Source organism: Sceloporus occidentalis, unplaced genomic scaffold (genome assembly GCF_023333645.1).
Source record: "Sceloporus occidentalis isolate IW3139 unplaced genomic scaffold, rSceOcc1.0.p SCAF_1, whole genome shotgun sequence".
Classification (NCBI taxonomy): domain Eukaryota; kingdom Metazoa; phylum Chordata; class Lepidosauria; order Squamata; family Phrynosomatidae; genus Sceloporus; species Sceloporus occidentalis.
The window spans coordinates 162608-435083 of NW_028316981.1; the positions used below are offsets into that span (position 1 = coordinate 162608).

The 272476-nt window shown below is 44.7% G+C and overlaps 12 protein-coding genes across 13 annotated transcripts; 7 read left to right on the forward strand and 5 right to left on the reverse strand.

The window, feature by feature from the left end:
- Positions 1–287: 287 nt before the first annotated feature.
- On the reverse strand, positions 288–25962 carry LOC149320275 (vomeronasal type-2 receptor 26-like). Its single transcript, XM_089499313.1, has 4 exons — positions 25928–25962; positions 15702–15993; positions 1500–1626; positions 288–1198 (listed from the first exon to the last, which is right to left on the reverse strand). The coding sequence occupies exons 1-4, from the start codon at positions 25960–25962 to the stop codon at positions 288–290; spliced, it is 1365 nt and encodes a 454-aa protein (XP_089355439.1).
- Positions 25963–30447: 4485 nt separating this feature from the next.
- Positions 30448–41868, forward strand: LOC149320276 (vomeronasal type-2 receptor 26-like). The gene is made up of 4 exons (XM_089499321.1): positions 30448–30476; positions 33989–34280; positions 40597–40723; positions 40976–41868. Exons 1-4 carry the CDS (start codon positions 30448–30450, stop codon positions 41866–41868), a joined length of 1341 nt encoding a protein of 446 aa, XP_089355447.1.
- Positions 41869–58241: 16373 nt separating this feature from the next.
- On the forward strand, positions 58242–62036 carry LOC149320277 (uncharacterized). Its single transcript, XM_089499333.1, has 4 exons — positions 58242–58734; positions 58987–59160; positions 59245–59796; positions 61999–62036. Exons 1-4 carry the CDS (start codon positions 58242–58244, stop codon positions 62034–62036), a joined length of 1257 nt encoding a protein of 418 aa, XP_089355459.1.
- A 12526-nt stretch (positions 62037–74562) lies between these two features.
- LOC149320278 (vomeronasal type-2 receptor 26-like) lies at positions 74563–78019 on the forward strand. The gene is made up of 4 exons (XM_089499341.1): positions 74563–74808; positions 75390–76178; positions 77459–77657; positions 78009–78019. The coding sequence occupies exons 1-4, from the start codon at positions 74563–74565 to the stop codon at positions 78017–78019; spliced, it is 1245 nt and encodes a 414-aa protein (XP_089355467.1).
- LOC149320279 (vomeronasal type-2 receptor 26-like) lies at positions 77654–81356 on the forward strand. Its single transcript, XM_089502562.1, has 3 exons — positions 77654–77689; positions 78009–78135; positions 80464–81356. The coding sequence occupies exons 2-3, from the start codon at positions 78063–78065 to the stop codon at positions 81354–81356; spliced, it is 966 nt and encodes a 321-aa protein (XP_089358688.1). The 5' UTR covers positions 77654–77689; positions 78009–78062.
- A 7393-nt stretch (positions 81357–88749) lies between these two features.
- On the reverse strand, positions 88750–114728 carry LOC149320280 (uncharacterized). The gene is made up of 5 exons (XM_089499349.1): positions 114650–114728; positions 111828–111943; positions 106424–106516; positions 99787–101532; positions 88750–90405 (listed from the first exon to the last, which is right to left on the reverse strand). Exons 2-5 carry the CDS (start codon positions 111862–111864, stop codon positions 89504–89506), a joined length of 2778 nt encoding a protein of 925 aa, XP_089355475.1. The 5' UTR covers positions 111865–111943; positions 114650–114728; the 3' UTR covers positions 88750–89503.
- Positions 114729–120205: 5477 nt separating this feature from the next.
- LOC149320281 (uncharacterized) lies at positions 120206–124452 on the reverse strand. The gene is made up of 3 exons (XM_089501714.1): positions 124266–124452; positions 122012–122694; positions 120206–121137 (listed from the first exon to the last, which is right to left on the reverse strand). The coding sequence occupies exons 2-3, from the start codon at positions 122588–122590 to the stop codon at positions 120442–120444; spliced, it is 1275 nt and encodes a 424-aa protein (XP_089357840.1). The 5' UTR covers positions 122591–122694; positions 124266–124452; the 3' UTR covers positions 120206–120441.
- Positions 124453–124563: 111 nt separating this feature from the next.
- LOC149320282 (uncharacterized) lies at positions 124564–143458 on the forward strand. 2 transcript variants are annotated; one of them, XM_089501031.1, is made up of 3 exons: positions 124564–124639; positions 127289–127408; positions 135181–143458. In XM_089501031.1, exons 2-3 carry the CDS (start codon positions 127372–127374, stop codon positions 137004–137006), a joined length of 1863 nt encoding a protein of 620 aa, XP_089357157.1. In that variant the 5' UTR covers positions 124564–124639; positions 127289–127371; the 3' UTR covers positions 137007–143458. The 2 variants fall into 2 exon arrangements, with proteins under 2 accessions (XP_089357157.1, XP_089357156.1); XM_089501030.1 differs by lacking the exon at positions 124564–124639 and adding an exon at positions 125198–125715.
- Positions 143459–150696: 7238 nt separating this feature from the next.
- On the reverse strand, positions 150697–171854 carry LOC149320283 (vomeronasal type-2 receptor 26-like). Its single transcript, XM_089499357.1, has 7 exons — positions 171759–171854; positions 166743–166918; positions 165760–166051; positions 162976–163788; positions 160899–161129; positions 157376–157502; positions 150697–151747 (listed from the first exon to the last, which is right to left on the reverse strand). Exons 1-7 carry the CDS (start codon positions 171852–171854, stop codon positions 150840–150842), a joined length of 2643 nt encoding a protein of 880 aa, XP_089355483.1. The 3' UTR covers positions 150697–150839.
- Positions 171853–206153, forward strand: LOC149320284 (vomeronasal type-2 receptor 26-like). The gene is made up of 5 exons (XM_089499366.1): positions 171853–171965; positions 179695–179986; positions 188312–188438; positions 189384–190309; positions 205983–206153. The coding sequence occupies exons 1-5, from the start codon at positions 171853–171855 to the stop codon at positions 206151–206153; spliced, it is 1629 nt and encodes a 542-aa protein (XP_089355492.1).
- A 9518-nt stretch (positions 206154–215671) lies between these two features.
- LOC149320285 (vomeronasal type-2 receptor 26-like) lies at positions 215672–224383 on the reverse strand. Its single transcript, XM_089500858.1, has 6 exons — positions 224304–224383; positions 223359–223650; positions 221370–222185; positions 218107–218337; positions 217108–217234; positions 215672–216579 (listed from the first exon to the last, which is right to left on the reverse strand). The coding sequence occupies exons 2-6, from the start codon at positions 223641–223643 to the stop codon at positions 215672–215674; spliced, it is 2367 nt and encodes a 788-aa protein (XP_089356984.1). The 5' UTR covers positions 223644–223650; positions 224304–224383.
- A 15443-nt stretch (positions 224384–239826) lies between these two features.
- Positions 239827–264056, forward strand: LOC149320286 (vomeronasal type-2 receptor 26-like). Its single transcript, XM_089501340.1, has 4 exons — positions 239827–240362; positions 240982–241273; positions 258431–258557; positions 262920–264056. The coding sequence occupies exons 1-4, from the start codon at positions 240031–240033 to the stop codon at positions 263846–263848; spliced, it is 1680 nt and encodes a 559-aa protein (XP_089357466.1). The 5' UTR covers positions 239827–240030; the 3' UTR covers positions 263849–264056.
- Positions 264057–272476: the final 8420 nt, after the last annotated feature.

The window sequence follows — 272476 nt, forward strand, 5'->3', positions numbered from 1 at the left end:
TGGAGGACCTCGAGAGATTCCTAGAGAGAACACCTCTCCATGCATTTCTAGTTCTTCCAGTGCAACTCTGTGGTCAAGTTCTGTTGGAAGCATACCATAGAATCATGCTTGAAGACATAGAAAATGCCTAACAAGGGTAAGTGAAAACGCTATTACTGGTGCCATGCATACAAAGGATGTACTGTACATTATTTAATGGGAAGAAAGGTTTGTTACAATGCTAACACTTAAGCAGCTATATTCCTTAGAATGACATGTGTGTCTTGTTACTATGCATATTTTCAGAGTCAGATGTCATGTTTAGTTTTTGTCATTAGATGCTCCTTAACATTCAGGTCTGGTCTCAGGAGAAGGATGTAGCACTTGGGAATAAAGATGCATCCCAGGAGCCCAGCGCTGGAGGCCAAGATGGAGAAGATCTGGACGGCCACCATGTACTTTCCCTTGGTGCTCAGGTAGGCAGGCACAAAAGAGATCCAAATGCTGCAGAAGACCAGCATGCTGAAGGTGATCAGCTTGGCTTCATTGAAAGCCCCTGGGAGCTTCCTGGCTAAGAAGGCCACCGTGAAACAGATGGCCGCCAGGAAGCCCAGGTAGCCAAGAGCACTGCAGAACATGGCCACAGACCCTTGGTTGCATTTGAGAATGATTTCTCCAGGCTGGGAGTACATATCAGAGTCAGGGAAGGGAGGATAGACACCAAGCCAGATGGAGCAGATGAGAAATTGGACAAATGCAGGGCAAATGACAATGGAGTTTGCAAGACTTTTCCCCAACCAGCTCCTTGCTTTGCTCCCAGGCTTTGTGGCCAGGAAGGCCAACACCACAGTGATGGTTTTAGCCAAAACGGAAGAGACAGCAATTGAAATGATGATGCTGAAAACTGTTTGTTGGAGAAGGCAGGTTCCTTTGCTTGGCCGGCCAAGAAAGAGGAAGGAGGACAAGAAGGAAAGAAGGAGGGAGACAAGGAGAAGGTAGGAGAGGCTCCGGTTGTTGGCTTTGACCAATGGAGTTTCGTGGTTTTTAATGAAGATTCCTAAGACAAAGCAGGTGGTTAAGGACAAGAAGAGGGCAAAGGAGGCCAGGATTTTCCCCAGAGGTTCTGCATAGGACAGAACGTTTATATCCTTGGGAATACACTTATTGTGGTCGTTGTTGGGGTGCTGATCATCTGGACATTGGGAGCATATATCTGCATCTGTAAAGATGTAGAACCAAAAGAGTGATTTTGACATCACCTGCTTCTGTCCTCCACTGGATCATATGGAAGATCCTTTCTTTAACCAAGAACTGTCACGTCTCCACTTACTATACACTCCTTTCTTTCTTAACCCTTCTAAAGGGACAATTTCTCTCCCTCCCAACATCAGTTTGATTCTGACCTTTGTTTGTTACTGAGGGAGAAGAGAGATCGTGCTTCTATCTCCTGAATGTCATTATGAAACTATCTTCATCCCACAGTCTTTAAGAATCAGTGAATCTTGGAAAGAGGCTCCTACCTTTCTGAGCAGAGAAGGTCCCTTCTGGGCATGGAAGACAGTCGTAGCAGCAGATGGGCTCTCCTTCCCGAACCGCTTTGTGCAATCCGGGTTGACAGCTTTCCACACACCTGGCATGAGGCAGGCTCTACCAATGAAGAGAAGGAAGATCAAGGAGAAAAGAGTTAAGAGTAGAAATGAAGGGCAATGAGCCATAGATCTGGGAAAGGAAGACACAGCTGAACCATCAGATGATTCCTGTTCCCAGGGGGTTGGCCTTGAGGTTATATGTAGGTTTGGGTGAAGAGGGCAGCCTTGGTGGCTTCCCCCCTTTGCTCACTGAGGCCTTCCAAAAAACCTATTTTCAATTCACATTGCAGAAAAACATGAGTAGTAAATATTGGGAAATGGCTATAAGGTTCTGCACGTCTGCCCTTCAGATCTAATCTATTTTGATGCCTTTAGATGAGAAGGAAAGTGATTCAAGATCAATGCAGGAAAAATGGCTTTGGCCGCAGGTTTTGATAGCTGGATTAGACAGAAGTCCTGGCCCTACCTTTAAGCAGCATATTAACATTCTGCTGTTGTGAAAATATGCAGAGATATAAGCAGAGTGATCTTGGAAGCTTGTGAGTAGATAGATAAACTGGCAGACTGGAGCTTCACCAGGAAAACAGCTGCTAGACGAAAGCACACCGAAGCCTGGCTTATTTCCAAAGAGGCACTGTTTATTCTTGTTGCAAACACACATGCAAGAACAAAGCTACACAGACAAACTCCTACTACTTCAAACCCACAATGTACAATCATGATTTGAGCTTATATACACTTTTGCCATGTGGCACTCTAGCTCAACCTCTTCCTGTACAATTTCCTGTGTTACCTGGATTACTGTCCACCATTCCAAATAGCAAAGCATATTTACATAAGTGCTACGTGCTGCTCTCTGGCACACTCTGCAACAATCTTGGACAATCACCTGCTGTCTAGAGCCACAGCTGCAACCAATTCCTGGTCAAGGGCAGTGAGTGTCCATTAGCTTCTCTGCCACATATGAACATTTTCAGTGCTGCTCCATACCACAACATCTGCAATGTAGACTACAACCAAACATAGAGAAAAAATCCCAGAGGTGCAGGTGAGGTTCAGAAAGGCAGAGACACTAGGGACCACATAGCAAAAGTACAATAGCAAAGCCTTTGACTGCATATCTCACAAAAAACTAGGGATCACTCTTAAAGACATGGGAGTGCCACTACATCTGACAGTCCTGATGAGAAATCTGTACTTAGAGTAAGAAGTTGTCTCTGTTAGAATGGAATCATAGAATCATGGAGAAACAGAATGTTTCTCCATAGAAAAAAAGAGTCAGACAAGACTGCATACTATCACCCTGTTTGTTCAACTTCTATGCCAAAAATATCATACAAAGAGTAGGCTTAGACTTGGAAAAAGGAGAAGTAAAGGTAGAAGGAAGGAATGTTAATAATCCTAGATACACAAACAACAACATATTGCTAGCAGAAAACATCAGAAACTTGGAAAAATTATTAAAGAAGGTCAAAGAGGAAAGTGTAAAGACAGGCTTTACATTCAACCTAGATAATGAAGAAATCAAAATATTAAAAGAGTTCCCATACTTTTGATCACACATTGACCAGGACGTTCCTGCAAGAGCAGACAGAGGAGGAGCTGGGCAGCCATTTTGAGTGATGACGGTTTGAATTTTTTTTAAAACTCTAGGAGAGTGTGCTAGTTGCTGAGGGGGTGGAGCTTCAGTGAGTCACATCTGTGAGTCACTAGGGGCGGAGCTAGCAGACTAGCTCTATATAACTCCTCCCAGAGCCTTTCCAGAGCAGTTCCTGCCACAGAGAGGAGGAGGAGAGAAGGAGCTGGGCAGCCATTTTGAGTTGTGAGTGTGATTTTTAAAAAAAACTCTGGGAGAGTTTGCTTGTTGATGAGGGGTTGGAGCTAGCAGACTAGCTCTATATAACTCCTCCCAGAGCTGCGCGCGGTTAAATTTTTTAATGTTAATTTTCTTTAATCCAAAGAAATATACAGTAAAGGCGGCAGGTGAGGAGCAAACCTTTAGTCAGAACCTTGCCCTTAAGTACAAGCTAGCAGCCGGGACATTCCTATAAAGTTACCCTCCCAGTAGATTTAGATTGCTGCCAGAGACTGGCAAAAAGGACAGGTCATCAGGGCCTCAACATTGGTGTTTACCAGAGGATTTTTTGAGGAGGAAGCCAACAGTCCTGTTTCAGTGATTACTAAAGACTTCGCAATATGGACACTGAGGAAACTACTGCAGTCAACTGCAACACGTGTGTGATGTTTGTCTTCTTGCCTACAGAAGTGGAGAACTTCACATGCACCAAGTGCAAGTTGGTAGCACTCTTGGAGGAGAAAGTACAGCAGTTGGAGTCTAGAGTAGCTACACTTCAGCATATTAGAGAGCAGAGGATTTCCTGGACAGAACGGAACTAATGATCTTGGACGTTGCTGGGGCGGAGGAAGTCACTTCATATACATAGGAGGCAGACAGCTGGAGGAATGTCAGACAGAGAAGTAGGCCAAGAAGGGATTGTTCTGGGAGCTTGCAGCTAGAGAATCGATTCGAAGCTCTTTCCCTTATCAAGGAGGATGAAGAAGAGCAGCATGGACAGACTTCAGGGACAGAGCAGGGGAGCCTGAGAGTCCCACCTGAGGGAACAGTCGCTGCTAAGCCTCAAAGGAGGTGTATGGTCATAGTGGGGGACTCCTTGCTGAGGGGTACAGAAGCCATGATTTGTAGGCCTGACAAGATGTCTCAAGAGGTGTGTTGTCTCCCTGGGGCAAAGATCCGTGATGTGACAGAGAGGCTGACAAGACTGGCCAAGCCTACTGACCAATACCACTTCCTTTTGGTCTGTGTGGGAAACAATGATACTGCAAGACACAGCCTTCAGAACATCAGAAGGGATTACAAGGCTCTTGGTAGGAAGCTGAAAGAAATGGATGCACAAGTTGTCATCTTGTCTTTTCTGCCAGTTGTTCCAGGTCCTAGTCTCTGGAGCAGCAGAAAACAAGCTAGCTCCCTCCTCAATATGACATCCCTTCAAGAATTTAAACATGGCTATCATTGGAACTGTGATATATTGAGCAAAACATGATAAGGCACGAATCATTAGAAAAGACAATAATGCTAGGAAAAGTGAAGAAGAGTAGGAAAAGTGAAGCGGAGTAGAAAGAGAGGAGGACCACACACCAAATGGCTAGATTCAAATTGGGAGACCACAGGCAAGAAGCTACAGGATCTAAGCAGAGGCCTGGAGGACAGGGTCTTCGATGTGTTCCATCCATAGGGTCACCGTGATTCAAGGACAGCTCAAAGACAGTTAACAACCGAAGGTTTCTCTTGCATTAGAGAAACATGTTGCTCTGTAATTAATTTTTGCTGCAGGTGGAGCTGCTTTGTGCCCAGTGTTCTCTTGTGTTCTCCTGAAACTGTCCATTGGGTGACTTGTTGACCCTCCTCTCTGTTGATGCGAGCATGAATGCGCAGAGTAAACTCGGAAGCTTGTGTGAAGATAAACAACCGGCAGGCTGCTGGAGCATGGCAGGAAAACAGCAGCCAGATGAAAGCACAATGAAGCCTGGCTTATCTCCAAAGAGGCACTGTTTATTTGTTGCAAAGACACACGCGAGAACAATACTAACACCATCCACCAACTACAAACCGCACAAACTGTACAATTGGATACCTGGGCTTACATACACATTTGCCTTGTGGCCACTTTACCCAGCCCCTTCCTGTACAAGTTCCTGTGCATCTTGGAATACTTTCCCCCATCCAAAGATGACACAGCATATTTACATCTTGCTACGTGCTTCTGGCACACACTGTGACCTTGGACATCACTTATTGCTTTAAGTCCCAGCTCCATGGTAGGGCCACTGCGTCGAGAGGATGGCAAAATGTTAACAGGGGACAGAGAAAAGGCAGAATTACTCAATACCTTCTTTGCCTCAGTCTTCTCAGAAAAGGAAAAGGGTGCTCAACCTGAGGATAATGGAGCAGAGGACAGAATAGGGGAATTTCAGCACAGAATAAGTAAAGAGATAGTAGAGGAACACCTTGTTAATCTAAATGAATTTAAGTCTCCAGGACCAGATGAACTCCATCCAAGGGTATTAAAAGAACTGGCAAATGTAATATCGGAGCCATTGGCAATAATCTTTGAAAACTCCTGCAAAACAGGAGAGATCCCAGCAGACTGGAGGAGGGCAAACGTTGTCCCCATCTTCAAAAAGGGGAAAAAAGAGGATGCCAACAATTACCGTCCAGTTAGTCTGACATCAGTTCTAGGAAAGATTCTGGAGCAGATCATTAAACAGAGAGTCTGTGAACATCTAGATGGCAATTCCATAATCACAAAAACTCAACATGGGTTTCAGAGAAACAAGTCATGCCAGACAAATCTAATCTCTTTCTTTGATAAAATTACCAGCTTAGTAGATGAAGGGAATGCTGTGGATATAGTATATCTTGATTTCAGTAAGGCCTTTGACAAGGTTTCCCATGACATTCTTGCAAACAAGCTTGTAAAATGTGGGGTAGACAAAGGAACTGTTAAATGGATCTGTAATTGGTTGACCGGCCGAACCCAAAGGGTGCTCAACAATGGCTCCTTTTCATCCTGGAGAGAAGTGACCAGTGGAGTCCCACAGGGCTCTGTCCTGGGCCCAGTGCTATTCAACATCTTTATCAGTGACCTGGATGACAGAATTGGGAGCATACTTATCAAATTTGCAGATGACACCAAATTAGGAGGAATAGCTAATACCCCAGAGGACAGGACCAATATTCAAAATGACCTGAATAGACTAGAAAGCTGGGCCAAAGCTAACAAAATGAAATTCAACACAGAGAAATGTAAGGTACTGCACTTGGGGCGGAAAAATAAAATGCACAAATATAGGATGGGGGACACCTGCCTGAATGAAACTACGTGTGAAAGGGATCTAGGAGTCCAAGTAGACCACAAGTTGAACATGAGTGAACAGTGTGATGCGGCAGCTAAAAAGGCCAATGCTATTTTAGGCTGCATCAATAGAAGTATAGTGTCTAGATCAGGAGAAGTAATAGTGCCACTGTATTCTGCTTTGGTCAGGCCCCACCTAGAATATTGTGTCCAGTTCTGAGCGCCACAATTCAAAAAGGACATTGAGAAACTGGAGCCATGTGTCCAAAGGAGGGCGACAAAAATGGTGAAGGGTCTGGAAACCATGCCCTATGAGGAACGACTTAGGGAGCTGGGGATGTTTAGCCTGGAGAAAAGAAGGTTAAGAGGTGATATGATAGCCCTGTTTAAATATTTGAAGGGATGTCATATTGAGGAGGGAACAAGCTTCTTTTCTTCTGCTCCAGAGAACAGAACCCGGAACAATGGATGCAAGCTCCAGGAAAGAGATTCCACCTGAACATTAGGAGGAACTTCCTGACAGTAAGGGCTGTTTGACAGTGGAATGCACTCCTTCCGCGGAGGGTGATACAGTCTCCTTCCTTGGAGGTCTTTAAACAGAGGCTGGATGGCCATCTGTCAGGGATGCTTTGATTTGGATTTCTTGCATGACAGGGGGTTGGACTGGATGGCCCTAGTGGTCTCTTCCAACTCTACGATTCTATGATTCTATGATCCAGCCAATTCCAGGCTTCTGCAAAGTGAATGATCATTTCCATTTTGTCACATCTGAACATCTTCATACAACTCTATACATTAACACTCTCGAGTTCTGAACTGATACCAAATTGAACGCTCCCCTTTCCTCACCTGGTTCATCCCTCTGAGCCACATGAGGGCACTTTCCTCAATCTTGAGGTTTTGGGCTGCTGATTCTTGCCTCTTCAGATGCCCAAATTTTCCTCTGGCAACTGAGCCATTGGGCCACACCACCATATTCCAGATATCAAAGTTGGCAGCCAGTTCCCCATCTGCATCCAAGTACACTCCATCCATGGACACGTTGTAGACCCCAACATTTCTCAGGAAAGGGTGAAGCTGGAAGGACAAAGAGAAGTCTTGGTTATCTTAGTATGGTCTATTTGGGTTCTCCGATGAAGTGCAATCAGGAGACCCTAAAGGTGGGATCTTTTGGTCCCTAGACACGTTCTTTTGTTTCCTCCCCTTCATATTCCTCTTCTACTTTTCCTCTTCCTCCCTTTCCTCTTTCTCTTCCTCCTCCCTGCTTTTCATTTCCATTCCTTTCATATTCCCTTAGAGATTTACAGATATCTAGTGTTGAGATCATAGACTCATAGAATCACAGAGTTGGAAGAGACCAAAAGGACAATCCAATTCAACCCTCTGCCCTGCAGGAACTCTCAATCAAAGCATCCCTGACAGACATCCATCCAGCCTCTGCTTAAAGACCTCCAAAGAAGGAGACTACCATTTTCAAAGGGAGTGTATTCCACTGTCGAACAGCCCTTATTGTCAGGAAGTTCCTCCTAATGTTGAGGCGGAATCTCTTTTCTTGCACCTTGGATCCATTGCTCCATTGTGTCCTATTCTTTGGAGCGGCAGAAAACAAGTCAGCTCCATCCTCAATGTGACATCCCTTCAAATACTTAAAGAGGGCTATCATATCATCTCTTAACTTTCGCCTCTCCAGGCTAAACATCCCCAGCTCCCTAAGGCATTCCTCATAAGGCATGATTTCCAGACACCATTTTAGTCACCCTCCTTTGGACACTCTCCAGTTTCTCAATGTCTTTTTTGAATTGTGATGCCCAGAACTGGACACAGTATTGCAGGTGGGGCCTGACCAGAGCCGAATAGAGTGGCACTATTTCTAAGCACTGTTGACTCATGTTCAACTTGTGGTCCACTTGGACTCCTAGATCCTTTTCAGATGTCTAAATCTCGTTCAGCCAGGTGTCCCCCATCCTATATCTGTGCATTTCATTTTTCTGTCCTAAGTGTAGTACCTTACATTTCTCCATATTGAATTTCATTTTGTTAGCTTAGCCCAGCTTTCTAGTCTAGTCAGGTCATTTTGAATTTTGATCCTGTCCTCTGGAGTATTAGCTATTCCTCCTAGTTTGGTGTCATCTGCAAATTTGATAAGTATGCTCTCAATTCTGTTCTCCAAGTCATTGATAAAGATGTTGAATAGCACTGGGCCCAGGACAGAGCCCTGTGGGACCCCACTGGTCACTTCTCTCCAGGATGAAAAGGAGCTGTTGTTGAGCACCCTTTGTGTTTGGCTGGACAACCAATTACAAATCCATGTATCAGTTACTTTGTCACTGGACCAGTCTCTCCCAGCTGGTCATTTTCAGAAGTGTTGGGTTACAAATATGGATGAAGGGGTTGTAATCCAACCGATCTCCAAAGGACCAGGTTAAGGGGAGCTGGGGGAAACCGTTTGCCAGGTTCTGCCCCATCGCCTTCTGGAGAGCTCAGGGATGGAAACTTACTTGTCCCAGAAAAAGCAAGGCATCCACTACTGACCCAGGAGGGATATCTTGGAGTGGATGGCAGGTGAGGGTGATGCAACCTGTCGTTCAATAAAATGCCAGTGTGTGTGTGTGTACCAAGTTAGGAAAGGTTGTGTTCCACAGTTTAGGTAAGAGAGGGGCTGAATGTCCATTCACCTCTCCTTCGAAAGCCACAATCCCTTTCCAGTAAACCCTGCAGCCTGGGAGGGATGAAGGCATGCCATCATTGGGCAAAGAATGAGGCCTCCTCCCTCCCCATTCCCTTCCCAGAACTAAACTGGCGTTGGCTGGGGGATTCTGGTCCAGACAAACCAACCAAAAGATGACTCTTCTTTGCTCTAGAGTGGTCTGTGATGGAAAAGGAAATACCTGCCATGGCTGTAGTTGGGGAAGGCCCAACCTGTCTCTGCTGCCTGTGATTGTCCTTCTCTTGGACATGGCTGAGAGCGCAGCATGCAAAGCATGGGCCATGGCCAGGATGCTGTAGTAGACATTGTGGCTGTCGTCTCGTGTCAGGTGGTCTTCAAGCAAGTGAAGGGGCAAGTCCTCCGTCTGCTCACATCTTTTTCGGCTTTTCACAGACCGCACATACTTTGAATAGAAACACTTAAATGGATTAGCTGGGTAGGAGAAAGGGTTGTGATCATTGATCTGGTCACGTTTGGGCCTCCTGTTCATCTGGATAGAGAAGTACAAGAACAATTGGTTCTGCTGGAAATGTATATTGCGATGGGAGAACCTTGGGCTGAGGTCCCACAAGGCTGTGGTGATCCAGACTTTCCCTTCAGTGGACTTTACCGCCTGCTCATAAAAAAAGATTAGAAAGACTACACTGTTCAGTAAAGAGCGAGTTTCTCCATAGCAGACCAAGACCTTGACTTGTCTCCACCTGTGAAGCAGATGAGAGGTGAATGTCAGTTTAGCGACAGTCATTTGTGGGAGCATTTCCGAGAGGGCCATGCAGATCCCATGGCGGGTGAGCTGAGGCGTCAGGGTCCTCACAAACCTTTCTCCGTTGTCATTGTCTGGAGCAAGGAGGCCGATCCAGGTCCATCCAAAATGCAGCAGGAGGAGAACAATCCCCGGGTACAAGGTTTCTCCTTTGGGAATCATCCCATAGAAAAAAGGGAACTGGGTCTTGTCATGAAGGTCAGGGGAAATATATCCATAATTAACCTAGTAAGAAATAAAAAGAGTTGATGTCTTCTTAGGGAGCCATTGGTGGAAAAATCAAAACTCATTTGATAAGACATGCCAGGTGGGTCACTGGAAAGAAACAGAAGTGACCATATAGAACCGATCTTAAAATTGCTCCACTGGCTGCCCATTGGTTTTGACCTTTAAAGCCCTACATGGCTTGGGTCCAACCTATATACGGGATCCTCTCCTTCCGTATAATCTGCCCGCACACTCAGGTCTTCTGAGAGGAATTTATTGCAACCTATAAAGACCCGATTGACGGCAACCACCCAGAGCACCTTTTCCTCCACCGCTCCCAGATTATGGAATGGCCTTCCAGAGGAGATCCATCATATTAACAGCTTAGACTGCTTTAAAAAGGCTGTCAAGACCCATCTCTTCCAGCATGCCTTTCCTGAAGAGCAAACCTGGTCATCAATTGAATTGTCAGGGACATTTACACCAGTGAAGAGATCCAGGACATCAATCATGGAAGCCAGGTGGAGAGCATCTGGATAAAAATTAAAGGGGAGGGAAACAACAAGGATATTATGGTGGGAGTCTCCTACAGTCCCTCAAGTCAGACGGAGGAATTGGATGATGCCTTTCTAGAACAGATGACCACACAGTCAGAAAGGAGAGATGTAGTAGTGATGGGCGACTTCAACTACCCTGATATTTGCTGGAAGTCAAACTCAGTCAAATCCTCAAGGTCTAGCAGATTCCTCACTTGCCTGGAAGACAATTTCATGGTCCAAAAGGTGGAAGAGGCAACAAGGGGGTCAGCTATTTTAGATCTGATCCTAACCAACAAGGATGACTTGGTTAATGGGGTGCAAGTGGTGGGATCCTTAGGTGGAAGTGATCATGTTCTCCTGGAGTTTGTTATACAATGGAAAGGAGAAGCCAGGCATAGTCAGAAAAGCATTGCCAGTTTCTTAAATCTTTTTTGATTTCTGTCCATTTTTTCTGATATTCTGAAATTTATTTAAAAAAAAACAAAATTTGACTTCCAGCAAATATCAGGGTAGTTGAAGTCGCCCATCACTTCATCTCTCTTTTCTGAATGATTGATGTCCTGGATCTCTTCACTGGTGTAAATGTCCCTGAAATATAAGGCTATTCCTCCTCCTTTCCTGTTTGGCCTATTTCTCTTAAAAAGGTTATACCCCTCTATTTCCACATTCCAATCATGAGACTCATCCCACCAGGTTTCAGTGAGGCCTATTATATCATATTTGCTTTGTTGTACTAGGAGTTCGAGTTCATCTTGTTATATGTCTCTGACATATAGTGCTATTGTTAGCTCTTTTTCTGTGGTTCAGGAACTCAGTTTAAAGCCCTCCTGATCAAATTCTTGAGACTGTTGGCAAAAACATTTCTTCCAAGTGGCGTGAGATGCAACCCGTCCATTGCAAGAAGTCCCTCCTCATGGAACCGCAGTCCATGATCCAAAAATCCAAATTGTTCTTGGAGGCACCATCTGCGGAGCCTCTGCTATTTTCCTCTCCCTTCCTGGACCATGTGCTTCGACTGGGAGAAGAGATGAGATGACAACTTGTGCATCCATTCCTTTCAGCTTCCTACCAAGCGCCTTGTAATCCCTTTTGATGTTCTGAAGGCTGTGTCTTGCAGTATCATTGGTTCCCACATGGACCAAAAGAAAGGGGTAACGGTCAGTAGTCTTGACCAGTCTTGTCAGCCTCTCTTTCAGATCAAAGATCTTTGCCCCAGGGAGAAAACACACTTCTCAAGACATCTTGTCATGCCCACAAACCACTGCTTCTGTACCCCTCAAGCTAAGGATTTTACATTTTTAAAAAAAGAAAGAAAGAAAGAAAGAAAGAAAGAAAGAAATCTTTTTCTAGGACTAACATGTTTTAACTTTCCATGCTATTTGGAAATAAAATTCAAAAAACAAATGTCTTACCCAGCCATTTTTCTGATCACGATCTAGATGCTTTAATATTGAACGTTACAGAAAACAGGCATTTTAACTGAAGACTTTAATGAGCAAGTTCTTTATAAGGAAAAAAACCCACTCACCTTTAAAGAATTCTTTGAAATTAACTGAAATAAGAAATTGATTTGAGAAGTGCTTTGAAGCCATTATGAGAGGCTTCTTTATACAGCAAAATGCAGAATCAAAGAAGAGAAGGAATGAAATATTCTAGTCAGTGATGACAAACCTATGGCGCACGTGCCAGAGGTGGCACTCAGAGCCCTCCCTGTGGGCACACATGCTGTCGCCCTAGCACAGAGTTTGCCAGAGTTTCTTACTAGAAAGCCAGAGGGACGTGGAACTTTGCAATAAATAAGTGGTTGCAATTTGGGCACTTGGTCTGTAAAAGGTTCTCCATCACTTTTCTAGATGTAATCTAGGATAAAGAAAAAACTGATAGAAACTTCAGCTGAAAAACAATTTTGAGTGAAATTGGGATACTTCAGAAACAACTTTCTATGGACAGAGTTCTAGAGGTTTAAAAAATGAGATTTGTAAAATCACCAAATCTGAATTTAAACAAATACCTAGCACATGTAAGGTTAAAGTAAGAACAGCTAAAGCACAGAATGAACTCAGGCTTGCTAGAGAGGTTAAATGACCTGAATAGAATGGACAGCTGGGCCAAAGCTAACTAAATGAAATTCAACAGGGAGCAATGTAAGATACTGCACTTAGGTAGAAAAAAATGAAATGCATAGATCTAGGATGGGGGACACCTGGCTTAAGGAGACTTCTACGTATGAAAGGGATCTAGGAGTCCAAGGAGACCCAAAATTGAACATGAGTCAACAGTGTGATGTGGCAGCTAAAAAGACCAATGCGGTTTTAAGCTTGTTTTCTGCTTCTCCAGAGACTAGAACATAGAACAATGGATGCAAGTTCCAGGAAAAGTGATTCCAGCTCAACATTAGGAGGAACTTCCTGACAGAAAGGGAACAGACTCTTTCCTCGGAGAGTGGTGGAGTCTCCTTTCTTGGAGGTCTTTAAACAGAGGCTGGATGGCCATCTGTCAATGATGCTTTGATTGAGAGTTCCTGCATGGCAGAATGGGGTTGGACTGGATGGCCCTTGTGATCTCTTCCAGTTCTATGATTTTATGAACATGCAGATAAACCAAGAAGATGGTTAGCTTCCAAAGTGAGAAAAATCATAGCAAAAAAAATTATCCTGAAGAGTTGAGATGAAAAAGATTTAATCTTTGACAGAGTAAGAATCAAAAGAATTAAAAAGATTTTCCACAATTATTATGCTTCTCTTTTCAATGAGCATTATCTACTGTAGAAAATAAATAAGGCGTAGTAGTTGGACTATGACCCTGGAATGCAGGGTTCAAATCCTGGCTCAGCCAGGATGAAACCTTGGGCAAATCACACTCTCTCAGCCTCAGAGGATGACAGTGGCAAAGCCCCTCTGAAGAAACCTGCCAAGTGATCCCTGTCAAAGGGCCTCCATGAGTCAGAAAGGACTTGAAGGCTCACAAGAATTTAATCTAGAAGATTAAATCTAGAAAAACTCAGGCCCAGATGGATCATCAGCTGTTTGTTATAAATGTCCCGAGGATCAACCACTGCTACCACTTCAGTGAACAATGCACTCGGGCTTAAAATCTGGAACAATTCTAGAGTCTTGGAATAATGTCAACATAACGAAAGCCAAGACATAGCAGATCCCTAGAACTACAGGTTTACTGAATAAGGCTTTTGACTTCAGTTGTGGCAGGAAGATGGAAGCTGCTTCTACAAGGGTTCTTCTCCTTCTTCTCTTACCAGCGTAGTGAAGTGGTTCAGCTGTTCTCTGTCGGTTGAGGGTCAGATCAGCAGAGTACCTTACTATGGCTTCCCTGGCTGCTCAGAGACTTAACAACGTTCCTGGAAGCATTGGCATGTTCCTACTTGCTCACCTGGCTTTCATGCAAGGTTGCATTCATTCTCTAAGAAGCAATATTAAACCCAAGATTTATCATCCAGTTTAATTTTAAAAATTAGGAAAGGGGTTGATGCTGAAAAGATGTATAACACAAGAGAAGAAGAGTTGCTCCCTACATTCATGAAGAGGAAGGGGTTTGTCAAAGCAAAGTAAAAATTGGCAAAGGGGTCTTTTCGCCCTATCTATTCAACTTGTATGCAGAACATATTACAACAAAATCAGGTTTGGACACAGAATAAGGGAGGCGTGAAAATAGGAGAAAGGAATATCAGCAATCTAAGATTTGCAGATGACTCCATAGTACTAGCTGAAAACCTCACAGACTTGGAACAACTACAGAAGATCAAGGAAGAAAGTGCAAAGGCAGGCTTAATGTTGAACATAAAGAAAACCAAACTAATGACCACTGAGGACCTTCACAAGTTCAACCTAGACAAGGAAGAAATAGAAATAGTAAAAGAATTCCCATTCCTGGGGTCAAACATTGACAGGAATGGAGACTGCAATCAAGAAATCAGAAGAAGATTAAGAATGGGAAGGACAACTATGAAAGAGCTAGAGAAGATCCTAAAATGCAAGGATATACAACTGAGCACAGAAGTCAGAATCGTACAAGCCATTGCATTCCCTATTAGCATGGATGGATGCGAGAGCTGGACCGTTAAGAAAGAAGAGAGGAGGAAAATCCATGCATTTGAGATGATGTGTTGCTGGAGAAGAGGGCTGAGGATCCCATGAACACCAGCCAAAAGAACAAAAAAGTGGGTCCTAGAGCAGATCAAGCCAGAAATCTCCCTGGAAGAAGCCAAAATGACCAAACCTAGACTGCTAAATTAGCAAAAATATAATGGAAAACAATTCTAGCCGATGTTGGAAATGTAACAATGAACCTGGGACTTTTTACCACTGTTGGTGGTCATGCAAAAAAGCAAAATCATATTGGAGAAACATAAATAATATAATTGGGAAAACCTAGACTGCTAAGTGGACCAGAATTAGAAAAAAAATACAAAAAAAATCTGTTTTTACATGACCAGCACAATGCGTATCACATTTGCACAGAACTGGAAGTCCTTCGGAGTGTAGTGGAGTCTCCTTCCTTAGAGGTCTTTAAGCAGAGGCTGGATGGCCATCTGTCGGGGATGCTTTGATGGAGTTTTCCTGCATGTCAGAATGGGGTTGGACTGGATGGCCTTTGCGGTCTCTTCCAACTCTATGATTCTATGAATCTATAAGAAGAAGATTGGTTGGTAAAGTTGTATGAGGCATTAGAAATGGATAGTCTATCTCAGAAAGTGTCAACAAAGTCTCTGGAGGATGTCCAAGAAGACTGGAAACCGAGACTGGTCTACCTAGAAGAGAGAAGAAATCAAACAACGTGGAAAGAGACTCCTTTGACATAAAGCTGTTACAAAGACTGATAAGGAGGGACTCTCCGAAGGGGGTCCCAAGGGTTTTGGGGGGTTTCAGGGATTATGCAGAGCAGGGGAGGACAGAGGGGGGTCTTGGAGATGTCTCAGTCATACGGTTGCCATGGGTCAAGATCAACTCAAGGACAGTTAACAACAAACAACAACAACAAATATATTACACAGTCATCAGGACTAAGCCCCTCTATGGTGAGCCATACCTGAGGGATTTTGTAGATGGACAACATGTTTGCAATATGGATGGAGATTTCAGAATCGGCCCCATCGATAACTGCTAGCAGTTCCTTCTGTCTTCCACAGCTGTAGTTTGGGATGTTCTGACCTTTAACCGAGAGCATATCCAGCAAGAGATCATATGTGATCCTTGCATTGAAATAGTTGTCAAAGCCGTTGTATCCCAAGGTGACATTGGGTAAGAGTTTGGGGTTCTGGTTGATCTCCTGAATGGCAAGCCAGAAGGTCATGCTGTCAGTCTGAAGTGGGCTTAGACTGCTGTAAATACAGAAAGAAAAGAAAACCCCAGCTGTACCATCCTCTAGGTAAAAAACATACCACATTTCTGTAACCTGAGGCATTTGTCCCACTTGAGCTGACTATCCGAATGAGAAAGGCTTGGGCAGATGGGTGTCAGTCTTGGCGCATCTGTGTTTTGCACCGATGGAGACAGAAGAGTCTGAAACTCTTAATGCCGGGACTTTTGCTAGGCTCAGGCTGGGAACTGAAAAGCTAAAAGAATAGACGGAAAGGGAGAAGCTTGGGAGATGAAGAACTACCATTCAGGAAGGATATTTACAAGGGAAACAACTAAGGGAGCTGGGTAGATTTAGCTTGTAGGAAGGAAAATGGATTAGAGAGTTGATAGGATAATATCTGAAGGGATATCATAGAGAGGATGGAGCTAGCATTTTTGTCTGCTCCAGAGACTAGGACATTAATTGATGGACCATCTTGTCCTTGCTCACACCACCCATCCCATAAAAATAAAGGTCAGAGATAGGTCCAGGCCAGTACCCAATGCCCCTTTCCTCCAGGCCTCCTAAATTCGTTCCAGGTGGACTGGCACACCATTTCTGTCACCGCGCAATTAAATACCTTTTCATGTGGATAGAAGGAGAGACTGCAAAGGAGTCAAGATTAACCGCAGTATTAAAAGTAGGCAAGATTCCTCCAATGAGCTGCTCTCCCGGCCTGTAAAAACTGCAAAGGTCTGGTGGATCTCTTCCTAAATTCAGAAGGCACTTTGCCTTTGGGATGATGGCCCATGTGGCAGAGGAATGGAGAAAGAGGCGCAGCAGGAGAATCAGGATCATGCTGGCCCTGAAGGTGCTGCGGCATCTGAATCCTGGCTGCTCTGGGCAAAAGCAAGTCAGCAACCCTTCAGATGGGAGCCCAGTTCTGGTCTTCTGATCCAAAGGATCTGAATGCCACCAAGAGGAGAAACTCTAGTGGCATCCCCTGCCCTCCCTTAAGTCACTTGTCCCTTAGGTCTCTGTATTTATCCTTCCTCTCTTTCAGGCTCATGGCAAGAAATTGGCTCCTCTTGCATCAGATTCTGATGCATAACTTCTGGGTCTCAGGGGAAAACTCTACAACTTTAGCAAAAAGAAAACTAAATCATCAAGATAATTATAAAGGGGAAAATAATTATCTCTGCCGTGTCCTGAATTCTCCAAGCGCAGGTGTTCAGCTGGAGAGAAAACATGTTTGTGAGGTCCAAAGAAGTTGGACACTTCCATCAGGTAATTTGCACAAGGGAATTAAGCTTTTTGTTCCATTGAACTTTAAGTTCCTTAATATCCAAGGTATAGTTTTCCAAAAACTACAGGCCTGTATCCCACCTTCCATTTTTGAGCAAGGTGATCGAGAGGGTTGTCTCCCTTCAACTCCAAGTCATCTTGGATCAAACCGATTATCTAGACCCATTTCAAACCGGCTTCAGGACAGGATATGGGGTGGAGACTGCCATGATTGCTCTGGCTGACGACCTTCGTTAAGGCATCGACAGAGGAAGCGTGACCCTGTTGGTGCTTCTAGACATCTCAGTGGAATTCGATACAATGATCATGACATCCTCTTGGAACGCCTGGGAGAGTTAGGAACCGGTGGCACTACACTCCAGTGGTTCCGGTCCTTCCTCTCGGGTAGTTTCCAGAGGGTGATGCTTGGGGACAGTTGCTCCTCGAAAACGGAGCTTAAATGTGGCATCCCTCAATGTGCCATACTGTCCCCAAAGCTATTCAATATTTATACAAAGCCGCTGGGAGAAATCGTCCACAGACATGGGGCAGGGTGTTATCAGTACGCTGATGACATCCAAATATACTTCTCCATGTCCGGGTCAGCAGTTATGATGACAGATGGCATTTCTCCCCTCAATCAGTGTCTTGAGGCGGCAATGGTTTGGATAAGGAAAAACAAACTCAAACTGAGTCCAGACAAAATGGAGATACTTACAGTAGGGCTCCCCAAACCAGGTATAGGGTTGCAACCTCCAGTCCTAGATGGGGTCATGCTCTCCACAAAGAACTGTGTTCGCAGTCTGGGGGGAGGGGGGGTCCTATATCTGTCGCTTCACATGATGAACCAAGTGAATGTGATGATCAGGAGCACCTGTTATCAGCTCTGGCTGATACGTTAGCTGTGTCCTTTCCTGGAAATAAAGGACCTAGAAACTATAGTTTTTTGTGGGTTTTTCGGGCTCTGAAGATGCCAGCCGCAGATGCTGGCGAAACGTCAGGAAGAAACTCTCCTAGGACATGGCCACATAGCCTGAAAAACCCACAAAAAACTATGGATGCCGGCCATGAAAGCCTTCGACTTCACGACCTAGGAACTGTAGTACATGCATTGGTAACTTCACGACTCAATTTCTGTAATGCGCTAACATGGGGCTAACCTTGTGCCTAGTCCAGAAGCTTCAGCTAGTACAAAACATGGCAGCCAAGCTGGTCTCCGGAAAAACTAGGAGTGACTGCATAACACCTGTCCAAAAATCTCTTCACTGGCTGCCTATCAGTTTCCGGACTCTACATGGCTTGGGTCCAACCTATTTGAGGGATCGCCTATTCCCATATAATGCACCCCGCACACTGAGGTCTTCTGGGAGGAATCAAACCAGACTAACTGCTATCTCCCAGAGGGCCTTCTCTGCAATGGCTCCCAGACTAGGGAACGGCCTGCCGGATGAGATCACTCAAACTGCAAGCTTAGTTATATTATATAGTAGTTATTTACGTGAATGAAAAAATTAAAGCAAAAGAGCTATTTAAAGATGCAAAAGGTCAATATACAGGAATTGAATTGGATTGGCAACAAGACAAAATTTTAATAGTGGGAGTATACGCACCAACAGAAAATAAAGAAAAATTCTTCCAAAATGTGAAAAAAAAATGTATTACAATTTGACTATGCCAAGAGGATTATGTTAGGAGACTGGAATGGGGTAATAGACCCACAGCAAGATAGGAAATCAGAAAAACAAGTTAGAAAAAATCAAGGCAAACTTCCTAAATCTTTTTTTGAAATGAAAAATTTACTGGCTCTAATGGATATATGGAGAGAAAAATTGGGAACACAAAAAGACTATACATATTACTCAGACCATCACAGATCATGGTCTAGAATTGACATGTCCCTGACCTCTTCATCATTAGTTCCTATAATTGGCAAAATAGACATACTTCCCAGATTAATTTCAGACCCTTGTCCTATAACTTTGGAAATTAAAGGGGGACAAAGAGATTATAAAAAATGAAGTAGAAGCGAGAGTAGTGGGACACTTCTAAGGCAGTCATGAGGGGCTTCTTTATTCAATAAACATCAAAAGAAAGAAAAAAGGGGGAAGAAAACTGGAAAATCTCATACAAGAAATAAGACAAAAAGAAAAACAACTGAAAGAAAATCCAAATAATAAGATATTAGTAGAAGAAATACATTTCCTTCACAAACAAATCTCTTTAAATATGGTAGCAGATATGGAGACTAAATTAAGATTTACAAGACAGAAGTACTTTGAAATGGAAAATAAACCCAGAAAATGGATAGCGTGGAAATTAAAAAAGAATAAAGAAAGGAATACAACTTGGAAAATAAAAGAAGGGGGAAGAATATACACAGAACAAAATCAGATTTAAAAAGTATTTCAAAACTACTATAAAGAATTATTCTCAAAGAAAATAATCAATAAGAACGACATAATAAACTTTCTCAAATAAGAAAAGATTAAATGCATTATTAAGGAACAAAGAGAAGAGCTGAATAGAACAATAACCATAAATGAAATTATGAATATTATTGGAAAAATGAAGAAAGGCAAAACTCCAGACGGATTACCAGCAATATATTATAAAAAACTAGGAGAAAATCTAATAAAGACCAATACAAATAATAATGAATGCAATAGTAGAAAATAAAATTCCAGACTCATGGAAATCATCATATATAACTTTAATCCCCAAACAAGAAAATGATATGGAAAACTTAAAAAATTACAGACCTATAGCTTTATTAAATTCAGATTATAAAATTTTTGTGGGAATATTAGCAGAAAGATTTTAAAAAATATTATTAAGTTGGATAAATCAGGACCAATCAGGTTTTCTCTCCAAAAGGCAAATAAAAGACAATATCAGAAATATAATTAATATAATTGAACATTTTGAATAAAGACCAGATAAACAAGCGGCCTTAATATTTCTCGACGCTGAATAGGCCTTTGGTAATCTAAATTAGGAATTTATGACTGGAGTATTAAAAAGTATGAAAATGGGGGGAAACTTTGTGAAATGGATAGAATCAATATATAATAAACAAGACGCAAAAATAATAATTAATGTTCCAAAAAAAAACACCAACAAATTCAAAAAGGAACTAGACAGGGATGCCCACTATCACCACTATTATTTATCTCTCTCTCTCTCTGGCTTTTCTTCTTGAACGATGATCTCCGTCTGGGCATTGACAGGAGAAGTATGGCCCCATTGGTGCTCTTGGACCTCCCAACGGCCTTCGATACCATCGACCATAGTATCCTTCTGGAACGCCTGAGGGAATTGGGAATCAGGAGCACTGCCTTGCAATGGTTGTGGTCCTATCTCTTTGGCAGATTCCAGATGGTGTCACGTGGCAACAGCTGTTCAGCCAAGAGGAAGCTCAAATCGGGCGTCCCTCAAGGTGTAATACTGTCTCCAATGCTATTCAACATTTACATTAAGCCGCTGGGTGAAATAATCTGGAGACATAGGCCGGGGTGTTATCTGTACGCTGATGACACCCAAATATGGTTCTCCATGTCTCGGACTGCTTCAGTGACCAAGGAGAGCATCTCCCCTCTGAATGACTGTCTGAGGTCAATAATGGATTGGATGAGGGAAAATAGACTTAAACTGAATCCAAATAAAACGGAGGTACTCGCTATAGGCAATCCTAATCCAGGTATGGGGATAAACTCTCCAATCCTGGACGGGGGCACACTTCCCATAAAGGACTGTGTTCATAGCTTGGAGGTATTCCTGGACTTGTTGCTTCAACTCTCATCTCAGGTGGATGGGACGGCCAGGACTGCCTGTTATCAGCTTCGGCTGATACGCCAACTATGACCCTTCCTGGAACAGGAGAACCTGGAAACGGTTGTACATTCACTGGTAACCTCTCGTCTTAATTTCTGTAATGTGCTCTACATGGGGCAACCCTCATGCCATGTTCGGAAGCTGCAATTGGTCCAAAATATGGCAGCCAGATTGATGACATGGGGTTCCAAATTTGATTCTATTACACCTATCTTAAAATCCCTACACTGTCTGCCCATTAGTTTCCGGGCACAGTATAAGGTGTTGGTTATTACCTATCAAGCCCTACATGGCTTGGGTCCAGCTTACCTGACAGAACGCCTCCTCCCATATAATCCTTCTCACACTCTGGGAGGAATCTATTGCCGTCAAAGAAAACCAGACTGGTAAAAACTTTCTAGAGGACGTTCTCTGCTGCCGCTCCAAAAATCTGGAACGACCTGCCAGAGGAGATTCGCCATATTACATCTCTGGAGGCCTTTAAGAAGGCAATAAAAACAGATGTCTTCCTTGTTGATGCTATTGTTATTGTCTGATGTTGGATATTTTATTGTTTTTAGCTGCTTTTAATTGAATTTTGATGTCATTTGTGCTTGATTTATATTGTTTTTTGCCTTGCTGTTACCCACCTTGATCCAACACAGGGAGAGGCGGGATACAAATAATAATAATAATAATAATAATTATTATTATTCACCCAGAGAAGATCAGAAAGGGTGTGCCTCCGGGGCTTGAGGAGGCTTTATGAAAAATGCCAGCTTATCAAGACCACTGCACTAATGAGGGCTGATGATAAAAGTCTGGGAAAGACGACAGAGCTTTGGTCAGAAGCCATGTGAATTTGCTGGTGAAAGCACACTGCTTCCTGACCTTCCGTTTGTCTTATCGGCTTGGACCTTTGGTTCTCAGACTGTCTGATCATCCTACTTCTCTGGAACCCTTGACCATCTTGGACTGATCGACTATGCTCTTGGTTTCACCCTTTGGCTTGATCCCATGGACTTTTGCTATTGGACTTTGCCTTTATTTGTACGTTTGCTCTTTGAGGCTTGTTTTAACTCCACAAATTCTTTGAGGAGTTCCTTTGATTATTTTTAATTGAATGTCAGCTGACTATGGCTGCTTTATTGGACGGAATAATAGAATCAAATAGTTGTATGAGACCACGAGGGCCATCAAGTCCAACCCCCTGCCATGTAGGAAGTCAAAGCATCATTGACAGATGGCCATCCAGCCTCTGCTTAAAGACCTCCAAGGAAGGAGATTCCACTACTTTCCATTGAGGGCTTGGGTTCCATTGTCAAACAGCCCTTGCTGTCAGGAGCTTCCTCCTACTGTTGAGGTGGAATCTCTTTTCCTGTAGCTTGCATCCATTGTTCCATGTTCTTATCTCTGTAGCAGCAGAAAACAAGCTTGCTCCATCCTCAATATGACAATCCTTCCAAAACATAAACAGGGCTATCATATCACCTCTTAACCTTCTCTTCTCCAGGCTAAACATCCCCACCTTCCCAAGTCTTTCCTCATAAAGCATGATTTCCAGACCCTACACCATTTTAGTGGCACTCCTCTGGACATGCTCCAATTTGTCAACATCCTTTTTGAATCATGGTGCCCAGAACTGGACACAGGATTCCAGATGGGACATGAATACAGTGTATTCAGTGTGTACCCTAACCCTAACAGAGGCAGTATTACTTTCCTTGATCTAGACACTATACTTTTATTGATGCAGCCTAAAGTTGAATTGGCCTTTTTAGCTGCTGCATCACACCATTGACTCATGTTCAACTTGTGGTCTACTTGGACTCCCAGATCCCTTTCACATGTAGTTTCATTCAGCCAGGTTTCCCCATCCTATATCTATGCATTTCATTTTCCACCCTAAATGCAGTACCATACATTTCTCTGTGTTGAAATTCATTTTAATTAGAATAAGAATACTTTATTTATACCTCGCCTCTAAGTCAAAGACAATCGAGGCAGGTTACAGAATTAAAACTTCATACAAACCCCAATATCCCCATTTCCCTCCCTTATCTTTGGCCCAGCTTTCTCATCTATTAAAGTTATTTTGAATTTTGATCCTCTCTTCTGGGTATTAGCTTCTCCTCCTAATTTGGTACAGAAGCAGTGATTTGTAGGCCTGACAAGATGTCTCAAGAGGTGTGTTGTCTTCCAGGGGCAAAGATCCGTGATGTGACAGAGAGGCTGACAAGACTGGTCAAGCCTACTGACCAATACCCCTTCCTTTTGGTCCACATGGGAACCAACGATACTGCAAGACACAGCCTTCAGAACATCAGAAGGGAATACGAAGCGCTTGGTAGGAAGCTGAAAGGAATGGATGCACAGGTTGTCATCTCGTCTCTTCTGCCAGTCGAAGGACACGGTCCAGGAAGGGAGAGGAAAATAGCAGAAGTGAATAACTGGCTCCATAGATGGTGCCGTCGAGAACAGTTTGGATTTTTGGATCATGGTCTGAAGTTCCATGAGGAGGGACTTCTGGCAAGGGATGGGTTGCATCTCACGCCACTTGGAAGAAATGTTTTTGCCAACAGTCGCAAGAATTTGAGCAGGAGGGCTTTAAACTTAATTATGTGGGGGAGAGAGACAGTAAGCTGGAAGTCAAAAGGGCTAAAATAGCCAAACTGTCATAAAGAGAACAAGCCAAATAGTGCAAGGACCCAACAGTGGGCTGCAAAACATCTTAGACAGGAAGCAAGTAAAGAGGACTCATGTTCTACGATGTCTCTACACTAATGCAGAGAGCATGGGAAATAAGCAAGATGAACCTGAACTCCTAGTACAACAAAGCAAATATGATATAATAGGCCTCACTAAAACCTGGTCAGATGTGTCTCATGATTGGAAAGTAGGAATACAGGGGTGTAACCTTTTTAAGAGAAACAGACCAAACAGGAAAGAAGGAGGAATAGCAGTATATGTCAGGGACATTTACACCAGTGAAGAGATCCAGAACATCAATCCTGGAAGCCAGGTGGAGAGCATCTGGATAAAAATTAAAGGGGAGGGAAACAACAGGGATGTTATTGTGGTTGTCTACTACAGACCCCCAAGTCAGGCGGAGGAATTGCATGATGCCTTTCTAAAACAGATGACCGCACACTCAGAAAGAGAAATGTAGTAAGACTATACACCAACACATACATATACATTTAACTCTCTGGCTTTGCTTCGCGAACGAAGATTCAGGAAGGACTCATCCCGCGCTTTCTACAAGCGAGTTGGTGACTAAAAAGGCCAATTCGGGATAAACAGGTCCGGTTGCAGAAAGCACAGCAGAAAGTCTCCTTGGGTGATGTTTCCAGGTTGCGGTTCTTTCTGCGTTGTCGTTTCTCTTCGAGGCTCGTTCAGCGTGAGCTTTCGAAGAAGGCTGCAGCGTCATGGATAGTGCGTCTCCATGCCTCCCGATGTGAGGCCAGGGCAGACCATTGTTGGTGATCTATCTGGCCAAGCCTGAGATGTTGTTTCAGGGAGTCCTTGTATCTTTTCTTTGGGGCGTCCCTCTTACGCTGACCCGTGGCGAGTTCACCGTAGAATACTATTTTGGGGAGGCGATGGTCCTTCATCCTAGAAACATGTCCTGCCCAGCACAGCTGCGTCCTCAGTAGCATGGCCTCAATGCTGGTGATCCCTGCTTGCTCGAGGACAGCAACATTTGTCACATAGTCAGTCCAGTGTATATTTAGAATTGTGCGTAAACAGCGCTGATGAAAGCGTTCAAGGTGTTGGCGATAGGTGACCCATGTTTCAGACCCATAGAAGAGTCATATGGACTGCAAAGGAACAAAATACTTAGAGCTGGGAGAAACCCCTGTTAGGAAGTCTCTTAATTAGGGGAATTTCTTAATTAGCTCAAATTGCCGAGAGGGAGGGGTAACAATGCCCTCGCAAGACCGTGTCCCTTGATGTATACCAAAGGACCAAATAATCTCTTTGACGCAGACACTGGCTTCTCCAGTTCAAGTCCAAATATTTATTAAAAGGAAAAACAAACACACAGCAAAGGGCATATACACAAACACACTCAATACTCAACAAAAGTAAAGGAGGGAAATGCAGGAATAGATTGAGAGAGGCAGTACTACGGGCGATACTCACTTCCGAAGGCATCTCTGGGAGTCCAATGCTGAAGTGGATGATGGATGAAACACGGACGCCGAAATGTGGGGAGAAATGGCTGAGGGAGCCAAAATCAGAGTTCAGTCAGGCGTGGAGCCAAGCTGTATTCTGAAAGTAGCACATCAGAGTGAGCAAATCTAGGGGTTCATTTGGCAAAATGTAGCCTCTAGCGATGAGCTTAATGGTTTGGCCAAAGCCTAGAAAAAGGCGTTTATTTGCCTGGGCTTTCTTAAGCCAAAGTGTAGACAGCCTCATCAATGTATTTGGATCTGACGCAATCGGGGGAAGACAAACAGATAGATAGGTGGGTGCCTGATTTGATCACCAGCCCATCAAGTGTGAGGCTGAAAAGAAACAGTCAGCACTGTGTTGGTTTTGGAGGTGATGGCTTTCCATTTAGCAACTGCTTAACTTCCGCTCTCCCCCCGATGTATTGATGCACTTGCGCTTTTACTAGCTATTGTTATGGTTTTAATTGGTAGGTTTTTTAATCTGTTTTTAATATGTTTGATTGTACCGTTCGCGTTTTTAGATGTGTATGCTTTTGGAATGTTTTGCACACTGCCGTGCTCCTGTAACCCGCTTTGATCGGAAAAGGAAAAGCGGGATACAAATAAACAGTATTATTATTATTATTATTATTATTATTATGTGGAGAATTTCCAAGTATATTATTCCTAGGGCTCCTGTCCCCTCCTTTGCAAGTTGCCTACCTGGTCTCCTCACTTCGGAGAAATGGCGGGTCCATAGGAGGTCAGTCTGAGATCAGAGTGACTCCACACACTCCAAAATTTTAAAAAATCAGGGCCATCCACTCTACCCAGGAAGACACGATCCAAAGACTCCCTGGAACAGATGGCCCTCCTGCCTCCTGCCTCTGTTTAGAAACCTCCACTCTCCTCCAACCTCCGAAGGAGTGGGTTCCACTGTCAGAATCTAAGGAGGGATTTCACCCCTGTCCACACTGCCTTCCTAGTCTTCCTTCCCTAAATCCAGGGAGAGAATCCCAAAACACACTTGATGGGTGCAAATGAGACATGATTGGAGCCCCTTTATATTTCCAGATGCAGACCTCTGCACCAAGTGTCCAGAAGACCAGCATCCCAACCAAGACATGGATCAGTGTTTCTACAAGGAGACAACCTTCCTCTCCTATGAAGAACCTCTGGGGATCGTTCTTGGGTCCTTAGCCCTCTTCTTCTCCTCAACCACCCTTTTGCTCTTTGGCATCTTCCTTAAAAACAGAGAAACTCCAATAGTCAAAGCCAACAACCAGGATCTCTCCTATCTTCTCCTGGTCTCCCTCCTGCTCTCCTTCTTGTCCTCTTCATTGGCCGACCACAGAAGATCACCTGCCTCCTCCGATAAATAGCCTTCAGCCTCATCTTCTCAATTGCCATCTCATCTGTGTTGGCCAAAACCATCCTGGTGGTGCTGGCCTTCCTGGCCACAAGGCCTGGGAACCGGATGAGGAGGCATCTAGGGAAGGGTCTGGCCAATGCCACTGTCCTTTCTTGTTCTGGGGTTCAAGTGGTCATCTGCATCACATGGTTGAGCATCTCTCCCCCCTTCCCAGACTCAAACATGAACTCCCAGCCTGGAGAGATCCTACTGAAATGCAATGAAGGCTCAGTGACCATGTTCTACCTTTCCCTTGGCTACCTGGGCTTCCTGGCTGCCATCTGCTTCACTGTGGCTTTCCTCGCTAGGAAGCTGCCAGGGGCCTTCAACGAAGCCAAGCTGATCACCTTCAGCATGCTGGTCTTCTGCAGTGTCTGGGTCTCCTTTGTGCCCACTTACCTGAGCACCAAGGGAAAGTACATGGTGGCCGTCCAGGTCTTCTCCATCTTGGCCTCCAGCGCTGGGCTCCTGGGCTGTATTTTCCTCCCCAAGTGCTACATCATTGTATTCAGGCCTGACCTGAACAGAAGGAAAATCTATCAGCAAAAGCCAAAGATGGCACCTGATAATCCAAATTGTAATTCATAAAAAAGGTAACCATATGGATGTCTACTAGAGTTCCTTATTTGCTAGCATTACAGTCGATTTCTTGTAGCTTTTATTTTTTTGGATACTCTGAAAGGGGCTGCAATCCTTTTGCTTCATATTCAAAGGTCCAGGTCAGTGCAGGATCTCCATCTAAAGCCTCTCCTGCAGGGAGCCATCCAGCCTTTTTGCAAAGCTGTCCAGGGAAAGAGACTCTTCCATCTCTCTAGGGAACTCATGGACACACAGGGCTACCCAGACTGATTTGGTCTATTCCTATTTTGAACTTGGAGAAGTTCCTCTTAGGACTTTATCGCACCTACTTACCTCTTCCGAACTGGGTTCAAATTCTGAAGATACGCTGATTTTATTGCATGAACATTTACTTCAAAATGGCTTCCTATTCCTTCCAGTGTTGAATTTGGGGCCCGTAAATTGCTTTGGTGGCCATTTTTTCCAATCAGAAGCTTCGCATTTGGAAGAAATGGCTGCCGAAGCGACTTATGGGGCCCGAATTCAACACTGGAGGGAATGGGAAGTCGTTTTGAGGAAAATGTCCATGCAACAAAGTCAGTATAACTTCCAAATTTGAGCCCAATTCAGAAAAGGTAAATCAGTGTGATAACGTCCTAGAGTGTCCCATTGAGCATTTTAGGCTCAGGGATTTGGGAAACTGTAGCCCAAAAATGCAACTTTCGTAGCTCTCATTTTCCTTTCCAAGGAAACTCATGGACCACATTTTTTAATGCATGAAATAAAGTGGCAAATAATCATTAAAAATAAAAATGGTAACCAATTCTCAGTCCATACTTTTCAGTCTCTGGCCTTCATGGGAGGAAATCACGGAATGAATGATGGAATGAATCGTTGATGGTTTTCACACCAAACTGATGGCTGTTCTTTCATGATCATAAAATGGCTGGTAATGGATGAAGGAGGTTAATCCAAAAAGATACTGGAACATCCAAAGTCCTCTTTAATTTCATGGTTTACTTGCAACACTTTCTTCAACAAGGCTCTAAGAACAGCCTGGGAAATGGAAGAGAAGGGGCTTCGGCTTCCCATTGATTTCATCCTTGAGTGTTGTTATTTGGATTTAAAAAATATTTTATTGATCTTCATTAAAACCATTCATCCTACAAGCCATTACTACATGCTACACCGACATCAGCATGAATGCCTGCCTGAAGAAGAAAAGCCCTCCCTTCAGCCACCATCTTGGGGGGAGAGAGGCAGGCTAGCTCCAACTGCCTGCCTGAAGAAGTAAAGCCCTCCCTTCAGCCACCATCTTGAGGGGAGAGAGGCAGGCACGCTCCAACTGCCTGCCTGAAAGACTAAGAGCCCTCTTCCGACCACCATCTTGAGGGGGAGAGAGGCCTGTTATGTTTGTTTGTTTGTTTGTTTTACTTTGTATTGTACTTCCTGTTGTACACCGCTTTGATCTAATTTGGAAAAGCGGTATATAAATAAACATTATTATTATTATTATTATTATTATTATTAAACAATGCAAAAAGACTTAACAAAATCTTATACATTTTCATTGTGTCGTTATGCTTCTTCTAAACCAATATATATCATAGAATCATAGAATCATAGAATCATAGAGTTGGAAGAGACCACAAGGGCCATCCAGTCCAACCCCATTCTGCCATGCAGGAAATCCAAATCAAATCATCCCCGACAGATGGCCATCCAGCCTCTGCTTAAAGACCTCCAAGGAAGGAGACTCCACTACACTGCGAGGAAGGAGTGTGTTCCACTGTCGAACAGCCCTTACTGTCAGGAAGTTCTTCCTAATGTTGAGGTGGAATCTCTTTTCCTGCAGCTTGCATCCATTGTTCCATGTCCTGTTCTCTGGAGCAGCAGAAAACAAGCTTTCTCCCTCCTCAATGTGACATCCTTTCAAATATTTAAACAGGGCTATCATATCACCTCTTAACCTTCTCTTCTCCAGGCTAAACATCCCCAGCTCCCTAAGTCGTTCCTCATAGGGCAAGGTTTCCAGACCTTTCACCATTTTAGTCGCCCTCCTCTGGACACGCTCCAGTTTCTCAATGTCCTTTTTGAATTGTGGTGCCCAGAACTGGACACAATATTCCAGGTGGGGCCTGACCAGAGCAGAATACAGTGGCACTATTACTTCCCTTGATCTAGTTACTATACTTTTATTGATGCATTGGCCTTTTTACCTGCCACATTGCACTGTTGACTCATTTTCAACTTGTGGTCTACTTGGACTCCCAGATCCCTTTCACACGGGGGCGCGTTACAGACCGCCGGATTGCGGCAGTCTGGCTCCGCCTCCGCTTGCAGTGTCTGGGAGCCACAGCGGCCAAACCACACGGCTCTCGGACGCTCCAAGGAAGGAGCGCGGAAATCGCGCTCCTTCCTGGGCCCCGGAAGAGACACTGCGAGGCACTAGTTGCGCACTCGCGGCATCACTTCCGGGGCACGACGTGCGGACGCACAGCGTCTGCTACGTCAGTATAGCAGCAGCCGTGTGGAACGGCCGTCGCCATTTGTCACGGACTCTGTCCGTGATAGGGTTAGGGTCTGGAAGAGACACCCCTTTTTCCAACTGGGACATCCTCAGGACGTCCCTAATGGCAGTCTGTAACCCGCCATAGTTTCATTCAGCCAGGTGTCCTCCATCCTATATCTGTGCACTTAAAATTATATTATCAAGCAAGTGTACTAAATTAGATTGCCAACTGCATTGTACTAGACAAAACTAAATTATTGAACATGGAAGTATTTAACAATCGACTTCACACTAAAATCTGGCTTAAAATCTGGAAATACTTGAGAGTCTTCAAATAATGCCAACATTAGTGCTACCAAAAGAAAATTGAGACTTAACACATCCCAAGAAGTACAGATTTACTGAATAAGGATTACATTTTTTTTTTACTTCAGTTGTGGCAGAAAGATGGAAGCTGGTACTACATGGGTACTTCCTCCTCCTCCTCCTCCTCCTCCTCCTCCGCCTCTTCCCAGCATGGTATAGTGGTTTGAGTGTTGGGCTATGACTCAGGAGACCAGGGTTCAAATTCCAGCTTGGCCATGAAACCCAATGGATAACCTTGGACAAGCTACACTCTTAGGTGCTCGGCAGATGGGCGCTTTGTACCGGCTTGGGCCCGAACTAGGGGTGTGTGGGGGCTGAGCGTTTACTCTACCACCTACCCCAGTAGCCATCTTGGCATGCCCCTGTACACACGGGCTGTGCCACACAGACGTCATCATGGCGTATGAGCGCACCAATGGTGTCCCGTGCGTGGCCAAAAAGAACTCGCCGCCCCTTTCTGCCCATCTGTCCAGCCCCTCAGTCTCAGGGAACAGAAAGGCAAACATCCTCTGGTCAATTCTTGCAAAAACCAAACAAACATGTGATAGGTTTGTCATAGAATCATAGGACATTATCACACGGGAGGAATGTCTCTCAATTTCAAAAGAAAAGAAAGTGGGGCCAATTCGGAAATGAACACAAGTACATGGATGGTTATCACACCACAGAAGAACACAGTGCCCATCCCAAAGCCAAGGCAGTGCGAATGCAAAATTTTTTATCATTTGAGTACATACCCTTCGTAGTCTAGAATTCGAATTAGCATCCCTGCACATGTGCAGTGAGGGCAGAATTGGATCGTGACCTTTTTACACTTCCGGCAAAGCTTGCTTCCAGTTCCTGTGGTTTTTGCCTTCTTTCACATTATTTGTTCATTCTTTACCCTTTATTTCATGTTATTTAGACAGTTCACATTATTTGTTCATTCATTAACCTTTATTTCACATTATTTAGGCAATTCACCAATTCAAAATCAGTCCAAAGCAACCTTGTATTTGGTTTGAGCATTGGACTATGAGTCTAGAAGACATGGATCGAATCCCAGTTGGTGACTGGGTGCAAGTCACACTCTCTCAGCCTCCTCAGAAAATAGCAATGGCAAACTCCATCTGAATAAACCTACCAAGAAAACTGTGAAAGAGAGAGCCCTGGCCAATCCCTTCGCTCCAGTTGGAGAGGAGGAGTTTCCAAAGGGAAAGAGCCGGAGAGGGAGGGAGGCAGTGTGTCCGATTCTCTGTGGGGAGGGAGGACTGCTCCATCCCGAATACAGCTCCAGGACAGCTCCAAGAGGCTGAGAGAAAGGCCCCCCACACCTGGAGGGAGGGAGGAGGAAAAAATTGCATCCACCAAAGGAGCTTGGGAATTGTAGTCTGATATGAAGGCAATTCAAGGGCTACCGAGACATGCGTTCCATACCTGCCAAATTCAAATTGAACGCAGCTTTGGAGTGGAACAGGATTTGTAAATTCTGTATTTAATTGAATTTGCATATCTCTTGGTTGACCCTAGGTTGGGTTCGAATTCACCTAGCATTGACTTTGATTACATGTGATAACCTCTGGTGCAAAAACGTGAAATCTCATGATTGCATCTGGGATCACAGTGCATTGACCTTCCAATTTCCCCCGTGTGATAACGTCCATAGAGTTAGAAGAGATGCTAAGGGCCATCCAGTCCAACCCCATTCTGCCATGCAGGAACTCCGAGTCAAAGCACCAAAGAGAGATGGCCATCCAGCCTCTGTTTAAAGACCTCCAATGAGGGATACTCTACCACTCTCCGAGGAAGGAGTGTGTTCCACTGTCGAACAGCCCTTACTGTCAGGAAGTTCTTCCTAATGTTGAGGTGGAATCTCTGTTCCTGGAGCTTGCATCCATTGTTCCAGGTCTTAGTCTCTGGAACAGCAGAAAACACACTTGCTCCCTCATGAATATAATACCTCTTCAAATACTTAAACAGGACTATCATATCACCCCTTAACTGTCTTTTTGGACCTCAAAGTATACTTGGTTCCGTGAAAAACTGATGTTTCTGGTGTACTGGACACCATTTCACCATTTTAGAAAGAGACCCTCAGCAACCCTACCACTGAGTGTGTCCAGTGAGTAATCCTCTTTTGCTGGAGTCCATATATAGGCCATTAGCTCTGAGTGCATCTCACTGGTTTTGTGGTGAATTAAATGTTTTGTAACCATTACATTATTTAAAAAAAAATATTGTGAAGGTTTTTTAATCTTGAATCCCACCCACTCTGGGAGAAAGGCAGCATATAAATTATGATAGAAAATATAACATATAATTCATTTCACAGAAAGCCACTTTTCCCCAGAATGGGAAATAACGTAATATAAATATAAAATGTAAAATAAAATAAAATAAAATAAAATGATCTACCTCACTGTGGGAAGATCACATGCCTAGTTCATCAACACTTTTTGGAAAGCTATACCTTTGATATTAAGGAACTTAGAGTTCAGTGGAACAAAAAGTTGAATTCCCTTGTGCAAATTACCTGATGGAAATGTCCAACTTCTTTGGACCTCACAAACATGTTTTCTCTCCAGCTGAACACCTGCGCTTGGAGAGATCAGGACACGGAAGAGATAATTATTTCCCCCTTTATAATTATCTTGATGATTTAGTTTTCTTTTTGCTAAAGTTGTAGAGTTTTCCCCTGAGACCCAGAAGTTATGCATCGGAATCTGATGCAAGAGGAGGCAATCTCATGATAAATACAGAGACCTAAGGGACGAGTGGCTTAAGGGAGGGCAGGGGAAAGAACTAGTGTTGCTCCTCTTGGTGGCATCCAGATCCTTTGGATCAGAAGACCAGACCGGGCTCCTGTCTAAAAGAGCAAAGGCCCTGGTTGCCGACTTGCTTTTGCCCAGAGCAGCAGGATTCAGATGCCGCAGCACCTTCAGGGCCAGCATGACCCCAATTCTCCTGCTGCACCTCTTTCTCCACTCCTCTGCCACATGGGCCATCATCCCAAAGACAAAGTGCCTTCTGAATTTAGGAAGAGATCCACCAGACCTTTTCAGTTTTTACAGGCCGGGAGACCAGCTCATTGGTGGAATCTTGCCTACTTTTAATACTGTGGTTAAACTTGACTCCTTTGCAGTCTCTCCTTCTATCCACATGAAAAGGTATTTAATTGCACGGTGACAGAAATGGTGTGCCAGTCCACCTTGAATGAATTTAGGAGGCCTGGAGGAAAGGGGCATGGACTACTGGTCCACAGCTATCTCTGACCTTTATTTTTATGGGATGGGTGGTGTGAGCAAGGACAAGATGGTCCATCAATTAATGTCCCAGTCTCTGGAGCAGACAAAAATGCTAGCTCCATCCTCTCTATGATATTCCTTCAGATAATATCCTATCAACTCTCTAATACATTTTCCTTCCTCCAAGCTAAATCTACCCAGCTCCCTTAGTTGTTCCACTTGTCAATATCCTTCCTGAATGGTAGTTCCTCCTCTCCCAAGCTTCTCCCTTTCCATCCATTCTTTTTGATTTCCAATTCCTAGTCTGAGCATAACAAAAGTTCCAGCATTAAGAGTTTCAGACCCTTTTTCAGACCATCACTGCAAACAACAGGACTTTATCGCATAGGCCCTGGAATGGTCCTGTTGTGTTCTAAAAGGGGACGTGATGAGCACGGGAGGTGGCATAGAAGACATCTTACCACACAGGGGAAATGCTGCTGCCGCCGCCAGACTTTCCCATCACATATCAGATGCATCCCAGAGGGTTAACACATCCGTAATGCGATGGGAGCGCGATGGAATGCACCAACATTGACCACCCATCTGCTGAAGCCTTTCTCATTTGGATAGTCAGCTCAAGTTACAGAAAGGGTTACAGAAAGGGAAATGTGGTATGTTTTTTACCTAGAGGATGGTACAGCTGGAGCTTTCTTTCCTTTCTGTATTTACAGCATACCAGTGCCACTTCAGACTGACATCCCAACTTTCTGCCTTGCCATTCAGGAGATCAACCAGAACCCCAAACTCTTACCGAACATCACCTTGGGATACAACGCCTTCGACAACTATTTCAATGCAAGGATCACATATGATCTCTTGCTGGATATGCTCTCGGTTAAAGGTCAGAACATCCCAAACTACAGCTGTGGAAGACAGAAGGAACAGCTAGCAGTTATCGATGGGGCAGATTCTGAAATCTCCATCCATATTGCAAACATGCTGGCCATCTACAAAATCCCTCAGGTATGCATCACCATGAAAGGGGTTAGCAGTGAGGACTGTCTCATTTATCACCCCTCCCTTCTTCTGTGTCCAAGCCTGATTTTGTTGTAATATGTTCTGCATACAAGTTGAATAGATAGGGCAAAAAGACCCCTTTGCCAAATTTTACTTTGCTTTGACAAACCCCTTCCTCTTCATAGGGCTCCATGGTTTCCAGACCCTTCACCATTTTAGCTGCCCTCCTTTGGACACGCTCCACTTTCTCAACGTCCTTTTTGAATTGTGGTGCCCAGAACTGGACACAGTATTCCAGGTTCTAATTCTGCTTTTCTTATAATATTGCAGCATATAAACTAAAATTAGGGTGATAGGATGCAGCCTTGCCCAATTGGGAACCACTCTGTTTCCCTGAATTCTGTTCTGATGGTGGCCTCTTGTCCTTGGTACAGATTGAATGTGTTCCATAGCTTTTCGTGATCCATACAATCAAATGCTTTGCTGTAGTCTATGAAACACATGCTGATTTTTAAAAAATTCTTTGGTGTGCTCCATTAGGCCTTGCATGTTCTCAATGTGGCCCCTAGTGCCCCTTTCTTTTCTGAATCCTGCTTGGATCTCTGGGATTTCTCTCTCCTTGGATGGTTGGAGTCTATGCTGCAGAATTTTTAGCATTATTTTGCTTTCATGTGAAATTACTGCTATAGTTCTATAGTTGCTGCAGTCTTCTGTATCTCCTTTCTTGTGGATTGGTGTATATATATATATATATCAAGTGTTTCCAGTCTCTTGTTTTTCATATTTGCTGCTCCATATTTGTTAGCACTGAAGTTGCATCTGTCTGTAGGCACTGTAGCAGTTCCATTGGGAGATCATCTATTCCCATTATTTTTTCCCATTACTTTTATTGCAGCTTCCACTTCACTTCCTAAAATTTGGGGTTCGTCTTCATATGGCTCCTCATTCCAAATATAATTACTTTCCTCATCTCTTTTGTATACCTCTTCTGTGTATTGCCTCCAGTGTCTTTTTATTTCTTATTGTTCTCTTCCATCTCTAGGATTCTATGATTCTATTTCTCATTGTAGTATTTCTCCTTATCCTTGCATGTCAGATGTTGGACGGTTGCGTTCATACTTCTAGCTTCTCCATATTTAAATCTCCAGATATCAGTTAAAAAAAATTAAACCAGGTTTTGAAAAGTTTATCAAATCCTGCATTTATTTTCATTCAATATTTTTCAGTTTGCAGGTTAAGTAACTCATTACAGTCTCCATAAAAATGTATATTCTCATAATCCAAATCTAAAATGAAATTTCTTATATCAAATTGCGTAAAATGGTCTTCTGTTTTCTATGGGACCATAAATTCAACAATCAAATTCTTTAATCCTTAAAATTTTACAATTCTTGGATATATGATCAATTCCTTTCAATGTACAGTATATGCCTAGTACACATCTCCTCTTATGCCATTCTCTTCCAGCACCACTTTTCCACCTCTTTCTTATTCATTTATCTTTCTTTCTTTTTTGTAAACGTACTTTTAAAAAACCTATAAAAATACACTGGAACCTCTCCTTACGCGGGGGAGCCGTTCTGGACCCCCCCCCCCCGAGTAAGGCAAATTCCACCTATGCTCGAGCCTCATTCAAGTAAATGGGGCTATTGTGCACGGTGCGTGCCCCATTCATCCGAATCGGACACACCCCGCTGCTCCCATGGAGCTTGAGTGCATATGCTAAAAGCCATCTATAGCGCACCCGCGTATAATGCGGGTGCCCTGTATATATTATAAATATTCAGATGAACAGATTTCTTATTTTTCCCATGTGGAAGAAGAAGACATAAATTAATAATAATAATAATAATAATAATAATAATAATAAATTTATATTTCCCACCTCTCCCACGGATCGAGGAGGGATTACATCTGTAAAATAACTACACATACAAATAGATCAATAAAATACTGCTATATGATACATACTACAGTCAATAGAATAATAAATTATTATTAATTCAATAAAAACTATATTCTCATCTAGTCATTCATCTCTAAACATTCAATAATCCAACGATCATAACCAGAAGTGGAGAAATATCAGTCTGGCAGACCTTATGTAGGAACTGAGGAGCCGCCCGCAGCAGTGTACACTCTTTGGGAAGTTGTTTTTAGTCTAGTCCTATAATATTCTAGTACATTCTCCCCTGATGTTCTGAGAGTGTGGGGCGGATTATGTAGGGAGAGGCGTTCCCACAGATAACTCGGGCCCGAGCCATGCAGGGCTTTAAAGGCAATAACCAACACCTTGTACTGGGCCTGGAAGCTAATCGGCAGCCAATGAATAGATTTCTTTTATTTCTTACTAGGTTAATTATGGATTTATTTCCCATGACCTTCATGACAAGTCCCAGTTCCCTTTTTTCTATGGGATGATTCCCAAAGGAGAAACCTTGTACCCAGGGATTGTTCTCCTCCTGCTGCATTTTGGATGGACCTGGATCGGCCTCCTTGCTCCAGACAATGACAACGGAGAAAGGTTTGTGAGGACCCTGACGCCTCAGCTCACCCGCCATGGGATCTGCATGGCCCTCTCGGAAATGCTCCCAGAAATGACTGTTCCTAAAGTGACATTCACCTCTCATCTGCTTCACAGGTGGAGACAAGTCAAGGTCTTGGTCTGCTATGGAGATACTCGCTCTTTAGTGGACAGTGTAGTCTTTCTAATCTTTTTTTCTGAGCAGGCAGTAAAGTCCACTGAAGGGAAAGTCTGGATCACCACAGCCTTGTGGGACCTCAGCCCAAGGTTCTCCCATCGCAATATACATTTCCAGCAGAACCAATTGTTCTTGTACTTCTCTATCCAGATGAACAGGAGGCCCAAACGTGACCAGATCAATGACCACAACCCTTTCTCCTACCCAGCTAATCGATTTAAGTGTTTCTATTCAAAGTATGCACGGTCTGTGAAATGTCGAAACAGATGTGAGCAGACGGAGGACTTGCCCCTTCACTTGCTTGAAGACCACCTGATGCGAGACGACAGCCACAATGTCTACTACAGCATCCTGGCCACGGCCCATGCTTTGCATGCTGCGCTCTCAGCCATGTCCAAGAGAAGGACAATCACAGGCAGCAGAGACAGGTTGGGCCTTCCCCAACTACAGCCATGGCAGGTATTTCCTTTTCCATCACAGACCACTCTAGAGCAAAGAAGAGTCATCTTTTGGTTGGTTTGTCTGGACCAGAATCCCCCAGCCAACGCCAATTTAGTTCTGGGAAGGGAATGGGGAGGGAGGAGGCCTCATTCTTTGCCCAATGATGGCATGCCTTCATCCCTCCCAGGCTGCAGGGTTTACTGGAAAGGGATTGTGGCTTTCGAAGGAGAGGTGAATGGACATTAAGCTCCTCTCTTACCTAAACTGTGGAACACAACCTTCCCTAACTTGGTACACACACACACACTGGCATTTTATTGAACGACAGGTTGCATCACCCTCACCTGCCATCCTCTCCAAGATATCCCTCCTGGGTCACTAGTGGATGCCTTGCTTTTTCTGGGACAAGTAAGTTTCCATCCCTGAGCTCCCCAGAAGGCGATGGGGCAGAACCTGGCAAACGGTTTCCCCCAGCTCCCCTTAACCTGGTCCTTTGGAGATCGGTTGGATTGCAACCCCTTCATCCATATTTGTAACCCAACACTTCTGAAAATGACCAGTTGAGAGAGACTGATCCAGTGACCTCAACACTAGATTTCTGTAAATTTCTAAGGGAATATCAAAGGACTGGAAATGAAAAGCAGGGAAGAGGAAGAGAAATAGGAAGAGGAAGATGAAGAGGAAAAGAAGAAGAGGAAGATAAAGGGGAGGAGGCAAAAGAAAATGTCTAGTGATCAAAAGATCCCACCTTTAAGCTACAGGAAAAGATGTTTGGTTTTTTTTTGTGGGTTTTTTGGGCTATGTGGCCATGTTCTAGAAGAATGTTCACTGAAGATGCCAGCCACAGATGCTGACAAAACATCAGGAAGAAAATCTTCTAGAACATGGCCACATAGCCCAAAAAACCCACAAAAATCCATGGATGCCGGCCATGAAAGCCTTCTACTTCATGCAGGAAAAGAAATTCCAGCTCAACATTAGGAGAAACTTCCTGACAGTAAGGGCTGTTCGACAGTGAAGCAAACTCCCTCAGAGTGTAGTGAAGTCTCCTTCTTTGGAGGTCTTTAAGCAGAGGCTGGATGGCCATCTGTCAGGGATGTTTTGATTGGGAGTTCCTGTATGGCAGGGGGTTGGACTGGATGGCCCTTGAAGTCTCTTCTAACTCTACGATTCTATGATTCTAACCAAGACGTCTCTTTCTCCTTCCAGATTCACCCTTTCCTGAGAAATGTTGGGGTCTACAATGTCTCCATGGATGGAGTGTACTTGGATGCAGATGGGGAACTGGCTGCCAACTTTGATGTCTGGAATATGGTGGTGTGGCCCAATGGCTCAGTTGCCAGAGAGAAATTTGGGCACCTGAAGAGGCAAGAATCAGCAGCCCAAAACCTCAAGATTGAGGAAAGTGCCCTCATGTGGCTCAGAGGGATGAACCAGGTGAGGAAAGGGGAGCGTTCAATTTGGTATCCATTCAGAACTTGAGAGGAGGGTCAACAAGTCACCCAATGGACAGTTTCAGGAGAACACAAGAGGTCACTGGGCACAAAGCAGCTCCATCTGCAGCAAAAATTAATTATGGAGCAACATGTTTCTCAAAGGCAAGAGAAGCCTTCTGTTGTTAACTGTCTTTGAGCCATCCCTGACCCACGGTGACCCTATGGATGAAACACATAGAAGACCATGTCCTCCAGGCCTCTGCTTAGATACTGTAACTTCATGCCTGTGGTCTCCCTATTTGAGTCTAGCCTTTTGGTCTGTGGTCCTCCTCTCTTTCTATCCCTCTTCACCTTTCATAGCATTATTGTGTTTTCGAATGATTTGTGCCTTCTCATGTTTTGGTCAAAGTATCACAGCCTCAATCTAGTCATGTTAGTTTCCAGGGAGAATTCCGGCTTGATCTGTCCAACAAGCCATTTGTTCACGATCTCTCTTCTCCATCAATATGTTTCAAATCACATCTCAAATGAATGCATCTCCTTCTTGTCCACTTTCTTCACTGTCCAGCTCTTGCATCCATACATGGTGGGGCTGAACACAATGGCTCAGACGCTCCTAATTTCTGTGCTCAGTTGTATATCTTTACTCCTTAGGAACTTTTCTAATTCGTCCATTGCAGCTCAATTCATTCCTAATCTTCTTCTGATTTCTTGACAAAAGTCTGATTCCTGATCGATGTTTGATCAAAGGAATGGGAACTCTTTAAATATTTTGATTTCTTCATTATCTAGGTTGAATGTATTTTGGTTCTCTCCGGTCATTATTATTATGTTCTTTATGTTCAGCAGTTAGCCTGTCTTTACACTTTCTTCTTTAATAATTTTTCAAAGTTTCTGATATTTTCTGCTAGCAATATGGTGTTGTTTGTGTACCTAAGATAATTAACATTCCCTCCTTCTACCTTTACTCCTCCTTTTTCCAAGTCTAAGCTTGCTCTTTGTATGATTTTTTCCACATAGAAGTTGAACAAACAGGATGATAGAATGCACCTTTGGCTGTTTCTCCATGCTCCATTCTAACAAAGGCTACTACCTTCCGCTTACCCTAAGTACAGATTTCTCATCAGGACTGTCAGATGTAGTGGCACTCCCATATCTTTAAGAAGGTTCCCTAGTTTTTTGTGATATTTGCAGTCAAAGGCTTTGCTATTGTATGTTTTCTATGTGGTCCCTAGTGTCTCTGCCTTTCTGAACCTCACCTGCACCTCTGGGGTTTCTCTCTCTATGTTTGGTTGGAGTCTACATTGCAGAGTGTTAATATGCTGCCTAAAGGTAGCTGTCTAATCCAGCTGTCAGAACCTCTCCAAAACCTCTAGCCAAAGCCATTTTTCCTGCATTGATATTGGATCGCTTTCCTTCTCATCTAAAGGCACCAAAATAGGTTAGGTCTGAAGGGAAGACATGCAGAACCTTATAGCCATTTCCCAATATCAACTACGCATGTTTTTCTGCACTGTGAATTGAAAATAGGGGTGTTTTTTTGAAGGCCTCAGTGAGCGAAGGGAGGTTGCCACCAAGGCTGCCCTCTTCACCCAAACCTACATATAACCTCAAGGCCAACCCCCTGGGAACAGGAATCATCTGATGGTTCAGCTGTGTCTTCCTTTCCCAGATCTATGACTCATTGCCCTCCATTTCTACTCTTAACTCTTTTCTCCTTGCTCTCCTTCTCTTCATGGGTAGAGCCTACCTCATGCCAGGTGTGTGGAAAGCTGCCAATCCGGATTGTACAAGGCGGTTCGGGAAGGAGAGCCCATCTGCTGCTACGACTGTCTTCCCTGCCCAGAAGGGACCTTCTCTGCTCAGAAAGGTAGGGAAAGGACATTTCTCCAAGTTTAAAGATCTTAATCTTGTAGACTGTGAAACGAAGATGATTTCTTAATGATTTTCAGCAGGCAGAAGCAGGATCTGTCATACGGCTCAGTAACAAACAAAGCTCAGTGATGTTGGGAGGGAGGGGAACTGACAGTTCTTGGTTACAAGAAAGGATCTTCCATGTGATCCAGTGGAGGACAGGTACAGGTGATGCCAAGATCACTCTTTTGGTTCTTCATCTTTACAGATGCGGATATATGTTCCCAATGTCCAGATGATCAGCATCCAAACAAAGACCACAATAAGTGTGTTCCCAAGGATATAAACGTTCTGTCCTATGAAGAACCTCTGGGGAAAATCCTGGCCTCCTTTGTCCTCTTCTTGTCCTTAACCACCTGCTTTGTCTTAGGAATCTTCATTAAAAACCACAAAACTCCATTGGTCAAAGCCAACAACCGGAGCCTCTCCTACCTTCTCCTTGCTTCCCTCCTTCTCTCCTTCTTGTCCTCCTTCCTCTTTCTTGGCCGGCCAAGCAAAGGAACTTGCCTTCTCCAACAAACAGTTTTCAGCAGCATCATTTCAATTGCTGTCTCTTCCGTTTTGGCTAAAACCATCACTGTGGTGCTGGCCTTCCTGGCCACAAAGCCTGGGAGCAATGCAAGGAGATGGTTGGGGAAAAGTCTTGCAAACTCCATTGTCATTTGCCCTGCATTTGTCCAATTTCTCATCTGCTCCATCTGGCTTGGGGTCTATCCTCCCTTCCCTGACTCTGATATGTACTCCCAGCCTGGAGAAATCATCGTCAAATGCAACCAAGGGTCTGTGGCCATGTTCTGCAGTGCTCTTGGCTACCTGGGCTTCCTGGCCGCCATCTGTTTCACGGTGGCCTTCTTAGCCAGGAAGCTCCCTGGGGCCTTCAACGAAGCCAAGCTGATCGCCTTCAGCATGCTTGTCTTCTGCAGCGTTTGGATCTCTTTTGTGCCTGCCTACCTGAGCACCAAGGGGAAGTACATGGTGGCTGTCCAGATCTTCTCCATCTTGGCCTCCAGCGCTGGGCTCCTGGGATGCATCTTTATTCCCAAGTGCTACGTCCTTCTCCTGAGACCAGACCTGAATATTAAGGAGCATCTAATGACATAAACTAAACATGGTATCTGATTCTGAAAATATGCCTATGCATAGTAACAAAACACACATGTCATTCTTAGCTCCTTAGGTGTTAGTATGGTAAGAGACCTTTCTTCCCACTAAATAATGTACAGTACATCCTCTATATGTATGGCACCAGTAACAGCATTTTCACTTACCTATGTTTGGAAAAGTATGTTATCTGTAGGCATTTTCTATATCTTCAAGCATGATTTTATGCTATGCTTCTAGCAAAAGTTGTTCATAGAGTTGCGCTGGAAGACGTAGAAATGTCTGGAGAGGTGTTCTCTCTAGGAATGTCTCTAGGTCCTCCAGCACAACTTTATGGTCAAATTCTGCCAGAAGTCATTCATTTGTTGTTCCTCAATACATCCATATAGAATTAAAATGGCAGTAGGTTCTTTCAGCTTCATGATATGCTTTTCTCACTTTACAGCAACTAGATGTTTAATTCATATCTTGGTTGTCTCATCTTATGGGGTCCTTGACATTGTCAGTTAAAGGAAATTATAGCTAAAACAATATATAATACAAAACTTATAAAAGCCTGTTTAAAAAAACAATCCAGTTAAAAACATTAACATCAAAGTCAAATAATGTCCAAAGCATAGTATATTTTTCCATCAAAATTAATTTTTGCTGATGAAAATGACTGATATATCCCTGCTGAAAGTGATATTAATTCTTTTAAACTGTTGATGGTTAATATATATGCATTGGTGAATGAAAACATTACATTTTTTAAAGAAATGGAATATGAAAATGGCTTTATACTAGGAGACCTTAATGGAGTGGTATAAATTTTTGTATATAGTTGATGAATTACAGCTACTAGTTACTTGGAAAATAAAAGAATATAAAAAAAGGAATTGGCTTTTTCTCTGACACATACGACGCATTATTAAGGATAGATGTGATCTTGATCTCCATGAGATTTATGCACCTTGTTGGAAAAGTAGATATCCTACCTAAAACCTTGTCAGATTACATCCCGGTGAGGATGACATTGATGAGAAAGGCGGTGACAAAATGAATTATTGTTATATAAAAAGGAGGTGTATAGAGTGTATTAAAACAGTTAAAAGATCTTTTGAACTGAATCTTAATAAAGGAATGAAAAATTGAATGGTCTGAGATGCTAAAAAGCTGTGATAGGTTGTTTGAACCCTGACTAGCTCCACTCATCGGAACGACTGTGTCCCACTCATACCAACCAATTGGATCCTGAAGCAAACCTCAAGTTTGTGTAAGTGTCACTGCATGGAATCCAAAATAAAAATGTAGAGCTGAAGACATGGGCTGGTAGTATTCAAGGTGGGAATGGGTGCTTGATTAAGACCATCAGGCTCATCCGGTGAGACATCCTTCTGATCATGGAGGTGTTAATATCCCATTTGCAACTCCCAAACTATCTGCTTAGCCTACAAGTATTGGGTATTGTTTCCCAATGGTCCCAGATGTCATGGCCAGCCAAGATCAGCTCTCGGAGGATGAGGAGGAGGATGAGCCTCCTCCAGAGCAAGAGCTGATTGAGGCTACACCAGGTGGCAATCCTGCTCTGCCAGGTCCCAGCTGTGCTCTCCCAGCCCCAGAGGAGGAGGCCCAACCAGGTCCTAGTGCTAGAGAGGGGCCTCCTATGGTGCAACAGCCTAGTGGTGACTCTGGGGAGGAAGCTTGCCTGGAGGTGCCTACGTTCAAAGAGAGAAGGGCTGAGAGTGCTTGCAGGCGCAGATCCAAGAGGATTGCAGAGAGGCAATTAGCCAACCAGCCTCAGGTGGCACAGGGGAGAGTTTCCCTTACTTTGTTGAGAAACCTTCGCTGTTTGCCAGAGTTTATTCCATGATCCCTTGGTGTGACTGCTGCTAGCACTGGCTTCTTGTATCTTGATTCCTTGTTGCTTTGACCTCGGACCGGACCCTTGTTATCTTCTGGCTGCTTTGACCACGGACTGCTTTGACCACTCTGATTCCCAGTATCCTGACTTTGGCTTGGCTTTCGGATTGCTCTGACTTCTGGTATCCTGACCTTGGCTTGACTTCTCGGACTGCTTTCATGCTGAATCCTTGCAAGGTCTGTGTTTTGCATCCACTTGCTGGGCTGAGACATTCTTATCGGCGTGTGTCTGTGAGTGCTGGCTGCAGTCCAGGACACCATTAGTCTAATCTGGGTGTAGTATGGACATGTCCCCTTACTTTGAGGATTATGGTGGATTGCCAGAATATCTCAATTTCAATACAATAATAATAATAATAATAATAATAATAATAATAATAATAAGGCGTTGGGCACTCCCTCGGAGGCCAGAAGATGACAGTTGGAAGGAGGGAGGCGAGGGCTCTTCCTCTTCAGGCCCGATGGCATTGGGCCTGTCCTTTTGCTTCCTCGGAGGCCAGAAGATGACAGTTGGAAGGAGGGAGGCGAGGGCTAAAAGACCTTAAAGATCTCCAGGGAGGGAAACTCCACCACAGTCTCCAAGAAAGAAGTGTGCTCCACTGTCAAACAGTCCTTACTATCAGGACGTTCCTCCTAACATTTAGGTGGAATCTCTTCCTGTAACTTGCATCCATTGCTCTGGGTCCTAGTCTCTGGAGCAGCAGAAAACAAGCTTGCTCCCTCCTCAGTATGGCATCCTTTTAAGTATTGAAACAGGGCTATCATATCACCCCTTAACCTTCTCTTCTCCAGGCTAAACATCCCCAGCTCTCTCTTCATAAGGCTTTATGGTTTCCAGAACCTTCAACATTTTGGTATCCCTCCTTTGGACATGCTTTGGATTATTCCATGTGGGGCCTGACCAAAGCAGAATAGAGTGGCACTATTATTTCCCTTGATCTAGACTCTGTACTTCTCTTGATGCAGCCTAAAATAGCATTGGCTTTTTATTCCTGCCTAGGAGGGGGTTGACAAAAGCCAAATGGCTGGGGATTCAGGACAGTTCAAAGGAGTTCCTTTCCAGAATGGAACTAACTCCCTGGCACAAGATGGCTGCCAACTTGGCTGTTGTTGTTGTTTTCCACTTAAATTATTTTATTAATACTCCATGTGTATATCCAACCTCAAATGCACATGCATCTTTTTAAACCACATCCGATAATATGCACCAACAATAAGCGATAATACTATAACATTTATATTGATCCCTTTTTATATCACAGCCTTTCATATCTTCTTCTAGTGAAATATCCCTCTTCTTTATCAACTCCAGTTATAAATAAAGGTTAATAATAATAATAATTAAAAAAAGAAAATTAGAAGGAATCATTATTTTTCTTCTGATTCAGGCATCAATTTGAATTTTACCGTTCTATTTCTTATCTATAAATTAATATTAACCAAATATTAGTAAAACAAATAACAAGTGTGTGATATATTTATCTGCATTTTGCATACATCTCTCTCTACATCTACACAACTTTACACAATTTTTTTTCTTGCCACTTCCACTTGCATCATTTGTATGTCTTGTTTTGCTTTGGGTTTTTATCTAATTCTAAGTTGTTTGACCCCACTACGGATTTTCCCTTCTCCTAATGCATTTCCTTCTTATTTATATTAAAAGTTTTATTTTATTTTATTTTATTTTATTTTAGATATCCAAATATAACATAGCTAAGTTTCATGTATCTTTCCGTTTCATAATAACTTCTTTCCAATTTTCAAGTATTATTTTTTACTTTTATCTTCCATAATATTTGCTGATATAGCCATCTCTGCCAAGTCTATTAATGCATCACTGCAGAGAGATATGTTTCCTAGAGAGGCTGGAAACTCAGTCCTCCAAGCATTAGAGACACAGACCCAAAGGCTAAAGTGAGTTTGTTGTATTTCCCAGAGAGGTTGGCTTCTCAGTCCTCCAGGGTTTGCAAAAGCAGAATGCCTTCCTATATCCACAGCATTGTTCCGGGTCCTGTTCTCTGGTGCAGCAGAAAACAAGCTTGCTCCCTCCTCAATATGACATCCCTTCAAGTATTTAAACAGGGCTGTCATATCACCCCTTAGCCTTCTTTTCTCCAGGCTAAACATCCCCAGCTCCCTCAGGCGTTCCTCATAGGGCTTCATGGTTTCCAGATCCTTCACCATTTTAGTCGCCCTCCTTTGGACATGCTCCAGTTTCTCAATGTCCTTTTTGAATTGTGGCACCCAGAACTGGACACAATATTCCAGGTGGGGCCTGACCAGAGCAGAATAGAATGGCACTCTTACTTCTCTTGATCTAGATACTATACTTCTATTGATGCAGCCTAAAATCGCATTGGCCTTTTTAGCTGCCGCATCGCACTATTGACTCACTTTCAACTTTGGGTCTACTTGGACTCCTAGATCCCTTTCACACGTATAAGTCTCCTTAAGCCAGGTGTCTCCATCCTATATCTATGCATTTCATTTTTCTTCCCTAAGTGCAGTACCTTACATTTCTCCCTGTTAAAGTTCATTTTATTAGCTTTGACCCAGTTTTCTAGTCTATTCAAGAATCTATATGATTCCTGTCATCTGGTTGCAAAACTCCGATTGCCAAACAAATGTCCAAGGGCAAAAGATTGCCCCTTTGGTGGAGGTCTAAAGCACCCCATTGCCAACAGCTCAGTCTTGCAAAGTCAGGGCAGGCCCCTGAGCTCCATCTCTTCCCTCTGCCTTTTTGGAGCCCCTGCAAAAGGCCAACGTGGCTGGATTGGCAAAGGCTGCACCCACACTGGAGAAATAACCCGTTTGGCACCGCTTTAACTCTTTCTGGCTCAAGGCTATGGAATTCTGGGAGTTAGTTTGTTGTGGGGCCCAGAGCATAGCCAGAAAGAGTTAAAGCAGTGCCAAACTGGGTTATTTCTCCAGTGTGGATGCAGCCAAAGTCTCTCAGGAGAGCTGCCCAGATACAAAGTCTCAGTCTGAAGTCCTGCCACAGTGAAGCAAAAGGAGAGTCTGCGAAAGAGACACACTTTCCATGATCTGTTTTGGTGAAATGGAATCTTGTATCAAAAAGCTGACCCTGCCCTCAGTCCTCCAAGGGATCAGAGAGCTCTGCTTTGCTAGAGAGGCCTCTTGCTGGCACTTCTTGCAGCCTGAAAGGCCTCCCCCATTAAGAGAGATTCCTCTGGATCCAGGCGGAGGAGGCAAGGAGGCCTAGTGGGTGGAGCAGGCAGCAGAGAGGCAGGTGAGGGGGCAGTATTGGGGGCCCTGGGGTTACAGTTTTATAATGTGTTTAGCTGATGTTTAAAAACAAATATTGGAACATGCTTTTGACATTGTTATTGTGAGCCGCCTTGGGTCCCTTTGGAGAGAAAGGCGGGATAGACATTAAATGAATACATAAATACATAAATACTGCAATCTCAGGTGGAAAGAGCCCCCTCCAATAATAAACTGCTGCAAAGCTCCCTCCAAAAAAAGTAATTGTAATTCGTTTTTCTAACAATGCTGCAAAGTCTTCTTTGCTACAAAGTCTCTCCCCCAATATTTTTATATATATATATATATATATATATATATATATATATATATATATGGCTGCAAAGCCTTCTCTCTTTTCCAAACTGCTTTGTTCCTCTGGTCCCAGGACATCTCTGATCATACTTTGCAAACTGCTTGGACAATGTGAAGTCGAAGGCTTTTGTGACTGGCATCCATAGTTTTTTTTTTTTGGGGGGGGGGGCTTTTGGGGCTATGGGGCCACGTTCTAGAAGAGTTTCTTCCCCTTTGCTTGAATATTTCTTGCATTGGGATTCTTGTGCTTCTTCCCTCCCTGGAGGCCCTCTGACCCTGGGACTCTGATTTCTTTTGTAAATGCCTTGCAGACAGGACTTCTGCAGTCACTGTTGTTGTTTTGGCTGTTTCCAAAACTGGGTTCGACGGTTATTTTTAGGCTGGACTTTCTAAAATAATTTTTTGGGGGAGGGGAGTTAATGGGGGAGGAAGGGAGAGAAGAGACCCTCCTGTGCCTCATAAATGGGGAAGGGGGCTGATTCATGCAATCCCAGGAGGAATCTTCTGATCCCAGAATCTCTCTAATATATTTTGTAATATATGTACTATATAATAATACACATCTTGTCCACCCCCCCACACACACACATAAACATTTGTATGCCATTACTATTGGTGTGCTTTTTCCTCTCTCTGCCAAACTCTTGAACCCTGGTCTCTAGAGTTGTAACAGAACAGTCAAACCACTGTACCATGCTGGCTTTCCTTCACACACACACACACACACACACACTACACAGTTGTGGCTTTGACATTTGTGGGTGTGATTATTTGTGGATTTGATTAATATGATCTGTCTAGGAATCTTTAGGTCCTCCAGCACAACTCTGCCAGAAGTTGACCATAGAGTTGTGAACAGTTTCTAGGAGCACCTAGAAGTTCCTAGAGAAAACATTCCTCTAGACCAGTGTTTCCCAAACTTTGGTCTTCCAGTTGTTTTGGACTTCATCTCCTGGGAGGCCTAGCCAGCTTGGTCAGCAGTCAGGAATCCTAGGGGATGAAGTCCAAAACATCTGGAGGACCAAAGTTTGGGAACCACTGCTCTAGACATTTGTAGGTCCTCCAGCATGATTCTGTGACCACCTTCTGGCAGATGATGACCATAGAGTTGCACTGGAGGACCTAGAGCAGTGATGGCGAAACTTTTTGAGGTCAAGTGCCCAAACTCAGTGGCATCCCCACACCGGGTGGGACTTTGGGGGGATGGGACTTCCAAAGGGTGGGACTTTCAGGGGCGGAACTTCTGCCTTTGGAGGCTGGACATCCGTCTTCTGGGGGTGGAACTTCTGTGGGAAAACCCAAGGCACACTCTCTCAGCCTCAGGCTAGTAATAATAAACCCCCCTCTGACAAAACCTGCCAAGAAAACTCCATTATAATTCCACCTAAGGGTCCCTATATAATCAGAAACGACTTGAAGGCACCCCACACACAAGTCATGTTCTCCCAGTTTCAGAGCATGGCAATAGAAATTTCCCTCTGACGAAGCTTGCCCCATGATAGTTTCACCTTAGGGTCAACAGGAACTGGCGCTCGGAAGGCAAGGAGGGTGCCCTGGGCCCAAAAGGGGGAAATGACTGGGAGGCACACAACAAGAACAAGCAGAGAAGGCACAGCGCAAGAACAAAGAGAGCCAGCGATTTGAGCATGCGACTCTGAAGGCCAGGGCTTGAATCACACCTCAGCCTCTGAACAAATCTTGCTGAGAAAATCTGGTAACAGGTTTGTTGTGACTAGACCTCTGGGAGATCAGGGTTCAGTTCCACCAGGTAACCTTGGGTGAGTCACACTCTCTCAACCTCAGAGGAAGGTAATGGCAACCTCCTCTGAACAAATCTTTATTGATTGATTGATTTTTATCCCACCTTTCTCCCAAATTGGGACCCAGGGCGGCTCTATATACATCCATTAAAACAACACTTTAAACAACAATTAAAATAGTCCAATTGAAACAGTAAAAAGTTTTAAAAATACAACATACAGAATTTAAAACATACAAGTTTTAAAATAATCTAAACCAAACCCCCATCCCCAATAAAACTAGGCCTGCATGATTTTAAAAAGCTTGCTGGAATAAAAACGTCTTTGCTTGCCTGCAAAAGGCCACCAGGAAGGGAGCCAGCCTAGCCTCCCACGGAAAGGAGTCCCAGAGGGTGGGAGCAGCCACTGAGAAGGCCCTGTCCCACCAAAGGAGCCTGGGGTGGCAGTGGGACCAAGCGAAAGCCTTCTCCCGAGGATCTTAGGGCTCTAGGTGGTTCGTACAGGGAGATATGGTCTCTCAAATAGTCTGGACCTAAGCTGTGTAGGGCTTTATAGGTCATGACCACCACGTTGAATTGTACCTGGAAATGAACCAGTAGCTAATGAAGCTGTTTTTACAATGGAGTTACATGCTCCCTGTAACTGGCTCCTGTCAGCATTCTAACCGCAGCATTTTGAACGTACTGAAGTTTCCGAACAGTTTCCAAAGGAAACACATAGAGTGTGTTACAGTAGTCCAAATACGATGTAACCAAAGCATGTCACCATAGCCAGATCTGATATCTCAAGCAATTTTAATTGTGCAAATGCACTCCTGGCGACTGCTGAAACCTGGGCATCCAGGCTCAGAGTGGAGTCCAGGAGCACACCCAAGCTGCGGGTCTGAGATTTCATAGGTGGGATACAGACGGGCAAAAAGGGGTGTATTCATGACGTCATGAAGGTAGAGCCTTCAGACGGGCCTTACCTGAATGCCGCCATGAACACGCCCCCCCGCACGCCCCAAGCGGGAAGAAGCGGCATTAAAAAGGTGCTGCTTTTCTCCGCTTCTTTTCCGTTTGATGCGCAGCTGCACAGCTCCGTCTGTAAGCTGCTGCACCGGTACGCCAGAATTGCTACGCCGCTAATTTAAGTTGCCCATTTAAAAGCTCCGTGTCTGCTGCGTCGCATAATGAGTCGGGGTCCTGGAACATGCGCAGTTTGCAGTCAGGCTTTAATTGCAGCATCAGCTGCCATGCAGGTGTGGAAGCTGCAGCACAGCTGCAGCACATTTTAAGACTCGTAACCCTAACCCTAACCCTAACCCTAGAGCAACATGTACGCATGCGCTGCTTGGAAAGTTTGGACTTTAAAGTGAGCCCCTACACACATTCCTGTGCCATTTTCACCTAACAATAAAAACCACTAAAACTGTAAATATTTACATATGTACAAGGGAGGTGATGGGGGACAGCGGTGGCAGCGGAGACAGCTGTGGCTGTGCATTGCAGATTCAGCAAGAGCGCGGGGACCAAAGGAGAGGAGGCATCCATGATGCTGGTGACACTGGCAAAGTGCAAGAGGACAAGGATGCCAACACCAGCTGATCACCAGCTGGCAGGAGACCACCATTGTTCTTGGGCAGAGCGGGGGAAAAAGTTTTAAAGGGGCTTGGGCACTTTAAATGTGCCCATAGGCTTTCTGCCGCCGCTGCTTAGCGCTGCAGCTGCGCAGCTGCGCATCCGCCAGCCGGCAAAAGAAAAAAAAAGCCCCGTTTTTGGCCGCCCGTGAGGAAGCTGCCTCTCTCTTTGCAGCGTCCTCCGAGGCGGCGGTTTGGAAACTGCGGGTCAGAAACAGCCCCAGGTGAGGCGTCTTCACTGCCCCCCATGTGGAAGCCCCATCTCCTGAGCCACGCCCCCGGGGCGGGCGGTCTGGAGGCTCCGTATTCAGCAGAATACACCTCCAAGACGTCTTCCCCTGCCCGTTTGTATCCCGCCATAGAATCATAGAATTTGAAGAGTCCACAAGGGCCATCCAGTCAAAGCATCCCTGACAGATGTGTGTATGCACCTTCAAGTCACTTGACCAATTATGGCAAACCCATGCACTTCATAGGATTTTCTTAGGCAAGGAATACTCGGAGCTGGTTTTGTTAGTTCCTTCCTCTGAAGCAGTCTCCATTACTTGGGGTTCCTTGGTGTTTTCCTATCTAAGGACTAACCAGGGCTGACCCTGCTTAGCTTTCAAGATCAGATGGGATCTGGTGCTTTTGGGGTGTTTTGTCTTTTGAGACCATTGGCAGTGTAAAGTTAGCTTCCAAGTTCCGATGGGATCTGTTACCTTGTGTGTGCCCAGTCACCAGTCAAGTGATGGCAATCTCATATATATCATAGGATTTTCTTAGACAAGGAATACTCAGAGCTGGTTTTGCCGGTTTCTTCCTCTTTAATAGAGCCTTCAACCCCTGGGATTCCTTGGTGATCTCCCATCCAAGAACTAATTAGCTGACTCAGGCCAATATGATTCTAGGCTGCATCAATAGACTTATTGAGTCTAGATCAAGGGAAGTAATTGTGCCTCTCAACTCTGCTTTGGTCAGGTCCCACCTAGAATACTGTGTCCAGTTCTGGGCACCACAATTCAAAAGGATGTGGAGAAACTGGAGCGTGTCCAAAGGAGGGCCACCAAAATGGTGAAGGGTCTGGAAACCATGCCTTATGAGAAGAGACTTGGGGAGCTGGGGATGTTTAGCCTGGAGAAGAGAAGGTTAAGAGGTGATATGATAGCCCTGTTTAAATATTTTGAAGGGATGTCATATTGAGGAGGGAGCAAGCTTGTTCTCTGCTGCTCCAGAGAATAGGACCCCGAGCAATGGAGCTAGCAGACTAGCTCTATATAACTCCTCCCAGAGCCCTTTCAGACCAGTTCCTGCCACAGAGAGGAGAAGGAGAGAAGGAGCTGGGCAGCCATTCTGAGTGGTGTTTGAATTTTTTTTAAACTCTGGGAGAGTGTGCAAGTTGCTGAGGGGTGGAGCTTCTGTGAGTCACATCTGTGAGTCACAAGGGGGCGGAGCTAGCAGACTAGCTCTATACAACTCCTCCCAGAGCCCAGAATTTTTTTCATCCAAGGAAGACTACAGCAAAGGCAGCAGGTGAGAAGCAAACCTTGGTTGAGGTTCTCCTTTAAATTTTTCCATTTAAAAAACCCTCAACTTTGGAGGTTTCTTGCTTAGAGGAAGTGAGTCAGAACCTTGCCTTTAAGTACAAGCTAGCAGCTGGGACATTCCTATAACATTATATTCCCAGTAGATTGAGCTCACTGCCAGAGACTGGTGAAAAGGCCAGGTCATCAGGGGCCTTAATGATGGTGTTTATCAGAGGATTTATTTTTGAGGAGGAAGCCCACAGTCCTGTTTCAGTGATGACTAAAGACTTCTCAGTATGGTCACTGAGGGATCTGCTGCAGTCACCTGCAACACTTGTGGGATGTTTGTCTTCTTGCCTACAGAAGTGGAGAACTTCACATGCACCAAGTGCAAGTTGGTAGCACTCTTGGAGGAGAAAGTGCAGCAGTTGGAGTCCAGAGTAGCTACACTCAGCATATTAGAGAGCAGAGGATTTCCTGGACAGAACGGAACTAATGATCTTGGACGAGTACCACACAGGGGAAGTTGCTGGTGCGGAAGAGGTCACTTCACCTACACAGGAGGCAGACAGCTGGAGAAATGTCAGACAGAGAAGTAGGCCAAGAAGGGATTGTTCGGGGAGCTTGCAGCTAGAGAATTGATTTGAAGCTCTTTCCCTTATAAAGGAGGATGAAGAAGAGCAGCATGGACAGACTTCTGGGACAGAGCAGGCAAGGCTGAGAGTCCCACCCGAGGAAACAGTCGCTGCTAAGCCTCGGAGGAGGCGTGTGGTCGTAGTGGGGGACTCCTTGCTGAGGGGTACAGAAGCAGTGATTTGTAGGCCTGACAAGATGTCTCGAGAGGTGTGTTGTCTTCCAGGTGCAAAGATCTGTGATGTGACAGAGAGGCTGACAAGACTGGTCAAGCCTACTGACCAATAACTTCCTTTTGGTCCATGTGGGAACCAATGATACTGCAAGACACAGCCTTCAGAACATCAGAAGGGATTACGAGACTTTAGGTAGGAAATTGAAAGAAATGGATGCACAGGTTGTCATCTTGTCTCTTCTGCCAGTTGAAGGGCACGGTCCAGGAATGGAGAGGAAAATAGCGGATGTGAACAACTGGCTTCGCAGATGGTGCCCCCCAGAACAATTTGGATTCTTTGATCATGGGCTGCGGTTCCATGAGGAGGGACTTCTGGCAAGAGATGGGTTGCATCTCACACCAGTTGGAAGAAATGTTTTTGCCAACAGTCTCAAGAACTTGATCAGGAGGGCTTTAAACTGAGTTCAGAGGGGAAGGGAGACAATATTAAGGAAGGCGAAAGGGATGGCGAAAATAGTCAAACTGACATAGAGGAAACAAGAAAAAAAGTGCAAGGACCCAACAGTGGGAGGCAAAAGAACTTGCACAGGCAGCAAGTAAATGGGACCCGTGGTCTGTGATGCCTCTACACTAATGCACAGAGCATGGGAAATAAGCAAGATGAACCTGAACTCCTAGTACAACAAAGCAAATATGATATAATAGGCATCACTGAAACCTGGTGGGATGAGTCTCATGATTGGAATGTGGAAATAGAGGGGTATAACCTTAAAGAGAAATAGGCCAAACAGGAAAGGAGGAGGAATAGCCTTATATGTCAGGGACATTTACACCAGTGAAGAGATAGATCATAGAATCATAGAGTTGGAAGAGACCGCAAGGGCCATCCAGTCCAACCCCCTTCTGCCATGCAGGAAATCCAAATCAAAGCATCCCCAGCAGATGGCCATCTGGCCTCTGCTTAAAGACCTCCAAGGAAGGAGACTCCACTACACTCCGAGGAAGGAGTGTGTTCCACTGTCGAACAGCCCTTACTGTCAGGAAGTTTCTCCTAATGTTGAGGTGGAATCTCTTTTCCTGGAGCTTGCATCCATTGCTCCGGGTCCTGTTTTCTGGAGCAGCAGAAAACAAGCTTGCTCCCTCCTCAATATGACATCCCTTCAAATATTTAAACAGGGCTATCATATCACCTCTTAACATTCTCTTCTCCAGGCTAAACATCCCCAGCTCCCTAAGTCGTTCCTCGTAGGGCAAGGTTTCCAGACCTTTCACCATTTTAGTTGCCCTCCTTTGGACACGCTCCAGTTTCTCAATGTCCTTTCTGAAATGTGGTGCCCAGAACTGGACACAATATTCTAGGTGGGGCCTGACCAAAGCAGAATAGAGTGGCACTCTTACTTCTCTTGATCTAGACACTATACTTTTATTGATGCAGCCTAAAATTGCATTGGCCTTTTTAGCTGCTGCATCGCACTGTTGACTCATGTTCAATTTGTGGTCTACTTGGACTCCCAGATCCCTTTCACATGTAGTTTCATTCAGCCAGGTGTCCCCCATTCTATATCTGTGCATTTCATTTTTCTGCCCTAAGTGCAGTACCTTACATTTCTCTGTGTTGAATTTCATTTTGTTAGCTTTGGCCCAGCTTTCTGGTCTATTCAGGTCATTTTGGATCTTGATCCTGTCCTCTGGAGTATTAGCTATTCCTCCTAATTTGGTGTCATCTGCAAATTTGATAAGTATGCTCCCAGTTCTGTCATCCAGGTCATTGATCCAGGACATCAGTCATGGAAGCCAGGTGGAGAGCATCTGGATAAGAATCAAAGGGGAGGGAAACAAGGATGTTATGGTGGGAGTCTACTACAGACCCCCAAGTCAGACTGAGGAATTGGATGATATCTTTCTAGAACAGATGACCACACAGTCAGAAAAGAGAGATGTAGTAGTGATGGGCGACTTCAACTATCCTGATATTTGCTGGAAGTCAGCCAAATCTTCAAGGTCTAGCAAATTCCTCACTTGCCTGGAAGACAATTTCATGGTCCAAAAGGTGGAAGAGGCAACAAGGGGGTCAGCTATTTTGGATCTGATCCTAACCAACAAGGATGACTTGGTTAATGGAGTGCAAGTGGTGGGATCATTAGGTGGAAGTGACCATGTTCTCCTGGAGTTTGTAATACAGTGGAAAGGAGAAGCCAGGCAGAGTCAGACACGCATCCTAGACTTTAGGAGAGCGGATTTCAGTAAACTTAGAGAAGTATTGAGGGCGATTCCATGGTCAGAAATACTAAAAGATAAAGGAGTTCAGGATGGATGGGAGTTTCTCAAAAGGGAGATACTGAAGGCACAATTTCAAACAGTTCCAGTGAGAAAGAAAAACGGGAGGTGTCTCAAGAAACCAGGATGGATGACGCAGGAACTTTCAACGGAGATGAGTTTGAAACGGAACATGTATAAGAAATGGAAAAAGGGGGAAATCACGAAAAAGGAATTCAAAGAAATAGCAGGCATTTGTAGGGTAAAGTCAGAAAAGCTAAAGCGCAGAATGAACTCAGGCTTCCTAGAGAGGTTAAGAACAATAAAAAGGGCTTTTTTGGATATGTCCGCAGCAAGAGGAAGAAGAAGGAAACGGTAGGGCCACTGCGTGGAGAAGATGGCAAAATGCTAACAGAAGACAGAGAAAAGGCAGAATTACTCAACACCTTCTTTGCCTCAGTCTTCTCAGAAAAGGCAAAGGGTGCTCAACCTGAGGATAATGGAGCAGAGGACAGAATAGGGGAATTTCAGCACAGAATAAGTAAAGAGATAGTAGAGGAACACCTTGTTAATCTAAATGAATTTAAGTCTCCGGGACCAGATGAACTACATCCAAGGATATTAAAAGAAGTGGCAAATGTAATATTGGAGCCATTGGCAATAATCATTGAAAACTCCTGGAGAACAGGAGAAGTCCCAGCTGACTGGCGGAGGGCAAACGTTGTCCCCATCTTCAAAAGGGGAGAAAAAGAGGATCCCAACAATCATCGTCCAGTTAGTCTGACATCAATCCCAGGAAAGATTCTGGAGCAGATCATTAAACAGAGAGTCTGTGAACATCTAGAAGGCAATGCCATAATCCCAAAAAGTCAACATGGGTTTCAGAGAAAGAAGTCATGCCAGACAAACCTAATCTCTTTCTTTGATAAAATTAGCAGCTTGGTAGATGAAGGGAATGCTGTGGATATACTAGATCTTGATTTCAGTAAGGCCTTTGACAAGGTTCCCCATGACATTCTTCCAAACAAGCTGGTAAAATGTGGGCTAGACCATGGTTCTTTTTTATCCTAGAGAGAAGTGACCAGTGGGGTGTCCAGTGGGGTTATGTCATGGGCAATTACTAGATGCCAATTCCATAATCACAAAAAGTCAACACAGAGTGTAGTGGACTCTCCTTCTTTGGAGGTCTCTAAGCAGAGGCTGGATGGCTGTCTGTCAGGGATCCTTTGACTGAAATTTCCTGCATGTCAGGGGGTTGGACTGGATGGCCCTTGCGGTCTCTTCTAACTTTATGATTCTATGACCCCCCCCCCCCAATACAAATGACAAAAATGTGGGACCTCAAGGTCTGCAGTTCTCAGTGGCAGTGCATGCGTATCCTGCTGCTCTGCCACGGCTATATGCACACGCGGCCATTAATGACACTGGGGCTTTCTGTCCGCAGACACTTAAATCTGCAGATGGCAAGCCTGCAGTTGGCGGGCTGTAATTCTATTTTAATCATAGAATCATAGAGTTGGAAGAGATCCCAAGGGCCATCCAATCCAACCCCATTGTGCCATGCAGGAACTCTCAATCAAAGCCTACGCAACAGATAGCCATCCAGTCTCTGTTTAAAGATCTCCAAAGAAGGAAACTCCACCGCCCTCCACTGAGGAAGTGTTTCCACTGTTGAGCAGCCCTTACTCTCAGGAAGTTCCTCCTGATGTTGAGGTGGAATCTCTTTTCCTGGAGCTTGCATCCATTGTTCCAGGTCCTGTTCTCTGGAGCAGCAGAAAATAAGCTTGCTCCCTCTTCAATATGACATCCCTTCAAATATTTAAACAGGGTTATCATATCACCTCTGAACCTTCTCTTCTCCAGGCTAAACATCCCCTGCTCCCTAAGACATTCCTCATAGGGCTTCATGGTTTCCAGACCCTTCACCATTTTAGTCACTCTCCTTTTTACATGCTCCAGTTTCTCAACATCCATTCCTCCTGTAGGCAGGGGACAGGAGAGAGGACCTGGAGCCAGAAAGGAGGCCATGCCTGGAATTTCTTATATTGTAATATTGACTCTCAGATTTGGTAAAAGGGCAGGATACAAATCAATCTAATAATAAATATAAGAATAAATATAAAGAGAAATAACGAGTAGAGTAGCTAAGCAATCAGATTTGATATTACATCTTCATTTTTTTGTTTATTGTTCATGGATTGTAGAGAAATCAGACAGTGACAACAGTTTAATTGACTCTGCTCAACTGAACTGACACTTGGCCAGTTTAATTGATCGCTTGAACCGTACAAGTCTCTTGCTTTTAAAGGCAGAAAGCAGGTAGGGAAAAATATAGGATCGCTAATTATTGCATGGTTGGTTAATTAACTGACCATTGGATTAGGATGCATGTAATAACTAACTTTTATAATTTCCTAGGGGAAGGGACAGATTATTTTCTGTCTGGCAGATACGAAATTCTTCCGCTTAATCCGGTAGGCAAACAGCTCCGACATGTTTGCATGGCTGCGCAAAGGAATGCCTCTCGGTAATGAGGAAGAATTTCTCCTACAATGGAATTGTGATAGTCTTTGTGGCAGAGACAGTTCCCTTCATTATGTTTTGGTGTTTCTAAAACATCAATTTTCAATAGGGCCAATGATGGGGAAAAGGAAAGCGTCTTGGAGGTCCAAGAGGTAGTTGGTTTTCATCCCTGATATTTTATTTCTTTTTTCTCAACCAGGAAAATGAGAATTTCATGAACCCACCTTTGGCATGATGAGAACCAAGCCAGCAAGTAGTGGAAATATGAAATCAAAACTGTAGTATGGAAACCAATCAAAGAGGAAGAAGAAATCCTCTCAAGGTGCTGGTATTGGTGAAGTTTTCAACTTGCAACCAAATCACAAAATCGAACAAAGAGTAAAAGTGTCAATCTGTTAAGACACAAATTGCAGTTAAACATGCACACCACTGTTCACATGGAGAAAAACCCATATAAAGGCACTGTGCATGGAACGATTGTCAGAGATGCTGCTTCACATCAAAGACTTCACTCTGGAGAGAAACCATATCATTGCATGGAATATGGAAAGAGCTTCATTAGTGGGGAAGTGTATCATAGCCATCAAAGAACCCACACAGGACAGAAATTGCACCAGTGTGTGGAGTGTGGAAAGAGCTTCTCTCGTAGTGACAATTTACATTCACATCAAAGAACTCACACAGGGGAGAAACCATATAAATGCATAGAATGTGGGAAGAACTTCTCTCATAGTAACGGTTTACATTCACACCAAAGAACGCACACAGGGGAGAAACCATATAAATGCATGGAGTGTGGGAAGAACTTCTCTCGTAGTAACAATTTAAATTCACATCAAAGAACTCACACAGGGGAGAGACCGCATAAATGCATGGAGTGTGGGAAGAACTTTTCTCGTAGTGATCATTTACATTCACACCAAAGAACCCACACAGAGAGAAAACCATTTAAATGTCTGAAGTGTGGAAAGAGCTTCACTGTTCATAGTGCTTTGACTAAACATCAGAGAACCTGCACTAGGAGTAAACCATATCAATGCATGGAATGTGGGAAGAACTTCAGTATCAAAGATACTCTAATTGTACATCAAATAACTCACACTGTGGAGAAGTCATGTAAATGTATGGGAAGTGGAAAGATTTACTGTGTGCATGAGCCTTTACATTCCCATCAGAGAATTCACACAGATCAGAAACCATATAAATGCATGGAATGTGGAAAGAGCTTCAGTCAAAGTGGAAATTTACAGTCGCATCAAAGAACTCACACAGGGGAGAAACCATATAAATGTATGGAGTGTGGAAAGAGCTTCAGTCAGAGTTCAAATCTATATACGCATCAAAGAGCCCACACAGGGGAGAGACCTTATATATGTGTAAAGTGTGGAAGGAGGTTTAGTAATAGTGGTGCATGTACTTTACATCAGAGAACCCATACAGGGGAGAAACCCTATGCCTGCATGGAATGTGGGAAGAGCTTCGGGAATAGGCGTTCACTTACTTTACATCAAATAATACACACAGGAGAGAAACCGTATGCGTGCTTAGAATGTGGGAAGACCTTCAGTAGGAGACAAACCCTTACTTTACATCAAAGAACCCATACTGGAGAGAAGCCATATACATGTGTGACATGTGGAAGGACGTTTAGTAATAAAAATGCATGTGATATACATCAAAGAACTCACACAGAGGAGAAACCCTATAAATGCATGGAGTGTGGAAAAAGCTTCACTCAGAGTGGAAGCCTACGTTTACATCAAAGAACTCACACAGGGGAGAAACCATATGAATGCATGGAATGTAGAAAGAGCTTCTCTTGTAAAGACAGTTTACAGTTACATCAAAGAACCCACACTGGAGAAAAACCATATAAATGCATGGAATGTGGGAAAAGCTTCAGTAACAGCGGTAATCTAACTTTACACCAAAGAACCCACACAAGGGAGAAACCTTATGCATGCATGGAATGTGGTAAGACCTTCAGTAGGAGAGGTATCCTTACCTTACATCAAAGAACCCATACTGGAGAGAAACCATATACATGTGTGACATGTGAAAAGAGGTTTAGTGATAGGGGCACATTGACTAAGCATCAAAGAACCCACACAGGGGAGAAACCCTATAAATGCTTAGAATGTGGAAAAAGCTTCTCTTGTAATCAAAATTTACGTTCACATCAAAGAATCCACACAGGGGAGAAACCCTATCAATGCATGGAGTGTGGAAAGAGCTTCCGTCGGAGTGACCATTTACATTCACATCAAAGAACCCACATGTGAGGGAAACCCTATTAGTGCATGGAATGTGGGAAAAGTTTCTCTTGCAGTGCCAAGTTACATTTACATCAAAGATACCACACAGGTGAGAAACCCTATCAATGCATGTAAAGTACTTCAGTAGTAGGGATGGTTATATGCTGCCTATTAGTTTCCGGGCACAGTACAAGGTGTTGGTTAACGCCTTTAAAGCCCTACATGGCTTGGGTCCAACCTATCTAATGGATCTCCTGCTTCCATACAATCCGCCCCGTACACTCAAGTTCTCTGGGAGGAATTTACTACATCCCTTAAAGACTAGGCTGACGGCGACCTCCCAGAGGACATTTTCTGCAGCCGCTCCCAACTTATGGAACAGCCTCCCAGATGAGATCCATTAAATTACCAAACTAGAGAGCTTTAAAAAAGCCATTAAGATGGATGTCTTCCAGCAGGCCTTCCTGGAATAAAATACTCGGCCACGAATAAGACTTCCCATCTATTAAACTCTGCCCATGATGATGATTATTTGGAGTAGTCAGGTTTTAATATGTAGTTTTTAATCTTATACTGTTTAATCTTATACTGTTTTAAGGGGGTCACTATGTATATATGGATGCATTTTAGCTTATTGTACGCCGCTTTGATTGCCTGGCAAAAAGCAGGATAGAAATAAAATTTTTATTATGTATTTATTATTATTATTATTATCAAAGAACTCATGCTGGGGGGAAAACTTAGAAATGCCCTGAATATGGAAAGAGCATCTGCATTAGACACCAAAGAACTGGTAGAGGGAAGAAATTAGTGATGGCAGAGGGCTGGGTAACCATCAGAAGGCTCCCATGGGCTGACGTTTAAACAGAGGCTGGGTAATAATAATAATAATAATAATAATAATAATAATAATTTGTTTTATTTATATACCGCTATTCCAAAGATCATAGCAGTGAACAGCAAGTAAGCTAATTAGCAAGTAAGCTAATTAGCCCCCAACAGTCTGGGTACTCATTTTAGCTCCCTCCTCGGAAGGATGCAAGCCTGAGTTGAGCTTGGGCCCTTTTGCTGGTCTTGAACTCGCAACCTTGTGGTTTTGAGTAAATGGCTGCAGTACAGGCATTTAACCACTGCGCCACCAGGGCTCCATCTGTCAATGGGGGATGCTTTGATTGAGAGTCCCTGCATGGCAGACTGGAGTTGGACTGGATGGCCTTTGTGACCGCTTACAACTCTATATGATTCCATATTCCTATCAGACAGTGTGGTTTTATTCTTAGTTCGACTGGACTGCTACAATGTGAAATTTCTAAAGGAGACATTCCAGAGACAGAAAATGTATTTAACTCCTCAAATGCAATATTTTCTTATTTAAAAGAATCAGCAGGAGCTACAGCCCTTTCATAAGCGTGAGTCTAATGAATTTCATGGCACAGTTCTCAAGCCAATAAAGAGTTTCTCCATGGAAAGTCAGGAAACAGCTGGCTCTGAAACTTGCCATTGGCGAGAAGAAGTCCTAAGTGCCTTTGGTGCTGAATCCAACAAGACAGAAAGAATGAAGAAAAAAAAGATGAGTGGGCATAACAAGCCTAAAATGTGACATTTGGCAACGATTATGTCGGTTTGAAGCCATGGCTAGGATTCCAGTTATGGCAAGAGGAGCACATCAGCTTAATGCAGCATGATTTGGTGTGAGGATTTTGTACAGGCTCAGAATTGCAGCCCTGTTTCCTAAACTTTCTTCCTTCCCTTGGTAGACATTTATTGTGATGATTTCTTCTGAGCTTTCTGTTTGGAAAGGAAAGGCTTTGTGGGTTGGACTGTTTTTATTTCTTGGTTTGTTTGGAAAAAATGTAAAAACAGATTGACTTAGAAATGGGGGTAATTTTGTATCTTTTTAACCTTAATGTGCTTTTATCAGTATCTCATTCCAAGTGGAACATGTCCAGAGGGGGATGACCGAGAAGAAAATGACCAAGTCTTGTGAGGAACGGCAGAGAGAGCTAGGGAAGTTTAGCTTGGAGAAGCAAAGACTCAGAGAGTTTATATGATAACAGCCACCTGCAAATATCTCATGCAGGGTATAAGAGATTGTTTTCTGCTGCTTCAGAGGGTAGGACATGAACCAGTGGACTCAAAATCACAAGGAATGAGCTTCTGACTGGAGATTAGGAAGGCAGTTGGACAATGGAACAGACAATCTCAGAAGATGGTGGGTGAGTGTCCTTCCCCCGACGTTTTTGAAGAAGAGCTGGAAGGGTTTAGCTAGAGATCCCTGCTCTCCAGGGGATTGAACCAGATGTCCCTTGGAGTCCCTTCCAACTCTGTGAGTCCCAGGATATCAGTATACAGTTGGCCCTCCATACTTGCCGCTTTGACTTTTGCAGATTTGATTATTTGCGGTTTTGATTAATATGTTCTCTCTAGGAATCTCCTGGAGACAACACTCTCTAGGCATTTGTAGGTCCTCCAACATGGTTCTAAGGCCAACGTCTGGCAAATGACCATAGAGTTGCTCTAGAGGACCTGGAGGTTGCTAGAGAGGCGTTCTCCCAGATACAAAGAATACCGTTCTTTATTTGTGGTTTTTCCACATTCACTGGAGTCCTTACTCTGAACTCCAGCAAATGTGGAGGGGCCACTGTAGTTGTACTATTACTACAGGTTGAGTCTCCTTTATCCCAAATTCCAAAATCCGAAATGCTACAAAATCTAAAATGGTCCGTGGGTGGCTGAGATGGTTCAACGTAAACAAACTTTGTTTTGTGTACAAAATTATTTAAAAAACATATTGTATACAAGACATAGATGATTTTTTTGTTTAGACTTGGGCCCCATGTCCAAGATATTTCATTTTATATATATATATACAAATATTCCAAAATCCAAAACATTTCTGGGCCCAAACAGTTCAGGTAAGGGACATTCGACCTGTAATAATGTCAGGATCCATTCATGGATTCCTGTCATAAGGGTTTTATGAGGCTAAGATTTGGTGTTAAAAGATAGAATTTATAATTATAATGGTTTAAATAAAATGTTGGTTTTTATTAAAATGTGGTAGAAAATGATAGAAGGTGTTGGTTAGATATTATAGTTAAATTGTGTTGAGACTGGAGTGTGGGACGTGGAGGAGGAACTCTCCCTGCAGAGGCTTGACTTTTAAAGCTGGAATATTAATATTATTGTTATTAATTAGGTAATATAATGTGAAATGTTACATTTAATGGGATATATTCATATAGATATATAATGGGGTGATAGATGGTTATGTGGTTAGACTAGAAGCTGCTGGAATTGTAGGGCATTTAACGTGACCTCATTCTCCAAGATAAACGCGTGGGATTTTATCCAATTCTATTTTGATTGTTTGGTGGGTTGGGATTATTTTATTCACTATAAAAGTTGCATGATTATGTTCACTTTCAGCCCTGACAAAACAGTCACCAAGTCTGTTCTGATTTCTTTTCTTCAATAAAGAACTATTTCCCCCCATAAAAGCTGTCTTTAATCTGAAGAGGGGTGTCTGTGTGTGTCTGTGTGTGTGCGTGCGTGCGCTGGAGGCTGGGTCATGACAACTAATAATGATCTCCCAGAGTTATAGATAGCCAGTAATCACATTAAAGACTCAGATTCTCCATGAAAGTATAGAATCCTAGATTTGGAAGTGATCCCAAAGGCCACAAGAGCGGTCTCTCCCGGGTCCTAACTTACCTTTAAAAGGATTAACACCCTGGGAAACGAAAAGTGCACCCCACAATTATTCCTTCATTTCCCTAAAATACGGGGTTTCATATTTAATATTGGCCGCCCGTATGTCATGTTTTTCTTGGTTTTTCCTTTTCTTATGTTCTTAATCATTATTATTACTACTAATAATAACTATTATTATTGTTGGTATGATTATTATTACATTAATTGATGCTCTTATTTTAGTCATCAGTTCATGAAGCAACAGACAAATTTAAAAATAAAAATAATAAAATCTGGAAATAAATATGTATAAATATACAACATGGAGTATATGAATCAGTTGACACCAGCTCAAGAACAAAACAAGATCAATACTATATAAGCCAACTACTAATATCCCCCTGTATTCTGTAAAAATGGTCCCTTATTGAATGATCGATTATTGTTAGTCCAAAATCAATTCCCAATATTATCAATTGTGTAACAGCTCTGTGCGTTTTAGCAATTTATCAGTATCATTATCAATTGGAACATAGCTCTATGAGTTTTCTGAATGTATGTGTATTATTTTTAGTTGTAACCTAGTTCTATGGTGTTTAATAGCAACAAGAAGGAATTTTCCTGCCTCTTCCATTTATCTCTTAATACGTACCTCAAGTAGTTACTATTACTTGTTTAGCCGTGGTGTTATTAACCTTGTCAGAGGTGCTAAGGAACCCTGTTTGTGAATTGTGATGATGGGTAACCTCACATGGGCAAAAGTGTTCCTGTCCAGTGTGCATCAGCTACAACCGGTCTGGTATGGACTTTGCAAAACTGCCTGAGTCTACTTCCTGCCGACGTGAGACAAAGGTGCAAAACCCCAATGGGTTTCCAGCCATGCTTTTTAATGCAACATTTATATTTGGTGTTACTCACAGTTGTTTGTAATCATCAATTGCTTTTCACCACCTTTTCTGTCAACAAATATAGAATTATGTCAATCAATAGAGAATTATACAATCACAGAGTTGGAAGATGGACCACTTCGAGGAGTCTCTCTGTGTCATCATGAATAGTAAATATGGAGATGTATGAGGATTAAGTTGAGGCTGTTGCCAATGGTTTTTCCAGCGATGGAGAGAAGGCCTCCTTGATGTATGGGTTAGACCCTGTGGCTCGCTCTAGGTCAGGCAGGAAGTAGACAAAACTTTAGAGGCGTGTCCACAGGATAGGACTAACCCCCAAAGCAAGTTTCAGTTAATGTAACAGCCTAGAGAAGGAAGGTTTGTAAGAACTCTGAAACAACTAAGAACCAAATTTTAGGGCATCTGAAAAAGACCCAGTAACCAAAAAACTGTAAACGTCCAACGGGACGAGAAAAAACACTAATGGTTGACCTCAAAAACTAGGTGCCAGGAGATCAATGAGAGTGGCTGCTCGAAGAAACCTTCTGACATAGTAGTTGTTGGACAGTTTGTTAGCGTGTTTTTGAGGAAAAGCAGAAGTGATGGCAGAGACCTGTCTTTTGAGAGTGTTGGGCTTAAGACCTTTATCAAGTCCTTCTTGGAGGTAAGAAAGTAGAGAGCTCACAGATGCCTTGAGTGGGTTAAGTTTGTTTAGCTTACACCAACGGGCAAATGATCTGAAAGAATATTCGTATATTCATCTGGTGGAAGGTCGTCTAGCATTGATGATGGTATCTATCACCCTAGACGTGAGCCCTTCTTTTATCATATTTTGGCGTTCAACCTCCAAGCGTGAAGGTTGAGCCAGGCTGGATCTGGATGGTAAAACTGACCCTGGGATAGAAGGTCTGGGCGAAGCGGGAGCTTGAGAGACTCTTGAGCCATTGTCAGGATCTCTGAGAACCATGGTCTTCTTGGCCAGTATGGGGCTATTAGAATTATTGTCGCTCTTTCTTTTCTTGCCTTTTTTAGGCACTTGTTGATCATGGATGTTGGAGGGAAGGCATATAGAGTCTCGTCTGGCCATGGGGCATGTAGGGCGTCCATTTGTTCCGCTCCTTGAGTTAGGAACCGAGAGAAGAAGCGTGGCAGTTGATTGTTTATGGGCGATGCGAAGAGATCTACCAGGGGCGTTCCGAGCTTGTGTGTCACCATGTGAAAGACTTGGGGATGTAGCTGCCACTCTGACTGGTCTATGTCCTGTCTGCTGAGCCAGTCGGCTCTCGTATTTAGAGTCCCCTTGATGTGTTCTGATCTTATCAAGAGGAGATTTGTTTGTGACCACTTGAAAAGAAGCTCTGTCTCGCTCATTAGAGACTTTGATCTTGTGCCTCCTTGTCGATTTATGTGGGCTTTTGTTGACATGTTGTCTGTCCGAATCAACACTGGTTGTCCTTTGACCAAGGATGAGAATTGTAGAAGAGCCAGGCGCACTGCTCTGAGTTCTAGGAGATTTATGTTGTGGCTTTGTTCTTGGACGGACCATCTTACCTGTGTATAGGAGTTGTTGAGTGTGGCTCCCCAGCCCCGCAGACTGGCATCTGTCGTCAGTTGTAGTTCTTGAGGAGGCCAGAGTGGCCAACCTGTTTTGAGATTGGGAGACGTCCACCAAAGGAGGGAGTGTCTGACTCTGTGAGGAAGTATCAGTCGTTTGTTGATCTTTGAGGATATGTGTTTTTGATGAGGGAGGAGAAACCACTGAAGAGGCCTTGAGTGAAATCGGGCCCAGGGTGTGCAGTATATCGTTGATATCATTAAGCCTTGTAATCTCGCCAGGAGCAAAAGGTTTGTCGAGTGAGAGCGGGACACGAGGTTGATGGACTGACGAAGTTTGTTTATCCTTTTTCGTGAGAGGTATACCTTGCCGTGTAGAGTATCGATGATCACCCCGAGGTGGAGAATATGTTGGCAAGGCTCTAGGTGGCTCTTCCCATGATTGACCAGAAAACCATGTCTTGTCAATGAGGATAGGACCAGATGGACATCCTGACGGCCTTGTTGGAGTGATGGTGAGCGAATTAAGATGTCGTCCAAATAAGGATGGACGTGGATTCCCTGTAGTCTCCAATGGGCCACCAGCGATATCATGATCTTTGTAAAAACCCGAGGAGCTGATGAGAGGCCAAATGGAAGGGCCTTGTATTGGTAATGGTTGTGGTGGTAGGAGAATCTCAGAAATCGGCGGTGGAGAGGGTGAACAGGAACATGAAGGTAGGCTTGAGTTAAATCTAGAGAACAAAGAAAGTCGTGAGGTCTGATGGCCTCTAGGATGGTCTTTAGAGTTTCCATACGGAAACGATGTTTTCTGACAAATTTGTTGACCCATTTTAGGTCCAGTACAGCCCTCCATGACCCGTCCTTTTTTGGCACAATGAACAAAATAGAGTAGCAACCTTTGTACATTTCTGAAGATGGAACTTGTTCTATCGCTCCAATTTGTAGTAGGTGGTCTATGGCTTGTAACATCAACTTGTGTTTTTTGTGACGTTGAGACATCGGTGATGGAACAAAGTGGTCGTGAGGAAGGTTGTAAAAGTCTATCAGATAACCGTGTCTCAGTGTGGTGAGAACCCATTTGTCTGCAGTTGAGGCTTCCCAAATGTGGGCGAAGTGTAGAAGTCTGCCGCCCACTAGGTGTGGCGGCCAGTCATTCTCTGGGGGAATTACGGTTTTGTTTGGAGATAGATGGCCCCTGTTGTTGGTTGGAAGAGTTGTTAGGCCTTCCGAATCCTCGGGAGTGGTATTGTTGTCGGCCATATGGCTTTCGGTCAGACCACTGATTTTTGTTGGACCTAGAGTCTCTGGAACGAAAGGAAGATTGATTGTTTTTGTATGAGCGAAAGGAACCCTGTCCCTGGCGAAAGGATCGCTTTTCATCTCTTTTGGGTAGTGAAGGTAAGGCTTTTTTCTTGTCCTTGGTTTCTATGAGGACGGGTTCGAGTGCGTCTCCAAATAGTTTTTGTCCGCTGAAGGGGGCCATGGTGAGGTTTTGTTTGGACTTGGCATCAACCGTCCAATTTTTTAGCCAAATCTGTCTCCTTACTGGGACAGATGCTGCTTGAGCCCTGGCACTCAGTTGCATGATGTCAAGAGAAGCATCAGAAGAAAACGCCAACACCTTGAGAAGTTTATTGATGCCCTGGCGTAATTTAATGTTGTCCTTAGGTACCTCTTGGATAAGGTCTCTAGCCCAAGTAAAAGCGGCCCTGGAGAGAATGGAGACTGTAGATACAGTCCTGATGGCTGTGGAGGAGGCGTCAAATGATTTTCTTAAGGCCGAATCGGCTCTTTTGTCTTCGTAGTTTTTTAGGGCATCGTCTCCATCTTTGCACTAGACCGCGGATGTGGTCAAAGCTGTAACGGGAGCATCAACCAAGGGGACTTGGAGCTTTGACATGACCGATTGGGGAAGGTTATAAAATTTTTTGAATGATTCTGGATTTGGTCTGGCTGTGGCTGGCTTAGACCACTCTTCCCTAATAACCTTCATAAAATCTGAAGTAAAGGGGACCTCGATAGAAGGGGGCCCAGGTTGTGGGAAGGAGTCGCCCTTTCCCTGGGGAAGGTCTGTGTCTTGAGTTTGAGGGATGGTGGCATTTATAGGCAACTAAAGAGTTTTTATTGCTTTTTTCAACAGGATTTGAAAGTCCTCTTGGGGGAAAAGTCTGCTGGAGGAGGGTGTGGGATCTTCTCCATCATCATCATCAACAGATAATTCGTCAAGGGTGAGTAAGCCCTCTTCACTGTGAGATAATTTGTTTGAAAGGTCCTCTGCATCATCCTCATCATCAGAAGAATGCAGAATAATGGAGGCTTTGGGCTTTTTTGATTTGTGCTGTTGGCCAGGAGGTGGCGCTGGTTGCTTAGTTTTTGTCTTAGCAGCAGCTGCAGAGGAGACTTTTCCTGCCCTTTTTGTGAGGCTTGAGGGCAGTTTTCCTGGGGGTGAATTTTCCCCTTTCAGAGGGAGGGATGGAATCCAGGGAGGAGCGGGCAACTGGAGAGGAGGAAGAGGAAGACCTTGTCCTGGTTGGGGCTCTCTGGGCAGAGGCAGGGATGCACTGGGCTGGAGCTGGCTGAGAGGTAGGGAGGGAAGGCTGTCTCCGGTGGTCTGAAATGGTGCCAGTCATCCCCAGAGAGAGGGGAAGGGCTGCAGGACAGGGCTGTTGGCCAGATAAAGCTGCAGCTTGGAAGGAGATGAGGGAAGCCATTATGGAGGAGAGCTCCGGTGGCAATGCTTGCAGCGGGGGGTCAGTTGGGTGGGGGTAGTACTCACACCCTGTTCTGAGTCCTCCAATCTGGCCCGGGTCCAGTCTTTTTGCTGGAGGGTGCAGTGGGGCCCCTGTAGGTTCAGAGACGAGGGTTCTCCCTCCTCCGACCTGGCCCTGGCAGTCCTAGCAGCAGGCTCCTTGTCTTCATAGGGGCTGAGAGAGTGACTGGGTTGCTCTCTAGCCAAGTTCAGGGAATCACAGGACATGCCTGGGCTGTCCTCCTGATCCCCTGCCCCTGACATCGTTGTTGGTCCCCTGGCAGTCCAAAGAGACAGGAGAGGGGACAGATAGGAGGCAGAGGCAAAAGGAGCAGGAGAGAAATAAAGTTGTTGTTGTTGTTGTTGTTGTTGAAAGAAATAGAGGAGGAAAAGCAGCAGAGCTGATCTGAAAGTGTCTGACCAGAGCAGAGGCAGAAACGAAACTGAAACTTGCTTTGGGGTTAGTCCTATCCTATGGACATGCCTCTAAAGTTTTGTCTACTTCCTGCCTGACCTAGAGCGATGCCTTCGTCTCCATCGCTTAAAACAAACATCTCACCAGGTAAGCCAATGTTTATATTCCTAGGGCTGGTGTCACCCGGTGTGGTAACTCATGGTATTATCCCCACACACATTGACCTCCTCCCATTTCATACTACGTGCTTTTTTGCACTAACGTTACTTGCAAATCATAATTCCCATATACCACTGAATGTAATGCTAATAGTTGCGACATAAACAACTAGCAAAATTAAAATTGTACCTTCAAATAGTAATAATAGTGTCATGTGCACAACCTAAATGTTTTTACATATACATAGTGAACATTTTATTACAATGTGATTTTTTAAAAAGTTTCAAAATTTGAAATTTTAATTTTTTAAAAATCTGGAGCCTCTCCTCCTCCTCCTCCTCCTCTCTCCGAGCTTCACCCCATTCCTACCATCTCTTAAAGCATTTTTAAAGGGAAGCAGGCAAATGCCACAACCCATTTCTGCCAAATGTTAGGTGTTTAGGGAGCAGTGGTGTCACATATCCCTTTCAGGGGTCACCTGGTGTGGTCCACACACCCCTGTTGATGCAACTCACTGTCGTACTTTGGCCACATCACGAGAAGAGAGTTGGAAGAGACCCCAAGGGCCATCCAGTCCAACCCCAATCTGCCATGCAGGAACTCTCAAAGCATATCTGACAGATGGCCATCCAGCCTCTGTTTAAAGACCTCCAAGGAGGGAGACTCCACCATTCTCCATTGAGGGGGGGTGTTCCACTGTCCAACAGCCCTTACTCTCAGGAAGGTCCTCCTAAAGTTTAAGCGGAATCTCTTTTCCTGGAGCTTGCATCCATTGCTCCATTGTGCCCTATTCTCTGGAGCATCAGAAAACAAGCTTGCTCCCTCCTCAACGTAACATCCCTTCAAATATTTAAACAGGGCTATCATGCACCTCTTAACCTTCTCTTCTCCAAGCTAAACATCCCCAGCTCCCTGAGTCGTTCCTCATAGGGCTTCATGGTTTCCAGGCCCTTCACCATTTTGGTCACCCTCCTCTGGATATGTTCCAGTTTCTCAATATCCTTTTTGAATTGTGGTGCCCAGAACTGGACACAATATTCCAGGTGAGGCCTGACCAGAGCAGACTAGAGTGGCACTCTTACTTCCCTTGATCTAGACACTATACCTCTATTGATGCAGCCTAAAATCATATTGGCCTTGTTAGCTGCCACATCGCACTGCTGACTCATGTTTATTTTGTGGTCTACTTGGATTCCCAGATCCCTTTCACACATACAAGTCTCTCATTCATCCAGGTTTCCCCCATCCTAAATCTGTGCATTTCATTTTTCTGCCCTAAGTGCAGTACCTTACGCTTCTCAGTGTTGAATTTCATTTTCTTAGCTTTGGCCCAAATACTGTGTCCAGTTATGGCACCACAACTGAAAAACAATGCTGAGAAGCTGGAGTGTGTCCAGAGGAGAGCAACCAACGTGGTGAAGAGTCTGGAAACCATGAAGCCCTGTGAGGAGAGAATTAGGGAGCTGGATACATTCAGCCTGGAGAAGAGACAGGTAAAAGGTGATATGATAGCCCTGCTTAAATATTTGAGGGGGTGTCATATTGAGGAAGGAGCAAGCTTGTTTTGTGCTTCTCCAGAGGCTAGAACTCAGGACAATAGATATAAGCTACAGGGAAAGAGATTCCACCTCAACATTAGGAGGAACATCCTGACAGTAAGGGCTGTTTGACAGTTGAACACACTGCCTGAGAGAGTGGTGCCTTCTCCTTCCTTGGAGGTCTTTAAACAGAGGCTGGGTGGCCATCTGTCAGGGATGCTTTGATTGTGATTTCCTGCATGGCAGAATTGGGTTGGACTGGGTGGCCCTTGATGTCTCTTCCAACTCCATGATTCTTTGATTCACCCTGTGGCCTCATAAGGCCTGTAAGAGGGCCCATATATTGACTGACCCAACCACCCTGTGGCTTAATGGGGCTATAAGAGAGTTCAGACCTGTGAAACTACCCTGCATCCCGATGAGGTTTACAAGTGGGACCAAACACTGACCAGCCCAACCACCCTGTGGCCTCATGAAAGGATCCAAACATGGAGCTGTCTAACTATCCTGCAGCCTAATGAAGCTGACAAGAAGGCCTGAGCATGGACCAGCCCAGTCACCCTGAGCCACAATGAGGCCATGGTCTAATAAGGCCTACAAGAGGGCCTACTGAATGGGCCTGGTAATCAACCCCTAAACCCAGAAAGAAAAGGGGAACTTCCAAATAAACCTAATAAGTGCGTATTGGGGGACCTCCATGGTTCCTCTCTGTCTCCTAAATTAGGTACTACATAGAGATTGTACTACAAAACCCTCACAGATGCATTGCTCTAGGTTACTCTTATGTAGATTCCTGACAAACCTCTATCCCTTTTCCTTTGACTCAATTAAATAAAGCATTTCTTCTTGATAAGCAACCATAAACTTGTTTTTCCCCAGCTGCAGCACTTGCGCATGAAGATTTCAGAGCACAGACGGGATAATTTGTCCCTTGACAATTAGCACAATCATGGTGATTTAGCTTTTCTTTTTTTGCAACACTCCATGAATTTCTCCAAAGATTGCCATTCAGAGCTACCATTAAATACTAAATATTAGGCTTCAATACAAGATGAATCAATATCTTGCACTCAGCATGCAAGAGAGGAAGGGTCAATGCTTTTCACCCCATGGAGAAGTGGGGCACTCTGGTTTCGGAAGGACAGGCATGCAGTGTGAGGTCCCTTTGGATGAAAAGGTCTGTCTAGACCCCTGTCCGCCCAGGCAAAGCCTGCGATTGCTTCCTATGTCTTGTGAGGCTGCCCTTCTTTCAAGAGGAGAGTTTCGAAGGAACTCTTGCAATGCCACCTGAAGCCAGCATGATCCGCTCACTCCTGCTGCTATTTTCTCTGCTCTCCTGTGCAGCCCAGGGAGTCGTGCCAGACTCAAAATGCCCGCTGAATTTAATGCCGGATGCCTATGAACCCTACAATTATTACAAGTCAGGAGACCTCCTCTTCAGTGGCATTGTGCCAGAATTCAGTGCGGACACCCACTCACACTCCTTCGCCTATTTTCCTATGATTTACATTAAACTGTAAGTGATTATGCTACTAATATAGAAATAAATATGTAACTATGTCATGACCCTTGTTGTGACACTTTAGCTGAGTCTGATTTATTCATCTGATTTGGAGGGATCAATGCACCTATCCCTGACCAAAGGCATACACTGCATTTCCTGGGCAGATGGCAGCTTAGTTGGTCTCTTCTGGCCACAAGAAATCTGATGGTACCTTAAAAACTCACATATTTTATTGGCCACCAGCTTTGGTGGAGTGCAGCTGCTTTGTTTCAGATGTAAGTGCCTACATAACAACAACAACAACAACAACAACAACAACAAAGATTTATTTCTAGCCCACCCAATCAGGAAGAATCTGGGCGGGTTACAACAATAAAATACATCAAATTACAATAGAGTTTTTAAAAAATCAAACCCTAGACCTACCCCCCTCATTCCCAGTACTAAAACAGAACTAAACAGTAATAGTATAAAAACATTAAAGACATTAAACAAACAAACAAAAATAGGCAGAAACATGGGGGGGGGGAGAATAGACAGATTGTTCTTCTTCTGTATCAGAGATTTAGGATTCTGGAGCTATAGGCATAGTGATGATGCAGCGGCATCTAGTGGCCAAATCTTGCTATTGTCACCCATCGCACCTTGCAGCGTTCATTGGGAACAGTTTATGTCTGAGTGATCCTGATTTGCTTCAAAACTATCAAAGAGTATCGTTGCTTTTAAGCCATATAATTGGGTTATGGGCTAAAATAGTCTTTTTTGTTTTAATCTCTCTCCCTAAAATCCCACAAAACACAAAAAATGTCTAGCCAAAAAAAAGAGCTTGATTTTTAAAATATGATTTACGCTTACATTTCTCCAATGTACTGTCCGTGGTTTGTGTGACTATGGGAGACCAGGGTTCAAATCCCCGCTCAGACATGGAAACCCATTGGGTGACTCTCTGGACAAGTCCCACTCTCTCAGACTCAGAGGAAGGCAAAGGCAGAAGCCCCTCTGAACAAACGTCATCCAGAAAACCCCAGGAAAGCCTTGCCATCGGTCAGAGCCAGCTTCAAGGCACACGATAACAACAGTTCTTGCTAAACAATGCCTACATACCAAATACTTTACAATCTCTCTTTTTAATTCATAGTGGATGCTGAAAGTAAAGAAGTGTAGATCTTCTCTTCATCTAAACTTCCAAACAGTTCCTCACTCTAAGAAAGACAATTTTTAAAAACCATCTTAACCTCAACATACTTTCTAATGTTCCCCATTAATATACTCTCAGCTTTTACAGAGGAATGTAGAGAGAAATTGTTCTTCTTAATAGTTTATTCTTTTCACACTTCTCTCCTTCTTGATTGTGTTTGCTATCTGTTGATAATAAAGATAATATGTGATTGGTGCTGTTACATTCTTATATGGCATTGTTACCAATGTTATAGACGTCTTTGTCATCCTTAAGGCAAACCGATCATGGGTTTTTCTTGGCAAGATTTGTTCAGAAAAGGTTTGCCATGGCCTTCCTCTAAGGCTGAGAGAATGTGACTTGCCCAAGGTCACCCAGTGGGTTTCATGGCCAAGCCAGGACTTGAACCCTGGTCTTCAGAGTTGTAGCCCAATGCTCAAACCTCTACACCATGCTGGCTCTAAATGTGAAATACAGGGCGCCTGATAACAGGGTGACTTGGAAGTCTCCCATTCACGGGGTTGCCATGAGTCAATGCTCTTGTGTGTATGCGGCTGTTGAATTTCTTTTGGCCAGTCATCCCACAGTCTGTGGGTGGCTAAAGAAAAAGTCCACTAGCTGACCCTTGCCAACCTAGTCCTGGGCCAACTGGGTGAAAATGCCAGCCAGAGGACCTGAGCCCAGGGGGCGGATTAGATGGGAAGAGGTGATCCTGTCGGTAACTTGGATCCAAACCAGGAGATGATGTTTTGTTTTGCAGAAAGTCGAATGCACTTACTGTCCATAATATGGCTTTCTTCTTTGCCATGGAGGAGATCAACCAAAATCCTGATCTCTTACCCAACCTCACCTTGGGATACAACATCTATGACAACTATTTCAATGGAAGGATCACTTACGATGCCATGTTAGATCTGCTCTCTCCTGGGCAAAGGAATATACCAAATTACAGGTGTGGAAGACAGAGTGAACCATGGGCCGTTCTGGAAGGGGCTGACTCTGAACTCTCTCTCCATATTTCAAACATGTTGAGCATCTACAAAATCCCCCAGGTATGGCTTGGAAAAGGGGGAGGTGGCGCAGTTGATTTAAAAGTTTCCTTAATCTTTTGTGGGTGCAAAAAAAGGAAATTGAACTATATAGGCATCTCAAAAGGTATGAGATCAGTACCAGGGTTTCAGCATTGGACCATGACAGAGTCCTCTCAGCCATGGAAGCTCACTGGGTAATCTTGAGGAAGTCCCACTCTCTCAGCCTGAGAAGAAGGCTCTGGCAACCTCCCTTTGAACAAATCTTGCCACGAAAAACCATCTGACAGGTTCGCCTCAGGGTCTCCAGAAATGACTTGAAGGCACACAAGAACAACCAAGAGGTTAGGATGGCTTCCTCACTTTAATGCTGGTTCGAACTGGAAAGGGCTTTTAATAGCATGCTCTTTTGAGGATAGTTCCCTTCTGTCTTTTAAGGGTTTCTTTCTATACAGTGTTCGGTTATATTTTGGAATGTTTTATTGATGGCTTTGAATTCATTGGCTATATTTGTTTTAATGTTTGGAAGCTGCCCTCTGTTCCAATATTGCAAGAAAAGACAGATGGATGAATGGATGGGTGGATTTCCTTTTCCTTCTTTCTAGGTCAGCTATGGTTTCACCTCCCGTGACGTGAACGATAACCCACAGTTCCCTTTTTTCTACCGGATGGTCCCCAAAGAAGACACCCTCTATTCCGGCATTGTCCAGCTCCTCCTGCATTTTCGATGGACGTGGATTGCTCTCTTTGCTCCAGACAATGACAACGGGGAAAGGTTCATGCGGAGCCTCATTCCTGAGCTCACCTACCATGGGATCTGCGTGGCCATCTCAGAAATCCTCCCAGAAGTGAAACTTCCCCCCGATTTTCTTCTGAGATGGAGACAAGTCAAAGTATTTGTTTTCTATGGAGAGACCCGTTCTTTTGTTGATGGAATGTCCTATGTAACCTTGCTACTGCAAGTTTGGGCAAAACCCAGTGAAGGGAAAGTGTGGATCACCACAGCTTTGTGGGACATCAGCTCCAGGATCTCTGAGGGTGTCCTACATTTCGAGAAAAGCCATTGGTTCCTTTACTTCTCAATCCAGATGACAAAGAGGCCAAAATATGACCAGATTGTTGCCCACAACTATTCTTCCCACCCGACTATGACCTTTTCCTGTTCTTATTCAAAGCTGAAGCTGTCTGTGAAAGGTCGAAGAAGATGTGAACAGACGGATGATTTGCCTCTCAATGTACTCATACGTAATCTGTCTGGAGACAGCAAAAACATCTACCACAGTGTCCTGACCATTGCCCATGCCTTGCACGCTGCAATGTCACCCAGACTCAAGCTGATGAGAAGGGTGGGCACAGGAGACCGTTGGGACCTTCCAAAATTATGTCCATGGCAGGTATCCCCCTCTATTCCATCACACACCTGCCCAGAATGCACAAACAGATCTTTTTGTATCCCAGGCAGGGCCCTGGACCTGCCATCCAGACAGTAAGGCCAAGGAAAGTAAGGCAGGTCAAGTCAAAGTTCATCTCCAGATAGCACCCTGGAGAGCCTTGGGTCAACTTCGACTCATGGCGAACCCATGGATGAGACACCTCCAAGCCCCCATGTCCTGAACCACTCTGCTCAGGTCCTGCATGCCCAGGGCCATAGCCTCCTTGATTGAGTCTATCCATCCTCTTCTTCTACCACCCTCCACCTTTCCTGGCATTATTGTCTTTTCTTCTCATGATGTGGCCAAAGTACGACAGACTCAAATTAGTTATCTAATAATAGGGGTGTCATATTGTGGATGGAGCAAGTTTGTTTTCTGCTGTTCCAGAGACTTGAACACGGAGCAATGGATGCAAGCTCCAGGAAAAGAGAATCCACCTCAACATTAGGAAGAACCTCCTGGTAGTAAGAACTGTTAGACAGTGGAAGACACTCCCTCAATGGAAAGTGGTGGAATCTCCTTCTTTGGAGGTCTTTAGGCAGAGGCTGGATGGCCATCGGTTGGGGATGCTTTGCATGTGAAATGAAATAACGAAATAAGATTCAATACAGTCAGTGACCCGCACCTTTGCTTGTGAATTCCTACATGGCAGAAGGGGTTGGACTGGATGGCCCTTGGGGTCTCTTCCAACTGTAGGATTCGATGATTCTATGATCTTGGCTTCCAGGGAGAGCGCATGTGTGATCTGTTCTAGGACTCAGTGGTTTGTCTTTTTAGCTATCCATTGTATCCTCAGCACTCTTCTCCAGAATCAGATCTCAAATGAGTTACTTTTCTTCCTGTCCACTTTGTTCATTATCTATCTGCATATCTTAGATTGTTGATATTCCTTCCTCTGGTTTTCCCTTCTCGATTCAGCCTTCTCTAACCCCATTTACAATTGGGAACCATTCTGTTCCTTCATATTCTGTTCAAACAATAGCCTCCTGACCTCAGTACACATTATGCATCAGGACAATTAAATGTAATGATACACTCATTTCTTTAAGGGTGATCCCTAGCTTTTCATAGTCGATGCAGTCCAAATCTTTGGGCTAGTCTATAAAGAACTTGATGATTTCCTTCTGGAATTTCCTGGTGGCATTCTTCTAAAAGCCTTGTGATTGTTCCACTTATTGATTTCTTTGCCTCTTTCACCCTCTGAATCCAATGTCCCTGTCTGCTTCTCCCTGTCCTTCTAGCTTCACCCATTCCTGAGTGACTTTGGGTTTTACAACACTTCCATGGATGGAACATATTTGAATGGGAATGGAGAACTGTCAGCCAACTTTGACATTCATAACGCAATAGTGTGGCCCAACAACACTGTAGAGAAAGTGAAATTTGGGAGTCTGGAGAGACAGGAATCACTGCCTGGCAAAAAACTCAACATTGAAGAAGGTGCCCTCAAGTGGCTCAGGGGGGTTAACAAGGTGAGGAGAGCCAAATGCTTCATCCTATCCCCTTTCATCACCTTTGGTCTTAAACCTGGTCTTGAGCAGTGTCTGTGCCTTAAAATTAGTCAATCAGATAATCCATCTAGGATAATCTATCCAAGTGATGTACCACTCCATAGGGACTGGGGTCAAATCTTTACTTCAAATCACTACCCCTATTTTTTGGAGGCTACTGAGTCCTCTGCGGTGGGAAACAAACTGAGAAGAAAAGGACTGGCTGTGTTCTTTCTTTCCAAGTCTGATGTCATGTTCCTTCCATATGAGATCCATCACGCCTCCCCCCTTCATCTTCCAGAGCCTGCCTGATTCCAGGTGTGTGGAGAGCTGCCGCCCTGGATTTCTGAAAGCAATGCGAGAAGGAGAGCCCCCCTGCTGCTACGACTGTCTTCCTTGCCCAGAAGGGACCATCTCCACTCAGGAAGGTAGGAGATCTCAGAGAGTTTTTAAAAGATCACTTCTCACGCATAGTTGGCAGGAGGAGTTTCCATCTTGTGCATCAACAATACCCAGAGATGGGCCAAAAATTGTGTGCGGACACTTTGTTGTGATTGTTTGTTTGCAAAGTCAGCTTTTGATTTATAGGTAACTCCTGAATGAGAAACCTTCAAGACACTAAGGGGAGAATGATGTAGCATATCCACCTTCAATGTGGTCTTCTTTTCCTACTGCCTTCAACTTTACCAAATATGATACTCTCTTCTAATGAATCATATTGTGTCGTGATGTGTCCAATGAATGATAGCTTCAGTTTAGCTACTTTGGCTTCTGGCAGAAATTCAGCATTAATTTTTATTTTCTTCCAGCATGATATTTCAAATGAGTTTTTATTTTCTTCCTCTCGGCTTTCTTCACTGCAGAGAAATCAGAAATACTGTGACATGGATGTTCATGGCCCTGAGTCTGCAAGACCTGAGCAGGGCTGTTGACAGCAAGTGACTTGGAAGTCTCTCATTCATAGGATCACCATAAGTCAACTTGATGGCAATTAACAACAACAACAATCTTTTGACACATCAGAGGAAGTAGACTTAGGCGATCAACAGATGACCCGGAGGGAATGACTTCCCACTGCCACTTTTAGCGCCAGATCAGGCCTGTGGCAACCGCACACCACAGCCCATATCCAGCGCTTTGCTGGTGCTAAAAAGAAAGGCAAAATGCTGGTTCTTTGGGCGTTGGCAAAAAGGTGCCCTTGCTTTTCAGCACACTGTTGGTGCAGTGTGTCTAAATGCTGTGCCAAAGTAGCACCGTGATACCTCCTGCCATGTGGGTGGGCACACAGTGTGGCGCTAGAGCTGAGGCGGCATCGGGGCATGTGGTGTGCAAACACCATGCCCCCACTCTGCCTTGAGGCTGGTGTTAAATGCTGGTCTGTTTAGCCCCTTCGTCTGTGAAAGCTTGTGCTACCAATTTCTTTCTTTCTGTCAGTCTCAGGCTTGTGGCCTTGTCCATCTTGAAAAAAAGCCAAGCCTTTAGAATAAAGAGGAACTGGGATTTCCCTCCAACCCCCCCCACACACACACTTTTTTTTTGGCTGATAAGGAAATGGTTCTATTGATGAGGCAAACAGGGCCTAACCATCTTGTCAACCTCCACTGAATGGAGACCTATTAAATTTGTTCAGACTGGTACACTCCCATTGTGTAGTATTTTGTACTCTCTAGAGATGTTGGGCATCCCATCTGGATTTGGAAGAGGGTAAATGGCTATACTTGATTGGCTTTGTCACATGTATGCAGCTGCATTAGTCTCTACTGCCCAGACCATCCAAGAATCATTATCAGTGCAAAACTGTGCACACACATGCTTTTGCTTTCTGAACCCTCCATAGAACAATATTGAGGTCATGTTTTGCCCAACCTAGAGGTGCTCCCTTCTCTCTTAGGAGACAGCATCCCAAGATAGGAAGAACTTAAATACAGAGGTAGAGAGTTCTTGCTGCTTTGTTCTCCAGCCATCCTCAACTTTTTTTTATGTCAAAGGGTGAGCAAATCTATGTGTGTGTTTAATCTGTAATCCCTTAAATTTAGCAATGCCCCTCTAGCCCCTCCCTTAGATTGGTTAAGGGTAGGATTTGCGCTTCCATGCCATATCCCTCCCCTTTTACTTTGAAAAACAGCTCGCATTGAAAACAGACCTAGCCTATTCTGTTTGTTTCTGCAGCTATCTTTTTTGGCTTTTCAATAAATAAAAATTGGTTTTGCTTTAAAATAAGCTTGTCTTTTTACTTCATTCTCATTTGGAGCCGCTCTGATTCCTTGTCCATTTTTAAAACCTTCAGCCTATAGGTCCCTGCAGAGAGGTAATACCTGAAGGTGTTTTCCCCACCAAAACCAGTAAAAACAGTGCACTCCTCTTAACTGTCCTGTGGAATGGTTTGCTCATAAAACATTTGGCTAGAGAGACATTGCCAAATGTGACTTCAAGGCCAAGATCTCAACTGTCCATTAAATGGCTATGGAAGGGGAGCTACAGCAAAAGGATTAATTTTTTGTGGAGGGGTTAGTTCTTGTATGAGGGAGATAGTCATTTCTATCTCTGCAACAACAATGAAAGTTCTCTGCAACAACAATGAAACTGATCACCACTTCCAAAACCGAGCCACCATTCCTAATATTGGGTTCAGTTGGGAATGGGATAGCTGTTCGGTACATGGTAACACTCAAAACATAGTCTGTCGAATCTAGTGGAGCATTGATAGATGATATATTAGCGATAACATACAACTTTTCCTTTCTTCATTTATGCAGATGCAGCTGCATGCATCCCCTGCCCAGGAGATCAGTATCCAAACAAGGACAGAGATCTCTGCCTTCCCAAGCACATAACCTTTCTCTCCTACACAGACCCTCTAGGGAACATTATTGTTTCCCTCGCCCTATTGATGTCCTTTGCTACATGTTTTGTCTTAGGACTCTTCATTAAAAACCAAGATACTCCCATCGTCAAAGCCAATAACAGGGACCTCTCTTACATTCTTCTCATCTGCCTTTTGCTGTCCTTCTTGTCGACTCTCCTCTTCATTGGTCAACCAAAGAAAGCGACTTGCCTTCTTCGACAGATGACTTTCAGCATCATATTTTCCATTGCTGTCTCTTCTGTGCTGGCCAAAACAATCACTGTGATTCTGGCCTTCCTAGCTGCAAAGCCTGGCAGCAGTGCAAAAAAATGGCTGGGGAGGAGACTGGCAAATTCCATTCTCATTTCTTGCTCCTCCATCCAAGTTCTCATCTGTGCCATATGGCTGAGCTTCTCTCCCCCATTCCCTGACTCTGATATGAACTCCCAGCCTGGAGAGATCCTGCTGAAATGCAACGAAGGCTCAGTGACCATGTTCTACCTTTCCCTTGGCTACCTGGGCTTCTTGGCCACCATCTGTTTCACGGTGGCTTTCTTGGCTAGGAAGCTGCCAGGGGCCTTCAACGAAGCCAAGCTGATCACCTTCAGCATGCTGGTCTTCTGCAGCGTCTGGGTCTCCTTTCTGCCCACCTACCTGAGCACCAAGGGAAAGTACATGGTGGCCGTCCAGGTCTTCTCCATCTTGGCCTCCGGTGCTGGGCTCCTGGGCTGCATCTTCCTCCCAAAGTGCTACATTATTTTACTCAGGCCTGACCTGAACAGAAAGGAACATCTAAGAAAGTGAAAATATTGAATTAGTTATGTTAATGTGAGGTTTTTAATTGTGTTTTAAAAACTATACTGTTTTTAACAATATTTTGTGTTCCACCTTGTGTCTAATTTAAGAGAAAGGCTGCAAATAAATAAATAAATGAGAATTACAGAGTTGTGCCTGTGAGAAGGGAGAAATCATAAGGAAAATCTGAATTTTATAAGCATGTGGTATAATAATAATAATAATAATAATAATAGTAAAATTTTATTCAGTCCTTGACCAATAATAATTAAATAATTCATTTATATTTCCTGCCTCTCCCTGCGGATCAAGGTGGGATTACAACCAATAAAATGCATACAGAGATATAAAAATAGAAAATTACAATCAATAAATGCTAACAACAATAATACTTTGAGTAAAATTAACTATCTCATCGTACAATACAAACAATAATAATAACAACAACAATAAGATTATGGTGGAGTAATAGTCAAAGGAGTGGAGCAATATTATAACAAATCTCTTATACAGGGTCAGATGGGTAATGATAGAAGAGATGGGACTGGCTTTTCTCAAATGTAAGACAGAGACAGTTTGGATGGAAATCCCTGCAGAATATTTCAGATATTCAAAAGATATTAGAGAGAGAATTAGTTATGACAAAACGTCAAGAAAACGGGAAAATGAAAGGATGGAAAGAAGAAAGAGAATCTGAAGTGGCTAAATTTCCCAAAGGATTTTCCACTGTACGCAGCAGGAGAAGATGTTCTTACATCTGAGGAGGCAGGAGCAATGAAGCAAAGCAAGTCTTCATTCGTTTGGCTACGAAAGTTTGGCCTGATTTTGGGTTATTGCCTAGTGATACCTTATTCAAAGTTTTTTGTAAAGGGATTATTATTTAATCTTTCAATTTGTTATAGAACAGGGTCTTCAGCCTATCCTTGCCAGGTGTTTTGCCAATGTTTAGATTGTCTATGGCCTCTGATATTTCTGCAGTTGTTATTGTTTGGTTGAGGCTTTGTCTTTCATCTTTGTCTATTCTCAGGATATTCCATTTATCTGAATAAATCCATATCTCTTCGTTTTTACATTTTCATGTTTTGTCATTGTATATCTTTTCAAAATAATTAGTAAAGACCTTCTGTATAGCTTTTTGATTTGTCTCCATTTTAGTCCCATTTCTGACATTGGGTGCATTCCCACTATGGTTTAAACCAGATCATGTCGAATCACGAGCCGGTTTAAACCACTATGGTTCCCACTTGGGAATCGATTTGGAACTGATTTCTAAGGGGGTTGGTATAGTTTTTCCCCCATTTAATCAATTTATTTGAGAATAAATCGATTCAGGCCAGTGGGAACTCAGGGCGGATTCGATTCCGCTCTGGCCATGGCTCCCTCCGTCCTCCTGCAGCCATACCTTCTCCCTTCCTTCCTCCTTTTCCCTTCCCGCGGTGGCGGTAACAGTGGCGGCGGCAGCAACGGCGGCGTCTGTTGGGGCTCGTTGGACATGTCTCCAGTGTGCCTCCGTCGAATGTCCAATGAGCCCAACGGAGGCACGTCCAATGAGTCCCAACAGCCACCGCTGTTGCTGCTGCTGCCATTCTTGCCACCGCCGCAGGAAGGACAGAGGCAAGCCACCCACGGTGGGTGGCAGTTTCGGCCCCCATCCTCCAGCAGGCCTCCCTGCCTCCTTCTAAAGTAGGTCCGGGGCAGGGAAGGAGAAGGAGGCTGGGCTGTGCATGGATTCCACAGAGGAGGAGGAGGAGGAGGAAAGAGCCGATGAGCCCTGACAGCCGCCACCACTGCCAGGGCCCCAAGGCAGGCAGGCAGGAGGGAAGGAGGCTGGTGACAGGAGGGATGGCCAGGGCCCTTGCAGTTCTCTTGTAGCTGTCCCCCCACAGGCCTGACCCAGTGCAAACATAGTGGGAACCACACTCGCTACTGGAACCAAATCCATGATTCAGATCAGCAGCAATTTAAAAAGTAAGTGGGAATGGGCTCTTTCAATATCTGTCTTCTTTCAATCTCTCTTTTCACTTTGTATGCTAACCACTTTCCTATTTTGTTAGCATGTTCAAAACCTCTTTGTTTCCCATATCATAATTTCCTCTCTATTTCCAGATTCATATTCATTTAAACCTTTTTTTGTAGTAATTTAATTTCCTGTTTAACCCTTGAGCGTAAACTCTGCTTCTAGTGTCTTCAAAAACAACACTGCTTGAGAATGAGAAGGTGAACTGGATGTAGGCATTTCCATTCATCCCTCATTATTTAGCACAACTTTCCCCCTAGAAAATGAGAAATCCCATTTGGATTTGGAATTCAGTTCATGCTCACCTTGTCCAAACCCTACCCAGGTTTGGGGATTTGGGGAGGGGAATTGTAACCTACGGCTGGGTGCTGCCACCCATTCTGGCAAACAAGCATCTCCCAGCCCCTTCTCTCCAGACTGGCCCTTTCCAGGTGTCTCTTACTACAACCCTCTCAGGAATGCATTAGTTTAATGCTTTCCTCTCCTGCCAAAATTTGTTTTGTTTTAAATAAAAACGGAATTGATAGTATATTGTTGATGCTGAAGGGTTAAAGTGTGAGGTTGTGCAGTAAAGGCTAAAGAGTCTCAAAAGATGTAAAAAGGTTGTAGAAAAAAGAGCTTCTCTGGATTGCGTCTGGGATGTGTTACGTTGGCCGAGGAGAGAGGCTTGAGTTTTAAAAATGTGGCTGAGAAGATGATGAACAGTTTCAATAAGCAGTTTTATTAAGTAATGGTTTCAGCTTTATATATGTTTAAGTATTTATAATGTTTAGTTATTGATTCATGTTGGTCAAATATATGTGATAATGTTGTTAAATACATGATACCAATCCCAAGTAATATAGAGTACAGTTCAATTTTATTCCAAATTGTTTAGTCTAGTGCTGGTGAGAAGCTGTAGATCCACGCGCATCATGCCAATGGCCAGATTTTCCAGACAGTAAACCATTCCATCATCATGATGGCTAAAGCGTGGAAACCGGGAGCTGAGTTACACAATTTTAGAAGGAGTGATTTTGTATGTTCTATAAAAGTGTTTCAGTGTGTTCTAACTTCAGACTTGTCAAAAAAGTCACAGACCTGTCTTCTAAGATTTTCTTTTCTCTAATAAAGCTATTCTTCAACTGAGTCTTTTTGATATGAAAGAGGGTCTTTAGATGCTGTACCTGATAACCCCCATCATCCTGACGCTATTCAAAACTACCAATTTACAGCTGTGTCTTTGGAATCTGGAAGGCATCAGGATGGGAGAAGTCAATCTGCAGTTTTAAATGCTATGCTGTTGTTAAATGCCTTTGAGTTGGCCCTGACTCATAGTGATTCTGTGGGTGAAACACTTCCAAGACCCCCGGTCCTCCACTGCTCTGCTTAGGTACTACAAATACAGACCTGTGACTCCTTGATTGAGTCTATTCATCTGGCATGTGGGCTTCCTCTCTTTCTGCTGCCTTCTATCTTTCCTAGTATCTTGATGTGGCCAAAGTACAAGAGCCTCAGTTTGATCATCCTGGCTATCCACAGTACTCTTCTCCAGCACCACATCTCCAATGAAATGATTTTCTTCTTATCCGCTTTCTTCACTGGCCAACATCCAAACAAGGCCAGAGATCTCTGCCTTCCCAAGGACATAACTTTTCTCTCCTATGTGAAAGGGATCTAGGAGTCCAAGTAGACCACAAGTTGAACCTGAATCAATAGTGTGATGCGGCAGCTAAAAAGGCCAATATTATTTTAGGCTGCATCAACAGAAGTATAGTATCTAGATCAAGGGAAGAAATAGTGCCAGATCCTTTTCCATACTGATTTAAGAAGGTGAACTAGATGGCCCTTGAGGGTTTCTTCTGAGTCTAAGATTCTCTGATTCTGCACTCTTGTTTTTCTTCTGATCCTATGGCTCTTCCCAAGATTCTGTGCACTGGGACCTGACTGAAATAGCCAACTACTTGTACAGCTCCCTTTAATATTGGAATTGGAGATAAGTCACACCTATGTAGCTGTGTTGATAGTGTTACCAGCATTGGTGCCTTAAAATCCTAAATGTGGATGACTTTTCTTCTGCTGTCGACGTTTAAAGCCCTCCATGGGCTGGCCTCTCCTTATTTATCAGACCTTCTTTCTCCTCACCTTCCCACTCTGTTGTTCCCTCCGTTCTAGTAGTCAAGGTCTGCTGTCCCAGCCCAGGATTTCCTCTGCCCCATCCAGGATTCACCCCTTTTCACTTGCTGCCCCTCACTCCTGGAACCTTCTTCCCCCGCGAGACACAAGGGCCATCACTGCTTTAACCAGCTTCAAAACGGAGTTGAAGCATTGCATAATTGTCATTTGCTATCTGATGTTGTTTTTTGTCACCTGTTAGATTGTACGCCATAGGCAGGCTTATTCTTATATATGTATTGTTTTATGTACAGCGCTGTGCAAATCTACAGTGCTATATAAATAATAATAATAATAATAATAATAATAATAATAATAATAAGGATCTGGAAACCATGTCCTATGAGGAATGACTTAGGGAACTGGGGATGTTTAGCCTGGAGAAGAGAAGGTTAAGGGGTGATATGATAGCCCTGTTTAAATACTTGAAGGGATGTCATATTGATGGGGGGGAGCAAGCTTGTTTTCTGCTGCTCCAGAGAACAGGACCCAGATCAATGGATGCAAGCTCCAGGAAAAGAGATTCCAGCTCAACATTAGGAGGAACGTCCTGACAGTAAGGGCTGTGCAACAGCAGAACACACTCCTTCCTTGAAGAGTGGTGGAATCTCCTTCTTTGGAGGTCTTTAAACAGAGGCTGGATGGCCATCTGCTGGGAGTGTTTTCATTGTGAATTCCTGCACGGCAGAATGGGGTTGGACTGGATGGCCCTTGTGGTATCTTCCAACTCTATGGCCTGTTACAGACTGCCAAAATAAAGCTGCTTCAGGTCTCTTTGGAGGTACGCTGTTTAAATGATGCATGTACCCTAAGAATCCAGAAGCTGCACCAAAGCTGCACTCCAGTGCTTAGGAATGGAGTGTGGCTTTGGCGCGACCTCTGGACTCTTAGGACCCATGCATCATTTAAATAGCATACCTCCAAAGAGACCTGAAGCAGCTTTATTTTGGCAGTCTGTAACAGGCCTATGATTCTATACTTCTTCCTCTTGCTATATTGGGAAGCAATTGGTTGACCATCCTTCCTCATGTGAATGATCACTGGCATGAAGGGTATTGTGACCATTGTTGCCAACAAGCCTCGAAGATCTTCCCTGGAATGTTTTACCAAAATCCAAAATCCCCGGAATTCCCCAATATTTATTATTATTATTATTCAGTCAAAATCCCCGGAAAGAAATTAATTAAATTCCCCAGATTCCGGAGAATTCCCCAGAAACTGGCAGCACTGATTGTGACAGGGTTGTACTTCTATCTCTTGCCCTAGAGATTGCCCCAATCTCCCTGCCTGAGCAACCTTTGGGTGAAAAATTGGCTAGACTCCAGTCTGCATAAAGCCCCCGCTCTCTTCCTACGTCTTGTGAGGTTGACTTTCTTTCAGGAGAGGAGTAGTGAAGGAAGCCCTGCCATACCACCCAAGGCCAGCATGACACAAATGCTGCTATTTTGCTTTTTCTCTTGGGCAGCCCAGGGAATCATGCCAGTCAAAAGGCCCTCTGAATTTAATGACAGATCCCTATGATCCCTACCATTTTTACAAGGCAGGTCACCTCCTCAGTGGCATCTTGCCTTAAGTCTAGGCGGTCATCTTTGTATACTTCTTCATCCAACCTCCTATTATTTAAGCCACAAGGCATGCTGTCTAAAGCCAGTTAGGCCACAAGAATACTAAGCTACAGTAAACCTCATAAAATGCTATAGAGCCTAAAGAAGAAGGAAGCCAGAGCCATCTATGGCCAAGTTAACTATGTGGTCTACCATGTAAATGTCTGGTAGGCTTCCCACAGGCCAAGATCAAATAGGCCAACTGAGGCCTACACAGCCAGATGGCCAAACCAAACCCACCCTAACAAAGCAAGAAGTCCAGATGGGCCATGGGCCATATGCGGCCTCAAGGACCAAATTTGCCCAATGTCCTAATGAATCCTACAAGAGAGGCCAAAAGCATATTGGCCCTACCACCCCAAGGGCTATTGAGGTCTATAGGAGAGCCTGAATATGGACCAACCCAACCACCCTGAGGCCTAAGGAAGGGCCCAAATGTGGATGTCCCCATCAACCTGCTGCCTGATGAGGAATACATGAGGGTCCAAATGTGGACCAACCCTAGCTTGATCACCCTGCAAACTGAAGGGGCCCACAGGAGGGCCGGAATATGGACCGGCCTCATCCATCTGTGACTTGATGGGGCTTACAAGAAGAGCTGGACGCAGACTGGCCTCCTTGTCTTGTGGCCTAATTAAGCCTATGAGAGGGCCCAAACATGGATCAGCTTCCCTGCTTTGCAGCCTAATTAAATCTATAAGAGTAACCCCACGTTTGGGAGGAAGGAAGGAGGAAGTGAACTAGTGTGCCCATGCCATACACGGGCGCACTATACATGGCTTCCAGCTTATGTGGAAGTTGCACACCAATTAAAGTAATGTTGTGCATGCCCATGGCACACACACTGCCCCAAGCCGCAAGCATGCGACCATTGTTTTTAATGGGGTGTGAGCATACACAGATTTCTCCTTACGCGCAGGGATCTGGAACAAGGAGGGCCCATTGTATAAGTTAATATATCAAACCCACCCCACCTCCACAAGGCTTTGCAAGTTGAATGTGGGGTGTTTTAAACAGAGGTTGGATGGATATTTTCCAGTGGCATTTCAATTGCATATTCCTGTTTGACAGGGGTTGGTCCTTGCTGTCCCTTCCAACTCTATGATTCTGGGATTCCAAATTAATTCTTGGAAACTGCATCAAGCTGCTGCTCTTTCAGATGAGCTAGATATTTGTACCCAAAACTGGAGATTTGCACCCTCGTTTCCTCCCTGGAGGTGATCCCCAAAAACAGGAGACTGAGGCCAAGCCTTGTTCAGAGGGGAGGCAGTTTAGATTTGCAGTCCACCAACAACATTCATAGGTGAGAGGATTCTTTCTCATCATCCAAGGAAAAGAAGGGGGATGCTTTAGGACATGGGGGTTGCAGGTGACTTTGGGGAGAGCAGAAAATATATCAGGATGAGAAAGAAAGAAAAAAAAGTAAGAAGGAAGGAAGGAGAGACTGAGCAATACGAAAGGGAAGAAAGTTGAGGAAGGGGAAAGGAACAGGCAGGCAGGCAGGCAGGAAGGAAGAAAGGAAGGAAGGAAAGGAAGGAAGGAAAGGAAGGTATGAAGGAAAGAGATGGTTTTTCCAGAGGAAGGGAGAGTAATGTAAATATAAAACCAAAACAACTTAATTTTAAAACCGATTATCCAAATACATTTATTTTATTCACAGACATCCCACCTGATTCTCAATAACGGGTCTCAAGGAGGCTGACATCTTATTTTAAAAATAATGCAAGTTAAGAACTATACAAAAACATCAATTAAAAATATGAAAATGTGATTTTTAAAAACAATTAGACAATTTGTGAAGTTAAAACCATTAAAATTCATTAAATGGCTATATATGTGAACCAACAAAATAGCAAAGCAAGGGCCTGACAGAATAGGAAAGTTTTCACTTGCTGGCAGAAGGGGAGCAGATCTGAACAAAAGTGATAGGAGGGACTGGCTGTGTGTCGTGGGCTTAATATTCCCTCACCTTCCCTTTGCGGGGAAGATCAGAGAATAGCAAAGTCGAGAATCTCAAACTTTGGATCAGTCCTGTATCCCCTCTCCTTGTCCTGCAGACTCACAAGGGCAGGGCTTTAGAGAAAGGGGGGGGTGTCTTTGGGGCAAGGTCTCATCTTGAAGCCCCACAGGCAGAGACAGATTGACCTAGGTAGCACAAGCCAGAGCTTCTTCATTCCCACTCTGTGGTTTTGCTATTTTTAAACAATGTCTACTAAGGTTAGGCTTTCAGCAAAACTAATTTTGTAATTTTCCAAGTGTTTCTATGACTTCTCCCTTACTTAAACCCCTTGATGCAACTCCAGGTGTGAACTGTCCCAACTTGAATCCACTGAGACAGCTTCAGAGTCATGTTTTGAAAGTGTTTCCCACAATGTGGATACTCATGGATTAAGCTTCATGCGCTGAGTGAAGCCCTTTCCACATTCTGAGCACTGGAACGGTTTCTCCGCCATGTGGGTTCTTTGGTGCGCTTTAAGGTTCATACTCTGAGTGAAGCTCTTTCCACATTCTGAGCACTGGAACGGCTTCTCCCCCGTGTGGGTTCTTTGGTGTGCTTTAAGGTTCATACTCTGAGCAAAGCTCTTTCCACATTCGGAACAGTGAAAAGGCTTCTCCCCTGTGTGAATTCTTTGGTGTGCTTTAAGGTTCACACTCTGAGTGAAGGCCTTCCCACATTCGGAGCACTGATACGGCTTCTCCCCGGTATGGATTCTCAGGTGTGCTTTCAGGTTCACGCTCTGAGTGAAAGCCTTTCCACATTCGGAGCACTGGAATGGCTTCTCCCCCGTGTGAATTCTCAGGTGTGCTTTCAGGTTCACGCTCTGTGTGAAGCCCTTTCCACATTCGGAGCACTTGAAAGGCTTCTCTCCTGTGTGGATTCTTTGGTGGGATTTAAGATTTATGCTTTGCCTGAAGCTCTTTCCACAAACTAAGCACTGATATGGTTTCTCCCCAGTGTGAATTCTCTGATGTGATGCAAGACCGGAGCTCTGCCTGAAGCTTTTCCCACACTCGATGCATATGTGCGCTTTGTCTCCTGCGTGGATTCGCCCACATTGGGTGAGGAAGAATTGCTGAATGAAGCTGCTTCCTTGCTCAGAGGAATTCAGCTGCTTCTTTCCATTGTGAATCATCTCTTTACTTTTTTCATGACTTTCTCCAAGTATTGGAATTTCATGGAAGGCAGCTCCTTCAGAACCAATGGGTTTCCTTCCCCACTTCAGTTTCGTTTCGGTTTTCTTTCTCTGTCTTTCATTTGTTTTACTGTGTGGTCTTCCATCAACTGAAAGAATCAAAAAAGAAATTTGATCAGGAAGGAACAAAATTTTCAACTCGGAAGCAAAGTATGTTGTTTTAATGGACTCCATTGGGAAGCAATTCCATCTTATTTTGGAGACAAAGAAGGGCTTTGCTCCCAAACAGAAAGTGACCGGGAACTATCATCCTCAGCAATGGCAAAATTACTTCTTATGGCCTCTAAAAGAGACACAGTATCTTCTTCAGTAAATAAATCACAGAGTACCATTAACAAGGGAGTTTATATTTTCCCTGTAACTACCCACGGTCAGCAGTCTAGCCACAGCTCTTTGTAGCCACTGAAGTGTCTTTTTACCACACAATACTCCCCCCCAAAATACCCCCCCACACACATTTCTCCCCCAAATACAGTGAGCCCTTGGTATCCACTAGGGTTTGGTTCCAGGACCATCCTTGGGGAACAAAATCAGATGCTCAAATCTCATTAAATACATTGCGCCCTTGCCTTACTGGACCACCACCCCTTGCATAAAGCAAATTCCATGAATGATCAAGCCCCATCTATTTGAATTGGGCATGTTTTCGCCACACGTGGGGCAGCGCATGCCATGAGTATGTGCCCATTCACCATATTAGGGCTCGCCATCCATGTGACCCCAAGTCTGCATATAGCGAGCCCAGGTATGGCGCAGGCACACGGTACAATGGCATAGCAAAATGGTGTCCATAGCAAAATGGAAAGTCAAGGTTTGCTATTTGGAATTTATACTTTTTTGGAATATTTTCAAGCCATGGATGTCGAATCTGTGGATAAAAAAATCTGTGGATAAGGAGGGCCAACTGTACATCAGTTTTACCTCAGTATTCCCCACTCCAAATATTCCCAATTCTCCCCACAATGTGCCCATTTGTCTCTCAATCACTTGTCTCCCACAATAATTCCCACATTTCTTTCTATAACATTGCCCCCCTTTCTCCTCACAATATTCCTATTTCCCCCTACAACATTACTCCAGCACATTCCCCATCATGTTTCTCCCCAAAATATTGCCTCCAGTTCCTTCCCCTTCACATTCCCCTCACACTATTCTCGCGCCTTTCTGCAGAATTCTCCCATCATAAAACCCCGTCATGATTTCAAAATCCTGCCATGCATTGACATGTCTGGGGAAAGGGTATGGGGCATGTGGTATACATGTATCTTGTCATCATGATATGGTGCGAAATTAGATCTGTTATCTGGGAAAGCAGCCAAGAATGCTAGTAGCAGCACTAAAAAAAAAGAAACTGCAAGGAGGCTGGCGCAGTTTTAAGGCAAAGCAAAGTCCATTGTAAACAAATCAGGATGAAAGCAAAGTGCCGTAGTATGAACCAAGAGTCCAGCCAGAGAATAGTCAAGCAGCTGTGCACCTTTTAACATTATGAGCTCGCATGAGCTCAGCTGTGGTTGATGGCTCGGCATTTTTCATAAAGCCTCCTTGAATGTTGGAGGTACACCCTTTCAGCTCTTTGCTGGTCAAAGGTAGGTATGCTCTCCTCATCCTCTTCCATGCCTGGAGTCTCTGCTGCCAGGAGGCTGGGTTGCTGAGCCTCCTCAGCTTCAGCCTCAGTCCCAAACTGGGACTCTACCTCAGCCTGCTCATCCTCTTGAGTACTCTGCCACGCTGGGCATGACATCTGTAGAACTGCACAGTCATGATGTGTGTGTGGTTTGTGTGACAAGGCCAGGACATCTGGTGATGAATGTCCTTGAAGTGGCCAGATACCTACATGTGTCTTGAACACTGCACCTGTGACTCTGTATGAATGATGTAATGATTTATTTGCCATGTACTTATATACACTTGCATTAACCAAGTGTATATAAGGCTGATCCTAATGTAAACAAGTGTGGGGTTATAGTTGTGGAGTCGTGGAGTGCAGCTGGTGTTTCAAGAGAGTTCTAGTTCAGCTCTGTGTTGCTGTGAGCTGTATAGGAGGATGTCAGTGTTTGCTTCCATCTTCTAGAACTCTGTTATTGCTTCTGTCTATAGCAACTCCTTATCCTTTCACCACAAACTGTCCGGTTTTGCTTCCTGATTTCAAAGGGGATCTCAAGGTCTGTCAGAGACAGTGAACATCACATTCACGCCTCATCTTCAGCGTGACATATCATTGTGGTCTTTTGCAAGCGGTGGCTACTTAGTAAATGCAGGAGGTGCTGAGACCAAGTTGAGGAATGTAAGGGGGGGTTCATCCTGGCCGAACCTGGGCTTATCACTAGGTCAGTGGTGTGAAAAGAAGCAGGCTGGAGATGTGGGGTGATAAGGGACACCTGGGAACAAAGGATGAAAGGGCGCCAAGCTGGTGGGGTGGAGTCAACAACTTCCAATGTCTTTATGATGCTTTGATATGTCCTGGTGCCCTCAGTTCTAACAAAAAAGCCTACCAGGAACTTCTGTCTCTGTCGGCTGAAGCAATAAAGGTATTTTGTTAAATCAACTGAAGACTGCGTTTTGTGGGTTTTTGGGGGTATAGGGCTGTGTTCTAGAAGAGTTTTTTTCCTGGCATTTTGCCAGCAGCTGCGGCTGGCATCTTCAGAGAATGCTGGCATAGAAGAACAGTATATATACTGTTGGTTGAGAGGAAGCGATTTACATGTCAATCTGTGTATTGTTCTGTTCTTGAATGGCAAGGCCTCAGGGCGTCTATTTATAAATTAATGATCCATTGTCTGCTGGGAAATTTCCTGTCAACCAACAGTATATATACCCCACTCTCTTCCATGCCAGCTTTCTCTGAAGATGCCAGCCACAAATGCTGGAAAAAACTCCTCTAGAACATGGCCACATACCCCAAAACACCCACAAAAAACTAGGGATGCCGGCTGTGAAAGCCTTTGACTTCACAACTGAAGACTGGTTAGATTGTTCGGTTGTTGAATGGGAGGCGTCAGGGTGTCTTTTTAATGAGTGGGCCATTGTTTGCTGGGAAAAACTCTAACCCTGGCTGGTTTTCCTTTGCATTTTGCTGGGTCTAGATTTTGGTGTTTTTCAGGACTGGTAGCCAGACTTTGGAGCTGTATAGATGGCCCCTGAAGGGTGGCAGAAAACCGCCCCTTTTCTTGCTGGATCTACCCTTCCTGCAGCGCAAAAAGGAGCCGCAAAAAGCAGTTCCTTTTTGCGCTGTGGAAAGGATGTGCTAGCAGCCACTGAGTTTACCCTCCAAAGCATTTTTCCATCATCAAAGGGTTTCCTCCCTGTTTCTCCCCACAATAAAACCCCTCATCACAATTTGACCCCCGGCTGTCACAATGCCTCCTACCCTGGCTTCTTCCCCTTTCACATGACAACATCTCTGCCTCATTATTCCTCCTTCGCCTACTCAACTGTTGGTTCTTTTTGCCAGACTTTTTCAGCTCCCTCTCCATGTTTCATCTATTCCATCTTTCCCCGCCACCTTCAGATTTGCAAACTGTCTTTTCAAGGAGCCCTCAAATCTCCCCTTGCCTTAATGCTCCCTCCTTGTTCTTACCTCAACCTCAGGCCCTTGGACCATCTTTTTGAGGTGCCTTCTCATTGATTTTCACTCACCTTGACCCTCCCTCCATGTTTTTACCTGAACATCAGGTTCTTGGAATGTTTTTGAGGCTCCCTTGCCATGATTTTCTCTCACTTTAACCCTCACTCTGTGATTTCACTTCACCTTCAGGCTCTCCGTCTCTGGTTTTAGCTCACCATCAGGCCTTGAACCATGGTTTCCCCTCACCTTAATGCTCCCTCTGTGTTTTTACCTCAACTTCAGGCTCTTAAACCATCTTTTCAAGACACCCTCCGCAGCAGAGTTTCTAAGAGGGTCAACACTGGGTTGAGCAGAGTCCATGGTTTCTTGGCACATCATAATACAGTGCGCCCGTGTCATACATGGCTGCGCTTTATGCAGCTTTCAGCATGTGCTGAAAGCTGCGTGGGGAGGAAGGGGCGGTGCGTCCCATAGAGAGTAATTGGGTATGTGCCCATGGCACGTGTGCTCGCTGCTACTTCACCGCATGCACGAACCCCATTCATTTAAATGGGGCTTGAGCATGCGCGGAATTTGCTTTACACCGGAGTCCGGAACAGATCCCCTGCGTAAAGTAAGGGCACACTGTACTAGTTAACACTCATCAGCGCTCCTTTGTCCTGTTCATCACATCTTTCTGGTTCCCAGCCCTGCACTACATTTCCGCCACCATTCATATGGTTACCTACTCACTTTGGCTTTAGGCACCATCCTTCCTCCTGCCTTGTCTCCCAACAACCATCCTTAGCACTAAACCTGTCACCCGATCAACATACCCACAAATTTTGTAAGTCTGTGTAAACTTAATTCTACTAATGCCTGTCTTTCTCTGTCTCAAAGGTGCTACAATATGCCTTTGCTTTGCATACAGGCTAGATACTACTACCAACCCATCCCAGAGGTTGCTCACCAATGGTTGTTCTTCACCTTACTGTTCAACATCTTCACAAATGATTTCAAAAGGACTTTGAGAAACTGGAGAGCTGGGCCATAACTAACAGAACTAATTTCAATAGGGATAAATGTAAGTTGCAGGTTGAGTCTCCCTTATCTGGAATTTTAAAATCCTCCAAAAACCCAAAGTGTCATGTGGAAGATAGTGACATTTCTGTTTTCCGATGGATTAGTGTACACAAACTTTGTTTGTTGCCCAAAGTGATTAAAAAAAGGTAGATAAAATTATATTCAGGCATAAAGTGTACAGGAAGCACAAATCAATTTTGTGCTTATACTCGAGTCCCATCTCATTATGTATATGCAAATATGCCAAAATCGGAAAAACCCAAACTACTACTCTTCCCAAGCATTTCAGATGAGGAAGACTCAACCTGTATTTCATGTTGGCAGGACTTGATTAAATGCAGAACTAGAGAATATATGATACCTGGCATGATAGCAAAACATGTGAAAAGGATTTTGGGGTCTTAGCAGACCACAAGCAAAACACAAGTCAACAGTGTGGTGCGGCAGTCAGTAGTGTGATGTGGCAAAAAAGGTCAATGCAGTTCTGAGCCACATCATGTTTACTCTAAAGCCTCTGTATGAAATTTTGCCTGAAGTTGGATAATCATATCATCACATTTCTGTTGTGTGGAAGAAAGAAAAAAATGCTTCTCCTCAGGAGCAGTTTCCACTATTTAGAACAAAATGATTGTACATTGCTACAGGCTAAGGTCTAGTCTAGGGTTGCCATAGCTGAGGACCTCCAAACTGGGACAAATGTAGGACAAGGTTTAAAAATGTAGGACCTTTTTTTAAAAGGAAAAATTCCTGGCCAGGAAATTAAAAAAAAAAAAGGTCCCACATTTTTAAACCTTGTCCTCCTCCTCCTTCCCGGCTTGGGAGGAAGCCTCAGCCTGCTCCCAGGCCCGGAAGGAGGCGAGGGCTGCTCCTCATCGCGGCAATTGCCACGATGGCAGGCGGCTTCCTCCTCCTCCCTTGCCTTGCGGAGGCCTTGGAGGACCCCGCGGCCAGAGCTCCGACCGCGGAGCCGCTTCCAGGGCCTTGCTGGGGCCTGGGAGACAGCGTCTCCCAAGCCCCAGAGAGGCCTTGGTTGGCTCCCCAATCGCGGAGCTGCTTCCAGGGCCTCCCTGGGGCCTGGGAGACAGTCTCCCAAGCCCCAGAGAGGCCTTGGAGGACTCCGCGATCGCAGAGCCGCCTCCAGGGCCTTGCTGGGGGGGGGGTTTCCCGGGAGCAGGGACAAACCAGGGCGGGACCATGCGGACCTGCCCCAAACCAGGAAAGTCCCGCCCCCAGGCGGGATATGGCAAGCCTAGTCTAGTCTGGAAGATATTTTGCAAAAAATTAAGCCCCTGAAGCCTGACTGTTAAGGATAACTACAATATTATAGGATTTACATTGGAACTAAGGATGCCTGTTCAGAATACAAAGTACGGTTGGCTCTTTGTATCTGCGAGGCTTCCATTCCAGACCCCACCCTCTACGGATAACAATATCTGCAAAATCTCAAGTCCCGATGCCTCCAATGGCAGTGCAATACACATGCAGCCTCATTCACACACCACCATTTGGGCAGAATGGGGCAGGGACATCTGCAGATGCTCAAAGCCAGGGATGACACATTTCTAGAAGAGAGACGACTACATAGCTTGCATCTCCCTTATCCAAAATGCTTGTGTTCCAATATAGGATGGGGGACACCTGGCTTAAGGAAACATGTGAAAGGGATCCAGGAGTCCAAGTAGACCACAAGTTGAACATGAGTCAGCAGTGTGATGTGGCAGCTAACAAGGCCAATGCCTTCCTTAGAGGTCTTTAAACAGAGGCTGGAGGGCCATCTGTCGGGGATGCTTTGATTAAGATTTCCTGCATGGCAGAATGGGGTTGGACTGGATGGCCCTTGCGGTCTGTTCCAACTCTATGATTCCATGTGTTTTGGATTTTAATACTTTGGAATACCTGTATGCACATATATGTACATAATGAGATATCTTGAAGATAGGACCCAAGTCAAAATCCAAAATTCATTTATGTTTCGTATCCATAAAGTCAGCGTGGTGTAGTGATCTGAGTGCTGGTTTAGGACTTTGAAGACCAGGGTTCTAATCCCCACTCAGCAATGGAAACCCACCAGCTGACCTTGGGCAAGTTACATTCATTCAGACTTTGAGGAAAGCAAAGGTAAATCCCTCTGAGCCAGTCTTGCCAAGAAAATACCGTATTTCCATACAGTTGGAAACAACCTGAAAGGCACACAATGACAACAACATACACCTTATATGTATATCCAGAAGGTAATTTTTAGACATTATTTCAAAAATAATGTTGCGTATGAAACAACGTTTGTGTACATTGAACCATCAGAAACATAGATGTCACAATGTCAGCCAACCCATGAAAAGAGTTTTGGATTTTGGAGTATTTTGGAGTTTGGCATTCTGGATAAAAGAGTCTGTACATGAGGTAACATTATGTGATGCCTCATTTGAGATGAAGAGACAAAGATTGGTTATGTGACTAAACAATGAGAAATGCAGGTTCACTTCATTGACCGTGATTTGAAAGCCCAAGTGATAGGAGAGACCCCCAGACTAACAGAGGTTAGCCGGCAAAGGAGAAAAATGTTCAGTCCCAAGACATCTCTTTTAGTTCATTATTCTGCTCGTATTTTGCAATTTAAAAACTCTAACTCCAGAGTGGGATAATGGTTTGAGTACTGGATTACAACTCTAGAGATCAGGGTTCAATTCCTCGCTTGGCCATGGAAACTTACTAGGTGACACTCTCAACCCCAGAAAACTCTGTGATAGGGTCCCCTTAAGATCAACGTAAGTCAGAAACGAATTGGAGACACACAACAGTATTCAATTTGGAGTTCTCAGACAAGGCCCTTGAGGGAAGGATCCCAGATGGCTTCCTCTTTCTGTCCCACCCAGCCTTGCAGAAGGAAAGAACTTGTTCAATCAGTTTATTCAATCAGTTTGAAAGAACTTGTTTTAAAATACCATTTTTATTATTAGCCTTTTTTGCTGATCCTATCAGACGAGTTTATTGTGCTAAACAAAGGCCATGACAAGTACATTAAAATATACAAAACTATACCAACAAAAGAGAGGGATATTACAGACATCAATAATACAATGGAACTGTGGAATTTCCATCTACAAGCTTTGATTTGTGCAATGACTTTCCAAGTTAATTTGTTGCCATAACACTACACAAGATGATTTGACATCAACAATTAGACAAGCAAACCAAACCAAAAAAAAAAAAAAAAAAAAAACCCCAAACAAGAGAGAACACAATTATTTTGCATCACAAGCCAAAAGGTCAGAGGACTATGGACTCAGAAGAGATCCCAAGGGCCCCCCAGCCTAACCCCATTCTGCCATGCAGGAATACACTGCAACCAAACTTAAAATATGTTGATACATTTCCTACGCTAAACATGTAGAGCCTTTTATTCTCTTGAGGGGCTTTGGATAATCCAAGTGATAGAAAGCACAAAGTCATCCTAGTCTCCCTATGTGTGTCACACACAGGTGTCACCAGCACGAATCCAGGCTGGATCTGGTAATACAGAAAACTGCAAAATGAACCAACAAACCAACAAAATTTTGTACAGTGCACCCTTGGTATCCTGGGATTTGGTTGCAGGACCCTCCGTGGATAACAAAGGGCTCATGTCCCATTGAATACAATGGTATAGCAAAATGGTGTCCCTCAAATAAAATGGAAAATCAAGGTTTGCTATTTGGAATGAATACCTTTTTTTGGAATATTTCAAGCCTTAGAGGCTTGAATCTGTGGATAAAAAATCCATGGGTAAGGAGGACTGATTGTACCTAATTATGGAGAGGGCTTTATTTACACGAGGGTGTATGAAGGGACTGCTATTAACAGCCAAGAGTCCTCTTTGATCACATCCAACTTTACAAAGAGATAGCTAACCAACAATAGCAGACAGGATGGGAGAATATGGGAACGTAGAGTAACCAGTCCCAAATGCAGGCAGCTTGTAAAGAGCGAGGGAGGAGGAGTTTTTAATCCAAGAGTTCTTAATCTGGGGTCCATCAATCTCTAAAAGATCAAGGAATGAGCTTTGGGAGTCCAGATATTGAATGCACATTTGTTCTTTTATTTCAGTGCCCTTGCTGTTACTCACTATGGCGATGACCTGCTTTTGTTGCTGGAAGACCCTTACATCATGACTTTTCAGGATGTCAAATTCCTGTTGTGATTTCTTTTTTTGTTTGACAACATAAAACCAATGAAGCATTGTCTTGGACCTCTCTTGCTGTGGCTTTGAACACTTGAGACTTTTCTCTTTCTCTTTGCATTGATAGCATATATGGTAATATAACATACAATCATCGTAACAAAAGAAAGATAATAATAATCATCAGAGTCACCATGTTGTAGAAAGGGCTCTATAGCTTTCATTGTCATATCAACTGGAGTCTATTACCCCCCCCCAAAAAAAAAAAAAAAGGCTAAGAACAAAGTTGCTGGGATAAAACAGAAATAGCCAAAGGTAGCTGGAGAAAAGCAAAACTGCAAAACCATTGGACATTGCACATAAGTTGTGAGTGCTGACACAATTCTTTCTCCACATCCAATGATTCTCTTCTTTTGCCGAAAATGACCAGGGTTGGTTTCTTAGTTGGTTTCCACTCACTTGATGTCAAATGTGGGGTTACCATTAGAGAGATTTCTTTCCTTCTTGGTTGGTCCTTAAAGTTTAATTAATTAAAATAATGGGTTAGTGTAATTAATGGTAAATCCTACACCTCTGAGATGAAGACTTTTCTGCAGCAACTGAAGTGCTTTACTACACACTGGAGTAAAAAAAAAATCCATGATACCAGTAACAAAGACTAGAGTTGCAGTTTATGTAGATAATTTCAGGTTGCCTCCCTGATGTGCATCCTTTGATGGGATGCAAACTGTGCATTCCACCGGAAGCTCTTTCCACATTCTAAGCATTTATATGGTTTTTCCTTGTTGTGGACTCTCTTGTGCGAAGTAAGGTTTGCCAAGCGGCCAAAGTTCTTCCCACATTCCAGGCATTTGAACGGCTTCTCCCCTGTGTGGACTCTCTGATGATCGGTGAGGCTGGAACTATAAGTGAAGGTCTTTCCACACTCAAAGCAAGAATAGGGTTTCTCTCCTGTGTGGATCCTTTGGTGCAGACGCAGGGCTGAGCTCTGGCTGAAACTCTTTCCACACTCAAAGCACTGATATGGCTTTTCTCCTGTATGGGTTCTCTGATGAAAAGTAAGATTTCTTCTATTGCCAAAGCTCTTCCCACACATTGAGCACTGATAGGGTCTTTCGCCTGTGTGGACTCGCTGGTGAAAATTACAATGTGAGCTCTGGCTGAATCTCTTGCCACACACTAGACACTGATATGGCTTCTCCCCCGTGTGGATTCTTTGATGGGTCACAAGGTGTGGCCTCTGGTGGAACGCCTTTCCACACTCCAAGCATTTATAGGGTTTCTCCCCTGTGTGAATCCGATTATGAATGGCTAAGTAGGTGCCATACCTAAAGGACAGCCCACACTCCAGACACGTATACGCTTTCAACCCACTGTGGACTTTCTTATGTGAATTGAGGCCAGTCCTGGTGCTGAAGCGCTTTTCACATTCTGAACACGAAAAGGGTTTTTCTCCCATGTGGGTCCTTTGGTGTTGAATGAGGTTGGCGCTGTGGCTGAAGTGCTTTCCGCAATCCATGCACTTAAAGGGCTTCGCTCCAGTGTGGGTTTTCCGATGCGAAGAAAGACTTGAGCTGGAACTGAAGCTCCTTCCGCAGTCAAAGCATTTATAGGGCTTTTCCCCTGTATGCATTCTTTGATGGTATATGAGGCTGGTGTTATAGCCGAAGTCCTTTCCACACGTCAGACATTTATAAGGCTTCTCTCCAGTGTGGATGCGCTGATGCAAAGCAAGCTGCGCCTTCTGGGCAAAGCTCTTCCCGCACTTGCAGCACTGATGTGGCTTCTCCCCTGTATGGGTTCTTTGATGGGACAAAAGGTGCGGTCTCTGCAGGAAGCTTTTTCCACACTGCAAGCAGCTAAATGGTCTTTCCCCTGTGTGGGTTCTCGTATGTAATGTGAGGTATGCGTTTTCAGTGAAGTGTTTCCCACACTCCAGACATGTGTATGTGTGAACTTTCTTGCGCACTCGGAGGCTTGCTGTACCACCCAAGTTCTTTTGATGTATTTTCTGGTGGGTTCTTTGATGCTGGGCAAGACTTGCTCTTTTGCTAAAGCTCTTTACGCATTCCGTGCATTTGTACATTCTCTGTGTGGTGTGAGTTCTCCGGTGTGAATTAAGCTGTACAGTACTGACAAAGCTCTTTCCGCACTCCTTGCATACGTAGGATTTCTTCCCAATGTGCGAGTCAAGGCTCAGTTTAGGGTAGAGTGTTTTCCCCCACAAAAGGTACTCATCCTTGGGAGGCTGTTGTTGGATTGGGACTTCACAATGGCTAGAGATCATGCTGCTCCTCCCTCGCTTTGGTTGGATTTCTTCTTTCACCTTCAATGCCTCTTGTTCCTCGAAGATCTCTTCCTTCACTTCGTACTTGATCACTTCCAGTGATGTCCAATATGGCTTCTGTGAAGGATGACAATCGTGTCCCTCACCTGTTGGGACAACCAGCAAATACCTGATGAAGAGTCCACTTGAGAAATGGAGTCAACTATAATGGTTCTGTAGTAATTTAATCCAAAATTAAAGGCTCAAATGGGCATTCTTGGTGACCACATGACGAGCTGGGTCTACCACCGTATGCGGTGGCCATACATGCGAGTACTTCATTTCTGGAATTTCAGATTTGCAGAAATCAGTGAGATTACATCACAAATAATTTCTATATCATCAGCATTGGGACTATATCTTTTTCCATAAAGCAAATGATTCTCTTTCTCATGGATCATGGATTTTGAAGTATTTTGGATTTGTTTGGCACCATGTTTAGAGATTGCCTATATAGGTTGAGTCGCCTTTATCTGGAATTCCAAGATCTGAAATACTCCAAAATCCCAAATTGTCCAGATTAGTGGCTGAGATAAAGACACCTTTTCTTTCTGTTGGTTCAATGTACACAAACCTGGTTTCATGCACAAAATTATGTAAAATATGTATTACCTAAAACATAATACATGTTAGCTAATACCTTACGTATTACCTTCAGGCTGTATAAGATGTATACAAAACAAATAAATGTCACATTTATGTAGATGCAAATATTCCAAAATCCAAAACAATCCAAAACACTTCTGTCCTAAGCATTTCAGATAACGAGAAACGTGACTTGTAATCGGAGAGATTCAAACACTTTGTCACTTTCTTGGTGGTTAGATGGAGTCTGGAATATCATCTTAATTGAGAAATCAACTGAAAAATTATGAGCTACCAGAGATAACCAAGACCACCCTAAATTCTATGAGACCTTGTTCAAGTATATTAATTAGGCAAACACAAATGCATAACCTTGGACCAACACTTTCCTTTCCTCATATGTTGATATAACTCTATTATAACTGTTGTCATCTCAGTTTAAGATTTCTTAGCTGGATTATAAGGAAACATCAACTCATTGTGCTAGATCGGAGATACATTATTTGTTTTAAAAAATAATAATTAAAAATGTTTGGTTACTGCTACCTAAATAATTGTGGTTCTTACCACCATTTTAATCAGGCTCTGGCATTTCTAGCGGATGGAAACAGCCCCGGTAATGCTGGTGGATCACTGTATACCTTCCAGGTATTCTAGCATTATAACAGCATATATTCTATTTAAGAAAGAAAAACACAAATAAAACCCCAGAGCCTATTTGATGAGCACCACTCTTCAGGAGTGATTTGGATTTGTTTAACCACCACTCACTGAGGATGCCCAGTTTTGTACACCAAGGAAAGCAGTTACTGCCAGCGACTTACAATGCAGCGGGCAAAAATCCATGTTGGGTTAGGAAAAAAACTTTTTTAAAATGTTGTGGGTTGTTTTTTGGCTTTAAAGTATTTTTTCTTTTGCATTAATGTTTTAATGGGGGGAGAGGACGTGAATACTGCTTATTATATTAATAGACTCATAGACTCATAGAGTTGGAAGAGACCACAAGGGCCATCCAGTCCAGTCCCATTCTACCATGCAGGAAATCTCAATCAAAGAATCCCCGACAGATGGCCATCCAGCCTCCATTTAAAGACCTCCAAGGAAAAAGACTCCACCAAAATCTTTGAGGAGTGTGACAGCCCTTACTGTCAGGAGGTTCCTGCTAATGTTGAGGTGGAATCTCTTTTCCTGGAGCTTGCATCTATTGTTCTAGTCTCTGGAGCAGCAGAAAATAAGTTTGCTCCTTTCTCAATATGACATCCCTTCAAATATTTAAACAGGGCTATCATATCATACCATTAGGGCTGAAGGGTGAGGTAGAAATACCATAAATAATAATAATTATTATTATTAATATCAAATAATAATAATAATAATAATAATAATAATAATAATAATATCCCCTCTTAACCTTTTCTTCTCCAGGCTAAACATCCCCAGCTCCCTAAGCCATTTGTCACAGGGCTTCATGGTTTCCCTCCTTTAAACACGCTAATTTCTCAGTGTCCTTTTTGAATTCTAATGTCCAGAACTGGACACAATATTATTCCAGGTGGAGCCTGACCAGAGCAGAATAGAGTGGCACTATTACTTCCCTTGATCTAGACACTATACTTCTATTGACGCAACCTAAAATTGCATTGGCCTTTTCAGCTGCCACATCACACTGTTGACTCATGTTCAAGTTGTGGTCTACTTGGACTCCCAGATCCCTTTCACACATATAAGTCTCCTTGAACCAGGTGTCCCTCATCCTATATCTGTGCATTTCATTTTTCAGCCCTAAGTGCAATACCTTACATTTCTCCGCGTTGGAGTTCGTTTTGTTAGGTTTGGCCCAGCTTTCTAGTCTACTCATGTCATTTTGAATTTTGATCCTGTCCTCTGGGGTATTAGCTACCTCTGTAAAACATTATTTTTATGCACTAGAATGCTTGATCCCATCTGTTTTAATGCTTTCTAACATTAACTATCCAAAGTTATTAGGCTTTGATATGATTTATATCTTTCAATTAATCTCTTGGAATTATGTTAACAGTAGCCGATATATGGGCAAACAGAATGCCTTCTATCTAGGACCCAATGAGAAAACTAAGTAGTAAAATGCAGATCAGTGTCATGGCCATATGGGGATGGAGATGCACACAGACACAGATGCTCCACTGTCACCCAAAAAGGATGCGGAATAATACCCAGGAAATTCCCTTATAATAATAGACAGACTGGACATAACAATAATAACAACTGGCAAATGGAAAGGGGGGCATTTCCCCATGCTGACTTTGGGAATAACATAGATTAGTTGGTAGATGATATATAGGCATCGAGGACAACACCGATATAGGACAAAATCAGAAAATTAAGTAACCAAATGCTATTTAGATGTTTACAGGCATTTGCCTAAAATCATAATTCTTCTTTTAAAAGTGCTATTTTAAAGAAAGTTGTTTTGGTTGAACTTATGTGAACTGAAGGATTTGTTTTTGAACAGCATTTCTTGCACTAGAGAATAAAGTGATTAAAAAGACACAAGTGACCCTGGATGCCGGTCTAGCAATAAAGTGTTAAACTTAAAATGTTTAAATTCAGACAGCCATGGTTATTCTAGGAAATGGGTTGGAAAGTGGTAATAACAGCCAGACTATTTAATGTACATATTTAATATATAAATAATAATAAATATAAATTGTGGTCTCTTCCAACTCTATGAATCTATGACATACATTTTTTAAAAAATTTTAAATAATAAATTTAAATAATAATAAATCATAAATTAAAACAAATTAAACAATTTAATATATTAATTAATAATAGATTTATATTTAAGTATTTAATTTATAAATCTAATTTTGAAAAAGCATTTTTTAAAAAGTGCTTTGTTTTATAAACTATTGCAAGCTGCCTTAGATCCCATTTTGGGAGACAAGTGGGACAGAAGTGCAACAAACAGACCAACCTGTTTTTAACCAACCATCCTTGCTTTGGACCGATTTTTTAACCATTAACAGCAGCAGCGGAAGAGGTGATGTGTTATACTTCCAAGTCTAGAACGTCCTCTCCATTTGTACGAATTTTCTTTACAAAAGCGAGAGCTAGAATTTTCTTTACAAAAAATAAACAGCATGGAGAAGCTGCTATTTCACTGGAGGCTACCACTGAAAATACCAAAACCCCACATACCCATCCTGATTTCTTCTCATTTTTAATCCATATAACGTTACAAGGTTTTCAGCTATAAAGCCCTACACATCTTGGGTCCAGACCAACTGAAAGACACCAGCTCTGACTCCACCCTGAGGTTGGCATCACGCCACTCGCTCGCCCAGACAGCATATGGCATCACGATGTTTCTACAGCGCAGCATTTAGACACACTGTGCCAAAGAAATGGGGGAAAGCCGCCGCTGCTGTGGCAAGGACAGCTTTTTGCCAGCTCCAAAAGGAGCAGTTTTCTGCCACTTCTTTTGGAGCGGGCAAATTGCCAGATTGAGGCTGCGGCGTGTGGTTGCTATAGCCCCAATCCGGTGCTCAAAGGGGCGGCAGCAAGCTGCTCCTTTGGGGCCATCTGTTTAGAATCATAGAATCATAAGAGTTGGAAGAGACTCCAAGAGCCATCAAGTCCAATCCCATCCTGCCATGCAGGAACTCTCAATCAAAGCATCCCTGACAGATGACCACCCAGTCTTTGTTTAAAGACCTCCAAGGAAGGAAACTCCACCACTCTCTGAGGAAATGTGTTCCACTGTCGAACAGCCCTTACTGTCAGGAGGTTCTTCCTAATGTTGAGGTGAAATCTCTTTTCCTGCAGCTTGCATCCATTGTTCCAGGTCCTGTTCTCTGGAGCAGCAGAAAACAAGCTTACTCCCTCCTCAGTATGACATCCCTTCAAATACATAAACAGGGCTATCATATCACCTCTTAACCTTCTCTTCTCCAGACTAAACATACCCATCTCCCTTAGTGTTTCTTCATAAGGCACTGTTTCCAGACCCTTCACCATTTTGGTGGCCCTCCTTTGGACACGCTCCAATTTGTCCACATCCTTTTTGAATTGTGGGGTCCAGAATTGGACACTGTACTATTCCAGGTGAGGCTTGACCAAGGCAAAATAGATTGGTACTATGACTTCCCTTGATCTAAACACTATACTTCTATCGATGCAGCCTAAAATCATATTGGCCTGTTTAGTTGTCGCATCACACTGTTCAACTTGTGATCTACCAAGATTCCTAGATCCCTTTCACTGATGGAAATTTCCTTAAGCCAGGTGTCCCCTATCCTATATCTATGTATTTCATTTTTTAGACATAGGATACAAGCCACAGATTGCATGAATATCTGCAGGGGATGTCCCCACAAGGAACCCACTCGCGTGTCAGATACACAAAGGGTCTCACCACACAAAGGGTCTCACCTAAGGTGCCGCATCCATCTTCTACCTTCACATCTTCAATAGACAGATCTTCCTTTTTTACCAACCAAGAAACGGGTTCCGGTTTCGGGAAGCCTTTGGAGGAAGCAAGCAGACATGGGTTATATATTTCCAAAACAGGCAGACACATTAAATTTGTTGCAAGAATCCCTCTAGAAAATCAATACATCTTATTCCTATTATATTATCATATTTATTTATATCCCACTTTCTCCCCAGAACTGGGAATAAAGGTTCTAGTGTCATCTCAAAGACTAAGAGGTTGCACTCCACAGAAACGTGAACCAAATAAAAAGTTAGACTGTGGAGTCACATACTCTCAGCCTCAGAAAACCCCATGATAGGATTGCTATCAGTTGAACTATGACTTTGAAGACTAGGGTTCAAGGAGCCCTGGTGGCGCAGTGGTTAAATGCCTGTACTGCAGCCATTCACTTGAAACCACAAGGTTGCAAGTTCAAGACCAGCAAAAGGGCCCAAGCTCGACTCAGGCTTGCATCCTTCCGAGGTCGCTAAAATGAGTACCCAGACTGTTGGGGGCAAATTAGCTTACTTGCTAATTAGCTTACTTGCTGTTCACCGCTATGATCTTTGGAATAGCGGTATATAAATAAAACAAAGTATTATTATTATTATAATAATAATAATATTATTATATTTAATAATAATTATTATTATATTATAATAATTATAATTATTATAATTATAATAATAATTATTATTATTATTAAGTTCCCACTCCGTCAGGGAAACCCTATGGATGCCACTGAGGTAGTCCCACTCTCATCTCCAGAGATAGGGTCAGCCATAAGGTGGACTGTGACTCTGGAGACCAGGGGTTGAGTTCCTGTTCATCCATGGAAGCCCACTGGGGGACCTTGGGTGAGTCACACTTTCTCAGCCCCAGAAAACTCTACGATGCATTCACCTTGGCATGTCCTAAGTCTGAAACTACCTGAAGGCATGCAACAAAAACAACAAGATGTAATATACAGGTTGAGTATCTCTTATCTGAAATGCTTGCGGCAGAGAGTGTTTTGCATTCTGAACTTGAAGGCACACAAAAACAACAGTACAACGTTGGTATCTTCTGAGTTTTGTTCCTGTTGATGTAGCCTAGAATCGCACTGGCTTTTTAAGCTGCTGCATCACCCTGTTGGCTTATTTTTAAAATTCTGGGGGGGCTCATTTCCTTCTGAATGAATTACATGATACTCAAAATGTCTGGAAACAGTGGCCTCTTGGTATCAGCTGGAGCTTGGTTCCAGGAACCCCCACTTAATCCCATTAAATACAACGGCATCATGAAACGGTTACCAGAGTGGAAAAAACAAGGTTTGCTTTTTGGAATTTATGTGTTTTGAGTTTTTTTTATAATCACACCTCCTTCTAAACGACTTCATACACACAAACCGGTACACAGTGCCAGCTCTCCAACTACCCTTAACAATAATGTATTTATAATAGAAATTATTATAAATAATTTGGACATGTTGTTGAGGAAATTTCATAAATTTTAAGGTTTTCAGTTTGGAGGGGGGAAGGTTGTATATGCAATGATTATTTTGTGTGCATTTTGTATCCTATGTTATATATTATATTTAATTATTTTGTAGAATATAAACCATAGGCAGGTTTATTTTATCTATTTTAATTGATTATACAGCCGGCCCTTCTTATACACGGATTTTTTATACACGGATTCAAGCATACACGGTTTGAAAATGTTCCAAAAAAGTATATATTTACCTTGATTTTCCAATTTTTATTAGGGACACCATTTTGCTATGTCATTATATTTAATGGGACTTGAGCATACACGGATTTTGTTATACACGGGGGATCTTGGAACCAAACCACAGTGTATAACAAGGGTCCACTGTATGTACAGCGCTGTGTAAATTTACAATAAACAAAGCTTAATAATAATAATAATAATAATAATAATAATAATTCTTGTGTGCGCGCGTGCATTTAATGTTATTTTATGCATTCAAACTTATGTGCTTAATAGAAATACATTTAAATACAGTTCCCCCAATTGAAAAACTCCACATTTGCAGCTTTGACTTTTGCGGATTTGATCATTTGCAGCTTGGAATAGTATGTCCTCTCTAGGAATCTCCAAGGCAATTTTGCTGGGCACTCACCATAGAGTTGTGCTGGAGGACCTAGACGTTCCTAGAGAAAACACTTCTCTAGGCATTTGCAGGTCCTCCAGCATGACTATTATGATCAACTTCTGGCAGATGTTGACTATAGAGTTGCACTGGAAAACCTGGAGATTCCCAAAGAGGTGTTCTCTTAGGTTAAAAGTAGTGGTTTTTGATTGTGGGGGTCCTTCATGGGGGGTCCTTCACCCTGAACCCCAGAGAATATGGAGGGACCACTGTATAGATGTGTGTTTGTGTATACAGTCGGCCCTCGCCTTACGCGGGGATCCGTTCTGGATCCCTCCACGTAAGGCGAATTCCGCCTATGCTCAAGCGCCATTGGAAACAATGGGGCTCGTGCACGGCGGCGCAGCAGCGCACGGGGCGCACATGCCCATTCAATTGAATGGGACACGTTGCCCCTTCCACCCCGCGGCTTGAGCGCGTAAGCTCAAGTCCGTGTAAAGCGCGCCCGCGTATGACGCAGGCGTGCTGTACATATGTATGTGTGTGTGTGTATAATAATTTGTTGTTGTGTGCTTTTAAAAAATGTCTGATTTATGGGGACTCTATCATAGGGTTTTCTTGGCAAGATTTGTTCAGAGGGGGCTTGCCATGGCTGTCCTCAGAGGCTGAGAGAGTGTGATTTGCACAAGGTCAGCCAGTGGGTTTCCATGACTGAGCCAGGATTCAAACCCTGATCTCCACAGTCAAAGTCCAATGTTCAAACCTCTACACCACACTGGTAAAATTGATAATAATAATAATAATAATAATAATAATAATAGTAATTCTTTCTTACCCACCTCTCTCCATGGATCAAAGCACATCAGTTTAAAAGGACAAACAAGACATACATATTAAAATAATCCACATTTACAATTCGCAAGTTAAAACTAATCTGGATCCAGAATAAATTTGGACAGTGTATTCAACTGCAGAAACTCTTCCAACAGGTCCCTCTCTCTATACACACACGCGCACACACGCACACACACACACACACACTGGGCCCTCCACATTTGCTGGGGTTAGGAGTGCATGACCCCCATGGAGGTGGAAAAACCACACAAAAAAGCCCCACTATTTTTAAAATCTGAAATAATAGCTCTCTAGGAATCCCTAGTTCCTCCAGCGCATCTCTATGATGAACATCCGCCAGAAGCTGACCACAGAATTGTGCTGAAGGACCCACTTATGCTTAGACAAGTCTTTTGTCTAGGAATATCCAGATCCTCCAGTGTGACTCTATAGTCAACTTCCAGCAGAGACACACTGGAGGACACAGAGGTTCCTAGAGAGAACACTTCTTTAGGCATTAGGTCCTCTCCACTGCAATTCTATGATCAACCTCCAACAGATGTTGACCATGGAGTCATGCTGGAAGACCTAGATTCCTAGAGAGGACATATTACAGTGCACCCATGTCATACCATGCTGGAAGCCGCGACAGGAAAAACTGTCATGTGCCCCGGAAGAAGTAATGGAGCGTGCGCCACGGGCACGAGCCCCATTATTTCTAATGGGGCTCAAGCATACACATTTGTTCTCTTATGTGGGGGGTCTGCAACATATTGCCCCCATAAGGGAAGGGCCCACTATACTTAAATCTTCAATAGTTAAAGCTGAAAATGTGGACCGACTGTACAGTAGTCCCTCCACATTTGCTGGGGTGAAGGGCCCATGGAATGTAGAAGAAGCACCTCCCTAGGAATCTCCAGATGCTCCAGTGCAACTCTATGGTCAACATCTGTCAGAAGCTGATCACAGAATCATGCCGGAGGACCTACAAATGCATAAAGAGGGGTTTTCGATAGGAACTTTTAGATTCTCCAGTCTCCAATCTGTAGATTCTCTACAGTCAACCTCTAGTAGAGCTGCACTGGAAAACCTAGAGATTCCTAGAGAGGACATATGGATCAAAACTGCAAGTAATTAAATCTGTAAAAGTGGAAGCTGTGAATGTGGAGGGCCAACAAGATAAATAAAAAGAGTCTCTGTCCTTTTTATATTTGCACTTGTGTGACACTGAGATGGGTTTTCCCCCTGAGGAGCTCTATTCAAGCATTTAATACAAATACCTCTTTATTGCACAAATTGTTTGAGAGTGGAACAGATCGCCCCGGAAAAGGGGGGGGGGGGTCCATCTTTGGAGATCTTTGAGCAGGATGGGTATTTTTCAGGAAGGCATTAGTTGTGCCTTCCTGAACAGCAGAGGGATGGACTATATGGGCTTTAGGGATCCCTTTCTACTCTATGGCTCAAGCTTGTAAAATGTGGGCTAGACAAGGCAACTGTTACATGGATTTGTAATTGGTTGACCAGCCAAACCCAAAGGGTGTTCAACATTGGCTCCTTTTCATCCTGGAGAGAAGTGACCAGTGGGGTCCCACAGGGCTCTGTCCTGGGCCCAGTGCTATTCAACATCTTTATCAATGACTTGGACGAAGGAATAGACAGCATGCTTATGAAATTTTCAGATGACACCAAATAATACGCCAGAGGACAGGATCAAAATTAAAAATAATCTCAATAGGTCAAAAATGTGGGCCAAAGCTAACAAAATGAATTTCAACACAGAGAAATGTAAAGTACTGCACCTAGGTCTACTTAGCCTCCTGGATCCCTTTCACACATATAAGTCTCCTTAAGCCAGGTGTCCCCATCCTATATCTGTGCATTTCATTTTTTCGCCCTAAGTGCAGGACCTTACATTTCTCCCTGTTGAAGTTCATTTTGTTAGCTTTGGCCCAGCTTTCTAGTCTATTCAACTCATTTTAAATTTTGATCCTGTCCTCTGGAGTATTAGCTACTCCTCCTAGTTTGGTGTCATCTGTAAATTTGATAAGTATTCCCCCAATTCTGTCCTCCAGGTCATTGATAAAGATGTTGAATAACACTGGGCCCAGGACAGAGCCTTGTGGGACCCACTGGTCACTTCTCTCCAGGATGAAAAGGAGCCAATGTTGAGCACCCTTTGGGTTCGGCCGGTCAACCAATTACAAATCCATGTCACAGTTGCCTTGTCTATCCCACATTTTACAAGCTTGTTTTCAAGAATGTTTTGGGGAACCTTGTCAAAGGCCTTACTGAAATCAAGATATACTATGTCCACAGCATTGCCTTCATCTACCAAGCTGGTCATTTTAACAAAGAACTTGTGCCGGATCTTTGCCATGACAGGTAATGTGATAAAAACAATGAAATGAAGGGCCAAGGGGCCCGATCCTTACCCAGGGAGGCCATATTCCCACGATTCTCCTCTTCCATGACTCCTTGCTCAGGGGTCGTCTCCTCTTCCTCCTCCACAAAACTGTAGCCTCCTCACAAGTCTCCAGTCGCTGCAAGGCTAAAAATATTCTCTGTTCAGACATAAGACTATACAGAGAAACCTATACCCTTTTTCTGACAACCTGAAGCAAGAAGTTGCAGGTTATTGTTTCCAAAGGCCTTATGGCGGAGTGACCTTTTCCTAGTCTTTAATTTTTGAAAATACAAGGAGAAATAAGCCAAATGTTTAAGGCAGGGGTGGGCACTGTGTAGGTCTTGAGGGAATCCTTAAAACTCCCCCTGACTCAAGCATACACAGGTCGTTGTTGTGTGTCTTCAAATCATTTCCAACTCAGGGACGTAGCCAAGGGGGGGGGGGGTTTCTTGGGGTCCGGACCCCCCTTCCGTTAGATAAAATGAATGGTGCGTGCTGCCGCACCCAAGCCCGATTATAATGGTGGCACTTAGTCTGGACCCCCCCCTTCCCAAAATCCTGGCTACATCCCTGTCCAACTCACGGCGACCCTGTCCGGGGTTTTCTTGGCAAGATTTGTTCAGAGGAGGTTTAATAATAATAATAATAATAATATGTTTTATTTATAGACCGCTATTCCGCAATGATCATAGCGGTGTACAGTAAAAAATCTTAAACCAATACAAAATACAAGGTGACAAAGGAGGGAGGGGCCTCTTCCTTCAGGCAGTCCCTGATGTTGCTGGGTCTGCCTGACGACTCCCTCTGAGGCCAAGATGACAGTTGAGGAGGGAGGGGCCTCTTGTTTGTCCTTGCCTTCCCCAGAGGCTGAGAGAGGCTGACTTGCCCAAGGTTTATGGTCAAGCAGGGATTCGAACCCGGGTCTCCAGAGTCATAGCCCAACACTCAAACCACACACACACACACACCCCTCTTTAAAAACAGAATCAGTACAGCTTTTAGGCATTTCTTTTTGCCCCATTCCCACAGCAACAGGGAAAAGGCCCCATAGTGTGAAAACTAGCCAAAAGAGAGGAAAACATTCCACAATCCAATCTTAAAATATTTTTTCCAGGTTAAAAAAGCCTTCAAAAAAGGAAAATAGCCCCCCCCCCCCCCCGATTTTTTCATTCCTCCCCTTCCTATCTGTATACTTACTCCAGATTTGTGTGTGTGTGTGTGTGTGTATACACACACACTCACACACACACAAATAGACAGATACACCACAAATAATAATAACAATGATAATGTTTATTTTTCTGTTTCCCTTCTCTCCGTGCGGATCGAGGCGGGATCACATCAATGTCAGCAATACAATTGACAAAATACACAACAGATTACAAACATCCTTATATAACAACAATTTCATTTGTTTCCTGCCGCTCCTCAAGGGAGGGTACAAGATGTCAAGGTACAAAAGGAAACACGTTCAACCCAAAAAAGACCTTGGGGGTCTTTATGCAGAGGCTGGATGGCCATCTGCCAATGGGGTGCTTTGATTGAGAGTTCCTGCAGGGCAGAAGAAGGGGCTAAGACTGGATGGCCCTTCTTGGGGTCTCTTCCAGCTCTAGGTTTCTATGATTCTAGATTAGACGGTGATGCAAATGGAATTGCTAACTCCATTTGCACCCAAATCTGGACCCTCTGCTGCCCTCTTTTCCCAGAGGCGCCTGTCTCAAACTGTTTATAATCAATGCAAAGAAAGGGATGCAAGGGGAAAGCCCAGGAGATACACATGTATGTGTGAATGCAGGCCCTAGGAGCAGCCGCTTAAGGAGCTGGGGATGTTTAGCCTGGAGAAGAGAAGGTTATGAGGTGATAGGACAGCCCTCTTTAAGTCTTTCATAGACTCAAGGCACAAGGGCCACCCAGTCTAACCCACAACCAGTCTAACCTTACAATCAAAGCATCCCCATTGACAGATGGCCACCCAGCCTCTGCTTAAAAGCAGCCTCCAAAGATGCAGACCCCACCATTCTCCACGGAGGGAGTGTGTTCCTCTCTCAAAGGGGCCTTTCTGTCAGGAGGGGGGATCTCTTTTCCTGCATCCATTGCTCCTTTGGGTCCTGTTCTCTGGAGCAGCAGGAAACAAGCTTGCTCCCTCCTCCATATGACATCCCTTCGAGTATTTAAACAGGGCCCATATCATATCACCTCTGAACCTTCTCTTCTCCAGACTAAACATCCCCAGCTCCCTGAGTCTTTCCTCATAGGGCTCCATGGCTTCCAGACCCTTCACCATTTTAGTGGCCCTCCTCCTTTGGACACATGGCTCCAGTTTCTTCTCAGTGTGAATTGTGGGGCCCAGAACTGGAGAGTGTTGCAGGTGGGGGCTGGTGAAGGGTCTGGAAACCATGAAGCTCAAGGAGGAAAGTCTCAGGGAGCTGGGCAGGTTCAGCCTGGAGAAAGGCGGTTAAGGGGGGACAGGAGAGCCCTGGTTCAGTATTGGAAGGGGACTCCGATGGAGGAGGGAGGGAGGGAGCGAGCTTGTTTCCTGCTGCTCCAGAGACTCTCCCCAGCTCTGCCTGCAAACTCCCCCAGAGAGACCGAGACCTCCTCATTCTGGCCAGAAGTGCAAACAATGCAATGCATGAATCAGCCAAGGGGGGGGGGGGGGATGAGACGTGTACGTGGGAATGCAATCTCCTGCAAACCATGGAAGGAATGCAAACATGGGTGCAATCTGCCCCCCTCCCCCCAGAGACTAGGATGTCCCCGTCCCAGCAAGGCATGCAAGGAAAGGGGGCCTGAAGAGGCCCCAGGGCATGACACGTGTACGTCTGGATGAGGCGAAAGGGGTTCCCTCACCTGTTTCTCAGCTGACTCCAGAAGAGGCCCGTTCCGCTCAGCTGGAGCCACAATGGGCCATAGAGCCAGGGGAGCCCCGCCCACGCACTTCCGGTTCACCTTTGGCCACGCCCACTTCTCCTTCTGGTCGGAAATAGGACCTTCTGGCCCCACAACTCTATGGCCCCATGACTTTGCAGTCATACATATTAATGTTATATCTATATCTATACAGTATCTATATCTATATATAGATGTGCAGCTATCTCTTTAAATACAATTTATATTTTGTTATAACTTAAATATTAAAACACAATTTATTTTATATTATAATGTAAAGATAAAACACAATTTTATATTTTGTTATAATTTAGATATAAAATACCATTTATATTTTGTTACATTTTTAGTATATAATACAATTTATATTTTATTATTTTAATATAAAGTTCAATTTCTATTGTGTTTAATTTAAATATAAAATACAACATATTTTTGTTAAAATTTAAATATAAAGTTCAATTTATGTTGTGTTAAATTTAAATATAAAACACAATTCATAGTGTTATAATTTAATATAAAATACAATTTATACTTTGTTACAATTAAAATATAAAATACAATTTAAATAAAATACAATTTTATATTTAAATAACTAAATAAAATATAAATTGCAATATATATATATATATATATATAATTTAAATATAAAATGCAATTCATATTTTGTTATAATTTAAATATGAAATACAATTTATATTTTTATAAATTTAAAAAAATGTCATTTTATTATAAATATTAATGATAATTATCCTTTATTTATAATTATTATATGCTTTAATTACAATTATTATAAATTAAATATATACATATGGGTGTAATAAATAGTTTAATCTCCGTGGAGAGAGGTGGGAAATAAATATATTATTATTATTATTATTATTATTATTATTATTATATAATTGCAAGCTTTTAAGCAATTTTAAAAATTATTTTTTACAAACCTCCTTTCTCCTCTCTAGGAACCGGTTGAGGCTCACTCTATGATCCCTCGGAGGACTGAGTGGCAAAGGGGAACCTGCGTACCATTTGCCCAAAGAAAAAAGGAAGGAACACACTTCAGGTTCCCCGTTGACATTCGGAAGGCCAAATGTCGCGAGGCTAGCTGGCGAGAATTGAAGGGAGCGTGGGAACCATAGAGAAGTGGAAGGGCAGAGAGGCCATTCTCAGGCTTCTCCTTGAGGGGGAGCTTTCACATGGAACCGGAAGTGCTGGGTGGCATATTGCACCACTACAAAAAGCAACAAAGGAACAAAATAGAATAAAGCAAAACAAAATAAACAACACAACATCGAATAAAGAAATTAAACAAATTTAATAATAATAATAGTAGTAGTAGTAATAATAAAAAGTTCAAGTCATCCAAAACATGGCAGCCAGGTGCTGACTGGCAGATCTAGATATCCATTACGCCTACATGGAAGTCCCTGCACTGGCTGCCTGTTAGTCTCTGGGCACAATGCAAGGTCTTGCTTAGAATAACCTTCAAAGCCCTTCTTCACTTTACTTGCAGGATGGCCTTCTCCCATATAATCCACCTGCAGACTCAGGTCCTCTAATGAAAAGTTATAGCAGCCGGCTAAAACTAGGCCGGCTTCAAGGGCCCCGAGGACCTTCTCTTCAGCCGCTCCCAATTATGGAGCGGCCGGCCAGGAGAGATTCGAAATGTTACTAGCCCCTCGGTTGGTTTGAAACGGCAGTCGAGACGTATCTCCTCCTCCGGCGGCCTTTCCAGATTAAGACCCTTGCATTTGTTTGTTTGACAATTGCCCTAAAACTCCCGTTTTAATCATCACTTTCACAATTGTCTACTCATTTGATAATTGTGGATGGGACTAGGGCTAGGTCCCACCCTTCTTCTGCCATGCAGCAATACACAGGATCCTCTTCCACCGTTGAATAGCCTTTCACAGTCTTAAGGTTCAGGTGGGATCTCTTGTCCTAGAATTTGAATCCATTGGTTTGTGTTGGAGGATATTGTGCATATTGTTGGCCAGTTTGCATTTCAGGTTTTTCTGTCCCCAGGAAAAATGGAGAGATGGTTTGAGAAAGGTGGAAAACATGAAAAGGGAAGAAAGAGACTGTGAAGGTCTATTAGTAGTAGTAGTAGTAGTAGATGAAACATGTCCTCTCTGAAAACTTGGTTGCTGAATTTGTAGAACAAGATCATGGGATTTGTAGTTTGTTGCAGCACCAGAGCACTCCCAAAACTACAAATCCCAGAATTCCCCAGCAGTGAACCAAGACAGTTAAAGGGGTGTCAAACTGGATTATTTCTGCAGTGTGGATGCCACCATGGCATGTATTTTAAATTCTCAATCCCATTTTTTACCCCCATTTTTCTAATTCTATGGTCTGAAATATATTCTGGTTAAAATATATATTAGCTGAAAAGCCTTCTATTCTGATCTGTTCTGCAAATGATAACGTGACTCACAAAACTGCAAATCCCAGAATTCCACAGCATTAAAGCGGGGACAAGTTGGAAATTATTTCTGAAGTGCGGATGCAGCCGTTGCAACGGTTTGAAAGAAAACCTCTGTCAAACGTTTTGTAGATAGCATCTTAACGTCTGCAAAATTAGGACAAAAATATGCAAAAGTGGTAAAGATTAATTTTGGAAATATATTAAAAGAACATTTTCTTCACCTGTAGTGTCATGGTGAAATGGCACACACACACACACACACACACACACACACAGATTCAGATTCATAAGATTATGGAAGAAATTATGAAAATTATGATCCCAATCAAACCAGAATAAATATTTAAAGGGATGTCATATTGAGGAGGGAGCAAGCTTGTTTTCTGCTGCTCCAGAGAACAGGACCCAGAACAATGGGTGCAAGCTGCAGGAAAAGAGATTCCAACTCAATATTAGGAGGAAGCCCCTGACAGAAAGGGCTGTTCAACAGTGGAACACACTCTTTCATTGGAGATTGTGGTGGTTTCCTTCTTTGGAGGTCTTTAAACAGAGGCTAGATGGCCATCTGTCAGTGGGAATGCTGTGATTGAGATTTCCTGCATGGCAGAAGGGGGTTGGACTGGATGGCCCTCTTGGGGTCTCTTCCATCTCTATGACTCTATGAGAATTTTTAAAATTGAATACAGCAGAGGGCAACTTTTATTTATTTATTTATTTATTGGATTTATATCCTGACTTTCTCCTTCTGTGTGGAGCTGCCTTGGATTAATTCATTATCATTATAATAAAGAAGAAGATGATGAGGATGAGGATGGCCAGATTTCCTTAGAGGTTTGCTACCATGGCCGCCTGCTGAGGCTGAAAGAGTGTGACTTACCCAAGGCCATCCAGTTGGTTTCCCTGGCCAAGGTAAGATTCGAACCCTGGTCTGCCAGGGTCCTAGTTCAACACTTATGCTGTCTATGAAGGTTTTGAGGGTTTGCCACCATTCCCTACGAGGCTGAGAGTGTCTGACTTGCCCAAGGCAAGTCTTTTCATGGGTGATTCGAACCCTGATCCCCCAGAGTCCTAATCCAACACTCAGACCATTACACCATGCTATCACTCATAGTTTATTTGGAGGAACTGCCACCATTCCCTCCCTCTGAGACTGAGACAGTGTGGCTCAACTTAACTGGATAAGGGCAAACCAATTGAAAGTTAACCCAGACAAGATATATGTCCCTGGTCACTCGAAGGCAGATCTGGCAACAGAGACTCTGCCTGTGATGAATGGGGTTATCGCAGGCTCACAGCTTGAGTGTGCTCTTGAACTTGGATCTCAGCCCACATGCCAAGGTTTCTGCGGTGGCCATGGGGGCATTGACACAGCAAAATGCCAAGTGGCCACTGTGCCTGTTCCTTGAGACGCTGGCTCTGGGTACGGAGGCACATGCTTTGATTGCATCCCATCTGCTGTGATGCACTTTATGTGGGGCTGCCCTTTGAGACAGTTTGGAAACTGCAGAGGGTCCAGAATGCTTATCGGGCCCAGTTATAGGGAGCCTATAAATACCCCTTGCTGAAACTGCATCACTGGCTATGGGTTCATTTCTGGGCACAATTCAAAGTAAATCCTGAAACAACATTAAGTTCAGACTATCTGAAAGACTACGTCTCCCCTGCGAGAACCCCAAGATCTTCTGGGGAAGATCACCATACTAGGCTTGTTGGGTGAGAACACTTCATAGATACACTTGGAATAAAACTGTGTCCAGTTCTGGGCACCACAGTTCAAAAAGGATGTTGTGAAACTGGAGCATGTCCAAAGGAGAGGGCCTAAAATGGTGAAGGGCCTGGCAACCATGCCCTATGAGGAATACCTTAGGGAGCTGGGGATGTTTAGCCTGGAGAAGAGAAGGTTAAGAGTGATATGATATCCAGTCCAACCCCCTGCCATGCAGGAAATCCAGATCAAAGCATCGCCTACAGATGGCCATCCAGCCTCCGTTTGAAGACCTCCAAGGAAGGAGACTCCACTACACTTCGAGGGAGTTTGTTCCACTGTCGAACAGCCCTTACTGTCAGGAGGTTCCTCCTAATGTTGAGGTGGAATCTCTTTTCCTGCAGCTTGCATCCATTGCTCCGGGTCCTAGCCTCTGGAACAGCAGAAAACAAGCTTGCTCCCTCCTCACGTGCTAAGGTTGAGGGGTGTCTGGAAGCAGCCCTTTAACATGACGATGGCATGTTAAAGGGCTGCCTGTACCGGCCCTTTCAGAAAGAAAACCATGTCAGGAATACTTAGGCATAATTAATTCCTGATGGCAGCCATCGTATGGTCTCCTATTCTCTGCACAGCCACATGGGCATTGAAGTCCTGGTGCAGCTGTGGGGGCCTCACCTTGCCCCCCCATCAATTGCAAGATAAATTTGAACATGGATTCTCATGATTGCCCCCAGGATTTACAACAGGAACCATTGGGTGGCCATTGGGAAGGCATGGGCTGGAGGAACTTGCATTGCTGGAGTGCCAATTGGCCTTTGGAGCAATGTTTATGTCAGTGGCCAGAATCACCAGTGCCAGCTGTCCCTTCCACGGCCTTTGCACCCTTGTTGTGTGTGTGTGTCTGTGTTTCTTGGACATACGGTCTGGAATGACTGCATGTCAGCATTAATTATTTGGAGGTGGTTTGCCACCATTCTCTTCCTTTGAGGCTGAGAAAGTGGTCCTTGCCCAAGGCCCCTCAGTGGATGTTTATGGCTGAGAGGGGATTCGAACCCTGGTCTCCCTTAGTCCTAGTGCAGCATTTCCCATTCCCTTCCTCTGAGAGAGTATGACAGTAAGAGCTGCTTGACAGTGGAAAACATTCCATCAGAGAGTGGTGAATTCTCCTTCTTTGAAGGTTTTTAAACAGAGGCTGAATAGCCATCCGTTGGGGATGCTCTGATTGAGAGTTCCTGCATGGCAGAGGGTTGGACTGGATGGCCCTTGGGGTCTCTTCCAACTCTAGGATTCTACTTGCCTAAGGACAGTCAATTGGGATTTGAAACGTGGATTCCTGGAGTCCTAGTTGAACATGCAAAACCACAACACCATGTTGGCTCTCAAAGATTTATTGGCAGGACGTTTGCCACCATTTCCTGTGAGGCTGAGACATTGTGACTCAACTTAACTGGATATGGGCAAACAATTTGAAAGTTAACCCAGACAAGACAAGGCACGCTCTTGGTCACTCGGAAGACAGATCCAGGAACAGAATGTGGATGATAGGACATGTTTATTGAATTGCTCTGCATGACAAGCTGCACTGGCGCCCCAAGGTCACACGCGCATGGGGCGGCAATGTCACGTCCTCCCAGTGTGGAAGAACTGTGCCAGAGCCTCTCTCACTGCCTCGCCCTCCCGCTTTTTCTCATCCTCATCATCCACCAAGGGTGCCTTCGGGGTGGGCAGCTCGGAGTTGCGCCTGTAATGGTGGCCCTCGTCCAAGACCCTGCCCTTTGTCTCGCACAGGTTGTGCAGGACCACACATGAGGCGATGATGGGGATGAGGTTTTCCTTGCCCACATGCAGCGGGGCAGTGAGGAACCTCCACCGCGCCTTCAGGCGGCTGAATGCCTTTTCCGCAACACGCTTAGCGCGATTCAGGTTCTCGTTGAAGAGCCTCTCCTTGTCATTGGTGGCCCCCGGGTACGGCTTCATGAGCCACGTCCGAATGGGATGGTCACTGTTGGAGAGCAGGAGAGGGCCGATCTGCCGGCCACACATGGTGATGGTTGGGTTCCCTGGCACAAAAGTGCCCGCCTCCATGCCCTTGAAGATGGCAGAGTTACAGATGACACGTGCTTTGTGTATACCACCGATCTCCACATCCACAAAACGCCCCGTGTGGTCGCAGGTCCCCTGGAGAAGGATGGAGTAGCTGTCCATGCGGTTGGCGGACTGTTCTCTCTGCCGCAGTGGTGGAACGATCAGACAGCGGCACCCATCCACAGCACCCACTACTTGCGGGAAGCCCAGCTCAGCGAAGCCATCCATGATCTGGGGATGACAGGAAACAAAAGGGAATCGGGATCATAGCATTGGAAGAGACCCCAAGGACCATCCACAGAAAGTTAGGCCTCTTACAGACTGCCAAAATAAAGCTGCTTCGGGTCTCTTTGGAGGTATGCTGTTTAAATGATGCATGCACCCTAAGAATCCGGAAGATGCACCAAAGCTGCACTCCAGTGCTTAGGAATGGAGTGTGGCTTTGGCACGACCTCCGGACTCTTAGGACCCATGCATCATTTAAATAGCATACCTCCAAAGGGACCTGAAGCAGCTTTATTTTGGCAGTCTGTAACAGGCTTTAGTTAGAAGAGACAACAAGGGCCATCCAGTCCAACCCTGTGCCATGCAGGAACTCTCAATCAAAGCATACCCAACAGATGGCCATCCAGCCTCTGTTTAAGGACCTCTAAACAAGGAGACTCCACTACACTCCAAGTATGTTCCACTGCCGAATAGTCTTTCCTCCTAATGTTGAGGTGGAATCTCTTTTCCTGGAGGTGCATCCATTGTTCCAGGTCCTATTCTCTGTAGCAGCAGGAAACAAGCTTGCTCCCTCCTCCATATGACATCCCTTCAAATATTTAAACAGGGCTATCATATCACCTCTTAACCTTCTCTTCTCCAGGCTAAACATCCCCAGCTCCCTAAGGCCTGACCAAAGCAGAATAGAGTGGCACTATTACTTCCCTTGATCTAGACACTATACCTCTATTGATGCAGCCTAGAATCACACTGGCTTTTTAAAAGACAATTCTGGCACATTTGCACATGGCAGATCCAAGGGCACCCCGGGTCATTGACCCTTGTACACACAGATATTGACAGGAAATGTGTCGGTGGGCAAATATTTTGGGAGACGTACCTCATGGACACTCCCCAGGTACACAGTACGTGGCAGCAGATGCTTCCTCATGGCCAGGGCAAATTCCACTAATACCTCTCTAGCGGTGGCAGCACCAACCCCAAAACGCTGGCCGATTTGCTTGTAGCTGCCTCGGTGGGCAAGCACCCAGAGGGCCGTGGCAACCCTCTTCTCCACTGGGATGGCTCTTCGCATGACGGTGTCCGTCTTCTCCAGCTCTGGACGCAGCTCTTCCACTAGCCTGTAGAAGAGGGCACGGGGCATTCGGAAGAAGAGCCGCCATTGCTCATCTGAGGAGACAGACATGACAAACCCATCCCACCACGCAGTGCTTCTTGGACGCATCCACCAGCGGCGCGGGCACCTGGTTGATGCTATCATGACGGCAGCTGCAGCATTATTGTGTAGAACGGCTACAGCTCCTGCTACAATGGCTGTCTCAGTCTGCTGCATGTGGTCACTCATCTGGGTGCCTGCGGGTATCGATGTTGTTGGTGAGAGCACCAATGCGCTGGCTGCCGTACCCGCAGATTGCAGGGTGAGTGCTAGTGCTGCCCCCACAGATGATGCTGCGTCCATGATCTTACTAGCTGGTTGTGGACTATAGATGTGCGTGGCGTCGGTGCGATGGGTCACATGGATGGGTGGCAACACTGTATCCAGGGGGCAGTGATCCTTCCTCCCTGCAAAATGCAAAGGGGGTCAAGCAGTTTGCTCATTTCTTCAGGGGCAAAATGCAAAGAAGTTTGCAAGTTTTTGCAGGGGGCAAAAATGTATTGGAGAGGCAGTAAACATGAATAAAGTTTCTGCATAAAGGAATTTAACATGGGAAGTTAATAATAATAAAATTTTATTTATGTCCCGCCACTCCCGGATACTCACAGGTAGTAGTTTTACAAGCGACTTGTAAAACTACATATGTAGTAAAACCTATGATAAGAAATGTTTTTATCATATTTGTCTGCCTTGTTTGTTATTTGTGTATGAAATAAGGGTGGTGAGGCCGGGCTGTGCCTATTCGGGCCACCTTTTGACTGGCCAGTGCGGTCAGCAGGTTGTGACCCACCTTCGGGAAAAGCAGCTTCGGAGCCACTTTTTCCTGCACATGTTCTTCACCCCACAATTTGCAAATTTCTTCAGGGGCAAAATGCAGAGAGTCAAGCAGTTTGCAAGTTTATGGAGGGACAAAATGCAAAGTCAGTCAAGCAGTTTGCACATTTCTTCAGGGGCAAAAACATGTGTATATATCAGAGAAGCAGCAGAGAAAAATGCTCTAATTGGATTGCCTTGGAGCCGCCGCAGGTGCAGTCAGTGGGGTTTTTTAATCATTTACAAAAACGCCCCTAAAATCCCCACATCTAAAGTAGATTTATGACCCTAGGATGCTAGGCAGAGCACAGCTATTCCGGTATCGATAGCCTTTCCCATTGAAGACCCTGACTATAGTTCAAGTAATGTGTAAATTCAGTTTTACTGTGAAGTAGGAAACCAACCTCTGCTGAAGACAGGGCAAAACCCTATATAAAGTCCTGCAAGTCCTTTGCTCTCTGTCCTGCATTGGAATCCAGCCAGACTCCTGGTCCCTTTGGGGTCTCTGTGTGTGTCCCTTCCCTATAATAAACTAGCTTTTAATTGAAAGAGTCTGCCTCTGCGCTGATCCTTGGAATATCTGGCCCCTCCATAAACACCTTGGGATTCGGTCCCAAAAAGGGTCCTTGTAAGAAGCCCTTCTTTTTAGTAAGCTGAACTATAGACCATCCAGTCCAACCCTCTTCTGCCATGCAGGAACTCTCAAGGCAAAGAGGGCCAGGCTGGTTGCAAATGGGGGAGGTTTGCACAAAGAAGTCCTCTGGGGAGACGATGCAATTATTAATTATTGTTATTATTATTATTTATATCCCACCCTTCTCCCAAGGCTGGGACTCAACATTAAAAAAGCACCACGCAGTTAGCAGAATAAGAGGGTCTCGCTTTTTCTTGAATGATATATAGTGAATAAAGGACACTTTTATAAGTTTATGTTGCCAGAGAGGGAAAGAAATTTTCTGGTGAAGACGGGTTCTTATGGAGAATTAAAGCAAGAATCTGCAAATATTAATGTTAGAAACCATATTTTTGTTAAATAAGACAAACCTAGGAGTAAAAAACCAGAGATACTTCTGTTATCCAAGAGGCTTGAGACTGAGCTATTCAGTGTCATGATAAAGAAATATAATTTAGAGGGAAGTAAAAAGAAAGCTAAATCCATGCCTACCTTGCAGGGGCGTTGTGCCAAATGCAAAGAGGGTTTCCAAATCCCTGCAAAGAGGGTCAGGCTGCAGGCTGCAAATGTGGGGAGTTTGCACAAAGAACCCCAATGGGAGGAGGATGCAAGTGTTGTTGCAAGCAAGAGTCTCTGCAAAGGCTCCTTCCTTCCTTCCTTCTTCCCCTCGAGGCAGGCAAAGGGGCAGCCCCCTCCCTCCCCCTCCTGGCTCCCATTGGACCCCCCCCCCTTTCCCTCTTCCCTCTCTAGGACTTCCTCTTCCTGTTCCTTCTATGGTTTTCCTGGAGGTCAATTGGGAGCCTGAAGTCCTGTTGCTTGGTGGCCCTTGCTTTGTGCAAAACAAGGAAAAGGAGGTGCAAGAAAAGGTTTGGCAGCTCTCCTTTGTTGGGGGGGGGGGGGGCTGTAAAGGGCCATTAATGCAACTCTTAATGCAAGCCCTTTTGCCCAGGGACAGCCCTGCCTTTTGTCTGGGGAAAACAGAAAGGGGGGGGGAGGAATAAGGGGAAAGGAAGGTTTCTGGGTGTCTGTTTTCTTGCAAAAGGAGGAAGGGAGGAACCCCAAAAACAGGGTTCTAGGTTTCTTATTGGGAAAAGAAGGGGCCAGGAACGAACAGAGAGATTTCTAGGTTTCTTTTTTTCTTGCAAAAGGAGAGGATGGGAACTAGAGGGAATCCTTTCTGGATTTCTCCCTTTCTTGCAAAACAAGGGAAGAGGAATCCAGGGTCAAGATGTCTGGATCCTTGTTTCCTCTAGATCCCACCCTCCCTTGTTTTGCAAGAAAAAAGAAATCTAGAAATCTTTCTTTTTTCATCCCTCCCTTTTTTTGGGCAAAAGAAAAAAGGGAGGAATCCAAAAGACAGATTTCTAGATTTCTTATTTCCTGGAAAAAGGAGATTCCTCAGAAAAGAGAGATTTCTAGGTTTTCTTTTTGCAAAAAAGAAGGTGGTGAGGAACCTGGAAAAGAAAGAGTTCTACATTTCTTTTTCTGGCAAAAGGAGAGGAGGAAATCTTTCTAGATTGCTTCTTTCTTGCAAAACAAGGCAGGATGGGATCTAGGAGAAAGGGTTCTAGGTTTGCCTTTTTCTTGCAAAACAAGGGAGGAGGAATCCAGAATAAAGGGTTCTAGGTTTCTTTTTTCTGGCCAAATCAGTAAAAGAAAGATTTGTTGGCTTCTTTTTTCTTGCAAAAGAAGGGAAGAGGAATCAGAAAAATAAGATTTTTTAGATTTTTTTTCTGGCAAAAAAATGGGGAGAGATGAGAAAAAAGAAAGATTGCGGGATTTCATACATAAAAGAAGAGAGGAATTGGGAAAAGAAGGGTTTTCAGGTCTTTTTCCTTGCAAAAAAGAAGTGGGGAAGCATTAGGAAAAGAGATATTACAATGTTTCTTGTCTCCAGTCAAATAAAGGCCAAGGGAGGTCAGAGGAAGGATGTGTTTGTTTGGTAATGCATTTGAAACATGTTTTATTAAGCTGTTTTAACAATCTATTTCTTTGCTCTGAATTCTTGCCCACTGTTTTATTTCGCTCTTACTTCCCAATATGGAGCACTCACACTTTTGTTTTTAGGTGTGTAAGGTGTTTATAATTGTCGGGCCGTTTTGGTTCTTTTTCAAGAGTATTAATAATCATTAAATCACAATAATAATAATAATAATAATAATACAAACCAAAAAGCATAATAATAATAATTGCAAAAGAGCATAATAATAATAATCCTTTTTATTTAACAAGAAGGATGAAGATGATAATAATATATAAACCACAAAGCATAATAATAATAACCATTTTTATTTCCAGAGAGGCATAATAATAGCAATAATAACAATAGTTATAATAATAGAGAAACGATAAAACATAATAATTGTAATAATAATCCTTTTTATTGCCAAAGAGGCATACTACTGCTGCTAATAATAATATGCTTTTCTTTTTTGCAATGAAAAACATTATTATTATTATTATTATTATTATTATTATTATTATTATTATCACCATCTTGAGTCCCTGTATTGGGCGAAAGGTAGTATATAACTAAATAATAATAATAGTAATACCTTCTGGTTTGTTAATTGTAATTAAGGCTTGACTGCCTGCAAAAAGAAGAAGGGAGGAAGCAGAAAAAGAAAGAGTTCTAGATTTGAGGGGTTTTTTCTTGCAAAAAAAGTGGGAAATGGACAAAATCTGGGATGAAAAATGTGTTGTTATTATTGGAGTGATGTAGAGGATAAAATGACACACAATCCCAGTTTCTTTCCTATTACAGGTTGAGTCCTCCTTATCCGAAATGTTTGGTACCAGAAGTGTTTTGGATTTGAGTCGTTCCCCCCCCCCCCCCGAGATTTTGAAATATTTGCATATCTTGGAATTGGGACCAAAGTCTAAATGCAAAATTCATTTATATCTCATATAAACCTTATGCGCACGCATTCACTTCAATATGTGTGTATTTTTTCCCTTTCTTTTCCCTCCCCAAAATATTGTTATTGTAACATAACTTCTAATCATGTAAAACTCCACAAATTGAAACTACAGAAACATCAGACTGAAACAAAAACAAACAGGGAATACAGATTGAGTCTCCCTTATCTGGAACTCCGAAATATTAAACAATACTCCAAAATTGCCCAGCTGGGTGGCTGAGAGAGTGATGTCTTTGCTTCCTGGAGGCTCAACATTATTTAAAATGTTGTGTATAAAATTGCCTTCAGGGTATGTGCATAAAGTGTATAGGAAACACACATGAATTTCATATTTAGACTTGGGTCCCACCTCCAAGATCTCTCATTGTGTCGATACAAACATCCCAAAATCCGAAATGCAAAACACTTCTGGTCCCAAGCTTTTTGGATTATAAGGGAGACTCGGCCTCCCATCCCAGAAAGAGAGATAAAAATATAATAGATTCACAACAGCGCAGCTAAGAAATTGCTCACAATGTACTACGTTCCTTGAAGGAAGTTTTCCGATTCCAAGATTCTCAAATAAAATCTGAATTTCCATCCTGTTCTTTTTAGGGTCGTGTGACAAGGCGGACGTGCGTTTCACGGAGGAGGAAGAGGAAGACGAAGGTTTGCTTGCGGGTTGTGGCTTGGAAGTCATGGAAGAGGAGGATTATAAGAACGTGGCCATTCTAGGTAAGGGTCTCCCGTTGGACATTGCCCTGATTTTGATATAACTTTAGATTTTTGTATTTTTCCTTGCAAATACAGAATAAGCCTCCAAAATCCTCCAAAATCGTCCACACGGGTGGCTGAGACAATGTCACCTTTGCTTTCTGATGGTTCATTGTCCACCAACTTTGTTCCATGCCCAAAATGATTACAAATATTGCATATAGAATTATAGTCAGGCTATGTGTATTATATGAGTATATACAAAACGTAAATGGATTTTCTGTTTAAATGTTGTTCCCACATCCAAGATATCATTATTTATATGCAAATATTCTGAAATCTGACATACTCCAAAATCGTCCACAGGGGTGGCTGAGACAGTGCCACTTTTGCTTTCAGATGGTTCAGTGTCCACCAACTTTCTTTCGTGCACATAATTATTACAAATATTATAATAATTCAGGCTACAGGAACATAAATGAATTTTGAATTTAGACTTGGGTCCCATCTCCATGATATTTCATTATTTACATGCAAATATTCCAAAATCTAATATACTCTATAATCCAAAATTGTCTGCATGGCTGGCTGATCATTGTTTTCTGAGGGTTTGATGTCCACCAAATTTGTTCCATGCACAAATTTATTTAGAATATTGCATATAAATGAATTTTGTTTTTGGACTTGGGTCCCTTCTCCAATATATTCATTATGCATATGAACATATTCCAAAATCCAAAATAGTCCACCTAAGTAGCTGAGATAAAGTGACACTTTTTGTTTCTGAGGCCTGTTACAGACTGCCAAAATAAAGCTGCTTCGGGTCTCTTTCTTTAGAGGTATGCTGTTTAAATGATGCATACATCCGAAGAATCCGGAAGCTGCACCAAAGCTGCACTCCAGTGTTTAGGAATGGAGTGTGGCTTTGGTGCGACCTCCGGACTCTTAGGACCCATGCATCATTTAAATAGCATACCTCCAAAGAGACCCGAAGCAGCTGTATTTTGGCAGTCTGTAACAGGCCTGAGAGTTCAGTGTCTGCAAATTTTATTTCATGCACAAAATTGTTGAATATATTGTGTACAAAATTACTGCATAGCCTTGTTTTGGACTTCAGCTCCCAGACACTCCAGCCCAAGATGTCTCGTTCTGCACATGAAAATGATAATAATGATGATAATAATTTGATTTCTTTCCTGCTTCTCCTCAAGGCAGGGTACAACATGTTAAAATACAAAACACAGTTAAAAAAGAAAACATGCAAATATTCCAAAATACTAAGCACTCCGAAATCATCCAGAAGGGCGGCTGAGTCAGTGTCACTTGTGCTTTCTGGGGGTTTGATGTCCACCAACTTTGTTCCATACACAAAATTATTACAAATATTGGGTGGGAAAGTACTTTCAGGCCAGGTGCATATATTGTGAGAATCAGGCTGTTTCCAGGTAAGAATCTCTGCTTGGATATTTCCTTGATGTTGGTGCAATTTTGGATTTTTGCTCCATCTCCGAAACTCCTAAATCCAAAATGCTCCAAAGTCTGAACATCCTAATTTTGGGCACAGTTCGGGAGCGTATGATGGCCTCCCAATTCTGGAGTTTTTTGGATGAGACGGATTATCTAATCCATGATTCCCAACCTTTGAACCTCAATATGATTTGGACTTCAACTCCCATCATTCCTGACCATTGCCCATGTTGGCTAGAGTGGCTGGGAGCTGAAGTCCAAATGGTGGACCAAAGGGTGGGAACCATTGATCTAAATCCATTTCAATCTGATTAGAGGCTCAGTGATGGGGCAGGGATGGCTTGGGTCACCTCAGTGGATAACCTGTCCTGGGTCTACTGGACCTCTTGGTGGGTTTTGATGCCGACCACGGCAACATCCTGGGTCAGTTCGTTGAGATGGGGCTTGGAGAAGCCTACAGTGGCTCTGTTCCTTCAGTAAGGGCTATTTGACAGTGGAAGACACTCCCTCAGAGAGTGGTGGAGTATCCTTCCTTGGAGGTCTTTAAACAGAGGCTGGATGGCCATTGTCAGGTATACTTTGATTGAGAGTTCCTGCATGGCAGAATGAGTTTGGACTGGATGGCCCTTGGGATCTCTTCCAACTCTATGATTCTATGATCCTTCCTTCTTCTTGAATTTGGTGCACCACATTTTAAGAGAGATGTGGACAAGTTGGAGCATATCTTTGTAGACTGCAAGCTAAATGTGAGCCACCAGTATGATGCGGCAGCTAAAAAACCATTGTGATTCTAGGCTGCACCAATGTGAACTTAGGATCTAGATCAAGGAAACAGTACCACTTTATTTTGCTTTGGTGAGACCTCACCTGGAATATTGTGTCTAGTTCTGGGCACCACAATTCAAGAAGGATGTGGACAAGCTGAGCATGCCCAGAGGACTAACTTCCTGACAGTAAGGTGATATGATAGCCCTGTTTAAATATTTGAAGGGATGTCATATTGAAGAGGGAGCAAGCTTGTTTTCTGCTGCTCCAGAGACTAGGATTCATAACAATAGATGTAAACTCCAGGAAAAGAGATTCCACCTCAACATTAGGAGGAACGTCCTGAGAGTCAGGGCTGTTCGACAGTGGAACACACTCCTTCCTCGGAGTGTAGTGGGGTCTCCTTCCTTGGAGGTCTTCAAACAGAGGCTGGATGGCCATCTGTTGGGGATGCTTTGATTTGGATTTCCTGCATGGCAAGGGGTTGGACTGGATGGCCCTTGTGGTCTCTTCCAACTCTATGCTGCTATGATTCTTAGGTGGGAGGGAATGAAATGGATAGCTATAGGATGGGGAACACCTATCTTAACCAATGAAAGGGATCTAGGAGTCCTAGCAGACCACAAGTTGAATGTGAGGCAACAGTGGTAGAATTCAAAGATATAGTCGAGTTAGTCTGTAGAATCAGTTTGTAGCGAGATCTTACAGCACCTTTGAGTCTAACTGAAAGAAAGAAATTGGCAACATGAGCTTTCATAGACTTCAGACTACTTCCTCAGGTGCATTTAGCATTATTATTATTATTATTATTATTATTATTATTATTATTATTACACCTTTGAGATTAAGTGAGAGAAAGAAATGGGCAGCATGAGCTTTCCTAGACTTCAGTTTACTTCCTCAGGTGCATTTCTAGGAGTGGAAGCCAGGCACAGAACTATACATGCCCTTGGTATGTGAGGATGTCCATTCAAATGCCAAATCATTTGTCTATGGAAATGAAGTTGCAGGTCCAGTTTTAAAGACAGTCGTTTGTGCACAAAGGCATAGGAAACTGGTCTTTGGGCATGGAGAGGAACTGGCAGATCTGGCCTGTGGCGAGGAGAATAGATGAATGTAGGGCACCCCAGAAGGATGACCATCATTAAAACTGGACCTGCAGCTACATACACAAAGGATTTGTACTTTGGACATCCTCACATACCAACGGCATATATATGTCTGTGCCTGGCTTCCACTGCTAGAAATGCATCTGAGGAGGTAGACTGAAGTCTACGAAAGCTCATGTTGCCAACTTTTTTCTTTCACTTAGTCCCAAAGGTGCTACAAGGCCTTTCTATGAGTCAACATTGTGGTTATTATTTTATTTTCTTATATCCCGCTTTTCTCCCAATAGAGGGACTCAAGGTGGCAAATGCGGCAGCTCAGTGCTATTCTAGGCTGCATCAATCGAAGTACAGTGTCTAGACAGATGGAGGGAAGTACTGGTGCCTCTCTATTCTGCATTGGTCAGGCCTCACCTGGAATACTGCATCCTGCTTTGGGCACCGCAGCTCAAAACAGGAAATAGAGAATCTGGAAGGTGTGCAAAGGAAGACCACCAAAATGGTGAAAGGTCTGGAAACCATGGCTCATGAGGAGAGAATTAGGGAGCTGGGTATGTTTAGCCTGGAAAAGAGATGATTAAGACGTGATATGATAGCCCTGTTTTAAGTATTTGAAGGGGTGTCCCATTGAGGTTGGAGCAAGCTTGTTTTCTGCTGCTCCAGGGACTAGAACATGGAGCAATGGATGCAAGCTACAGGGAAAGGGATTCCATCTCAACATTAGGAGGAACTTCCTGACAGTAAGGGCTGTTCGACAGTGGAACACATTCCCTCGGAGAGTGGTGGAGCCTCCTTCTTTGGAGCCTGTTTTTCAGCAGAGGCTGGATGTCCATCTGTCCCAGGGAGGGCTGTGATTATATATTCCTGCATGGCAGAAGGGAATTGGACACCAGATTATTCATGGAGCAGGATTGACTTCCTGCAGTTTACACACTATACATCTTTGGAGGTCTTTAAACAGAGGCTGGATGGCCATGTGTCAAGGGTGATTTGATTGTGAGTTCCTGCATGGCAGGAGGTTGGACTGGATGGCCCTTGGGGGTCTCCTCCAGCTCTAGGATGTGCATTTGCAATGCTGGAGGTAGGTGTAGAGCAGGAGTGTTGCTGCTGCCTGAAAGGCATAAATGGTTGGATGGCAAATATTCCAAAACATCCAAATTATGAAAGACCTCATCCCAAGTATTTCATATACAGTAAGGGAAATTCAACCTGTATTTCACCTTTGTTCTCTCTTCCCACTTCATGGTTATTTCGGCAACATTCCAGGAGCTAAAAGTCCTAGAATCACAGATTTGGAAGGGACCACTAAAGGACATCCAGTCCAACCTGCTGCCATGCACAAATACACAGCTAAAGGGCTCATATACAGTCAGCATTCCACATTTACAGCTTTGACTTTTGTGGATTTGATTATGCACATATTTGATTAATTGGTTCTCTCTAGGAATCTCTGGATACTCCAGCATGACTCTGTGGCCAAATTTCACCAGAGGTTGCACTGGAGGACCTAGAGATTCCTCGGCATTTGTAGGGTGCAAAAGGAGCCTCTTTTTGCGGCTCCTTTTCACATCCTGTAAAGGCCAGATTGGGCCTGCGGCATGCGTCTGCCCCGGCCCCGATCTGGCTGTAAAAGGGGCGGCTGGAAGCAGCCTCTTTGGGGCTGTCTGCACAGCCCCACACTCACAGAAACACTTAAGAAGCTGGGAAACAAAGGCGTTAGCGTGGAATAGAATCATAGAGTTGGAAGAGACCACAAGGGCCATCCAGTCCAACCCACTTCTACCATGCAGGAAATCTCAATCAAAGCATCCCCGACAGATGGCCATCCAGCCTCTGTTTAAAGACCTCCAAGGAAGGAGACCCCACTACACTCCGAGGAAGGAGTGTGTTCCACTGTCGAACAGCCCTGACTCTCAGGACGTTCCTCCTAATGTTGAGGTGGAATCTCTTTTCCTGGAGTTTACATCTATTGTTATGAATCCTAGTCTCTGGAGCAGCAGAAAACAAGCTTGCTCCATCCTCAATATGACATCCTTTCAAATATTTAAACAGGGCTATCATATCACCTCTTAACCTTCTCTTCTCCAGGCTAAACATCCCCAGCTCCCTGAGTCGTTCCTCATAGGGCAAGGTTTCCAGACCTTTCACCATTTTAGTCGCCCTCCTCTGGACTTTTGCAGAGCTTTGACTTTTGCAGATTTGATATTTTTACAGATTTATTAATATTTTCTCTCTAGGAATCTCTAGGTCCTGCAGCACAACTCTGCTGAAAATTGACCATAGAGTTGTGCTGGAGGATTTAAAGATTCCTAGAGGAAACACGTCTCTAGGCATTTGTGGGTCATAGAATCATAGAATCCCCACCCTAAACATCCCCAGCTCCCTAAGTCGTTCCTCATAGGGCATGGTTTCCAGACCCTTCACCTTTTTGTCGCCCTCCTTTGGACACATGGCTCCAGTTTCTCAATGTCCTTTCTGAATTGTGGCGCCCAGAACTGGACACAATATTCTAGGTGGGGCCTGACCAAAGCAGAATACAGTGGCACTATTACTTCTCTTGATCTAGACACTATACTTCTATTGATGCAGCCTAAAATAGCATTGGCCTTTTTAGCTGCCGCATCACACTGTTCACTCATGTTCAACTTGTGGTCTACTTGGACTCCTAGATCCCTTTCACACGTAGTTTCATTCAGCCAGGTATCACCCATCCTATATCTGTGCATTTTATTTTTCCGCCCTAAGTGCAATACTTTACATTTCTCTGTGTTGAATTTCATTTTGTTAGTTTGGCCCAGCTTTCTAGTCTATTCAGGTCATTTTGAATCTTGATCCTGTCCTCTGGGGTATTAGCTATTCCCCCTAATTTGGTGTCATCTGCAAATTTGATAAGTATGCTCCCAATTCTGTCATCCAGGTCATTGATAAAGATGTTGAATAGCACTGGGCCCAGGACAGAGCCCTGTGGGACCCATTGGTCACTTCTCTCCAGGATGAAAAGGAGCCATTGTTGAGCACCCTTTGGGTTCGGCCGGTCAACCAATTACAGATCCATTTAACAGTTCCTTTGTCTAGCCCACATTTTGCAAGCTTGTTTGCAAGAATGTCATGGGAAACCTTGTCAAAGGCCTTACTGAAATCAAGATGTCCAGCATTATTCTGTAACCGTCTTTTGCCAAATGTTGACTGTAGAGTTGTGGTGGAGGCTACTAGGACTCTTTAAGTTAGAGTTGTGGTGGTGGACATAAAGAGGTAAATTTCTGGTGTTTCCACTTTCACGGGGGGCCTGGGCTCCTAACCCTAGCAAATGTGGAGGGCCCACTGTACAGTAATGATAACAATAATGATAAGTAAGGATAATACTCACCACCTTGGGTCCCGTACCAGGTGAAAAGTGGGATAAATAAATATACTGTAATGACAAGAATAATGATAAGTAAGGATAGTAACATATTCATTCATTTCATATCATCTGTAGGCTACCTCTCTCCTAGAAAGGCACCCAAGATAGATCACAGATAAAATCATTTAAAAAAAATCTTTACATTTTAAAAATATCGTCTCTCCTAAAAGATGGTGTTCATTTGTGCAAAATAAATAAATAAATCTGGAAATTAATTCTAGAAAGCTTTGCTTTTTTAGTGGCTCAAACCACAGCTAAAACAAATGTTTCTACTGTGTCACCATGTCAGAAGCCAGAGTGCAAAAGAGGAAAAGTATAGTATGGCACGCAATAGCAATAGCAGCTTCATTTATATATAACTTCATACTGCACTAAGCAGTCTCTAAGTGGTTTACAAAGTGTCAGAAGCTGACGATAGACTTACATTGGAGGAGCTAGAAATGCCTGGAGCGGTGTTCTCTCTAGGAACCTCTAGATCAGTGGTTCTCAACCTTCGGGCCTCCAGATGTTTTGGATTTCAATTCCCAGAAATCCCAGCCAGTATGCTCATGTTCAGGAATTCTGGGGGTTGTAGTCTCAAAAATCTAGAAGACCAAATGTTGAGAACCACTGCTCTAGATCCTGTCATGCAACACTGTAGTCAGCTTTCATCAGATGTTGACCTTAGAGTCACATTGGAAGACATAGAAATGCCTGAAGAGATGTTCTCTCTAGGAACCTCTAGATCCTCTAGTGCAACATTGTGGTCAACTTTCATCAGAACTTGACCATAGAGTCACATTGGAGAACCTAGAAATGTCTAGAGAGGTGTTCTTTCTAGGAATCTCTAGGTCCTCCAGAGAGATTCTGGGCAACTTCTGCTGGAAATAATTCATTTCAATAGGGTTCACTATAATCCATAGTTTCACGTTTCCACAATAAATTCAGGAACGTATACCCTATAGATACAGGAGTAATATTGTATAGTTGTTTTTAACAGCAGCTAAACAGTAGTTGCTGTTCCATTTCTCAGCTGCATTTTTTGACCAGGTATTCCTTTGTCATTATTTCAGACTATGGGGAGGATTGCCCTCCTTCTCCGAAGCCATGGCAGATGTCCTCAATAGCTATCAAGGTAGAAGTGAAGGAGGAGAACATGGAGGAAGAAGAAGAAGAAGCAAAGAGGCAAGAGGAAAACAAAGCAGGGTATGGGTGGAATATGGCCATTCCCGGGCAGGCTGATAACCTTTTTCAAATCCCAATCCAGCAAGAGCTTCCCAAGGAAAAGAGTGAGCGTCCTTCACGTAGGAGAACATTCCCTTCCAAGTTCAGCCTTGACTCAGATTGCAGAAGCCATATAGAAGAAAAACCACACATATGCCTGGAATGTGGGAAGAGTTTTAGTCATAGCCATAGTCTTACTGTCCACCAGAGAATTCACACCGGGGACAAACCATTTGAATGCATGGAATGTGGAAAGCACTTTAATCAGTTTTCACACCTTACCTCACATCAGAGAACCCATACAGGCGAGAAACCCTATAAATGCACGGAATGTGGGAAGAGCTTCAGTAGTAGGTCAAGCATTTCTTCCCACCAGAGAATTCACACAGGAGACAAGCGCTACAAGTGCTTGGAATGTGGAAAGACCTTTCAACGGAGTGCGCACCTTTCTAGTCACCAGCGAATCCACACTGGAGAAAACCGGTGTAAATGCTTGGCGTGTGGGAAAGAGTTCAGTCGCAACCGAAACTACACTCAGGAAAAACCAAGCATATGTTTGAAATGTCAAAAGAACTTTCAGAGTAGCGGAAAGCTCAATTCAGGTAATGGTGTTGAGATGTTCACCGACGGCACGCAACCACAACAGAGCACTGACATAAAGAAACCATATAAGTGCATGGAATGTGGAAAGTGCTATGGTGATACTACAAGCTTTACGAGACACCAGCACATCCACAGGGGAGAGAAACCTTATAAATGCTCAGACTGCGGAAAGACCTATGCTTGGAAGGCAATCCTCATTAAACATCAAAGGATCCACACCGGAGAGAAGCCATACAAATGCATGGAGTGTGGCAAGACCTTCAGCTTTTCCTCAAGCCTTGCTTCGCATCAAAAAATCCACACTGGCGAGAAACCGTACAAATGCATGGAATGCGGGAAGGATTTCAGTCATAGCACCGGTCTGATTCAGCATCTGAGGATCCACACGGACGAAAAACCTTTCACCTGTTTGGAATGTCAAAAGAGTTTCAGGAGCAGCACAAAGCTCAATTTACACATGAGAGTTCACACTGGGGAGAAACCATATAAATGCTTGGAGTGTGGAAAGAGCTTCAGTTACAATGCGTACTTACGTTCACATAAAAGAATCCACACTGGGGAGAAGCCGTACGAATGCTTGGAGTGTGGGAAGACCTTTCACCAGAGACCGCACCTCGTGTCCCATCAAAGAATCCATACTGGGGAGAAGCCGTATGAATGCTTTGAGTGCGGAAAGACCTTTAGCCAGAGCTCGCATCGTAACCTGCACCAGCGAGTCCACACAGGGGAGAAACCTTACAACTGCCTGACATGTGGAAAGACCTTCAGTAATAACAGAAATCTTACTTTCCATCACAGGACCCATACGGGGGAGAAGCCATACAAGTGCTTTGAGTGCGGGAAGTGCTTCAGCCAGAGCTCAAGCCTTCGCATCCATGAAAAAATCCACACAGGGGACAAACCATACCATTGCTTTGAGTGTGGAAAGAGATTCAGCTGTAGCTCAAGCCTCATTTCTCATCAGAGAACCCACACGGGTGATAAACCGTATAAGTGCTTCGAGTGTGGGAAAAGCTTTGGTCAGAGTCAGGGCCTTGCTATGCATATTAAATTTCACAGGGAAAAAATGTAGATGTTCTTGGAGGCTTTTGGAGGGGGGAAAGGCTTCTTCTCATGGAGTCTGTATGGGAGAGGAAGGGGGAGCACACTGAACATGTCTGAGCATGAAAAGAGACCAAAAAGGGGAGAGCAGATAAGCCTGCCTCACCAGCCAACTCCAATATGCTAAAGGAGCATAACTTTTTTAAAGTTTGACCACCTAAATGGAAATCCTAAGAATGCTAGATGCTGGTGAAAGAACTTTTCATCCCTAGAAGCAGTTTGAAGGAAGTGTTGGTGTGATCATTAGAAAGTTTAAATGTTTTCTTGTTTCCTGGACCTAGTTGGTTCATTTCACACATGCATATTGTTAGTTTGGAAGAAAATGTTTGCTGAAATGTGTTAAACTGTGCTCTCTCTCTCTTTCTCTCTTGTTTGTTGTGGGCATGTGTGGTGTAGGAACCTCTCCCTATTCTTTCCACATTATTTCGCCTCTGGTGCCAATTTTTCTGTTAAAGAACTAATGGCCGAGAACACATTCCGAGGTATATCATTACTTAAATATGGTTCTCGTGTCCCAGTCTTCTCCAAGCTAAACATACTGAGATCTTTCGGTCGTTCCTCATAAAGCTTGATTTTTATTCCCTGATTGTTAAATTGTTGTCCATTTTGGCCTTCGTTCTCTGGACGTATTCCTTCTGGAACTATGGTGCCCAGAACTGGTATTACTCCAAGTGAGGTCTGAACAGAGTAATATGTTGAGAGAGTAGTCAGGGTTTGGACAGTTTTATCAATTTGCCTGGGCCAAATGAAACATCCTTCCCCTGTCCCTGCAGGAATTTTGAGGGGGAAAGTGGGATATAAATAAATATACAGTCCGTCTTCGCCTTACGCGGGGGATCCGTTCCGGATCCCGCCACGTAAGGCAAATTCCGCCTATGCTCGAGCCCCATTGGAAACAATGGGGCTCGTGCGCGGCGGCGCAGGAGCGCGCGGGGCGCAACGGGCGCGCGTGCCCATTCAATTGAAAGGGACACGCCACCCCTTCCGCCCCGCACGCGCCCCGCGGCTTGAGCGCGTATGCTCAAGGCCGCGTATGGCGCGGGCGCGCTGTAATAATAATGACAACAATAATTGTATACTATTTTAACTGGGTTATTGTTTGTTCAAAAAGTTTTGTAAAGTTTTTAGAGTTTTTTTTATCTTGTGAGCCACCTTGGGAGAAAGGTGGCATAAAAATGAAATAAATCATCATCATCAGCCCATACAACACAGGCCCAATCTCCAGTTCTGGTGCAAAGTGTCCAGACAAAGTCCCGCCATGCCGTATGGACCATTACACCAATTTTTAAAAACTTAAAAAGTCACCATTTGCTCCAGTTCTTCCAGAGCATTCCAAAGTGACAGTGGGTGGCTGTTTACAATGCATTCTGTTGTGCCACCCAGTGCTGCCATGGACTGCTTGCTCGCTTGCTCTTAGGTCAGAATAAGGTGCCCTGCCACGTGATCAATGCTGGGCACCTCATTCTGATCTCAGAGCGAGCGACCCACAGAGATGGCACCATGAGGCTTGTGAGCAGCAGCCCGGCACCTCATTCTGATCTCAGAGCATGATCCATGCTGATGGTGCCAGGCAGCACAGCAGGACATACAGTCTGCCCTCAGCATACGTGCCCTCGCTGTACTCAGATTTAAGCTTCCATGGATGGCAAACGGCAAGGGACACAATGGTGCACACGCAAGTGGCACAGGGGAGCATGCTGCCATTGTAAACAATGGGACTCCAGCATATGCAAAATTTGTCTTACACAGGGGGGTCCGGAACGCATCTCCCACGTATGGCAGGGGCAAACTATGTACAACAGCTGCCTGATATTGCAACAAAGTGCCCAATATAATGGGCAGAAGTCAGGGCAGCTTCAGGGTCATAGAATCATAGAGTTGGAAGAGGCCACAAGGGCCATCAAGTCCAACCCCCTGCCATGCAGGAACTCACAATCAAAGCATCCCCAATACCAGCCTCTGTCTAAAGGCCTCCAAAAGAGAAGACTCCACTACACTCCAAGGGAGTGTGCTACATTGTCGAACAGCCCTTACTGCCAGGAAGTTCCTCCTAATGTTGAGGTGGAATCTCTTTTCCTGGCGCTTGCATCCATTGTTCTGGGTTCTAGTATCTGAAGCATCAGAAAACAAGCTTGCTCCTTCTTCAATATGACATCCCTTCAAATATTTAAACAGGGCTATCATATCACCTCTTCTCCAGGCTAAACACCCCCAACTTCCTAAGACATTCCTCATAGGGCTTCATGGTTTCCAGGTCCTTCACCATTTTGGTGGCACTCCTTTGGACACGCTCGTTTCTTAACATCCTTTTTAAATTGTTTTGCCCAGAACTGGACACAGTATTCCAGGTGTGGTCTGACCAAAGCAGAATAGAGTGGCACTATTCCTTCCCTTGATCTGGACATTATACCTCTGGTTCCTGGACTGCCTCCCCAGGGATACCAAAATCCTTGTATACTCAAGTCCCATTCAATACAATGGCACAGAAAAATGGTATCCGTTGTACAAAATGGAAAAATCAAGATTTGCTTTTTGGGATTTCTATATTCTTAAAGAATTTTCAAGCTATGGATACTTAAATCCGTGGATAAAAAAAATCCATGGATAAGGAGGGCTGTCTATAGATAGATAGATAGATAGATAGATAGATAGATAGATAGACAGATAGACAGATAGATAAGAGAGAGAGAGAATGAGCATGGTGTAGTGGTTTGAACATTGGACTATGACTCTGAAGAGTAGGGTTCAGATCACGGCTTGGCTATGAAAACCCACTTGGTGACCTTGGACTAGTCACAATCTCTCAGCCTCAAAGAAGGGCAATGGCCAACCCTCTCTGAACAAATCTTGCCAAGAAAACCCCATGATAGGGTTGCCATAAGTCGGGAACGACTTGAAGGCACACAGCAATGGAGGGAAAGAGACAGAGATTAGCTATATCCTTCTTGGATGCAGGACAAACTTGGTTTGCTTTTTTATTGTATGTGCATGTATAGAATTATTTATATATAGTAAATTAATTTTACTCTATTTAATAAATCAATAATTTAATTTATAACCCACCTTTCTCTCAGCCTAGTGCCCAAAGCAGCTTGCAAATGATTAAAACAAAGTGCAGCTAAACAACCTGTTAGGACAAACGTTTATTAAAAACCAAACCTATTTATATATTTTTTTAAAAGTTAAACTAGTTTAAAACATAATAAAGAAAGATAACAGTGAAGCACTTCATATGAAAAACCTCCTCTAACACATAAATTAAGAGCCAAATAAAAAGGCCTTTTTTCTGATGGAAGAAAGAGAGCAGAAAAGCAGCTCTCCAAATTGGAGCAGTCACTGAGAAGGCCCAGTTCCAGTTCCTTGTCAAAAGATAATATCTTTCAACATATCTTTCCCAGCCATTCATTTTCCTTTCTCTGGGAGTTTGATTGCTTGTTCGGTTTCCGTAAAACTGAAGCATTGATACAAGAATGATATTCTCTTTGAGGAGCTCATAGTTTGAAGTCCTTGGAAGTTCAAGATAATGACTCTTATCTGCCTCTCTTTCCTTTTCTCCATCTATTACGGGAAACATACAAAACTCAACCACACCAGCTCAGGCTTCCTCCATGTGATAAAATCTACTAAACAGCTTAAGACAGGTAAAACATACATCTTAAAGGTGGAAGGTATCCTTCAAGGACTTTGTTGTACATAGTAGGAATATGGCTCAGGAGAGAGATTGTTCCCTTTCTATTTAGCAATCGAGACTTCCAGCTGACAGTCCACACCTTTCTGGAGGAAACACTAATGTTTGGCTAAAGGATAAGTTGGAGAACCTCCTGGAGGAAGATGAGGGATCCACAAAGAACCTTTGTCCTGTTGTGGGCTTGTAACAAAACAGTGTCTCCTGATAACACAAACGATGATGGGGACTGATGAACAAATTGCTACTCTAAACAGAAAAATATATCTTTTGATAACGTCTTCCAAAAAGGTTGCCTGCAAATATTTGGAAGGGGCAGATTCAACAAGAAAATCCATGTTGTCAAGCTTTAAGGAGGAGGTTGGTCCAAGTGGGCTTCCAAAACGGTCAGCTGTGATGGTTGGCACCTGGATAGTTAGTTGTTGTTATGTGCCTTGAAGTTGACTCTGGCCTTTGGTGACCCTGTCCTTGGATTTTCTTGGCAGGATTTATTCAGAGGAATGTTTGCCATGACCTTCTTTTGAGGCCATGAGAGCATGAGTTACCAAGATTGCTCAGCGGTTTCCATGGCTGAGGAGGGAATCGAACCCTAGTCTCTAGGAGCCCTAGTCCAACACTCAAACCACCACATCAGGCCGCGTCTCTAAAAGTGAGTTGTGATAACCCTGTTCTATGGCTTTCTTGACAAGATTTCTTCGGAGGGAGTTTAGCCAAGAGAACGTCAGCCAAAGGAGCGCTGCGGAAAGACTTTTATTATCACAGCAACTAATGAGATTGTCTCCATCACACTTCAATTCATCTTTTTTTAGATGGATTTGGTGCAGTCGCCTGATGAAGAAAATAGTTACCTACTGGTAACAAATGCAGATGACCTGCAATGTTTTCTGCTGTTGAACATTCATTCACTTCACTTGATTGCAGAAGGAGAGTTACTAATGTGCCCCTGGCAATAGAAAGAGACATCTTCACAGTGGATCTCGACTTGCCTACAGCTTCAGATTATAATAACTATTTAAAATCTGTGTAGTTTTTATAGAAGCTGTTTCCTGGACTACTGGTGGGCGGGCGAATTAAATCTATGGATATCTGTTTTGAACAATAATTCAAAAGATTTGAAATCTTTCTGCAGGGGATGGATTGACTGGACACCTTTTTACTTCTTCTGCAGGATATTTGCGTCGGTGCTTTGCCAGCTCTTAAAAATGAGGTTCCCGTGCAAGAGCAAGTTGGAGACTTAACCTTAATTTTGGTTGAGGTTCTGGGAAGACATTCAACAAAGTAACTGGTCTGAGACTGACTATTTGCAGACATTTGTACATCTTTAGTGTCTGTTGTATGTGTGTATGTATATATATATATATTTAATCTATCTATTCCTGTGGTTTCAGATTTGCTTCTCCTTGAAAATTTCTGTGAAGGGAAATATTAGAATCAGGCAATAGAAGCTCTAATATTTTATTATGTGGGAATTTTACTGCTAGGATAGGGTCAGAACGTAAATAGCTACCTCAAAAAGGCACAGTTAGTATAGAGGATTAATGATCTCTCCCACAGACCTCTTCGAATATGGTGCTGAATAAACAACGGGGGGTGAGGGTGGGGGTTCTTTCGAACATAGCACTTTCATTTGGTTTCTATAGCTTTCAAGGTACTGATTAGGATAATTCATGGGGATTTTACACCTTTTCAAGTTCTAATGATGTTTGATTTATACCTTCAGGTGTTGTTTTCACTTTGTTCATGGGTTTGTTCCTTTGATATGCTCAATTAATGGGCATCCAGTTGTCTTGTATGCTGATGATGTGCCACTTATGTTCTCTGCTGAGATTGGCTTTAAAGGAATATTGGTTGTCTGTTTCTCTTGGGGAGTGTGTCTACATTAGTGATTTACTCCAAATTCCTTCTGGGTTCACTGCATCCAGGCCCCCAAATCACCCTCGTGGTGCCCACACTGATTCTGGGCTTCCTCCCTTCACCCCCATTTCAGTAACTCCCCTTTCGCTGTGGGTTTTCAGCTCTCTTCGCAGTGACAATGGCAGCTGTCTTTTCACTTGTGGTCCCTGCAAGCTGCCACTGCTGTATATCTGAGGCCAATATCAATAACCTCAGTAGTGGTGCCAGGCAAAGAATGGGAACTGTGGCAGTCACCCATGGTTCAAAGAGAGCTGAAACCTGACAGCAAAAGAACAGGTAAGCAGCAAATTTAGGGGACAGGTAATTCGGAGTCAGAATACTTCTGAGATATCCTGTAGTATTCTGTCAAGTGTAGACCCACCCTTGGTTAGGTCTTGAAAGGTGCATTTCAGTGTAGTTTTAAGAGATGCTCTATGGATAGCGGCGGTTATTTTAATTTTTTCCACATTTACATGTGATCGGTTAGTAGTCCCTGCACTTAATATATTCCACGAAAAAGTAATGGGCATGGAGATGAAATTTGGGGATGAGGTGAGAAAGTGCTTCTTTGGATTGAAACATTCCAGAATAACATGGCAAGGAGAATCCTGGTTCTCCTCAAGTGTACTTTCTCATACCTCGAAGGATAGAGGCAGGGTTGTCTTCCATTACCGCAAAAGTTCACAGGAGATGAAGGCTTTCATGGTTGGCATCCATAGTTTTTTGTGGGGTTTTTGGGCTATGTGGCCATGTTCTAGAAGAGTTTATTCCTGGCATTTCTCCAGCATCTGTGGCTGGCATCTTCAGAGAATGCTGTTCTCTGAATATGCTAGCCACAGATGCTGGTAAAACATCAGGAATAAACTCTTCTAGAACATGGCCACATAGCCCAAAAACCCCACAAAAAACTATGTTCATAGGAGAGTTCTATCCTGTAGAAAAAATGCAGTTTGGTCCCATTTTAAGTGCGTTAGCCCTATCCTATAAAACCCTGGGATGTTTAGTTTTACAAGGTCTTTAGCCTTCACTAGCAGAGAGTGCCTCACCAAAGTACAAATCCCAAATTTCTGTAGGATGGAGCCATGGCACTGAAAATGATGTCAAACTGCATTATTTCTACAGTGCACCCATAGTTAAAATGTTTTTTAAAACTTCACAGCCTCTCAGAAGAGCAGTTTAGCTAAATCTTGTGATTGGAACTCTAGGAGAGGAAGGAAAGCATGCAAATGTACTGTTCTTTATCTTGCAAACACTCTCTGCCCTTGTTGGAGAATATTGACTCTAGGAAAGCAAATCTTTCCATATATATATGCATCCATCCATCCATCATCCATGGCAGTATCCTTAATAGGATGCCAGTGAAGATACTAGTCTGTTTCTTCATTCAGACATCTCCCTTTCCGTTCCAGGCTGCTCCCATGTTATGTTGGTGACCAAAATCAGCCATAAAATGAGTTTGCGCAGGTGGTCTACAGCAGATGAAAGCATCCTGGTCCTTCTGCTGTTGGGTTCAAGCATCCCCTGTCCACAAATGGTAGAACTGGCCCCCTAAACAACAGATTGCATTCAAATCATCCCAGGGTCATAAAAATATAGAATCATAGAACTGGAAGAGACCCCAAGGGCCCTTCTGCCATGCAGTCCAGGCCCCTTCTGCCATGCAGAAATACACAAAACACCCCTGAGACATGACCATCCAACCTTGGTTTAAAAACCTCCAAAGACGGAGACTCCACCACTTTCTGAGGGAGTGTGTTCCACTGTCGAACAGCCCTTACTGTCATGATGTTCCTCCTAATATTGAAGTGGAATCTCTTTTCTGTAGCTTGCATCCATTGTTCCGTGTCCCATTCTCTGGAAAAGTAGAAAATAAGTTTGCTCCACCCTCAATGTGACACCCCTTCAAATTTTTAAACAGGGCTATCATATTACCTCTTAACCATCTCTTCTTCAGGCTGAACATACCCAGCTCCCCAAGTCACTCCTCGCAAGGCATGGTTTCCAGACCCTTCACCATTTTGGTCATCCTCCTCTGGACATCCCACAGCCAGATCAGGGTCCCCTAACCTGGGACATAAGCCCCCTACACAGATTGAGGCAACTGGAAGAAGAAGCTCTGGGGTTCTGCAAGAACCAAAGCAAGGAGTCTGAACTGCAGTTTGACCCACTTCCACTCCCACAGAGCCTCAAAATGACACTTCTACCCAGATCATTCCAGGGTCAGCATGCCATATTTCCATAGCTGGATCTGGGTCCCCTGACCTGGCATGCATGCACCCTTATCTCTGGGGTTCTGTAAGGCAGAACCAAAGTTAGAAGACTGAACTGCATAGGAATGGTCCAACTGGGCCTCCAACCCTTCCAGTTCCCTGAAATAACCGTTCTACCCAGATCATTCCAGGGCCGGATCCTCTTAGTGGGATCAAAGTCCTCTGCTAAACAATAGATTTTAGGGACCATTGTGATAAATCCATATGGTTGGACAATGGGTCCCTGGGTGAGGCAATGGGAAGATAGATTTGGCTTCAGATTCATTGCTGTGTGCCTTCAAGTTCTTTCCAGTCTACAGCAACCCTTTGGTGATCCCATCAAGGTGTGTTTAGACAGGGTTCGCCATTGCCTTCCTCCAAGGCTGAGAGAGTGAGGCTTGCTCAAAGTCACCCAGAAGATTTATGATAGCCCTGTTCAAATACTTAAAGGGATGTCATATTGAGGAGGGAGCAATCTTGCTTTCTGATGCTCCAGAGAACAAGACCCGGAATAATGGATGCAAGCTCCAGGAAAAGAGATTTCAGCTCAACATTACGAGGAACTTTCTGACAGTAAGGGCTGTTCGAAGGTGGAACACACTCCCTCAATGGAGATTGTGATGGAGTCTCCCTCTCTGGAAGTCTTCAAACACAAGTTAGATGGTCATCTGTTGGGGATGCTTTGGGTGAGAGTTCCTGCATGGAAGAAGGTTTGGAATGGATGGCCCTTATGGTCTTTTCCAACTCTATGATTCTATGAATGGCCAGGATTCAAACCCTGGTCCCCCAGAGATCTATGGACATAGTGTCCAAGCATGGTGGTGCAGTGCTACTGGCAGTGCAGCCACAACGTTGTGAGTTTGATCCCAGGGCTCCAAGGTTGACTCAGCCTTCCATCCTTTCGTAGGTTGATAAAATGAGTACCCAGCTTGCTGCGGGCAATTGGATTCCACATTGTAAACTGCTTAAAGAGTGCAGAATTCACTATGAAGCAGTATAGAAATGCTATTGCTCTTCATGGGCTTATTTAGGGCAGAATATATATTTTTAAAAGGACACTGAACTGTTCAGGTGTGACCCATCATCCATTCTCATAGCTGTAAGAACAGTACAAGTGGGCGGATAACAGGAAAGTTTATTCCTCCGGCTTGTTGAACTATCAGGCTGACTTGAGTACAAATAAATCTTTTGGTACCAGATGAGAAACTGTTAAATCTTTGACCATGATGCTGATAAGGACTCCAAAACACAGCTATCTTGCTTGCTGCAGGGACATGGATGAAATCACTTGTGACCCATTACAGGAGATATTTCCCCGCTTATATTGTCAAAGTTGTCTCTCTGCAAAACTGGAGGGCAGATTTGGGAAAATCCTCATGAGCTGTGCCTTTGTGGAAGATGTCAAATATTAAATGTCTTCCGCTGCCCCGCTTATGAAGCAATAAGAGAAAAGATGATGGGTTCGATGACCGATGGCTTTGCAGGCTCAGAAAGGCAATGTAGTAATTACTTACCAATGGGTGCATTTCCTTATGTTGGTCCCCAGGTGGCAATTTTACATGGTTAAGCTTTTAAAATTAGAAATTTGTATTGGCTAAACACCTATCTACATATCTGGCTTATTATTATTATATTTAATTGTATCCCACCCTTGTCCCAAAACAGGGATTTAAGAGCAGCTTACAATATTAAAAACAGGACAATTGAAAACCTACAAAAATGGTATATTAAAAATAGAATTACATTATTAGAGTTAAATGGTATTTTAAAACTTTGTATTTGGATCGCTTCTATTGGAGCTGAGCCTGCTGTTAGGCATTAGGATTTTAAGTTTTGTTTCTACTCCATGTGTGTGTGTTGATGGCTGTTATGACTTGTGATTCCAACAATAAATTTACTTTATCATTGGGTTCCAATATTTTGCAATTAATTTATCAAAATGCATCGTCGTCATCTTTTCCCATGCATATCTTGTATCATGATCTCATGGGATCAGTTCCCTATATATTAGCTGTAATTTAAATATTTTCTACCCAAATATGTTTAATTTAGATTATACATATCCCTCTTGCCCATTGGAGTATACCTGTTTTTGACTAGTCAGAGTAGAAGAGCTTTCTCCAGCTCCTCTTATCTTAAATCCCAGAGCCACAGAATTGGGAGGGTCTCCTTAAGACCATTCAGTCAAACACCCACTGAAAGCATAATCAGAATAGGACCATAGAATCATAGAATAGATTGGAAGAGACCACAAGGGCCATGCAGTCCAACCCCTGCCATGAAGGAAATCTCAAAGCATCCCCATTGACAGATGGCCATCCAGCCTCTGTTTAAAGACCTCCAAGGAAGGAGATTCCGCTACACTCCGAGGGAGTTTGTTCCACTGTCGAACAGCCCTTACTGTCAGGAAGTTCCTCCTAATGTTGAGGTGAAATCTCTTTTCCTGTAGCTTGCACCCATTGCTCCATGTTCTAGTCTGTGAGCAGCAGAAAACAAGCTAGCTCCCTCAATATGACATCCTTTCAAATATTTAAATATGGCTATCATATCACCTCTTAACCTTCTTTTCTCCAGGCTGAACATCCCCAGCTCATTCGTTCCTCATAGGACATGGTTTCCTGACCCTTCACCATTTTAGTCACCCTTCTTTGGACACGCTTCAGTTTCTCAATGTCCTTTTTGAATTGTGGTGCAATTCTGTATTCATTGGGTTCCAGATGTTACAGACAGAAGGGATCATGAACACCATCTAATCTAACCTTCTGTTATGCAGGAATACACAATAAAGGACTTCTGAAAGATGCCCATCCAACCTCTGTTTGAAGATCACCCGATATGGACAGTCCATAACCCTCCTTGTTTTGTGAGGCACCATCACTCTTTTGGCAGAGGAACTGTGTAAAACTACAAATCCCAGGATTTAATAGGATTGACCTATGACACTTAAAGTTGTGTCAAATGGCATTATTTCATAATATATGGACAACACAAACATTTATCTTCCCTGCATGCAGTTGAGTGGGTTGGGTGCTCTCATCAGAGAATCCAAAGAATGTTGGTTGCGTGCCTTCAAGCAGCTTCTGATATACAGCGAACCTAAGGCGACTGTCATGGGGTTTTCTTGGCAAGAGTTGGAAGGCATCCCCTTAAGGCCATCCCGTCCCAATTCCCATCTCAGTGCAAAAGACCCCCTCTGCCTCTCAAAGTCATTTGTTCCATTGCTTAATGGCTTCTACAATTTGTAATTGGTTGACCAGCCAAACCCCAAAGGGTGCTCAACAATGGTTCCTCCTCTTCATTCTGGAGAGAAGTGACCAGTGGGTTCCCACAGGGCTCTGTCCTGGCCCCAGTGCTATTCAACATCCTTTTCAGTGACTTGGATGAAGGAATAGAAGGCATGATTATCAAATTTGCAGATGACACCAAATTAGAAGGAGTAGCCCAGAGGACAGGATAAAAATTCAAAATGACCTGAATAGACTAGAAAGCTGGGCTAAAGCTGACAAAACGAAATTCACCTCAGAGAAATGTAAGGTACTGCACTTAGGGCAGAAAAATGAAATGCACAGATATAGGATGGGGAACACCTGGCTTAAGGGGAAATTGCATTCAAGGACATTACTGGTGCAAAATATGCATGCTCTACTACTTCATTCAAATGTTGAACAAAGCAGTATCCATAGCCCTCAACATTTACCTTGTGTCCATCTGCCACTAACAGCCATGGCATAGGAGCTGGTCTGAGGCTCTGAAAAAGTTCCTTGTTTGTGCATATATGGACACAAACACCACTGTCCAGTATAAAGTCCTCATTCTCCTCTGGCTGGAAGAGAATGGTCATCATATCAGTGGCTTCAACGTCTTCCTACTGTCACGTGGTCCCCTCCTGGGAGCTTTATCTTGTCTCATCCGGAGACAAGCACCACAATTCAAAAAGGATGTTGACAAATTGGAGGTTTCCAGAGGAGGGCAATCAAAATGGTGAAGGGTCTGGAAACCATGCCTTATGAAGAAAGACTAAGGCAGATGGGTATGTTTAGCTTGGAGAAGAGATGGTTAAGGGGTGATATGGTAGCCCTGTTTAAGTATTTGAAGGGATATTGAGGATGGAGCAAGCTTGTTTTCTGCTGCTCCAAAGACTAGGACCCAGAGCAATGGATGCAAGCTACAGGGAAAGAGAGTGGAACACACTCCCTGGGAGAGTGGTGGAGTCTCCCTCCTTGGAGGTCTTTAAACAGAGGCTGGATGGCCATCTGTCAATGGGGATGCTTTGATTGTGAGTTTCTGCATGGCAGGGGGTTGGACTGGATGGCCCTTGAGGTCTCTTCCAACTCTACGATTTTATAATTCTATGAAGATGTCCTTGTTGGCCACAGGAAACACATCTCCAGATTCTGAAGACTGCTTCCAAACCCGACGTGCTGTTTGAAGCTTCCAAATTACCGGGCTGCTCAACACTAGTTGGGAGTTTTCCAAGGCAAGCCCAATCCACAAATGGGCAGTCTCCTCCTGTCTAACCTCAACTTCATCAGGACTCTGGGGTGGATCAGTCACATACTGCCACAGTCCTTCCTTCTTGAGGAAGAATTCCATTTTCTGTGCCCAGGCTAAATAATTACTGCCATAAAGCCTTTATAAAGGGACTCCACCCAACTGTCCTCCAGCTGCCAGCTCTGCTCTCTCAACCACAGGAACTTAAAACAAAGTCCTCACAGCAGGATCCTCCATGTCAACAAAGGGGAAGCTTCCAGTCAACTCAACACTTTTGATGGCAGATACCTTCAAACGTGGCGTAGTATGCGGTCTGCTGGGCCCATAACCTTTGTCACACTGGGAATGAGACGTGAATCAGATTTTTCAGTATACCTTGAAGAAATCAGGAAGTGGAACCAGACTGCTCACGGTGAAGATATTTATTTACAGGTGATAAGATGCTATTTAGAGAAGCAGGAGCAGAACAGGGTTCCAGGATGGAAAGACAGTAGCTCACAGCCACACAGAGCTAAATTAGAACTCAGTGAACACTCACTGGCAAACTGCAACTGCACTTTCCGCAACTCCAACCACTCTTCAATAACCCACACTTCAATAATTCATGATAGTTTACATTAGTCACAGACTTATATAGTCTTGGCTGATGCAACTCTCCAGTATGTGGCATAATACATAACATCATATTGCTCAGTCACAGGTGCAGTGCTCAATACACATTTAGGTGTCTGGCAACCTCAAGGACATTTATCACCAGATGTCCTGGCCTTGTCACACATAACACATAAGCATCATGACTGTGCAGTTCTACAGATCTTAATTTTACATTACAATATGCTGACATTGAAGGCATACAACAACAGTAATTCATTTTAACACAAATGTTGTGTGTGGTGTTTGTTTTTTTAAAAGAAAACTACAATAATTAGTGAAGCCAACAGCAACAGTTACTCTTTTTAATAACAAGCTCCTTTCAATTAAATACAATATAAATGCTCTTTAAAGCATCAGACAGAACTGACTATATACACCTTGGCAAGCTATCCCATAGACCCCAAGTAGAAATCATGTGGCCCTTTAAATACTAAGGACTGAGGTTCTCCTCAGCCCTATAGTCAAGAGTGAGGAAGGATGGGAGTTGCAGTTCAGCAACATGCCAAATTCTTCCATATATCATGGATCTTCCAAAGATGCCCATGCCTAACCATATGGATCTGCACATTGGATCTGTATGGAGAGATTGGGCAGGTAAAATGTAGCCTTTGGGGTGTTGGTGAACTGCAAATCCCATCAAATATCTAGACTGTTGCTACTGAGAGCTACAGTCCAAAACCGTTCAGAGGTCCACATTTCGCACCTTAGTGGCACAGAAAGATCTTAGAAACAACGAAAGATTTGTACATGCATACCATGGTTTGAAACTTAATCTAATGGTGTACTCCATGCAAAATACCTCTGAAAGGGCCTGCAAAAAATGAGATAAGGATTAGGTTCTGTCTTCATTTTTTGTTAGACCTTCCTTCTTATTCAAGTCAGGCCTGAGTAAAATAACGTAGCACTTTGGGAGGAAGATGCAGCTCAGGAGCCCAGCACCAGAGGCCAAGATGGAGAAGACCTGGACGGCCACCATGTACTTTCCCTTGGTGCTCAGGTAGGTGGGCAGAAAGGAGACCCAGACGCTGCAGAAGACCAGCATGCTGAAGGTGATCAGCTTGGCTTCGTTGAAGGCCCCAGGCAGCTTCCTGGCCAGGAAAGCCATTGTGAAACAGATGGCAGCTAGGAAGCCCAGATAGCCAAGGACAGAGTAAAACATGGCCACTGAGCCTTCATTGCATTTCAGTAGGATCTCTCCAGGCTGGGAGTTCATGTCTGAGTCTGGGAAGGGGGGAGAGATACACAACCATGTGATGCAGATGACAGCTTCAATGGAGGAACAGGACAAGACGATGCTGTTGGCCAGAGTCTTTCCTAGCCATCTCCTTGCCCTGCTCCCAGGCTTAGTGGCCAGGAAGGCCAGCACCACAGTGATGGTTTTAGCCAACACAGATGAGATTGCGATGGAGAAGATGATGCTGAAGCCTGTTTGTTGGAGGAGGCAAGTAGCTTTGTTTGGTTTCCCCATGAAGAGAAAGGAGGACAAGAAGGAAAGAAGGAGGGAGACGATGAGAATGTAGGAGAGATCTCGGTTGTTGGCTTTGACCAGCGGAGTTTCTCGGAATTTAATGAAAACTGCTAACACAAAGAAAGTGATTGAGGAGAAGAAGAGGACAAAGAAAACAAGGATGTTCCCTAGAAGTTCTTTATAGGACAAGAAAGTTATGTCTCTGGGGATGCAGTGATCACGGCCCCTGTTTGGATGCTGATCCTCTGGACATTTGGTGCAGTGATCCACGTCTGTAAAGAAAAAGAGAACTTCAACACAACTAATTCCTCTTTGTTATTCTCAGTAGTTAGTATCTCATTGCATTGTTTTAGTGTTCAGAGAATCATAGAATCATAGAGTTGGAAGAGACCACAAGGGCCATCCAATCCAACCCCCTGACATGCAGGAAAAGCATCCCCAACAGATGGCCATCCAGCCTCCGTTTGAAGACCTCCAAGGAGGGAGACTCCACTACACTCCAAAGAAATGTGTTCCACTGTCGAATAGCCCTTACTGTCAGGAAGTTCCTCCTAATGTTGAGGTGGAATCTCTTTTCCTGCAGCTTGCATCCATTGCAAGTGAATACCAGCCAGCCTGCCTCCTGAGAGGAACCTCTCCTGAATGCTGACCTTCCCTCCCTCTTCCCACTGTCCTGGGACTCCTTGGAAGTAGCAGCAGCACCTTCAGCTCAGCAGAGAGAGAGGTGGGGCAGCATCCCCTCAGCCATCCCTCCCTCCCTCACCCTTAGAACCTGGGACGTCCAGAGGCTCTTATAGCTACCCTTCTCCTCTCTCATCTCCCTCATGTCTTGGGATCGTCAGCCCATCCCATCCAGCACTGTTGGACTGTACCTTTATTTTTCTGCGTTTCTCTTTTCTACATTTTCTCCTGCCATCTGTCTGTCACCCAAACCTCTCTTCCTCATGGCTCCTGGCACCTCTCCTTCTCGTTATCTCATCCCTATCCACCCCCTCCCTATCTCCCAACTCCCATTCTCTTGCACTCTCTGGAACTGCTGCTCCGCTGCACCAAAAGCAGTGGCGATCCATGATCTTTTTCTGTCACAATCATTTAATCTTCTCGCCCTCACTGAAACTTGGCTTCCGGCCCACGATACTGCTACCTCTGCTGCCCTTTCTCTTGGCGGTCTCTCTTTTACCCACACTGGCCGCCCTGAGGGTAGCGGAGGAGGGGTCGGCATCTTATTATCAAAGTCCTGCCAGTTTCAGGTTCTCTCTCCTCCCCCCAGCTATTCCTTCTCCTCATTTGAATTACACTCCATTAGACTCTTTTTTCCTTTGCAACTTCGGGTTGCCATCATCTATCGTCCTCCTGGTTCAGCCTCTCAGTTTTTCACCGATTTCGAGTCTTGGTTGACATTTTTCCTTTCAGATACTGTCCCCTCCCTGATCTTAGGTGACTTTAACATCCACCTCGACGATCCCAAGAATTCCTCAACCTCTTGCTTCAGCTCTCTCTTAGCTTCCTTCGGTCTTCAACCACATTCCAACTCTCCAACCCATTCCCTTGGTCACTGTCTTGACTTAGTTTTCCCCTCCAAGTGTGTCGTGTCCGACTACTCGGCCTCTGATTTTCCACTATCTGACCATCACCTACTTTCCTTTACTCTTACCTACATCCCACCTCCCCCTCATACCATCCTCCGCCAGTTCCGCGATCTTCATTCTCTTAACCTTAACCATCTCACTCAGTCTTTAGACTCATCCTTAGCTTCTCTCAATCTTGGGGACTCTGCTGACTCAGCTATGTCTTTACTGTATTCTACTCTCTCCTCAACTCTTGACAGCTTTGCCCCAGTATCTACGCACGTGTCCTCCTCTTCCTCTACGACTAGGCCTCAGCCCTGGATCACTCCCATTGGCCTGTTACAGACTGCCAAAATAAAGCTGCTTCGGGTCTCTTTGGAGGTATGCTATTTAAATGATGCATGCTACCTAAGAATCCAGAAGCTGCACCAAAGCTGCACTCCAGTGCTTAGGAATGGAGTGTGGCTTTGGCACGACCTCCGGACTCTTAGGACCCATGCATCATTAAAATAGCTTACCTCCAAAGAGACCTGAAGCAGCTGTATTTTGGCAGTCTGTAACAGGCCATTGTTAGATTTCTCCGGTCCTGCTCCCGAGCAGCCAAACGTCTCTGGAGAAAGTCCAGGGAGTGGGCTCACTTTATCCCCTATAAATTCATTCTTTTATCTTTTTCATGCGCCCTCTCGATGGCAAAACAAGACTACTTTAAATCATTGATCTGCGCCAACGAGACGCCTGCAGCGTTTGTTCTCCTGTTTCAACACACTGTTAAAACCCTCTCCTCCCTCCGTCTCTCCATTATTTTCTCCCTCCGACTTCGCCAATTATTTCATTACAAAGATCACTACCATTCGTTCTGAGTTAACTCCTCATGATTTGGCTCCCACCATTAATCTCCTCACCCCTCCTACTAATAAACTCTCTGTGTTTCCTCCTGTTTCTTTGGAAGAACTCTCTTCGCTGCTGAACTCATCCAAACCCAGCACCTGCTCTCTTGACCCACTTCCTTCTCGTCTTCTAATCTCTATAGCCCCCTCTTTGTTACCCTCCCTCCTCTATATCTTTAATCTCTCTCTCTCCTCGGGTTCCTTCCCCTCAGTCTTCAAACATGCCTTAGTTTCCCCTATTCTGAAAAAACCCTCTCTCGACCCCTCTTCCTTGGCTAGCTATCGTCCAATCTCTCTGCTTCCTTTTCTCTCTAAGGTGTTGGAACGAGTTGTCCATTCATGCTGTCTTGAGTTTCTTGACACCAACTCCATTCTGGATCCCTTCCAGTCTGGTTTTCGCCCACGGCACTCCACAGAGAAGGCCCTTACTAAGATCTCAAATGATCTTTTGCGGGCCAAGGCGAATGGCCTTTATTCTATCCTTGTCCTTCTCGATCTGTCTGTGGCCTTCGACACCGTGGACCACTGTCTCCTAATAGACGTACTCTCTGACCTTGTTTTCTCGGGCCTTGTTCTCGATTGGTTCACATCTTACTTGTCAGATCGATCTTTTTCGGTGGTCTCGGGTGGTCAGACCTCGTCTTCTGTCCCCTTATCTGTTGGAGTTCCTCAGGGCTCTGTTTTGGGTCCCCTTCTGTTCTCTTTATACACATTCTCCCTTGGCAAACTGATCAGTTCTTTTGGTTTCTCCTACCATCTGTACACCGATGATACCCAGCTGTACCTTTCCACCCCTAATCTTTTGCCAGAGCTAGAGCAGCAAGTGTCATCCTGTTTAACAGCTGTCTCCCACTGGATGCACCATTGGCGTCTGAGGCTCAATATGTCCAAGACCGAGCTTCATGTTTTCCCTCCTAAGCCCACCCTTCACTACTCCTTTTCTATTTCTGTCAATAACGTCTCTATCCAGCCGGTCCAGGAAGCCCGCAGTCTTGGTTTCATCTTTGACTCCTCTTTGTCATTTATCCCTCAGATCCAGACTACAGCCAAAGTCTGCAGATTTTTTCTCTACAATATTGCCAAAATCCGTCCATATCTCTCAGCTTCTACCGCAAAGACACTGGTCCATGCCCTAGTGGTCTCACGACTAGACTACTGTAACCTCCTCTTGGCAGGGCTTCCCCTCTCTCATCTCCACCCATTAATTTCTGTTCAGCATTCAGCTGCACGCATTATTTCACTCGCTTGCCGTTATGATCATGTCTCCCCTCTGTTGTCTTCCCTTCACTGGCTCCCTCTTCCTTTCCGCATCAGGTACAAACTTTTGCTACTCACCTTTAAAGCCCTGCATGGGCTGGCCCCTCTTTATTTAACCGATCTTCTCTCTCCCTACATCCCTACTCGCACTCTCCGCTCTGGTAGCCAAAGTCTCCTCTTTCAACCCAGGATCTCCTCTGCCCCGTCCCGGATCCGTCCCTTCTCTCTTGCTGCCCCTCATTCCTGGAACCTTCTTCCTCTGCATGCACAGCTCATCACTTCCCTAACCAGCTTTAAGGCTGAGCTGAAAACCATATTGTTTAGGGAAGCGTTCTCAGGGAATTTGTGATTGTCATCTGGCTGTCTGATAATATTTGATGTGATGTGATTTGTTTTATATTTGATGTTTTTAATTTGTTTTTTCTTTTCTATAGTAATTTTATCTATTCCTCTTTTTAATTGTTACTATCTTAGAGTGTACGCCTTGGGCGGGCTTTTATATACTCTTTAAGTTTACCGACTTTGTACAGCGCTGTGTATAATTACAGCGCTTTAGAAATAAAGTTTAATAATAATAATAATAAATATCTCCGGGTCCTAGTCTCTGGAGCAGCAGAAAACAAGCTTGCTCCCTCCTCAATATAACATCCCTTCAAATATTTAACCAGGGCTATCATATCACCTCTTAACCTTCTTTTCTCCAGGCTAAACATCCCCAGCTCCCTAAGTCGTTCCTCATAGGGCATGGTTTCCAGACCTTTCACCATTTTAGTCGCCCTCCTTTGGACACGCTCCAGTTTCTCAATGTCCTTTCTGAATTGTGGCGCCCAGAACTGGACACAATATTCCAGGTGGGGCCTGACCAGAGCAGAATAGAGTGGCACTATTACTTCCCTTGATCTAGACACTATACTTCTATTGATGCAGCCTAAAATCGCATTGGCCTTGTTAGCTGCCGCATCGCACTGTTGACTCATGTTCAACTTGTGGTCTACTTGGACTCCTAGATCCCTTTCACATGTTGTCTCCTTAAGCCAGGTGTCCCTCATAATCCTATATCTATGCATTTCATTTTTTCACCCTAAGTGCAGCACCTTACATTTCTCCCTGTTGAATTTCATTTTGTTAGCTATGGCCCAGCTTTCTAGTCTATTCAGGTCATTTTGAATTTTGATCCTGTCCTCTCGAGTATTAGCTATTCCTCCTAATTTGGTGTCATCTGCAAATTTGATAAGTATTCCCCCAATTTTTTCCTGCAAGTCATTGATAAAGATGTTGAACAGTACTGGGCCCAGGACAGAGCCCTCTGGGAACTCACTGGTCACTTCTCTCCAGGATGAAAAGGAGCCATTGTTGAGCACCCTTTGGCTTTGGCCAGTCAACCAATTACAAATCCATGTCACAGTTGCCTTGTCTAGCCCACATTTTACAAGCTTGTTTGCAAGAATATCATGGGAAACCTTGTCAAAGGCCTTACTGAAATCAAGATATACTATATCCACTGCATTCCCTTCATCTAACAAGCTGGTAATTTTATCAAAGAAAGAGATAAGGTTTGTCTGGCATGACTTGTTTCTCTGAAACCCATGTTGACTTTTTGTGATTATGGCATTGCCTTTTAGATGTTCACAGACTCTCTGTTTAATGATCTGCTCCAGAATCTTTCCTGGTATCGATGCCAGACTAACTGGACAATAATAGTTGGGATCCTCTTTCTTCCCCTTTTTGAAGATGGGGACAACGTTTGCCCTCCTCCAGTCTGCTGGGATCTCTCCTGTTCTCCAGGAGTTTTCAAAGATTATTGCCAATGGCTCCAATATTACATTTGCCAGTTCTTTTAATACCTTTGGATGTAGTTCATCTGGTCAGGACTGTGGGCTTCCTCCTGAAAAAAAGAATCCTCCAAAAAAACACCAAGGTTAAAGCTCCTGATGTTTCAGCAATTTGTGGCAGTGAGCTCAATCAACTCTGCCTCTGCTCTAGATTTCCTTGGATGAAAAAAATGAAATAAAAATAGAATTAAAATTTCTGGGAGGAGTAATATAGAGTTAGTCTGCTAGCTCCATCCCTAGTGACTCACAGATGTAACTCACTGAAGATGTGACTACAAGCACACTCTCCCTAGAGTTTTAAAAAATCAAAGTTAAGACAAGTTCTTGTTGTCAACCTTCCTTCTGTTGTCACCTACCTTCCTGGGAGGAGAAGGTCCCTTCTGCACACAAAGCACAACCATAGCAAGCAACCGGTTTTCCTTCTTGAACCACCTTGGTGTATCCAGGCCGACAACTTTCAACACACTTTGATGTGGGTAGGGTCTACACAGAAGAACAAGGAGCATCAGACCAAGGTCATGAGAAGTAAACTATCTACAGAAGGTGTCCTTGTTGGACTTCTAATCCCAGTATGGGCCGGTTTAATTTCAGAGTGATCACAGGGCTTGTTAACCTCTTGGATGAAGGACAGGACAGAAGGTGGACTGAGACAGTGTGTTTTACACCCAGAACCTGGAAATCCTTAACTGGGTTTTGCCAAAGATCTTTTTAATGACTTCTGCTCATGTAACCTTCAGTTTTGCCCACATGTTTCTTTCTCTGGCAGAGCCCATAAGGCCATTCTCAAGCTCATGGTTACCCAACCAAGCTCCCACCCCTTCACTTTTAAGCCTTTGGGGTGACTAACTCTGCTAGTATTTACCTACGGGAGGGAAGAGCGGATTCAAAGGGCAGGGAAGTTATTGATCTGGGCTCTGAGGGGATGGGGAAAGAGGGCCCAGTCCATCTGGGAGGAGCACCCCTGTTTCCTTTCCCCTCCCAGCCCAGACCAGTTACGTCCCCCTATTCTGCTACCTCCCCAGTCCCTCCCAGTGTGGACCAGTAAAGGACCATAGGAGTAGTCCTCCTGGAAGCTACAGAATGTCCAGGGAAAGGCAACTCTCCCCTCACTGTTGCTGCTGCACATACAGTGTGCACACGCCATGCATGGACACACTTTACACGGCTTCCAGCACACGTGGAAGCTCCTTGGGGAGGGCAACAATGGCGTATGCACCTGTGGCGCGCGCGCACCGCTCCGCCACATGCACACACCTCATTATATTCTATGGGGCTCAAGCATAGGTGGATTTTCCCTTACGCGGGAAGATCTGGAATGGATCCCCCGCATAAGGAGAGGGCACACTTTACTTCCTTTCCCTTGAGGAAAGATCTACACACGAAGAACATGCATTTAATTTTAAAAGGGGGCTCCCCTTCCGTGTTATGTGGACATCTTTCTAGTCTGAGATTAAAGCATTTCCCTGCCTCCTTTGTCTAGGATTCTAGCCATGTGTTTATTTTTTATCCTTCATGTGCTCCGCAGCCTGGGAGCAGCCACCAAGAAGGCCCTCCGCCAAGTCAGCTGGGTGAAGCTGGTGGCTAGATTAAAATATTACCATTTACAACGGGTGAAATTAACAGGGTGGTGGGGAAATCCTAAGCAAGGGATACACCGTGCCTATTTAATGCAACCCATGCCATAATAATAATAATAATAATAATAATAATAATAATAATAATTTTATTTGTATACCGCTTTTCCGTCTGATCAAAGCAGTTCACAGTACCATACAGTGCAATACAAAGCAGTACAATAATCAAGCAATAAAATATAACATCAATTACATCAGTAATATTACACAGTTCAATAAAAGTCTCATAGCAAATACAAATCAATTTAAAAGCAATCGGTTATGGTTGGATATCTGGATCTTAATTAGGGTATTCTATCTCTAAAGAGAATCAGGGGGGTATGCTATCTGAAAAAGATGCGTTTTCAAAGCCTTCTTGAAGGCTTCCAGCGTGGAACACAGCCGGATCTTTTCAGGGAGAGCATTCTAATGAGCAGGAGCTGTCGCCGTGTAGGCTCTCTGATACGTTTTTACTAATTTTCCCCATATGTCCCAGATGTTCTGAGGGTGCGGGGGGGGGGGTTATGTAGGGAGAGGTGCTCCCTCAAGTAACTCGGGCCCAAGCCATGTAGGGCTTTAAAGGTAACGACCAACAGTTTGTATTGCGCCCGGAAGCTAATAGGCAGCCAGTGGAGAGATTTTAATATAGGTGTTATATGGTCTGATCTTCGGGTACCTGTGACCAATCTGGCTGCAGCGTTCTGAACTAACTGAAGCTTCTGAACCTGGTACAAAGGTAGCCCCATGTAGAGCGCATTACAGAAATCCAAGCAAGAGGTTACCAGTGCATGTACTACAGTTTCAAGGTCCTTTTGATCCAGACAGGGACACAGTTGGCGTATCAGCCGAAGCTGGTACCAAGCACTCCTGGCCATCGCATCTACTTGAGATGATAATTGTAGAGATGGGTCCAGGAGTACTCCCAAACTGCGAACTTTATCCTTTAGGGGAAGCTTAACCCCGTCAAGGATAGGATGACAAATTTCCCTATCTGGATTTGGGGTGCCTATCATGAGTACTTCTGTTTTCTCTGGATTCAGCTTGAGTCTGTTTTCCCTCATCCATCCCATTACTGACTCCAGACAGGGGTCCAGAGGGGAGGTGCCATCCTTACTCACTGTATCAGTCGGAGACATGGAGAGATAGATCTGGGTATCATCAGCATACTGATAACACCGAGCTCCATGCTTCCGGATGATCTCTCCCAGTGGCTTCATGCAAATATTAAATAGCATGGGGGATAGAATGGCGCCCTGCGGAACGCCAGATGTCAGCTCCCTTTTATGGGAGCAGCTATCCCCCAGCCTCACCGACTGGAACCTTCCCGAGAGGTAGGACCGGAACCACTGGAGTGCAATGCCCCCGATACCCAACTCTCCCAGGCATTCCAGAAGGATACCATGGTCGATGGTATCGAAGGCTGCTGAAATGTCTAAGAGCACCAACAGGGTCACATTTCCCCTGTCAATGCTCAGACGGAGATCATCGACTAAGGCGACCATGGCAGTCTCGACTCTGTGTCCCGCCCTGAAGCCAGTTTGAAATGGGTCTAGATAATTGGTTTCATCCAAGACTTCTTGGAGCTGAAAGGCGACTGCCCTCTCGATCACCTTGCCATGCTCTCTCTTCCATGAAAGCCCGCGGTGGGTTGGTTCTGTGCAGCATCTGAGGGTTTCTTAAAATGTAAGGATGATTTCTGAGGCATCCGAGGGCCCTGCTAAAAATAGGTGAGAACTAGAATGTTGAGGGACCCATATGCAGCCCATGGTATATTGGTCTTTCCCATTGAGCAACTCCATCTTGTTAGCACACAAAGAATGGTTTTAATTTAAAAGGAGGGCTTCCTTCTTAATCATGCAGTAGCACTGAAGCGCAATTTTTAGAATCACAGAATTATAGAACTGGAAAAGGCCCCAAGGGCTTCTGCCATGCAGGAAGACACAATCCAAACACCCAGTCTCTGTTTAAAAACCTCCAAAGAAGGAGACTCCCATTCCCCTAAAGGCAGTGTCTTCTGCTGTCAAAGAGCTCTCACCATCAGGAAATTCTGCCCAATGTTTAGGTAGGATCCTATTTTGATTGTTAGAATCATAGAATCGTAGAGTTAGAAGAGGCCACTAGGGCCATCCAGTCCAACTCCCTGCCATGCAGGAAATCCAAATCAAAGCATTACGACTGTCTCACTGGAATTGCAGAATTCTGCAGCACTGATGGCTGCCTAAAGGAACACGTATCTCTTTCCTCACTTCCCCAGTGTTTAACTCACCTGGTTGACCCACATGTGCCGCACAATGTCATCCTCTTCAATGGAAAGTATGTAGTCTGCAGATCCCTGTCTTTGGAAATGTCCAAATTTCACTGTAAGGAAGGTCCTATTAGGAAGCCGCACCCAATTCCTGAGTTCGAAGTCAGCAGCCAGTTCTCCATCTTGGTCCAAATACACGCCATCCCTCCTGGAAGTATTGTGAAATTGGGGGTTTCTCAAGAAAGGGTGAAGCTAGATGGACATAAGAGAAAAGGGACACTGAGAAAAAGAGGTGCAAAAATGGTGGAGGCCCTGTGAGGCCAAGGAACCTTTTGGGGTTTGAGGCCACATCAAAGAGGGATTTTTGACTTTTAAAGTCCTGGGAAGCTTGAAATCTGGGCAATGAAAGGCATAAATGAATCAAAATTGCCCAGTCTATATGCTCCAGTCCTCATTTTGGGTCTTCCACCACGTGAGACCAGGACTATTGTGAGCTTTGGGATTGCAGGACCAGGTTTTTGACCCAAGAGATATTGCGATCAAGCTCTGGTGATTTTATTAGACAAGGAATATCAAGTGCATGAAATGAGAAGAAGTCTCTTTAAAAATTAATTTTCCCAAGCTCTGCTCTGAAGGGGGGGAACCATATTTTCATTTCTTTTTTACAGATAAGGTAAAAAATTCTAGACTGTGCTACTAATAATAACCAAATATTTTATGTCTGGGTTGGGGATGATGGTGATGTAGGTGATGGTAATGATGATGATGACAATGATGGCAGCATGACATTGGGTCAGATCTATGGACAGCTGCCCTTCCATTTTTGTAGACTTGGAGTCTGTGTCCCTTGCCCATTTGTGGGTGGCAAATGGAGAGGGACAAAATGGGGTGCACACATTCACGCCAATAAGGCTTGAATATTGGCGATTTTTCACTTTCAACAGGGAAGGGGTCTGGAACGGATCTGCTGTGAAAACAGAAGGGTGACTGCATACCTATTCAGAAGGAAATTTTATCCCTGTTAGTAATTCACTTATTCCAATTGTAATAAGATGCAGCATTTGATAAAAAATGGAGCCATAAAACTAGGTCCTACGCTCCAAAATCTGAAGATATGCACTCCATTTTTTTGCCCAAGTACAAGGGGGGAGACAGACCACTTTTGGATTTAAAATGTCTGAAGAGGTGTGTGCAAGATCCAAAAGTCAAAATCGAGACCTTACATAACATTCTAGAGAATTTGAATTTGAATGACTATCTAAATAAACAAAGAGGTCTGGCATCTTCAACCAGCTTATTAGTGCTAATAACAGCTTTCCTGAGCGAAGAGGAGAATCTACTATTGCCCCACTTGGAAAATATCTTGTTGAAAGTTGGAGGTAGAATGAATGCCAAGAAAAACTGCAGAGTAAGATTGGACAGTTTACAAAGCTATGGCTTCCTGATAAATTTGGTGAAGAGTTACCTGCACAGAAAAATAAATAAACAAATAAATCACATAGGAGAACAGACAGAAGGAAGGGCGGAAGAAAAACATAAGGAAACAAATGTAAGGTACTGCACTTAGGGCGGAAAAATGAAATGCACAGATATAGGATGGGAGACACCTGGCGGAACGAGATTTAGACATCTCTAATCTTAGATCTCCTAGATCTAGGGGATCTAGGAGTCCAAGCAGACCACAGGTTGAACATGAGTCAACAGTGTGATGCGGCAGCTAAAAAGGCCAATGCAGTTTCCTCCTAGGGCATGGTTTCCAGACCCTTCACCAACTGAACACTTGATAAGTATAATTCTGTCGTCCAAGTCATTGATAAAGATATTGTCTAGCACTGGGCCTAGGACAGACCCCTGTGATCCCCACTGGTCACTCCTCTCCAGGGTGAAGAAGAGGAGCACTTTGGCTTCAGCTGGTCAACCAACTGCTTATACACCTAACAATTGCATTGTCTAGCCCAGATTTTACTAGCTTATTTGCAAGAATATCATGGGGGAATTTGTCAGATTTGGTGGCCTCCAGTGGACCCTTTTCATCTCTAGGATTCTGTCAGGTCCAAGTGCCTGTTCTTTGCCTCTGTGAGGGAAGAAAAGCCCTTACCTGCCAGGCCTGGACCCTCTGGAAATCCATCCGGCCACCACTAGCCGCCGTCAACATTCGCTTGGACCTCGATGAATAGGCTGCATGTAAGGCATGTGCCAAAGCCCAGACGGTGCTGTAAGTAAGGTAGTTGTCTAGAGACAAGGTTGTCTCAAACACGTCTCTGGGCATAGTTTGCAAGGTCTCTTTCTGGCTGCACCTTGAAAAACCTTTCACAGACAAAGCATGCTTGGAATAGGAACAATGAAATGCTTCCTCTAGAACGCTCTTCAGTGCTTTTCTAAAGGGCTTTATATCACGATGGACTATGTTGCTCCTTTTTATGATATAGAAGGAGATGAAATCATGGATGTGCTTGCTATTCAGACCACTGAGGAGCATGTCCACTGTGATGTCCCACATTGCCATGATGATCAAGACTTTCCCAAAGGGTTTGCTGAGGTGTTTAACAAAAATGTGTATAAAATACATTGAGTCAAGGAAGGACTTCATCTCTGGATAGTAAAGATATACATTGACTAGTTCCCAGCTGGATTTAGAAATGACTACATTGGTTATGTAGTCTGATATCTCTGGGATTTTCTGTGTGAAGGCAACAGAAACCCCACTCCTCCTCAGGAGAGGCGTCAAGGCCCCCCAAAACCTTTCTCCATTGTCATTGTCTTGGACTACCAGACCGATCCATGTCCACCTGAAATGAAGCAGCATCTTGACCAGCCCCGGATACAGGATTTCATCTTTGGGCACCATCCGGTAGAAAAAAGGGAACCACATTTTACCATCCAGAGCACTGGAGACATGGGCATAACTGACCTGAAAAGGAAAGGAAGGGACTGAAGGTTGCTTGGTGTCTTGGATTTGCTAACACATTGTCAACAGGATCTCCGTTCAGTACCACATCTATTTCTGAGTCCCTCAATTTAAGAAGGATACAGACAAGTAGGAAGGATTTCAGAGAAGGGCAATGGGGGAGATAAGAAGGATAGAGGACAAAGTCTATGAGGGGAGGTTGTAGAAGCTGGGCATCATGTTTAGCTTGGGGAAGACAAGACGGAGGGGCAGCATGATCTCACTCTTTAAACTCTTTGAAGGCTGTCCCAGAGGGAAAGACCAGGTCTCATGCTTTTAATAAATAAATAATAATAAATAAAACTTTTATTTGTATACCGCTTTTCCTTCCGATCAAAGCGGTTTAACATCATTAAAACTCTATGATCCAAGTCATAGTACAATATATCAGCAATACATACAGACAGTTTCAAAAATAGAATCAGAATTTTTTAAAAAGATATATAGCAGCAGTCGGGCATTAGGTAAAAAAGTTCATCCATCTGTTAGGGACCAGCTTTACAAATCAGGAGGATGTGCTATCCGGAAGAGATAGGTTTTTAAAGCCTTCTTAAAGGATTCCAGTGTCAAGCTAAGTTGAATCTCTTCCGGAAGCGCGTTCCAGTGGGTTGGAGCTGTTGCAGAAAAGGCTCTTTGATGTGTTACTGCCAGTCTTACTTTTGGCCATTCAAGGACATATTTCCCTGTTGTTCTGAAGGTGCAGGGTGGATTATGTAGAGAGAGGCGCTCCCTCAAGTAACTCGGGCCTAAGCCATGTAGGGCTTTATAGGTAACGACCAACACTTTGTATTGCGCCCGGAAGCTAATTGGCAGCCAGTGTAAAGATTTTAGTACAGGTGTAATGTGGTCAGTTCTAGAAGTTCCCGCGACCAATCTGGCTGCAGCGTTTTGAACTAATTGAAGCTTCCGGACTTGGTACAAAGGTAGCCCCATGTAGAGTGCATTACATAAATCCAAGCAAGAGGTTACCAGTGCATTTACTATCGTTTCAAGGTCCTTTTGGTCCAGACAGGGACGCAGTTGGCATATCAGCTGAAGCTGGTACCAAGCACTCCTGGCCATCGCATCAACTTGAGATGATAACTGTAACAATGAGTCCAGGAGTACTCCCAAACTGCAAACTTTGTCCTTTAGGGGGAGTGTAACCCCATCCAGGACTGGTGGCAAATTTCCCTGTCTAGGTTTGGGGCGCCTATCACGAGTACCTCTGTTTTCTCTGGATTCAACCTGAGTCTGTTTTCCCTCATCCAGCCCATTACTGACTCCAGACAGGCATCCAGAGGAGAGATGCCCTCCTTAGTCACTGCATCAGCTGCAGGTATGGAGAGATAGATCTGGGTGTCATCAGCGTACTGATAACACCGAGCTCCATACTTCTGGATGATCTCTCCCAGCAGCTTCATATAAATGTTAAGTTACAGGAGGGTAGATTGCATCTGTCGGAGAAGGGGGTTGGACTGGATGAGTCTCTTCCAACTCTACGATTCTGATTATATGATTCTGTAATTCTATGAGTAATAATAATAATAATGGCGGTGATTTAGAAGATTATCACATGGGGAAACAGACATCCTTGTCCCATCCCTTTCCCTTCCTTATTGTGCAACCGTGAAAAAAATTTCAGAAAACTTTGTGCTTATCTGGTAATTGTCCCATCATTGAAGTGGAATTGTCCAGTCATTTTGTATTAATGGGAGTTTGCGTTAATACAATTCCACTTCAATGACAGGACAAAGCACGATGTGTCTGAAATGCTTTCATGAGATCAAGATGCGGGCAGGATAAACATAGGAGAGCGATCTGCTGCACTCCTGACATTATTCCATCTCCATGTGATAATCTTTAGCAACTTCATCCAATGGGTTTTTGTGTCCATGATTTTCCAGAGCCATGGTCCATCATTCATTCCACCTGCCACACACACTCTCTCCTTACCTGTGGCATTTTGTAGGTACCCAACATGGCTGAGATCCAAATGGCGTTTTCGGAGTCTGTCCCTTCAAGGACAGCCAACAAGTTATTCTGCCGCTCACAGGAATAATTGGGAATATTGGCTTGTCCAGTGGAGAGCAGGTCCACCAAAGCTTCAGAGGTCATCCTTGTTTCGAAATAGTTCTCGTGGATGTTGTAGCCCAGGGTCAGGTTGGGCAAGATCTTGGGATCCTGGTTGATCTCCTGGATGGCAAAGATGAAGGACAAGATACTCCAGTGGTGTACTCTCTCTATCCTGTCAAAATAATGCAATGAATTGCTATTCTGGATTGAGTGAAAATAATATTCTGATTTCTTGCTTTTGTGACTCAGTGAGATTTTTCCAGCCAGTAGAAAACTACAGATTTCACAAACCCATAAAAACTTAGAGTTGGTGGTCCATGAAATGAACCTAGTCCAACACCCCATGTCCACCAGAATCCGGGTGGGAAAGTTACTTTTTGGAGCAAGCCTTCAAGTGCGCTCTAGAAGACTCAAAACCTGTTCTTTTTGTTTCATTATACATGGTCCTATGATAGTTTTGAATAAAAAAAGCTTTGCTGAAACACAGTGACCTGCTCTTCTTTTTTCCTTTCTTTGTGATGTTAGAACTTCTCCCTATTCTTCCTGGGTTATTGCTGTCTTTGGTTCCACATTTTCTATTAATAAAGACAGGAACACATTGACATTCTTCAATGAGAAATACCTTCAGAGACCTGCAGCAGTGAAAAGACTAACAAGTCCTCATAGTGCAAGGCCCCTTCATTCTACACAATTATAACAGAATGGTTGCATTTGAACTCTCATAGTTACATCCAAGAGGGTTCTGCAATTTAGGGAGGTTGTTTAGCATTTTCAGAGCTCTAGCCTCTTCCCAGATTACAATTCCCAGGGTTCCAGAGGACGTTGCCATGGCAGTTAAAGTGGAATAAAGTGCAATGACTTACCGGAGCGGCCTGCTGGAGGGCACTTTCTGGAAGGTGTGGGTTTGAAAAACAGTATAGGTTGCAGAGACGATCCCACTAAAGAGGTGGTCTCCGGGCTTGTAATAATTGAACTTTTCATTATTGCCCCTGATGATCATCACAGGGCACTTTTTCTTTGTCCTTCCGAAGGTTTCCACCTCATAAAGGAAGAGAAGGAAGATTGCAGTGAGCATAGTTACCATTGACAACAATCCCTTGTTGTGACTTCTGGAGAGGAATTAGAAGCATCAAAGTCTTTCTCGTAAGTGGCTTTCCTGAGGTGGATGAGTCCCTCCCAGCCAGTTGAGGTTTTCCATCCAAGGGAAATGAGGGAGACGCATGAACACAGCCCTTGCCTGCCATAAATTTCATCTCGGAATATCAGTGGCTCAAGAGGGAGGCATTTTATGAGCCAGATTCTTTCAGGCTCAAAGACAAATGCTGCTTTGTGTTGTTTTTCACTGTGATGTTGATGTCGTTGGAGGTGATCTTTAGGGAAATCCCTGAGCTTTGGCAAAGTGTCTAAAATCACTATGATTTTGAAAATTATATGGAGAATAAGGCTTGGCACAACTTTTCCAACTTTTTGTTGAGTTCCACAGCTGTAGAAAAAACATGTTTTCAAAGAAAAGAATCTTGTAGCACTTCTGAGACTGACAAAGAGAAACAAGTTGGTCGCATAAGCCTTTGTAGACTTAAGTCTACTTCACCAAATACAGATAGCTTGCTTTCCACTCCCATGCTTGCAAGGAGTTGCAGATGCCCCTTCCACCACTGTGGATAAACCATGTTTGCCTTTGGCCTAAGACAAGGAGGGGAGCAGAAAACTGAATTTGGCATCTCTTTCTAGGGCGTGTTCCCACTCGTTTATACACCGGTTTACAAAGCGAATCCAGGGTGTATCGTTCCCACTCAATCCCGAATTAACTCTAGAACAGTTCTAGATTTACCCCCTATCGTTCCCACAGCGATTCGAATTTGATTCGAATCCAAACATTTAAACTGGATCAGAAGCCTATAAACCGGCGCAAAAAAATAGTAGGTTTTACCCCGGGTTATCCCTTGTGCCGATATACGAATCGCTGTATTTAAATGGGAACGAAAGGGTGTCTGATTTGGGAACCTGGAGATGGGAGGAGCAGCGCTCAAGGGGCTGGCCTGGGAGTGTCACCCTCTTTGGTCTCTTTCTGCATCGCCAGCACCCTTTTCTTCCATTCGCATAATAGCCTTTCCTCTGGTGGATTGCAACCTCCGCTCTGCTCCTCATTCATAGACCGATGTGTGAGGAGAGCCATTGAACACCATTTTAAACTATTCTTTTTTTCTTTTTCACCTCTGCCTGAGCACCTGAGCAGCGGATGGGCTTTGCAGGACATGCCTGCTTGATTGCTCCCCAGACAGCCCAAAGATCAATGGTGTAGGCAAAGCGAATTTGGGGAACCGAGGCTCTTTCCAGGGGAACTATGGGATGGGTTTTGCAGGCCATCCCTGCTTCATGGCTCCCAAGACAGCCCAGGGAGCAATCTTCCCCAAAGATTCTCTCCCCAATGAAGCCCTCTGCCTTCTCCTCCTTGATCTGATTTGGCGAAAACACAGGCGCACACACACTATATAGATAGGTAGGTAGGTGTGTGTGTGTGTATTTATACACACACATGTTTATATATGAATGCACACACACACACACACACACAAACATATAGGTATATACACACATACATATTTGTATGTTTGTGTGAATGCACATATATATACACATATGAATGTATATTTTTTTTTTTGTGTGTGTGTGTGTGTGTGTATTTCTAAAGTAAATTATAAAGTAACAACTTTTTTAATTTACGGGGAAAGAAACCTTATCTGCAGTTCAAAACCCACTGTAGAAATAATACAGTTTGAGACCCCTTAACCTGCTGTGGCTCAATACTAAGGAATTATGGGAACTGTTGTGTTTGTGAGACATTTATCCTCCTCTGCCAGAGAGTGCTGGTGCCATAATAAACTACCATTCCCAGGATTCCCTAGCACTGAGTTATGGCAGTTAATATGGGGAGACACAGAAGAGGATGACAATGTTGAGGTGGAATCTCTTTTCCTGTAGTTTGCATCCATTGCTCTGGGTCCTGTTTTCTGGAGCAGCAGAAAACAAGCTTGCTCCCTCCACAATATGACACCCCTTCATGAATTTAATCAGGGCTATCATATCACCTCTTAACCTTCTTTTGTCCAGGCTAAACATCCCCAACTCCCTGAGTCTTTCCTCATACGACTTGGTTTCCAGGAATTTCACCATTTTAGTCACCCTCTTTGGACACACTCAGCACACCTCCAAAGTGACCCAAAGCAGTTTTATTTTGGCCTGTCTGTATGGGTCCATAGTTATACTAAATCCAAGAGTGGATTCACCTCTCCTCTGGTTTATGTGCACCAACCACCAGAGATTTATTACAGTCGATCATATACTTTCTGCTCCCCCATATAATATACATTTGGCCCAGTTGTTCATACAGGCAGATGGTGATGATGATGATGATGATGATGATGATGATGATTAAATATCCCGCTTTTCTCCTAGTAGAGGGACTCAAAGCGGCTTACAGATAGCCTCTTCAACACAGAAATGGAGACCTACCTGAAAAACAGAATCATAGAATCACAGTATCCTAGAGTTGGAAGGGATCCCCAAGGGCCATCCAGTCTAACCCCTTCTGCCATGAAGAAATACACAGCATCCTAGAGTTGGGATCCCCAAGGGCCATCCAGTCAAACCCCTTCTGCCATGAAGAAATACATAGGATCCTAGAGTTGGAAGGGATCCCCAAGGGCCATCCAGTCAAACCCCTTCTGCTATGGAGGAATACACAAGACCTTAGAGTTGGAAGGGACCCTCAAGGGCCATCCAGTCAAACCCCTTCTGCTATGGAGGAATACACAGGATCTTAGAGTTGGAAGGGACCCCAAGGGCCATCCAGTCCGATACCTTCTGCCATGCAGGAAGACAACATCCAAGCCCTCTGACTGAGGGCCATCCAGCCTGTTAGCACACTCTACATATCCCACACTGGATTTGAACATCCAGCCTCTGTTTAAAGCCCTCCAAAGAAGGAAACTACATCACAATCCAAGGTAGCTACTCCACCACTGAACAGGTCTTACTACCAGGAAGTTTCTCCTAATGTTTAGGTGGAATCTCTTTTCCTGTAGTTTGCACCCATTACTCCATGGTCTAGAAGATTATCACACCAGGGCCAATTCACCAACAACTGTGGCATTGGAAGAGAACAAAACAGTAGCGAGCACCATAGTGGTTGATATTTTCCTACAGCCATGCACAACAAAGATGAAGTAAAAAACCAATTGCAATTGCATCCCACAAACATCCATTAATGAATCATTATTACATCACAATTGATCTTTTTGCACATGAGCTGTTTCAGCACTCCGGCACATGTCTGACATTAATGTTTCCATGCTGTACAGAATAAAGTAATATAAAATAAAATGTATTACTTAACCACATTGTTTTTATCCAGTGCAAAGAAAATAGTGTCCCATACCTGAAAATAAGACTGAAATCCACTGCAAAACCGATGGTAGCAATGAGAATGAATTGCTTCTACTGAAATAGAGCAGTCTGGAGAGTTTATCAGACGCGAGTTTTTGGCGATTTTTCCTTCCTATGTTAGTGTCACTGACGTTGTGCAATAACGTGAAAGCGCGATGTTCTTCCAGACGCCATTCATTTCTATGGGAGCCCGTTGCGCAACGCTCCTGTAGTTTTAGCATCATTCCTCCCCTTTTGGGGCATTATGGGGGGAAAAGGGAAGTCAGGGCTTTGTCTCCTGTTATCCTTGCGAATGTGTTGCAAAATGGTTTGGTGTGGTAGGCAGCAACGCAACGCAACACAAAAGTTACTGATTGCAAAGTTCCCATGATGCTGGGCTGCTTTTTCACCCCATTCCCTTCCGGTGGCCTTCCTTTTTCAGGACAACCCCAGGGGAGGGGGGGGTTGCTCTGTCCTGCATGAACACCTAGGAGGCTGCAAATGTAAGGGGCCCCTAAGGGTCATCCATTCCAGCCCCATTCTTCTGTCCTGCAGGAACACCTAGGAGGCTGCAAATTTAAGGGACCCCAAAGGGTCATCCATTCCAGCCCCATTCCTCTGCCCCGCATGAACTCCGCGGAAGCTAGGAATTGAAGGTGCCCCTAGGGGTCATCCATTCCAGCCCCATTCTTCTGCCTCGCATGAAACAGGAAACTGGAAGGGGCTTCTCCCCTTTCCCCTCTCTCCCCCTGGAAACACAAAGGTCAGGATGCCACCAAAACCTCCAAGGAGCATGCGCAAATATGTTGATGCGAAATGTTCAAGACAAAATGAAGGCGCTGGTGTAGTAAAAAGTTCCGCTATGCATGGCTTCGCATCACGCAAATCGCAACTTTTGCACAATTTTAGCGCTAACATAACATTACGGGGGAATGACGGAAAAGCAAGCAACGTGGTAGAACATTGCGTTATAGGGTCATTGCGCAACGTTTGTTTCACTTCCTTAGCGGAATTGAGGGTCCAAAACCTCGCGTCTGATAAAGTTCTAAGTAAATGTCCCTGGTTGCTTCCCCAGTAATCCGAATGAACTCTCATTGACTTCCGCAGCTTCACAATCGTGCTTCATTCATGCTATTGATAAGCGATTTACAGAACTTGTCCATGAATGGTTTGTTGCAGAAGCATGCCAGGTTATTTAGGGGAGAAGTACTGGATGAGCGTGATGTCCTTTGAAAATCTTCAGTGCGATTGCACGGTTATCCCAGGAGTATTCCTTTTACTGACAGTTCTTTCCCACATCTAATAATCTCTGGAGTCTCTGGAACAACAGAAAACATCCTCAATATGACATCATATACTTAAACATGGCTATCCTGTCACCCCTTAACCTTCTTTTCCCCAGATTAAACATATCTAGCTCCCTAAGTCTTTCCTCATAGGGCACCTTGCCTCACCACCGCTGCTGCGGCGTTTTCTCCTGCCGGGAGGAGGCCGGTGGGAGCGGCCTCTTTAAAGCCGGCTCGCCGGCCCCCGAGGGAAGACGCCGCCATGCCCCCCACACCACCGGGGAAGCGGCCGGAGGACTTTGCCTCACCGCCGCTGCTGCAAGAGCGGCTGGAAGAACTGTGGCTTTACGTTCCTTTTTGTCAGGAGGAGAGGGTGTGTGTTAGTTGTTTTGTTGGAGACCAGACATGGTGTGCAATTGGCTTGATGAGGGATTGGGAGGTGCGGCTGTGTTAAGCGGGGCTCCTATTGGTGTAGTGTGGGGAGATATAGCGGAAGGAGGGTGGAGAGACAGTGCAAGGGAAGGCTGGATCGATGCGTAATATCTATCCCTCCTTCCATCCACCCTCCTAACCAAAGAAGTCTGAGGGTCAGTCCAACTGTACCACAAACCTTGTTGCTGCTCCTGTGCAATGCCAGGTCTGTTAGGAATAAGACCCACATAATGTATGATCTTTTGGAAGATAAGAACTGTGACCTGGCTTGCATTACTGAGACCTGGCTTGGGCCTGAGAGTGAAGCGGTGTGGGCACAGGCCCTCCCTGCCGGGTACTCAGTTAAGGACCAGATCAGGGTAAGTGGGCGGGGGGGGGGGGAGTTGCCTTGATCTATAAGAACACCCTTTCCTTGACCAGGAACCATGTGCGCCAGACGGACTACATCGAGTGTATATACCTGACCCTGAAGGCCAAGGACAGGTTAGGGATTCTGTTGGTCTACAGGCCACCCCGTGCGCTAACAGACTCCCTGGCCGAGCTGACACAGCTGGTCTCGGAACTGGTGTTGGAGTCCCCTAGGCTTCTTGTCCTGGGGGACCTCAACATCCCCTTTGAGGCCGGTCTTGTTCCAACTGGTGCAGCTCGGGAGTTCATGGTGACCATGACTGCCATGGGCCTGTCCCAGCTGGTCACAGGGCCCACGCATTTGGCTGGTAATGCACTCGATGTTGTCTTCTGCACGGACATGTAGTCTCCATGGGCAGAGGTAACCAATATCTCTGCCCTGTCATGGACAGATCATTTCTTGGTTGAGGCTAGAATCAAGGCTACTACCCAGATTCCCCCCGGGGGTGGTGGACCTATTAGAATGGTCCAACCTCGAAGGCTGATGGAACCCAAAAGGTTCCAAGAAGCCCTAGAGGGGTATATGGTTGGAACTGATGGTGGTTCTGTTGATGCCCTGACTAACACCTGGGATTCTGATCTCTCCAGGGCTATACACAGTATCACTCCCAAGTGTCCTTTCCGGCCTGCTTCCAATAAAAAGCCCTGGTACACGGAAGATCTCAGGGTAAGGAAGCGGGCTGCGCAACGAATAGAGCGCAAATGGCGGACACATCAGGACTTAGCCGACAAGACACTCCTAGAATCTCATTTGGAGGCCTATGGAGTGGCAATAGATGCAGCTAAGAATTCATTCTTTGCTGCACGTATTGCGTCCGTAGAGCTGTTCAGGGTTGTGAGAGAGCTCACTCAATTGGCTCCCTGAACTCACTATTGGAGCCATCTAAAGCCTGCTGTGACGAGTTTAACAACTTCTTCGCGGATAAAATCTCTCGGCTAAGAGCTGATCTTGACGCTGTTATTGGTTCAGAATCAAGAGTAGAGGTGTCCAGAGCTTCCGTGGACTCAGTTGTACTGGATTATTTTGAGTCTGTTAGTACCGAGGATGCGGACAAGATCCTCGGTAGCGTTAGGAAGACGACCTGCTCTCTCAATCCCTGCCCTTCATGGCTGGCAGTTCAAGGGGGAATGGCGACAACAGAAATGTTGCGTCATATTGTCAATTCATCTTTCAGGGAGGGCCGTTTTCCATCTAATCTTAAAACGGCCATTGTAAAACCTTTATTAAAGAAGCCCTCCCTTGACCCCCTAATTCGAAATAATTATCAGCCTGTTTCACTGCTGCCATTCTTAGGGAAGGTGATCAAGAGAGCGGTTGCCTCCCAGCTACAGAGGGTCTTGGAGGATATGGATTATCTGGACCCATTTCAAACCGGCTTCCGGGCGGGCTATGGGGTTGAGACTGCCATGGTCGCCTTGGTCGATGATCTCCGTCTGGGCATGGACAGGGGTAGTGTGTCCCTGTTAGTGCTCTTGGATATCTCTGCGGCCTTCGATACCATCGACCATGGTATCCTTCTGGATCGCCTGGGGGAGTTGGGTATCGGGGGCACTGCTCTGCAGTGGTTCCGTTCCTACCTCTCGGGCAGATTCCAGATAAATAAAATAAAATAAAATCTTTATTTATACCCGCCTTTCCGCAGATCAAGGCGGCTTACAACGTGCAATCAAGTGATTGCAAAACATTACAGTTAAAAACATCTATACAACAACAATAGAACACAATTAAAATATAATCAAATTACAAAATAGCAACCTCCAAAAATTACAAAGTGCAAAAAACTGTGAAGGGAGGAGGGGGAGTCACCTCGATACAATCAGGGAAAAGCCTGTCGAAACAGGAAAGTTTTTAAATCCTTCTTAAATCAGATGGTGGAGCTGGGGGACTGTCGCTCTGACAAGAGGGCCCTTACATCTGGGGTCCCTCAGGGAGTGATCTTGTCCCCCATGCTATTTAACATTTACATGAAGCCGCTGGGAGAGATCATCCGGAGACACGGGGCGCGGTGTTATCAGTACGCTGATGACACCCAAATAGTCTTCTCTGTGTCTCCGACTGATGCAGTGACTAGGGATGGCATCTCTCCACTCAATGCCTGTCTGGAGTCGGTAATGGGCTGGATGAGGGAAAACAGACTCAGCCTGAATCCAGAGAAAACGGAAGTACTTGTGATAGGCTCTCCCAGTCCTGGGAAGGAAATTTGTCCACCTGTCCTGAACGGGGTCACGCTCCCCGTGAAGGACTCAGTTTGCAGTTTGGGGGTGCTTCTGGACTCATCGCTTCACCTGACTCCTCAGGTGGATGCGACGGTTAGAAGTACCTGTTATCAGCTTCGGCTGATACGCCAGCTGCGTCCCTACCTGGACCGGGGGGACCTTGAAACAGTGGTACACGCACTGGTAACCTCTCAACTTGATTTCTGTAATGCGCTCTACATGGGGCAACCCTTGTACCAAACTCGGAAGCTGCAGTTGGTTCAAAATATGGCCACAAGGCTGGTCACTGGTAGTTCCAGGGCTAGCCACATAACACCTATATTGAAAGCTCTGCATTGGCTGCCAATCCGCTTCCGGGCCCAATACAAGGTGTTGGTTGTTACCTATAAAGCCCTAAATGGCTTGGGCCCAGAGTACTTGGAGGACCGCCTCTCCCCATATAATCCGCCCCTCACTCTCAGGTCAGGTGGGAAAAAACTTTTGAGAGTTCCCAAGATGAGATACGTAGCGACTGCGCAAAGGGCTTTCTCTGCTGTGGCCCCGCAGTCTTGGAACTCTCTCCCTGATGAGCTCCGCTCGGCCTCCTCCCTGGAGTCATTTAAGAAAAACCTTAAGACTCACCTATTTCGCCAAGCCTTCCCCCACATGTCCTGACTGTCATCTTCTCCTGTGTATTGCGTGTTTTATTATTAGATTGTTTTATTGATTTTAACTGGTTTTAATTATTAGGAATGAATGATAGATTTTTAATGATGTATTGTACTGTACGGTTTTAATATGGGGGATGTTTGCTGTTCTAATTTCTATCTGTAATTTGTTTCGTACTGTATTGTATTTTATTAGTATCTTGCAAACCGCCGTGATCGAAGGAACGGCGGTATATAAATAAAATTTCATTCATTCATTCATTCATTCATTCATGTTTTCAGACCCTTCACCATGCATCCCTCGCTGCCAGGCGCTCTCATCCCACTCCCTTTAGTTCCGTTCTGAGAACGTCCCTGGGAGTAATGCAGTAAGGTTCTATGATTCCAAATCCTGCACAAATTTGCATTTATTCGCATCAGAGAATCATAGAGTTGGAAGAGTCGGAAAGGGCCGTCCAGTCCAACCACCCTGCCATGCAGGAAATCCAAATCAAAGCATCCCCAGCAGATGGCCATCCAGCCTCTGCTTAAAGACCTCCAAGGAAGGAGACTCCACTACACTCCGAGGAAGGAGTGTGTTCCACTGTCGGACAGCCCTTACTGTCAGGAAGTTCCTCCTAAGGTTGAGGTGAAATCTCTTTTCCTGGAACTTGCATCCATTGCTCTGGGTCCTAGTCTCTGGAGCAGCAGAAAACAAGCTAGGTCCCTCCTCAATATGACATCCCTTCAAATATTTAAACAGGGCTATCATATCACCTCTTAACCTTCTCTTCTCCAGGCTAAACATCCCCAGCTCCCTAAGGCGTTCCTCATAAGACATGGTTTCCAGACCTTTAACCATTTTAGTTGCCCTCCTTTGGACACAATCCAGTTTCTCAATGTCCTTTTTGAATTGTTGTGCCCAGAACTGGGGCCTGACCAGAACGGAATACAGTCTATTCACCCTCCTTTTGCTGAAAATGTGCAGCCACCTAACTCCACACATGAACAGCCACATGTTTAATAATGCACATTCTTATAGCTATGCAAAAATTGTGAAGCCTTTTTCTACCAAATTTGTGAAGTTTGTCAGCCCCTCCCAGCAAAAAGCCCAAACACCTCCACATTTGAGAAATATTTTAATCGTATAGGCAAGCCCGCAACAATTCCCTTTGATCAGACTTGTCTTTTTTTAAAACTTTAATATCTTTATTGACAATAAAATTTAATATTTACATTTTGTATTATACAATTCCATTTGTTCAAAGTATATCTCTTAGATAATCTTGCTATTCTCTGGAAAAATATAACATAATTCAGATATAACATAACTTAAACATCTTTCGTTTGGTGTGTATTGAACATTACTCTCTCTCTATGTCTACTACGCTTGTTTACATTCTGGTATTGTACTGATATCGACTTGTTTTTCTTGTAGTTTTCTTTTCCTAAATTCCCATACTGTATCCCAATCATCCTTTGGAGGTCTTTAAGCAGAGGCTAGATGGCCATCTGTCAGGGATGCTTTGATTTGGATTTCCTGCATGGCAGAAGAAGGGGGTTGGACTGGATGGCCCTTACGGTCTCTTCCAACTCTATGAGTCTTATGATTCTATGACCTCAGTTCCATTGTCCTAAACGATGGCGCAGCTGTATGCATATGTCACCACTGGGGATAGTGTGTGCTTGCCCTCCATGGATGCTCAAATCTGCAGATTATAAGTTTGCAAATACCGAAGTCCCACTGATACCAAGGTTCCCTCCCCTCCCCCCGGTTTGGTCTATTTCACTGAAATAGGTTATATTCTTCTATTTCTACATTCCAATCATGAGACTCATTCCACCAGGTTTCTGTAATGGCTATTATATCATATTTGTTTTGCTGTGTTAAGACTTCAATTTTATCTTGTTTATTTCCCATGCTCTCTGCGTTAGTGCAGACCCATCTAAGACCAGGGGACATTTCCCTTTCTGAATGGGTGGTGGTGATGAGGAGGATAACAACAATGGCTTTGGTTCAGCTTAATGTGGTTTAAGGATATGAAGTTGTAGTTGCCCTCATGTCCTGGTGATCTTCTCTCTATAGGCCCTAATCATTGGACACCAGGGCAAAAGGAAGCAGGTTTTTGTGGAATAGGTTTGTCCTATTACTCTGAAGGGCTCACACACTCCTCCAAGACTGATCAAATCAACCTTTTCAGTCTTCTGTATAGGTGACGCATATCAGAATATGGAACCACATGAGCCAAACATCACACAAACATGGCTTTCTTCCATCCAACAACCGCATACAGACTCCCTGGCACTGAAGAGACTGTTATTTCCACTTACAATTATAAAACTTGCTCTAGTTTCTTCTTCATCCTTCCAAACCTTAAGAGGTTTCCCTCCCAGAAGATTACCTTTGGAAGGAATAACATAAACACCAGAACCGAGCGCAATGTGATGCAACTTCTTGCAATGACCCTGAAACAGTGGGTGATTAAATACCTCCCATTTTTCTGGGACTCGATGTCAACATGTAGGAAAGGCCATGAAGACTATATTCACAGGAGGTGTATGAACCTTAAAACACAGGGAGAACTGGATCTGTGGAGGATTCAGTTGAAGATTTATGAACTAAAAGCCATGGCTGGGGTCCATCTGTGATTGAGTTCTTTTGTGGCCATACTCTTGAAAGAAGATCTTTTTCATTTGCCAAAAAATGTAATGGAGACCTATCAGAAAAGAAGCAATGGTTGCCATAGCCTCCCAATTCTACTGCTCCTGCTGCTTCTCTTGCCCTGGGCAACCTGTCCGATTCCCAAATCTCCTTTGCAATTAATAAAGGAAATGGACCTCAAGAAAGATCTCTTTAATTATTACAGATCAGGAAATTACACTGTTGGTGGGATCAAATCTTCTGGACGTGCCCTGTTTCCATTCATGCCGTTCACCAGCCTTCCTCCTTCAGTATTGCTTGAGTAAGTATGTGGTGATGGATTTACAGCCATCCCCACTGATTCCAATTACTTTCTCTCCACTTGTCCCTGTTTGAAAAAGACCATCCCTGTTTTCTCTCCCTCTTGTGTAATTTCTCCAGTTTCAACCCTGTTGTTGATCTTGGCAGAAGGTGAGGAGAGGAAGGTGACTGGGAGTGCATCTCCACTGTAGAAATAGTGCAGTTTGATGCCACTTGAAATGCTGCATAGCTCCATCCTACAAAATCCTCGGGGTTATAGTTTTTGTGAGGCACCAGCACTCTTTGGATGGAAAAGGCTAAAGACCTTGTAAAACTACAAAGCCCAGGATTCCACTTAAAGTGGTGTCAAGCTGCATTATTTCTACGGTGGAAATGCACCCCAAAATGCTCAAGGGTCTGGAAACCAACTCTCGACTGTAGAGCTGTTCAACGGTGGAATGGGCTGCCTCAGAGGGTGGTGAACTCTCCTTCTTTGGAGGTCTTTAAGGAGAGTTTGAATTGGCATCTTTTAGGAATGCTTTAGTGTGCTTTCTTACATGGCACGGTGGGGTTTGTCTAGATGGCCCTTGGGAGTTCCTTCTGGCTCTAGAGTCTATGCTTCTGTAAGATGTTTTGACACAGAGGGACTGTCTAAAGTCCACCTTGACATTCCAAGTACAGGTTGAGTCTCCTTTATCCGAAATGCTTGGGGCCAGAAGTGTTTGAGATTTTGGAGTTTTTTCTGATTTTGGAATATTTGCATTTATATAATGCAATCTCTTGGAAATGAGATCCAAATCTCAGCATGACATTCATTTATGTTTTGTGTACACTTTATACCCATAGCTTGAAAACAATTTGATACACAATATTTTTAATAATTTTGTGCATGAAAAAAAGTTTGTATACTTTAAACCATCGGAAAGGAAAGGTGGCACTATATCTGTCACCCATGTGGACAACTTTGGATTTTGGAATATTTCAGGCTTTGCAAGTCAGGATAAGGGAGACCCAACCTATAATGAAGCTCTCAAGAAGAAAGACTTAATGTCCCAAGTTGTTCCCTTCCTGGCCGACAGCATGTGTCTTTATGGTGGATGATTGCTGGAAAATGGTTTCTTGATACAAAAGCTCTCCATGCTCTGCCACCTTCATAGGGATGTTTTGTGGGAATCCTCCCCATAGCTACACAAATCCAGCTCCCTAAGTCATTCCTCGCAGGACTTGGTTTCTGACTGTCTCGGTTTCTTGGTTTGTTGTTTTGTTTTGCAGAGGGCTACTCCTTCATCTTGAGAACCCTGGTTTCTCCAAAAGGACTCACAAAGAATTAAGCAAGGTTTGGTTGCTTTGCTTTTAAGTCTCACCTCTCACAGGTAGAGTCCAAAGTGTGTAATCCAGACCCAGATCTGGCTACAGAACTGAAGCACTCAGGCTGCCATGCTTCTATCACTCAGTGGTGATGTGATGTGCTTCCTTGCAGAACAACAGACAACATGAAAAGTCCAATCCTGGCCTTCTCTTCCACTATTCGGGTGGTCAACTCGGATCCCAGGCTCTTACCCAACATCACCCTGGGCTACAATGTCTATGAGAACTATTTTGACCCACGGAGGACCACTGATACCTTGATAGACCTGGTCTCCACTGGTAATGTAGACATTCCCAATTTCTCCTGTGGAAGACAGAATCCCCTCTTGGCTGTCCTTGAAGGAGCTGACTCTGAAATCTCCAACCAGATTTCAACCTTCTTGGAGCTCTACAAAATCCCCCAGGTAGGAATTGGGAATGGAAGCTGCATCTAGACTGCAGAATTGATGCAGTTTGACACCACTTTCACTGTCAAGGTCCCACTGTACAAACGATGGCTCAGATTGGGCACATAGTCCTGGCCACTGCTGCTCTTCTCCTGCTGCAGATCCCTCCCTATTCTGAACCCAACCAGCGAGTACAGCCCTTTCCTTAGGGTTTCCCCACTGAGTGGCATCACTAGGGGGGTGCAGGCGGTTCAGACCACATCGACTGACTCCATCATAGGGAATCCCAGAGTCCCCCCCCCCCCCCCAAAGAAAGCAGGGACTCTTCTTGGCATGCTGCCCCCTTTTGAAGATGACAGTGAAGCCATGAACCTTTCTCTCCATTTCTCCCTCCTGTAGCCTTCCCACCCCTGTCTGTTTGGCTCCTTTTTTCCATTGTCCTCTGGCTGTTTGCTGTCACTTCCTCTTTCCAATTTTTTGTCATTCAAAAACTATTCTTGCTCAAGGGGGGGTGTCCATCTTTGCTGCCTTGGCTTTGCAGGTATGGCGGCGGCAGGATGCTGGGTTCTGTGGGTTGGGACTCTACTCCCCATCCACATCCCAGGAGGTCCATGTGGTGACACTCTGTGTTACTGCATTGGGTGACACCATCCCTAGTGATGCCACTGTCCCTGGGCCAAAGCCATAACTCCTCAGATTCTCCCACATCCTTCAACCAACTCCAATGTCTTCCTTTCCTCACTTAGGTCAGTTATGACTTTGATTCTCCTGCCTTTGAGGACCAAACCCTCTTCCCTTTTGTCTACCGAATGGACTCCAAAACAGAGACCAAGTATGGGGGAATTGCCAAGATGCTCTTGCATTTTGGATGGACATGGGTTGCACTTTTTGGTCCAGACAATGACAATGGAAGGAGGTTCATGCAGATCCTGACAGCAGTGCTTCTCAGGAACCGGATCTGTATTGGCTTCTCCGAAAATATCCCAGCATTCAGTGCATACAAACATGTTTTGCCAAAAGTGACACCCTTCTTTGAAAGTCAAATAATTAAGGTTGCTATTTTTTCTGGAGACCTGCAGACTATGTTTCCCCTAATGTCCGTCATTGGACAGACTGCAAAGCAGAAGGAATTTGCAGTGGGGAAAGTTTGGATCGCATCTTCTGTGCAGTCCATCCACCACCAAATGCTTTACAAGATGTTTGAGGACCAGGACATCCACACCTGCTTCGCCTTCGTAGTACAGACCAAAGAACAGATGGACGAGGAAGAGGCTCAGCTGCCATCAAGGAAGAAAACATTCCGTTGTTTCAAATCAAAGCATGCAAAAGCTGTGAAGGAAAGGATGAGATGCTCAGAGAAAGAGGAGGTCTTTTCTCTGGATGTTCCTGAAAACAACATTGTACAGAACACCTACAGCATCTCCAACCTCATCCGGATTGTGGCAAGGGCCTTAAATGCTGCTCTCTCTTCCAGATCCAAACAAATAATGGTGAAGCCAGGCAGAAACAGGTTGGACTTCCCAAAGGTGCAGCCGTGGCAGGTATTAACTTTTCTACCCATGTAGTTTATCTTAGGGTTGCCATATGTTAGAAATGACTTGAAGGCACACAACAACAAAGTTCTGTTTAAATTTTTTCACCCACCTATTATTCTTCTCTAAATCCATGTTGTTGTCTTATTTTTGAATATTTCAAATATAGCACAGGGTTGGCATTTTTGCATGAGTTCTCCTAAAAGACGCCCCTAAAAGCTGTGTATGAAGACCTCCAGAGATGGAGACTCCATCACCTTTGAGGGCCATCTATTCCACTGTTGAGCAGTTCTTCCTGCAATGTTTAGGCAGAATCACTTTTCTCATGATTTTAATCCATCACTTTGTGTTCTAGGAAGTTTATCAGATGGGCTGAAATGTGGAGTTTAAACAGTGATTAACTCATGAAAAGCCTGCAATTGGCATTAAAACATGATTAAAATGTGATCAACCAAGAGCCATTATCCCGTGAATAACCAAGGAATAACCAGGCAATAAACAGCAAAAAGTCATTCATGGGAAAATCCTATAATAATAATAATAATAATAAATCGTTTATTTATATCCCACCTTTCCTTGGAGATCAAGGCGGGTTACAGAACGATAAAATATACAAAAGTAAACAGATAAAATACAAGATAAAAACAGTATAATAAAAATACAGATTAAAAAACCATACAAAAAACTAGCTGAAGTACAAGTGCAAGAGAGGGAGGGAGAGGAAACATTGCAACATCTGAGGGAAAGCTTGGTGGAAGAGAAAGGTTTTTAATCTCTTCCGAAATAGGTCGAGGGAGGTGGTCGAGTGGAGCTCGTCGGGAAGAGAGTTCCAGAGCTGCGGGGCCGAGATAGAGAACGCTCTCTGTGCAGTCATAGAATGTTTTGTATCTGGAACCCTCAAGAGTTGTTTCCTGGCTGACCTGAGTGTGCGGGGCGGATTATATGGGGAGAGGCGGTCCTCCAAGTACCCTGGGCCCAAGCCATTTAGGGCTTTATAGGTTATAACCAACACTTTGTATTGTGCCCAGAAGTGAATAGGCTGCCAATGTAGATCTTGAAGGACAGGTGTTATGTGGCTGGTCCTTAGGGTTGCCATAAGTGAGGACCTCCAAACCGGGACAAATGTAGGACAAATGTAGGGCAACATTTTCAAATGTAGGACACATTTTATAACAATGGAGGACGCACAAAAAATTGAGGTTTTTTAAAAAAAAATGTTAATATAAATGCATGTTTTTAGGCATGATCAAAATGGAGGACATTTAGGCATTATTCTTAGACAGATGGCAGAAATGGACTTGCCCTCGGGTTCAACTGTACATCTCAGAAGTGTGTACTTGGGCAAGGGACTGTGGTTTTTCCTCAGGGCGCATGAGTTTGTAAAAATCACAGCAAGTTACATTGGCCGTGCCTCAGAGGCTTGTTGATATCATCATCATCATCATCATCATCATCATCATCATCATCATCATTACTATAATTGGCCAAGAAAGGCAGACTTGTTAGCATTCAAAGCACCATAAATACACAAAAAATGCACTTGCATATATTTAATAATAAAATAATGTATATATTTGATAATAAAAATTAATGTAATAAAATAAAACAAGCAATAATAAAAATTAATGTAATAAAATAAAAACAAGCAATAATAAAAATTAATAAAATAAAATAAAACAAGCAATAATAAAAATTAATAAAATAAAATAAAACAAGCAATAATAAAAATTAATGAAATAAAATAAAACAAGCAATAATAAAAATTAATAAAATAAAATAAAAACAAGCAATAATAAAAATTAATAAAATAAAATAAAACAAGCAATAATAAAAATTAATAAAATAAAATAAAAACAAGCAATAATAAAAATTAATAAAATAAAATAAAAACAAGCAATAATAAAAATTAATAAAATAAAATAAAACAAGCAATAATAAAAATTAATGAAATAAAATAAAACAAGCAATAATAAAAATTAATAAAATAAAAAATAAAAACAAGCAATAATAAAAATTAATAAAATAAAAAATAAAAAGCAATAATAAAAATTAATAAAATTAAATAAAAACAAGCAATAATAAAAATTAATAAAATTAAATAAAAACAAGCAATAATAAAAATTAATAAAATTAAATAAAAACAAGCAATAATAAAAATTAATAAAATAAAATAAAACAAGCAATAATAAAAATTAATAAAATAAAAAATAAAAACAAGCAATAATAAAAATTAATAAAATAAAAAATAAAAACAAGCAATAATAAAAATTAATAAAATTAAATAAAAACAAGCAATAATAAAAATTAAAAAAATTAAATAAAAACAAGCAATAATAAAAATTAAAAAAATTAAATAAAATAAGTATTTTATATTTTAAAAAATAATTTAAAACCCCCAAAATACCAAGGCAGACCTAATGGCCACTGACTCAGCTTTCCTCTTCTTCCTCCTCCTCCTTCTGTGGCCCAATTCTGCCCTGGCCTTCAGGCACCCTTCCTCCAGCTCCTTCCTCCTCCTCCTCCTCCTCCTCTCCCCCCTCCTCCTCCTTAGGATGCCTGGCGCGGGAGGAAGGGAAGTGGGGCAAGCACGCGCGCGGAGGGAATGGGGAAGGCGCGCGCGCGGAGGGAATGGGGAAGGCGCGCGCGCTGCCACTGGCCCCTACTGAGGCCTGGGCAGCGCGCAAGCCCTCCCAGTGGGGGCGCGGTGGCAGCGGCGCTTCTGCCGCCAGCCCGCCGAGGAAGAGGAGGAAGGCAGAGCCGGAGGAGGAGGAGGAGGTGGGTCGGCGCCGCAGCAGCTGCATTAGCGGCAGCAGCAATGGCCGGAGCGGACCCCCCAAACCGGGAACAAGGCACGGGTGGGGGCCCAAACCGGACCGTGACCGGGAGGGGCCCCCCGAAACCGTGAATGTCACGGGGGCCGCCGGGTTATGGCAACCCTACTGGTCCTGGAACATCCAGTGACCAGCCTGGCTGCCATATTCTGCACTAGTTGAAGCTTCCGGGTTTGGTACAAGGGTTGCCCCATGTAGAGCGCATTACAGAAATCCAACCGAGAGGTTACCAGAGCATGTACCACCGTTTCAAGGTCCCTCTGGCCCAGGTAGGGCCGCAGCTGGTGTATCAGCCGAAGCTGATAACAAGTATTCCTGACTGTCGCGTCCACCTGACACTATGCATGATTTGCTGCTGTTTCTTGCCTGGTTATTCCCGGGATAATGGCACTTTAATCACGTTTCATCTTGAAGTCGTGTGAAAACCATTAGTGCAATTGTGGGATTATCAGGGGTTAATCACTGTTTATATTTCCAATTGTCCCTCATGTGATAAGCTCCTAGGATATAGCCACACGGCAGAAAAGAAGTAATTTGACACCCCTTTAACTGTCACGACTCTGTCTTGTGGATTCATGGCATTTGTCGTTTGGTGGGTGTATTCAGCCTAGTCTTTCAGGGGTCAGCCACTCGGTGACAAAAGGGAGGGAAGCTTCAGGGAAACTAGTGGTATTTTTACTGGAATGGAATATGTCCTTGTTTGGCACTGAGTGGGCCAGAGTCATCCGGTCTGTTCACACCAGACTCAGGGATTAGGCATCATCCAGACTCCCTGCCGAGTGGATGCAGGGAGGCCATTTCATTTGGTCCATGCACGCAGGGCCTTCATTGTTGTTGTCATTGCTTTCAAGTTGTTTCCAACTTGTGGCGACCCTGAGACAAACCTGTCGTGGGGTTTTCTTTGGCAAATTTCCTCAGAGGGAGTTTGCCATTGCAGCCTTCTAAGGCTGAGAGAGTGTGCCTTGCCCCAGATTACCCAGTGGGCTTCCATGGTTGAGTCAAGATTCGAACCCTGGTTTCCAGAGTCCTAGTCCAATGCTCACGCTGGCTCCCATGCTTTAATTCATAATGGCCAATTTAGAAGCACAAGACATTTCGTCAGCACTGCGTGAATCATCAGCCTTCTGAGACTGACTGAGGATCACCTATATTTAAGTGAATAAAATTTCTTTTGAAATTGCTGAAGAGGAAAACTCTCTTGAATTCTTATGAAAGTCCATATGCAACACACTAGGGATTTAATGTTATACATTTTGATTTTGAAGCTGGACTTGGAGTCCACTGGTTTCTAGACAACAAATCAGTGCAGGATCTCAGCTTCTGTCTTTCCTCTGCCATTCTAGCTTCACCGTTTCCTGAGCAAATCTCGATTCCACAACATTTCTGCAGATTTGCATGAGAAAGGTGAGCCAGCAGCTAAGTTCAACATTGAACAATTCTTAACCTTTCGCAATAAATCTATGACTTCATCACTGGTTGGGAATGTGGTGAGAGGCACGTCCTCGGAGATAAAGCTCACCATACACCAGGATGCCATTGTGTGGCCCAGGCTGTTTAACCAGGTGAATATGGAAAATACAAAGATCCCTTTTTCATTCATTCCCCCTTCCTCTTTTACATTTGAGCACTGGCTCAAATTCATAATCACAGTGAAAAATGAGTAACCTCCACGTATGCTACATTATGGAAACAAGAAAACATCCCAGATTTAACAGACCAGACAGTAAGACTCCAGGATTATTTGATAAATGATAAACTTACTCAGCTATTGAAAAATAGCTCATTGGGAAAATTTGAAAGAGAATGGGGAAAGGTAAATGACCTTTCTGATCTGTTAAGGGCTAAATAATGGAGGTGACTCCATTATTTTTGAACTAAGATATTAAATGGAAACATGATTTTATAGTAGAACAACTTCAAGGTCTAGTTACACAAATTCCATAGAAAAGCAATATGAACATATTTCTATGGATGTCATAGAAATATGTGATATATAAAGATGTATAAAGATAGATGGCCTGTTGATAAAGAAACATATTTGAACATTTTAAAAGTTAATTAATATACTAAACTAGAAGAAGGAAACATAGAAGAAAGGTATACATAGAAGAAATGATAGCCCTGTTTAGATATTTGAAGGGATGTCATATTAAGGAGGAAACAAGCTTGTTTTCTGCTGCTCCAGAGACTAGGACCCAGTGGAGCAATGGATGCAAGCTCCAGGAAAAGAGATCCCAGCTCAACATTAGGAGGAACTTCTTGACAGTAAGGGCTGTTCGACATTAGAACAAACTCCTTCCTTGGAGTGTAGTGGAGTCTCCTTCCATGGAGTTCTTCAAGCAGAGACTGGATGGCCATCTGTCAATGGGGATGCTTTGATTGTGATTTCCTGCATGGCAGAATGGGGTTGGACTGCATGGCCCTAGTGGTCTCTTCCAACTCTACGATTCTATGATTCTATGAAAGTTTGTTATGATTTATAAATGTTGTTATGTTATTGTGTATATATGTTTTGAATGTATGTATGTCATTTAATTGTTTTATGGTTATATATAAAAATATAATAATTCTTTCCTCCCCCACGTTAAAAAACAAGAGTAACCTAGAGTTGTACATTTGTGACTGGTTTGGATTCACAATTCCTACATATACAACAGTGTAGGAAATATGTTGGGATTGTAAAAGTCCTCATCCTGACCAACTGGGAAAACGCCATGGCGAGCAACGCAGGTCAGTTCTCTTGTTGATCGGGATGCAGTTTCCACTAGCAGTCTCCAGTGCCACCATCAAAAGGAGGAATTCCTTGCTGTGGTTCCTCCTTGCAGCAGACACGGCTCAAAGGAGGGGAGTGAAAACGTCAGGACAGGAGTTTCGAAATGTCAGAAACTCGATCGATAGAAGAACTGACTCCCATCACTTCCAGTGGCTGATGTCTAGCCAAGAAAGTCTAGGGAAGTTAGTGCTACTTAGGGCCAGTACAGATTTGAAGAAAGGGGCAGCCAGAGGCAAAAAGGCTGCATGCTCCCAAACCCTAGTTTTGGTGGCGCCACACCGCTTTCTGCCCATCTGTCTCAGGCCTTAGTTATGCAACTACACTTGTTTCATCACTAAAGGCACAAACAGACAGGCCAAAATAAAGCTGCTTCAGGTCACTTTGGAGGTATGCTGTTTAAATGCTGCATGAGTCCTAAGAGGCTGGAAGCCACACCAAAGCCAGGCTCCTAAGCCTACGCCTAAGGACTGGACCACAGCTTTGGTGGAGCCTCTGACCTCTTAGGGTGCGTGTGTCATTTAAACAGCATGCCTCCAAAGTGACTCAAAGCAGCTTTATTTTGGCCTGTCTGTTTGGCCCCTAAGTTGCTAACCTAGAATCTCTGCCAATTTTAGTTTTTGAAGGTACAAGCATTATTTATAATGTAATAAGAACCAACCTGATGTAATGGTTTCAGTGCTGGTCTACAACCCTGGAGACCAAGGTCTGAACCCCTGCTCAGCAATCGAGATGCCCTTGGGAGAGTCACACACTCTCAGGTTCAGAGGAAACTCCTTATGAACAAAGGTTGCCAAGAAAACCCCATTACAAGGTCTCCTTATAGTCTCCATAAAGTTGGAAGACTTGAAGGCACACCACAGTAATAATTATTTGTGCTATTTATTTATTTGAGCCTTTTATTTGTTCCTGTTGTTATGGGCCTTTAAGCCACTTCCAACTTTGGGTAACTGACTAAACTTGACGGTCCGTCTCCCTAATGGGTCCAGTATACTCCAGGCTGACTTTAGGTTATCCTGGCCCATGCAGACAGGGCCTCTGGCGCTAAGAGAAACCAAAGCCAACCCAATGCTGTGGTCACTTGGCAGTAAAGGTGGGAATGATGTCCCTCTTTGGGGCTTGCTGCCTCTCTGATCAGCCTGCGCATGGGTGAGGCCAGAAATACTATGAACTCTTTCCTTGCTTGACGTTCCTTCTCTTTCATGGACAGATCCCACCTCATTCAAGGTGTACTGAAAGCTGTCACCCGGGACAAGCCAAGAAAGTTCAGGACCAGAAGCCATTTTGCTGCTACAGCTGCGCAAAGTGCCCAGAAGGGACTATGTCCTCTCAGGAAGGTAAGCTGCTCCTGACCAAAGGACAGGAATTGAGGAACAGGGCAAAAGTTCCCCAAAAGGAGTAGTCCAGACGGAGGATTTACCAGTGACAAGCCATCATCATCTGACTATTTGTGGGATTGATTCATCAGTTTGCTAGTTTCTCAAAACTGCATCTCCTAGGAAGATAGCATACGTAGGAGAGCTATGTCGAACCACTGTGTTGGGACCTCTCATGCTTTTCCATTGGGTTGATGTTGTTGTTATGTACGATGAAATAATTTCTGACTTATGGCAAGTCTAAGGCGTTTCTTGAAGGTTTTCTTGGCGAGGTTTATTCAGAGAGGAGGGTTGCCTTTTCCTCCCCTGAGGCTGAGAGAGTGTGACTGGCCTCAGGTGACCCAGTAGTTGGTCTTATTGGTTAGTCCTGCCCAGAGGGAGGCAATGGGAAAGAACTCCTGAATGCCTTTTACCTTCAAAAACCTATCATGAGACAATCCAAACCCCAGCTCTCCCACACCCCAGTTCTATCTCAAAACATCTCGCTTGTGCAAATGTAGTAAAGTGCAGTTTATTATTAATATAAGACTGAGAAGGGTCCTCTGTATACTGGAGATGACAAAACAACAAATCAGTGGGTGCTAGAACAAATCCAATCTGATGACGAAACTGAGGCTGTCATACTTTGGACATAACATGAGAAGGCAAGACTCTCTAGAAAAGACAGTAATGCTTGGCAAAATAGAAGGCGGTAAGAAAGTGGGAAGACCACATTCTAGATGGGGAAACTCCATCACAGAAGCCACAATGGTCCTGCTTTTGCAAGACCTGAGCAGGGCGGTTGATAGCAGGGTGAGCTGAGTTCTCTCATTCATAGGGTGGGTTGATGTTGACTCGATGGAAATTAACAACAAACAATAACAAGACAAATGTGACAGAATCTGATATCACTCTTGTTCCTTGCAGATGCTGAATACTGCACTGGATGTCCAGATGAACAGCATCCCAACAAGAACCAAGATAAATGTGTTCCCAGGATTGTCACCTTCTTGTCCTACAGAGAGCCTTTTGGGATGGTCCTGACATCTGTTGCCATACTCTTGTCTGTTTTAACAATCTTAGTGCTGGGAATCTTCACTAAATTCCTGGACAGTCCAATGGTCAAAGCCAACAACCGGGACCTCTCCTACGTTCTCCTCATCTCCCTCCTGCTTTCCTTCCTGTCCTCCTTCCTCTTCATCGGACAGCCAAGGAGAGGCACCTGCCTTCTTAGGCAAATGGCCTTCAATATCATCTTCTCAGTTGCTGTCTCTTCAGTGTTAGCCAAAACCATCACTGTGGTGCTGGCCTTTCTGGCCACAAAGCCTGAGAACAGGGCAAGGAAATGGCTGGGGAAGAGTCTAGCCAACGCCATTGTCCTTTCTTGCTCCACTGTCCAAGTTGCCATCTGCACCACATGGTTGTGGCTCTCTCCCCCATTCCCTAACTCTGATATCCACTCCCAGCCTCAACAGATAATCTTGCAGTGCAACCATGGTTCTATGACCATGTTCTACTCTGCCCTTGGCTACCTGGGCTTCCTGGCTACCATCTGCTTCACAATGGCTTTCCTGGCTAGGAAGCTGCCTGGGGCCTTCAACGAAGCCAAGCTGATCACCTTCAGCATGCTGGTCTTCTGCAGCGTCTGGGTCTCCTTTGTGCCTGCCTACTTGAGCACCAAGGGAAAGTACATGGTGGCCGTCCAGGTCTTCTCCATCTTGGCCTCCGGTGCTGGGCTCCTGGGATGCATCTTCCTCCCTAAGTGCTACATCATTGTCCTGAGGCCTGACCTGAATACAAAGGTCCATCTCATGATGAAAAATAAAGGCAGCATCTCATCTACTGTGCTAACGGTAGCAAAGGATTCTGCTCCCACCAGAATCCAGACATGAATTATGGTTGCTGCTTTTGCTAAAACATATACTAGAGGCTTTTTGTTTTGCATCCAATCCTATTGGGCATCTAAGAATGTTCAAATACAAGGTGTATTTATTATTATTATTATTATTATTATTATTATTATTATGCTTTCATAGAATCATAGGATCATAGAGTTGGAAGAGACGGCAAGGGCCATCCAGTCCAACCCCCTTCTGCCATGCAGGAAATCCCAATCAAAACATCCCTGACAGATGGCCATCCAGTCTCTGTTTAAAGACCTCCAAAGGAATCTCCACTACACTCCAAGGAAGGAGTTTGTTCCACTGTCAAACAGTCCTTAATGTCAGGAATTTCTTCCTAATGTCAAGGTGGAATCTATTTTCCTGGAGCTTGCATCCATTGTTCCGAGTTCTGTTCTCTGGAGCAGCAGAAAACAAGCTTGCTCCCTCCTCAATATGGCATCCCTTCAAGTATTTAAACAGGGCTACCATATCACCTATTAACCTTCTCTTCTTCAGGCTAAACATCCCCAGCTCCCTGAGTCTTTCCTCATAGGGCTTTATAGTTTCCAGACCTTTCACCATTTTAGTCGCCCTTCTTTAGATATGCTCTAGTTTCTCAATGTCCTTTTTGAATTGTGGTGCGCAGAACTGGACACAATATTCCAGGTGGGGCCTGACCAGAGCAGAATATAGTGGCACTATTACTTCTCTTGATCTAGACACTATACTTCTATTGATGCAGCCTAAAATTGCATTGGCCTTTTTAGCTGCTGCATCACACCGTTGACTCATGTTCAACTTGTGGTTTACTTGGACTCCCAGATCCCTATCACATGTTGTCTCCTTAAGCCAGGTGTACCCCATCCTATAGCTGTGCGTTTCATTTTTCTGCCCTAAGTGCAGTACCTTACATTTCTCCGTGTTGAAATTCATGTTGTTAGCTTTGGCCCAGCTTTCTAATCTATTCAGGTAATCTTGAATTTTGATCCTGTCCTCTGGAGTATTAGCTATTCCTCCTAATTTCGTGTCATCTGCACATTTGATAAGTATGCCCTCAATTCTGTCATCCAGGTCATTGATAAAGATGTTGAATAGCACTGGGCCCAGGACAGAGCCCTGTGGGACCCCACTGGTCACTTCTCTCCAGGATGAAAAGGTGCCATTGTTGAGCATCCTTTGGGTTCGGCCGGTCAACCAATTACAGATCCATGTAACAGTTTCTTTGTCTAGCCCACATTTTACAAGCTTGTTTGCAAGAATGTCATGGGAAACCTTGTCAAAGGCCTTACTGAAATCAAGATATACTATATCCACAGCATTCCCTTCATCTACCAAGCTGGTAATTTTATCAAAGAAAGAGATTAGGTTTGTCTGGCATGACTTGTTTCTCTGAAACCCATGATGATGATGATGATGATGATGATGATGATAATAATAATAATAATAATAATAAATTTTTATTTGTATTTTCCCGCCTCTCTCAAATGGATCCAAGCAGGATTACAATCGAGCAACAACAACAGTATACAAGAATAAAACATATAATATTCATCGTTAAGAACAGTTTAAAAACAATACATCATCCTTGCCGGAAGAGATCTGTCTTAACTGACCTCTTGAAAGCCTCCAAGGAGGTAATAAAACGGATCTCTTCCAGAAGCTTATTCCATAGTTTAGGAGCCACCGAAGTAAATGTTCTTTGGGAGATTGAAACCAAACTAGTTAGATGAGTCTTCAACAGATTTTCCCCGGAAGTTCTAAGAATGCGGGCCGACTATATAGGAAGAGGCGTTCCTTTAAGTAACTCAGGCCTGAGCCATATAGGGCTTTATGTTGACTTTTTGTGATTATGGCATTGCCTTCTAGATGTTCACAGACTCTCTGTTTAATGATCTGCTCCAGAATCTTTCCTAGAACTGATGTCAGACTAACTGGACGATAATTGTTGGGATCCTCTTTTTACCCCTTTTTGAAGATGGGGACAACGTTTGCCCTCCTCCAGTCTGCTGGGATCTCTCCTGTTCTCCAGGAGCTTTCAAATATGATTGCCAATGGCTCCGATATTACTTTTGCCAGTTCTTTTAATACCCTTGGATGGAGTTCATCTGGTCCCGGAGACTTAAATTCATTTAGATTAACAAGGTGTTCCTCTACTATCTCTTTACTTATTCTGTGCTGAAATTCCCCTGTTCTGTCCTCTGCTCCATTATCCTCAGGTTGAGCACCCTTTGCCTTTTCTGAGAAGACTGAGGCAAAGAAGGTGTTGAGTAATTCTGCCTTTTCTCTATCTCCTGTTAGCATTTTGCCATCTTCTCCACGCAGTGACCCTACCGTTTCCTTCTTCTTCCTTTTGCTGCAGACATATCCAAAAAAGCCCTTTTTATTGTTCTTAACCTCTCTAGCAAGCCTGAGTTCATTCTGCGCTTTAGCTTTTCTGACTTTACCCCTACACATGCCTGCTATTTCTTTGAATTCCTTTTTCGTGATTTCCCCCTTTTTCCATTTCTTATACATCTTCCGTTTCAAACTCATCTCCGTTGAAAGTTCCTTAGTCATCCATCCTGGTTTCTTGAGACACCTCCCGTTTTTCTTTCTCACTGGAACTGTTTGAAATTGTGCCTTCAGTATCTCCCTTTTGAGAAAGTCCCATCCGTCCTGAACTCCTTTATCTTTTAGTATTTCTGACCATGGAATCGCCCTCAATACTTCTCTAAGTTTACTGAAATCCGCTCTCCTAAAGTCTAGGATGCGTGTCTGACTCTGCCTGGCTTCTCCTCTCCATTGTATAACAAACTCCAGGAGAACATGGTCACTTCCACCTAATGATCCCACCACTTGCACCCCATTAACCAAGTCATCCTTGTTGGTTAGGATCAGGTCTAAAATAGCTGACCCCCTTGTTGCCTCTTCCACCTTTTGGACCATGAAATTGTCTTCCAGGCAAGTGAGGAATTTGCTAGACCTTGAGGATTTTGCTGAGTTTGACTTCCAGCAAATATCAGGATAGTTGAAGTCGCCCATCACTACTACATCTCTCTTATCTGACTGTGTGGTCATCTGTTCTAGAAAGGCATCATCCAATTCCTCAGTCTGACTTGGGGGTCTGTAGTAGACACCCACCATAACATCCTTGTTTCCCTCCCCTTTGATTCTTATCCAGATGCTCTATACCTGCCTCCCACTGTTGGGTCCTTGCATTATTTGTCTTGTTTCCTCTATATCAGTTTGACTATTTTCTCCAGCGTTATTTATATAGCGCTGTAGATTTGCACAGCGCTGTACATACAGACAATAAAATTGATAAAGTAAACCTGCCCATGGAGTACAATCTACGAAATAATAGCATAATACATATAAATAATACATAATAATACAGGAAAGGGTACAATAAAGTAAAGCAGGCAACAAATTAAAAACATCAAATAACAAATAATAGTCACACAATGCCTGGGAACGCTTCTCTGAACAATATAGTCTTCAACTCAGTTTTGAAACTGGTCAGAGAAGTGATGAGCCATGTTTGTGGGGGAAGGAGGTTCCAGGAGTGGGGGGCAGCGAGTGAAAAGGGGCGAATCCGAGAAGGGGCAGAGAAAATCCTGGGCTGAGACAGCAGGCCTTGACTACCAGAACGGAGGGAACAACGGAGTGGGAAGGTGAGGAGAAAAGGTCTGATAAGTAAGGAGGGGCAGCCCATGCAGAGCTTTCAACGTCGACAGCAGGAGCTTATACTGAATGCGGAAAGGGAGGGGGAGCCAGTGAAGGGTTGATAACAGAGGAGAAACATGGTCAAAGCAACAAGCGGATGTAATAAAGTGTGCAGCTGAATGCTGGACAGAAATTAAAGGACGGAGATAAGAGAGAGGAAGCCCTGCCAGAAGGAGGTTACAATAATCTAGTCGTGAAATGACCAGAGTGTGGCCCAGAGTCTTGCCAGGAGAGGCCAAAATAAATGGACAGATTTTAGTAATATTGCAGAGAAAGGATCTACAGGCCTTGGCTGTGGCCTTGATCTGGGGGATACACAACAGAGAAGAATAAAAAATGAAACCAAGACTGTGGTCTTCCTGAACCGGTCGAATAGAGATGTCGTCAGCAGAAACAGAAAAGGAGTATTGAAAGGAGGACTTACTGTAGGTGGAAAGACAAGAAGCTCCATCTTGGACATGTTGAGCTTCAAATGCCAGTGGCGCATCCACTGAGAGACAGCTGTAAGACAAGATGAAACTTGCTCTTCAAGCCCCATAGAAAGGTCAGGGGTGGAAAGATACAGCTGAGTGTCATCGGTCTAAAAATGATAGGAAAAACCAACAGATCTGAAAAGTTTTTCTAGGGACAATGTGTAAAGAGAGAACAGCAGGAGACCCAAAACAGAGCCCTGAGGAACTCAAACAGATAAGGAACAGAGGACGAGGTCTGAGACACTGCAAGAGATCTGTCTGATAAACAAGATTTAAACCAGTCAAGAGAGAGTCTGAGAAGCCGAGGTCAGAAAGTATGTCAACTATTGGACTCTTCCCTGCCTCAGGCCCTGTCTCCACAGGCCAAATAATACATCCTTCCCCCATTCTCATGGTGCTGCGTCCAGACGACACAGGACCCAATCCCCAGTTCTGGTAAAACTTGTTGTTGTTGTTGTTGTTGTTGTTGTTTTACATGGATCTAGGCAGTGAACAACACCAAATCAACAATAAACGACATTGATTAAAACACATTATTTAAAATGTGCAACAGTTTAAAAGGACAAATACAACATACACATTTTAAAACAATCCACTTTTAAGATTTAACATTTGGGGGCAGCTGAAGAAAAAGTCCTCTGGCTGACGCTTGCCAACCTTGTCCTGGCTGAGTAAATGTCTTTGTCCTCCTCTTTTCCCATCAAAAGATCCTCAGCGGATCCAAGTCTCCATATTTTTTCTTACGTTAACTTTTTCTGCAAAACCTGGTTTCTATAATAATAATAATAATAATAATAATAATAATAATAATAATAATAATAAATTTTTATTTATATACCACTATTCCAAATTCCAAATTCGATCAGGTACAGATCTGTCTACAGATGTGTATAAGCTGTCAAGTTTTATTTCTAACTGAGGTCTTTTCCCTCCCAAGGTTATTCTTTATAGATGTCCCCAGGCAGTGCTTTAATACTGACAGCTCTCTACTAGACTTTATATTTATTTATTTTAGTTTAAGGGTTTCTATCCCACTTTTTCTATCAATGGGATTCATAATCACTTTTAGAAAAGCGATTAAAACCAAGCTTTTTAGCTGAGCGTACCCCAACTGATATGAATACCCCCCTGATATGAATGACTTGCCCTGTCTGTGTATGATCCCTGCCTTGTTTGTTGATGCTATTGTTACCTTATGATGTTGTATATTTTATTGTTTTTAGCTGCTTTTAATTGAATTTTTATGTAAACACTTTGTGCTTTTTTAGTCTGTAACCCCGCTTCGATCCACCGGAGAGGTGGGGAAACATAAATTATTATTATTATTATTATTATTATTATTATTATTATTATCATCTCCCCCTTTAAACCCTAATTTGTCTCTATCCAGATTTTCCAGAATTCTCTTTCTGAGTCTGTTCTGGTGTGTGTGCTTACTATCTTACAAACTTCTCAATAAAATCCATTTAGATATATTAAATTGGAGTACTTTGCATTTTTTCTCACCATTTGTTGTTGTTGTAAATTGCTCTTGAGTTGTCGCCTGTGGATGAGACATCTCTAAGACCTTCTGTCCTCCACTGCTTGCTTAGGTCCTGCAAATTCAGGCCCATGACCTCCCTGATGCATGTCTTTCCCAATGAGCCCTGCCTTCTCATGATGCGGCCAAAGTATGGCAGCTTAATTTGATCATCTTGGGCCGCAGTCATACTCATGTTTTTGTGATGAGTAGATCCAAGGGGATTTGATGATGCAATACCAAATCAAAGTTTACCCACTGCGTTTAGCCCGGCCAAATCTCTCTGACGCAATTTAATCCTGTTGAAGTTCACATTACCATTTGTACTGATTTAAAATGGAGCCGCAATTTTGATTGTTCTCCGTTTTTTTCTTTTTAAATCTGCTATGTATTTATTCTTTTTTGCTGTTTATTTGTCATGTTATTTGATTGCCATTGTTATTTGCTATGTATTTTCTTTACTGTTATAAGCCACCCTGATTCCCTGTGATTGGGTGGGATATAAATAAATTGTCATTATTATTATTATTATTATTATTATTAAATGTCAATGAAATGATGCGCATCTATGTCACACTGGGTGGCATTTTCCTGATCTAGAAACCCTCTTGCCAAGAAACCCCTGGGATAGCTTCTCTTTGCAGGAATTCCCTCTGTCAGCCCCGGAGGATGGGAATGGCAAGCTCCTCTGAAGAACCTTTGGTTGTTGTTGTTGTTGTTGTTGTTGTTAATGGTATTTATACCCAGCTTTTCAGCCCTAAAGATTCTCAGAGTGGCTTACAGATAGTTATTCAGACAGTTCTTCAGACCCCTAACCCCCACTCCCACTGATGGGGTCTTTTTAACAATGTCAATTAAATCATGCGCCCCTTTGTCATACTGATGATGCAAGTATTTAAAGGTACTGTCTACAGATATGTATAAGCTGTCAAGTTTTATTTTTATTTTCTTTAAAAACGTACCCCGTCTAATGGGATGTTCCCAGGAGAACCCCTTCCCTGGCTATGGCTTTGGCTGGCAAAGAGCAAAGGGGTGGGCATGACCTTGCGCATTAACCCTTCCTGTGCTCCGAATTAAATCAACAGCAAGTTCCAGTTCTTTTGAAAAGACACGCTAAAACCCCCAGTTCAGAGTTATGGGGGATTTGTGTTGGCTCCCCAGAATTTGGGTTGGGAATAACCGGTGCAAGTCTGAACTACCCCATTTTAAACCATTGCTGCTTTTCCTAGACATATAGTGGTTAATAATCTAATGTTGGTCTCTTCCCCAGCTTTCTACTTCTCTCATGTCACAATACCCAAATTTAGGAGAGTTTTATCTTTAGCTCGATTTAATGCTCTGCCAACAGCAATGCTAGAAGGAAGATATAGGAAAACACCTTATCAATCTCTTGGATAACCGAAAACCAAATGTTCTTCACAAGGTGGCAAAATGTTGCTATATTGTATGTAAATTACGCTCCCAAATGGTTGTTGACGGAAGCTGGAATGTTTACAGCTGATCTGAAATTGTATCTGAAACTGTACAGACAATTTTTAATAACTGTACGTTGTAATTGTTATATTGTCAGTTTTTGTATTGGTCAATGGCCAAATAAAATTTTACTTACTACTGATAGGAAGAAAATCAGCTCATTTGTCATGTGGTCCTGGAGAAGACTTCTGCAAATATCATGGTCTGGTAAAAAGGCAAATGAATGAGTCCTAGAGCAAATCAAGCCTGAACTCTCCCTAAACATTCTATGCTTTACCTACATACATTACATACCTTACAATCGTTTCATACCTTACATACTAAAACCACTTCCTATTGGTGCTGGGTTGTTATTACATCTTTATTTTCTTTCTATTTTCTAAAATAATATCCATTTTCTATTATCTGATCATTGACACGAGATCCACGTTAAGACAATATGTAGACGGATCTTGTCACACCTTTGAGATTAACTGAAAGAAAGATGTTGGCAGCATGAACTTTCATAGACTTTTTTTTGTGTGTATATATCTTTATTAAATTTTCACAAATTATTATATATACAAGTCAACAAAGTTTCCAATACAATCATTACAATAAATCAATTGAGTTACAACATGGATGTTCTTGTTGTTCTTTCTTCCTGTCTTCTTGTCTTTTTTTTGCTTCTTAAACCAAAATTAGTGCAATCTTGCTTTAAAATTACGCATTCCCTTAAGTCATAATAGTAAGAGAAAGTAATTCCGCAATTATTACCCTATTCTATTCCTTTGGGGGGAAAAACCCTATATATATAGAGTACATAGAGAAATTACTCAAAATTCCCCCTGGGCTGCGTAAAAAAATAACGTTCCCCATTACCCTTTCATGCCAGTAACCTTGTTTTGTTATATATATATTTTCATTTCCTGGTTAGGCATATCTTTAAATTTCTTACTGTAATCATAGAATTTTTCCCATCAAGACCCCATCTGTTTTCAGAAACAACATTAGCTGATCCCATTCTTTTTTCAGTTTTCTTTCCCTTTATCCTCCAGTCTGCAAGATAAGATGTCCATTTGCCTAATATCAATCAACTTGCTTAACCATTCATCAATTTGTATTTTATTACTCTCTTTCCAATGTTTAGCAATTATTATTCTTGCAATAGTGATCATATATAGCAAAACTTTCCAAATTCTATTTTCGTCCTGTGTTTTCAAAAAGGATGTCATATTCAGCAAATAGATCTCCGGACTTTTTTTATATTTAACATTGAAGGTCTGCTGTATTATATCATGAACTTCACTCCAAAATATTTTTACCTTCTCACATTTCCACCGCATGTGGATTAGTGTTCCCTTTTCACTCTTACAATTCCAACAAGTGCCATTTTCAAGTTTTAACATTTTCTTCAGTCTAGCCGGAGTGTAGTACCATCTAGTGTTAATCTTTATTGAGTTCTCTTTCAGGTCTAAGCATCTAGTAAAGTTATTTGTTTTTCCCCATGAATTTTCCCATGCTTGCAATGGAATTTCTCTTCCCAGATCCCTAGCCCAGTCAATCATATATTGTTTCACGGGTTCCCTCTCTAGATCCCTTTCCCTTAATAAATTATAATATTTTGAAATCTTTTTATCTTCATTTTCCATTAGTAGCTTATCCAGCTCTGATGCTTTTGCCTCAATCCCGACTGACTTTATGTCTTCCTTGAATCTTTTAGCTATTTGAAAATAAGTGTACCAATTTAAATCTTTACCCTCTTCAATTAATTCCTCCCTTGATTTTATTATTACTCCCTGCCTTACATCTTTTTTTATTAAGTTCGAGTATCTTATCCAATTCTCCAAAATGTCCCACCTGTTTGCAAACGCCTCTTGAGTTGAAACCCATCCCGGGATTTTAAAGTAGAATTTATTTTTGATTTTCTTCCAGGTTTCTATCAATGCCCTTCTAATCGGGTTGTTATGGAAGTCCTGATGTATTCTGTCCTTGTTGTACCACATATAACCGTGCCAACCAAATCGCAGATTGGCACCTTCCAGATTTAACGTACCCTTATCCTTTAATCTAACCCAGTCCTCCAGCCATGATAAGATACAAGCCTGTCTATATAATCTGATATCTGGCATTGCGCAGCCACCACTTTCCTTTCTTTCTTTTAAATGTGTCCACTTAATCCTGGCTTTCCCACCTTTCCATATAAACTTTTTAATTTCCTTATTCCATTGTTCTATTATTTTATTATTAATAATAATCGGTAAGCTTGAAAAGAGGAATATTAATTTAGGTAAAACGGACATTTTTATTGCATTTATTCTACCCAATATGGATAGGTTCAGTTTTGTCCATCTTTCCAAATCTTTCTTTATATTGTTCCAGGTTGGCTTATAATTATTGTCAAATAAATTCATATTATTATTTGAAATAGTTATTCCTAAATGCTCAACTTTATACTGTATTTCACAACCTGTTTTCCCTCTTAGTACTTCTTTTTCATCATTGCTCATATTCTTAGTTATAATTATTGATTTTCCTTTGTTTATTTTGAAACCTGATAATTTTCCAAATAGATTTAATTCGATGTTTTCTGTTGGATTTTCTAGTATTAAAACTAAATCGTCCGCGTAAGCTTGGACTTTCAGCTCTTCACCTTTTATTCTTATACCTTTTATTTTCGGATTTTCTCTAATATTATTTAATAGGAATTCCAGTATTATTATAAATAATAATGGGGATAGTGGGCAACCCTGCCTTGTTCCCCTTTTATATTAAATTCCCTTGTCCGTTCGCCATTAATTATTAACTGTGCGGTCTGGTTTTTATATATTTCTTCCACGTTTTTAACAAAAGTATTCCCCATATCCATCCGTTTAATCAAATTAAACATAAAGTCCCAGCTAACGCTGTCAAACGCTTTTTCGGCGTCCAAAAAAAAAAGCGCCGCCTTTTTCTCATTATGGGTGTTATAATAATCTAAAACATTTATTATATTCCTTATATTATTTTTGATTTTTATTCCCGGCAAAAAGCCATTTTGATCTTTCTTGATTATTTCATTCAGAACTTTTTTTAGTCTGTTTGCCATAATGGCTGCGAATATTTTATAATCGTTATTCATTAAAGAGATTGGTCTGTAATTGTTTAATAGTAACGCATCCTTGCCCTCCTTTGGGATCAAAGAAATCATTGTCTTCCCCCAAGAGTCAGGCTTACCATCCTCCGAAACTCGATTGAATACTTCTTTCAGGGGGGTCTGTAATTCATTTTCAAAGATGTTATAATATTTTGCCGTCAGGCCATCCACTCCAGGGGCTTTAGCATTTTTAAGCCTTCCTATAGCTTCCCCAATCTCTTCCAATGTTATTTCCATATTCAGTTTTTCTTTTTGCTCCGGCTTTAATTTCATTTCATTACGATCTAGTAATTTCGCCATTTGCTCCCCTCCGATTAAATTTCCTTTTTCCTCAAATAGGTTTTCAAAATAAGTCACAAAAGAGCTTTTTATTTTATTAGCGTCCGTGATTACCCTATCGTTTTGTTTAATTTTAGTTATAATCTTTTTTGTTTTCTCTTTTCTTAACCTGTTTGCCATCCATTTACTAATTTTATTTGCGCTTTCAAAATGGTCCTGTTTCAATCTTTCAAGATTTGCTGCTACTTCTTTCATTATTTTCCCCTCAAGCTGTCCCTTTAATAGTCTTATTTCGTTTTCCAAGTTTTTGCTGTTCTTTACCTGTTGTTCCTGCTCTTTTTTCCTGAGTTCTGTCCTAATCCACTCTTCCTTTTGTCTATCCTCTCTTCTAATTTGCGCTAACCTTTGTATAAATAGACCCCTTGTAAATGCTTTACTTGCATCCCAGACCATCTTGATTTTATTTCCTTTTCCACTATTTTCTTCAAAAAAAACCTTTAATTCCTTCCTAATCTTAGTAACAAAGGCTTCATCCTCTAGAATGTCCTCATTCAACCTCCAACCTTTATTAAGAGTTCTGTATATATTTAATTCTAACTCAATCATGTTGTGATCCGAGAGCAGCCTCGGCCAAATCTCCATTTTTTTACTCTTAATTACTATTTGTTTAGACACCATCATTAAATCTATTCTGGAGTATGATTTATGGACCTCTGAGTAGAATGTGTATCCTTCCCTGTCCTCATTTTGGTGAGTCCACATATCCGTCAAATTAAATTCCTCTATTAATTCAAAGAAGCTCCTAGGGAGCTTTCCCAAAAATTTTGGTGTTTTTTTCTTTTGAGATTTCCTATCCTTAGTTGGGTTTAAAACCCCATTAAAGTCTCCCATTAGAATCAAGTTGTCCTTTACAAATTCCCTTATATTCTCATTTAATTTTTTATAGAATTGCTGTTTCTTTTCCAGTGGTCCATACACGTCACATACCAGATAACTAATATTATCTATTATAATTTCTACACATATCCATCTGCCATCATTATCTTTCCCAATCAATTTTGCTTCATACTTTTTGTTCACAAATATGGCTACGCCTCTCTTCCTTTTATTTATTGTAGCACAGAAAAGATTACCAATTGCATTGTTACGTAAATATTTTATATCTCCATCCTTCATCTTTATTTCTTGTAAACATAACACATCAAAGAACTTTCATAGACTTAAGTCTGCTTCCTCAGGTGTATTTGGACCAAGTCTATGAAAGCTCTTGCTGCCAACATCTTTTTTTCAGTTAGACTCAACGGTGCTACAAGATCTCTCTACATACTGAGTCTGCTCTAACACAGCTATACCTTTGAATTCTTTTCTTGTCCTTCTAGCTTCACCATTTCTTAAGAAAGCCCCAGTTTCACAATATGTCCAGGAAAGATGGAGTGTATTTGGATGAGAATGGAGAATTGGCAGTCAACTTGGCCCTTGCGAATTGGCTGTGGCTTACCAATGGGTCCGTCCTTGCAGCAACATTTGGACATTTCAAAAGGCAGGGATCTGCAGACTACATGCTCACCATTGACCAGGATGCCATTGTCTGGCCTAAGTGGCTCAATCAGGTGGGTCAAGCATTGAGGAACATGGAAGAAGAGATATGCCTTCTTTTAGACAGCAATCAGTGCTATATAATCCCACAATTTGGGTTGCAAAATGGTCAGTATGGAGAGCACACATGACGTAGTGGTTTCAGCATTGGAGAGGATGCTGGAGATCAAGGTTCCAATCATGGCCTCCTGTAGGAAAACAGGAGCAGAGTAAGCATCCAAGCAGGGCTTGAAAACTATGAGGGTGGAAAGATTGGATGGGGCGCCAAATGCTGGAGACCTCTTCCAGAGAAAGGAACATGTAGTCATAAATGAGAGTAGCATGTGCTTAATTCATTCACTAAACCACTGGAAAAATATAGTTAATGGTTTATGAATTATAAAAGTAACTCTCATCACCTCAGTCCCCCTTCCATTGTATCCTTCATCCAAGATGTAATAAGTCACTCTGAAATTAAACTGGCCCATCCTGGGATTAGAAGTCCAACTGGAACACCTTCTATAGATAGTTTACTTCTCATGCCCTTTGCTTGATGCTCCTTGTCTTTCTGTGTAGACTCTGCTCACATCAAAGTGTGTTGAAAGTTGTCGGCCTGGATACACCAAGGTGGTTCAAGAAGGAAAACCGGTTGCCTGCTATGGTTGTGCTTTGTGTGCAGAAGGGACCTTCTCCTCCCAGGAAGATAGGTGACAACAGAAGGAAGATTGACAACAAGAACTTGTCTTAACTTGGCTCTCCCATCCATAATGAATGAATCAGGGCCAATGTGAGGGCAGGTAACAACAACAAACTTCGCAGTTTGGGAGTACTCCTGGACTCATCCCCACAGTTATCATTTCAAGTAGATGAGATGGCCAGGAGTGCTTGGTACCAGCTTCGGCTTATATGCCAACTGCATCCCTGTCTGGACCAAAAGTACCTTGAAACTGTAGTACACGCACTGGTAACCTCTCGCTTAGATTTCTGCAATGCGCTCTACATGGGGCTACCTTTGTACCAAGTTCAGAAGCTCCAACTAGTTCAAAATGCAGCAACCAGAGTGGTCACTGGAACCTCAAGGTCAGACCACATAATACCTGTACCAAAATCTTTACACTGGCTGCCAATTAGCTTCCGGGCCCAATACAAAGTGTTGGTTATTACCTTTAAAGCACTACATGGCTTGGGCCCGAGTTACTTGAGGGAATGCCTCTCCCGACATAATCCGCCCCGCACCCTCAGGACATCTGGGAAGAACTTGCTTGAGCATCCCAAGGTGAGGTTAACATCTGCTCACCAAAGAGCATTCTCAGCTATGGCCCCAACGCTTTGGAATAATCTTCCAGAAGAGTTCTACCCTGGATGCCTTCAAAAAGGCGTTGAAAACTTACCTCTTCCAGCAAGCATACCCCCCTGATCTTTTATAGACCTCAGAAATATACTACCTCCCGATCAGGAGTCTACCTCAGGTTGTCAATCAGATTTTATATTGTATTAACTGTTTTTAGATAGCATATGGTTTATATTGTGATTTTAAATAATTGTTATTGGAATTATTGTTGATTGCATAATTTAACTGTAATCTCGCTTCGATCCGTCAGGAGAGGCAGGACAATATAAATAAAACTTATTATTATTATTATGATCATCAACAACAACAGTGGACCAAAAAAACCTCACCAATTGCTCCAGATCTTCCTAGAAGATCCGGAGACCTCCGTTCTTTTGCTGGGTGGCTGTATGAAAGCCTTCTCGCAGTGCTGGTTCTTCAACCACTGGCCAGAGTCACTGTTCTTGAGGTCAGAATGAGGTACCCGGCCATGTGACCGAGGCTCACCACTTCATTCTGACCACAGAAGGAAGCAACTCTCACCCGCAGCCACAGTGCCAGGTGCCACAGCAAAGGATGCATGTGAACAGCTGCCCTGTCAGGAAATGACATTGGTGTGGCCACTAGGGGGAGCTGTTGTGCAGATAATTTACAGCTCCAGAGGCAGCTAATGTGTCAGCATTCAAACAGTTCCATCATCGGAATGTTGATGCAACTGTCAACTATCAGTTCTCAACTGTCATTGAGGGAGAGAGAGACAGTTGGTGCCTCGGAGTGGGCTGTGTCTGTTACTGAGAGACAATTGGTGCCTGAGAGTAGGCTGTGTTTGTTACTGAGAGGCAGTGAGATGGTTGTGTGTTAACGTGGCTGCCTCATAGGTTGTGTTGTTATTGTTGGTTGGTGTAAATAGTGTGTATTAGAGACAGATGTCCAATACACGGTGTATATCAATGTTGTAAATTCTGCAAAGGAAGATTAAAGCCCTCGTTTAGAGTGAAGACTTGTAAGAGTCATTATTAGTTGAAGACATCTTCACAGATTCCTTCTTCTTGGCGTCCGGTTGACGTGGTTGAACTCTGCAGGTGGTCGTGGTGGACACTGCACGTCATTTCCATAGGTCCCAACAAGGGTTATGGGCGCAGCACATGAGCTACAACATGCCCAACATCATTCTGGAGGGTAATGCAGAGAGATCAGGGCAGCACCAGATCCAGGATGCTATCAATGGCATCCGAAGTAGTCTAGCCCATGAGACACCACGAAAGATACATTACTTATGTGGAAATCTCTTTCATTACAGATGCAGATTAATGCCCCAAATGTCTAGAAGACCAGCATCCAAACAAGGACCATGATCACTGCATCCCCAAAGACATAACTTTCCTGTCCTACACAGAACCTCTAGGGAACATCCTGGTTTCCTTTGTCCTCTTCTTCTCCTCAATAAACCTCTTTGTGTTGGGGGTTTTCATTAAATTCCGAGAAACTCTGCTGGTCAAAGCCAACAACCGGAATCTCTCCTACATTCTCCTTGTCTCCCTCCTTCTTTCCTTCTTGTCTTCATTCCTCTTCATTGGAAAACCAAGCAACATTACTTGCCTCCTCCAACAAACAGGCTTCAGCATCATCTTCTCCATCGCAATCTCATCTGTGTTGGCTAAAACCATCACTGTGGTGCTGGCCTTCCTGGCCACTAAGCCTGGGAGCAGGGCAAGGAGATGGCTAGGAAAGACTCTGGCCAACAGCATTGTTTTATGAATGAATGAATGAATGAATGAATGAATGAATCTTTATTTGTATACCGCTATTCCCATGATCACAGCTGTTTACAACAGTAATAAAAACATACCGAAACTACAAATCCAATAAAAAGAAATCCCCCCCACATTAAACAATACAGTACAGCAATAAAAATATCCATCATTCAATCACAGTTAAAAACAGTTAAACACCAAAACACCAATTACATCCAATATAATACAGCAACACAAGGGGAGAAGAATGGAATTAGGGAACATGGGGGAAAGCGTGACGAAAGAGGTGAGTCTTTAGATTTTTCCTGAAAGACTCCAGGGACGGGGCTGAGCGGAGCCTGTTCTTCCATCCAAGCTGTCATCTGCACTATCTGGCTCAGCATCTCTCTCCCCTTCCCTGACTCTGACTTAAACTCCCAGCCTGGAGAGATCCTCCTGAAGTGCAATCAAGGGTCGGTGGCAATGTTCTACCTTTCCCTTGGCTACCTGGGCTTCCTGGCTGCCTTCTGCTTCACTGTGGCTTTCCTGGCTAGGAAGCTGCCTGGGGCCTTCAACAAAGCCAAGCTGATCACCTTCAGCATGCTGGAGTGACTGGGTCTCCTTTGTGCCCACCTACATTGGGACCAAGGGAAAGTACATGGTGGGCGTCCAGGTCTTCTCCATCTTGGCCTCCAGCGCTGGGCTCCTGGGATGCATCTTCCTCCCAAAGTGCTACATTATTTTACTCAGGCCTGACCTGAACACGAAAGAAGGTCTAACAAAAAATGAAGACAGCACCTAATCCCATTCTTTCCACTTATTACAGAACCAACCTGTGATGTTTGCTAGAAGTTAAGACTTGTCCCCTTCAATGGAGTATTTTGCACGGAATATTCCATTAGACTGATTCCAACCATGCAATTCCTTATGTCCTTACTTTTGTCTTATGTACCTTCTGAACATTTCTGAATGGTTTTGGACTGAAAATATTAGCATTCCTCTCCAGTAACAATGCTATCTAGATCGTGGATGGGATTTGTTTGTCAACAAACAGGCTACATTTTGTCTGCCCTTTCTCTCTGTACCAATCTGCCTTTAAGGTCCACATGGTTGGTGAAGAGCATCTCTGTGGAGATCCATGATGTATGGTAGAGTTGGGCATTGTGTTGATCTCAGGATGTTGCTGAATTGCAACTCCCAATATGCTTCACCGTTGCCTATGCTGGCTAGGGCTGAGTAGCATTTCAGTTCATGGTTATTTGGAGGGCCATGTGATTCTTCTTTGGGATCTATGGCACAGTTTCCTGAAGTACAGACAGGTATTTCTGTAATGTGGTTTAAAGAGCTTTTGTATTGTACTTAATAGAAAAGGTTTCTTATTATACAGCACCCTGTATATGAAAGCCCTGTTTAAGTATTTGAAGGGATGTCATATTGAGGAGGGAGCAAGCTTCTTTTCTGCTGCTGCAGAGAACAGGACCTGGAACAATGGATGTAAGCTCCAGGAAAATAGATTCCACCTCAACATTAGGAGCATTTTCCTGACAGTAAGGGCTGTCCAACAGTGGAACACACTCCTTCCTTGGAGTGTAATGGAGTCTCCTTGCTTGGAGGTCTTTAAACAGAGGCTGGATGTCAGGGATGCTTTGATTGTGATTTCCTGCATGGCCCTTGTGGTCTCTTCCAACTCTATGATTCTATGTGAAGTTGAAGGCTTTCATGGCCGGCATCCATGGGTTTTTGTGGGGGTTTTGGGCTTTGTGGCCATGTTCTAGAAGATTTTCTTCCTGACGTTTCTCCACCATCTGTGGCTGGCATCTTCAGAGAATGCTTTGCCTGGAAAAATTGGGTGTATATATCTTGTGTGAGCCTGGGAATGCAGGAGTGATTTGCATGTGTCTTGTTCTGTGCTGATGATAGGCCTGGGCTGGGAGGCTAATGCAAACGAGGATTAATGTCTGCTAATTGGTGATCCTTATCTGCTGGGAAAGCCCCTGACTCTGAATGTGGGTTAAGGAATGTGGGCGAGGGGGAGGAGTGGCAGTGGTCCATAAAAGTCACATCACCTTGACTGGGAACTCGGTACCGAAACTGAGGCACATCGAGTGCATCTACCTGACTCTGAAAGCCAAGGACAGTACGGGGATTCTGTTGGTTTATCGTCCACCCCGTAACCTAACAGACTCCCTGGCCGAGCTGACACAGCTGGTCTCGGAGCTGGTGTTGGAGTCCCCTAGGCTTATAAATAAATAATAAATAAATAAACTTTATTTGTATACCGCCCTTCGAAACATCAGGGCAGTTCACAACAGTACTCAATACAATTTAAAACAACATCAATTAGCAACATCATTAAAAACCATGAATACAATAAAAGAATCTGTGCCAGATCCCGGATGGCTCACAGATGGCTAACAGGGAAACTAACAGAAGGGAACTAACGGAGGACACTGACAAAAAAGGGGGGGAAGGACTCTCAAGGCAAGACTTAGGGATAAGCCTGCCTAAAGAGAAGCGTCTTTAGCTCCTTCTTAAATTGGGCCAGGGAGGTTGCTGAACGGAGCTCAATAGGCAGCGCGTTCCAGAGGATGGGGGCCGAGGTCGAAAAGGCCCTTCTGGTGGTGTTAACCAATCTAGCCTCTGGAACTCTTAGCAACTGCTGCCTGCTGGATCTGAGTGTGCGGGGCGGATTGTACGGAGACTGAGTACCTTCAAGTACTCTGGGCCCAAGCCATTTAGGGCTTTATAGGTCATAACCAACACCTTGTATTGCGCCCGGAAGCGGATAGGCAGCCAATGTAGGTCTTTTAAGACCGGTGTTATATGACTGGTCCTAGATGTATTAGTGACCAGCCTTGCTGCCATATTCTGCACTAATTGCAGCTTCCGGGTTTGGTACAAGGGTTGCCCCATGTAGAGCGCATTGCAGAAATCCAACCAAGAGGTTACCAGAGCATGTACCACTGTTTCTAGGTCCCCCCGGCTCAGGTAGGGACGCAGCTGGCGTATCCGCCGAAGCTGATAACAGGTGCTCCTGACCGTCGCATCCACCTGAGATGTAAGGTGGAGCGACGAGTCAAGGAGCACCCCCAGACTGCGTACAGAGTCCCTCACAGGAAGCGTGATCCCATTCAGAACAGGTGGAACCACCGCCGTCCCTGGGCCAGGAGAACCTATCACAAGTACTTCCGTTTTCTCTGGATTCAGGCTGAGTCTGTTTTCCCTCATCCAGCCCATTACCGACTCCAGACAGGCCACGAGAGGAGAGATGCCATCCCCAGTCACTGCATCAGTCGGAGACATAGAGAAAATTATTTGGGTGTCATCAGCGTACTGATAACCCCGCACCCCATGTCTCCGGATGATCTCTCCCAGCGGTTTCATGTAAATGTTGAAAAGCATGGGAGACAGAATGGCTCCTTGAGGGACCCCAGACGTTAGGGGTCTCTTGTCGGAGCACACGTCTCCCAGCTGCACCATCTGGAGCCTCCCAGAGAGGTAGGACCGGAACCACTGGAGTGCAGTGCCCCTGATTCCCACCTCCACTAGGAGCTCCAGAAGGATACCATGGTCAATGGTATCAAAAGCCGCTGAGATGTCCAAGAGCACCAACAGGGACACGCTTCCCCTGTCGATGCCCAGACGGAGATCATCGACCAAGGCGACCATGGCCGTCTCAACCCCGTAACCCGCCCGAAAGCCAGTTTGAAATAGGTCTAGATAATCCGTTTCATCCAGGATTGATTGGAGCTGGATCGCAACCGCCCTCTCGATCACCTTACCCAAAAATGGCAGCAGCGAAACAGGCCGATAATTATTATGCATCAGGGGGTCAAGGTAGGGCTTTTTTAGTAAAGGTTTTACAGTGGCCAATTTTAATTTCGATGGAAATTGCCCTTCCCTGAAAGATGTATTAATAATCCGGTGTAACATTGAAGTTACCACCGGTCCCCCCTGAGCCGCCAGCCATGAGGGACAGGGATCGAGAGAGCAGGTCATCTTCCTAACACTCCTAAGGATCCTGTCCACATCCTCGGTACTTACAGGCTCAAAGTGATCCAGTTTAACCAAGTCCACGGAAGCTCTGGACACCTCTACTCTGGTTTCTGCTCTAACACTGGCATCTAGACCTTCGCTTATCCGAGAGATTTTATCTGCGAAGAAGTTGTTAAATCGGTCACAGCAGGCCTTGGAAGGTTCAAGGATCTGGTTCGGGGCAGGAGGGAGCTGAGTTAGCTCCCATCCTGAACAACTCTGCCGGACGCGACTCCGCAGATGCGACACGTGCACCATAGAACGAATTCTTAGCTGCACGTATCGCCTCTCCATAGTCCTCCAAAAGGTGGTCTAGGAGAGTCTTGTCGGGTAAGCGCTGGTGTTTCCACCAGTGGTGCTCTAGCCGTCGCAGAACCCGCTTCCTGGCCCGGAGGTCTTCCGTATACCAGGGCTTCCTTTTGGAAGCAGGTCTGAGAGGGCGCTTGGGAGCGATGCTGTGTATAGCCCTGGAAAGATTGGTATCCGAGATACCAATCAGGGCATCAACAGAGTCGCCGTCGGTTCCAACCGTATACCCCTCTAGGGCTTCTTGGAACCTTTTGGGTTCCATCAGCCTTTGAGGGTGGACCATTTTAATAGGTCTGCCACCCCCGGGGAGGATCTGGGTAGAAGCCTTGATTTTTGCCTCCACCAGGAAGTGATCCGTCCATGACAAGGGGGAAATATTTGATATTTCCGCCCACGGGATTTCCATGTCCGTACAAAAGACTAAATCGAGTGTATTACCCGCAGAATGCGTAGGCCCTGAGACCAGTTGTGACAGGCCCATGGCTGTCATGGTTTCCATGAATTCCCGAGCCGCACCGGATGGAACATAGTTGGCCGCGAGGGAGATGTTGAAGTCTCCCAGGACTAGAAGCCTGGGGGACTCCAGCATCAGCTCCGAGACCAACTGTGTCAGCTCGTTAAGGGAGTCTGTTAGCGCACGCGGTGGCTGATAGACCAACAGAATCCCTAGACTGTCTCTGGCCTTCAGGGTCAAGTAAATACACTCAATATAGGACGTTTGACGCACATAGTCTTGGGGGACCTCAACATCCCCTTCGAGGCCGGCTCAACAGATCCAACAGGTGCGGCTCAGTTGTTCATGGAATTCATGACAGCCATGGGCCTGTCCCAATTGGTTTCAGGGTCAACACACTGTGCTGGTACACAGTACGGTCCGAGAACGTCCGTGGGTGAGAATTAATGCCATCTCCCCCATCATGGACGGACCATTTCCTGGTCAAGATAGGACTGGTTGCCACTATCCAAAACCCCCCCGGGGGTGATGGACCTATTATAATGGTCCGCTCTCGAAGGCTGATGGAACCCAAAAGGTTCCAAGATGCCTTAGAGGGTATTGTGTTTGGGAACGATGGTGATACTGTCGAAACCCTGGTTGACAACTGGGATAGTAATTTATCCGGGGCTATAGACAGTATCGCTCCCGAGCGTCCTTGCCGGCCTGCTCCAAAGAAAAGACCCTGGTATACAGAAGATCTTCGCCAGATGAAGCGGGCTGCGCAACGGCTAGAGCACTATTGGCGTAAACGTCAGAAATTATCTGACAGAACACTCCATGAGAACTTGTTGCGTTCCTACAGAGTGGCAGTCAGTGCAGCCAGGGATGCGTACTGTGCTGCACAGATTGCGTCAGCAGAGTCTCGTCCGGCAGAGCTGTTCAGGATGGTCAGGAAACTAACTCAAACCCCGGCCACCCAGAACCCTTTGCTTGAACCAACTATTGCCTGCTGTGACGCTTTTAACAACTTCTTTGCTGATAAAGTCTCTCAGATAAGGGCTGATCTTGACGCCAATTTTCGAGCAGAACCTTTAGTAGAGGTATCCAGCGCCTCTGGTAACAAGGTTATTCTGGATCAATTCAAGTTTGTGAGTACCGAGGACGTAAACAAGCTCCTTGGATGCATGAAAAAGACGACTTGCCCCCTTGACCCTTGCCCTTCTTGGTTGACCGCACAGGGAGGAGATATTATAACATCTGCTCTTCACCAAATAATAAACACATCTCTTCGGGAAGGTACTGTACCAACATCTTTGAAACAGGCAATTGTAAGGCCTTTGCTGAAGAAACCTTCCCTTGATCCATGAGCAATTATAGACCTGTCTCCTTGTTACCATTTTTGGGCAAGGTGATTGAGAGGGCAGTGGCTTTTCAGCTCCAGGCATTCTTGGATGAAACCGATTATCTTGACTCATTTCAAACTGGTTTCAGGGCGGGCTATGGAGTTGAGACTGCCATGGTCGCCTTAGTCGATGACCTCCGTCTGGCCACCAACAGAGGAGATATAACTCTATTGGTGCTCTTGGACATCTCAGCGGCCTTCGATACCATCGACCATGGTATCCTTCTGGAACGCCTGAGAGAGTTGGGTATCGGTGGCACTGCGCTCCAGTGGTTCCTGTCCTATCTCTCAGGAAGGTTCCAGATGGTGAGGCTGGGGGACAGCTGCTCTCGGAAAAGAGAGCTTACATCGGGCGTCCCTCATGGCGCCATTCTGTCCCCCATGCTATTTAATATTTACATGAAGCCGTTGGGAGAGATCATCCGGAGCCATGGAGCTCGGTGTTATCAGTACGCTGATGACACCCAGATCTATCTCTCCATGTCTCCGACTGACACAGTGACTAAGGATGGCATCTCTCCTCTGGACGCCTGCCTGGGGTCAGTAATGGGTTGGATGAGGGAAAACAAACTCAGATTGAATCCAGAGAAAACAGAGGTACTCATGATAGGTTCGCCTGGCCCGGGCAGGGAAATTTGTCATCCTGTCCTTGATGGGACTAAACTTTCCCTGAAGGACAAAGTACGTAGTTTGGGAGTACTCCTGGATGCATCCTTATGTTTATCATCTCAAATAGATGCGATGGCCAGGAGTGCCTGGTATCAGCTTCGGCTGATACGCCAGCTGCGTCCCTGTCTGGACCGAGGGGACCTAGAAAAAGTAGTACATGCACTGGTAACCTCTCGTTTGGATTTCTGCAATGTGCTTTACATGGGGCTACCTTTGTATCAGGTTTGGAAACTTCAACTGATCCAAAATGCAGCAGCCAGGCTAATTACGGGCACAACGAGATTTGATCATATAACACCTATTTTAAAATCTCTACACTGGCTGCCAATTTGTTTCTGGTCCCAGTACAAAGTGTTGGTTATTACCTTTAAAGCCCTAAATGGCTTCGGCCCGGGTTACTTGAGGGAACGCCTCTCCCTGCATAATCCTCCTCGCACACTCAGAATTTCTGGAAAACTGTCTCTTAACCAACCTAAGGTGAGGTTGGCATCCACTCAACAAAGGGCCTTTTTGGCCGTGGTGCCCTCTCTCTGGAATGCCTTACCTGAAGGGATCCGCCTTAGTGGATCAGTGGAACCCTTTAAGAAGGCTTTAAAAACTCATCTCTTCCTTCAAGCCTTCCCTCCTAATTCCGTTTAAGAATATATTCCCCTATCGATGTATAGTATCTATGATTCTTGATTTTAATAATGTCATTGGATGTGTTTAAATTCTGGTTGCATTTAATCCATTTTAATTATGTACTTTTAAGATGTGGTTTCTACTGTTTTTATTGTCTGTTTTTAACAATTTCTGTACACCGCTTTGATCATTGGAAAAGCGGTTAATAAATGAATAATTTATTTATTATTATTATGAATGGTTTCCCATTTGCATTTGCTGAGTCCTTATTTTGCTATTCCTCAGGACTGGTAGCCAAACCTTGTTTACTTTAAGGGATTCCTCTTTCCTGTTGAAATTATCCAGATGTTTGTGGATCTCAATGGCTTCCCTGTGCTTCCTGACATGGTAGTGGTTGGCATGGTTCAGGATTTCAGTGTTTTCAAACAGTATTTTATGCCCAGGATGGTTAGTGGCATGTTTTGCTACGGCTGATTTTTCTGGCCAGCCCAGTCTGGCCAGCCCAGCCTCTCGTGTTCCTTGATTCTTGTTTGCACACTGCGTTTGGGGGTCCCTATGTAGACTTTTCCGCAGCTGCATGGTATGCGCTAAACTCTTCTTGCTGCTGTGAGAGGGTCTCTCTGGTCCTTGGCTGAGCGAAAACACTGAGGTTCTGGACCATGCCAACCACTAGCATGTCAGGATGCACAGAGAAGCCATTGAAATCCACAGACATGTGGATAACTTCAACCCGATAGAAGAAACCCTTAAAGTGAACAAAATTTGGCTACCAGTCCTGAGGAATAGCAAAATTAGGACTCAGCAAATGCAAATGGGAAACCATTCAGAGTCAGGGGCTTTCCCAGCAGATAAGGATCACCAATTAGCAGACATTAATCCTCGTTTGCATTAGCCTCCCAGCCCAGGCCTATCATCAGCACAGAACAAGACACATGCAAATCACTCCTGCATTCCCAGGCTCACACAAGATATATACACCCAATTTTTCCAGGCAAAGCATTCTCTGAAGATGCCAGCCACAGATGGTGGAGAAACGTCAGGAAGAAAATCTTCTAGAACATGGCCACAAAGCCCAAAACCCCCACAAAAAATCAAAACATATAATTTCAAACATTAAAACGTTTAAAAACAATGCAGCCACTTTTATAAGATAAAATATTCTGATCTTGGATAGCAGAAAGCTGGGCCAAGCTAACAAAATTAAATTCAACATGGAGAAATGTAGGGTACTACACTTAAGGAGGAAAAATGAATGCACAGATATAGGATGGGTGACACCTGGCTGAACGAAACTACATGTGAAAGGCATCTGGGAGTCCAAGTAGGCCACAAGTTGAACATGAGTGAATAGTGTGATGCGGCAGCTAAAAAGGCCAATGAGATTTTAGGCTGCATCAATAAAAGTATAGTGTCTAGATCAAGAGAAGTAATAGTACCACTATATTCTGCTTTGGTCAGGCCCCACCTGGAATATTGTGTCCAGTTCTGGGCAGCACAATTCAAAAAGGACATTGAGAAACTGGAGCCATGTGTCCAAAGGAGGGCAAGCAAAATGGTGAAGGGTCTGGAAACCATGTCCTATGAGGAGAGACTGAGGGAGCTGAGGATGTTTGGCCTGGAGTAGAGAAGGTTAAGAGGTGATATGATAGCCCTGTTTAAATATTTGAAGGGATGTCATATTGAGGAGGGAGCAAGCTTGTTTTCTGCTGCTCCAGAGACTAGGACGTGGAACAATAGATGCAAGCTCCAGGAAAACATTCCACCTAAACATCAGGAGGAAATTCCTGACTGTAAGGGCTGTTTGACAGTGGAACACACTCCCTTGGAGATTGTGGGGGAGTCTCCTTCCTTAGAGGTCCTTAAACAGAGGCTGGATGGCCATCTGTCAATGGGGATGCTTTGATTTAGAGTTCCTGCATGGCAGAATGGGGGTGGACTGGATGGCCCTTGGGGTCTTTTCCAACTCTATGATTCTATGATTCTATGATTGTCCTAATCATGAAAGTGATGGTCGTCCCATTAGCAACTCCCATACCGCCTAAAGGATATTGTTCTAAAGGAGTTCTGTGAGGATGACTTCATTGGAGCGAGTAATAATAATAATAACTTTTATTTATATCCCACCTTCTCCGATTAGGACCCAGGGAGCTTCATGGTCTCTCGCTTAAGGAATAATGGCAGATTCGCCTGGAAGGTCAGTTTGATGTCATGGGGGAACTCCACACACACCAAAAGTTTAGAAAAACTCAGACTCAGTAACAGTAAGTTACAAATAAAGTTTATTATATATGAGTTGAAATATTTGAGAAATAATTGAGAAATGGAGAGAACATTGATAAAGGGTAACAGGATATACAAAATATATCACAATAAGAAAAGCAATACACATATATGGAAATAACCAAGGGAGTAACGAATGTTTGGTATGTTTGAGATAGAATGAATAGAAAATAAGATCAAGTGTAGGATGAAAGTGATTATATATGTGATATGTAAGATTTTATATGTTTGTAATTTGGTGTTGTTTTTGTTTGTGTTTTAATAATAAAAGTTATTATTAAGTTCATAATATGATGAAATTATTTTTAAATGAACTTAATATAATCTATCAATCATGACCCATTGCGTCTGTGATGACTGAAAAGAATGGGATAAGAATTAGGTGCTGTCTTCATTTTTTGTTAGACCATCTTTCGTATTCAAGTCAGGCCTGAGTAAAATAATGTAGCACTTTGGGAGGAAGATGCATCCCAGGAGCCCAGCGCTGGAGGCCAAGATGGAGAAGACCTGGACGGCCACCATGTACTTTCCCTTGGTGCTCAGGTAGGTGGGCACAAAAGAGACCCAGACGCTGCAGAAGACCAGCATGCTGAAGGTGATCAGCTTGGCTTCGTTGAAGGCCCCTGGCAGCTTCCTAGCCAAGAAAGCCACCGTGAAACAGATGGTGGCCAAGAAGCCCAGGTAGCCAAGGGAAAGGTAGAACATGGTCACTGAGCCTTCGTTGCATTTCAGCAGGATCTCTCCAGGCTGGGAGTTCATGTCAGAGTCAGGGAAGGAGGGATAAATGCCTAGCCAGATAGTGCATATGATAGCTTGGATGGAGGAACAGGACAAGACGATGCTGTTAGCCAAAGTCTTTCCTAGCCATCTCCTTGCCCTGCTCCCAGGCTTAGTGGCCAGGAAGGCCAGCACCACAGTGATGGTTTTAGCCAACACAGATGAGATTGCGATGGAGATGATGATGCTGAAACCTGTTTGTTGGAGGAGGCAAGTAGCTTTGTTTGGTTTCCCAATGAAGAGAATGGAGGACAAGAAGGAAAGAAGGAGGGAGACGATGAGAATGTAGGAGAGATCTCTGTTGTTGGCTTTGACCAGCGGAGTTTCTCGGAATTTAATGAAAACTGCTAACACAAAGAAAGTGATTGAGGAGAAGAAGAGGGCAAAGGAAACCAGGATGTTCCCTAGAGGTTCTTTATAGGACAAGAAAGTTATGTCTTTGGGGATGCAGTGATCATGGTCCTTGTTTGGATGCTGGTCTTTTGGACACTTGGTGCAATAATCTGCATCTGTAAAAAAAATGAGAGATTTCCACATAAGTAATGTATCTTTGGTTGTGTTTGCACAGGCCAGAATACTCCAAAAGCAATCTTTGGTATTCTGGCCCTGGATCTGGGATGGGACCTGGGACCCTCCATATTGATGCTGGGTGGCTGTTCAAACACATCTTCAGCTGTGGCATTTGGCACTGTGGCTTCTGGTGAGAGTTGCTTCCTTTTGAGGTCAGAATGAGGTGGCGACCCTTGATCCTCTCGCTGGGTGTCTCATTCTGGAAAATAGCTGGCTTCCTTCCAGCAAACCTGCAACTCTTGCTAGGCAGCACAGTGAGAAGCCTTCCAAACAGCCACCCGGCAAAAGAACAGAGGTCTTCAGATCTTCTGGGAAGATCTGGAGCAACTGGTGAGGTTTTTAGGTCCATTGTTGTTGTTGTTGATTATGTTACCTGTCCTCAAGTTGGCCCTGATTCATTCATTAAGGATGGGAGATCCAAGCTAAAACAAGTCCTTGTTGTCAACCTTCCTTCTGTTGTTACCTACCTTCCTGGGAGGAGAAGGTCCCTTTTGCACACAAGGCACAACTATAACAGGCAACTGGTTTTCCTTCCTGAAGCAACTTGGTGTATCCAGGCCGACAACTATCAACACACTTTGATGTGGGCAGGGTCTACACAGAAAGACAAGGAACATCAAACCAAGGGTGGGCAACATTCTCCACCCTGCTCCATTGTAGGCACCCACAGAAATAAGTAAGGCATGTTATAGAAATATTGCTATTGCTGCTGTTCCCAGAAGATCTGTTCCACTGCTGGGCAGCTGTTTAAAACACATGCCGTTTTGCCTTCCAGTGTGGCCACAGCAGCAATGGCTCAGTCACTCTGAGGTCAGAAGGAGGTGGCCAGCCATTTGCATTATGCTGTGCACCTTGTTCTGGCCTCACAGTGAGCGACTCATTACCACTGGGTAGCCCAATGGTCATGCCGGGTAGCCCATTGGTCATGAGGACAATGGCCCAGTGACCAAACAGAGGGCCTGAAGTAAGAAGGTGGGGAGGACAGGACAGCTCTGGGGCCAGGACATTCTGGGGTGCTCCTGGAGTATCCTGGCCAGGGCAGACAAGAACCTTGTCTGTCTCTATGTTTGTATGTCTAGACATAACATCTGTAATGTTCTAGTGATACCTTAGTCTCACAGTGACCATTTTGTTATTGTTATTGTTGTGTGCCACCAAGTCATTCCTGACTAATGGCGACCCTATCAAGGAGTTTTCTTGGCAAGTTTCTTCAGAAGGGGTTTGTCATTGCCTTCCCCTGAGGCTAGGAGACTATGACTTGCCCACGGTCACCCAGTGGGTTTTATATGACCCAATTGGGATTTGAACCCTGATCTTCAGCATCTTTGCCCAAACCACTAGGCCAGGCTGGCTCTCCATGCTGACCACTCCATGCTGACCACTCTGCAAGTCAAATTGTGGGATTGTACAGCAATGTCTAAAGGAAGGCATATGTCTTCCCTCACTTCCCCTAATGCTTGACCCACCTGATTGAGCCACTTGGTCCACACAATGGCATCCTGGTCAATGGTCAACACATAGTTGGCAGACCCCTGTCTTTTGTAATGCCCAAATGGCACTGTGAAAATGGACCCATTGGGAAAGACCACCCAGTTCACAAGGTCAAAGTTGGCCGCCAATTCTCCTTTCTCATCCAAATACGCTCGGTCCCTTCTGGTTGTATTGTGAAACTGGGGGTTTCCGAGGAAATGGTGAAGCTAGAAGGACATATGGAAATAAAGACACTTAGAAACCACAGGACTATCACATTTTTTGTTGCTGTTAACTGCCTTCAATTAGATTCCAGCCTATGGTGACCCTATGAACGAGAAACCTCTATCCTCACCAGATCTGCTATGTTCTTGCAGGATCATGTCCATGGCTTCTCTCTTTGAATCCATCCATCTGATATGCGATCTTCATCTTTCCCTATTGCCCATCACTTTTCCAAGCATTATTGTTTGTTCTAGTGAGTCCTTTCTTCTCAGGATATGGACAAAGTACAACAGTCTCAGTGTCGCCGTCTTGGCTTCTCAGGAGAGTTCATGTTTGATTTGCTCTCAAATGCCTTCATTTGTCTTTATTTGCACACCTCTTCTTCAGGAACAGATGACAAATGAGTTGGTTTTCTTCCTATCACCCTTTTTTTCTGGTCCACCTTCCACAACCACACCTAGAGATGGGGGATACGACTCCTTCCCATTAATGGGACCTTTCTCACCAGTACTGAAAGAGCTCCACTGTTTATCTCTTGGGTGTCTCCTGACCTTCTTGGATGATCCCCTTGTGCAAATTGGAGATGGTGACAGTGTCACATCAAGGACCGTCCTGGGATGCCGTGCATAAAACTCCACTGAATCCACGGCTGCATCTCTATGGCAGAAATAGTGCAGTTCGACACGGCTGTAACATCCATGGCTCAATACTATGGAATCCTGGGATCTGTAGTTGTTATGGCACCAGTGCTCTCTGACAGAGAAGACTAAATATCTCCCAACAGTATAAATCCCAGAATTCCATAGCATTGAGCCATGGCAGTTTAAAGCAGTGTCAAACTGGATTATTTCTGCAGTGCTGATGCATCCTAAATCCACTTCTGTCCTAAGTATTTGTTGTTTTTGTCGTCGTAATCCACCCTCAAGTCAATTTCGACCTATGCTGACCCTGTGATTGAGACATTTCCAAGACTCCTTCTCCTCTACTGCTCTGCTTAGTTCCTGCAAATTCATATTTGTGAACTCCTCAATAGAGTCCTTCCATCAAGCATGCTCTCAAGCATCCTCTCTTTCTGCTTCCCTGCAACTTTCCCAGCAATATTGTTTTTCCCCAATGAGTCCTTCCTTCTCATGATTTAACCAAAGTATGACAGCCTAAGTTTAAGCCATTGTATTCCCCGTTGCCATGTACAGATGTGAGAGTAGGACAGTCGAGAAAGAGGATAAGAAGAAAAACCATTTGTTTGAGATGTGGTGCTGGAGAAGAGTGCTGAGGATCCCATGGACAGCCAAAAAGACAAGCAAATGGGTCCTGTAGCAGATCAAAGCAGAAATCTCCTGGGAAGCCAAGATAACTAAACAATTCTAACTTTTGTGCCCTTTACATTTTTGGATCTTTTCTAGTTCTTTCATAGCTGCCCTCCCTATTCTTAGTCGTCTTATGATTTCTTGACTGCAGCTTCTGCTCTGATCAATATTTGATCCCAGGTATAAAAACTCTTTTAATATTTCAAATTCCTCATTGTCTAGGTTGAATTTGTATAAGTTCTCTGTGGCCATTATCTGTGTTCTCTTTATGTTCAACAACAAGCCTGTCCTTGCACTTTCTTCTTTTACTTTCCTGTGAGGTTTTCTGCTAGTACTTTGGTGTCATCTGCGTATATCTTAGATTGTTGTTATTCCTTCTTCCTATTTTCACTCCTCTTCCTCCTTCTGTCCAAGCCTGCTTTTCTTATAATATGTTCTGCATACAAGCTGAACAGGTAAGGGGATAAGATACAGCCTTGCTATGACCCTGTGGCTAGTTTATAGCATAATATGGAACACCATTATGAAGTGGTTAGCACTGAATGCTATGAAGAAATAATAAATAAAATATAGGTACATTTCAGTTAACCATATCCATGTATTCCTGGGCATTCACTCTTTCAAAAGAAAATTTGGAAACAGAGGTAGAAATAACATGGCAAGGTTAGAAATAGGTTCCTACACCACAGAATAATAATAATAATAATAATAATAATAATAATAATAATAATAATAATAGGATTTATTTATATGCCGCCCAATCACTGGGAATCCGGGCAACTTACAACAAAGGGGATAATAGATGGTTCCAACACAAAAGGAGAAGGGAATGGTGGGGAGGAGGGGATCAGGTCCAGCATTCTTCTCTCCCTCTGAGGCCTGGACCAAGGCAGATGGACTGGAGGAAGGACTCTATTTCTTAATAGAGGCTGGGCCTGATGGCGTTGGGCCTGTCCTTTCGCTCCCTCTAAGGCCAGAAGATGACAGTTGTAAGGAGGGAGGGGAGGGCTCTTCCTCTTCAGGCCTGATGACGCAGTTCAACATGTTCTTTTGCATTCTCAGTAGAGCCAGCTATAAATGAGCACCGCTACCCTCCTTAACAGAGTGTTGGCTAGAAAAGGGCTTTTTCCTACCCAGCAGCTGTCGTTTCACAAGATTTGCTGCCTCAATGTGCCTCTCTGCCCCAACTGACCAGCTTTGACCTTCCTGCTCTCTCCCTTCTTCTCTACAGATGCTTTGTTCAGCAGCTACGCTGTGACCCCCCAAGATGGTCTCTAAACCATTGGCCTCAGTAGGGCCATTTGCATGCTAGTTATGCCTCAGTTGTAGTAGTCCTGACCACTGCCTTTTGAGAAGGGCTTATTCAAGGTACAACACAAGCAGAGAGGTACAACTGGGATGTTATTGGCTTTGTCCTCTAGACCTCTTCAAAGGTCCACAGGAAAGGTTGAGGGAGCTAGGTAGGTTCATCCTGTTGAAGATAAGATGGAGGGGTGCCATGTTTGACATCTTTCGATACCTCAAGGGCTGCCACAGAAAGGAGGGTACAGGTTTGGTCTCTTCTTTCCCAGAGAATAGGAGCAGAACTAATTATTCTAAGTAACAGGAGAGTAGATGCCAGTTGCACTTCTTGATAATAAGAATGGTTAAGCAATAGAGTTAAGTGAAATCTGAAGTGCCTGTTCTGTGCAATTGGGCTACTTATATGAGGGAGGAAAAGCCCTTACCTGCCATGCCTGGACCTTCTGGAAACCCATCTGGCCACCACTAGCCCCTGTCAACATCCGCTTGGACCTAAATGAAAGGGCAGTGTGTAAGGCATGGGCCAAAGCCCAGACGGTGCTGTAAGTGAGGTAGTCATCGTGATACAAGGTTCTCTCAAACAATTCCTTGGGCACAGTCCCCAAGGTCTCTTTCTGTCTGCACCTTGAAAATCCTTTCAGAGACCATTCATGCTTGGAATAGGAACAATGAAATGCTTCTTCTAGAAAGACCGTCAGTGCTTTGCCAAAGGAGCCGAAATCACCATGGAGTGTCCTTATCCTTTTTGGGATAAGGAAGGAGAAGAAACCATGGATGTACTGGTAATCCAGGTTATTGAAAATCAAGTCTATTGTGATGTCCCACAACGCAGTTGTGACCAAGACTTTCCCGATAATGGATTTGTTGAAGATTTTGATTACAATTTGTATAATATATATTGATTCAGCGAAGGAGCGCATCTCTGCATAGTAAAGGTATACATTGACTTCTTTCCAGTCAGATATAGTAATGACTACATTGGTTACATAGTCTGAAAATTCTGGGATTCTCTTTTCAAAGGCAACAGAAATCCCCCTTCTATTCAGGAGAGGCGTCAAGGTCCTGACAAACCTTTCTCCATTGTCATTGTCTTGAACAACCAGACCGATCCATGTCCACCTGAAATGCAGGAGCACCCTGACCAGCCCCGGATGCAGGATTTCATCTTTGGGCACCATCCGGTAGAAAAAAGGGAAATGTCTTTTATCATCCAGAACACCAGAGACATATGCATAATTGACCTGAAAAGGAAAGAAAGAGTCTTGTGGTGGTTTTTGTTCCTAGTATTGATTTGACCACAGGATCTGTGTCCTGTGGTCCTTTTTGGATGCCACATTTTAAAAGTATATAGATGAACTGCAGCAAGAGATTGAAGGCACTGGATATGTTTAGCCTGATGGAGAGAAGACTGAGGGGTGATATGATCAGTCCCTAAATACCTCAATCTCAGAGAAGATTAGAAGGAACTTTGTGACTGTGAGAAGAAATTGCCTGGATTGCTCTGGGATCTCCTTTGGACCTCTTTGAAAATTGGCTGGACAGCTAAGTGGAGATCCTGTTCTGAGCAGGGGCTAGAGCGAATGGTCTCTGGGATCCCTTCCACCTCTGAATTCAATGTTTATATGAAAATCTCGTGCTCCAAAATCTCCCATCCAGCACATCACTTGCAACTCCCTTTTAAAAACCATAGGTGCACTCTTCAAACTCAGTCTGTAGCTCCACAATTGGTGTTTGCAGGAGTTTCCAGGAGAAATTACAGAGTGAAATCTTTCTGACCTTTCCAAATCTGGCCCATTCATCAACTATTGTTGTTGTTCTTGCAGGCATTCAGGTTGACTGTGATATCTGGAAACCCTCTCCTAGGTAAGCTTTATTCAGAAGAGACTTTCCATGGCCTTCCTCTAAGTCTGAGAGAACATTTAACCTGCCCAAGATCACCCAGTGGATTGCTAGAGCTGACTGGAGATTTGAACCCTGGTCTCCCTGAGCCCTAGTCCAACAGACTGCTGCACCACTCTGGCACCTTGTGAAGGGCAAACTATGAGGCCTGGAAATACAAGTCAGCTTTACACCACAATCTTCCTCTCAGATGGAGAGAGTTTACATTGCCCGAGCGTATCCAGCAGCTTTCACGACTGAGCTGGGATCTGAACCATGGTTTCCCAGAGTATCTTTCTCTGAAGCTGAATAGGACTTGCCCAGGGTTCCCCTAGTGATTTCCATGGATGAACACATATATTGCCTCGTTGTGGTTTTATTCAGGAAAGGTTTGCCAGTGCCTTCCTCTTCTAAGGCTGAGCGACTTAGCTAAGGTCATTCAATGGGTTTGTGTTGGCTAAGCAGGCATTCCAACCCTGTCTCCCATAGTAATGGTCCAACATTCAAACCACCAACCACACATGCTCTCTCCTCACCTGTGGGATTTTGTAGGTGCCCAACATGGCTGAGATCCAAATGGCGTTTTCAGAGTCTGTCCCATCAAGGACAGCCAACAAGTTATTCTGTTGCCCACAGGAATAATTGGGAATATTGGCTTGTCCAGTGGAGAGCAGGTCCAGCAAGGCTTTGGATGTGATCCTTGCTTCGAAATAGTTATCGTGTATGTTGTAGCCCAGGGTGAGGTTGGGTAAGATCTTGGGATCCTGGTTGATCTCCTGGATGGCAAAGATGAAGGACAAGATGCTCCAGCGCTTAACCATCCCTGTCCTGTCAAGACAATGCAATGAATCTACACTCTGAGCTGAGTGAAAAGAATATACTTCTGTGACTTGGTTTTTCCAAGCAATACACAACCACGAATTCCCCAAAAGCATAAAATGTTAGATCAGGGATTGCCAAACTCTGATTTTCCAGGTGTTTTGGACTTTGGCTCACAGAATCCCAGATGATTGGCCAAAATGGCTGAGACTTCTGGGAGGCAAAATGTTTCTGTTTTTCTTCACAGCTGACCTGACCTTTTAGTTTCATTTTGCACTGGAGTATTGTTCATTTCAATAAAAAGCTTTGATAAAACATGTTGACTTGTATGTCTTTTGGGGGAGTGTTGGAACCTCTCCTATTCTTTCCCATTCTATTATTATCCAGATTTTTTCTTCATGAATCACGTTCAGGGACAGATTGACTCCCTTCACCAAAGAATGATTGCAGAACCTGCGGCACCTAAAAACTAACACATTATCATGGTCTATGGCCTCTTTCATGCTGCACAATTATAGGACAATGTTTGGATTTGAACTGACATAGTTACAGGCAACAAGATCCTGGTACTTTGCAGTTTAGGACGGTATTTAGCATCAACAAACTACTGTCCATGGGAGGTTGCCATGGGAGCTAAAATGGAATAAAACACAATGACTTACCAGTTTGGTCTGTTGGAGGGCACTTTCTTGAAGGTTTGGGGTATAAATCCAGCATACGTTGCAGAGACAATCCCACTTAAGAGGTGATCACCAGGCTTGTAGTAATTCAACTGTTGGTTGTTTCCCCTGACAAACAACCCAGGGCACTTTTCCTTCATCCTTCCAGAGGCTGCATAGGATGGAAGAAAGAGGAGGGAGATCACAGCAAGCATAGCTACCAATAACCACAATCCCTTGTTGTGACTTCTCCTGGGGAAGAATTAGAAGGACTAAAGTCTTTCTTGGAAGAGGATTTCCTGAGATGGAGGGATCCCGGGCAACTTTCCATTTGAGGGAGAGCAGGGGAGACGCATGAACACAGCCCTTGCCTGCCATTATCTCAGATGCTCCGTGGCTCAAGAGGGAGGCATTTTATTTACTGGGTCCTTTGTGACTCAAAGACAAGATGTTGCTTCATGTTATTCAAGACTGTGATGTTGATGCCGTGAAGGTGATCTTCGGGGAAATCCCTGTGCTTTGGCAAAAATCACTATGGTTTTGATAATTATAAGGACTAGAAGGATAAGCATAACTTTCTGAACTTTCTGTTAACTTCCACAGTTGTGGGGAAAAACCATGTTTTGAAGGAAAGGAAGCTTGTAGAACCTTTGACACTAAGGAGTTTATCACACCTGAAATTTGAACTAAAATCCAAAGCAAATCCGAAGGGAAGGGGAAGCAGAGTCAATTCGAATCCAAGGCAATTCACGTGATGAATTATTTCAAGTGAAGAATGAAACTGTGGTCATTCCTGAGGCAAAGCTGAGCGGATGCAACATAAGTTACCATACCATGCGGATTCAGCCATTTGAATTGGCACCCTTGCGCATGCTCAGTGGGGCTCTGAACGCAATGTGAATCTTTGCACTTCTGGGGTGAAGAAGGGGGGCACTTCCTGCTTCCTGTTTCACGTGAATGCAACCCTCACATGAATTGTTCCTGTCATCTCTCCCTCCAGCCTCAGATTGCCCCCTCCGTTGCTCCCATCTCGAGGCTATGGAATTCTGGGATTTGGAGTATGTTGTGGGGTTTGTGGTTCAAGGCTATGAAATTCTGGGAGTTGGAGTATGTTGTGGGGCCCAGAACAGAGCAACAAATTCCAACTCCCAGAATTCCATAGCCTTGAGCCAAAGAAAGAGTTAAAGCGGTGCCAAATCGGGTTATTCCTCTCCCTGTCACCTCTCCCCCAAGCCTCCAATTGCCCCCTCCATTGCTCCCACCTCTGTGCCCTCCGTTCTTGAAGGAGCACCGGAAGCAAATGGAGCAAAATTGCAGCGCTGCATCATGAGATATTTGCCACCTTGGAGATTTGGGGGGGGGGGGGTGTACCAGGGCCAAAGCAAAGTTGCATTCCACACCAGAACAATTTGGATTGAAAGCGAAGTGAGCCTGGAAACAATTTTTGTGAATTCGCTTGTTTCTGAATTCACCAAAATCAGGAGTCACTTTGGATTGACTTTGGATCTGCCTCGGAACAACCCCACATAGAAAGCAATCATGTGTGATAATACATCAGGTTTTAACATGAATTCGCATGGTTGGACCAGGAGTGACTTCGGATTGGAGCTGCAAAACCCATCGTGTGATATTCTGACAGAGAGAAAGAAGTTGGTGGCATAAACTTCCATAAGCTTTAGGTGTATTTCTTCCAATCCAAGGCACTTAGCAATCCAAGGCACTTTTGTAGACTAAGGGGATATACAGACGAGTGGCTGGACGCCACCCCTTTTCGCTCCAAATTTGGGCTGTGGCAACCACACACCTCCACAAGGAGCAAAAACAAGCCTTGAAAAGAGGTTTCTTTTTTTGCTCCCTGGAATCATAGAATCGTAGAGTTGGAAGACACCTAAAGGGCCATCCAATCCAACCCCATTCTGCCATGCAGAAACTCTCAATCAAAGCATACCTGACAGATCGCCCTCCAGCCTCTGTTTAAAGACCTCCAAAGAAGGAGACTCCACCAAAACCCCCTGTCATGGCCAGCCACAAGGAGGACTCGGAGGACGATGAGGAGGACCCGGCTCCTCAGGTGCAGAAGGAACCTGAGACTGTGCCAGGCCCCAGTTTTGCCCTGCCAGGTCCCAGCTCTGCTCTCCCAGCCCCAGTGGATTTGGCTCAGCCAGACCCTAGTTCTGTGGGATCTCCTCCAGTGGAGCCTGGGGCTCAGCAGCCCAGCCTTTCCCCAGTAGAAGTGCCAGACTCGGGAGACACAGAGCAGCAGAGCATTGAGGTTCCTATGTTTAGGCAGAGGAGATCAGAAAGGGCATGCCTTTGGCGTTCCAAGAGGCTTGCAGAGAAATGCTCATTAGCCACTCAGCAGTTGTGATAAGAGAGCTAGATATAAGGCACCTGGCAGACACTAAGCACTCTTGCCAGAGACTATTAGTTTTCATTAGTGGAAGCTGCTGGATCTGGCTTCCTAGACCTTTGACTGCCTTTGGATCCTTGACCTTGGACCCGACACCTTGACCAACCCTCTGGCACTCTTGACCTTGGACTGGACTGGTAGTATTGCTCTCTGTAGTCCTGAACCTTGGACTGGCTAGTGGCTTACTCTCTTCGGTCTTCGTTTGGTATTGTTGCTGGGGGACTGCTTCCTGGCAGCTCGGCATGTTTGGCTTTTGCCCAGCAGGCTGTTATCAGCCGTATGAATGTGTGTTGGCAGCATTCCCAGACACCTCCATTGAGGGAGTGTGTTCCACTGTTGAATAGCCCTTACTGTCAGGACGTTGCTCCTAATGTTGAGCTGGAATCTCTTTTCCTGTAATTTGCATCCATTATTCTGGGTCCTGGTCTCTGGAGCAGCAGAAAACAATCTTGTTCCCTCCTCAATATGACATCCCTTCAAGTATTTAAACAGGGCAATCACATCATGTCTTAACCTGCTCTTCTCCAAGCTAAACATCCCCAGTTCCATAAGTTATTCCAGACCGTTCACCATTTTAGTCACCCTCCTTTGAACATCCTCCAGTTTCATAACATCCTTTTTGAATTGTGGTTTGTGGGCCTGACAAGATGTCTCAGAAGGTGTGTTGTGTCCCTGGGGCAAGAATCTGTGATGCGACGGAGAGACTGACAAGACTTGTCAAGCCTACTGACCTTTACCACTTTCTTTTGGTCCATGTGGGAACCAATGATACTGCAAGGAACAGGTAGGAAGCTGAAAGAACTGAATGCACAGGTTGTCATCTCATCTCTTCTCCCAGTTGAAGGGCATGGTCCAGGAAGGGAGAGGAAAATAGCAGATGTAAACAACTGGCTCCGCAGATGGTGCCGCCGAGAATGATGTGGCTTCTTTGATCATGGGCTGCGGTTCTGGCAAGAGATGGGTTGCAGCTCACCCCAGTTGGCAGAAACTATTTTGCCAACAGTAACAAGAATTTGTTTCAAGGGATCTTGGATGAAACAGATTTTCTAGACCCATTTCAAACTGGCTTCCGGGCGGGCTATGGAGTTGAGACTGCCATGGTTGCCTTAGTCGATGATCTCCGTCTGGGCATGGACAGGGGAAGCGTGCCCCTGTTAGTGCTTTTGGACATCTCAGTGGCTTTCGATACCATCGACCATGGTATCCTTCTGGAAGGCCTGAGGGAGTTGGGTATCAGGGGCACTGCGCTCCAGTGGTTCCATTCCTACCTCTCGGGTAGATTCCAGATGGTGCAGCTGGGGGACTGTTGTTACGATAAGGGGGCGCTTACATCTGGTGTCCCTCAAGGAGGAATATTGTCCCCCATGCTATTCAACATTTACATGAAACCGCTGGGAGAGATCATCTGGAGACACGGGGCGCGGTGTTATCAGTATGCTGATGACACCCAAATATGCTTCTCTGTGTCTCCGACTGATGCAGTGACCAGGGATGGCATCTCTCCTCTAAATGCCTGCCTGGAGTCGGTAATGGGCTGGATAAGGGAAAACAAACTCAGCCTGAATCCAGAGAAAACGGAAGTCCTAGTGATAGGTTCCCCAGGCCCGGGTAGTGTAATTTCTCCACCTGTCCCGAATGGGATCACGCTCCCCCTGAAGGACTCAGTTCGCAGCTTGGGAGTGCTTCTGGACTCGTCGCTCCAATTGACATCTCAGGTGGATGCGACGGTCAGAAGCGCTTGTTACCAGCTTCGGCTGATACCCCAGCTGTGACCCTACCTTGAAATGGTGGTACATGCTCTGGTAACCTCTCGATTGGATTTCTGCAATGCTCTCTATCGATGCCAACCTTCAGTGCCAAGAATAACTATGTCACACACTGTAGCATAGGCCCAGGACAGACAAACCAAAACTAGTGTTCCGGAGAGCACCACAACCACACGCTCTGAAACTCTAGCACGTCATGGTGGTGGCCTAATGGTGGCCTCCCATCCACATGGGGATTGCCATCTTAATGTAAGCCTATAGATGTCGCTGCACGTCACTTACATCATGAGTGTGCTAATGGCGCACTCATAACATGCACACACTGTTCTAAAAAGGACCCAGTTTTTCTGGGTTCTTTTTGGGGTGGAGGGATGCAGGGCAATTTGGCTGCTGTTGCGTATCTCCACATGCAAACAGGCTGCCGCCACCCCATCCTTTTGAGGCGGTTTGTACCAGGCCATAGTCTCCTTGGTCTATGGAAGACTTCTTTCTTGGTCTATAGAGAGCCCTAATGATGCTGTGGTTAAATACGAACACTGCAGCCATAATGTTGTGAATTCAATCCTGAGGGGCTCTAAGGTGGACTCAGCCTTCCATCCTTTCAGAGGTCAGTAAAATGATTACCCACCTTGTTGGGGGCAATTGGCTTACAGACTGTAAACTGCTTAGAGACTCCTTAATTCAGTATAGCGGTATAGAAATATAATGCTATAGTTATTATGATTGGTTCAAACAAATGGCAAGAAAGATAGTCATTGCTACTCCTTTATTTTCACCTGTTGGGGCCCAAACATATTGGAGACTGGCTGAGCTTTTTTGCTGATGTAGACATGGTATTGTTTTCTGAGTCGCTTGCTCTGAGGTCAGCCTCCTCGTTCTCAGTGGAGCACTTTTTGCTAGCAGTCACGGCACACAGCATTGAAACGGAGGAACACAGGTAACAGAGAGACATTGAGGCAGCTCTGAGGCCAGGATACTCCAGGCTGCTCCCAGAGTATTCTGGCTAATGAAGACACTACCAAAGAGACATTACTTATGCTGAGGTCCCTCTCTTTCTTTAGAGATGCATCTAATTGCCCCACGTGTCGAGAAGATCAGCATCCAAACAGGGGCCGTGATCACTGCATCCCCAAAGACATAACTTTCTTGTCCTATAAAGAACCTCTAGGGAACATCCTGGTTTCCTTTGCCCTCCTCTTCTCCTCAATCACTTTCTTTGTGTTAGCAGTTTTCATTAAATTCCGAGAAACTCCGCTGGTCAAAGCCAACAACAGAGATCTCTCCTACATTCTCATCGTCTCCCTCCTTCTTTCCTTCTTGTCCTCCTTTCTCTTCATTGGGAAACCTAGCAAAGCTACTTGCCTCCTCCAACAAACAGGCTTCAGCATCATCTTCTCCATCGCAATCTCATCTGTGTTGGCTAAAACCATCACTGTGGTGCTGGCCTTCCTGGCCACTAAGCCTGGGAGCAGGGCAAGGAGATGGCTAGGAAAGACTCTGGCCAACAGCATTGTCTTGTCCTGTTCCTCCATTGAAGCTGTCATATGCACCATCTGGCTGGGCACATCTCTCCCCTTCCCCGACTCTGACATGATTTCTCAGCCTGGAGAAATCATTCTCAAATGCAACCAAGGCTCAGTGGCCATGTTCTACCTTTCCCTTGGCTACTTGGGCTTCCTAGCTGCCATCTGTTTCACAATGGCTTTCTTGGCTAGGAAACTGCCTGGGGCCTTCAATGAAACCAAGCTGATCACCTTCAGCATGCTGGTCTTCTGCAGTGTGTTACCCATGCTGCTCGATATAAATTTTGGAATCCATGATAACCCTTAATGACCCCTGGATGAACTCTAGCAGCCTGTCCTCCATTACTGGCAAAGCGAGAGGACATGTACACCTCCCCTGAGGGAGCACCCATATTAGCATCTCAGAGGGTCCAGGGAAGTCGCATGAAGGGATTATCTCAAGGCTGGGAAGAGTAAAAGGATTGCCTTCCCTGAAGCTATCAACCTCCTCCTCGAACCTATTGTCCAAGTGGCATAAGCCCTTTATACTATCTAAAGCAGACATCCAGGTGAAAAGAAAATCTTTAGAACACCTTTGTTTCGGCCAAGCCAGCCTCTTTGCCTCAGGCCAGATTTGGCCTATAAAAAGTCCCCACTTTGGCTGCTCAGCGCGCCATTTTCAAGGTCTACTCACTCCACGTCAGTCGGACCTCTGTTCTGGTAGCCGGCATTTCTGCTCACTCCCAGGTTGCGGAGCAGACTTGTCTCACTGTCCAGCACCCCATTTGCTTCCCGGAGGGAATCTACATTCTGGTAAGCATCTCCATTAGTAACGCCTGAAATCTGTTCCGATTTTCCAACCCTAATTTTCCTGAGTCCTGAGTGTGTGTGTGAGTGTATGCGCAACGCATGTGTTTTTCCCCTATTTCAATAAATTAGACATCTAGTTATTGATATCCGTCTCAGCTTTATTTATTGGGGTCCCCTGGTCTACTCCGTATACATATCGGGAGGGCGATTTTGGTGGGCTCTTGTAGCCAGCCCCTCTTGCAATATTTGAGCTAATAACAACATAATAAAATTCCCCTACGGACCCTTGGCTACAAGCGTCTGGGTCTCCTTTGTGCCCACCTACCTGAGCACCAAGGGAAAGTACATGGTGGCCGTCCAGTAACCTCCACAAGGTGTTGGTTATTACCTATAAAGCCCTAAATGGCTTGGGCCCAGGGTACTTGGAGGACCATCTCTCTCCATATAATCCGCCCCGCGCTCTCAGATCGGCCAGGAAGCAACTCTTGAGAGTTCCAGACTCAAAATATGCCACGACAACGAAGAGGGCCTTCTCTATCTCAGGCCCAAAGCTCTGGAACTCGCTTGCCGGTGAGCTCCGCTCGGCCACCTCTCTTGACCAGTTCAAGAAAGAGTTAAAAACCACTGCTCTCTTACTGTTTTTGTTGTAGTATTTAGAGCTAGCTAGATTTTGTAATTTGTAACTGCTATTGCAATTTTTAATGTAAAGTTTTTTCTGTTTTTATTGTGTTTTATATTGTATTGATATGCTGTACTGGCATGTGTATGTAACCCACCTTGATCATTGGAAAGGCGGGCTAGAAATAAATATTTTATTTATTTATTATTTAATAATCGCTTAAATAGCTGGGCAAGTTACACAGCATTATGTCATCATTCATACAGTATATATCCTTCCTAAAAAGACTATGTTGGGCCTGGCTTCTGTTGTGGTATTGAATCTGTAAAAAGTGAGGACAAACCAGTTATGAATCCCCTCCTTGCCCCATTGCAAAGGCAAGGGAGTTGCATCAGTAACACCTTGCAAACATGGGGGCCATTCAGACTACCTTTTACCCCGGTTCAGAAACTGGATTAAACACAAGAAGTTCATATTGGCCCCGATTCTTCCACAATCGAAATCGAGGTTTTCAAACCTGTTCAGGGGCAAATTAAAGCAGGGTAAAAGCTGTATCTTTTGGGGAAACCCAGGTCCCGGCAAATATGGGTCAAGTTCAGGGGAGGGATTAGGGCAGAGGGAGGGCAGAGGGCGGACCATGCCTCCACTTCATCTAGACAAAGGAGGAGGAGGAGGAGGGAGGAGGAGGAAGGGTCAAGTTCAAGAGAGGGATTAGGTCAGAGGGAGGGCAGAGGGTGGAACATGCCTCCCAGTCATCGGGATGAAGGAGGAGGAGGAGGAGGAAGGAGCAGGAGGAAGGGTCAAGTTCAGGGGAGGAAAGAGGGCAGAGGGAGAGCAGAGGGAGAGCAGAGGGGGAACATGCCTCCCCTTCATCGGGATGAAGGAGGGGGAGGAGGAGGAAGGAGGAGGAGGAAGGGGGCCATGGAGGGCAGCATCAGAGTGAAGGAGGAGGAGGAAGGAGCAGGGTGAAGGGTCAAGTTCAGGGCAGGGATTAGGTCAGAGGGAGGGCAGAGGGGGAACATACCTCCCCTTCATCGGGGCGAAGGAGGAGAAGGAGGAGGAGGGAGAAGGAGGCCATGGAGGGCAGCATCAGAGTGAAGGAGGAAGATGAAGGAGCAGGATGAAGGGTCAAGTTCAGGGGAGAGATTAGGTCAGAGGGAGGGCAGAGGACGGAACATGCCTCCACTTCATCGGGGCGAAGGAGAAGGAGGAGCGGGGAAGCAGGGTGAAGGGGGCCATGGAGGGCAGCATCAGAGTGAAGGAGGTGGAGGAGGAAGGAGCAGGGTGAAGGGGGCCATGGAGGGCAGCCTCAGAGTGGAGGAGGAGGAGGAGGAGGGAGCAGGGTGAAGGGGGCCATGGAGGGCAGCCTCAGAGTGAAGGAGGAGGAGGAGGAGGAGGGAGCAGGGTGAAGGGTGAAGGGGGCCATGGAGGGCAGCATCAGAATGAAGGAGGTGGAGGAGGAAGGAGCAGGAGGAAGGGTCCAGTTCAGGGGAGGGATTAGGTCAGAGGGAGGGCAGAGGGCAGAACATGCCTCCAAAGGAGGAGGAGGAGGGAGCAGGTTGAAGGGGGCCCAGGAGGGCAGCAACAGAGAGAAGGAGGAGGAGGAGGGGGAAGGAGCAGGATGAAGGGTCAAGTTCAGGGGATGGATTAGGTCAGAGGGAGGGCAGAGGGAGGGCAGAGGGGGAACATGCCTCCCCTTCATGGGGGCGGAGGAGGAGGAGGAAGAGGAAGGAGCAGGAAGAAGGGCCAGTTCAAGGGAGGGATTAGGTCAGAGGGAGGGCAGAGGCGGAACATGCCTCCCCTTCACCGGGTGAAGGAGGAGGAGGAGGAGGAGGAGGAAGCAGGGTGAAGGGGGCTATGGAGGGCAGCATCAGAGTAAAGGAGGAGGAGGAGGGAGCAGGGTGAAGAGGACCATGGAGGGCATCATCAGAGTGAAGGAGGAGGAGGAGGAAGGAGCAGGAGGAAGGGTCAAGTTAAGGGGAGGGATTAGGTCAGAGGGAGGGCAGAGGGGGAACATGCCTCCCCTTCGTCGGGACAAAGGAGGAGGAGGAGGAGGAGGAGGAGGAGGGAGGAAGATGAAGGGTCAAGGTCAGGGGAGAGATTAGGTCAGAGGGACGGCAGAAGGCGGAACATGCCTCCCCTTCACCAGGCGGAAGAGGAGGAGGGAGCAGGGTGAAGGGGGCCATGGAGGGCAGCATCAGAGTGAAGGAAGAGGAGGAGGAAGGAGCAGGATGAAGGGTCAAGTTCTGGGGAGAGATTAGGTCAGAGGGTGGTTAGAGGACGGAACATGCTTCCCCTTCATCGGGGCGGAGGAGGAGGAAGAGGGAGCAGGGTGAAGAGGACCATGGAGGGCAGCACCAGAGTGAAGGAGGAGGAGGAGGGAACAGGGTGAAGGGGGCCATGGAGGCCAGCATCAGAGAGGAAGAGGAGGAGAAAGAGGAGGAGGAGGGAGCAGAGTGAAAAAGGCCATGGAGGGCAGTATCGGAGTGAAGGAGGAGGCGGAGGAAGGAGCAGGAAGAAGGGTCAAATTCAGCGGAGGGATTAGGTCAGAGGGAGGGCAGAGGGCGGAACATGCTTCCCCTTCATGAGGCGGAGGAGGAGGAGGGAGCAGGGTGAAGGGGGCCATGGAGGGCAGCATCAGAGTGAAGGAAGAGGAGGAGGAAGGAGCAGGATGAAGGGTCAAGTTCTGGGGAGAGATTAGGTCAGAGGGTGGGTAGAGGACGGAACATGCTTCCCCTTCATCGGGGCGGAGGAGGAGGAAGAGGGAGCAGGGTGAAGAGGACCATGGAGGGCAGCACCAGAGTGAAGGAGGAGGAGGAGGGAACAGGGTGAAGGGGGCCATGCAGGCCAGCATCAGAGAGGAAGAGGAGTAGAAAGAAGAGGAGGAGGAAGCAGAGTGAAAAAGGCCATGGAGGGCAGTATCGGAGTGAAGGAGGAGGCGGAGGAAGGAGCAGGAAGAAGGGTCAAATTCAGCGGAGGGATTAGGTCAGAGGGAGGGCAGAGGGCGGAACATGCTTCCCCTTCATGGGGCGGAGGAGGACGAGGGAGCAGGGTGAAGGGGGCCATGGAGGGCAGCATCAGAGTGAAGGAGGAGGAGGAGGAAGGAGCAGGAGGAAGGGTCAAGTTAGGGGGAGGGATTATGTCAGAGGGAGGACGGAGGGCGGAATATGCTTCCCCTTCATCAGCGCGAAGGAGCAGCAGGAGGAGGAGGAGGAGGGAGCAGGGTGAAGGGGGCCATGGAGGGCAGCATCAGAGTGAAGGAAGAGGAGGAGGAAGGAGCAGGATGAAAGGTCAAGTTCAGGGGAGAGATTAGGTCAGAGGGAGGGCAGAGGGGGAACATGCCTTCCCTTCATCGAGATGAAGGAGGAGGAGGAGGAGGAAGGAGGAAGGGGGCCATGGAGGGCAGCATCAGAGTGAAGGAGGAGGAGGAGGAGGAAGGAGCAGGAGGAAGGGTCAAGTTAGGGGGAGGGATTAGGTCAGAGGGAGGGCGGAGGGCGGAATATGCTTCCCCTTCATCGGTGCAGAGGAGGAGGAGGAGGAGGAGGAGGAGGGAGCAGGGTGAAGAGGACCATGGAGGGCAGCATCAGAGTGAAGGAAGAGGAGGAGGAAGGAGCAGGATGAAGGGTCAAGTTCAGTAGAGGGATTAGGTCAGAGGGAGGGCAGAGGAGGAACATAATAATAATAATAATAATAATAATAATAATAATAATAAATTTTTTATTTATATACCGCTTTTCCAAATTCCGTATTCGATCACAGCAGTGTACAGCAGAAGTGATACTATAAACCATTGAAGAAACAAGTATCAACCAACAACATGTTAAAAACATCCCAATACAATTTAAAAACTGTAAAACATACAACCTCTTAAAACACACACACAAAAACTAGCTGGATAAACAGTTGTATGTCAGGGGGGAGAACCGCATAACATCAGGACATATGGGGGAAAGCTTGTCGGAAGAGAAAGGTCTTTAGTTTCTTCCTAGAAAGATCAAGAGAGGCGACGGATCTGAGGTCGTCGGGAAGGGAGTTCCAGGTCTGCGTGGCTGAGAAAGAGAATGCCCTTTGCAAAGACGAGATATATTTCGCCTTAGGAACCCTCAACAGATGCTTCCCGACCGATCTGAGAGTGCGGGGCGGCTTATATGGGTCCTCCAAGTACCCTGGGCCCAAGCCATTTAGGGCTTTATAGGTGATAACCAACACCTTGTATTGCGCCCGGAAGCTAATTGGCAGCCAATGTAGATCTTGTAAAATATGTGTTATATGGCTAGTCCTGGAACATCCAGTGACCAACCTTACTGCCATATTCTATACTAATTGAAGCTTCTGGGTTTGGTACAAGGGTTGCCCCATGTAGAGCGCATTACAGAAATCCAACCGAGAGGTTACCAGAGCATGTACCACCGTTTCAAGGTCCCCCCGGCCCAGGTAGGGTCGCAGCTGTCGTATCAGCCGAAGCTGATAACAGGTGCTCCTGACCGTCGTATCCACCTGAGATGCCAGGTGTAGCGATGAGTCCAGAAGCACCCCCAGACTGCGAACTGTGTCCTTCAGGGGGAGCGTGACCCCATTCAGGACAGGTGGACAAATTTCCTTCCCTGGGCCCGGGGAGCCTATCACAAGTACTTCCGTTTTCTCTGGATTCAAGCTGAGTCTGTTTTCCCTCATCCAGCCCATTACCGACTCCAAGCAAACATTTAGAGGAGAGATGCCATCTCTAGTCACTGCATCAGTCGGAGACACAGAGAAACATATTTGGGTGTCATCAGCGTACTGATAACACTGCGCCCCGTGTCTCCGGATGATCTCTCTCAGCGGTTTCATGTAAATGTTGAATAGCATGGGGGACAATATTCCTCCTTGAGGGACACCAGATGTAAGGGCCCCCTTATCGTAACAACAGTCCCCCAGCTGCACCATCTGGAAGCTACCCGAGAGGTAGGAACGGAACCACTGGAGCGCAGTGCCCCCGACACCCAATTCCCTCAGGCATTCCAGAAGGATACCATGGTCGATGCTATTGAAAGCCGCTGAGATGTCCAAAAGCACTAACAGGGACACGCTTCCCCTGTCCATGCCCAGATGGAGATCATCGACTAAGGCAACCATGGCAGTCTCAACTCCATAGCCCACCCAGAAGCCGGTTTGATATGGGTCTAGAAAATCTGTTTCTTCCAAGATCCCTTGAAGCTGAAAGGCAACCGCTCTCTCGATCACCTTCCCCAGAAAAGGCAGCAGCGAAACAGGCCGATAATTATTGCGAATCAGGGGGTCTAGGGAGGGCTTTTTTAGCAGTGGTTTTACAACTGCAGATTTTAGACTGGATGGAAACTGCCCTTCCCCAAAAGATGAATTAATTATATGGCGTAACATAGTAGTTACAGCCGTTCCCCCCTGAGCTGCCAGCCATGAAGGACAGGGATCGAGAGAGCATGTCGTCTTCCTAACGCTTCATAGGTTCTTGTCCACTTACTTGGTACTCACAGACTCAAAATGATCCAGTTTAACAGAGTCCATGGAAGCTCTGGACGCCTCTACTCTAGATTCTGATGAAATACTGGCGTCGAGATCAGACCTTATCCGAGAGATTTTATCCACGAAGAAGTTGTTAAACTCATCACAGCAGACTTTAGATGGCTCCAAAATAGGGTTCGGGGGGGAGGCAGTTGAGTAAGCTACCTTAATACCCTGAACAGCTCTGCCGGACGCGACTCCGCGAACGCAATACGTGCAGCATAAAACGAATGTTTTGCTGCACTTATTGCCACTCCGTAGGCCTTCAAAAGAGAGTCTAGGAGTGCCTTGTCAGCTAAGTGTTGGTGTCTTCGCCAGTTGCGCTCTAGTCATTGCACAGCCCACTTCCTTTCCCTGAGGTCTTCAGTATACCAGGGTCATTTATTGGATGCAGGCCGGAAAGGACGCTTGGGAGCGATACTGTGTATAGCCCTGGAAAGATCTTTGTCTCAGGTGTTAGTCAGGGCCTCAACAGAATCGCCGTCAGTTCCAACCATAAACCCTTCTAGGGCTTCTTGGAACCTTTTGGGATCCATCAGCCTTCGAGGGTGGACCATCCTAATAGGTCCACCACCCCCAGGAGGGATTTGGGTAGATGCCTTGAATCTGGCCTCGACCAGGAAATGGTCCGTCCATGATAGGGCAGAGACATTAGGTACCTCGGCCCACGGAATCTCCATGTCCGTACAATAGACAACATTGAGCGTATTACCAGCAGAATGCGTGGGCCCCAAGACCAGCTGGGACAGGCCCATGGGAACATGCCTCCCCTTCATCGGGGTGAAGGAGGAGGAGGAGGAGGAGGAGGGAGCAGGGTGAAGGGGGCCATGAAGGGCAGCATCAGAGTGGAGGAGGAGGAGGAAGGAGCAGGAGGAAGGGTCAAGTTCAGGGGAGGGATTAGGGCAGAGGGTGGGCAGAGGGCAGAACATGGTTCCCTCTCACAGACAGCTCTCCCTCCCTCTCTCTCTCTCTTTAATTTGTAATTTTTATTTTGACAGACTATGCGAATGCCTTTTGTACAGGGTGATACATATATGTGTCTGCTTGTGCTACATTTCCCTTCTTTTGCTTGCTGCCAGCACGGCATCTCACTTTGCAAGACGCTATATAAAATAAAAAAATTGTACAGTGGACCCTTGTTATACGCTGGGGTTTGGTTCCAAGATCCCCCGTGTATAACAAAATCCATGTATGCTCAAGTCCCATTAAATGTAATGGCATAGCAAAATGGTGTCCCTTATAAAAATGGACAATCAAGGTAACTTTATACTTTTTTTGAACATTTTCAAACCGTGTATGCTTGAATCTGTGTAAAAAAAATCCGTGTATAAGAAGGGCCGACTGTAAAATGTGAATGCTACAATGCGAATGTTACAAACTTTTCCCTTTCAAAGTGGCAAATTGATATAGAATGCTTGTGCTACATATTTGTATGTGTCTGTGAGGCATTCTGGGGTCGCAAGGAGGGAGAATGCAGAGATGGCATTCTGGGGTGAGGAATTATTATTATTATTGTTGTTGTTGTTGTTGTTGTTGTTGTTGTTGTGATGGGAGCAGGATGGCATGGGTTGGGAGGCAAGGGCTGTAGCATTTTCCTGGAAGCGAAGGGGAAGCTAGAGGCTGGAAGGCTGTGGAAATCCATGACTTTGGGGGAGGCACACAACACACACACACACATATTTTGACAGAATATGCACACACTGCCGCCAGTTTTTTTTTAAAGGAGGGGGGAAAGAACCCATTTGGTTGCCCAATCAACAAGGAGGCTCCATTTTAAACCGGTACTGCAAATGTGAACTTTGGAGAGGTAAATTACCCCGATTGAGGTAAAGGGTAGTGGGCACTTGTTTCCGGGGAGATTCGAGATGGGCTCACCCGGATCTTCCCAGTTCTATCTGGGGCAAATGGGCGAGTGGGAACGGGGCCATGGTTTTCCCCACAGCTGTGGAACTGGCTGCCTGCTTCGGATGAATTACGCTTGAGTCTATGGACTTTTTCACATGGAGGAATGTATCACCGTCCTGAAAGCAGAAGAAAGTGGGGCCAATGCAAAAATGCAGCTCATCACATCCACAGACAAAGACAGCATCCATCTGAAAGAAAAAGCTGTTCGAATGTGAATGAACTCATTACATGAGTACATACCAATCGTCTTCTTCATTGTGAATTAGTGTGTTTGCGCATGGGTAGGGAGGACAGGATCGCGCCTGAAAGATTTTCTGTCTCTGGACCCGAGGACACCCCCCCCCCTCCCAAGTTAGAGGTGGACAGGAATAAGGAGGAGGTATGGGACATGCTCAGGCTCCTCATCTTGGCCTCCCCCCACTTTGATCTTGCCGCCATAACAGTTGCTTTCCTCTCGGCAGCCGGGGAATATAGGAAGGAAAATCACAACAACAAAGGATCATGGGAATTGTAGTCTGTTTCTAACGGGGGGAATCCCATGGCCGAACTAGAGAAGACTTTCATACTAACACAAATGTGAATTGACTGCGAATTCGCAGCGGAACAGGATTGATAAATTTGATAGTTTTCCGAATTTAGCTATTCCTGGGATGACTCATGATTGCGTTTGGATTGCCTTCCGTTTGCGTTCTGCATCGTCTGAAATTCTTTTGCGAAATTACGTGAAATCCAATGGATATCCCCAGACTGACCTTCGGTCAACCTTCCAATTTTCCCCATGTAATAAAGTCCTATGAAAGCTTATGCTAAGCCTACTTGCATCGGATGACGTAAACTTAGATCTATGAAAGTTTGGGTTACCAAATTCTTTCTGTGTTAGTCTCAAAGGTGCTTCAAGCTCCCTTGCCTTTGCAAACATGTTTATTTTCAAAGGCTGTGCAACTCGACTTAAAGTTCAGAAAGTTGTGCTCACCTTTCTAATCCTTATAATTATCAAAAAATTATAGTGATTTAATCTTTTTGCCAAAAGCTCAGGGATTTCCCCAAAGATCACCACCAACGACATCAACATCAGAGTCAAAAACAACAGACAGTGACATCTTGTCTTTGAATCCAAAAGGATCCAAGGCCTAAAATGCCTCCCTCTTGAGCCACTGAAGCTCCAAGATGAAATTTACGGAACGCAAGGGTTGTGTTCATGCGTCTCCCCTCATCTCTCCCAGATGGAGAACCTCAGCTGGATGGGACCCATCCATCTCAGGAAAGCCTTTGGTCCAGGAGAAGTCACAGCAAGGGACTGTTCTCCCTGGTAGCTATGCTGGCTGTGATCCTCCTCCTCCTCCTCCTCCTTCCACCTCACATAGCCGCTGGAAGGAGGAAGGACAAGTGCTCTGGGATGTTCACCGGGGAACATAGACAGATGAATTACTACAAGCTTGGAGATTACCTCCTCGGTGGAATTGTCTCTGCAACGTACGCTGGATTTCTACCCCACTCCTTTGACAAGGTGCCTTCCACCAGGCCAGTCTGGTAAGCCATTGCCTTTTGTTCCAGTTTAAGTGCCATAATAAAGTGTTAAGGAATCCTGGGGATTGCAGTTTGGGAAGGCGCTAGAGCTCTCTGGCTGAAAATGCTAAATCCCTGCCCTAAACTGCAGATCAAGTGTAGCCATAATTGCTATAACTGTATAATATGAAGGGGCTCTTAGACTAGTCTTTTAGGTGCCGCAACTCTGTGTCTGAAAACCTCAAAGAAGGAGACTCCACTACCTTTGGGGTAGTATCTTCCACTGTCAATAAGTTCTTATGCTAAAGTTATGTTAGGCCAATATGTTTAAGTAAAGCTTCTTATTCAAAACTAATAACATGCCAGTGTAAAATGAAAAGAAAAGGTCAGTTGAGCGATGAAGAGGGAAATCAAACTTTTTGAATCTTCTAAATAGCTTTACTTTAAAGTAACTTGCCCACCCTCCAGTTCTGATAGACAGTGGGTTTCAGGATAAGTTCCTTTCACAGATCTCAAACGCTATGGTTTTGTGGACTCCATGATTATCTATTGATTGAAAACCCCTCACCAAGTCACAGAAGCAAGGCAAAGGATGTTATTTTCATGCAACCCAGAGTGGTGATTCGTTGCATTGTCTTGACAGGACAGGGATGGTAAAGCGCTGGAGCATCTTGTCCTTCATCTTTGCCATCCAGGAGATCAACCAAGATCCCAAGGTCTTACCCAACCTCACCCTGGGCTACAACATCCACGAGAACTATTTTGATACAAAGATGACCTCTGATGCCTCAGTAGACCTGCTCTCCACTGGACAAGCCAGTATTCCCAATTATTCCTGTGGGCAGCAGAATAACCTGTTGGCTGTTCTTGAAGGGACAGATTCCGAAATTGCCATTTGGATCTCAGTCATGTTGGGCAACTACAAAATCCCACAGGTAAGGAGAGAGAGAGGCAATGTGGGGTAGCAGGAGCACAACTCTGGGGGAAAGGGTTGTCATCCCTGCTCAGACACAAAAACCCATTGGATGACGTTGGCCAAATCACAATCTCTCAGCCTCAGGTGAAGTGTGTTGGATTAGGAATCTGGGAAACCACAGCTGAGATCCCCACTTGGTCCTGAGAGGAAGGCAACAGGAACAAACCTCCTCCAAAGAAATCTAGCTGAGAAACCCCGGGGCAGAGGGCTGTTGCAAGTCAGAGTCAACCTGAAGGCACATTAACAAGTTTAATTCACAAGTTTGCAATGTATGTTGGTGCCAATCAGGTGACACCGGGGGACGTGCGTGTGCATAGCCACCCGCTGTCGCTCTGGCGTGACCAGGTTTATTGGGCCAGTTTGGAGTTAGAGTATTCAGGCCTGCTCCTGGATTATTCTGGTCTCTACAAACACCGCCAAAGGTAATTATGATACAACCAAGTAGCTCAGCTAGAATTCCAGCCCATTACCATCATCATGAGAGCCAGCATGGTGCAGTGGTTGGGGCATTGCTCTAGGACTCTATTGGGAGCTGGCAACATCAGTAGTTTGGAGTTGGAAGCCTGCTAATTTTGTTGTGTGAACCTGAATCGTATTTCTATGGGAGGTTTTGTATTTCTATGGGAGGTAATTTGTAGTGCGTAAGAAGTCAGGATTCTGGGAGTGCGAGGTTCGAATCCCCACCCAGCTGTAGAAACCCTCTGGGTGATCTTGAGCGCTTTCCCTCAGACTCAAAGGAAGACTCAAAGCCACCTCTGAATAAATCTTGCCATGAAAACCCTAGGAGAGGGCTGCTGGACATTACAGTCAACTAGATTACATACAACAACAAAAACAACAATAGCAAATGGATGGAGCAGATTTGGGAGGCTCAGTCAGATTCCACTCTGAAAGTTCTCCAGGGAACTGAAAACATGGTTGGTGAATCTACAAAGTGAGAGTGGAGAAAGTACTCATAGTTTTGTAAGTGATTTGTAGGATGGGACACTTGGGAGCAGGTTGTCTGCATGCAATCCTAGAATCCCAGAGTAGGAATGGATTTAACAATATTTAAGGACTGTGACCACGTTGCCCCTCAGTCTTCTCTTCACCAAGCTGAACATGCCCAACTTCTTCAACCTGTCCTCATAGGTTTTGTTCTCCATCCCTCTTACCATCCTCATTGCCTTTCCCAAACTCATTCCAATCTCTATATCCTTTTGAAAATGAGACTTTCAAAAATAATGAGGTAATGAGTGCCAGGACAATAAACCATCCCCAGTCTCTCCCTTTCTTTTTCAGGTCAACCATGCGTACATCTCTGGTGTTCTGGATGATAAAAGGCAGTTCCCTTTTCTGTACCGGATGGTGCCCAATGATGAAATCCTGTATCCAGGGTTGATCAGGTTGCTGCTGCATTTCAGATGGACATGGATTGGTCTGGTGGTTCCAGACACTGACAATGGAGTAAGGCTTGTGAAGACCTTGACACCTCTCCTTAGTAGCAGTGGGATTTCTGTTGCCTTCACATGGAGAATCCCAAAGACTGTGACCTACATAAAAAACTTAGGCATTTCTAAGGTCAACTGGGAGAAAGTCAATATATATGTCTACCATGCGGAGATGTGCTGCTGCACTGATTCCGTATATCTGATACAGCTTGTAATCAAAGCCCTCCGCAAACCCATTGTTGGGAAAGTCTTGATCACAACTGCAATGTGGGACATCAGAGTAGACTTGATGTTCAGTAAACTGGATTACCAGTACATCCATGCTTTCTTCTCCTTCTTTATCGAAAAAAGTACAAAGGCAATGCTAGGTGATTTTGGCTCCTTTTCCATAGCGCTAAAAGTCTTTCTAGAGGAAGCATTTCATTGTTCCTATTCCAAACATGCATTGTCTGGGAGAGGATCTTCAAGGTGCCGACAGAAAGAGACCTTGGAAACTGTGCCCAAGGAAGTGCTTGACAGAGCTTTGTTTCTAGACAACTACATCACTTACAGCACCGTCTGGGCTTTGGCACATGCCTTACATGCTGCCTCTTCATCCAGATCCAAGAGGAAACGTATGGTGGCTAGTGGTGGCCAGACGGACTTGAAGAGGATCCAGGCGTGGCAGGTAAGGGACAGAATCACAGGGGCCCCTGGAGCCCAACCGTGTGCTCCAAGAAAGAGCTGTAGCCAAAGCCTCCCCAGCAGGCAGCTAGTGCCGAGCCTCTTGTTGAAGAAGTCCAAAGAAGAGAGCCATACCAGCTGCCCAGGCCATTGGATGCACTGTTGAACCACTCTTACTGTCACGAAGTTCAACTTTTAGATACCTAAAGAATGAAATCCCATCATGTCTCCGTATTCGCTTCCCCAATCTGAACATGCCCAATTCCCTTAGCCTTTCCTCACAGTCTTTCTTCTCCGTAACATTTATCATCCTTGTTGCCTTTCTCTGAACCCATTCCAAACTTGTCTATATTCTTTTTTAAAATGAGATGACTGCAGCTGAACATAGTACACCAGATGAGGCCTGTCTAGCACACAGTGCAATGGGACTATGACTTCCCTTGTCTTGGAGACGATAGTCCTATTAATGCTGGCTAAAATGGTATTTTCTTTAGTGAGAGAAATGGATTTGAATCAAACACATAAGATTTAACAAAAGAGTTAGAAACACATGAATAGAGTAGAAATCGTGTAAGACTATGTAATAACTAGATTACATCTATAGATAATATGGAACTACAGATGTACACTATTATAATCAATATATATTCCAATAGCATTGAGTAAAGGTCAGCTGAGGCCCTTTAACTGAAAGGGAATTTTATAAAAATATATAAGTCAGTAAAAGAAAGCTTTTTATGACACTTATCTATTAAATATATTGTTTTGCAAGAATAAAGGGGGGTTATATCTTTGATAATAAACGAGATACACTGATAAAATATGCTGACTTAGTAATTTTAAATAGTATTTTTTGGCTCTGTTAAGACTGTCAAAATGGCTAGGTGTTTTTTTAAAAAATAAATAAATAATGAACTAGACTTGCATTATTATAATAGCAATTAAATTAGACAAAAGAAGCCTCAAAGCCTGCACCTGGAAGTCAAGGACAACTTTGCAAAGAGGGAGGCAAACCAGTTTTTGGAGCCAACGGAAAAGAGAGCTCCATCCTCCTTAAATGTTGAGAACACACTTTTTTACTTGGGTTACTGAAAGTTCAAAGTGAGGGTGATTTAAAGTTCACACCAAAATCTAACTGAGCATGCCAAATTTTTTGGGGGTATGAATATTAGAACGCACCTATGAATCTATAATGACTAAATTAATACATTGGAAGTTGCTGCTTCACTTGTTTAATCCTGATTAATTTGATTTGGTACTTTGGTACTTAGAAAAATCTATACCTCACATTTAGTTTGCTGCGATATCACACTGTTGGGTCATGTTCAGTTTATGATCAATAATCTCAATGCCCTGTGCCAAGCTTTCCTGTCTTAGCATCAGTTTCAGAGGTGCAAGTCCTCTTTGTCTGAACTGGGTCTGTTTTCTCTGCACCGTTCTCGGAGTAAAAGCCCCTTCAGCGCTCAGATCTCTTAACTCTGTGATTACAATGAATCTGGATTATTGTAACTCTTCTTGTATATGATCATGAAGCCATTAGGGATCTCCTCTTGTCCTAGGAAAACTCTTGCACTAACACTGCTGTCTAAATGAAAGATCCCTGAATGGGTGTTTGCTGTACACAGCTTGTTGGAGGCTATTCAACCTCTTTATCATTGACTTGGAGGACAAAATTGGGGGCATACTTATCAAATTTGCAGAAGAGGAGGTTAAAAGGTGATATGATAGCCCTGTTTAAATATTTGAAGGGATGTCATATTGAGGAGGGAGCAAGCTTGTTTTCTGCTGCTCCAGAGACTAGGACCCAATGGAGCAATGGATGCAAGCTCCAGGAAAAGAGATTCCACCTGAACATTAGGAGGAACTTCCTGACAGTAAGGGCTTTTCGACAGAGGAACACACTCCTTCCTCGGAGTGTAGTGGAGTCTCCTTTCTTAGGGGTATTCATACAGAGGCTGGATGTCAGGGATGCTTTGATTGTGACTTCCTGCATGGCCCTTGTGGTCTCTTCCAACTCTATGATTCTATTTTTTAGGAGCCTTTAAGATAAGGAGAGAGAGGCCCTGAAAATGTTGTTCTGTCACTTTTCACATTCCTTCTCAAAACAACCTTTCTGCCTTGGCTGCATTTCCAAATCCTTCAACCATTAGAATACTGATTGATTATATGTTGAATATATTGAATATAACTATTTCATTGCAGATATGAAGATGGGAAGAAGATGAGCGTCTATGGGGGATACAAGATTGCAATATGATAGTGTTTTCCTTTAGCCATATTGGAACAATTCAAAGATATAGCCGTGTCAGTCTGTAGAATCAGTATGCAGGCAGATCTTGCAGCACCTTTGAGACTAACTGAAAGAACTTCTGTTGCCCAGAGGATGCTTTGATTGTGATTTCCTGCATGGCAGAATGGGGTTGGACTGGATGGCCCTTGTGGTCTCTTCCAACTCTATGATTCTATGATTCTAGGCTTCAGCTGCCTTGGGCTTTAAAAATCAACACTTTCAACTGGCCTCCCAAGTGTTTGTGGACTGAGTGGAACTTGAAGCAATGGATGCCTTTGACTGACAGTGTCACCATCTCCAGTTTTCACAATGGATTCTAAGAAGTGCAAGAGATACACAAGTGTTTGCCAAGTGTTAACTGTTTCTTGTCTCCTTCTAGCTTCACCGTTTCCTGAGAAACCCCCAGTTTCACAATATTTCCAGGAGGGACGGAGTGTATTTGGATGAGAAAGGAGAATTAGCAGTCAACTTGGCCCTGGTGAATTGGGTGGTGTTTCCCAATGGGTCCGTTGCTTTCACAAAGCCACTTGGGCATTTGAAAAGACAGGGATCTGCAAACTACATATTCTCCATTGACCAGGATGACATTATGAGTCCCACGTGGATCAACCAGGTGGGTTAAGCATTGGGGGGAATTGCGGGAAGAGACATGCCTCCTTTATCAGCAGTCAGTGGTCCAGAAGTCCACACTTAATTCAGAATTCCACAATTCTGGTTGCAGAATGAGCAGAGTGGTGCGACTGTAACACAAGAACACGATTGATGCGAAGTTTAATAATAACACACATAGATAGGCAAATGCTGCCTCCAAGGGTGGTGGCATCTCCTTCTTTGGAAGCTTACAAGAATGCTGGATTCCCTCATGGCAGAATGGGGTTGGACTGGACGGCCCTTGTGGCCTCTTCCAACTCTATGATCCTATGAGTAGATAGTTGGACTGCACAGCACTTATGGTCCTTCTATTAGACTCATAGATTTTTAATTGTGGTGCCCAGAACTGGACACAATATTCCAGGTGGGGCCTGACCAAAGCAGAATAGAGGGGCACTATTACTTCCCTTGAAGAGATCCCTCTTAAGACCACTTTAGATGCCTTCAAGAAGGCACTAAAGATGGGTCTCTTCAGGGGGCATGCCCCCTGCCTTCTGTAAAGAAGTGGGAGAAATCCCACTTCTGATCAGAACAGCACCTTGTAACTGATGTCTTTATTAGTATGGTTGATTCAGGTTTTAACGGATTAGGGTTTATAATATGTATTTTAGATACCATTGTATTGTATGTGGTTTTATGGTTGTATTCCCGCCTCGATCCAGTGGGAGAGAAGGGAAAATATAAATAAAATTATTGCTATTATTATTATTATTATTATTAGGCCTCAAACTACAAGTTAGGCCTCCCATAGCAAACTACTAGGCCTCAAACTACTAGGACTCAGAATACAGGCTTCCCATTGCAACTACTAGGCCTCAAACTACAAGTTAGGCTTTCAGTGACAACTATTGGCTTCATACTACAAGTCAGGCCTCCATAGCAAACTACTAGGCCTCAAACTACATCAGGCCTTCTAGCAAACTCTGGCTTTGCTTCGCGAACGAAGATTCAGGAAGGACTCATCCCGCGCTTTCTACAAGCGCGTTGGTGACTAAAAAGGCCAATTCGGGATAAACAGGTCCGGTTGCAGAAAGCACAGCAGAAAGTCTCCTTGGGTGATGTTTCCAGGTTGCGGTTCTTTCTGCGTTGTCGTTTCTCTTCGAGGCTCATTCGGCGTGAGCTTTCGAAGAAAGGTAGAGAACTTCCGTTTTCTTCAGACTGACTTCCATCCCAAAGAGCTCTGCAGCTGTTGCAAAACAAGATGTTAGGCGTTGCAGAGCTGCTTCCGTATGGGCAACGAGGGCAGCATCCTCAGCAAAAAGCAGCTCACGGACTAGATAGTTTAGAGTCTTAGTCTGGGCCCTCAGGCGGCTTAAGTTAAACAGGCTACCATCAATACGGTAGCGTATATAAATGCCGTCTTCTTCTTTGAGATCTGCCGTAGCCCTTTGGAACATCATGCTGAAGAAGATTGTAAATAAAGTTGGAGCAAGAACACAACCTTGTTTTACACCATTAGTTATTAGAAAGGGCTCCGAGAGAGCATCGCCATATCTGGCTTGACCTTGCTGGCCTTCATGTAGCAGGATGATCATTTGGAGGAATTTGGGGGGGCATCCTAGTTATTCCAGGATCTGCCACAGACCTTTTCTACTCACAGTGTCGAAGGCTTTGGTGAGGTCGACAAATGTTACATAGAGTTCTTTGTTCTGCTCTCTACATTTCTCTTGCAGTTGTCTAAGGGCAAATACCATGTCTGTAGTGCTCCTATTAGCTCTGAAGCCACATTGGCTTTTGGGAAGAAGTTCTTCTGCAATGGCAGGAACTAATCTGTTCAGCAGTATCCTTGCGAGGATTTTTCCAGCAATGGAGAGTAGTGTTATACCTCGGTAGTTTGAGCAATCCGATTTTGCTCCTTGTTTCTTGTACAGAGTGATGATGACTGCATCTCGGAGATCTGATGGCAGTTCGCCTTTTTCCCAGCAACTCACAAGGAATTCGTGGAGTTTAGCATGGAGTACATGACCTCCATGTTTCCAAGCTTCAGGTGGAATTCCATCAATCCCGGCAGCCTTGCCGTTTTTCATCTGCTGTATGGCCTTAACGGTTTCTTCCAAAGTGGGAGCTATGTCCAATTCTTTCTTCCTCGGTTGTTGTGTCATCTGTTGAATAAGTGAATCTTGGACTACTCAGTTGGCACTAAAGAGGCTTTGGAAATGTTCAGCCCATCGGTCTAGAATGGAAGCTTTATCTGTGATTAGTGTTTGACCATCTGAACTGTATAGGGAGCTTTGGGTCTGATATGTAGGTCCAAACACTGCTTTAAGAGCTTCGTAAAATCCTCTGGAATCACCCAGATCTGCACAACGTTGTGTCTTTTCTGCTAAGTTGATCCACCACTTGTTCTGAATGTCTCTGAGTTTTTGTTGGAGTTGACTACATGCGAGGCGAAAGGCTGCTTTTCTTACATGGCAGGATGGCTGGACAAGGTGTGCCTGGTGTCTTTGCCAACAGCTCCTGGATCTCTTGGTTGTTTTCATCAAACCAGTCTTGGTTTTTCTTGAGGGAGAACCCTAAGGATTCTTCCGCAGACTGCAGGATGCTGTTTTTGATATGTTGCCAAAGCGCTGTAGGAGAAGAGTCTATAGGGTGGTCTTCAAGTTTGCAGATTTGCCTGAAAGTTGTCTCTCATGGCAGCTTGTTGAAGATTGTTGACTTGGAGTCTCCTCTTTAGGATTCCACCCCTCTTAGGTTTAAACTTAACATGAAGATTTAGTTTACATCTTACGAGGCGATGATCTGTTTGACATTCTGCACTGGGCATCACTCGGGTATGACGGACATAGAATCATAGAATCATAGAATCATAGAGTTGGAAGAGACCACTAGGGCCATCCAGTCCAACCCCCTGCCATGCAGGAAATCCAATTCAAAGCATCCCTGACAGATGGCCATCCAGCCTCTGTTTAAAGACCTCCAAGGAAGGAGACTCTATCACCCTCCGAGGGAGTGCATTCCACTGTCGAACAGCCCTTACTGTCAGGAAGTTCCTCCTAATGTTCAGGTGGAATCTCTTTTCCTGTAGCTTGCATCCATTGTTCCGGGTCCTGTTCTCTGGAGCAGCAGAGAACAAGCTTGCTCCCTCTTCAATATGACATCCTTTCAAATATTTAAACAGGGCTATCATATCACCTCTTAACCTTCTTTTCTCCAGGCTAAACATCCCCAGCTCCCTAAGTCGTTCCTCATAGGGCATGGTTTCCAGACCCTTCACCATTTTTGTCGCCCTCCTTTGGACACGCTCCAGTTTCTCAATGTCCTTTCTGAATTGTGGTGCCCAGAACTGGACACAATATTCTAGGTGGGGCCTGACCAGAGCAGAATACAGTGGCACTATTACTTCTCTTGATCTAGACACTATACTTCTATTGATGCAGCCTAAAATAGCATTGGCCTTTTTAGCTGCCGCATCACACTGTTCACTCATGTTGAACTTGTGGTCTACTTGGACTCCTAGATCCCTTTCACACGTAGTTTCATTCAGCCAGGTGTCACCCATCCTATATCTGTGCATTTTATTTTTCCGCCCTAAGTGCAATACCTTACATTTCTCTGTGTTGAATTTCATTTTGTTAGCTTTGGCCCAGCTTTCTAGTCTATTCAGGTCATTTTGAATCTTGATCCTGTCCTCTGGGGTATTAGCTATTCCTCCTAATTTGGTGTCATCTGCAAATTTGATAAGTATGCTCCCAATTCTGTCATCCAGGTCATTGATAAAGATGTTGAATAGCACTGGGCCCAGGACAGAGCCTTGTGGGACCCCACTGGTCACTTCTCTCCAGGATAAAAAGGAGCCATTGTTGAGCACCCTTTGGGTTCGGCCGGTCAACCAATTACAGATCCATTTAACAGTTCCTTTGTCTAGCCCACATTTTGCAAGCTTGTTTGCAAGAATGTCATGGGAAACCTTGTCAAAGGCCTTACTGAAATCAAGATATACTATATCCACAGCATTCCCTTCATCTACCAAGCTGGTAATTTTATCAAAGAAAGAGATTAGGTTTGTCTGGCATGACTTGTTTCTCTGAAACCCATGTTGACTTTTTGTGATTATGGCATTGCCTTCTAGATGTTCACAGACTCTCTGTTTAATGATCTGCTCCAGAATCTTTCCTAGAACTGATGTCAGACTAACTGGACGATAATTGTTGGGATCCTCTTTTTCCCCCTTTTTGAAGATGGGGACAACGTTTGCCCTCCTCCAGTCAGCTGGGATCTCTCCTGTTCTCCAGGAGTTTTCAAAGATTATTGCCAATGGCTCCGATATTACATTTGCCAGTTCTTTTAATACCCTTGGATGGAGTTCATCTGGTCCCGGAGACTTAAATTCATTTAGATTAATAAGGTGTTCCTCTACTATCTCTTTACTTATTCTGTGCTGAAATTCCCCTATTCTGTCCTCTGCTCCATTATCCTCAGGTTGAGCACCCTTTGCCTTTTCTGAGAAGACTGAGGCAAAGAAGGTGTTGAGTAATTCTGCCTTTTCTCTATCTCCTGTTAGCATTTTGCCATCTTCTCCACGCAGTGGCCCTACCGTTTCCTTCTTCTTCCTTTTGCTGCGGACATATCCAAAAAAGCCCTTTTTATTGTTCTTAACCTCTCTAGCAAGCCTGAGTTCATTCTGCGCTTTAGCTTTTCTGACTTTACCCCTACACATGCCTGCTATTTCTTTGAATTCCTTTTTCGTGATTTCCCCCTTTTTCCATTTCTTATACATGTTCCGTTTGAAACTTAGCTCAGTTGAAAGTTCCTTAGTCATCCATCCTGGTTTCTTGAGACACCTCCCGTTTTTCTTTCTCACTGGAACTGTTTGAAATTGTGCCTTCAGTATCTCTCTTTTGAGAAACTCCCATCCATCCTGAACTCCTTTATCTTTTAGTATTTCTGACCATGGAATCGCCCTCAATACTTCTCTAAGTTTACTGAAATTCGCTCTCCTAAAGTCTAGGATGCGTGTCTGACTATGCCTGGCTTCTCCTTTCCACTGTATTACAAACTCCAGGAGAACATGGTCACTTCCACCTAATGATCCCACCACTTGCACCCCATTAACCAAGTCATCCTTGTTGGTTAGGATCAGATCTAAAATAGCTGACCCCCTTGTTGCCTCTTCCACCTTTTGGACCATGAAATTGTCTTCCAGGCAAGTGAGGAATTTGCTAGACCTTGAGGATTTTGCTGAGTTTGACTTCCAGCAAATATCAGGGTAGTTGAAGTCGCCCATCACTACTACATCTCTCCTTTCTGAGTGTGTGGTCATCTGTTCTAGAAAGGCATCATCCAATTCCTCAGTCTGACTTGGGGGTCTGTAGTAGACTCCCACCGTAACATCCTTGTTGTTTCCCTCCCCTTTGATTCTTATCCAGATGCTCTCCACCTGGCTTCCATGATTGATGTCCAGGATCTCTTCACTGGTGTAAATATCTCTGACATATAGTGCTATTCCTCCTCCTTTCTTGTTTGGCCTATTTCTCTTAAAAAGGTTATACCCCTCTATTTCTACATTCCAATCATGAGACTCATCCCACCAGGTTTCAGTGATGCCTATTATATCATATTTGCTTTGTTGTACTAGGAGTTCGAGTTCATCCTGCTTATTTCCCATGCTCTGTGCATTAGTGTAGAGACATCGCAGACCATGGTTCCCTTTTACTTGCTGCCTGTGCAAGTTTTTTTGCCTCCCACTGTTGGGTCCTTGCACTGTTTGCCTTGTTTCCTCTGTGTCAGTTTGACTATTTTCGCCATCCCTTTCGCCTTCCTTAATATTGTCTCCCTTCCCGTCGGAACTCAGTTTAAAGCTCTCCTGATCAAGTTCTTGGGACTGTTGGCAAAAACATTTCTTCCAACTGGCGTGAGATGTAACCCGTCTGTTGCAAGAAGTCCCTCCTCATGGAACCGCAGGCCATGATCGAAGAATCCAAATCCTTCTCGGCGGCACCATCTGCGAAGCCAGTTGTTCACATCTGCTATTTTCCTCTCCCTTCCTGGACCATGCCCTTCAACTGGCAGAAGAGACGAGATGACAACCTGTACATCCATTCCTTTCAGCTTCCTACCAAGCGTCTCGTAATCCCTTTTGATGTTCTGAATGCTGTGTCTTGCAGTATCATTAGTTCCCACGTGGACCAAAAGGAAGGGGTATTGGTCAGTAGGCTTGACCAGTCTTGTCAGCCTCTCTGTCACATCACGGATCTTTGCACCTGGAAGACAACACACCTCTCGAGACATCTTGTCAGGCCTACAAATCACTGCTTTTGTACCCCTCAGCAAGGAGTCCCCCACTACGACCACATGCCTCCTCCGAGGCTTAGCAGCGACTGTTCCCTCGGGTGGGACTCTCAGGCTCCCCTGCTCCGTCCCTGAAGTCTGTCCATGCTGCTCTTCTTCATCCTCCTTGATAAGGGAAAGAGCTTGGAATCGATTCTCTAGCTGCAAGCTCCCCGAACAATTCCTTCTTGGCTTACTTCTCTTTGTGACATTCCTCCAGCTGTCTGCCTCCTCTGTTTGGCAAGTGACCTCTTCCACCCTAGCATCTTCCTCTGCGTGGTACTCATCCAAGATGGTTAGTTCTATTGTGTCCAGGAAATCCTCTTGTTCCCTAATCTGCTGAAGTGTAGCTACTCTGGACTCCAGCTGCTGCACTTTCTCCTCCAAGAGCGCTACCAACTTGCACTTGGTGCATGTGAAGTTCTCCACTTCTGTAGGCAAGAAGAGAAACATCCCACAAGAGTTGCAGGTGACTGCAGCAAATCCCTCGTTGTCCATACTGCAAAGTCTTTAGTAATGAGTATAACAGTCAATCTACTGGGAATACTACTTTAAAGGAATGTACTGGCTGCTATCTTACACTTAAAGGGAAGGTTCTGTTTCAATATCCGATTCTAACCTGATGCCACTTGAGCAGAGTTGTTCAGTTAAAGAAAACTAAAATTCAGATGTGACTCACAGAAGCTCCTCCCCTTCAGCAACGAGCACACGGTCTCGAGCACACGGTCTCAAAATGGCTGCCAAGCAGCTCCTCTCCTTCTCCTCTCTCTGGCCGGACTGTTCTGGAAGGCTCTGGAAGTTGGTATATAAAGCTAGTCTGCTAGCTCCGCCCCCTTGTGACTCACAGATGTGACTCACAGAAGCTCCTCCCCTTCAGCAACGAGCACACGGTCTCGAGCACACGGTCTCAAAATGGCTGCCAAGCAGCTCCTCTCCTTCTCCTCTCTCTGGCCAGACTGTTCTGGAAGGCTCTGGAAGTTGGTATATAAAGCTAGTCTGCTAGCTCCGCCCCCTTGTGACTCACAGATGTGACTCACAGAAGCTCCTCCCCTTCAGCAACGAGCACACGGTCTCAAGCACACGGTCTCAAAATGGCTGCCAAGCAGCTCCTCTCCTTCTCCTCTCTCTGGCCGGAGAAATATCGTGAATATTTCTCTGGCGCACTAGGATGTAGTCAATGAGGTGCCAGTGTTTGGATCTGGGGTGCATCCAGGTTGTCTTCAGGCTGTCTTTCTGCTGAAAGATGGTGTTTGTAATAGTCAGCTGCTGTTCTGCACAAAATTCTAGCAGGAGACGTCCGTTATCGTTACAGTTTCCAACACCGTGCTTGCCTAAAACACCTTTCCAGGCTTCAAAGTTCTTTCCTACTCTGGCATTGAAGTCACCTAGGATAATGATTTTGTCTTCTGCAGGGACTTTTTGTATAAGGTGGCGTAGGTCTGAGTAGAATTTGTCTTTCCCCGCAGGGTCAGCTTGCATAGTTGGGGCATATATACTGAAGAGAACAACATGTGGGAGGCGTAAGGAGATAATGCGATCAGAGTGTCCTGTTGGCAAGGTTTCGAGTTTGGAGGTGTTGGAGTTTTTGATCATGAAGCCTACACCTGAAAGATGTTTTTCAGTTTTGGGTTTGCCAGACAAATAAAGTGTGTAGCCGGCACCGTGTTCTTTAAGGCTGCCTTCCTCATGGAGACGAACTTCACTAAGAGCAGCAATGTCGATGTTAAGTCGTGACAATTCATGGGCTATTAGAGCAGAACGACGCTCAGGACGTCCACTGTCTGCAGAATCTTGCATGGTTCTGATGTTCCAGCATGCAAGCGTTAGTCTGTTTGCACCTTTGGAGGCTGGTGTGTGCCTTTGTCTCTTTGTCTTTGTTTGACCGCATCAGAAGATTCCCGTTGGCCACGGCTAGCCAACCGGGTTGTTGGGGATGAGCTTTCTTTAGGCCACCTTTTCTAGGCCCCTCTCCATATGGAGCAAGCAGTGCTCTCCTTAAAAAAGGCTACTTGGTCATTCAGGATGCTGCCGGACAAGACTATCATCCCCAGTCAGTCTCTGAACCGCCTGCATGCAGGGTTGGGTCTGCGGCTTCCAGTGCATCTTTACACCTGCCGTTTCGTCCTTCGCCTATCGCTACAGGGCTTTTTCGGAGATTGGATGTATCCTTTGAGCCTGTGCAATGGATTTTTCTGGTAGAGCGCAGCGTGCACAGAACTGGCCTCACCCTTTAAACCAGAGGTTCGTCTGCTGTGGCCTTGACAAGCATGGACAGTGGCAGCGAGGTCCTCGGGTCGTAGGTTTGATTAGAGTTTCCTTCTCTGAGATGGTTGACCTTGCAGGGTTAGATGAGCACCATCTGCCCGGGTTTGGGATTATTATTATTATTATTATTATTAACCTTTATTTATAAAGCGCTGTAAATTTACACAGTTTTCCTTCTCCTAGGATGGTTGCCATAAGGCTAGAGAGCCCATCCTGCCCTTTGGCGCTCTTGGTCAGACCCTTCGGTTGTGACCTGTCTGGCATGGGGGGCCCTGCTGGTGGCTATTATACCACCGCCAGCATAGCTCACAGCTTCATTAGGGTACGCAAGCCTCTCCCCCACGACAAGGGGGCGTCAATGGAGAGGATAGCAAACTAGTAGGCCTCAAACTAGGAGTCCAGTTTTCTATCTGGCGGAAACCCTAAGTATGGTGAAAAACGAGGTGAGGAACCAGGATGGATTTGGTTTGTGAGGAGAAACTCGGGGGATACTGGACTGCCAAAAAGACAAATTGTTACGTAAGCACAGTGCGGCGTCTGCACAGCGCCATGCAGCACTTGTGTTCTATTTCCACGCAGTTGCCGCATCACACTGTTGACTCATGTTCAACTTCTGGTTTACTAGGACTCCAAGATCCCCTTCACATGTAGAAATCTCCTTTAGCCAGGTGTCCCCCATCCTGTGCCTATGCATTTAATTCCCCCCCCCACACGTGTAGGGTTGCCATAAGTCAGGACCTCCAAACTGGGACAAATGTAGGGCCACATTTTCAAATGTAGGACACGTTTTTTAAGAAATTGTGGACACATGAAAAATTTGATAATTTTAAAAAAATGTTAATATAAATGCATGTTTCTTCGGCTGCTCAAAATGGAGGACATTTTGGCATTATTCCTAGACAGATGGCAGAAATGTACTTCTCTTTCTGGCCAAATACCCCCCCCCGCCCAATTCTATAACTACATGTCCCACTCCCAAGCAGGCATAGGATTTGAAAGACCACAGGCACCCCCTTTAGCCACTACAAACTACATTTCCCACTCCCAAGTCTTCTTAGCAATTCCCCCCTTCCTCCTTTTCCTTGCCTCCTCCACCCCCCCAAAACCCCTCACCCCCTCTTTTTCCCCAGGTATGTCTCAACTTAGGGGGGATTTATGGGTCAGATCCCTTGCAAAGTCTTTTTTTCTTTTGTAATGGGGGCAAAGCCTTGAGAAGCCCTGGACCCCTGAGAAGAAGAGGAGGGAGGCTTAGAGAGAGGGGGTAAATAAGAGGACTAGAGGCAGGGTTGCCATAAGTCAGAAAGGAGTTGGGCACACAACAACAACAATAACAACAGCAACAGCAGAGGAGGAAGGGGGAGGAGGAGAAAAAAGGGGAAGGAGAAAGAAGAAAAGGAGGAGAAAGAAGAAGAATAGGAACAAAGAGAAAAAGAAGATGAGGAGGGGGAAGAAAGGAAGAAAAAGGAGAGGAGGAAGAGGAGGGGAAGAGGAAGAGAAGAAAAAAAACAGAATAACAAGAAGAAGAGAAGGAGGGGAAGAACTAAAAGCAACTTGCCTGCAAAGCCCCCTCCGCTTCGATGTTGGAGCATGCCCAAATAAGTAAGCAGAGGGCTGGCCAATAGGGGCAGGGCAGAGCAGCAGACCCCGCCCCCTGCTAGCTCCAGCTGCTGCTGCTGCTCTAGCCCTGCTGCTCAGCACTGTAGGAAAGGGAGGCAGCAGCCCTGGGAGCCCTGAGTCGGGCAGCCACCCGGCAATGGGGGGAGAGTGGGGCGGGACCGTGCACGCCCCCAGGAGGTGGGAAAGTCCCACCCACCGCCGTGAAATGGCAACCCTACCTACGTGCCTTATATTTCTCTCTTTTGGAATTCATTTTGAATTTAGCTGCCACATCGCACTGTTGACTCATGTTCAACTTGTGGTCTACTTGGACTCCTAGATCCCTTTCACATCTAGTTTCTTTCAGCCAGGTGTCCCCCATCCTATATCTGTGCATTTCATTTTTCTTCCCCAAGTGCTGGAGATCCTGCCACTGCAGGCAGGACCTTTGTCAGTCTCCGTCATAGATCCATTGAACTGGAACCTGTTGGAAGGTTTTAGCCTTCTCTCTTTGCCTCCTCAGATAGATAGATTTTCCCCACATGCAAATTCTGCTGTTTCCCCTCATTCAAGCATCCCATTTGCTCCTACCAAATTACAGGGCAATAAACTTCTTTGCAAATTGATAAACAAACTATGTTCCTCTTTAGATAAAGATTTCTTTATTTAACCTGCATTATTCATGAACTTGGTTACCATGTAACTTCTGTGCATATGTAGTTTCAAGCCTTTAGTAAATCTTTGTTTAAACTGCAAGCTACTTGTGTTGTTTTTGAGTAAGTCTTGGTTTTTTAGATAAGCATTTTTAGGGTAAAAACAAAAGCTGAAGGCTTAGGAAACTTGAATTGCCCAATTGTTCTTGCAAACAAGCTTGTAAAATGTGGGCTAGACAAAGTAACTGTTAAATGGATCTGTAATTGGTTGACCGGCTGAACCCAAAGGGTGCTCAACAATGGCTCCTTTTCCTCCTGGAGAGAAGTGACCAGTGGGGTCCCACAGGGCTCTGTCCTGGGCCCAGTGCTATTCAACATCTTTATCAATGAATTGGATGACAGAATTGGGAGCATACTTATCAAATTTGCAGATGACACCAAATTAGGAGGAATAGCTAATACTCCAGAGGACAGGATCAACATTCAAAATGACCTGAATAGACGTGAAAGCTGGGCCAGAGCTAACAGAATGAACTTCAACAGGGAGAAATGTAAAGTACTGCATTGAGGGCGGAAAAATGAAAGTCCAAGTAGACCACAAATTGAACATGAGTCAACAGTGTGATGCGGCAGCTAACAAGGCCAATGTGATTTTGGGCTGCATCAATAGAAGTATAGTGTTTAGATCAAGGGAAGTAATAGTGCCACTGTATTCTGCTTTGGTCAGGCCCCACCTGGAATATTGTGTCCAGTTCTGGGCAGCACAATTCAAAAAGGACATTGAGAAACTGGAGCCATGTGTCCAAAGGAGGGCAAGCAAAATGGTGAAGGGTCTGGAAAACATGTCCTATGAGGAGAGACTTAGGGAGCTGGGGATGTTTAACCTGGAGAAGAGAAGGTTAAGAGGTGATATGAGAGCCCTGTTTAAATATTTGAAAGGGATGTCATGTTGAGGAGGGAGCCAGCTTGTTTTCTGCTGCTCCAGCGACTTGGACCTGGAACAATGGATGCTAGCTCCAGGAAAAGAGATTCCACCTCAACATTAGGATGAACTTCCTGAGAGTAAGGGCTGTTTGACAGTGGAACAAACTCCCTCGGAGTGTAGTGGAGTCTCCCTCCTTGGAGGTCTTTAAACAGAGGTTGGATGGCCATCTGTCAGGGATGCTTTGATTGAGAGTTCCTGCATGGCAGCATGGGGTTGGACTGGATAGCACTTGGGGTCTCTTCCAACTCTATGATTCTGTGATTCTAAAAGTTCCCTCTCATGCCCTTGGCTTGATGCTCCTTGTCTTTCTTTGTAGACCTTGCCCACGTCAAGGTGCGTCGATAGCTGTCGGCCTGGATACACCAAGGTGGTTCAAGAAGGAAAACCGGTTGCCTGCTATGGTTGTGCTTTGTGTGCAGAAGGGACCTTCTCCTCCCAGGAAGGTAGGTGATGCCGGAAGAAAGGCAGACAACAAGGACTTGTTTTAGCTTGAGTTTCATGTCCATAATTAATTGGACAGCATGTGTTGCAAGAGGCATGAAAGTTGGAAAGCTAGAAACCATAAAACAAGGAAAAGAGTTTCCACCTTAACATTAGGAGGAACTTCCTAACAGTAAGGGCTTTTTGAAAGTGGAACACACTTCTTCCTTGGAGGGTGGTGGAGTCTTCCTCCTTGAAGGTCTTTAAGCAGAGGCTGGATGGCCATCTGTCAGGGATGCTTTGGTTGTCTATTCCTGCATGGCTGGGGGCTGGACGCGATGGCCCATGAGGTCTCTTCCAGCTCTGTGAGGCGAGCAAATGGAAGACGATAAGGATGAGTAATTTTTACTCAGATGATTACACACATTGTAAGGAAATCACAATCTAAGAATTTCAGAGGTGACATTAATAGTAGGGTGACATGTAGCAAAAGCAGTCAGGGGAAACAATGCAATACCTAGCCAAGTATACGCGGATTTGCCATGGGAGGATTTGAGCATACGCGCATGGCAAATCCGGAAGTTGTCCCCAATGGCAGCACACGTGCACGCGCGCTGCCACTGAGGACAACTTCCCTCCCCTCCCCTCTACTCCCCCCAACTCTTTCCTTCCCTCCCTCAATCCCTCCTCACTTACCTTTTCTTCGCCGGTGCCGTGTCACTGCTGCCGCTGCCACCTCGGCCATAGCAGGGGGGAAGGCCGGGTGGGGGTTTTGGAGGCCAAGAAGACTCCAGCCTGCCACTTGGCTCTTCTGCGGCGGCGGCAGCGGAGGACCAGCGCCTGGGGCCTCTTTGGCCTCCTCTCCGCTGCCGCCGCCAGCGCCTCTGTGCAAGGGCCGGATGGTGGGCTGGAGGCCTCTTGGCCTCCAATCCGCCACTCGGCCCCTGCATCGAGGTGCTGGCGGCGGTGGCGGAGAGGAGGCCAAAGAGGCCCCAGGTGCTGGTCCTCCGCTGCCGCCACCGCTGCCACAGAAGGGCCAGGTGGCAGGCTGGAGGCTTCTTGGCCTCCAAAAACCCCACCCGGCCTTCCCCCCTGCTACGACCTCTTCGCTGCCACCGCTGCAGGGGGAAAGGCTGGGTGCTGCTCCTAGAGGTCTCCAGGAGCAGCACCTGGCCTTTCCCCTGGCTGTAGCAGCGGAGAGGAGGCCGAAGAGGCCTCAGGCGTTCATCCTCCTCCTCCTCCTCTCCGCTGCCATTGCCAGGGGAAAGGCCGGGTGCTGCTCATGGAGGCCTTCAGGAGCAGCACCCGGACTTTCCCATGGCTGTAGCGGCGGAGAGGGGGCCGAGGCGGTAGAGGACCAGCGCCAGAGGCCTCCTTGCCGCCACTGCTGCCGGGGGAAAGGCCGGGTGCTGCTCCTGGAGGCCAAAAGGCCTGCAGGCTGCACCCGGCTCTTTCGCGGTGGCGGCAGTGAAGAGGACGAGGCCTGGCTTCGTCCTTGCCGCCGCCGCCGCTGCCACCACGAAAGAGCCGGGTGCAGCCTGCAGGCCTCTTGGCCTCCAAGCTCCCTCCAGCCCTTTAAGAGCAGCGGAGGCAAGGAGGACCAGGCTTCCTCGCCTCCGCTGCTTTTAAAGGGCCGGGTGCAGCCTGCAGGCCTCTTGGCCTCCAAGCTGCTTCCAGCCCTTTAAGAGCAGCGGAGGCAAGGAGGACCAGGCTTGCCCTCGCCCTCCTCACCCCCGCCGCTGAGGAAGAAGGGCCAGGGGCAGCCTGGAAGCCTTTTGGCCTCCAAGCTACCCCCGGCCCTTTAAAAGCAGCGGAGGCAAGGAGGACCAGGCTTCCTCGTCTCCGCTGCTTTTAAAGGGCCGGGGGCAGCTTGGAGGCCAAAAGGCCTGCAGGCTGCACCCGGCTCTTTCGCGGTGGCGGCGGTGGCGGCGAGGAGGCCTCTGGCGCTGGTCCTCCGCCGCCTCGGCCTCCTCTCCACCACTACAGCCAGGGGAAAGGCAGGGTGCTGCTCCTGGAGGCCTCCATGAGCAGCACCCGGCCTTTCCCCCGGCAATGGCGGCGGAGAGGAGGAGGAGGATGAACGCCTGAGGCCTCTTCGGCCTCCTCTCCGCCGCTACAGCCAGGGGAAAGGCCGGGTGCTGCTCCTGGAGGCCTCCAGGAGCAGCACCCAGCCTTTCCCCTGGCAATGGCGGTGGAGAGGAGGAGGAGGGGGACGAGCGCCTGGGGCCTCTTTGGCCTCCTCTCCGCCACCGCCACCAGCACCTCGATGCAGGGGCCGAGTGGCGGACTGGAGGCCAACAGGCCTCCAGCCCACCACCCGGCCCTTGCACAGAGGTGCTGGCGGCGGCGGTGGAGAGGAGGCTGAAGAGGCCTCTGGCACTGGTCCTCTGCTGCCGCCACTGTAGAAAGGCCAGGTGGCAGGCTGGAGTCTTCTTGGCCTCCAAAACCCCCACCCGGCCTTCCCCCCTGCTACGGCTGAGGTGGCGGCGGCGGCAGCAGCGACGCACCACCGGCGAAGAAAAGGTAAGTGAGGAGGGAGGGAGGGAGGGAGGGAGGGAAGGAAAGAGTTTGGGGGAGGAGAGAGGAGGGGAGGAAAGTTGTCCCTAATGGCGGCGCGTGTGCACGCGCGCCACCATTGGGGACAACGGGACTTGAGCATACGTGGATTTTGGTATACGCGGGGGGGGGGGTCCGGAATGGATCACCCACGTATACCAAGGGCCGACTGTATTACTATGTCTTAAGGGAAAACCAACCAATATGTCAGAATCCATGTTTGGTTCTGCCATGGTATATTTTGCTTGTGGGAGTCTATTTGGTATTGAGGGGCGACATCTTGCACTGTGTTCAGTGACCCCTTCCTATACGCCGGGGATCTGTTCTGGACCCACCCCCAGTATGGGAAAAATCGTGTACAGTTAAATCCCATTATTTTCTATGGCAGTGCGTTCCTGTCTTTGTAGAACTGTAGACTGTTCGACCTTAGGAATGGCAAACAAGGAGGGCAGGTGGGTAATAAGAAACCATTAGAGCTAGCTGGTGGGAATGAAGGCTTGTGCGCCAATATGTGGAGGGTGAGGTTTTAATACTGTGGTTTTTAATATTATATTGGGGGCTGGAACGGGATAGTTCCAACTGAAATGCTTTGCCAGTAGCTTCTATCCTGTGCCTTCAATAAAGTCTTCTGTCTTTTCATCACAACGAGACTTTTTGTCTGTGCATTGGGACTTGAGTTCCCTAGTTCTGACACAACATAACCGTAAAGCAAGCAGTTTAGGCCCAAAATACAGGGGCAGAAAGGGAAGGAGTCCAAAGATCCTAAACGGATGTCTACCAAAACAGTGCATGTTGATTCTTATTGGTGATGGCATGTCAAAGTAGGAGAAGGAGGAAAACAAAGATTTTTGCAGAATTTGGCCGAAGAGTGGAGTATTGAAGATGGAGAAACTCCATTCCCTCTACATAAATAAGTGAAGGAGCACATTGTGGCACAGACTCTGAACTGCTAAGATCAATGAGAGCACTAAAGACTAAATAAGACTAAGTAAGACTAAATCAATCTCAATGCCAGTCAGGCAGGGCTATATTACTGCCAACCTCCAGGCCTGGCCTCTCCATAAGCACATAGCTATGTCACGCAATGTAGCCTAAACTATGCTCTCCCACCCGCAGTCTCTTTCCAGGCACCCACACCAAGTGACACCAATGCCAGAGGCAGACATGCCCTTGGGTCCAAACTCATGCCAAAACAGATACTCACAAAGGCTTCAGTTTCTGCAGTTGTAAACCCCGCTCTCAGAAAAATTGGAGATTGGATGAGCATTTCATCTTGGTGGAGATGTGGCATGGTTTCCCAATAATGTCAAAGAGCCTGGCACTGTGTCATTAACCATTTCAGATGGGATTAGGCAACACTAAAGCAATGTGTTTAATGCAATGAGACATGAATTAGGTCAGGGGTAGGCAACCTGCGGCCCGCGGACCGAATGCGGCCCGGCAAGGCCTTGGGACCGGCCCCAGCCCGGTCCTGCTACCGATTGCCGCCGGGGCCTTTGGCGTCTCGCACAAGAGGCATGGTGGGGCAGTTGTCTATAGAAGCCTCAGAAACATACATTTATCTTAACATTTTTTTAAAAATCAGCAATTTTTTTCGTGTGTCCTCCATTTTTTATTTTAAAGGTTCCCTCCATTAGAAAATTTTGTCCTACATTTGTCCCTGTTTATTTATTTATTTAATTTTAAAAAATTATTTAATTATGTATTTTTTGGCTTCGGCCCCCCAGTTGTCTGAGGGACAGTAACCTGGCCCCCGGCTCAAAAGGGTTGCCTACCCCTGAATTAGGTAAATGGCAAATAGGCATTGAAGTTGCTCTCTTTCTTTACAGATGCAGACAAATGCTTCAAGTGTCCAGAGGATCAGCATCCAAACAGGGGCCGTGATCACTGCATCCCCAAAGACATAACTTTCCTGTCCTACACAGAACCTCTAGGGAACATCCTGGTTTCCTTTGTCCTCTTCTTCTTTTCAATCACTTTCTTTGTGTTAGCAGTTTTCATTAAATTCCGAGAAACTCCGCTGGCCAAAGCCAACAACCGAGATCTCTCCTATATTCTCATCGTCTCCCTCCTTCTTTCCTTCTTGTCCTCCTTTCTCTTCATTGGGAAACCTAGCAAAGCTACTTGCCTCCTCCAACAAACAGGCTTCAGCATCATCTTCTCCATCGCAATCTCATCTGTGTTGGCTAAAACCATCACTGTGGTGCTGGCCTTCCTGGCCACTAAGCCTGGGAGCAGGGCAAGGAGATGGCTAGGAAAGACTCTGGCCAACAGCATCGTCTTGTCCTGTTCCTCCATTGAAGCTGTCATCTGCACCATCTGGCTGGGCACATCTCTCCCCTTCCCTGACTCTGACATGATCTCTCAGCCTGGAGAAATCATTCTCAAATGCAACCAAGGGTCAGTGGGCATGTTCTACCTTTCCCTTGGCTACCTGGGCTTCCTGGCTGCCACATGCTTCATGGTGGCTTTCTTGGCTAGGAAACTGCCTGGGGCCTTCAATGAAACCAAGCTGATCACCTTCAGCATGCTGGTCTTCTGCAGCGTCTGGGTCTCCTTTGTGCCCACCTACATTGGGACCAAGGGAAAGTACATGGTGGTCGTCCAGGTCTTCTCCATCTTGGCCTCCAGCGCTGGGCTCCTGGGATGCATCTTCCTCCCCAAGTGCTACATTATTTTACTCAGGCCTGACCTGAACACGAAAGAAGGTCTAACAAAAAACAAAGATGGCATGCAATTCTTAACCCAGTTTTTCTAGTCATTACATAAGAAACTGGTCATGACTGACGGAGGCAAAGACATGCTCAAAGCGTAGCAGCCAGTGGCTGATTTGATGGACTATTTTGCATGGAATGCACCATGAGAATCTCGTTCCAACTATACTAGGCATTTATGAACCTTTACTTGTTCACAGGATCTTTCTGTGCCACTTCCGTGCTATTAATAGTTTATTTTAATAGATTAAATTTTAGTAATACAGTCGAACCTCCCTATACGCGTATTTGCCATACGCGTATTTGAGCATACGCGCATGGCAAACCTGGAAGTTGTTCCTAATGGCAGCGCACGTGCTTGAGCGCCACCATTAGGAACAAAGTCCCTCTCCTCCCCTCTTCTTTCCCCCTCCTTCCTAACTTCCCTCCCTCCCACCCACCTACCTACCTACCTGGCCCCGTTCTCCCTGGTCGCCGCCACTGAGGAAGAGCCGGCTGCAGCCTGGAGGACAAGGGGCCTGGCCTTGTCCTCCCTGGTTGCCGCCTCTCTTAAAGAGCCGGCTGCAGCTTGGAGGCCCCTTGGCCTCCAGGAGCAGCAGCCGGCCATTTTGCGGCGGCGGAGACCAAGGCAGCGAGGAGGACGAGGCCAAGCCTCTTCTCCCTCGCGGCCTCGGCCTCCGCCACCACAAAATGGCTGGGTGCTGCTCCTGGAGGCCAAGAGACCTCCAGGCTGCATCCGGGCCACTTACAGTGGCGGCGGCAGCAGCAGCGAGGACGCGGCGGTGGTGGCGCAGTGACCCAGGTAAGGAGGGAGGGAGGGAGGGAAGGTAGGTTAGTTTTAGGTAGGTAGGTAGGTGGGTGGGAGGGAGGGAGGGAAGTTAGGAAGGAGGGGGAAAGAGGAAGGGGACTTTTCTGTCCAATGGCGGCGCACGTGCACGCGCGCCGCCATTGGACAGAATAGTGCTTTGAGCATACGCGGATTTTGGTATACGTGGGGGGGGGTCCAGAATGGATCCCCCGCGTATACCGAGGATCCACTGTAATGTGTTCAATTTTTTTTAGGGGGGTTAAGATATATTATAGGTACTCTGTACTGTAAATGGATGTGTTTTAAATATGTAAGCCGCTTTGATTGTTTCCATAACAGAAAAGCAGGATATAAATAAAAGTTTTGTTTATTATTTATTCTGTGTGAAGTGCAGACCTCTGAATGGTTTTGGACTGCAGTTCCCAGCATTCTTTAGTAGCAATGCTGTCTAGATGGTTGTTGGGATCTAAAGTTCAACAACATTCAAGAGGATACAGTTCACTTACCTATTCTCTCTGTATACTGTTAAGATCAATGTGCTTGCAAGGAACATCTCTCTCAAGATCCATGATGTGTGGTAGAGTTGGACATTCTGTGGACCTCCAGATGTTGCTGAACTGCAACTCCCAGCATGCTTCACCATGCTTTTGGTCTATGGCATGTTTTCCCAAGGTATAGACAGGTAGTTCTGCCTGGTGCTTTAAAGAGCATGGATATTGTTTTTAATTGTTATTACACAGAGGAACTGTTGCTCTTGGCATTTCATTTATTGTAGCGTTCTTTTGAAAACAAACCCATGTGATAAAATGGAGGATTCAGTGGCAATTCCAAGATTGTTACACACAAGGTTTTTGTTTTTATTTTTGAAAATCCAGGTACAACACAACAAGACAAAAACACAGACGCTAATGAAGGACTGGATGACCCTTGTGGTCTCTTCCAACTCTACAGTTCTATGAGTCTCTATGACTTCCTTTGATCAGGTGCATGAAAACTCTCCCCACCTGCACCAGTTTGACAAGCATAACTACATACTCAAACAACCGGAAAGGGGCATAAAAGTCAATTGTCAGTTCATTCCCCTCATGGATGCTTACACTGTAGTAAGGCTCCTGTACATCCAGCTCTGGGGCCGGGGGGAGGGAGCATGGAGGGGCCAGGGCCAGGCTGGGAAGTAGGTGCCAAAAATGGGGACGAAGGGATTTCCGGTTGCTAGGCGGATCGAACGGACGTGCCTTGAGGTTGTTCTCGAGGACGCAATCTGTGGGATGTGGTGTTGGGGTTGACCCTTGGCCGACTGAATCTTTCCCCGACAAAGGAAAGTCAGACGGGGCTCTGCGAAGACACCTGGTGGCTTGGAAGGGACCGAGGACTATTTTACATCAAGCCCCTCTCCCTAAGCCTGGTGGCTGAAGAGCTGCCACGGCCGCATCCCTGCTGCGTTCCTGTAACGCGAAGAAACGCCTGCAATTTTCCTTTTTCATTTTTTTGGGTGTTCCACCCTGGAAACATAAGTGTGAGTTTCGGCTTTTTGATGTGCGGACTGAGGAGATTTGGGACATAATAAGAATATCTACCAGTTTGGCTTTTTCACAGTTTGTTTTGGACACGGCTGGGAGCATTGACTGGAAAGTCGTTGCTCTGAAGTTTGTAATCTTATCTTAAATGTGAGCTAGCTGTTCCCTCATAAATGAGAAAGCCTTTTTTGAGACTACACAGTTCAAGTGAGAATTTTCTTTTTTGTTTTTTTGTTTTTGGGAATATAAATGTGCTTTATTCCGTGCTTTATTTTGAATAAACTGGTCTTTTTTTTCCCCCTAAGCGGAGGCACAGCTGGTCCTGCCTGATAATTAAGTTGGCGGCTCTGACAGCTGAAAGCTTTGATTAAAACATTGCTTACTTCAGCCTTTAAGTAAACCCAGCTGGTTGCACTCTTTCAGGAAAGCCAGTATTAATTGGAAGCACTGAAAGTATTTCTATTACGTCACAGTTTTTTTCTCTCTCTCTTGCATATCTGACTGTGTCTACTTTTGGATCTCTGTGATTTTTTACAATAACAGATCTAGATGGACGCTAAAAAGAAAGCTCAAACTACTAAACCTCCAGCTGTTCCTTACACTAGACGTCCTTCAATTGAACAATTTCAACCCGCTGGAGAGAGCAGCCTTCATAATTTGACTGTTATGGATGAGCTTAAAAGACTGATTATGGACCTGGGTGAAAAAGTCTCTAATCTTTCAACGGAAATGACGTCGTTTAAGTCTGAAATGAGGAGGGAAATGAGAGCCGATGGACAAAACTACAACAGAATTGACTAAAATTCAATCTAAATTGGACTGTGTTGAACAGAATTATAACTTGCAGGAGGAAAGAAAAAATGAAATGAGTGTAATTCAAAAGGCTCAAATTGAGGATAATCTAAGATGGGAATATAAGGCAAGGGAGAAATCTATCAAAATTAGAGGGTTAAAGGAAAGCAAAAATGAAAACTTGATGGACTCTTTGGTCCCAAAAATTGCTGAATTCCTGCAGTGCGACGCTTTGCTCTTTTCTTCTGGGATTGACCGCATTTTCAGATTGAATTCTATCATAGCCAAACAGAAAAAGGTACCTAGAGATGTAGTGATCGTTTTCCTGAGAAAAGTTTTGCAAGACCTCCTGCTGAAAAAATGCAATGAGGAATCTCTGATCATTAATGACCAAACTCTGCAAGTATATAAAGACATCCCGTCGAAAATTTTACAAAAACTTAAAGATTATTTTTTATGACATCACACCTTAGAAGAACCAATGTGCCATACCGCTGGCACATTGCTCCCTGAGGGTTTATCGTTTTGGTTTAAGAAAAAAAGATATGAAATAAGATCTATCGCCGACGCTAAATCTATCATGCAATCCGTGTTTAGGAATTCAAAAAAGGATGAAAATGTGGACCTACCTGAAACTACTTCTGTTGTTAAGGAAGTTAAGACAGTGGGGGAATATAATCTTAGATTCCCCAGATGGAAACCCAGGATTGAATATGCCCAGAAAGAAGCTTTGCAAGACAAATTTCTAGGTGCAATAACTAACAGGGAACAAGCAGGTTGTGAAGATATGTTAAATCCGGATAAGAGCTTGGAAGAAGGGGAGGTTTTGACTCATCAAGCGGAGGAAATAACAACGACCATGCAGGACAAAAATAGCTCTTTGATGGCTGATCTTGTATTTAATAGCCTTGCTTCAGATCCCCTAATTTCTGAACTTTCGCCGGCCTTCCTGACACATGGATCTGAAGGCTAAATTTATATCGTGGAATGTGAAAGGTATTAATAGGAATGTGAAACGAAATAGAATTTTCCAATACTTAGCGGGTATGAAATGTGATTTTATTTGCTTACAGGAGATGCATGTTAAAAAACAGGATATACACTATCTTAGAAATCCTAGATTTGGTCAACATTTTGTTTCAGCAAATGCTAAGCGTAAAAAGGGAGTGGTTCTTTATGTTAACAACAAATATGATGCTACTGAGGTGATAAATGATGTAAATGGTCATTATGTTGGGGTTAATGTTGATATGTTAAATCAAAAAATATTGCTGTTGGGAGTTTATGCCCCGACGAATAACAAAGAGAATTTTTACAGAAGACTATCCATGTCACTTTGATGCAGCCATATGTATGGGAGATTGGAACGGGGTTTGGACACCCCTGACTGATAGGGCCTCTGTTAGGAAAATCAAACCGAAGCAGGGGAGACTACCAAAAAGTTTCTTTCAGCTTACAGATATGTATTTGCTAATTGATATTTGGAGGTTAAGAAACCCTAGCACTAAAGATTTTTCGTTTTACTCCCCTGCCCAAAAATCTTGGGCCAGATTAGACATGTTTTGTATGTCATCTAATCTATGTACTAATGTTATAGATATTGAGATGTTACCCAATTTTACCTCTGACCATAAGCCGATAGTAATGACACTGAAAACTGGATGTCGCAGCTTCAACTGGAAACTTAACAATTCTCTTTTGAATAACGAAGCTATAAGATTAGAAGCAGGATCAAGAGGGCCATGGTGGGAAGCCGCAGAGTTGAGGAGGAGGAGGAGAAGGAGGAGGGAACCGGGTGAAGGGTCACGTTCAAAGGAGGGATTAGGTCAGAGGGAGGGCAGAGGGCAGAACATGCCTCCCCTTCATCGGGGCGAAGGAGGAGGAGGAGCAGGGTGAAGGGGCCATGGAGGGCAGCCTCAGAGTGGAGGAGGAGGAGGAGCAAGCAGGGTGAACGGGGCTATGGAGGGCAGCGTCACAGTGGAGGAGGAGCAGGAGGAGGAGGCAGAGGAGGGAGCAGGGTGGAGGAAGCCATGGAGGGCAGCATCAGAGTGGAGGAGGAGGAAGAGGAGGAGGGAGCAAGGTGAAGGGTGACGTTCAGGGGAGGGATTAGGTCAGAGGGAGGGCAGAGGGCAGAACATGCCTCCCCTCCATCGGGGCGAAGGAGGAGGAGGAGGGTGCAGGGTGAAGGGGGCCATGGAGGGCAGCATCAGAGAGGAGGAGGAGGAGGAGGAGGAGGAGGAGGAGGAGGAGGAGGAGGGGGGAGCAGGAGGAAGGGTCACGTTCAGGGGAGGGATTAGGTCAGAGGGAGTGCAGAGGGCAGAACATGCCTCCCCTTCATTGGGGAGGAGGAGGAGGAGGAGGAGGAGGAGGAGGAGGAGGAGGAGGGAGCAGAGTGAAGGGGCCATGGAGGGCAGCATCAGAGAAGAGGAGGAGGAGGAAGAGGAGGAGGGAGCAGGGTGAAAGGGGCCATGGAGGGCAGCATCAGAGTGGAGGAGGACGAGGAGGCGGGAGCAGGGTGAAGGGGGCCATGGAGGGCAGCATCAGAGTGGAGGAGGAGGAGGAAGGAGCAGGATGAAGGGTCAAGTTCAGGGGAGGGATTAGGTCAGAGGGAGGGCAGAGGGCGGAACATGCCTCCCCTTCATCGGGGTGAAGGAGGAGGAAGAGGGAGCAGGGTGAAGGGGGCCATGGAGGGCAGCATCAGAGTGGAGGAGGAGGAGGAACGAGCAGGAGGAAGGGTCACGTTCAGTGCAGGGATTAGGTCAGAGGGAGGGCAGAGGGCAGAACATGCCTCCCCTTCATCGGGGCAAAGGAGGAGGAGGAGGAGGAGGAGGAGGAGGGAGCAGGGTGAAGGAGGCCATGGAGGGCAGCATCAGAGTGAAGGAGGAAGAGGAGGAGGAGGAGGAGAGAGCAGGGTGAAGGGGGCCATTGAGGGCAGCCTCAGAGTGGAGGAGGATGAGGAGGGAGCAGGGTGAAGGGGGCCATGGAGGGCAGCCTCAGAGTGGAGGAGGAGGAGGAGGGAGGAGGAGGAGGAGGAGGAGGGAGCAGGGTGAAGGCGGCCATGGAGGGCAGCCTCAGAGTGGAGGAGGAGGAGGAGGAGGAGGGAGCAGGCTGAAGGGGGCCATTGAGGGCAGTCTCAGTCGAGGAGGAGGATGAAGAGGAGGAGTAAGGAGCAGGGTGAAGGGGGCCATGGAGGGCAGTCTCAGAGTGGAGGAGGAGGAGGAGGGAGCAGGGTGAAGGGGGCCATGGAGGACAGCCTCAGTGGAGGAGGAGGAGGAGAAGGAGGAAGAGGAGGAGGAGGAGGGAGCAGGGTGAAGGGGGGCATGGAGGGCCGTCTCAGAGTGAAGGAGGAGGAGGAAGAGGAGGGAGCAGGGTGAAGGGGGCCATGGAGGGCAGTCTCAGAGTGGAGGAGGAGGAGGAAGAGGAGGAGGAGGGAGCAGGGTGAAGGGGGCCATGGAGGGCAGCCTCAGAGTGGAGGAGGCGGAGGAGGGAGCAGGGTAAAGGGGGCCATGGAGGGCAGTCTCAGAGTGGAGGAGGAGGAGGAAGAGGAGGAGGCGGAGTAGGGAGCAGGGTGAAGGGGGCCATGGAGGGCAGCCTCAGAGTGGAGGAGGAGGAGGAGGGAGCAGGGTGAAGGGGGCCATGGAGGGCAGCCTCAGAGTGGAGGAGGAGGAGGAAGAGGAGGAGGGAGCAGGGTGAAGGAGGCCATGGAGAGCAGTCTCAGAGTGGAGGAAGAGGAGGAGGAGGAGGAGGAGGGAGCAGGGTGAAGGGGGCCATAGAGGGGAGTCTCAGAGTGGAGGAGGAAGAGGCGGAGGAGGAGGAGGAGCAGGGTGAAGGGGGCCATGGAGGGCAGCCTCAGAGTGGAGGAGGAGGAGGAAGAGGAGGAGGAGGAGCAGGGTGAAGGGGGCCATGGAGGGCTGCCTCAGAGTGGAGGAGGAGGAGGAGGGAGCAAGGTGAAGGGGGCCATGGAGGGCAGTCTCAGAGTGGAGGAGGAGGAGGAAGAGAAAGAGGAGGAGGAGGAGGAGCAGGGTGAAGGGGGCCATGGAGGGCAGTCTCAGAGTGGAGGAGGAGGAGGAAGAGGAGGAGGTGGAGGAGGGAGCAGGGTGAAGGGGACCATGGAGGGCTGTCTCAGAGTGGCGGAGGAGGAGGAAGAGGAGGAGGAGGGGGAGGAGGAGGGAGCAGGGTGAAGGGGGCCATGGAGGGCAGCCTCAGAGTGGAAGAGGAGGAGGAGGAGGAGGAGCAGAGTGAAGGGGGCCATGGAGGGCAGTCTCAGAGTGGAGGAGGAGGGGGAGGGGGAGGAGGGAGCAGGGTGAACGGGTCCATGGAGGGCAGTCTCAGAAAGGAGGAGGAGGAGGAGGAGGAGGAGGAGGAGGAGGAGGAGGAGGAGGAGGAGCGTGAAGGGGGCCATGGAGGGCAGTCTCAGAGTGGAGGAGGAAGAGGAGGAGCAGGAGTAGGAGGAGGAGCACAGTGAAGGGGGCCATGTAGGGCAGCCTCAGAGTGGAGGAGGAGGAGGAGGAGGAGGAGGAGGGTGAAGGGGGCCATGGAGGGCAGCCTCAAAGTGGAGGAGGAGGAGGAAGAGGAGGAGGAGGAGGGTGCAGAGTGAAGGGTCACGTTCAGGGGAGGGATTAGGTCAGAGGGAGGGGAGAGAGCGGAACATGCCTCCCTCTGACAGGCAGCTTTCTCTCTCTCTCTCTCTCTCTCTCTCTCTCTTTCTCTTTAATTTGTAGTTTTTATTTTGACAGACTATGCAAATGCTTTTTCTACAGGGTGATACATATATGTGTCTCCTTGTGCTACATTTCCCTTTCGTCTGCTTGCAACTGCCACAGCACCTTACTTTGCAAGACGCTTTTTAAAATAAAAAATTGTGTAAAATGTGAATGCTACAATGCAAATGTTACAAACTTTTCCCTTTCAAAGTGGCAAATTGATATAGAATGCTTGTGCTACATATTTGTATGTGTCTGTGAGGCATTCTGGGGTCGCAAGGAGGGAGAATGCAGAGATGGCATTCTGGGGTGAGGAATTATTATTATTATTATTATTATTGTTGTTGTTGTTGTTGTTGTTGTGATGGGAGCAGGATGGCATGGGTTGGGAGGCAAGGGCTGTAGCATTTTCCTGGAAGCGAAGGGGAAGCTAGAGGCTGGAAGGCTGTGGAAATCCATGACTTTGGGGGAGGCACACAACACACACACACACATATTTTGACAGAATATGCACACACTGCCGCCAGTTTTTTTTTAAAGGAGGGGGGAAAGAACCCATTTGGTTGCCCAATCAACAAGGAGGCTCCATTTTAAACCGGTACTGCAAATGTGAACTTTGGAGAGGTAAATTACCCCGATTGAGGTAAAGGGTAGTGGGCACTTGTTTCCGGGGAGATTCGAGATGGGCTCACCCGGATCTGCCCAGTTCTATCTGGGGCAAATGGGCGAGTGGGAACGGGGCCATGGTTTTCCCCACAGCTGTGGAACTGGCTGCCTGCATCGGATGAATTACGCTTGAGTCTATGGACTTTTTCACATGGAGGAATGTATCACCGTCCTGAAAGCAGAAGA

What these genes read in the sequence shown, in the direction of transcription:
- LOC149320282 (XM_089501030.1), top strand. An exon ending in TAAGAACGTGGCCATTCTAG is followed by an intron (nt 127,409 to 135,180) that starts GTAAGGGTCTCC and finishes TCATTATTTCAG; the next exon opens with ACTATGGGGAGGATTGCCCT.
- LOC149320286 (XM_089501340.1), top strand. Translation starts at nt 240,031, where the DNA reads ATGCGTCTCCCCTCATCTCTCCCAGATGGAGAACCTCAGCTGGATGGG. An exon ending in GCAACTACAAAATCCCACAG is followed by an intron (nt 241,274 to 258,430) that starts GTAAGGAGAGAG and finishes CTTTCTTTGTAG; the next exon opens with ACCTTGCCCACGTCAAGGTG. An exon ending in GACCTTCTCCTCCCAGGAAG is followed by an intron (nt 258,558 to 262,919) that starts GTAGGTGATGCC and finishes CTTTCTTTACAG; the next exon opens with ATGCAGACAAATGCTTCAAG.
- LOC149320283 (XM_089499357.1), bottom strand. Translation starts at nt 171,854, where the DNA reads ATGGCGGCGTCTTCCCTCGGGGGCCGGCGAGCCGGCTTTAAAGAGGCC. An exon ending in GTACCTACAAAATGCCACAG is followed by an intron (nt 163,789 to 165,759) that starts GTAAGGAGAGAG and finishes TTTCCTTTTCAG; the next exon opens with GTCAGTTATGCCCATGTCTC. An exon ending in GACCTTCTCCTCCCAGGAAG is followed by an intron (nt 151,748 to 157,375) that starts GTAGGTGACAAC and finishes TTTTCTTTACAG; the next exon opens with ACGTGGATCACTGCACCAAA.
- LOC149320278 (XM_089499341.1), top strand. Translation starts at nt 74,563, where the DNA reads ATGGAGGAGATCAACCAAAATCCTGATCTCTTACCCAACCTCACCTTG. An exon ending in GCATCTACAAAATCCCCCAG is followed by an intron (nt 74,809 to 75,389) that starts GTATGGCTTGGA and finishes CCTTCTTTCTAG; the next exon opens with GTCAGCTATGGTTTCACCTC. An exon ending in CAAAATTATGTCCATGGCAG is followed by an intron (nt 76,179 to 77,458) that starts GTATCCCCCTCT and finishes CTGTCCTTCTAG; the next exon opens with CTTCACCCATTCCTGAGTGA.
- LOC149320276 (XM_089499321.1), top strand. Translation starts at nt 30,448, where the DNA reads ATGGCGTATGAGCGCACCAATGGTGTCCC. An exon ending in CCATCTACAAAATCCCTCAG is followed by an intron (nt 34,281 to 40,596) that starts GTATGCATCACC and finishes CTTCATGGGTAG; the next exon opens with AGCCTACCTCATGCCAGGTG. An exon ending in GACCTTCTCTGCTCAGAAAG is followed by an intron (nt 40,724 to 40,975) that starts GTAGGGAAAGGA and finishes TCATCTTTACAG; the next exon opens with ATGCGGATATATGTTCCCAA.
- LOC149320280 (XM_089499349.1), bottom strand. Translation starts at nt 111,864, where the DNA reads ATGGAAGAGGAGAATCGTGGGAATATGGCCTCCCTGG. An exon ending in AGATGGATGCGGCACCTTAG is followed by an intron (nt 101,533 to 106,423) that starts GTGAGACCCTTT and finishes TTGTCCCAACAG; the next exon opens with GTGAGGGACACGATTGTCAT. An exon ending in GCACATCAGGGAGGCAACCT is followed by an intron (nt 90,406 to 99,786) that starts GAAATTATCTAC and finishes TGATTCTTTCAG; the next exon opens with TTGATGGAAGACCACACAGT.
- LOC149320281 (XM_089501714.1), bottom strand. Translation starts at nt 122,590, where the DNA reads ATGGACGCAGCATCATCTGTGGGGGCAGCACTAGCACTCACCCTGCAA. An exon ending in ACCTGGGGAGTGTCCATGAG is followed by an intron (nt 121,138 to 122,011) that starts GTACGTCTCCCA and finishes TGTCATCCCCAG; the next exon opens with ATCATGGATGGCTTCGCTGA.
- LOC149320279 (XM_089502562.1), top strand. Translation starts at nt 78,063, where the DNA reads ATGCGAGAAGGAGAGCCCCCCTGCTGCTACGACTGTCTTCCTTGCCCA. An exon ending in GACCATCTCCACTCAGGAAG is followed by an intron (nt 78,136 to 80,463) that starts GTAGGAGATCTC and finishes TCATTTATGCAG; the next exon opens with ATGCAGCTGCATGCATCCCC.
- LOC149320275 (XM_089499313.1), bottom strand. Translation starts at nt 25,962, where the DNA reads ATGGACCCGCCATTTCTCCGAAGTGAGGAGACCAG. An exon ending in CCATCTACAAAATCCCTCAG is followed by an intron (nt 1,627 to 15,701) that starts GTATGGCTCACC and finishes CTTCATTGGTAG; the next exon opens with AGCCTGCCTCATGCCAGGTG. An exon ending in GACCTTCTCTGCTCAGAAAG is followed by an intron (nt 1,199 to 1,499) that starts GTAGGAGCCTCT and finishes ACATCTTTACAG; the next exon opens with ATGCAGATATATGCTCCCAA.
- LOC149320284 (XM_089499366.1), top strand. Translation starts at nt 171,853, where the DNA reads ATGCCCCCCACACCACCGGGGAAGCGGCCGGAGGACTTTGCCTCACCG. An exon ending in AGCTCTACAAAATCCCCCAG is followed by an intron (nt 179,987 to 188,311) that starts GTAGGAATTGGG and finishes TTTCATGGACAG; the next exon opens with ATCCCACCTCATTCAAGGTG. An exon ending in TCTCATCTACTGTGCTAACG is followed by an intron (nt 190,310 to 205,982) that starts GTAGCAAAGGAT and finishes TTAAACTCCCAG; the next exon opens with CCTGGAGAGATCCTCCTGAA.
- LOC149320277 (XM_089499333.1), top strand. Translation starts at nt 58,242, where the DNA reads ATGCACACCACTGTTCACATGGAGAAAAACCCATATAAAGGCACTGTG. An exon ending in TTCTCGTAGTGATCATTTAC is followed by an intron (nt 58,735 to 58,986) that starts ATTCACACCAAA and finishes ATGAGCCTTTAC; the next exon opens with ATTCCCATCAGAGAATTCAC. An exon ending in GAGTTCAAATCTATATACGC is followed by an intron (nt 59,161 to 59,244) that starts ATCAAAGAGCCC and finishes CATGTACTTTAC; the next exon opens with ATCAGAGAACCCATACAGGG.
- LOC149320285 (XM_089500858.1), bottom strand. Translation starts at nt 223,643, where the DNA reads ATGGTTAAGCGCTGGAGCATCTTGTCCTTCATCTTTGCCATCCAGGAG. An exon ending in AGAAGGTCCAGGCATGGCAG is followed by an intron (nt 218,338 to 221,369) that starts GTAAGGGCTTTT and finishes ATGTCCTTCTAG; the next exon opens with CTTCACCATTTCCTCGGAAA. An exon ending in GACCTTCTCCTCCCAGGAAG is followed by an intron (nt 216,580 to 217,107) that starts GTAGGTAACAAC and finishes TTTTTTTTACAG; the next exon opens with ATGCAGATTATTGCACCAAG.